The sequence below is a fragment of the Oncorhynchus keta genome, chromosome 10, assembly GCF_023373465.1.
Source record: "Oncorhynchus keta strain PuntledgeMale-10-30-2019 chromosome 10, Oket_V2, whole genome shotgun sequence".
Taxonomy (NCBI): domain Eukaryota; kingdom Metazoa; phylum Chordata; class Actinopteri; order Salmoniformes; family Salmonidae; genus Oncorhynchus; species Oncorhynchus keta.
In genome coordinates this window covers 2,020,571-2,267,400 of record NC_068430.1, presented here as the reverse complement: position 1 = coordinate 2,267,400, position 246,830 = coordinate 2,020,571, and the positions used below count along the sequence as shown (strand labels likewise).

Below are 246,830 nucleotides of genomic sequence, written 5' to 3'. Positions count from 1 at the left end.
CTCGACTTATTCCACATGAATTAGACATCCTCGACTTATTCCACATGAATTAGACACCCTCAACTTATTCCACATGAATTAGACAGCCTCGATTTATTCCACATGAATTAGACACCCTCAACTTATTCCACATGAATTAGACAGCCTCGACATATTCCACATGAATGCTATGACATTCCAAATTTAACTCGGGTGAATCCCATTTCCTTTGACCATCCTTGAGATGTCACGACAACTTAATTGGAGTCCAACCTGTGGACAATTAACTTGTTTGGACATGATTTAGAAAGATCCACACCTGTCTATATAAGTTCCTACAGTTAACAGGGCAGAAACTATAACAAGAAACTGTCTGTAGATCTCTGAGAAAGAATTAGAGACATAGCCGGTGTTTGGAGATAAAACAATTATCTAGAGTGCTAAACGTTTCCAAGAGCCCAGTGGTCTCCATTATTGTGAAAAGGAAAAAATATGGAACTACCCAGACTGTCTAGCCATCTGACCAAACTGAGCATCCATGCATGAAGGACCTTGGTCAGGGAGGTGACCAAGAAACCAATGAACACATTGACAGAACTACAGAGTTCCTTGGCTGAGATGGGAGAACCTGGCAGAAGGACAACAGTCTTTACAGCACTTCACCAATCTGGGCTTTATGGGATTGTCCAGACAGAAACCACTCCTGAGAAAAAGGCACATGACAGCACGACTAGAGTTTGCAAAAAAGGCACCTGAAAGACAGAGCAAAAGGCAAAAGATTCTGTGGTCTGATGAGATACAAATGTAACTCTTTGGCTTGAATGCGGAGCACTATGTCTGGCGAAAACCAGGCACAGCTCACTAAATACAGACAACTCCTCGATGAAAACCTGCTTCAGAGTGCAAACGAACTTAGACTGGGGGCGAAGATTTACGTTTCGACAGGGACAATGACCCCAAGCATACAGCCAAAGCAACGCTGGAATGACTTCGGGACAAAGATGTGAAAGTCCTGGAGTGGCCCTGCCGAAGCTTGAGAAAATCTCCAAGGAAGTGTGGGAGAAAATCCCCAAATCCAGATGTGCACAAGCTGATACAGACAAGCCCAAGATGACTCAACGTTTTAATCGCTGCCTAAGGAGCTTCTACAAACTATTGACTCAGGGTGTGATTGGCACAATTTTCTAAAAACAGGTTTTCACTTCATTATGGGGCATTGTGGGGCATTGATGGGTGAGAGAGGGGCGGGACGGGGCGGGGCGGGACGGGGTGGGACGGCAGTCTTCTTCTTTTTTTTTCAGGACAGGAAAGTTCTGGGGTTATAAGAACCCCCAGAACAGGGCATGAATGAATGTTCACTCCTGTTTCAACCTCGACAATAATGCTACTCCCTCCCCTCAAAAAAGTCATTCATTGGTAATTACTGTGTTGTTACACTGAACCATGCAATTTCTTAGCAACTAACATTTTCTGGTTTAAAACATTTTCTGTTGAAATTTCCTAATAAACCTGACTCTGGTTAACAGCGCTGGTCCAAAAAGGGACAATCTCCATTGAACATGCTTTTCTGTACAGTTACTAGGCTTAATCTGTGGCGGCAGGGTCAGCCTAGTGGTTAGAAAGGTTGCAAGTTAAAATCCCCGAGCTGGCAAGGTACAAATCTGTCGTTCTGCCCCTGAACAGGCAGTTAACCCACTGTTCCTAGGCCGTCATTGAAAATAAGAATTTGTTCTTAACTGACTTGCCTAGTTAAATAAAGGTTAAAAAATTTAAATGAAAAAAAATCTGTGTCTTGGAAACCGTTCCTAAAGTGTTTTGACCCTGTATGGTGTTTGGTGGGCAGACGATGAGAGTCTGCTGGAAGGACTCAGTCTGGCAGGCCAGGCCGTTGAGTCGTGCCTGCAGGGGAACGCTCTGCTGGGCAAGACCAGGGATGTTGACGGTGGCCTGCTGGTAGAGGGCTGGCTGGTAGTTCAGGATAGGAACAGCTCCCCCTGCTGACGGCACCTGGTTGTACAGCAGTTAGAATACTGGTCACAGTTAGATAGTTCATAGTGACAAATACAATTCCGTTCTGTTTAAAGGGGAATTCCACCAACATTTAAATGTATTCAGTGATTCCAACATATTGTTTTGTATCATTTTATTATGTAATGTTGTCTATTGACAGTTTAGTGGTGAGCAAAATGGGAAACTCCTACTCCCATTACGTACATGAGCAGGAATCCTGAACATGACTCATCAAAAAATATGGAGTCATTTTCAGCAACCTATATAACAAGTTTGTAGTTCTCTGATCTCATTGGTTGGAACAGCGTCTGGAACTGGAACTGCCAAAGACATTTTCATACTCAATTAAACTTCCACTGTATGACGTAGTGAAAGTATACAGTGGTCTTAACTGAAGGTAACAGTGTGTGTGTGTGTGTGTGTGTGTGTGTGTGTGTGTGTGTGTGTGTGTGTGTGTGTGTGTGTGTGTGTGTGTGTGTGTGTGTGTGTGTGTGTGTGTGTGTGTGTGTGTGTGTGTGTCTGGCTGAGCTGGGCTGATTGCTGAAGGTAACAGTGTGTGTGTGTGTGTGTGTGTGTGTGTGTGTGTGTGTGTGTGTGTGTGTGTGTGTGTGTGTGTGTGTGTGTGTGTGTGTGTGTGTCTGGCTGAGCTGATTGCTGAAGGTATAAGTGTGTGTGTGTACCTGGCTGAGCTGGTTGCTGAAGGTATAAGTGTGTGTGTGTACCTTGGCTGAGCTGAGTTGATTGCTGAAGGTATAAGTGTGTGTATGTACCTGGCTGAGCTGAGCTGATTGCTGAAGGTATAAGTGTGTGTGTGTACCTGGCTGAGCTGAGCTGATTGCTGAAGGTATAAGTGTGTGTGTGTGTCTGGCTGAGCTGATTGCTGAAGGTATAAGTGTGTGTGTGTACCTGGCTGAGCTGAGCTGATTGCTGAAGGTATAAGTGTGTGTGTGTACCTGGCTGAGCTGGTTGCTGAAGGTAACAGTGTGTGTGTGTGTACCTGGCTGAGCTGGTTGCTGAAGGTAACAGTGTGTGTGCGTGTGTGTGTGTGTGTGTGTGTGTGTGTGTGTGTGTGTGTGTGTGTGTGTGTGTGTCTGGCTGAGCAGCTGATTGCTGAAGGTATAAGTGTGTGCGTGTGTCTGGCTGAGCTGGTTGCTGAAGGTAACAGTGTGTGTGTGTCTGGCTGAGCTGGTTGCTGAAGGTAACAGTGTGTGCAACAGGTGGTGTGGTGTGTGTGTGTGTGTGTGTGTGTGTGTGTGTGTGTGTGTGTGTGTGTGTCTGGCTGAGCTGGTTGCTGAAGGTAACAGTGTGTGTGTGTGTCTGGCTGAGCTGGTTGCTGAAGGTAACAGTGTGTGTGTGTGTGTGTGTGTGTGTGTGTGTGTGTGTGTGTGTGTGTGTGTGTGTGTGTGTGTGTGTCTGGCTGAGCTGAGCTGATTGCTGAAGGTATAAGTGTGTGTGTGTGTCTGGCTGAGCTGGTTGCTGAAGGTATAAGTGTGTATGTGTGTCTGGCTTAGCTGGTTGCTGAAGGTGACTGTGAGGTTGCCGGTGGCACTAGGAAGAGTGTTGGTTGTTGTTGTTGTCGAACGATGAGCTCCTACGTTTACAGAGCTCCATGTTCTGAAAGCAAGACTTCACACTGCAAAGGTGCGAGACAATCAAATCATTTAACCAATCAAATTTCATTGAACCAATCAACCAATCAAACCATTTAACCAATCAACCAATCAAATAATTTAACCACTCAACCAATCAAATTATTTAACCACTCAACCAATCAAATTATTTAACCAATCAACCAATCAAATTATTTAACCACTCAACCAATCAAATTATTTAACCAATCAACCAATCAAATCTCAAAGTCAAATGTAATAACACCTCACCCTGAGACGCCCACAAGTACCTCCTTCCACACACAGTGACATGTGTACGTACTGGAAGCTGTGAGGGAAATCCAGCAGGTGACTCATGGTGACGAGGGGGTGACCTAGCGTCTTAGTGGGCGTGATCCTCTTGTCAGCGTCCAATCGGAGCATCCGCTTCAGCAGGTCGATGAACTCCCTCCTATCAGCTTTCTCCGCCAGCATGTCCGTCCCCTCCAGGTGAGACGAGAGGTTGACCTGCATCAGGAGGTGGAAGGAACAAGTTATGCAACAGGATGGAAGTGGTGAGGTTGAATGAAGGGTGAAGCTACTGCTAAAGACACTGAGCTGAGGTCCGTTCTGGCTGCCACCTCGGGCCAGGCTGCCACCTCGGGCCGGGTCTGCTACCTCGGGCCGGGTCTGCCACCTCAGGCCAGGATTCCACCTCGGGCCGGGTCTGCCACCTCGGGCCGGGCTGCCACCTCGGGCCGGGTCTGCCACGTCGGGCCGGGCTGCCACGTCGGGCCGGGTCTGCCACCTCGGGCCGGGCTGCCACGTCGGGCCGGGCTGCCACCTAACCACCTGCCTACCTAGCAGCACCATGTAGCCTACCTAGCATCACCATGTAGCCTACCCAACAGCACCATGTAGCCTACCTAGCTGGAACATGTAGCCTACCTAACAGCACCATGTAGCCTACCTAGCAGCACCATGTAGCCTGTAGCCTACCTAGCAGCACCATGTAGCCTACCTAGCATCACCATGTAGCCTACCCACCACAGCACCATGTAGCCTACCTAGCTGGAACATGTAGCCTACCTAACAGCACCATGTAGCCTACCTAGCAGCACCATGTAGCCTACCTAGCATCACCATGTAGCCTACCTAGCTGCAGACAGTTGATGATGTATTTCCTGGCCTCCTGAGACTTGATGCCCATCTCAGCCTCGTGCTCTGAAGGAGTCTATTAAACACAGAAAAGATTTATGTTACACTCCTCATATTCACAAGGCTCAATTTGTACCTTTATTAAACTTTATTTAACTTTTACTAAACTTTGCAAGTCAGTTAAGAACAAATTCTTATTTACAATGACGGCCTACCAGGGAACAGTGGGTTAACTGCCTTTTTCAGGGGCAGAACGACAGATTTTTACCTTGTAACCACTAGGATACCTGCCGCCTCTCCCCTCTAACCACTAGGCTACCTGCCGCCTCTCCCCTCTAACCACTAGGCTGCCTGCCGCCTCTACACTCTAACCACTAGGCTGCCTGCCGCCTCTACACTCTAACCACTAGGCTGCCTGCCGCCTCTACACTCTAACCACTAGGCTGCCTGCCGCCTCTCCCCTCTAACCACTAGGCTACCTGCCGCCTCTCCCCTCTAACCACTAGGCTGCCTGCCGCCTCTCCCCTCTAACCACTAGGCTACCTGCCGCCTCTCCCCTCTAACCACTAGGCTACCTGCCGCCTCTCCCCTCTAACCACTAGGCTACCTGCCGCCTCTCCCCTCTAACCACTAGGCTACCTGCCGCCTCTCCCCTCTAACCACTAGGCTACCTGCCGCCTCTCCCCTCTAACCAATAGGCTACCTGCCGCCTCTCCCCTCTAACCACTAGGCTACCTGCCGCCTCTCCCCTCTAACCACTAGGCTACCTGCCGCCTCTCCCCTCTAACCACGAGGCTACCTGCCGCCTCTCCCCTCTAACCACTAGGCTACCTGCCGCCTCTCCCCTCTAACCACTAGGCTACCTGCCGCCTCTCCCCTCTAACCACTAGGCTGCCTGCCGCCTCTCCCCTCTAACCACTAGGCTACCTGCCGCCTCTCCCCTCTAACCACTAGGCTACCTGCCGCCTCTCCCCTCTAACCACTAGGCTGCCTGCCGCCTCTACACTCTAACCACAAGGCTGCCTGCCGCCTCTCCCCTCTAACCCTGAGGCTACCTGCCGCCTCTACACTCTAACCACTAGGCTGCCTGCCGCCTCTCCCCTCTAACCACAAGGCTGCCTGCCGCCTCTCCCCTCTAACCACTAGGCTACCTGCCGCCTCTCCCCTCTAACCACTAGGCTGCCTGCCGCCTCTCCCCTCTAACCACTAGGCTGCCTGCCGCCTCTACACTCTAACCACTAGGCTGCCTGCCGCCTCTCCCCTCTAACCACTAGGCTACCTGCCGCCTCTCCCTCTAACCACTAGGCTGCCTGCCGCCTCTACACTCTAACCACTAGGCTACCTGCCGCCTCTCCCCTCTAACCACTAGGCTGCCTGCCGCCTCTACACTCTAACCACTAGGCTACCTGCCGCCTCTACACTCTAACCACTAGGCTACCTTCCGCCTGCCTACACTCTAACCACTAGGCTGCCTGCCGCCTCTACACTCTAACCACTAGGCTGCCTGCCGCCTCTACACTCTAACCACTAGGCTGCCTGCCGCCTCTACACTCTAACCACTAGGCTGCCTGCCGCCTATTGCCCTCTAACCACTAGGCTGCCTGCCGCCTCTAACCTCTAACCACTAGGCTGCCTGCCGCCTCTCCCCTCTAACCACTAGGCTATGCCTAAACATTACTAACCGCCTCTGGAAGAAAAACCCCTCTAACCACTTGGAATAGGTCCATGGACTCATTAACCAAGACTGCTGTGCCTCTCCCCTATACCACTAGGCTGCCTGCCGCCTATACAAGACTCTAACCACTAGGCTACCCTGCCGCCACCTACACTCTAACTAACCACTAGGCTGCCTGCCGCCTCTACACTCTAACCACTAGGAAGAAAACTACCTGCCGCCTATACACTGAAAAATAACCACTGGACTACTATGCCAAGCTGTTGTGGAATAACCACATGGACTCTATACCAAGACTAGGCTACCCATGGACTCATTATACAAGACTGTTGTGGAATAACCACTAGGCTGCATTATGCCAAGACTGTTGTGGAATAACCACACTCTAACCACTAGGCTAGAACTCATTATACCAAGACTGTTGTGGAATAACCACATGGACTCACTATACCAAGACTGTGGAATAACCACATGGACTCACTATACCAAGACTGTTGTCTAACCACATGGACTCATTATACCAAGACTGTTGTGGAATAACCACCTGGACTCACTATACCAAGACTCTGTGGAATAACCACCTGGACTCACTATACCAAGACTGTTGTGGAATAACCACATGGACTCATTATACCAAGACTGTTGTGGAATAACCACCTGCCTCACTATACCAAGACTGTTGTGGAATAACCACTGGACTCACTATACCAAGACTGGAATAACCACATGGACTCTATACCAAGACTCTAACCACATGGACTCACTATACCAAGACTGTTGTGGAATAACCACATGGACTCATTATACCAAGACTGTTGTGGAATAACCAGGAATGGAATAACCCATGGACTCATTATACCAAGACTGTTGTCTAACCACCTGGAACCACTATACCAAGACTGCCTGGCCGCCTCTGGACTCACTATACCAAGACTAGGCTAACCCTGGACTCACTATACCAAGACTAACCCATGGACTCATTATACAAGACTGTTGTGGAATAACCACATGGCATTATACCAAGACTGTTGTGGAATAACCACCTGGAATAACCACCGCACTCATTATACCAAAGACTGTGGAATAACCACCTGAGGCTATACCAAGACTGTTGTGGAATAACCTCTGGACTCACTATACCAAGACTGTTGTGGAATAACCACCTGGCCGCACTATACAAGACTGTGTGTCTAACCACTGGACTCACTATACCAAGACTGTTGTGGAATAACCACATGGACTCATTATACCAAGACTGTTGTGGAATAACCACTGGCTACCTGCCAAGACTGTTGTGGAATAACCACATGGACTCACTATACCAAGACTGTTCTAACCACCTGGACTCACTATACCAAGACTGTTAGGAATAACCCTGGACTCACTATACCAAGACTGTTGTGGAATAACCACCTGGACTCACTATACCAAGACTGTTGTGGAATCCACCTGGACTCACTATACCAAGACTGTTGTAGGAATAACCACCTGGACTCACTATACCAAGACTCTGGAACCACCACATGGACTCACTATACCAAGACTGTTGTGGAATAAACCACCTGGACTCACTATACCAAGACTGTTGTGGAATAACCCTGGACTCACTCCACAGACTGACTGTTGTGGAATAACCACATGGACTCACTATACCAAGACTGTTGTGGAATAACCACTCTAACCACTAGGCAAGACTGTGTGAATAACCATCTCACTATACCAAGACTGTTGTGGAATAACCACCTGGACTCACTATACCAAGACTGTTGTGGAATAACCACATGGACTCACTATACCAAGACTGTTGTGGAATAACCACCTGGACTCACTATACCAAGACTGTTGTGGAATAACCACCTGGACTCACTATACCAAGACTGTTGTGGAATAACCACCTGGACTCACTATACCAAGACTGTTGTGGAATAACCACCTGGACTCACTATACCAAGACTGTTGTGGAATAACCACCTGGACTCACTATACCAAGACTGTTGTGGAATAACCACATGGACTCACTATACCAAGACTGTTGTGGAATAACCACCTGGACTCACTATACCAAGACTGTTGTGGAATAACCACATGGACTCACTATACCAAGACTGTTGTGGAATAACCACATGGACTCACTATACCAAGACTGTTGTGGAATAACCACATGGACTCATTATACCAAGACTGTTGTGGAATAACCACCTGGACTCATTATACCAAGACTGTAGCGGAATAAACACCTCAATTTTTTTGCAGTCTCAGATTCTCAAAGGGGGTGGGATAATTTACTTTTTATATGTGATTCACCTGTATATACACCAATGTCAGATATACCTGTACCATAATGTCAGATATACCTGTACCATAATGTCAGATATACCTGTACCATAATGTCAGATATACCTGTACCATAATGTCAGATATACCTGTACCATAATGTCAGATATACCTGTACCATAATGACAGATATACCTGTACCATAATGTCAGATATACCTGTACCATAATGTAGATATACCTGTACCATAATGTCAGATATACCTGTACCATAATGTCAGATATACCTGTACCATAATGTCAGATATACCTGTACCATAATGTCAGATATACCTGTACCATAATGTCAGATATACCTGTACCATAATGTAGATATACCTGTACCATAATGTCAGATATACCTGTACCATAATGTCAGATATACCTGTACCATAATGTCAGATATACCTGTACCATAATGTCAGATATACCTGTACCATAATGTCAGATATACCTGTACCATAATGTCAGATATACAGTGCATTCAGACACCTTGACTCTTTCCACATTTTGTTACGTTACAGCCTTATTCTAAAATGTATTAAATATAATACTCACCCATCTATACACAATACTCCATAACTACAAAGGAAAAAACACGTTTCGATTTTTTTTGCAAATTTATTAAAAATAAACAGATGTAGTATCACATTTATATAAGTAAAAACATTAATTACATGTTCATTCATTCATTAAAATTAATGTAATATCACATTTACATAAGTATACAGACTCTTTACTCAGTACTTTGTTGAAGCACCTTTGGCAGCGATTACAGCCTCGAGTCTTGTTGGGTTTGACCTAGACACAATACCTCATCTGGACAAAGAGTCTTGTTGGGTTTGACCTCATCAATCTAGACACAATACCTCATCTGGACAAAGAGTCTTGTTGGGTTTGACCTCATCAATCTAGACACAATACCTCATCTGGACAAAGAGTATTGTTGGGTTTGACCTCATCAATCTAGGCACAATACCTCATCTGGAAAAAGAGTCTTGTTGGGTTTGACCTCATCAATCTAGACACAATACCTCATCTGGACAAAGAGTCTTGTTGGGTTTGACCTCATCAATCTAGACACAATACCTCATCTGGACAAAGAGTCTTGTTGGGTTTGACCTCATCAATCTAGACACAATACCTCATCTGGACAAATAGTCTTTTTGGGTTTGACCTCATCAATCTAGACACAATACCTCATCTGGACAAAGAGTCTTTTTGGGTTTGACCTCATCAATCTAGACACAATACCTCATCTGGACAAAGAGTATTGTTGGGTTTGACCTCATCAATCTAGACACAATACCTCATCTGGACAAAGAGTCTTGTTGGGTTTGACCTCATCTCTGGATAAGAGCGTCTGCTAAATGACTTAAATGTAAATGTAAATGTAATCAATCTAAACACAATACCTCATCTGGACAAAGAGTCTTGTTGGTTTGAGGCAGGTAAACAGACTGTCAAATAAGGTTTGACCATATTCCTTCCACACATTTCTATAGTCTGTATAATGGATCAATAAAGTTGTACTGTATTGTGACCTGTTGCAGTATGGGTCTGATGTGTTGTAGTGGCAGGGGACTGAACTTGCTGTGCTTCAGGAAGTCATACAGGTTCTGCTCCAGCATCTCAAACACCAGGCAGGTGTGACCTTTGTGTTGGAAACACTCGTAGGAACGCACAAGTTAAACTCGTCGGCGTTCTCCTCGCTCAGACAGTTCAGGATGCCCACCTGGGAACAGACAGGAGGGTGGATTGGCTTAGCGAGAGCACATTGAAGGATAATGAACATGAATCAAGAGGGTGACATTCGACATTTGTTGGTCCTATATGTATAATTGAGCTAGTCTGAGCAGCTAACCGATCGCTGCAGCTGTACATAGCCCATCTGTAAATAGCCCATCCAATCTACCTACCTCATCCCCATATTGTTTTTATTTACTTTTCTGCCCTTTTGCTCACCAGTATCTCTACTTGCACATTATCGTCTGCACATCTATCACTCCAGTGCTAATCTGCTAAATTGTAATTACTTCCTTACTACAGCCTATTTATTCCCTTACCTCCTCACGCCATTTGCACACACTGGATATAGACTTTATTTTTTCTATTGTGTTATTGACTGTACGTTTGTTTATGTGTAGCTCTGTGTTGTTGTTTCTGTCGCACTGCTTTGCTTTATCTTGGCCAGGTCGCAATTGTAAATGAGAACTTGTTCTCACCTTGCCTACCTGGTTAAATAAAGGAGAAATAAAGAAAGAAAGTGGAAAGGAGGGGAAATAACTCCCACCATGCAGTAGAACACCTTCAGCTGTGGGGTCTTTGTAACGCAGTTTTGATAGTTATATTTTCAATAATGAATGAGGTTACCTGTTACAGGACAATTAGGTCAAAACCCATATTTTATTTTTTGGTGTAAATGGCCAAGAAAGATGCACAAAACATCCTCAACATCCCAAATTGATAAGGAACCTTCAAAAACACATGGAGAAACTGCGAAAATAAATGGCTGAGGATTTACTAACAATGTCTGGTATGTAATGACATTTAATTCAAAGTAAATGTAAATTCTTTATTTTGATGTAGTTGTGTGGGATGTTCAGTTCATGGTTTCAGAGTTCAGCAAAGCCTGCTTCATGTGTGCCACTGATGAAGAACCTGGATGTGACCCAAAGACTCACTGTGTTAGTAACTTTATTCAACATGTTTATAATCTTTTTTCAGACAATTTATTATATAACACAATGGATGGCTAATTCGTCATACGTCATACTGTGTTGATATTTTATATTATTTGAAAGTTTTAAAAATGTATGTAAAATAGAGTGAGATGAAAATGGACAAACTCAAGGGGTGTGCAATGTGTATGCCCACTGAGAGAACATTCTGAACCTTGATTGAAGTCAGGTCACATGACCAAGGAGCTATTGACATTAGAATGTTTGAACAATTCTTGTAAAAAAAACGTGTGATGAATATGAACAAGATAGAAGGGTCGTCAGTGGAACCTTGTTAGAGTCAGAGTAGGTCACATGACCAAGAAACTATTGACATTCAAATGTAAAAAAGTTTGTGCTTTGTTTACGCTCCCTAACTAATTCAACTGGGAATACAAAATTCTGCTCACATTTCCACATGTTTATTAGCTTTGAAAGCAAATTAATGTCCAAATCAATGAAAATAAGACCTGTGCAATGTTGTGAGCAAATTTTCCAACATCGTGACACTTATTTGGAGTTCTGTGGCTCAAGTGTTTTGAAAACTATTGAGGTTTGAATGGGCGAATATCCTTTGAATATCCAACTTGAATCTTAAAATTATTATTTTTTAAAAAGACCCTTAGATAGGATAATTAGGTTACGGTTAGGAAAATGGTTAATGACTTGGCTAGGGTTAGAGTGTGAGCGGGGGTCCTACTTCCGTTTTTCAGAGGTAACGGACGGACGGTTGAAAACACAGACAGAACAATGAGATGTAGTTACAAGTCTTTGTTGTATCCCTGAAAACCGATGTTTTCTGGTGACGCCACATAGGCAAATAATACCTATTATATTGACATGAACCGCACTAATAAGGACCCGGTCGGACCATTCTGGCCAATGAGAGGGCAGATAGTGTGTGAACAAGAGGCACAACTAAAATCGTTTTACTCAAAGTTGCCGGAATGCCACGTGCATGCACTTTCGTCAACACATTTGTAACAGCCTAAACATTATGAAACAGCTATTCGATCAAATAAGCCTCAAATGATTCGACACTCTCTCATAGACCTCCGTACAAAAATAAGGTTTTGGGTTGAGTAAATCCTCTCCCTTCGCCTCTTCCTCTCTGGAAAAATCTGCTGCTAAACTCAGAATCTACTGTAAGGTAAATATAGGAAGGCTCGTGTACCAATGGGTGGATTGGATTATGCTAAACCGCGGGTCATTGGTCTATGGCCCGTGACGTGAAATGGTTTAAAGTGGTAAGGGAAGAGGGCACTTATCAACAGTAATCTGCAATGCCAGGTCATGTTGTAATTTGTCAACAACAGTAGTGTAAAGTACATGAACTGTGCCACTGTCTCTTATCTAGAAGAGATAACGCGTCCATTGAACTGATTCTGTACATAAACACTACAATAACCAGGCACGTACACAGAGAGGGTTCTACAAGTACACAGAGAGGGTTCTACAAGTACACAGAGAGGGTTCTACAAGTACACAGAGAGGGTTCTACAAGTACACAGAGAGGATTCTACAAGTACACAGAGGGTTCTACAAGTACACAGAGGGTTCTACAAGTACACAGAGGGTTCTACAAGTACACAGAGAGAGTTCTACAAGTACACAAAGAGGGTTCTACAAGTACACAGAGAGGATTCTACAAGTACACAGAGGGTTCTACAAGTACACAGAGGGTTCTACAAGTACACAGAGGGTTCTACAAGTACACAGAGAGAGTTCTACAAGTACACAGAGAGGGTTCTACAAGTACACAGAGAGAGTTCTACAAGTACACAGAGAGGGTTCTAAAAGTACACAGAGAGGATCTACAAGTACACAGAGAGGGTTCTACAAGTCCACAGAGAGGATCTACAAGTACACAGAGAGGGTTCTACAAGTCCACAGAGAGGATCTACAAGTACACAGAGAGGGTTCTACAAGTACACAGAGAGGGTTCTACAAGTCCACAGAGAGGGTTCTACAAGTCCACAGAGAGGATCTACAAGTACACAGAGAGGGTTCTACAAGTCCACAGAGAGGATCTACAAGTACACAGAGAGGACCTACAAGTACACAGAGAGGATCTACAAGTACACAGAGAGAGTTCTACAAGTACACAGAGAGGATCTACAAGTACACAGAGAGGGTTCTACAAGTCCACAGAGAGGATCTACAAGTACACAGAGAGGGTTCTACAAGTACACAGAGAGGGTTCTACAAGTCCACAGAGAGGGTTCTACAAGTCCACAGAGAGGATCTACAAGTACACAGAGAGGGTTCTACAAGTCCACAGAGAGGATCTACAAGTACACAGAGAGGGTTCTACAAGTCCACAGAGAGGATCTACAGGTACACAGAGAGGATCTACAAGTCCACAGAGAGGGTTCTACAAGTCCACAGAGAGGGTTGTACAAGTGCTTCCCCCTCTCTAGTGAAAATTCCCCTTCAAATATTGTTCCATCATAAACTGGACCAAACATTAGGAACACCATTTGTACACTCAGTCTATGTCAAGGAAAGAGCATGTGTTCTTAATGTTTTGTACACTCAGTGTACGTGCCATTTGTAGAAATGAACACCTGCCCTGAAAATGTCAATACACGGCCCTGGAAATTCTCCTGAAGTGTCCTATTATGCTTTAGAAGTGACCTAGAAGTGTTTAACTCGTTCCATGGAACTTTCCTGCCTCACCTGACAGTAGAGGAGGTGAGAGACCGCTTTCTGGGATAATAACTGAATTTAGTCTCCTCCCCAAAAGCTTAAAGTAGGAGCACACACACTCTTCTCTCACACACACAAAGTTTCGTCATAGGATAGTTGGTCGCTGTGCTGAAAATCTTCCAGAACCTGTAAGTAAAATATTGTCTCTCATTGATAATGATAAAAGTGAAAAGGTTTGTCTATATCTGATAACTATGGATGTTATAAATGTGTCTGATATTTTTCAAGGTATTTTTTGATTCATGGCTTATCAGAAAAACCTGACAGCCTGTTGATTTAAGATACGTTATCACATTAGATATGTTTACATAGTGCCAGTGATGAAGTCACTGAGTCTAATTTAATTTAACATCTTAATGTCTTTTGCAGGTTCCTGACCTACGCTCCTAAGCACAGATCTAGGATCAGCTCATCCTCATCAAATCCAAACCAAGACCTTATTAAACCACAAGGGGAACACTAACCTCAGACCAGCGTTTAAACCCCATGTCTTCCTGCCAAGACACTGACACTCCTTCCAGAATTCCTCTGCGCTCCAGCCGTCCATCCATCCATCCATCCAGCCGTCCATCCATCCATCCATCCACACCCCAGCCAGCCAGCCATGGGTCTGATGGGCGAGGACATGGAGTGCTGTGTCTGCCTCCAGCCCTACTCTCGCAGGGAGAAGATCCCTCGGATGCTCCACTGTAAGCACACATTCTGTGGGCTGTGCTTGCAGGCGATGTCCAGGCTCCAAAGCGGCCTACTGACAGTCTGCTGCCCCCTGTGCCGTTGGATCACCTGCACCGAGCCCAGCCTCACCCTGCCGGGGTCGCTGTGGATTAACACTGAGATCTGGGACCAGATACTAGACAGACAACAGGAAGAGGAGGAGGAGGAGGAAGAGTGGAAGGGAGCTAACAGACAGACTCGGACCACTACACAGTACAGTTGGTGAGTACCCCAGGCAAAGGTGGATGGATTGATAGACAGATTTAGAAACCTGGAGAAACCTTCCTCTGTTCTCTGATCTTCCTAACATTTAGTTCTGTATCTTTTGTTCTCTCTCTCTCTCTCTCTCTCTCTCTCTCTCTCTCTCTCCCTCTCTCCTGTTTATTTCCCCCTTCTCTCCTGTCCTCTAGTTCTCCATCAAGGCATTGTGGCCTGAGGCTCAAACTGCAGAATTTCCTGAGGAGGATGAAGCACAATGTACTGTAAACCGAGAAGACGAACAGCAGAGAGAAAGAAGCCTGGATTTTCCCATTTCAGAGCAGGAGAGACTTATTGAGTAATGAAGCTAATTCACAAAACAGGACCGACCGGTGATTTTCCATAATGAAGCAAGATTGAACCAATTATTCATATGCTTTGTGTTTGATTGACTTTGGGAATGTGTAATGTTCTCAGTCGACTTACCTGGTAAAATAAGGGTTAAATTATAATATTAATAATAAAGGATGGATAGGTGGAGTAAATAAAAAATAAGATATTAAATGGATTGAGGAAGAAAGAAAGATAAAGGAAGTTATGGACAGACAGACAGACAGACAGACAGACAGACAGACAGACAGACAGACAGACAGACAGACAGACAGACAGACAGACAGACAGACAGATAGACAGATAGACAGATAGATAGATAGATAGATAGATAGTGTACATTGTTAAAACACTGTATATATATATATATATATATATAATATGACATTTGTAATGTCTTTATTGTTTTGAACCTTCTGTATATGTGTAATGTTTACGGTTAATTTTTATTGTTTATTTCACTTTATATATTCACTTTATATATTATCTACCTCACTTGCATTGGCAATGTTAACACATGTTTCCCATGCCAATAAATCCCCTTGAATTGAATTGAATTGATAGAGGGGTGAAGGTTAGAGACTGTGTGCTGTACAATGTGTGCTGTGGACAATACAATATGCTGTGAACAATGTTTATAATAATGTTTAATGATTTGATAAAAGGTGTATTACTGCGTGAAGGGAAGTGGAGGTTTAGTATTTATTATGACATCATTTTAGAACAGCTTTAATGTTGCAGATTGTTTCTTTTATCAATGTAATTGTCTGCATCATTTCCAGTCCCCCAAACCAGGGATGTTGGATTAGTTTATCCTCATTGTACATGTTTAATTCATCTGTTCTGTTTGAAGAGCAGGTTTTTTATACTGGAATTAGATTTATTGGTTAATAAATACATCCACTTTAAAAGAACCCTGTCTTAGAGTTGTGAAATTGCTTATTATTATCATTACATTAGGAAAGTAACTGTCTGATATCCAACTATTTATGGACCCCAAATAGAGTTGGGGGTGTTAATACACTTCACATTCTACACTACTATTTCCTAAAACACAAAACCAACCCTAAACATTCCCCTGTCCTTGGTTTTGATGTGTGCAGTACATGACTGAAATCACTCTCTGTCTAATCATGTCTCAGAGAACCCTGTATGAATTATTGCATATGAGATTCCCTAAAAACACATCACTTTGATAAAGCTATAACCGGAATTGAATTCTTCATTGCAGGTTAGGAGAATTTATGCAGCATGTTCGGGGAATTAACTTTGCAGGTTAGGAGAATGAGGTTAAGGTTAGGAAAAGGCTTAGGGTTAGCTCTCCTAACCAGCTAAGAAAGTCATTTCAGGTCGTAGCTGTACCGGGTTTTTAGGAAGTCCTCCTACTACTTTTAATCAGGGCCCCATCCACCCTGTTATCTAATCTAACCCCCATACATACCATTCCTTATATAGTATACTACTTTTAGTCAGGGCCGTCCTCCATCCACCCTGTTATCTAATCTAACCCCCATACATACCATTCCTTATATAGTATACTACTTTTAGTCAGGGCTCCATCCACCCTGTTATCTAATCTAACCCCCATGCATACCATTCCTTATATAGTATACTACTTTTAGTCAGGGCTCCATCCACCCTGTTATCTAATCTAACCCCCATACATACCATTCCTTATATAGTATACTACTTTTAGTCAGGGCCCCATCCACCCTGTTATCTAATCTAACCCCCATACATACCATTCCTTATATAGTATACTACTTTTAGTCAGGGCTCCATACACCCTGTTATCTAATCTAACCACATACATACCATTCCTTATATAGTATACTACTTTTAGTCAGGGCTCCATCCACCCTGTTATCTAATCTAACCCCCATACATACCATTCCTTATATAGTATACTACTTTTAGTCAGGGCTCCATCCACCCTGTTATCTAATCTAACCCCCATACATACCATTCCTTATATAGTATATTACATTTAGTCAGGGCTCCATCCACCCTGTTATCTAATCTAACCCCCATACATACTATTCCTTATATAGTATATTACATTTAGTCAGGGCTCCATCCACCCTGTTATCTAATCTAACCCCCATACATACCATTCCTTATATAGTATACTACTTTTAGTCAGGGCTCCATCCACCCTGTTATCTAATCTAACCACATACATACCATTCCTTATATAGTATACTACTTTTAGTCAGGGCTCCATCCACCCTGTTATCTAATCTAACCCCCATACATACCATTCCTTATATAGTATATTACATTTAGTCAGGGCTCCATCCACCCTGTTATCTAATCTAACCACATACATACCATTCCTTATATAGTATACTACTTTTAGTCAGGGCTCCATCCACCCTGTTATCTAATCTAACCCCCATACATACCATTCCTTATATAGTATACTACTTTTAGTCAGGGCTCCATCCACCCTGTTATCTAATCTAACCCCCATACATACCATTCCTTATATAGTATACTACTTTTAGTCAGGGCTCCATCCACCCTGTTATCTAATCTAACCCCCATACATACCATTCCTTATATAGTATACTACTTTTAGTCAGGGCCCCATCCACCCTGTTATCTAATCTAACCCCCATACATACCATTCCTTATATAGTATACTACTTTTAGTCAGGGCTCCATACACCCTGTTATCTAATCTAACCCCATACATACCATTCCTTATATAGTATACTACTTTTAGTCAGGGCTCCATCCACCCTGTTATCTAATCTAACCCCCATACATACCATTCCTTATATAGTATATTACATTTAGTCAGGGCTCCATCCACCCTGTTATCTAATCTAACCCCCATACATACCATTCCTTATATAGTATATTACATTTAGTCAGGGCTCCATCCACCCTGTTATCTAATCTAACCCCCATACATACTATTCCTTATATAGTATATTACATTTAGTCAGGGCTCCATCCACCCTGTTATCTAATCTAACCACATACATACCATTCCTTATATAGTATACTACTTTTAGTCAGGGCTCCATCCACCCTGTTATCTAATCTAACCCCCATACATACCATTCCTTATATAGTATACTACTTTTAGTCAGGGCTCCATCCACCCTGTTATCTAATCTAACCCCCATACATACCATTCCTTATATAGTATATTACATTTAGTCAGGGCTCCATCCACCCTGTTATCTAATCTAACCCCCATTACATACCATTCCTTATATAGTATACTACTTTTAGTCAGGGCTCCATCCACCCTGTTATCTAATCTAACCCCCATACATACCATTCCTTATATAGTATATTACATTTAGTCAGGGCTCCATCCACCCTGTTATCTAATCTAACCCCCATACATACTATTCCTTATATAGTATATTACATTTAGTCAGGGCTCCATCCACCCTGTTATCTAATCTAACCACATACATACCATTCCTTATATAGTATACTACTTTTAGTCAGGGCTCCATCCACCCTGTTATCTAATCTAACCCCCATACATACCATTCCTTATATAGTATATTACATTTAGTCAGGGCTCCATCCACCCTGTTATCTAATCTAACCACATACATACCATTCCTTATATAGTATACTACTTTTAGTCAGGGCTCCATCCACCCTGTTATCTAATCTAACCCCCATACATACCATTCCTTATATAGTATACTACTTTTAGTCAGGGCTCCATCCACCCTGTTATCTAATCTAACCCCATATATACCATTCCCTATATAGTATACTACTTTTAGTCAGGGCTCCATCCACCCTGTTATCTAATCTAACCCCCATACATACCATTCCTTATATAGTATACTACTTTTAGTCAGGGCTCCATCCACCCTGTTATCTAATCTAACCCCCATACATACCATTCCTTATATAGTATACTACTTTTAGTCAGGGCTCCATCCACCCTGTTATCTAATCTAACCCCCATACATACCATTCCTTATATAGTATACTACTTTTAGTCAGGGCTCCATCCACCCTGTTATCTAATCTAACCCCATACATACCATTCCTTATATAGTATACTACTTTTAGTCAGGGCTCCATCCACCCTGTTATCTAATCTAACCCCCATACATACCATTCCTTATATAGTATACTACTTTTAGTCAGGGCCCCATCCACCCTGTTATCTAATCTAACCCCCATACATACCATTCCTTATATAGTATACTACTTTTAGTCAGGGCTCCATCCACCCTGTTATCTAATCTAACCCCCATACATACCATTCCTTATATAGTATACTACTTTTAGTCAGGGCTCCATCCACCCTGTTATCTAATCTAACCACATACATACCATTCCTTATATAGTATACTACTTTTAGTCAGGGCCGTCCTCCATCCACCCTGTTATCTAATCTAACCCCCATACATACCATTCCTTATATAGTATACTACTTTTAGTCAGGGCCGTCCCCCATCCACCCTGTTATCTAATCTAACCCCCATACATACCATTCCTTATATAGTATATTACATTTAGTCAGGGCTCCATCCACCCTGTTATCTAATCTAACCCCCATACATACCATTCCTTATATAGTATACTACTTTTAGTCAGGGCTCCATCCACCCTGTTATCTAATCTAACCCCCATACATACCATTCCTTATATAGTATACTACTTTTAGTCAGGGCTCCATCCACCCTGTTATCTAATCTAACCCCCATACATACCATTCCTTATATAGTATACTACTTTTAGTCAGGGCTCCATCCACCCTGTTATCTAATCTAACCCCCATACATACCATTCCTTATATAGTATACTACTTTTAGTCAGGGCTCCATCCACCCTGTTATCTAATCTAACCCCCATACATACCATTCCTTATATAGTATACTACTTTTAGTCAGGGCTCCATCCACCCTGTTATCTAATCTAACCCCCATACATACCATTCCTTATATAGTATACTACTTTTAGTCAGGGCTCCATCCACCCTGTTATCTAATCTAACCCCCATACATACCATTCCTTATATAGTATACTACTTTTAGTCAGGGCTCCATCCACCCTGTTATCTAATCTAACCCCCATACATACCATTCCTTATATAGTATACTACTTTTAGTCAGGGCTCCATCCACCCTGTTATCTAATCTAACCCCCATACATACCATTCCTTATATAGTATACTACTTTTAGTCAGGGCTCCATCCACCCTGGTATCTAATCTAACACCCATACATACCATTCCTTATATAGTATACTACTTTTAGTCAGGGCCCCATCCACCCTGTTATCTAATCTAACCCCCATACATACCATTCCTTATATAGTATACTACTTTTAGTCAGGGCTCCATCCACCCTGGTATCTAATCTAACACCCATACATACCATTCCTTATATAGTATACTACTTTTAGTCAGGGCTCCATCCACCCTGTTATCTAATCTAACCCCCATACATACCATTCCTTATATAGTATACTACATTTAGTCAGGGCTCCATCCACCCTGTTATCTAATCTAACCCCCATACATACCATTCCTTATATAGTATACTACTTTTAGTCAGGGCCCCATCCACCCTGTTATCTAATCTAACCCCCATACATACCATTCCTTATATAGTATACTACTTTTAGTCAGGGCCCCATCCACCCTGTTATCTAATCTAACACCCATACATACCATTCCTTATATAGTATACTACTTTTAGTCAGGGCTCCATCCACCCTGTTATCTAATCTAACCCCCATACATACCATTCCTTATATAGTATACTACTTTTAGTCAGGGCTCCATCCACCCTGTTATCTAATCTAACCCCCATACATACCATTCCTTATATAGTATACTACTTTTAGTCAGGGCTCCATCCACCCTGTTATCTAATCTAACCCCCATACATACCATTCCTTATATAGTATACTACATTTAGTCAGGGCTCCATCCACCCTGTTATCTAATCTAACCCCCATACATACCATTCCTTATATAGTATACTACTTTTAGTCAGGGCTCCATCCACCCTGTTATCTAATCTAACCCCCATACATACCATTCCTTATATAGTATACTACTTTTAGTCAGGGCCCCATCCACCCTGTTATCTAATCTAACCCCCATACATACCATTCCTTATATAGTATACTACTTTTAGTCAGGGCTCCATCCACCCTGTTATCTAAGCTAACCCCCATACATACCATTCCTTATATAGTATACTACTTTTAGTCAGGGCTCCATCCACCCTGTTATCTAATCTAACCCCCATACATACCATTCCTTATATAGTATACTACTTTTAGTCAGGGCTCCATCCACCCTGTTATCTAATCTAACCCCCATACATACCATTCCTTATATAGTATACTACTTTTAGTCAGGGCTCCATCCACCCTGTTATCTAATCTAACCCCCATACATACCATTCCTTATATAGTATACTACTTTTAGTCAGGGCTCCATCCACCCTGTTATCTAATCTAACCCCCATACATACCATTCCTTATATAGTATACTACTTTTAGTCAGGGCTCCATCCACCCTGTTATCTAATCTATCCCCCATACATACCATTCCTTATATAGTATACTACTTTTAGTCAGGGCTCCATCCACCCTGTTATCTAATCTAACCCCCATACATACAGTACATCAGAATGTTGTAGTTTTTATTTCTCTTTCTACATATCTCCCGTTAATGACTAACCACTGTTTTTTTCCTCTCTTAGTTGGAAAAGAGGAGGGAGCTGTAGGTTAACAAATAAATTATGATTTTATGTGACAGTTTGTATGATGACTCATTCAATTACAGTAAATGTTGCATACAAATGGTGGACCCAAAACACTGAGACACTAACCCTTAGGACATGCTGTCTGTCTGCCTACCTGTCTCTCTGTTTGTCTGTCTATCTGCCTGTCTCTCTGTCTATCTGCCTGTCTCTCTGTCTCTGTCTATCTGCCTGTCTCTCTATCTCTGAATCTGTCTGCCTACCTGTCTCTCTGTTTGTCTGTCTATCTGCCTGTCTCTCTGTCTCTGTCTATCTGCCTGTCTCTCTGTCTCTGTCTATCTGCCTGTCTCTCTGTCTCTGTCTATCTGCCTGTCTCTCTATCTCTGAATCTGTCTGCCTACCTGTCTCTCTGTTTGTCTGTCTATCTGCCTGTCTCTCTGTCTCTGTCTATCTGCCTGTCTCTCTGTTTGTCTGTCTATCTGCCTGTCTCTCTGTCTCTGTCTATCTGCCTGTCTCTCTATCTCTGAATCTGTCTGCCTCCCTGTCTCTCTGTTTGTCTGTCTATCTGCCTGTCTCTCTATCTGCCTGTCTCTCTGTCTCTGTCTATCTGCCTGTCTCTCTGTCTCTGTCTATCTGCCTGTCTCTCTGTCTCTGTCTATCTGCCTGTCTCTCTGTCTCTGTCTATCTGCCTGTCTCTCTGTCTCTGTCTATCTGCCTGTCTCTCTGTCTCTGTCTATCTGCCTGTCTCTCTGTCTCTGTCTATCTGCCTGTCTCTCTCTCTCTGTCTATCTGCCTGTCTCTCTATCTCTGAATCTGTCTGCCTACCTGTCTCTCTGTTTGTCTGTCTATCTGCCTGTCTCTCTGTCTCTGTCTATCTGCCTGTCTCTCTGTCTCTGTCTATCTGCCTGTCTCTCTGTCTCTGTCTATCTGCCTGTCTCTCTGTCTCTGTCTATCTGCCTGTCTCTCTGTCTCTGTCTATCTGCCTGTCTCTCTGTCTCTGTCTATCTGCCTGTCTCTCTGTCTCTGTCTATCTGCCTGTCTCTCTGTCTCTGAATCTGTCTATCTGCCTGTATTTCTGTCTCTGTCTATCTGCCTGTCTCTCTGTTTGTCTGTCTATCTGCCTGTCTCTCTGTCTCTGTCTATCTGCCTGTCTCTCTGTCTCTGAATCTGTCTATCTGCCTGTATTTCTGTCTCTGTCTATCTGCCTGTCTCTCTGTTTGTCTGTCTATCTGCCTGTCTCTCTGTCTCTGTCTATCTGCCTGTCTCTCTGTCTCTGTCTATCTGCCTGTCTCTCTGTCTCTGTCTATCTGCCTGTCTCTCTATCTCTGAATCTGTCTGCCTACCTGTCTCTCTGTTTGTCTGTCTATCTGCCTGTCTCTCTCTCTCTGTCTATCTGCCTGTCTCTCTCTCTGTCTATCTGCCTGTCTCTCTATCTCTGACTCTGTCTATCTGCCTGTATTTCTGTCTCTGTCTGTCTGATTGTATGTCTGTTTCTGTCACATGTCATGACGCTGTTGAGACAAAGCAGGTACGGGGAGTAAAACATTGAATTATAACGGACAGAGACGAGACAAGAAACAATCAATGCAGCAGCGTTGGAACAGACAAATATAGGAGAGGAAAATTGAGTCCAGGTGAGTCCAATAACACTGATGCTGGTGACCAGGGAAGGCAGGTGTGAGTGATGCAGGGTAATCTGGAGCCCTCAAGCGCCAGGGGAAGGGAAGAGTGGGAGCAGACGTGACAGTTTCTCTGTCAGCCTGTTCTGTCTGACTCTGTCTGTCTGACTCTGCCTGCCTGTTCTGCCTGCCTGTTCTGTCTGCCTGTCTCTGTCTGCCTGTTCTGTCTGCCTGTTCTGTCTGTCTGCCTCTGTCTGTCTGACTCTGTCTTCCTGTTCTGTCTGCCTGTTCTGTCTGCATGTTCTGTCTGACTGTCTGTCTGACTCTGTCTGCCTGTTCTGTCTGCCTGTTCTGTCTGCCTGTTCTGTCTGACTCTTCTGTCTGCCTGTCTCTGTCTGCCTGTTCTGTCTGCCTGTTCTGTCTGCCTGTCTCTGCCTGCCTGTTCTGTCTGCCTGTTCTGTCTGCCTGTCTCTGTCTGCCTGTTCTGTCTGCCTGTCTCTGTCGGACTCTAGTAGACACTGTGAGTAGGTTGGTGAATGAGGACCATTAAACAGAGAAATATGGACCTAGTAGACACTGTGAGTAGGTTGGTGAATGAGGACCATTAAATAGAGAAATATGGACCTAGTAGACCTATATAGACCCTAATGAGGAGACAACAGTCTATATAGACCCTAGTGAGGAGACAACAGTCTATATAGACCCTAATGAGGAGACAACAGTCTATATAGACCCTAATGAGGAGACAACAGTCTTTATAGACCCTAATGAGGAGACAACAGTCTATATAGAACCTATATATAATCTTTGTGTTTAATATGTCTATTTTATGGCTCCTATTCGGTTTGTTTTTCTTAACTTTTCTTGATAATTGTAGCCTTAAGGTGTCTGTCAGAGAAATAGGCAGCTCTATTGTCCCTGTGTGTGTCCCAATTGGATCCCTATTCCATATGTATTCCACTGCTTTTGACCAGAGCCTTTGCCTTTAAAGTAGTGCACTATGTAGGGAATAGTGTTCCATTTGGGACAAACAGGGCTGACGGTAGAGCTGGTTACCGTCCCTGGCTAACAGAATTACTCATCATTTATCTCATGTTGTTTTAGTGTGCAGCAATCCGGTTTCAACAGGGAGACTGTTTTCTAATTGACTGGTTAGGGGGGTTGTTAACAAGGTTTCAACAGGGAGACTGTTTTCTAATTGACTGGTTAGGGGGGTTGTTTACAAGGTTTCAACAGGGAGACTGTTTTCTAATTGACTGGTTAAGGGGGTTGTTTACAAGGTTTCAACAGGGAGACTGTTTTCTAATTGACTGGTTAGGGGGGTTGTTAACAAGGTTTCAACAGGGAGACTGTTTTCTAATTGACTGGTTAAGGGGGTTGTTTACAAGGTTTCAACAGGGAGACTGTTTTCTAATTGACTGGTTAGGGGGGTTGTTAACAAGGTTTCAACAGGGAGACTGTTTTCTAATTGACTGGTTAGGGGGGTTGTTTACAAGGTTTCAACAGGGAGACAGTTTTCTAATTGACCGGTTAGGGGGGTTGTTTACAAGGTTTCAACAGGGAGACTGTTTTCTAATTGACTGGTTAGGGGGGTTGTTTACAAGGTTTCAACAGGGAGACTGTTTTCTAATTGAAGGGGTTGTTAACAAGGTTTCAACCCCCATCCAGTGAAAATGCTCCTACAATGAAGATTGATCCATTTTAAACGGAATGTACACTGAGGACACCAGACGTTACGAACACCTTCCTAGTATTAAGCTGGATTCTACAAGGTGTGGAGATGGTTCCACAGGGATGCTTGGCCACGTTCACTCCAATGCTTCCCACATTTGTGTCCAGTTTAGACATCGTTCCACAGGGATGCTTGGCCACGTTCACTCCAATGCTTCCCACAGTTGTGTCCAGTTTAGAAATCGTTCCACAGGGATGCTTGGCCACGTTCACTCCAATGCTTCCCACAGTTGTGTCCAGTTTAGAAATGGTTCCACAGGGATGCTTGGCCACGTTCGCTCCAATGCTTCCCACAGTTGTGTCCAGTTTAGACATCGTTCCACAGGGATGCTTGGCCACGTTCACTCCAATGCTTCCCACAGTTGTGTCCAGTTTAGACATCGTTCCACAGGGATGCTTGGCCACGTTCACTCCAATGCTTCCCACAGTTGTGTCCAGTTTAGACATCGTTCCACAGGGATGCTTGGCCACGTTCGCTCCAATGCTTCCCACAGTTGTGTCCAGTTTAGACATCGTTCCACAGGGATGCTTGGCCACGTTCACTCCAATGCTTCCCACAGTTGTGTCCAGTTTAGACATCGTTCCACAGGGATGCTTGGCCACGTTCACTCCAATGCTTCCCACAGTTGTGTCCAGTTTAGACATCGTTCCACAGGGATGCTTGGCCACGTTCACTCCAATGCTTCCCACAGTTGTGTCCAGTTTTCTTACCAGGATGTGTATTCCCAGCATGCGCTGACCAACTGGTAAGTGTCTTCACTGACATTTTCAACCTGTCCCTGATGGAGTCTTTACCACCAACATGTTTCAAGCAGACCACCATAGTCCCTGTGCCCAAGAACACGAAGGTAACTTGCCTAAATGACCTCCGACCCGTAGCACTCACATCTGTAGCCACAACGACGGGGCTGTAGTAGAGCGTGTCGAGAGTTTCATGTTGAAGAGTTACAGTCATGAAGAGGGCACAACAAAACCTCTTCCCCCTTAAGAGACTAAAAAGATTTGGCATGGGTCCCCAGATCCTCAAAAAGTTCTACAGCTACACCATCGAGAGCATCTTCACCGGTTGCATCACCGCCTGGTCTGGCAACTGCTCTGCAGCCGACCAACCGTAAGGCGTTACAGAGGGTAGTGTGTACGGCCCAGAACATCACTGGGGCCAAGCTTCCTGCCATCCAGGACCTATATAATAGGCGATGTCAGAGGAAAGCCCATAAAATTGACAGAGACTACAGTCACCCAAGTCATAGACTGTTTCCCCTGCTACCCCACGGCAAGCGGTAAGCTCCAAGTCTGGGACCAAAAGGCTCCTTAACAGCTTCTACCCCAAAGTCATAAGACTTCTACCCCCCCACCCCACTGCTGCTACTCACTGTTATTATCTATGCATCCTCACTTCACCCCTACCTACATCTACACATTACCTTGACTAACATGTACTCCTGCACACTGACTCGGTACCGGTACCCCTCATTATTGTTATTTTATGGTGTTACTTTTTATTATTTTTTACTTTCGTTTATTTGGTAAATATTTTCTTAACTCTATTTCTCGAACTACACTGTTGGTTAAGGGCTCGTAATTTGAAGTGCTTTGAAAGGCTGGTCATGGCTCACATCAACACCATTATCCCAGAAACCCTAGACCCACTCCAATTTGCATACCGCCCAAACAGATCTACAGATGATGCAATCTCTATTGCACTCAACACTGCCCTTTCCCACCTGGACAAAAGGAACATTCATTGACTACAGCTCAGCTTTCAACACCATAGTGCCCTCAAAGGACCCTGAGACTAAACACCTCCCTCTGCAACTGGATTCTGGACTTCATGACGGGCCGCCCCCAGGTGGTAAGGGTAGGTAACAACACATCTGCCACGCTGATCCTCAACACAGGGGCCCCTCAGGGGTGCGTGATCAGTCCCCTCCTCACTCATGACTGCATAGCCAGGCACTACTCCAATACCATCATTATGTTTGCCGATGACACAACAGTGGTAGGTCTGATCACCGACAACGATGAGAAAGCTTACAGGGAGGAGGTCAGAGACCTGGCCGTGTGGTGCCAGGACAACAACCTCTCCCTCAACGTGATCAAGACAAAGGTGATTGTGGACTACAGGAAAAGGAGGAACGAGCACGCCCCCATTCTCATCGACGGGGCTGTAATGGAGCAGGTTGAGAGCTTCAAGTTCCTTGGTGTCCACATCACCAACAACCTATCATGGTCCAAACACACCAAGACACAAGACTCCTGAACTTCTAATCAAATGGCTACCCAGACTATTTGCATTGCCCCCCTCTTTTACATTGCTGCTACTCTCTGTTTATTATCTATGCATAGTCACTTTAACTTTACCTACATCTACATATGACCTCAATTACCTCGACTAACTGGTGCCACCGCACACTGACTCTGTACCAGTACCTCCCTTTATATACCCTAGCTATTGTTATTTTACTGCTGCTCTTTAATTATTTGTAACTTTTAATTTGATTTATTTTATCTATCTATTTTATACTTACCACTTATTTTTCCTAAAACTGCACTGTTGGTTAAGTGCTTGTAAGTAAGCATTTCACTGTGAGGTCCACACCTGTTGTATTCTGCATTTCACTGTGAGGTCCACACCTGTTGTATTCTGCATTTCACTGTGAGGTCCACACCTGTTGTATTCAGCATTTCACTGTGAGGTCCACACCTGTTGTATTCTGCATTTCACTGTGAGGTCCACACCTGTTGTATTCTGCATTTCACTGTGAGGTCCACACCTGTTGTATTCAGCATTTCACTGTGAGGTCCACACCTGTTGTATTCTGCATTTCACTGTGAGGTCCACACCTGTTGTATTCTGCATTTCACTGTGAGGTCCACACCTGTTGTATTCTGCATTTCACTGTGAGGTCCACACCTGTTGTATTCTGCATTTCACTGTGAGTTCCACACCTGTTGTATTCTGCATTTCACTGTGAGTTCCACACCTGTTGTATTCAGCATTTCACTGTGAGGTCCACACCTGTTGTATTCCGCGCATGTGACAAATACAATTTGATTGGATGTCCTTTGGGTGATGGACCATTCTTGACACACACAGGAAACTGTTGAGCGTGAAAAACCCAGCAGCAGTTTTGAAGTTCTTGACCCAAACCGGTGTGCCTGGCACATTCTGCCATATCCCATTCAAAGGCACTTACATCTTTTGTCTTACCCGTTCACCCTCTAAATGGCACATATACACAATCCACGCCTCAATTGTCTCAAGGTTTAAAAATCCTTCTTTAACCCGTCTCCTCCCCTTCATCTACACTGACTGAAGTGGATTTAACAGGTAACATCAATAAGGGATCATAGCTTTCACCTGGATTCACCTGGTCAGTCAATGTCATGGAAAGAGCAGGTGTTCTTAATGTTTTGTACACTCAGTGTACGTGCCATTTGTAGACATGAGCACCTGCCCTGAAAATGTCTCTACGCAACCCTGGCAATTCACCTGAAGCGACCTAGAAGTGTTTAACTCGTTCCATGGAACTTTCCTGCCTCACCTGAGAGTAGAGGAGGTGAAAGACCGCCCTTTCTGGGATAATAACTGAATTTAGTCTCCTCCCCAAAAGCTTAAAATAGGAGCACACACACTCTTCTCTCACACACACAAAGTTTCGTCGTAGGATAGTTGGTCGCTGTGCTGAAAATCTTCCAGAACCTGTAAGTAAAATATTGTCTCTCATTGATAATGATAAAAGTGAAAAGGTTTGTCTATATCTGATAACGATGGATGTTATAAATATGTGTGATATTTTTTGTCTTCATGTCTAATCAGAAAAACCTGACAGCCTGTTGATTTAAGATACGTTATCACATTAGATATGTTTACATAGTGCCAGTGATGAAGTCACTGAGTCTAATTTAATTTAACATCTTAATGTCTTTTGCAGGTTCCTGACCTACGCTCCTAAGCACAGATCTAGGATCAGCTCATCCTCATCAAATCCAAACCAGGACCTTATTAAACCACAAGGGGAACACTAACCTCAGACCAGCGTTTAAACCCCATGTCTTCCTGCCAAGACACTGACACTCCTTCCAGAATTCCTCTGCGCTCCAGCCGTCCATCCATCCATCCATCCATCCAGCCGTCCATCCATCCATCCATCCACACCCCAGCCAGCCAGCCATGGGTCTGATGGGCGAGGACATGGAGTGCTGCGTCTGCCTCCAGCCCTACTCTCGCAGGGAGAAGATCCCTCGGATGCTCCACTGTAAGCACACATTCTGTGGGCTGTGCTTGCAGGCGATGTCCAGGCTCCAAAGCGGCCTACTGACAGTCTGCTGCCCCCTGTGCCGTTGGATCACCTGCACCAAGCCCAGCCTCACCCTGCCGGGGTCGCTGTGGATTAACACTGAGATCTGGGACCAGATACTAAACAGACAACAGGAAGAGGAGGAGGAGGAAGAGTGGAAGGGAGCTAACAGACAGACACAGACCACCACACAGTACAGATGGTGGGTACCCCAGGCAAAGGTGGATGGATTGATAGACAGATTTAGAAACCTGGAGAAACCCTCCTCTGTTCTCTGATCTTCCTAACATTTAGTTCTGTCTCTTTTGTTCTCTATTTCTGCTCTCTCTCTCCCTCTCTCTCTCTCTCTCTCTCTCTCTCTCTCTCTCTCTCTCTCTCTCTCTCTCTCTCTCCTGTTTATTTCCCCCTTCTCTCCTCTAGTTCTCCATCAAGGCATTGTGGCCTGAGGCTCAAACTACAGAATTTCCTGAGGAGGATGAAGCACAATGTACTGTAAACCGAGAATACGAAGAGCAGAGAAAAAGAAGCCTGGATTTTCCCATTTCAGAGCAGGAGATACTCATTGAGTAATGAAGCTAATTCACAAAACAGGACCGACCGGTGATTTTCCATAATGAAGCAAGATTGAACCAATTATTCATATGCTTTGTGTTTGATTGACTTTGGGAATGTGTAATGTTCTCAGTCGACTTACCTGGTAAAATAAGGGTTAAATTATAATATTAATAATAAAGGATGGATAGGTGGAGGAAATAAAAAATAAGATATTAAATGGATTGAGGAAGAAAGAAAGATAAAGGTAAAGTTATGAATAGATGGACGGACGTAAGGACGGACAGACAGACAGACAGACAGACAGACAGACAGACAGACAGACAGACAGACAGACAGACAGACAGACAGACAGACAGACAGACAGATAGATGGGTTAAGGTTAGAGACTGTGTGCTGTACAATGTGTGTCTGTATACAATATGCTGTGAACAATGTTTATAATAGATGTTTAATGATTTGATAAAAGGGTGTATCACTCTCTGTCTAATCATGTCTCAGAGAACCCTGTATGAATTCTTGCATATGAGATTCCATAAAAACATCACTTTGACAAAGATACGACCAAAATTGACTTTTTCGGAGGAGGTTAGGAGAATTTATGCAGCATGTTCGGGGAATGATTCTGTGATTAATTTCCTGCTGTGAGTTATTGTTTTATTTAACGATGCAAGTCAGTTCAGAACAAATTATGATTTTCAATGATGGTCTAGGAACAGTGGGTTAACTGCCTTGTTCAGGAGCAGAATGACAGATTTTTACCTTGTCAGCTCGGGGATACAATCTTGCAACCTTTCGGTTACTAGTCCAATGCTCTAAACACTAGAATACACTGCCGCCCTGTCACGGCTTTCTTCCTGGGAACGAGAGGCTATATGGCTGCCTAAATATGGCTCCCAATCAGAGACAACGAAAAACACCTGCCTCGGACTGAGAACCAATCTAGGCAACCATAGACTTACCTAGACACCTAAACTGAACAGAACCCCATAAATCTACAAAAACCCCTAGACAAGCGTTTATTTGACAAGGGCCAAGCTAGTACAGTATAGAGAATAGTACTTTTGACAAGGGCCAAGCTAGTACAATATATAGAATAGTACTTTAGACCAGGGCCAAGCTAGTACAGTATATAGTATAGTACTTTAGATCAGGGACCGGCTACTACAGTATATGGTATAGTACTTTAGACCAGGGCCAAGCTAGTACAGTATATAGTATACTACTTTAGACCAGGGCCCGGCTAGTACAGTATATAGTATTCTACTTTAGACCAGGGCCCAGCTAGTGCAGTGTATAGTATACTACTTTAGACCAGGGCCCGGCTAGTACAGTATATAGTATTCTACTTTAGACCAGGGCCCAGCTAGTGCAGTGTATAGTATACTACTTTAGACCAGGGCCCGGCTAGTGCAGTATATAGTATACTACTTTAGACCAGGGCCCAGCTAGTGCAGTATATAGTATACTACTTTAGACCAGGGCCCGGCTAGTACAGTATATAGTATACTACTTTAGACCAGGGCCCAGCTAGTGCAGTATATAGTAAACTACTTTAGACCAGGGCCCAGCTAGTGCAGTATATAGTAAACTACTTTAGACCAGGGCCCAGCTAGTGCAGCATACTGTACAGGGATGCCATTTCAGACAGATGGTGATATGAGTTGACACGTCTTGGGTTGTGTTCGTTGCCAGTCAGTCAACCCATGAGCCAATCAGTTCAGTGAGTTTTCCTTACTGTGCTGAGGCAGGGATTTAGAGACCAATATGTTTAGATATCCACTTAGCTGACCAGTATAGCAACAACGCAACAGTCTATACAGACCTTAATGAGGAGACAGCAGTCTATATAGGCCCTAGTGAGGAGACAACAGTCTATATAGACCTTAATGAGGAGACAACAGTCTATATAGGCCCTAGTGAGGAGACAACAGTCTATATAGACCCTAGTGAGGAGACAACAGTCTATATAGACCCTAGTGAGGAGACAACAGTCTATCTAGACCATAGTGAGGAGACAACAGTCCTATATAGGCCCGAATGAGGAGACAACAGTCTATATAGGCCCTAGTGAGGAGACAGCAGTCTATATAGGCCCTAGTGAGGAGACAACAGTCTATATAGGCCCTAGTGAGGAGACAGCAGTCTATATAGGCCCGAATGAGGAGACAACAGTCTATAGAGTGCATTCAGAAATTATTCAGACCAATTGACTTTTTCCACATTTTGTTACATTACAGCCTTGTCCTAAAATGGATTAAATATAATATGCTCACCCATCTACACACAATTCTCCATAATGACAAAGCAAAATCAGGATTTATGAATTTTTTTTGCAAATGTATTACAAATAAAAACTGGAAATTTCACAATATCATAAGCATTCAGAGCCTTTGATCACTACTTTGTTGTAGTATCTTTGGCAGTGATTACAGCCTCGAGTCTTGTTGGCTATGACTCTACAAGATTTGCATACCTGTGTTTGGGGAGTTTCTCCCATTCTTCTCTGCAGATCCTCTCAAGTTCTGTCAGGTTGATAAGGAATGTTGCTGCACAGCTTTTTTCTCTCCAGAGATGTTCTATCGACTTCATTCCAGGCTCTGGCTGGGCCACTCAAGGACATTCAGAGACTTGTCCAAAAGCCACTCCTGTGTTGTCTTGGCTGTGTGCTTAGGGTCCTTGTCCTGTTAGAAGGTGAATCTTCACCGCAGTCTGAGGTCCTGATCGCTCTGGACCAGGTTTTCATCAAAGATCTCTCTGTACTTTGCTCCGTTCATCTTTCCCTTGATCCTGACTTGTCTCCCAGTCCCTGCTGCTGAAAAACATCCCAACAGCATGATACTGCCACCACCATGCTTTACCGTAGGGCGTGACGCTTGGCATTTAGGCCAAAGAGTTCAATCTTGGTTTCATCAGACCAGAGAATCTTGTTCCTCATGGTCTAAGAGTCCTTTAGATGCCTTTTGGCAAACTCCAAGCGGGCTGTTATGCGCCTTTTTACTGAGGAGCGGCTTCTGTCTGGTCACTCTACCATGAAGGCCTGATTTGGTGGAGTGCTGCAGAGATGGTTGTCCATCTGGAAGGTTCTCCCATATCCACAGAGGAACTCTGGAGCTCTGTCAGTGACCATTGGGTTCTTGGTCACCTCCATGACCAAGGTCCTCCCCCCGATTGCTCGGTTTGGCCTGGTGGCCAGCTCCAGGAAGATTCTTGGTGGTTCCAAACTTCTTCCATTTAAGAATGATGGAGGCCACTGTGTTCTTGGTGAACCTTGAATACAGCAGACATTTTTTGGTACCCTTCCCCAGATCTGTGCCTCGACACAATCCTGTCTCGGAGATCTACGGACAATTCCTTCGACTTCAAGGCTTGATTTTTGTTCTGACATGTACTGTCAACTGACCTTTATATTGAGATTCAAGAAGGCAGACAGACGTCTTTGTCCTTCGTCTTGTCATGTATGTATCTTTTTACATATTTTTCTTCGCATAACTTTTTTTTACGTGTTTTTCATAACCTCAACTTCAAAAAAAACTCTCCTGCACCCCGCCTCACCCAATGTGGTGTGGATCTGTTTTTTCTGAAGTATTTTTTTATTTACCTTGGAAGCAGAATCCCCCGACAGATTCTAGCCAGTTCACTAGCTACTAGCTAGTAGTCAGCTAACCACTGCTAGCGGTCATCAGCTAACCTTTAGCTCAGAAAGCTCTCGCCAGTTTGTACAACTCAAAACTGAGCATACCGGACCTATTTTCTCTCCGCATCCCAGGATTCCAAGCTCTGGGACATCACAGGGAGCTGCTATCCGAGTGACTACTGCTCCTTTTACTCTCTGTCCCTAACGCACTAGACAACCAATTTTTCTAGCCTTTAGCCTTACCCTCATCCTACTCCTCCTCTGTTCCTCGGGTGATGTGGAGGTTAACCCAGGCCCTGCGTGTCCCCAGGCACTCTCATTTGTTGGCTTCTGTAATCGAAAAAGCCTGTGTCTGTGTCTGTTTCAAGCATGTTAACATCAGAAGCCTCCTCCCTAAGTTTGTTTTACTCACCCTGATGTCCTTGCCGTGTCTGAATCCTGGCTTAGGAAGGCCACCAAAAATTCGGAGATTTCCAAACCCAACTACAACATTTTCAGTCAAGATAGAACTGCCAAAGGGGGAGGAGTTGCAATCGATTGCAGAGATAGCTTGCAAAGTTCTGTTATACTTTCCAGGTCTACGCCCAAACAGTACGAGCTTCTACTTTTAAAAATTAATCTCTCCAGAAATAAATCTCTCACTGTTGCTGCCCGTTATAGACCCCCCTCAGCTCCCAGCTGTGCCCTGGACACCATATGTGAATTGATTGCACCCCCATCTATCTTCAGAGTTCATTCTGTTAGGTGACCTAAACTGGGATATGCTTAACACCCCAGCAGTCCTACAAATTGGATGCAGTCTATCACAGTGCCATCCGTTTTGTCACCAAAGCCCCATATACTACCCACCACTGCGACCTGTACGCTCTCATTGGTTGGCCCTCACTTCATACTCTTCAACAAACCCACTGACTCCAGGTCATCTATAAGTCTCTGCTTGGTAAAGCCCCACCTTATCTCAGCTCACTGGTCACCATAGCAGCACCCACTTGTAGCACGCACTCTAGCAGGTATATCTCTCTGGTCACCCCCAAAGCCAATTCTTCCTTTGGCCGCCTTTCCTTCCAGTTCGCTGCTGCGAATGATTGGAACGACTACAAAAATCTCTGAAGTTGGAGACTCATACTTCAACCACGAAGGAATACTTATGTAATACTGCATACTTATGTAAATAAGGTATTTATTTTTTATTTTGCAAAAAAAAACGAAAAACCTGTTTTCGATATGTCATTGTTTGGTATTAAGTGTTGATTGATTAAAAACATAAATTTAATCCACTTTAGAATAATAAATAAATAAAGCTGTAGCGTAACAGAACACTTTCTGAAAGCACTGCATAATGAGGAGACAACAGTCTATATAGACCCTAATGAGGAGACAACAGTCTATATAGACCCTAATGAGGAGACAACAGTCTATATAGACCCTAGTGAGGAGACAACAGTCTATATAGACCCTAGTGAGGAGACAACAGTCTATATAGACCCTAATGAGGAGACAACAGTCTATATAGACCCTAATGAGGAGACAACGGTCTATATAGACCCTAATGAGGAGACAACAGTCTATATAGACCCTAATGAGGAGACAACAGTCTATATAGACCCTAGTGAGGAGACAACAGTCTATATAGACCCTAATGAGGAGACAACAGTCTATATAGACCCTAATGAGGAGACAACGGTCTATATAGGCCTTAATGAGAAGACAACAGTCTATATAGGCCCTAATGAGGAGACAACAGTCCTATATAGACCCTGATGAGGAGACAACAGTCTATATAGACCTTAATGAGGAGACAACAGTCTATATAGACCTTAATGAGAAGACAACAGTCTATATAGGCCCTAATGAGGAGACAACAGTCTATATAGACCTTAATGAGGAGACAACGGTCTATATAGGCCTTAATGAGAAGACAACAGTCTATATAGGCCCTAATGAGGAGACAACAGTCCTATATAGACCCTGATGAGGAGACAACAGTCTATATAGACCTTAATGAGGAGACAACAGTCTATATAGACCTTAATGAGAAGACAACAGTCTATATAGGCCCTAATGAGGAGACAACAGTCTATATAGGCCTTAATGAGGAGACAACAGTCTATATAGACCTTAATGAGAAGACAACAGTCTATATAGGCCCTAATGAGGAGACAACAATCTATATAGGCCTTAATGAGGAGACAACGGTCTATATAGACCTTAATGAGGAGACAACAGTCTATATAGGCCCTAATGAGGAGACAACAGTCTATATAGGCCTTAATGAGGAGACAACGGTCTATATATACCTTAATGAGAAGACAACAGTCTATATAGGCCCTAATGAGGAGACAACAATCTATATAGGCCTTAATGAGGAGACAACGGTCTATATAGACCTTAATGAGAAGACAACAGTCTATATAGGCCCTAATGAGGAGACAACAGTCTATATAGGCCTTAATGAGGAGACAACGGTCTATATAGACCTTAATCAGAAGACAACAGTCTATATAGGCCCTAATGAGGAGACAACAATCTATATAGACCCTAATTAGGAGACAACAGTCTATACAGGGTCTAATGAGGAGACAACAGTCTATCTAGACCATAGTGAGGAGACAACAGTCTATATAGACCTTAATGAGGAGACAACAGTTTATATAGACCCTAATGAGGAGACAACAGTCTATACAGACCCTAGTGAGGAGACAACAGTCTATATAGACCCTAGTGAGGAGACAATAGTCTATATAGACCGTAATGAGGAGACAACAGTCTATCTAGACCCTAGTGAGGAGACAACAGTCTATATAGACCTTAATGAGGAGACAACAGTTTATATAGACCCTAATGAGGAGACAACAGTCTATATAGACCCTAGTGAGGAGACAACATTCTATATAGACCTTAATGAGGAGACAACAGTCTATATAGACCCTAATGAGGAGACAACAGTCTATATAGACCCTAGTGAGGAGACAACAGTCTATATAGACCTTAATGAGGAGACAACAGTTTATATAGACCCTAATGAGGAGACAACAGTCTATATAGACCCTAGTGAGGAGACAACAGTCTATATAGAACCTATATATAATCTTTGTGTTTAATATGTCTATTTTATGGCTCCTTTGTGGTTTGTTTTTCTGAACTTTTCTTGATAATTGTAGCCTTAAGGTGTCTGTCAGAGAAATAGGCAGCTCTATTGTCCCTGGCTGTGTCCCAATTGGATCTATTCCATATGTAGTCCACTACTTTTGACCAGAGCCTTTGCCATGAATGTTGTGCACTATGTAGGGAAAAGGGTGCCATTTAGCACAGAGTCCCTGTGTTACCAAACAGTCATATAAAATAATAATGTATTTGTTAACCTACAGCTCCACTGCTCTTTTCCAACTACGAGAGGAAAAAATGGTAGTTAATCATTAACGGAAGAAACAGGTGTGTCAGGTATGTATGGGGGTTAGATTAGATAACAGGGTGGATGGAGCCCTGACTAAAAGTAGTATACTATATAAGGAATGGTATGTATGGGGGTTAGATTAGATAACAGGGTGGATGGGGCCCTGACTAAAAGTAGTATACTATATAAGGAATGGTATGTATGGGGGTTAGATTAGATAACAGGGTGGATGGAGCCCTGACTAAAAGTAGTATACTATATAAGGAATGGTATGTATGGGGGTTAGATTAGATAACAGGGTGGATGGAGCCCTGACTAAAAGTAGTATACTATATAAGGAATGGTATGTAATGGGGGTTAGATTAGATAACAGGGTGGATGGAGCCCTGACTAAAAGTAGTATACTATATAAGGAATGGTATGTATGGGGGTTAGATTAGATAACAGGGTGGATGGAGCCCTGACTAAAAGTAGTATACTATATAAGGAATGGTATGTATGGGGGTTAGATTAGATAACAGGGTGGATGGAGCCCTGACTAAAAGTAGTATACTATATAAGGAATGGTATGTATGTGGTTAGATTAGATAACAGGGTGGATGGGGCCCTGACTAAAAGTAGTATACTATATAAGGAATGGTATGTATGGGGGTTAGATTAGATAACAGGGTGGATGGAGCCCTGACTAAAAGTAGTATACTATATAAGGAATGGTATGTATGGGGGTTAGATTAGATAACAGGGTGGATGGGGCCCTGACTAAAAGTAGTATACTATATAAGGAATGGTATGTATGGGGGTTAGATTAGATAACAGGGTGGATGGGGCCCTGACTAAAAGTAGTATACTATATAAGGAATGGTATGTATGGGGGTTAGATTAGATAACAGGGTGGATGGAGCCCTGACTAAAAGTAGTATACTATATAAGGAATGGTATGTATGGGGGTTAGATTAGATAACAGGGTGGATGGAGCCCTGACTAAAAGTAGTATACTATATAAGGAATGGTATGCATGGGGGTTAGATTAGATAACAGGGTGGATGGAGCCCTGACTAAAAGTAGTATACTATATAAGGAATGGTATGTATGGGGGTTAGATTAGATAACAGGGTGGATGGAGCCCTGACTAAAAGTAGTATACTATATAAGGAATGGTATGTATGGGGGTTAGATTAGATAACAGGGTGGATGGGGCCCTGATTAAAAGTAGTATACTATATAAGGAATGGTATGTATGGGGGTTAGATTAGATAACAGGGTGGATGGAGGACGGCCCTGACTAAAAGTAGTATACTATATAAGGAATGGTATGTATGGGGGTTAGATTAGATAACAGGGTGGATGGGGCCCTGATTAAAAGTAGTATACTATATAAGGAATGGTATGTATGGGGGTTAGATTAGATAACAGGGTGGATGGAGCCCTGACTAAAAGTAGTATACTATATAAGGAATGGTATGTATGGGGGTTAGATTAGATAACAGGGTGGATGGGGCCCTGATTAAAAGTAGTATACTATATAAGGAATGGTATGTATGGGGGTTAGATTAGATAACAGGGTGGATGGAGGACGGCCCTGACTAAAAGTAGTATACTATATAAGGAATGGTATGTATGGGGGTTAGATTAGATAACAGGGTGGATGGGGCCCTGATTAAAAGTAGTAGGAGGACTTCCTAAAAACCCGGTACCGCTACGACCTGAAATGACTTTCGTAGCTGGTTAGGAGAGCTAACCCTAAGCCTTTTCCTAACCTTAACCTCATTCTCCTAACCTGCAAAGTTATTTCCCCGAACATGCTGCATAAATGTATAACATTTATGTACAATGAGGATAAACTAATCCAACATCCCTGGTTTGGGGGACTGGAAATGATGCAGACAATTACATTGATAAAAGAAACAATCTGCAACATTAAAGCTGTTCTAAAATGATGTCATAATAAATACTAAACCTCCACTTCCCTTCACGCAGTAATACACCTTTTATCAAATCATTAAACATTATTATAAACATTGTTCACAGCATATTGTATTGTCCACAGCACACATTGTACAGCACACAGTCTCTAACCTTCACCCCTCTATCAATTCAATTCAATTCAAGGGGATTTATTGGCATGGGAAACATGTGTTAACATTGCCAATGCAAGTGAGGTAGATAATATATAAAGTGAATATATAAAGTGAAATAAACAATAAAAATGAACCGTAAACATTACACATATACAGAAGGTTTAAAACAATAAAGACATTACAAATGTCATATTATATATATATATATATATATACAGTGTTTTAACAATGTACACTATCTATCTATCTATCTATCTATCTATCTATCTATCTATCTATCTATCTATCTATCTATCTATCTATCTATCTATCTATCTATCTATCTATCTATCTGTCTGTCTGTCTGTCTGTCTGTCTGTCTGTCTGTCTGTCTGTCTGTCTGTCTGTCTGTCTGTCTGTCTGTCTGTCTGTCTGTCTGTCTATTCATAACTTCCTTTATCTTTCTTTCTTCCTCAATCCATTTAATATCTTATTTTTTATTTCCTCCACCTATCCATCCTTTATTATTAATATTATAATTTAACCCTTATTTTACCAGGTAAGTCGACTGAGAACATTACACATTCCCAAAGTCAATCAAACACAAAGCATATGAATAATTGGTTCAATCTTGCTTCATTATGGAAAATCACCGGTCGGTCCTGTTTTATGAATTAGCTTCATTACTCAATAAGTCTCTCCTGCTCTGAAATGGGAAAATCCAGTCTTCTTTTTCTCTGCTCTTCGTCTTCTCGGTCTACAGTACCTTGTGCTTCATCCTCCTCAGGAAATTCTGCAGTTTGAGCCTCAGGCCACAATGCCTTGATGGAGAACTAGAGGACAGGAGAGAAGGGGGAAATAAACAGAGAGAGAGAGAGAGAGAGAGAGAGAGAGAGAGAGAGAGAGAGAGAGAGAGAGAGAGAGAGAGAGAGAGAACAAAAGATACAGAACTAAATGTTAGGAAGATCAGAGAACAGAGGAAGGTTTCTCCAGGTTTCTAAATCTGTCTATCAATCCATCCACCTTTGCCTGGGGTACTCACCATCTGTACTGTGTAGTGGTCCGAGTCTGTCTGTTAGCTCCCTTCCACTCTTCCTCCTCTTCCTCCTCCTCCTCTTCCTGTTGTCTGTCTAGTATCTGGTCCCAGATCTCAGTGTTAACCCACAGCGACCCCGGCAGGGTGAGGCTGGGCTCGGTGCAGGTGATCCAACGGCACAGGGGGCAGCAGACTGTCAGTAGGCCGCTTTGGAGCCTGGACATCGCCTGCAAGCACAGCCCACAGAATGTGTGCTTACAGTGGAGCATCCGAGGGATCTTCTCCCTGCGAGAGTAGGGCTGGAGGCAGACACAGCACTCCATGTCCTCGCCCATCAGACCCATGGCTGGCTGGCTGGAGTGTGGATGGATGGATGGACGGACGGATGGATGGATGGACGGCTGGATGGATGGATGGATGGATGGACGGCTGGATGGATGGATGGCTGGATGGATGGATGGATGGATGGATGGATGGATGGATGGATGGATGGATGGATGGATGGATGGACGGCTGGAGTCCAGAGTGTCTTGGCAGGAAGACGTGGGGTTTAATCGCTGGTCTGAGGTTAGTGTTCCCCTTTTGGTTTAATAAGGTCCTGGTTTGGATTTGATGAGGATGAGCTGATCCTAGATCTGTGCTTAGGAGCGTAGGTCAGGAACCTGCAAAAGACATTAAGATGTTAAATTAAATTAGACTCAGTGACTTCATCACTGGCACTATGTAAACATATCTAATGTGATAACGTATCTTAAATCAACAGGCTGTCAGGTTTTTCTGATAAGCCATGAATCAAAAAATACCTTGAAAAATATCAGACACATTTATAACATCCATAGTTATCAGATATAGACAAACCTTTTCACTTTTATCATTATCAATGAGAGACAATATTTTACTTACAGGTTCTGGAAGATTTTCAGCACAGCGACCAACTATCCTATGACAAAACTTTGTGTGTGTGAGAGAAGAGTGTGTGTGCTCCTATTTTAAGCTTTTGGGGAGGAGACTAAATTCAGTTATTTTCCCAGAAAGGGCGGTCTCTCACCTCCTCTACTGTCAGGTGAGGCAGGAAAGTTCCATGGAACGAGTTAAACACTTCTAGGTCACTTCTAAAGCATAATAGGACACTTCAGGAGAATTTCCAGGGCCGTGTATTGACATTTTCAGGGCAGGTGTTTATGTCTACAAATGGCACGGACACTGAGTGTACAAAACATTAAGAACACATGATCTTTCCTTGACATAGACTGAGTGTACAAATGGTGTTCCTAATGTTTGGTACACAATCAATATTTGTAGGGGAAGGCACTTGTACAACCCTTTCTGTGGACTTGTACAACCCTCTCTGTGGACTTGTAGATCCTCTCTGTGGACTTGTAGATCCTCTCTGTGGACTTGTAGATCCACTCTGTGGACTTGTAGATCCTCTCTGTGGACTTGTAGATCCTCTCTGTGGACTTGTAGATCCTACCTGTGGACTTGTAGATCCTCTCTGTGGACTTGAAGAACCCTCTCGGTGGACTTGTAGAACCCTCTCTGTGGACTTGAAGAACCCTGTCTGTGGACTTGTAGAACCCTCTCTGTGGACTTGTAGAACCCTCTCTGTGGACTTGTAGAACCCTGTCTGTGGACTTGTAGAACCCTCTCTGTGTGCTTGTAGATCCTCTCTGTGTGCTTGTAGATCCTCTCTGTGTACTTGTAGATCCTCTCTGTGTACTTGTAGATCCTCTCTGTGTACTTGTAGAATCCTCTCTGTGTACTTGTAGATCCTCTCTGTGTACTTGTAGATCCTCTCTGTGTACTTGTAGATCCTCTCTTTGTACTTGTAGAATCCTCTCTGTGTACTTGTAGATCCTCTCTGTGTACTTGTAGAATCCTCTCTGTGTACTTGTAGAACCCTCTCTGTGTACTTGTAGATCCTCTCTGTGTACTTGTAGAATCCTCTCTGTGTACTTGTAGATCCTCTCTGTGTACTTGTAGATCCTCTCTGTGTACTTGTAGAATCCTCTCTGTGTACTTGTAGAACCCTCTCTGTGTACTTGTAGATCCTCTCTGTGTACTTGTAGATCCTCTCTGTGTACTTGCCTGATTATTGTAGTGTTAATGTACAGAATCAGTTCAATGGAAGCCGAACCTCTTCTAGATAAGAGACACAGTTCAATGGAAGAAGTTTGTTGTACTTCTCCTATGACCCTTTAATGACTCACTTATCTTACAGTATATTGTTTACCTGTATATTGTGGATGAGGTGTTTTATAGTGTATATGGATCCCAGGACTCCATGCAAATGTCAGGTGTTAATGAGTGAATGGGCTGTCCAGTTGTTTTACCATAAACATCTGATGAATTGATGGATGAATGAAACACCAATCAGGAGAGTTTCAGGCTGCTGTGTTGTTTTAGTTTTAAAGTCACCTGTTTCTAATAAAATCAAGTCACAAATTCAGTGGAAACCTTGTTAACAACCCCCCTAACCGGTCAATTAGAAAACAGTCTCCCTGTTGAAACCTTGTAAACAACCCCCCTAACCAGTCAATTAGAAAACAGTCTCCCTGTTGAAACCTTGTAAACAACCCCCCTAACCAGTCAATTAGAAAACAGTCTCCCTGTTGAAACCTTGTAAACAACCCCCCTAACCAGTCAATTAGAAAACAGTCTCCCTGTTGAAACCTTGTAAACAACCCCCCTAACCAGTCAATTAGAAAACAGTCTCCCTGTTGAAACCTTGTAAACAACCCCCCTAACCAGTCAATTAGAAAACAGTCTCCCTGTTGAAACCTTGTAAACAACCCCCCTAACCAGTCAATTAGAAAACAGTCTCCCTGTTGAAACCTTGTAAACAACCCCCCTAACCAGTCAATTAGAAAACAGTCTCCCTTTTGAAACCTTGTAAACAACCCCCCTAACCAGTCAATTAGAAAACTGTCTCCCTGTTGAAACCTTGTTAACAACCCCCTTAACCAGTCAATTAGAAAACTGTCTCCCTGTTGAAACCTTGTAAACAACCCCCCTAACCAGTCAATTAGAAAACTGTCTCCCTGTTGAAACCCGATTGGTTTGAATTGACCATTTATGACGGCTCTACTTTTTGTTCAACTGGAAATTCCAGGTGAAACACGCTTGTCTATTCACCACGTCAGCTTAGTGCCACACACGCAGAACAGACACACACAAACAAACACTAAGCATAAAGAGCCACCAAACATTTGATCTTTAAGATCGCCTGCGAAGCAGGGTAATTTATTCCATGAACGAAACATACAATTACACCTGAAATAATGAAGCAGGAAATGTGGGTGTATCTCACAAATGAATTCCTATCATTAAAGGGCCAGAACAAGAGACTGATGGATCTTTGTCAAAGTCTTCTGCTGGTTTCTAATGGTTATTTTTCTGCTTTCTGAAGTCATATCGATCTCCCTCTCTCTTCTCCCTCCTCGATCTCCCTCTCTCTTCTCCCTCCTCGATCTCCCTCTCTCTTCTCCCTCCTCGATCTCCCTCTCTCTTCTCCCTCCCCGATCTCCCTCTCTCTTCTCCCTCCCCGATCTCCCTCTCTTTTCTCCCTCCCCGATCTCCCTCTCTCTTCTCCCTCCCCGATCTCCCTCTCTTTTCTCCCTCCCGATCTCCCTCTCTTCTCCCTCCTCGATCTCCCTCTCTCTTCTCCCTCCTCGATCTCCCTCTCTCTTCTCCCTCCCCGATCTCCCTCCCCGATCTCCCTCTCTCTTCTGCCTCCTCGATCTCCCTCCCCGATCTCCCTCTGTCTTCTCCATCCCCGATCTCCCTCTGTCTTCTCCCTCCCCGATCTCCCTCTCTTTTCTCCCTCCCCGATCTCCCTCTCTTTTCTCCCTCCCCGATCTCCCTCTCTCTTCTCCCTCCCCGATCTCCCTCTCTCTTCTCCCTCCCCGATCTCCCTCTCTCTTCTCCCTCCCCGATCTCCCTCTCTCTTCTGCCTCCCCGATCGCCCTCCCCGATCTCCCTCTCTCTTCTCCCTCCCTGATCTCCCTCTCTCTTCTCCCTCCCCGATCTCCCTCTCTCTTCTCCCTACCCGATCTCCCTCTCTCTTCTCCCTCCTCGATCTCCCTGTCTCTTCTCCCTCCTCCATCTCCCTGTCTCTTCTCCCTCCTCGATCTCCCTCTCTCTTCTCCCTCCTCGATCTCCTTCTCTCTTCTCCCTCCTCGATCTCCCGCTCTCTTCTCCCTCCTCGATATCCCTCTCTCTTCGGCCTCCTCGATCTCCCTCTCTCTTCGGCCTCCCCGATCTCCCTCCCCGATCTCCCTCTCTCTTCTGCCTCCCCAATCTCCCTCCCGGATCTCCCTCTCTCTTCTCCCTCCCCGATCTCCCTCTCTCTTCTGCCTCCCCTATCTCCCTCCCCGATCTCCCTCTCTCTTCTCCATCCCCGATCTCCCTCTCGTTTCTCCCTCCCCGATCTCCCTCTCCCTTCTCTCTCCCCGTTCTCCCTCTCCCTTCTCCCTCCCCGATCTACCTCTCTCTTCTCCCTCCCCGATCTCCCTCTCTCTTCTCCCTCCTCGATCTCCATCTCTCTTCTCCCTCCCCGATCTACCTCACCGATCTCCCTCTCTCTTCTGCCTCCCCGATCTCCCTCTCTCTTCTCCCTCCCCGATCTCCCTTTCTCTTCTCCCTCCCCGATCTCCCTTTCTCTTCTCCCTCCCCGATCTCCCTCCCCGATCTCCCTCTCTCTTCTCCCTCCCGGATCTCCCTCTCTCTTCTCCCTCCCCGATCTCCCTCTCTCTTCTCCCTCCCCGATCTCCCTCTCTCTTCTCCCTCCCCGATCTCCCTCTCTCTTCTCCCTCCCCGATCTCCCTCTCTCTTCTCCCTCCCCGATCTCCCTCTCTCTTCTCCCTCCCCGATCTCCCTCTCTCTTCTCCCTCCCCGATCTCCCTCTCTCTTCTGCCTCCCCGATCGCCCTCCCCGATCTCCCTCTCTCTTCTCCCTCCCTGATCTCCCTCTCTCTTCTCCCTCCCCGATCTCCCTCTCTCTTCTCCCTACCCGATCTCCCTCTCTCTTCTCCCTCCTCGATCTCCCTGTCTCTTCTCCCTCCTCCATCTCCCTGTCTCTTCTCCCTCCTCGATCTCCCTCTCTCTTCTCCCTCCTCGATCTCTCTCTCTCTTCTCCCTCCTCGATCTCCCTCTCTCTTCTCCCTCCCCAATCTCCCTCCCGATCTCCCTCTCTCTTCTCCCTCCCCGAACTCCCTCTCTCTTCTCCCTCCCCAATCTCCCTCTCTCTTCTCCCTCCCCGATCTCCCTCTCTCTTCTCCCTCCCCGATCTCCCTCTCTCTTCTCCCTCCCCGATCTCCCTCTCTCTTCTGCCTCCCCGATCTCCCTCCCCATCTCCCTCTCTCTTCTCCCTCCCCGATCTCCCTCTCTCTTCTCCCTCCTCAATCTCCATCTCTCTTCTCCCTCCCCGATCTCCCTCCCCGATCTCCCTCTCTCTTCTGCCTCCCCGATCTCCCTCCCCGATCTCCCTCTCTCTTCTCTATCCCCGATCTCCCTCTCTTTTCTCCCTCCCCAATCTCCCTCTCTTCTCCCTCCTCGATCTCACTCTCTCTTCTCCCTCCTCGATCTCCCTCTCTCTTCTCCCTCCTCGATCTCTCTCTCTCTTCTCCCTCCTCGATCTCCCTCTCTCTTATCCCTCCTCGATCTCCCTCTCTCTTCTCCCTCCTCGATCTCCCTCTCTCTTCTCCCTCCCCGATCTCCCTCTCTCTTCTCCCTCCCCGATCTCCCTCTCTCTTCTCCCTCCTCGATCTCCTCTCTCTTCTCCCTCCTCGATCTCCCTCTCTCTTCTCCCTCCTCGATCTCCCTCTCTTCTCCCTCCCCGATCTCCCTCTCTATTCTCCCTCCCTGATCTCCATCTCTTTTCTCCCTCCCCGATCTCCCTCTCTTCTCCCTCCTCGATCTCCCTCTCTCTTCTCCCTCCTCGATCTCCCTCTCTCTTCTCCCTCCTCGATCTCTCTCTCTCTTCTCCCTCCTCGATCTCCCTCTCTCTTCTCCCTCCCCGATCTCCCTCTCTCTTCTCCCTCCTCGATCTCCCTCTCTCTTCTCCCTCCCCGATTTCCCTCTCTCTTCGCCCTCCCCGATCTCCCTCCCCGATCTCCCTCTCTCTTCTCCCTCCTCGATCTCCCTCTCTCTTATCCCTCCTCGATCTCCCTCTCTCTTCTCCCTCCTCGATCTCCCTCTCTCTTCTCCCTCCCCGATCTCCCTCTCTCTTCTCCCTCCCCGATCTCCCTCTCTCTTCTCCCTCCTCGATCTCCCTCTCTCTTCTCCCTCCTCGATCTCCCTCTCTCTTCTCCCTCCCCGATCTCCCTCTCTCTTCTCCCTCCCCGATCTCCCTCTCTTTTCTCCCTCCCCGATCTCCCTCTCTTCTCCCTCCTCGATCTCCCTCTCTCTTCTCCCTCCCCGATCTCCCTCTCTTTTCTCCCTCCCGATCTCCCTCTCTTCTCCCTCCTCGATCTCCCTCTCTCTTCTCCCTCCTCGATCTCCCTCTCTCTTCTCCCTCCCCGATCTCCCTCCCCGATCTCCCTCTCTCTTCTGCCTCCTCGATCTCCCTCCCCGATCTCCCTCTCTCTTCTCCATCCCCGATCTCCCTCTGTCTTCTCCCTCCCCGATCTCCCTCTCTTTTCTCCCTCCCCGATCTCCCTCTCTCTTCTCCCTCCCCGATCTCCCTCTCTCTTCTCCCTCCCCGATCTCCCTCTCTCTTCTCCCTCCTCGATTTCCTTCTCTCTTCTCCCTCCCCGATCTCCCTCACCGATCTCCCTCTCTCTTTTGCCTCCCTGATCTCCCTCTCTCTTCTCCCTCCCCGATCTCCCTTTCTCTTCTCCCTCCCCGATCTCCCTTTCTCTTCTCCCTTCCCGATCTCCCTCTCTTCTCCCACCCTGATCTCCCTCCTCGATCTCCCTCTCTCTTCTCCCTCCCCGATCTCCCTCTCTCTTCACCCTCCCCGATCTCCCTCTCTCTTCTCCCTCCCGGATCTCCCTCTCTCTTCTGCCTCCCCGATCTCCCTCTCTCTTCTCCCACCCCGATCTCCCTTTCTCTTCTCCCTCCCCGATCTCCCTTTCTCTTCTCCCTCTCCGATCTCCCTCCCCGATCTCCCTCTCTCTTCTCCCTCCCGGATCTCCCTCTCTCTTCTCCCTTCCCGATCTCCTTCTCTCTTCTGCCTCCCCGATCTCCCTCCCCGATCTCCCTCTCTCTTCTCCATCCCCGATCTCCCTCTCTCTTCTCCCTCCCCGATCTCCCTCTCTCTTCTCCCTCCCCGATCTCCCTCTCTCTTCTCCCTCCCCGATCTCCCTCTCTCTTCTGCCTCCCCGATCGCCCTCCCCGATCTCCCTCTCTCTTCTCCCTCCCGGATCTCCCTCTCTCTTCTCCCTTCCCGATCTCCCTCTCTCTTCTGCCTCCCCGATCTCCCTCCCCGATCTCCCTCTCTCTTCTCCATCCCCGATCTCCCTCTCTCTTCTCCCTCCCCGATCTCCCTCTCTCTTCTCCCTCCTCGATCTCCCTCTCTCTTCTCCCTCCCCGATCTCCCTCTCTCTTCTCCCTCCCCGATCTCCCTCTCTTCTCCCTCCCCGATCTCCCTCTCTTCTCCCTCCCCGATCTCCTTCTCTTATCCCTCCCCGATCTCCCTCTTTCTTCTCCCTCACGGATCTCCCTCTCTCTTCTCCCTCCCCGATCTCCCTCTCTCTTCTCCCTCCCCGATCTCCCTCTGTCTTCTGCCTCCCCGATCTCCCTCTCTCTTCTCCCTCCCCGATCTCCCTCTCTCTTCTCCCTCCCCAATCTCCCTCCCCGATCTCCCTCCCCGATCTCCCTCCCCGATCTCCCTCTCTCTTCTCCCTCCCCGATCTCCCTCTCTCTTCTCCCTCCCCGATCTCCCTCTCTCTTCTCCCCCCCCGATCTCCCTCTCTCTTCTCCCTTCCCGATCTTCCTCTCTCTTCTCCCTCCCCGATCTCCCTCTCTCTTCTCCCTCCTCGATCTCCCTCTCTCTTCTCCCTCCTCGATCTCCCTCTCTCTTCTCCCTCCCCGATCTCCCTCTCTCTTCTCCCTCCTCGATCTCCCTCTCTCTTCTCCCTCCCCGATCTCCCTCTCTCTTCTCCTTCCCCGATCTCCCTCTCTTCTCCCTCCCCGATCTCCCTCCCCGATCTCCCTCCCCGATCTCCCTCTCTCTTCTCCCTCCCCGATCTCCCTCTCTTCTCCCTCCCCGATCTCCCTCTCTTCTCCCTCCCCGATCTCCTTCTCTTATCCCTCCCCGATCTCCCTCTTTCTTCTCCCTCACGGATCTCCCTCTCTCTTCTCCCTCCCCGATCTCCCTCTCTCTTCTCCCTCCCCGATCTCCCTCTGTCTTCTGCCTCCCCGATCTCCCTGTCTCTTCTCCCTCCCCGATCTCCCTCTCTCTTCTCCCTCCCCAATCTCCCTCCCCGATCTCCCTCCCCGATCTCCCTCCCCGATCTCCCTCTCTCTTCTCCCTCCCCGATCTCTCTCTCTCTTCTCCCTCCCCGATCTCCCTCTCTCTTTTCCCTCCTCGATCTCCCTCTCTCTTCTCCCTCCTCGATCTCCCTCTCTCTTCTCCCTCCCCGATCTCCCTCTCTCTTCTCCCTCCTCGATCTCCCTCTCTCTTCTCCCTCCCCGATCTCCCTCTCTCTTCTCCCTCCCCGATCTCCCTCTCTTCTCCCTCCCTGATCTCCCTCTCTCTTCTGCCTCCCCGATCTCCCTCCCCGATCTCCCTCTCTCTTCTCCCTCCCGGATCTCCCTCTCTCTTCTCCCTCCCCGATCTCCCTCTCTCTTCTCCCTCACTGATCTCCCTCTCTTCTCCCTCCCCGATCTCCCTCTCTCTTCTCCTTCCCCGATCTCCCTCTCTTCTCCCTCCCGATCTCCCTCCCCGATCTCCCTCTCTCTTCTCCCTCCCCGATCTCCCTCTCTCTTCTCCCTCCCCGATCTCCCTCTCTTCTCCCTCCCCGATCTCCCTCTCTTCTCCCTCCCCGATCTCCTTCTCTTATCCCTCCCCGATCTCCCTCTCTCTTCTCCCTCACGGATCTCCCTCTCTCTTCTCCCTCCCCGATCTCCCTCTCTCTTCTCCCTCCCCGATCTCCCTCTGTCTTCTGCCTCCCCGATCTCCCTCTCTCTTCTCCCTCCCCGATCTCCCTCTCTCTTCTCCCTCCCCAATCTCCCTCCCCGATCTCCCTCTCTCTTCTCCCTCCCCGATCTCCCTCTCTCTTCTCCCTCCCCAATCTCCCTCCCCGATCTCCCTCTCTCTTCTCCCTCCCCGATCTCCCTCTCTCTTCTCCCTCCCCAATCTCCCTCCCCGATCTCCCTGTCTCTTCTCTCTCCCCGATCTCCCTGTCTCTTCTCTATCTCTTCTAATGATATCTCAGGATACCTAATGAGTCAATATCCGGCCTTACCATGTATGATGTCCCGAGGGAATCCTAAAAATGAATTGTGCATAATATAAAAATATGGATCTAATATTTGTCAATTTAATCGTCTGTAATCAATATAGCTTATTATCTTGAGACACAGATATGTGATGTATACAGACAGTATTTGTCAACAGGAAGAGAGAATATAGGATGTCATATATATATTAAATTAGTCCATATCCGGCCATAGGAAATGGCTGCTTGTGATATTCGGAGAAATCCTAATGTTTAAAAAAACAACATCTGGATTCAGAATCTGTCAAAACTCAAACTATGCATTAGACATGGTCTGTATTCTCTAGTCAGTAGTTGTGTAGTTGTGGTCAGTAGTTGTGGTCAGTAGTTGCATGGTTGTGGTCAGTAGTTGTGTAGTTGTGGTCAGTAGTTGTGTAGTTGTGGTCAGTCATTTTGTGGTCGGTAGTTGTGTAGTTATGGTCAGTCGTTGTGGGCTGTAGTTATGGTCAGTAGTTGTTTGGTTGTGGTCAGTAGTTGTGTGGCTGTGGACTGTAGTTGTGTAGTTGTGGTCAGTAGTTGTGTAGTTGCGGTCAGTAGTTGTGTAGTTGTGGTCAGTAGTTGTGTAGCTGTGGTCAGTAGTTGTGTAGTTGTGTAGTTGTGGGCTGTAGTTGTGGTCAGTAGTTGTGTGGTTGTGGTCAGTAGTTGTGTAGCTGTGATCAGTAGTTGTGTGGTCAGTAGTTGTGTAGCTGTGTATAACAGTCCTGTATAGTCCTGAAGATTAACTTTTTAGAATGTATAACAGTCCTGTATAGTCCTGAAGATGCATGGCATTAGCCATCCTCCCGCTCTCTCCCTGCTGGGAGAGAAAGTTGTTGTGTGTAAAACCAGTCAATTAATGCCCAAAAAATAGTCTGTTCACCCTCAAAACACTGGCTTTATTTGGGATTGTTTAACTAAGCAGTGTAGCCTACTTTCTATAGTATATACAGTATTTAGCTTCTAATTATAAACTTTAAAAATAAAAAAAAATTACATATCAAATAGCCTAACAATGAGGAACAAAGTAGTTGGCTTGAGGATAAATGTAGCCACTATTTTATTGTTGATCTCCGCAGGTTTTGCCTAAACAAATAGGCTGACATATTCAAGGTCAATTAAAAGAAATCCAATTAAATCCAATTTGAGAGACTCCCCTGGTCTTCTGAAGTCCTCCTTGCTACTTCTCTCTGTGTCTCCTTCTTTCTCTTAGAAAAGTCTGCTTGTGGTGTGGGGGCTGTGCTTTGGCAAAGTGGGTGGGGTTATATCCTTCCTGTTTGGCCCTGTCTGGGGGTGTCCTCGGATGGGGCCACAGTGTCTCCTGACCCCTCCTTTCTCAGCCTCCAGTATTTATGCTGCAGTAGTTTATGTGTCGGGGGGCTAGGGTCAGTTTGTTATATCTGGAGTACTTCTCCTGTCCTATTCGGTGTCCTGTGTGAATCTAAGTGTGCGTTCTCTAATTCTCTCCTTCTCTCTTTCTTTCTCTCTCTCAGAGGACCTGAGCCCTAGGACCATGCCCCAGGACTACCTGACATGATGACTCCTTGCTGTCCCCAGTCCACCTGGCCGTGCTGCTGCTCCAGTTTCAACTGACCTGAGCCCTAGGACCATGCCCCAGGACTACCTGACATGATGACTCCTTGCTGTCCCCAGTCCACCTGGGCGTGCTGCTGCTCCAGTTTCAACTGTTCTGCCTTATTATTATTCGACCATGCTGGTCATTTATAAACATTTTAACATCTTGGCCATGTTCTGTTATAATCTCCACCCAGCACAGCCAGAAGAGGACTGGCCACCCCACATATGCTCTCTCTAATTCTCTCTTTCTTTCTCTCTCTCGGAGGATCTGAGCCCTAGGACTATGCCCCAGGACTACCTGACATGATGACTCCTTTCTGTCCCCAGTTCACCTGACCGTGCTGCTACTCCAGTTTCAACTGTTCTGCCTTATTATTATACGACCATGCTGGTCATTTATGAACATTTGAACATCTTGGCCATGTTCTGTTATAATCTCCACCCGGCACAGCCAGAAGAGGACTGGCCACCCCACATAGCCTGGTTCCTCTCTAGGTTTCTTCCTAGGTTTTGGCCTTTCTAGGGAGTTTTTCCTAGCCACCGTGCTTCTACACCTGCATTGCTTGCTGTTTGGGGTTTTAGGCTGGGTTTCTGGGTTTCTTGATTTGATTTGATTTGTCTCTCTTCTTTGTTCGACCTACAGTACTGTGTCGCCTTGCATTTTTTTTTTGTGTGTATATATTTTCACCACAGCCTATACGTGTTCAGGTTGCATCTGACCGGTTGCATCCCGAGTACGGAGCAAATGGAATGACATCAGACATGTGATGTTTGATGTATATGATGTCATTCTACTGATTCCGCTCCGGCCATTACCACGAGCCCGTCCTCCCCAATTAAGGTGCCACCAACCTCCTGTGACAGAGACAGAGATTACATTTACAACAATATCTTGTTGAATAGAAAGAAATATGGCATAACCTTCAACCTTTGCACAGTGACCAGAACATACAAATATACTTAGGTAGGTAGACAGTATCTCACTACAGCCATGTCTATCAGGCCTTATAGTGTGATCATTGCTTATTAGGCAAGTTTTTTACATAGTAAAACCAACTTATAAATTTGACAGATTTACAACAGTAAATTGTTCTATTATTCTTTCTCCTCACTGTTAGCGAGTAAAGTTGGTGAGCTAGCTGGATAGTGAATAGTTGTTATTTACATCTATTTTGAATCCTATCTTGCGTTATGCCTATAATTTTGTGATATTAAAATGCATCCACGGGCATAACCATAACCAATGGCAACCCTACATAGCTAGCTAGTAAAAGTATATTTACAGTTGCTGATGTTTACGTTTGCTAACAAGTTACAAATGCGAGGTGTGGTGTATGACAAGTTAGCAGGTGGCAGGCTAACTAGCTAGCCAACTCCGGGCATGTGCTAATGTTTGCTGGTAAACCTAACATTGTAGCTTGCACTTTAGTAGCCATATCTACAACTAAAAAGAGAAAAGGTTTAACAATCAAGATACAAAAGATCACTGATTTGTAAAACCGCTTCTATTTTTCTGTCGTAGATATGGCTACCTGTAGCTGTTCAACTAACTTAGCTAGCTAGTTAGCTAGATACTTACCTAAGTTAGCAAACAGAAAAATGTTTTGATTTCCCCCACTGTAACACTGTATTTGGGTAGGGCTGTCATTGTAAATGAGAATTTGTTCTTAACTTATTTGTTAAATAAAATAAATGTGTCATATGGTGTCTTGATGCTGGCATCGGCTGTAGCTTTAGCTTCTAGCTAAATCAAACTCTTTGTTTACAATCCTCTTCGCTATGTTGAATGTCACCATGTACCTAGTTCTTTTCAGTTTTGCTTAAAGGATTGTGTTGCCTTGGAGGGACGTGGCCCGGAGCGCAAAGCAACGCCTCACATGAGATGTAGTCTTTCAGACACTGGGAAAAAATAAGTCAGCTTGTATATTTCGCAATGAATCCGCTAACAGGAACATTGCTGAAAGACGTACAAGGGCTCTATCGAACAAGGACACTCATATCTACACTTATATCTACACTCAAAAACGTAGAGTGAGATCAGTAGAGCCTTATAGCGTGATCAGGTTAAAACTTCTTAGGGCTGCAATCCCGTTAACGGGATGATTTGACAACAGCCAGTGAAAGTGCAGGGCACCAAATTCAAAACAACAGACATCTCATACTTAAAATTTCTCAAACATACATGTATCTTATACTGTTTTAAAAGTAATCTTGTTGTTAATCCCACCACAGTGTCCGATTTCAAATAGGCTTTACAGCGAAATTACCACAAACGATTATGTTAGGTCACCACCAAGCCAAAGAAAAACTCAGCCATTTTCCCAGCGAAAGAGAGGAGTCACAAAAAGCACAAAGAGATAAAATGAATCACTAACCTTTTTTGATCTTCATCAGATGACACTCATAGGACTTCATGCTACACAATACATGTATGTTTTGTTTGATAAAGTTCATATTTATATCAAACAATCTGAGTGTACATTGGCTCGTTGCGGTCACTAGTTCCAGAAACATCCAGTGATTTTGCATAGCCACATCGATTCAACAGAAATACCCATCATAAATGTAGATGATAATACAAGTTATACACGGAATTATAGATATAATTATAGATATACCTCTCCTTAATGCAACCGCTCTGTCAGATTTAAAAAAAACCTTACGGAAAAAGCACACCATGCAATAATCTGAGACGGCGCTCAGAAAAATAATAAAATTAGCCGCCATGTTGGAGTCAACAGAAACCAGAAATCACATTATAAATATTCCCTTACCTTTGATGATCTTCATCAGAATGCACTCCCAGGAATCGCAGTTCCACAATAAATGCTTGTTTGTTCGATAATGTCCGTTATTTATGCCCAAGTAGCTACTTTTGTTCGCGCGTTAGGTACACATATCCAAATGCTTGTGCAGATTGAGCATTACTTCGGACAAAAACGTTTAAAAATTATATTACAGGTCGAAGAAACATTTCAAACTAAGTACAGAATCAATCATTAGGATGTTTTTATCATAAATCTTCAATAAAGTTCCAACCGGAGAAATCCTTTGTGTGTAGAGAAGCCATGGAACGCAGGTCGATATCATGTGGAATGAGCGTGACCAGGAAATGGCTCTCTGCCAGTAACCTGACTCATTCAGCTCTCATTCAGCCCCACATCACAGTAGAAGCCTCATTCAAGTTACTAAAGACGGTTGACATCTAGTGGAAGCCCTAGGAAGTGCAACTACATTCATATCTCACTGTGAATTCAATAGGGAATGGGTTGAAAATAGACCAACCTCAGATTTCTCACTTTTCTTCTCAGGTTTTTGCCTGTCATATGAGTTCTGTTATACCGACAGACATCATTCAAACAGTTTTAGAAACTTCCGAGTGTTTTCTATCCAATACTAATAACAATATGCATATATTAGCAACTGAGACTGAGGAGCAGGCAGTTTACTCTGGGCACCTTATTCATCCAAGCTACTCAATACTGCCCCCAGCCATAAGAAGACAACATAGAGCCTTATCGTGTGATCAGTATAACATAGAGCCTTATAGTGTGATCAGTAGAACATAGAACCTTATATTGTGATCAGTAGAGTCTTATAGTGTGATCAGTAGAACATAGAGCCTTATTGTGTGATCAGTAGAACATAGAGCCTTATAGTGTGATCAGTATAATATAGAGCCTTATAGTGTGATCAGTAGAGCCTTATAGTGTGATCAGTAGAACATAGAGCCTTATAGTGTGATCAGTATAATATAGAGCCTTATAGTGTGATCAGTAGAGCCTTATAGTGTGATCAGTAGAACATAGAGCCTTATAGTGTGATCAGTATAACATAGAGCCTTTAGTGTGATCAGCCTTATAGTGTGAGCCTTATAGTGTGATCAGTATAACATAGAGCCTTATAGTGTGATCAGTAGAGCCTTATAGTGTGACATAGAGCCTTATAGTGTGATCAGTATAATATAGAGCCTTATAGTGTGATCAGTAGTTGAACATAACTTATAGTGTGATCAGTAGAGCCTTATAGTGTGATCAGTAGAACATAGAGCCTTATAGTGTGATCAGTATAATATAGAGCCTTATAGTGTGATCAGTAGAGCCTTATAGTGTGATCAGTAGAACATAGAGCCTTATAGTGTGATCAGTATAACATAGAGCCTTATAGTGTGATCAGTTGAACATAGAGCCTTATAGTGTGATCAGTATAACATAGAGCCTTTTAGTGTGATCAGTAGAGCCTTATAGTGTGATCAGTTGAACATAGAGCCTTATAGTGTGATCAGTATAATATAGAGCCTTACAGTGTGATCAGTTGAACATAGAGCCTTACAGTGTGATCAGTTGAACATAGAGCCTTATAGTGTGATCAGTATAACATAGAGCCTTTTAGTGTGATCAGTAGAGCCTTATAGTGTGATCAGTAGAACATAGAGCCTTATAGTGTGATCAGTATAATATAGAGCCTTATAGTGTGATCAGTAGAGCTTTATAGTGTGATCAGTAGAACATAGAGCCTTATAGTGTGATCAGTTGAACATAGAGCCTTATAGTGTGATCAGTATAACATAGAGCCTTTTAGTGTGATCAGTATAACATAGAGCCTTATAGTGTGATCAGTAGAGCCTTATAGTGTGATCAGTAGAACATAGAGCCTTATAGTGTGATCAGTAGAACATAGAGCCTTATAGTGTGATCAGTATAATATAGAGCCTTATAGTGTGATCAGTAGAGCCTTATAGTGTGATCAGTAGAACATAGAGCCTTATAGTGTGATCAGTTGAACATAGAGCCTTATAGTGTGATCAGTATAATATAGAGCCTTATAGTGTGATCAGTAGAACATAGAGCCTTATAGTGTGATCAGTCTCACATATAGCCTTATAGTGTGATCAGTATAACATAGAGCCTTATAGTAATATAATAGGGTGATCAGTAGAGCCTTATAGTGTGATCAGTAGAGCATAGAGCCTTATAGTGTGATCAGTAGAACATAGAGCCTTACAGTGTGATCAGTAGAACATAGAGACTTATAGTGTGATCAGTAGAACATAGAGCCTTATAGTGTGATCAGTAGAACATAGAGCCTTATAGTGTGATCAGTAGAACATAGAGCCTTATAGTGTGATCAGTAGAGCATTATAGTGTGATCAGTATAACATAGAGCATTATAGTGTGATCAGTAGAACATAGAGCCTTTTAGTGTGATCAGTATAACATAGAGCCTTTTAGTGTGATCAGTAGAGCCTTATAGTGTGATCAGTAGAACATAGAGCCTTACAGTGTGATCAGTAGAACATAGAGCCTTATAGTGTGATCAGTCTCACATAGAGCCTTATAGTGTGATCAGTAGAGCCTTATAGTGTGATCAGTAGAACATAGAGCCTTATAGTGTGATCAGTATAACATAGAGCCTTTTAGTGTGATCAGTAGAGCATGATCAGTCATAACATAGAGCCTTTTAGTGTGATCAGTAGAGCATAGAGCATTATCGTGTGATCAGTAGAACATAGAGCCTTTTAGTGTGATCAGTATAACATAGAGCCTTATAGTGTGATCAGTAGAACATAGAGCCTTATAGTGTGATCAGTAGAACATAGAGCCTTATAGTGTGATCAGTAGAACATAGAGCCTTATAGTGTGATCAGTAGAACATAGAGCCTTATAGTGTGATCAGTAGAACATAGAGCCTTATAGTGTGATCAGTAGAGCCTTATAGTGTGATCAGTATAACATAGAGCCTTATAGTGTGATCAGTATAACATAGAGCCTTATAGTGTGATCAGTAGAACATAGAGCCTTATAGTGTGATCAGTAGAACATAGAGCCTTATAGTGTGATCAGTAGAACATAGAGCCTTATAGTGTGATCAGTAGAACATAGAGCCTTATAGAGTGATCAGTTGAACATAGATCCTTATAGTGTGATCAGTAGAACATAGAGCCTTATAGTGTGATCAGTAGAACATAGAGCCTTATAGTGTGATCAGTATAACATAGAGCCTTATAGTGTGATCAGTTGAACATAGAGCCTTATAGTGTGATCAGTATAACATAGAGCCTTTTAGTGTGATCAGTAGAGCCTTATAGTGTGATCAGTTGAACATAGAGCCTTATAGTGTGATCAGTATAATATAGAGCCTTACAGTGTGATCAGTTGAACATAGAGCCTTACAGTGTGATCAGTTGAACATAGAGCCTTATAGTGTGATCAGTATAACATAGAGCCTTTTAGTGTGATCAGTAGAGCCTTATAGTGTGATCAGTAGAACATAGAGCCTTATAGTGTGATCAGTCTCACATATAGCCTTATAGTGTGATCAGTATAACATAGAGCCTTATAGTAATATACTAGTGTGATCAGTAGAGCCTTATAGTGTGATCAGTAGAGCATAGAGCCTTATAGTGTGATCAGTAGAACATAGAGCCTTACAGTGTGATCAGTAGAACATAGAGACTTATAGTGTGATCAGTAGAACATAGAGCCTTATAGTGTGATCAGTAGAACATAGAGCCTTATAGTGTGATCAGTAGAACATAGAGCCTTATAGTGTGATCAGTAGAGCATAGAGCATTATAGTGTGATCAGTATAACATAGAGCATTATAGTGTGATCAGTAGAACATAGAGCCTTTTAGTGTGATCAGTATAACATAGAGCCTTTTAGTGTGATCAGTAGAGCCTTATAGTGTGATCAGTAGAACATAGAGCCTTACAGTGTGATCAGTAGAACATAGAGCCTTATAGTGTGATCAGTCTCACATAGAGCCTTATAGTGTGATCAGTAGAGCCTTATAGTGTGATCAGTAGAACATAGAGCCTTATAGTGTGATCAGTATAACATAGAGCCTTTTAGAGTGATCAGTATAACATAGAGCCTTTTAGTGTGATCAGTAGAGCATAGAGCATTATAGTGTGATCAGTATAACATAGAGCCTTATAGTGTGATCAGTAGAACATAGAGCATTATAGTGTGATCAGTATAATATAGAGCCTTATCGTGTGATCAGTAGAACATAGAGCCTTTTAGTGTGATCAGTAGAGCCTTATAGTGTGATCAGTAGAACATAGAGCCTTATAGTGTGATCAGTAGAACATAGAGCCTTATAGTGTGATCAGTAGAACATAGAGCCTTATAGTGTGATCAGTTGAACATAGAGCCTTATAGTGTGATCAGTAGAGCCTTATAGTGTGATCAGTAGAACATAGAGCCTTATAGTGTGATCAGTAGAACATAGAGCCTTATAGTGTGATCAGTAGAACATAGAGCCTTATAGTGTGATCAGTTGAACATAGAGCCTTATAGTGTGATCAGTAGAACATAGAGCCTTATAGTGTGATCAGTAGAACATAGAGCCTTATAGAGTGATCAGTAGAACATAGAGCCTTATAGTGTGATCAGTAGAACATAGAGCCTTATAGTGTGATCAGTAGAACATAGAGCCTTATAGTGTGATCAGTATAACATAGAGCCTTTCAGTGTGATCAGTTGAACATAGAGCCTTATAGTGTGATCAGTATAACATAGAGCCTTATAGTGTGATCAGTATAACATAGCGCCTTTTAGTGTGATCAGTAGAACACAGAGCCTTATAGTGTGATCAGTATAACATAGAGCCTTATAGTGTGATCAGTCGAACATAGAGCCTTATAGTGTGATCAGTATAACATAGAGCCTTATAGTGTGATCAGTATAACATAGCGCCTTTTAGTGTGATCAGTAGAACACAGAGCCTTATAGTGTGATCAGTATAACATAGAGCCTTATAGTGTGATCAGTCTCACATATAGCCTTATAGTGTGATCAGTAGAACATAGAGCCTTATAGTGTGATCAGTAGAACATAGAGCCTTATAGTGTGATCAGTAGAGCCTTATAGTGTGATCAGTAGAACATAGAGCCTTATAGTGTGATCAGTAGAACATAGAGCCTTATAGTGTGATCAGTATAACATAGAGCCTTATAGTGTGATCAGTAGAACATAGAGCATTATAGTGTGATCAGTATAACATAGAGCCTTATAGTGTGATCAGTAGAACATAGAGCCTTATAGTGTGATCAGTCTCACATATAGCCTTATAGTGTGATCAGTAGAACATAGAGCGTTATAGTGTGATCAGTATAATATAGAGTCTTGAAGAAATGCCAGAAAGCAGGACTACATTATTTATTTTCAGATCTCACCCCCTAAATCAATACACAGGAAGCTGTCATAGGGTGTATCATTCAGCGTGCGACGCCCAGACCTGCCTTCCTCCTGGGCAATTATGTGTGAAACACATCTCACTGACCTAGAAATGCCTCAGACATGATGAAAACAAGCCCAGGGTGAAATTCCTCATACAGAAATATATATATATATATAGCATTCCATGATCTGACATAATGGTAGCCTACCTTTTGGGTTTTACTTGTAAGCCTTTGTGTGAACAGAGCTTAATGACCGACGCAAACAAAAAGCCTGGGAATGCCCATCAGTAATTGTGGAACCAATCATTAAGGTGTTTTTGTTTCCCTCACGTGAATGTGACCAGTGACGTGACTGAAACAGGAAACAACCTTTGCTCGCGATTCACACATACACTGAACAACAATTATAAATGCAACATGTAAAGTGTTGGTCATAATGTTTAATGAACTGAAATAAAAGATCCCAGAAATGTTCCATACACACAAAAATATTATTTATCTTAATTTTGTGCACAAATTTGTTTACATCTCTGTTAGTGAGCATTTCTCCTTTGCCAAGATAATCCATCCACCTGACAGGTGTGGCATATCAAGAAGCTGATTAAACAGCATGATCATTACACAGGTGCACCTTGTGCTGGGGATAATAGGTCACTCTAACAGGTGCAGTTTTGTCACACAACACAATGCCACAGATGTCTCAAGTTGAGGGAGTGTGCAATTGGTATGGACAGGCATAAGTTACGAATAACGAACACAATGTGCGTTTTATCGATGGCAATTTTAATGTACAGAGATACCGCGATGAGATCCTGAGGCCCATTGTCGTGCCATTCATCCACCCACCATCACCTCATGTTTCAGCATGATAATGCACGGATCTGTACCCAAGGATCTGTACACAATTGCTGGAAGCTGAAAATGTCCCAGTTCTTCCATGGCCTGCATATCCAACAGACATGTCACCCATTGAGCATGTTCGGGATGCTCTGGATCGACGTGTACAACAGACAGCGCATTCCAGTTCCCGCCAATATCCAGCAACAGATGCATAGCTGTATTCCCAGTAATGTGAAAACCCTAAATTAGGGCCTAATTAATTTATTTTAATTGACTGATTCCCTTACATGAACTGTACGTCAGTAAAATGTATTACATTGTTTCATGTTGCGTTTATATTTGTTTCTATATATGTTCTGACCATGACAGTTTACAATCTAAGGTAAAACCAAGTAATTTAGTCTCCTCAACTTGAATGTTGCATGTATTCATTTGTTCAGTGTAGCAGGCTATAGAGAAATGAATGTGATATTTGAGGCTCTCTCTCTCACTAACTGATTGTAAACACAAACATATATTTCAGTTTGTGAGTGTGATATAAGGGTTGGACATGTGTTTATTTCGACGTTATAAAATAACATGTTTTTTTTGTTTAATAAACAATGGCAACACCACCATGTTAACGGTCGATTAGATTCATTAGGATCCCCGTTAGCCGACGACAATGGAGACAGCTTGTCTTACTGGGGGTCTGACACATCATAAAAAAATACATTACAGAGTAAATACTTCACAATGTACACACGTTTAAAAACAGTAACATGTAGGTTGTGTATGTGTGTATATCTATCAGTTACACGTGTCAGTACATACACACAACCAGTAGGTCACATGGGGGAGAGGCGCGAGGTGTTGTTTTATTTGTTTTTTGAAACCATTAATTCCGATCTGAGCCTTTTCATGTCGGAAAAACGACATTAGTGTCCGACTTTCGGCTGTTGGCCCCATCTCTGACTTCACTCCTCCTCGACTTTCGTCTACATTCAGTTGCATATCCTTTCCGCTCAAATTCCCAATAGTGTTCACCTGTCGGCGTAATAAACATACGCATCAGGATTAAACTGTATATGACGTCCCACTTTTCTCTGACTTCACTCTACCTGCAGAGGATGTGATGCAATGTAGCGCTCATCATTTATGCTGATATCATTTCGTGGCGCACGACCAATGAGAAGTCTCCACTTTCACCACCTGCTAGGAAGACAATTCTATCATTATTCACCCTCCGTTTAATAACAACGAACTTCCCAAGTGTGTTCAACCATTACCAAGGCATTGTTTCTCACTGGCATCGGACACGAAACAGTTCAGTTGTGTCGTTTCGCTTCCCGTGGGTTGAAATTGCACCAGGATTGTTCTTCAGAATTGTTTATCGACGCGAATATAATTGGCGAATATTTCCAAAGTGGCGCAGTAAGGAAGGTGGTATGTACACTGTAGCGACTGGCTCCGGTCCTACTCTCTGTGTGACGGGGAAACGTTGTAGCAACATTGCATGCATTCTTGTGTTGCGTAGCAGTTGTTGGGATTTGGATTACGTTGCCCCGATCTACTTTCAGTTGTAAAACAAACGTTTTCCGACGTTAAATGAATTGTGACTAATGATTTCCTGATATGGGCGAATACACAGTACCATTACTTGTTTGTATAACTAAGTATAAGTGAAAGAAACTGCAAAAATAAATCTTACGCTTTATGTTGCCTATAAAGTATTGCCACAAATATCTAAAATCTTCCGTCCTGTGTTCATTATTCGTTCCATGGAAATAACTCCATTCCTATGATAGACTTGAACTTCCTTTATCGCCTACTGTGGTCTTCTTCCCGGGTAGTTGAGGAGCTCCGTTCTCTGACCTGGTCCGAGTTCAGTTTCGATAGCAACAACATTATCTCACCATCAGTCAATTCTAGTAAAAAAAAATGTCAATTCTGAAACCGCTTACCTTTTAGTCCTGCTCAGTAGTGACCCCCCCCCCATACAGGGAAGGTAGAGCCCCACTTTTGTTCACCTTTTTAGTTTTTTGTGTGTTGCCTGTTTTGCATGTTATTTTGGCATTAATAGGTGTTACACATCAGTTTGCAAACAATGTAAAAATAAATAATAATAATTGCGTTAATAATAAAGCCACATGCAAACATGGTCTATTTTCCTTTCATGAGTAAGTGTAACAGTATACTTTTAAACCGTCCCCTCGCCCATACCCGGGCACGAACCAGGGACCCTCTGCACACATCAGCAACAGTCATCCACGAAGCATCGTTACCCATCGCTCCACAAGAGCCGCGGCCCTTGCAGAGCAAGGGGATTTACTACTTCAAGGTCTCAGAGCAAGTGACGTAACCGATTGAAACGCTATTTAGCGCGCACCGCTAACTAAGCTAGCCGTTTCACATCCGTTACACCAGCACCACCGCTAACTAAGCTAGCCGTTTCACATCCGTTACATAAGGCATCTCCAAAATGCAAGTGTTTCAGCCGAGCTCAGTGCCTTTTGTGGTGGTGGGGCAGCCAGTAGAAAATACAGAGCTTAGGGGTTGGTAATGTTCTCAAGTTGTGCCGGGATTGGCTCAGTGTTCTGTCACTTACGGGGGACACTACGTCACTGCCAAGTCTAAGGGTAGAGCTCAAAAATTGAATAAGCATGCAGTCAGATTTCTTTATGGTCCTTAATATAGATAGAAAATTGCTGCATTCTAAATCAATCTGATCTTTCTTCTTCAGGTTGTTGTGAAGAATGGAAAGGCCCTTGGATGTTCTGTCAAGAGCTGCGTCGTTAGTGTATGCGGATGATGCGAAACGTAAGTTAGCCTGACTCCCTGGTCCTGACTCCCTGGCCCTGACTCCCTGGCCCTGACTCCCTGGTCCTGACTCCCTGGTCCTGACTCCCTGGCCCTGACTCCCTGGCCCTGACTCCCTGGCCCTGACTCCCTGGCCCTTGCTTGGAAAATACATACATGTGATTATCTTGTTGACAACATATGGGCTGTTTTCCTAAAGAAGTTAAATCCGCTTCCTGTTTTGGTTTCCAAGCCCGATACTAATGAAATCCGCAATTATGGTATTGTCCCGGCCCTACCCGTTACCCCTAGCCTACCTTGGCCCAACCCTAGCCATATACTTCTCCTACCTTTGCCCAACCCTGGCCTTATCCATACCCTGGCTTTACCCCTACCCTTATCCTGCCATACCCTGGCCTTATCCCTTCCCTTCAACCCTATCCCTTGGAAAATACATACATGTGATTATCTGTCTCACAACATAATGGGCTTTTTCTGTCTGGTTGAAAATCCCTTCTTTTATTAAGCAGCAGCAATGATACTTCCAGCGGGCAGGTAGTCTGGATAGACTGAGTGAGGAGTAGAGGCGGGCGGTCTGGCTAGACTGAGTGGCCCAAGAGGCATGTAGTCTGGATAGACTGAGTTGCCCAACCCTGGCCTTATCCATACCCGGGCTTTCCCCTACCCTTATCCTGCCATACCCTGGCCTTATCCCTTCCCTTCAACCCTATCCCGTGGGCCTACAGTCACTCCTCATGGCTGTCTCAACACATAATCAAGCTTTAATTCTGTCTGGTTGAAAATCCCTTCTCATATTAAGCAGCAGCAAATACTTCTCAGCGGGCAGGTAGTCTGGATAGACTGAGTGAGGAGTAGAGGCATGTAGTCTGGATAGACTGAGTGAGGAGTAGAGGCATGTAGTCTGGATAGACTGAGTGAGGAGTAGAGGCGGGCGGTCTGGCTAGACTGAGTGAGGAGTAGAGGCGGGCAGTCTGGCTAGACTGAGTGAGGAGTAGAGGCGGGCGGTCTGGCTAGACTGAGTGAGGAGTAGAGGCGGGTGGTCTGGCTAGACTGAGTGAGGAGTAGAGGCGGGCGGTCTGGCTAGACTGAGTGAGGAGTAGAGGCGGGCGGTCTGGCTAGACTGAGTGAGGAGTAGAGATGGGCGGTCTGGCTAGACTGAGTGAGGAGTAGAGGCGGGCGGTCTGGCTAGACTGAGTGAGGAGTAGAGGCGGGCTGGTCTGGCTAGACTGAGTGAGGAGTAGAGGCGGGTGGTCTGGCTAGACTGAGTGAGGAGTAGAGGCGGGCGGTCTGGCTAGACTGAGTGAGGAGTAGAGATGGGCGGTCTGGCTAGACTGAGTGAGGAGTAGAGGCGGGCAGTCTGGCTAGACTGAGTGAGGAGTAGAGACGGGCAGTCTGGCTAGACTGAGTGAGGAGTAGAGACGGGCAGTCTGGCTAGACTGAGTGAGGAGTAGAGATGGGCAGTAGCTCAACAATCCCAGCAGGGAAAATATCCTGTTCTTTCTTTTCAAAAGTGTTATAATTTAGCTGCTGAGAGAAGAGTTGTCTCTTTTCGATTTAATTTGATTAACCTCTGTAGGGGAGTTGGTCTGTGTTTTCATTGACATTTTCAGGGCTTTATTGGCATGGGAAACATAGTTTAACATTGCCAAAGCAAGTGAACTAGATAATACAGTAAATATTGGCTTAACAGTAAACATTACACTCACAAAAGTTCCAAAAAAATAAAGACATTTCAAATGTTGTATATGTACATTATTGTAACGATGTTAAAGTAGAAAAGGGAAAATAAATAAACATAAATATGGGTTGTGCTTTTAGTTGTGGGAACAGGTCACACATCTTGCTTCTGTGATGTCACACTGTGGTATTTCACCCAATAGCTATGGGAGTTTATCAAACTATAATTATTACACAAAGAATTCACAATTTTAGATATCTTGTGTAATCTGAAGGAAATATGTCTGTCTAATAGGGCCATACATTAGGCAGGAGATTAGGAAATACAGCTCAGTTTCCACCTCATTTTGTAGGCAGTGTGCAGTGTTCTCTTGCTAGTTGCAACTTGCTAGTTGTTCTGTGTGGAGAGATTGGAGTCTATGGAAGGCTATTCACAAAGACTATTGGAGTAGGAGTGCTGATCTCGGACCAGTTTTGCCTTTTAGTTCATAATGAATTAGATGGGGTGGGACCTGATCCTAGATCAGCACTACTGGTCCTATATATATAATGAATTAGATGGGGTGGGACCTGATCCTAGATCAGCACTACTGGTCCTATAGATTATAATGAATTAGATGTGGTGGGACCTGATCCTAGATCAGCACTACTGCTACTGGTGCTATAGATTATAATGAATTAGATGGGGTGGGACCTGATCCTAGGTCAGCACTACTGCTACTGGTCCTATAGATTATAATGAATTAGATGGGGTGGGACCTGATCCTAGATCAGCACTACTGCTACTGGTGCTATAGATTATAATGAATTAGATGGGGTGGGACCTGATCCTAGATCAGCACTACTGCTACTGGTCCTATAGATTATAATGAATTAGATGGGGTGGGACCTGATCCTAGATCAGCACTACTGCTACTGGTGCTATAGATTATAATGAATTAGATGGGGTGGGACCTGATCCTAGATCAGCACTACTGCTACTGGTGCTATAGATTATAATGAATTAGACGGGGTGGGACCTGATCCTAGATCAGCACTACTGGTGCTATAGATTATAATGAATTAGATGGGGTGGGACCTGATCCTAGATCAGCACTACTGCTACTGGTCCTATAGATTATAATGAATTAGATGGGGTGGGACCTGATCCTAGATCAGCACTACTGCTACTATAGATTATAATGAATTAGATGGGGTGGGACCTGATCCTAGATCAGCACTACTGGTGCTATAGATTATAATGAATTAGATGGGGTGGGACCTGATCCTAGATCAGCACTACTGCTACTGGTGCTATAGATTATAATGAATTAGACAGGGTGGGGCCTGATCCTAGATCAGCACTACTGGTGCTATAGATTATAATGAATTAGATGGGGTGGGACCTGATCCTAGATCAGCACTACTGCTACTGGTGCTATAGATTATAATGAATTAGATGGGGTGGGACCTGATCCTAGATCAGCACTACTGCTACTGGTGCTATAGATTATAATGAATTAGATGGGGTGGGACCTGATCCTAGATCAGCACTACTGGTGCTATAGATTATAATGAATTAGATGGGGTGGGGCCTGATCCTAGATCAGCACTACTGGTGCTATAGATTATAATGAATTAGATGGGGTGGGACCTGATCCTAGATCAGCACTACTGCTACTGGTGCTATAGATTATAATGAATTAGATGGGGTGGGACCTGATCCTAGATCAGCACTACTGCTACTGGTGCTATAGATTATAATGAATTAGATGGGGTGGGGCCTGATCCTAGATCAGCACTACTGGTGCTATAGATTATAATGAATTAGACGGGGTGGGACCTGATCCTAGGTCAGCACTACTGGTGCTATAGATTATAATGAATTAGATGGGGTGGGACCTGATCCTAGATCAGCACAACTACCCTATTCCCTTTAGTGCACTTCTTTTAACCAGAGCCCTTTGGCTAATGGCACCCTATTCCCTTTGTAGTGCACTACTTTTAACCAGAGCCTATAGGGTAGGAGTCCACTCTGTGAAATAGGGTGCCTTTTGGAATGCTGCCAGTGTGTTTCTAAACCATCAACGCTTGGGCTTGTCCCAAATTACACCCCATTTCCCAAGCTAGTGCACTACGTGGGGGGAGAGGGGCGTTAGGGTGTGGTTTGGGACTCCTTGTGTTTTTATCTGTAAAGGTGTATATTTTAAAGCTAGATGGCTGAGTCCTGTGAGGGCTGTCATGTTGTTTTCCAGACATCTTCTCCAGGAGACGCTTCATGTCTATTATCCTGTTCAACTGCCTCTGGCTGTTTGTCCCAATGGGCACCCTATGTAGTGTGATACGTTTGAACAGGGTTCATAGAGTTCTGGTCAGAAGTAGTGCACTATATAGGGTATAGTGTGCCCTTTGGGACATAGCTTCTTACTTATGTCCAGCCCTACACTCTAGGTTGAACCCTAACCCCTACACTCTAGGTTGAACCCTAACACCTACACCCTAGGTTGAACCCTAACCCCCTACACTCTAGGTTGAACCCTAACCCCCTACACTCTAGGTTGAACCCTAACCCCTACACTCTAGGTTGAACCCTAACCCCTACACTCTAGGTTGAACCCTAACCCCTACACTCTAGGTTGAACCCTAACCCCTACACTCCAGGTTGAACCCTAACCCCTACACTCCAGGTTGAACCCCTACACTCTAGGTTGAACCCTAACCCCTACACTCTAGGTTGAACCCTAACCCCTACACTCTAGGTTGAACCCTAACCCCTACACCCTAGATTGAACCCTAACCCCTACACTCTAGGTTGAACCCTAACCCCTACACTCTAGGTTGAACCCCTACACTCTAGGTTGAACCCTAACCCCTACACTCTAGGTTGAACCCTAACCCCTACACCCTAGGTTGAACCCTAACCCCTACACCCTAGGTTGAACCCTAACCTCCTACATCCTAGGTTGAACCCCAACCCCTACACTCTAGGTTGAACCCTAACCCCTACACCCTAGGTTGAACCCTAACCCCTACACCCTAGGTTGAACCCTAACCCCCTACACCCTAGGTTGAACCCTAACCTCCTACATCCTAGGTTGAACCCTAACCCCCTACACTCTAGGTTGAACCCTAACCCCCTACACCCTAGGTTGAACCCTAACCCCCTACACTCTAGGTTGAACCCTAACCCCCTACACTCTAGGTTGAACCCTAACCCCCTACACTCTAGGTTGAACCCTAACCCCTACACTCTAGGTTGAACCCTAACCCCTACACTCTAGATTGAACCCCTACACTCTAGGTTGAACCCCCTACACTCTAGGTTGAACCCCTACACTCTAGGTTGAACCCTAACCCCTACACTCTAGGTTGAACCCCCCTACACTCTAGGTTGAACCCCCTACACTCTAGGTTGAACCCTAACCCCCTACACTCTAGGTTGAACCCTAACCCCCTACTGTAGCTCAGTTGGTAGAGCATGGCGCTTGTAACGCCAGGGTAGTGGGTTCGATTCCCGGGACCACCCATACGTAGAATGTATGCACACATGATTGTAAGTCGCTTTGGATAAAAGCGTCTGCTAAATGGCATATATTATTATATTATTATTATTACTCTTTGTGAATAGGTACCATTGTGTTCAATCTGGTGTTTTAATCTGTCAGATCAGGCCTGGCATCATGTAGCTCGTTTCCCATCCCATGTTGAGAGTCTGCTTTACCATGCTGTTCTCTCTGCTTTACCATGCTGTTCTCTCTGCTTTACCATGCTGTTCTCTCTGCTTTACCATGCTGTTCTCTCTGCTTTACCATGCTGTTCTCTCTGCTTTACCATGCTGTTCTCTCTGCTTTACCATGCTGTTCTCTCTGCTTTACCATGCTGTCTCTCTGCTTTACCATGCCGTGTTCTCTGCTTTACCATGCTGTTCTCTCTGCTTTACCATGCTGTTCTCTCTGCTTTACCATGCTGTTCTCTGCTTTACCATGCTGTTCTCTCTGCTTTACCATGCCGTTCTTCTGCTTTACCATGCTGTTCTCTGCTTTACCATGCTGTTCTCTGCTTTACCATGCGGTTCTCTCTGCTTTACCATGCGGTTCTCTGCTTTACCATGCCGTTCTCTCTGCTTTACCATGCTGTTCTCTCTGCTTTACCATGCTGTTCTCTCTGCTTTACCATGCTGTTCTCTGCTTTACCATGCTGTTCTCTCTGCTTTACCATGCTGTTCTCTGCTTTACCATGCTGTTCTCTGCTTTACCATGCTGTTCTCTGCTTTACCATGCTGTCCTCTGCTTTACCATGCTGTTCTCTGCTTTACCATGCTGTCTCTCTGCTTTACCATGTTGTTCTCTGTTCTCTGCTTTACCATGCTGTTCTCTCTGCTTTACCATGCTGTTCTCTGCTTTACCATGCTGTTCTCTGCTTTACCATGCTGTTCTCTCTGCTTTACCATGCTGTTCTCTCTGCTTTACCATGCTGTTCTCTGCTTTACCATGCTGTTCTCTGCTTTACCATGCTGTTTCTCTGCTTTACCATCTGTTCTCTGCTTTACCATGCTGTTCTCTCTGCTTTACCATGTTTCTCTGCTTTACCATGCTGTTCTCTGCTTTACCATGCTGTTCTCTGCTTTACCATGCTGTTCTCTGCTTTACCATGCTGTTCTCTGCTTTACCATGCTGTTCTCTCTGCTTTACCATGCTGTTCTCTGCTTTACCATGCTGTTTCTCTGCTTTACCATGCTGTTCTCTCTGCTTTACCATGCTGTTCTCTCTGCTTTACCATGCTGTTCTCTGCTTTACCATGCTGTTCTCTGCTTTACCATGCTGTTCTCTGCTTTACCATGCTGTTCTCTGCTTTACCATGCTGTTCTCTCTGCTTTACCATGTCCTCTGCTTTACCATGCTGTTCTCTCTGCTTTACCATGCTGTTCTCTCTGCTTTACCTCTCTGCTTTACCATGCTGTTCTCTGCTTTACCATGCTGTTCTCTCTGCTTTACCATGTTGTTCTCTGCTTTACCATGCTGTTCTCTCTGCTTTACCATGCTGTTCTCTCTCTGTTTCTCTGCTTTACCATGCTGTTCTCTCTGCTTTACCATGCTGTCTCTCTGCTTTACCATGCTGTTCTCTCTGCTTTACCATGCTGTTCTCTCTGCTTTACCATGCTGTTCTCTCTGCTTTACCATGCTGTTCTCTCTGCTTTACCATGCTGTTCTCTCTGCTTTACCATGCTGTTCTCTCTGCTTTACCATGCTGTTCTCTGCTTTACCATGCTGTTCTCTGCTTTACCATGCTGTTCTCTGCTTTACCATGCTGTTCTCTCTGCTTTACCATGCTGTTCTCTCTGCTTTACCATGCTGTTCTCTGCTTTACCATGCTGTTCTCTCTGCTTTACCATGCTGTTCTCTCTGCTTTACCATGCTGTTCTCTCTGCTTTACCATGCTGTTCTCTGCTTTACCATGCTGTTCTCTCTGCTTTACCATGCTGTTCTCTCTGCTTTACCATGCTGTTCTCTGCTTTACCATGCTGTTCTCTGCTTTACCATGCTGTTCTCTCTGCTTTACCATGCTGTTCTCTGCTTTACCATGCTGTTCTCTCTGCTTTACCATGCTGTTTCTCTGCTTTACCATGTTCTCTGCTTTCATGCTGTTCTCTGCTTTACCATGCTGTTCTCTCTGCTTTACCATGCTGTTCTCTGCTTTACCATGCTGTTCTTCTGCTTTACCATGCTGTCTGCTTTCTGCTGTTTCTGCTTTACCATGCTGTTCTCTCTGCTTTACCATGCTGTTCTCTCTGCTTTACCATGCTGTTCTCTCTGCTTTACCATGCTGTTCTCTCTGCTTTACCATGCTGTTCTCTCTGCTTTACCATGCTGTTCTCTGCTTTACCATGCTGTTCTCTCTGCTTTACCATGCTGTTCTCTCTGCTTTACCATGCTGTTCTCTCTGCTTTACCATGCTGTTCTCTGCTTTACCATGCTGTTCTCTGCTTTACCATGCTGTTCTCTCTGCTTTACCATGCTGTTCTCTGCTTTACCATGCTGTTCTCTGCTTTACCATGCTGTTCTCTCTGCTTTACCATGCTGTTCTCTCTGCTTTACCATGCTGTTCTCTGCTTTACCATGCTGTTCTCTCTGCTTTACCATGCTGTTCTCTCTGCTTTACCATGCTGTTCTTCTGCTTTACCATGCTGTTCTCTGCTTTACCATGCTGTTCTCTGCTTTACCATGCTGTTTCTCTGCTTTACCATGCTGTTCTCTGCTTTACCATGCTGTTCTCTGCTTTACCATGCTGTTCTCTGCTTTACCATGCTGTTCTCTGCTTTACCATGCTGTTCTCTCTGCTTTACCATGCTGTTCTCTGCTTTACCATGCTGTTCTCTCTGCTTTACCATGCTGTTCTCTCTGCTTTACCATGCTGTTCTCTCTGCTTTACCATGCTGTTCTCTCTGCTTTACCATGCTGTTCTCTCTGCTTTACCATGCTGTTCTCTCTGCTTTACCATGCTGTTCTCTCTGCTTTACCATGCTGTTCTCTGCTTTACCATGCTGTTTCTCTGCTTTACCATGCTGTTCTCTCTGTTTTACCATGCTGTTCTCTCTGCTTTACCATGCTGTTCTCTGCTTTACCATGCTGTTCTCTCTGCTTTACCATGCTGTTCTCTCTGCTTTACCATGCTGTTCTCTCTGCTTTACCATGCTGTTCTCTGCTTTACCATGCTGTTCTCTGCTTTACCATGCTGTTCTCTGCTTTACCATGCTGTTCTCTCTGCTTTACCATGCTGTTCTCTGCTTTACCATGCTGTTCTCTGCTTTACCATGCTGTTCTCTCTGCTTTACCATGCTGTTCTCTCTGCTTTACCATGCTGTTCTCTCTGCTTTACCATGCTGTTCTCTCTGCTTTACCATGCTGTTCTCTCTGCTTTACCATGCTGTTCTCTCTGCTTTACCATGCTGTTCTCTCTGCTTTACCATGCTGTTCTCTGCTTTACCATGCTGTTCTCTGCTTTACCATGCTGTTCTGCTTTACCATCTGTCTCTCTTTACCATGCTGTTCTCTCTGCTTTACCATGCTGTTCTCTCTGCTTTACCATGCTGTTTCTCTGCTTTACCATGCTGTTCTCTCTGCTTTACCATGCTGTTCTCTGCTTTACCATCTGTTCTCTGCTTTACCATGCTGTTCTCTGCTTTACCATGCTGTTCTCTGCTTTACCATGCTGTTCTCTGCTTTACCATGCTGTTCTCTCTGCTTTACCATGCTGTTCTCTGCTTTACCATGCTGTTCTCTGCTTTACCATGCTGTTCTCTCTGCTTTACCATGCTGTTCTCTGCTTTACCATGCTGTTCTCTCTGCTTTACCATGCTGTTTCTCTGCTTTACCATGCTGTTCTCTGCTTTACCATGCTGTTCTCTCTGCTTTACCATGCTGTTCTCTCTGCTTTACCATGCTGTTCTCTCTGCTTTACCATGCTGTTCTCTCTGCTTTACCATGCTGTTCTCTGCTTTACCATGCTGTTCTCTCTGCTTTACCATGCTGTTCTCTCTGCTTTACCATGCTGTTTCTCTGCTTTACCATGCTGTTCTCTGCTTTACCATGCTGTTCTCTCTGCTTTACCATGCTGTTCTCTCTGCTTTACCATGCTGTTCTCTCTGCTTTACCATGCTGTTCTCTCTGCTTTACCATGCTGTTCTCTCTGCTTTACCATGCTGTTCTCTCTGCTTTACCATGCTGTTCTCTGCTTTACCATGCTGTTCTCTCTGCTTTACCATGCTGTTCTCTGCTTTACCATGCTGTTCTCTCTGCTTTACCATGCTGTTCTCTCTGCTTTACCATGCTGTTCTCTCTGCTTTACCATGCTGTTCTCTCTGCTTTACCATGCTGTTCTCTCTGCTTTACCATGCTGTTCTCTCTGCTTTACCATGCTGTTCTCTCTGCTTTACCATGCTGTTCTCTGCTTTACCATGCTGTTCTCTCTGCTTTACCATGCTGTTCTCTGCTTTACCATGCTGTTCTCTGCTTTACCATGCTGTTCTCTGCTTTACCATGCTGTTCTCTGCTTTACCATGCTGTTCTCTCTGCTTTACCATGCTGTTCTCTGCTTTACCATGCTGTTCTCTGCTTTACCATGCTGTTCTCTGCTTTACCATGCTGTTCTCTCTGCTTTACCATGCTGTTCTCTGCTTTACCATGCTGTTCTCTGCTTTACCATGCTCTTTTACCATGCTGTTTCTCTGCTTTACCATGCTGTTCTCTCTGCTTTACCATGCTGTTCTCTGCTTTCTGCTGTTCTCTGCTTTACCATGCTGTTCTCTGCTTTACCATGCTGTTCTCTCTGCTTTACCATGCTGTTCTCTCTGCTTTACCATGCTGTTCTCTGCTTTACCATGCTGTTCTCTGCTTTACCATGCTGTTCTCTGCTTTACCATGCTGTTCTCTCTGCTTTACCATGCTGTTCTCTGCTTTACCATGCTGTTCTCTGCTTTACCATGCTGTTCTCTGCTTTACCATGCTGTTCTCTGCTTTACCATGCTGTTCTCTGCTTTACCATGCTGTTCTCTGCTTTACCATGCTGTTCTCTGCTTTACCATGCTGTTCTCTCTGCTTTACCATGCTGTTCTCTGCTTTACCATGCTGTTCTCTGCTTTACCATGCTGTTCTCTGCTTTACCATGCTGTTCTCTCTGCTTTACCATGCTGTTCTCTCTGCTTTACCATGCTGTTCTCTCTGCTTTACCATGCTGTTCTCTGCTTTACCATGCTGTTCTCTCTGCTTTACCATGCTGTTCTCTCTGCTTTACCATGCTGTTCTCTGCTTTACCATGCTGTTCTCTGCTTTACCATGCTGTTCTCTGCTTTACCATGCTGTTCTCTGCTTTACCATGCTGTTCTCTCTGCTTTACCATGCTGTTCTCTGCTTTACCATGCTGTTCTCTCTGCTTTACCATGCTGTTTCTCTGCTTTACCATGCTGTTCTCTGCTTTACCATGCTGTTCTCTGCTTTACCATGCTGTTTCTCTGCTTTACCATGCTGTTCTCTCTGCTTTACCATGCTGTTCTCTGCTTTACCATGCTGTTCTCTGCTTTACCATGCTGTTCTCTGCTTTACCATGCTGTTCTCTCTGCTTTACCATGCTGTTTCTCTGTTTTTACCATGCTGTTCTCTCTGCTTTACCATGCTGTTCTCTCTGCTTTACCATGCTGTTCTCTGCTTTACCATGCTGTTCTCTGCTTTACCATGCTGTTCTCTCTGCTTTACCATGCTGTTCTCTCTGCTTTACCATGCTGTTCTCTGCTTTACCATGCTGTTCTCTGCTTTACCATGCTGTTCTCTCTGCTTTACCATGCTGTTCTCTGCTTTACCATGCTGTTCTCTGCTTTACCATGCTGTTCTCTCTGCTTTACCATGCTGTTCTCTCTGCTTTACCATGCTGTTTCTCTGCTTTACCATGCTGTTCTCTGCTTTACCATGCTGTTCTCTCTGCTTTACCATGCTGTTCTCTCTGCTTTACCATGCTGTTCTCTGCTTTACCATGCTGTTCTCTGCTTTACCATGCTGTTTCTCTGCTTTACCATGCTGTTCTCTGCTTTACCATGCTGTTCTCTGCTTTACCATGCTGTTCTCTGCTTTACCATGCTGTTCTCTGCTTTACCATGCTGTTCTCTGCTTTACCATGCTGTTCTCTCTGCTTTACCATGCTGTTCTCTGCTTTACCATGCTGTTCTCTGCTTTACCATGCTGTTCTCTGCTTTACCATGCTGTTCTCTGCTTTACCATGCTGTTCTCTGCTTTACCATGCTGTTCTCTGCTTTACCATGCTGTTCTCTCTGCTTTACCATGCTGTTCTTCTGCTTTACCATGCTGTTCTCTCTGCTTTACCATGCTGTTCTCTGCTTTACCATGTTGTTTCTCTGCTTTACCATGCTGTTCTCTGCTTTACCATGCTGTTCTCTCTGCTTTACCATGCTGTTCTCTGCTTTACCATGCTGTTCTCTGCTTTACCATGCTGTTCTCTCTGCTTTACCATGCTGTTCTCTCTGCTTTACCATGCTGTTCTCTCTGCTTTACCATGCTGTTCTCTGCTTTACCATTCTGTTCTCTGCTTTACCATGTTGTTCTCTCTGCTTTACCATGCTGTTCTCTGCTTTACCATGCTGTTCTCTGCTTTACCATGCTGTTCTCTCTGCTTTACCATGTTCTGTTCTCTGCTTTACCATGCTGTTCTCTGCTTTACCATGCTGTTCTCTCTGCTTTACCATGCTGTTCTCTGCTTTACCATGCTGTTCTCTCTGCTTCACCATGCTGTTTCTCTGCTTTACCATGTTGTTCTCTCTGCTTTACCATGTTGTTCTCTGCTTTACCATGCTGTTCTCTGCTTTACCATGCTGTTCTCTCTGCTTTACCATGCTGTTCTCTGCTTTACCATGCTGTTCTCTCTGCTTTACCATGCTGTTCTCTCTGCTTTACCATGCTGTTCTCTCTGCTTTACCATGCTGTTCTCTCTGCTTTACCATGCTGTTCTCTCTGCTTTACCATGCTGTTCTCTCTGCTTTACCATGCTGTTCTCTCTGCTTTACCATGCTGTTCTCTCTGCTTTACCATGCTGTTCTCTGCTTTACCGTGCTGTTCTCTGCTTTACCGTGCTGTTCTCTGCTTTACCATGCTGTTCTCTCTGCCTTACCATGCTGTTCTCTCTAACATGTCAACTGAGCATGGTAGTGTATCGGTGAGCCACTATTCTGGCCTTCCAAAATAAAGGCCAAAAAGGCCTTAAGGTGTTGGTTTTAAATTTTAAACAATAAATACGCTTTTCTATTTGATTTCATGGTCCTCCCAAGAGTTGCTGAATGTCTCCTACTTATTTCAGTTGTCTCCTCGGGTTCGTACACCTTGTTTGGAGAGAGAGGTTCTGCTGGTCTACTCATGTCTCCTGTATTGGTGGTGGTGAGGGCACCACTCTGGTCTTCTCATGTCCCCTGTATTGGTGGTGGTGAGGGCACCACTCTGGTCTTCTCATGTCTCCTGTATTGGTGGTGGTGAGGGCACCACTCTGGTCTTCTCATGTCTCCTGTATTGGTGGTGGTGAGGGCACCACTCTGGTCTTCTCATGTCCCCTGTATTGGTGGTGGTGAGGGCACCACTCTGGTCTTCTCATGTCTCCTGTATTGGTGGTGGTGAGGGCACCACTGGTCTTCTCATGTCTCCTGTATTGGTGGTGGTGAGGGCACCACTGGTCTTCTCATGTCTCCTGTATTGGTGGTGGTGAGGGCACCACTGGTCTTCTCATGTCTCCTGTATTGGTGGTGGTGAGGGCACCACTGGTCTTCTCATGTCTCCTGTATTGGTGGTGGTGAGGGCACCACTGGTCTTCTCATGTCTCCTGTATTGGTGGTGGTGAGGGCACCACTGGTCTTCTCATGTCTCCTGTATTGGTGGTGGTGAGGGCACCACTCTGGTCTTCTCATGGCCCCTGCTGGGGTTTTATTTTTTTCCCAGGGCTGTTGTCACTTGCTGTTGATGTTGTGTGTAGCCTCTCTGTCCCAAGACAATACAGACAACCTGTTCCACGGCCCAACAACCAAGGAAGACACTGGAAGATCCTCCCACTTGTTTGCATTTATGACACTTGGAATGTTCTGGCTTGCAGCAACATTTGAGAGGGAGAGTCTCCTTGGCTGAGCTACATTACACTATACTACGCTTAACAACTAAACAAGTGCTGTACTGTGCTATACTGCTATACTGCTACACTATGCTATACTGCTACACTATGCTATACTGCTACACTATGCTATACTGCTACACTATGCTATACTGCTACACTACGCTATACTGCTACACTATGCTATACTGCTACACTATGCTATACTGCTACACTATGCTATACTGCTACACTATGCTATACTGCTACACTATGCTATACTGCTACACTATGCTATACTGCTACACTATGCTATACTGCTACACTGCTACACTATGCTATACTGCTACACTATGCTATACTGCTACACTATGCTATACTGCTACACTATGCTATACTGCTATACTGCTACACTATGCTATACTGCTACACTATGCTATACTGCTATACTGCTACACTATGCTATACTGCTACACTATGCTATACTGCTATACTGCTACACTATGCTATACTGCTACACTATGCTATACTGCTACACTATGCTATACTGCTATACTGCTACACTATGCTATACTGCTACACTATGCTATACTGCTATACTGCTACACTATGCTATACTGCTACACTATGCTATACTGCTACACTATGCTATACTGCTACACTATGCTATACTGCTACATTATGCTATACTGCTATACTGCTATACTATGCTATACTGCTACACTATGCTACATTATGCTATACTGCTATACTTCTATACTGCTATGCTATGCTATACTGCTACACTATGCTATACTGCTACACTATGCTACACTATGCTATACTGCTACACTATGCTATACTGCTACACTATGCTATACTGTTATACTGCTATGCTATACTGCTACACTATGCTATACTGCTATCCTGTTATACTGTTATACTGCTATACTGTTATACTGCTATACTATGCTGCTGCTATACTATGCTATACTGTTATACTGCTATACTATGTTATACTGCTATACTGTTATACTGCTACACTATGCTATACTGCTACACTATGCTACACTATGCTATACTGTTATACTGCTACATTATGCTACACTGCTACACTATGCTATACTGCTATACTGCTATACTGCTATACTGCTATACTGTTATGTTACACTGCTACATTGCTACCCTGTTATGCTACACTGCACTAACTGGATCAGTCAGGATACTGTTACTATTCCCTATAAGTAAACCCATGGGCACAATACAAGTTCCTGTGTTTTCTTTTGTATGATCAGCGTTTACAGTGAGGTTGTTGTATGTGTGCTGGAATCCCCCAACGTACGACACTCTAGTTATTCCAGCTGCTCTGTGACTATAGCCTAAACAGTGTTGTCACTTCTGGCTGTATAAGATGGAGGGCTGTAGTGTTGTCACTTCTGGCTGTATAAGATGGAGGGCTGTAGTGTTGTCACTTCTGGCTGTATAAGATGGAGGGCTGTAGTGTTGTCACTTCTGGCTGTATAAGATGGAGGGCTGTAGTGTTGTCACTTCTGGCTGTATAAGATGGAGGGCTGTAGTGTTGTCACTTCTGGCTGTATAAGATGGAGGGCTGTAGTGATGTCACTTCTGGCTGTGTAAGATGGAGGGCTGTAGTGTTGTCACTTCTGGCTGTATAAGATGGAGGGCTGTAGTGATGTCACTTCTGGCTGTATAAGATGGAGGGGTGTAGTGTTGTTGTCACTTCTGGCTGTATAAGATGGAGGGCTGTAGTGTTGTCACTTCTGGCTGTATAAGATGGAGGGCTGTAGTGTTGTCACTTCTGGCTGTATAAGATGGAGGGCTGTAGTGTTGTCACTTCTGGCTGTATAAGATGGAGGGCTGTAGTGTTGTCACTTCTGGCTGTATAAGATGGAGGGCTGTAGTGTTGTCACTTCTGGCTGTATAAGATGGAGGGCTGTAGTGTTGTCACTTCTGGCTGTATAAGATGGAGGGCTGTAGTGTTGTCACTTCTGGCTGTATAAGATGGAGGGCTGTAGTGTTGTCACTTCTGGCTGTATAAGATGGAGGGCTGTAGTGTTGTCACTTCTGGCTGTATAAGATGGAGGGCTGTAGTGTTGTCACTTCTGGCTGTATAAGATGGAGGGCTGCAGTGTTGTCACTTCTGGCTGTATAACATGGAGGGCTGTAGTGTTGTCACTTCTGGCTGTATAAGATGGAGGGCTGCAGTGTTGTCACTTCTGGCTGTATAACATGGAGGGCTGTAGTGTTGTCACTTCTGGCTGTATAAGATGGAGGGCTGTAGTGTTGTCACTTCTGGCTGTATAAGATGGAGGGCTGTAGTGTTGTCAGGGAAAGAACATATCTGTTTCCAAGGAAGTCCGATGTTATTATTTCCTGTCTAAGACTAAGGGGAGGTTTTCTGTTCATTGTTTCCCCGGTGTAACACAACACAAAGCAACCTTTTTCCTGCGTGGAAGTGTCCTAACCTGTCAACCTTCAGTTAGAAATGTATTATAAAGACAAAACATGCCTCTCTGGTATGTAGAGTAAGGAATCACTTCAGCTCTGTTCATTGGATTTCTATACTGAGCAAAAATACAAATGCAACATAGTCCCATGTTTAATTTCTCCTTTGCCGTTTCTGTCTTGGCCTGGCTTCCCAGTCGGAGCCAGGCCTACGCATGGCTGCACCCCTGCCCAGTCATGTGAAATATATAGATTAGGGCCAAATTAATTTATTTCAATTGACTGATTTCCTTTTATGAATCGTAGCTCAGTAATATCTTTGACATTATTGCGTTATATATTTTTGTTCAATATATAAAATATATTGTACCTCAACTTTGACCTATTGACCGTAGTCCTGCTCTGGCTCTGGCTTGGTATCCCTCTAACCATTGCAGTATATCACAACTCTGACGTGATGGCACGTTCCACCATCTACCTGCCAGTCTGCCTGCAGACCTGGATTCATATACATGTGAACTTTTAAGTACCAGTATATGCACTGGAACCCAGGTCTGCTTGTATGTCTGTCTGTCTGTTTTACCGCTCAGTTTGGGCGACTCAACGGCAGCATGAACCACATTTTTTGGGGGGGGGTATCTCGGAATGTCCTGGCAATTCTCCCATAGAAACTTCATTGGGAGGAAGGATGTTTGACATGCTTTACATTTGTATTAAACTTTTTTTGGTTGAAAATCACAATGCAAGCATCATATAAGGCAGTTTAAAACAAAAACAAAAATACAGACATCTTGGCGTCATTATACTCCTTGTAGTGTGCAACATTAAAAGAGACCAGTGAGTGTACATGACGCCTGTGCAAGGGAGGCAGTAAAATATATATTCTTGTCGTGACGTTGGCCTGGGGGGGTAGGTTTACTCTTTCCCCCCCCCTTTTTCCTTTCTCTACCCTACTGAGGTTACATTTGCAAAACCCCTTGGTTAACATAGAGATTCTGGGAACATCAGAAGGTGGGGGGAAATGAACTATATTCTGGTAATCCGACCAATTGAACATATGCGGTGGTACTTAATGAATATGATGTCAGTTCGGTTGTCATCTGAGACATTCTCATCAATGATAGGATGACAAACTCTACAGTGGGAAGTCTACACATCGGAGTTATCGGATTCACATGTAATTGTTGTTCAATTTAAATGTTTGAATATGAAATTATTTGTGACTGGATGAAATGTGATTTTAACTTCTAAAATGTGAGATGTGGGTTTTCATAAGATAGGGCTGCTCACTCAGTGGCCCGCCCACGTGAAGAGACAGAGGTTGTAAACTATGAAACACACCCATTTTCCTTTTCCAAATGGGCGGTAATTTAGAATGCATAAGATACTGTATTTACGATAGCACAGCTTCTTCCCTTTGTTCCTCAGTCTTCCCGCTCCTTCACTAAACCCCGACCCTTTTCTTTTGTGTAACCAGCTGTCATATCTGTTCCGCCCACTAGGGACGCTTTCCTATGACGTAAAGAATTATCTAGGCATAATTCATTCCTTATATATGTAATTCTGTGTGATTAGTTGGGTATTTAGTAAATAAACAATTAAACCCAATTTTTGCATTGCTGATTCAAATTGTTAGCCAGGGTTCTTGCAGATAACTAAGAATTTACAACGTTCAGATGAGACTGAATTAAGATGACGATTGATATTGACTGCTGTTGATGTAAAATATTACTAGGTCTTTAAGAGTTTATTTCGGAAGATAGCAGCTCTATAAATATTATTTTGTGGTGCCCGACTCTAGTTAATTACATTTACATGATTAGCTCAATCAGGTGATATTAATTACGTATAAATTATTTCATAGAATATGTCATATCACTTAATCCAGCATAGCCAGAGACAACATATATATGGGGTCAATGATATTGCCAACTGTTCAGCAGTCTTATGGCTTGGGGGTAGAAGCGGTTTAGACTTGGCGCTCCGGTACCTCTTTCCCGTGTGGTAGCAGAGAGAAGAGTCTATGACTTCGGTGGCTGGAGTCTTTGAACATTTTTAGAGCCTTCCTCTGACACCGCCTGGTATAGAGGTCCTGGATGGCAGGAACCTTGACCCCTGTGATGTACTGGGCAGTACACACTAACCTCTGTAGAGCCTTGCGGTTGCATGCTGAGCAGTTGCCATGCCCTCGTGTTTGGACCATGATAGTGGACGCCAAGGAACTTGAAGCACTCGACCAGCTCCACTACAGCCCTGTCGATGTGAATGGGGTCTTGCTCGGTCCTCCGTTTCCTGTAGTCCATTATCAGCTCCTTGGTCCACCACATTGCCAGGTTTCTGACCTACTCCCTATACATTTACATTTTTACATGTTAGTCATTTAGCAGATGCTCTTATACAGAGCGACTTAGTTACTGCATTCATCTTAAGATGGCTAGGTGGTACAACCACATGTCACCGTGGGTCAAGTGGACCAAGGTGAGGGTGATTATTTAAGGTACAGTTTATTGAGGTAGGCTTTCAGATGTTTTGGGAAGTAGTGCAGGGACACTGCTGTCCTAGCTTCAGGGGGAAGCTGGTTCCACCATTGTGGTGCCAGGACAGAGAAAGAGCTTGGACTGGGCTGAGCAGGAGCTGCCCCACTGTAGGGGTGGGAGGGCCAAGAGACCCAAGGTGGCAGAACGGGAGTGCTCGGTGTAGGGTTTGGGGCAGGGAGGGACAGTTCCTCTTGCTGTTCTGTGGTCAGGTAGTGGATGCAAGCTTCGACTGGAAGCCAGTGGAGTGTGGAACAGGGTGACATGAGAGAACTTTGGGAAGGTTGAAAACCAGACCAACCACCGTCGTGTCGTCGGCTAACTTAATGATGGTGTTGGAGTCGTGCATGGCCACGCAGTCATGGGTACAGGAGGGGACTAAGCACGCACCTCTGAGGGGCAACTATCATGGATTACCTTGGGGAACCCAGCCGCGAGCTGCCCAGTATGTCTACCAGACGAGCTAAATGCCTGCTATTATTATAAAACAAAATATTTCCTCATTATTTAACCAGGTATGTATATATATATATAACCCTAACCCTTTATTTAACCAGGTATTTATATATATATATAACCCTAACCCTTTATTTAACCAGGTATTTATATATATATATAACCAGGTATTTATATTTAACCCTTTATTTTATTTAACCAGGTATTTATATATATAACCCTAATATAACCAGGTATTTATTTATTTAACCAGGTATTTATATATATATATAACCCTTTATTTATATATATAACCCTAACCCTTTATTTAACCAGGTATTTATATATATATATAACCCTTTATTTAACCTAACCCTTTATTTAACCAGGTATTTATATATATATAACCCTTTATTTAATAGGTATTTATAAATATATATATAACCCTTTATTTAACCAGGTATGTATATATATATAACCCTAACCCTTTATTTAACCAGGTATTTATATATATATATAACCTTTATTTAACCAGGTATTTATATATATATAACCCTTTATTTAACCAGGTATATATAACCCTTTATTTATATATATATAACCCTAACCCAGGTATTTTTATTTAACCAGTATTTATATATATATATAACCCTAACCCTTTATTTAATATATATATAACCCTAACCCTTTATTTAACCAGGTATTTATATATATATATAACCCTAACCCTTTATTTAACCAGGTATTTATTTATATATATAACCCTTTATTTAACCAGGTATTTATATATATAACCCTTTATTTAACCAGGTATTTATATATATAACCCTTTATTTAACCAGGTATTTATATTATATATATAACCCTAACCCTTTATTTAGGTATATATAACCCTTTATTTAAACAGGTATTTATATATATTTAACCCTTTATTTAACCAGGTATTTATATATATAACCCTTTATTTAACCAGGTATTTATATATATAACCCTTTATTTAACCAGGTATTTATATATAACCCTTTATTTAACCAGGTATTTATATATAACTTTATTTAACCTTTATTTAACCAGGTATTTATATATATAACCAGGTATTTATTTATTTAACCAGGTATTTTATATATAACCCTTTATTTAACCAGGTATTTATATATATATATAACCCTAACCCTTTATTTAACCTTTTATTTAAGTATTTATATATATAACCCTTTATTTTATATATATATATAACCCTAACCCTTTATTTAACCAGGTATTTATCTATATAACCCCCTTTATTTAACCAGGTATTTATATATATAACCCTTTATTTAACCAGGTATTTATATATAACCCTAACCCTTTATTTAACCAGGTATTTATATATATAACCCTAACCCTTTATTTAACCAGGTATTTATATATAACCCTTTATTTAACCAGGTATTTATATATAACCCTTTATTTAACCAGGTATTTTATATATATAACCCTAACCCTTTATTTAACCATTTAACCCTTTATTTAGGTATATAACCCTTTAACCAGGTATTTTATATATATAACCCTTTATTTAACCAGGTATTTTATATATATAACCTGGTATTTATATATAACCCTTTATTTAACCAGTTATTTATATATATAACCCTAACCCTTTATTTAACCAGGTATTTATATATATAACCCTAACCCTTTATTTAACCAGGTATTTATATATATATAACCCTAACCCTTTATTTAACCACCCTTTATTTATTATATATATATAACCCCTTTATTTAACCAGGTAACCCTAACCCTTTTTATATTTATATATATATATAACCCTTTATTTAACCATGTATTTATATATATAACCCTTTATTTAACCAGGTATTTATATATATATAACCCTAACCCTTTATTTAACCAGGTATTTTATATATATAACCTTTATTTAACCAGGTATTTTATATATATAACCCTAACCCTTTATTTAACCAGGTATTTATATATAACCCTTTATTTAACCAGGTATTTATATATATAACCCTAACCCTTTATTTAACCAGGTATTTATATATATATATAACCTAACCCTTTATTTTTATTTATATATAACCCTTTATTTAACCAGGTATTTATATATAACCCTTTATATTTAACCAGGTAACCCTTTATTTATATATATATAACCCTTTATTTAACCAGGTATTTATATATATATATATATAACCCTAACCCTTTATTTAACCAGGTATTTTATATATATATATATATAACCCTAACCCTTTATTTAACCAGTATTTATTTATATATATATATATAACCCTAACCCTTTATTTAACCAGGTATTTATATATATAACCCTAACCCTTTATTTAACCAGGTATTTATATATATATAACCCTTTATATAACCAGGTATTTATATATATAACCCTTTATTTAACCAGGTATTTATATATATATAACCCTAACCCTTTATTTAACCAGGTATTTATATATAATAACCCTTTATTTAACCAGGTATTTATATATATAACCCTTTATTTAACCAGGTATTTATATATATATAACCCTAACCCTTTATTTAACCAGGTATTTTATATATAACCCTTTATTTAACCAGGTATTTATATATATAACCATGTATTTATATATAACCCTTTATTTAACCAGGTATTTATATATTTAACCCTTTATTTAACCCTTTATTTAACCTAACCCTTTATTTATTTATATATATATAACCGTAACCCTTTATTTAACCAGGTATTTATATATAACCCTTTATTTAACCAGGTATGTATATATATATAACCCTAACCCTTTATTTAACCAGGTATTTATATATATATATAACCCTAACCCTTTATTTAACCAGGTATTTATATATACACTGCTCAAAAAAATAAAGGTAACACTTAAACAACACAATGTAACTCCAAGTTAATCTTCTGTACCACTTCTGTGGTACTTCCTGTATATAGCCATGTTATTACCTGGTACTTCCTGTATATAGCCATGTTATTACCTGGTACTTCCTGTATATAGCCATGTTATTACCTGGTACTTCCTGTATATAGCCATGTTATTACCTGGTACTTCCTGTATATAACCATGTTATTACCTGGTACTTCCTGTATATAGCCATGTTATTACCTGGTACTTCCTGTATATAGCCATGTTATTACCTGGTACTTCCTGTATATAGCCATGTTATTACCTGGTACTTCCTGTATATAGCCATGTTATTACCTGGTACTTCCTGTATATAGCCATGTTATTACCTGGTACTTCCTGTATATAGCCATGTTATTACCTGGTACTTCCTGTATATAGCCATGTTATTACCTGGTACTTCCTGTATATAGCCATGTTATTACCTGGTACTTCCTGTATATAGCCATGTTATTACCTGGTACTTCCTGTATATAGCCATAACCATATAGCCATGTTATTACCTGGTACTTCCTGTATATAGCCATGTTATTACCTGGTACTTTATTACCTGTTATTACCTGGTATATAACCATGTTATTACCTTGTACTTCCTGTATATAACCATGTTATTACCTGGTACTTCCTGTATATAACCATGTTATTACCTGGTACTTCCTGTATATAACCATGTTATTACCTTGTACTTCCTGTATATAACCATGTTATTACCTGGTACTTCCTGTATATAACCATGTTATTACCTGGTACTCCCTGTATAGAGCCATGTTATTACCTGGTACTTCCTGTATAGAGCCATGTTATTACCTGGTACTTCCTGCATAGAGCCATGTTATTACCTGGTACTTCCTGTATATAGCCATGTTATTACCTGGTACTTCCTTTATATAGCCATGTTTCTTTTACTCGTTATTCATTTTGTATTTATTCCTCACTATTTACATTTTGTTATTAACTGTTTTATCTCAAGTCTGCATTGTTGGGAAAGGACCCTTAAGTAATAATTTCACTGTTAGTCTACACCTATTGTTTACGGCACATGTGACAGATAAAATGTGATTGGATGTGTGTGTGTCTGTCTGGTCCGGAGCTATGTCTGACTGAGTTACTAAACACCACTTGTATTTTAATGTGATTGGATGTGTGTGTCTGTCTGGTCCGGAGCTATGTCTGACTGAGTTACTAAACACCACTTGTATTTTAATGTGATTGGATGTGTGTGTCTGTCTGGTCCGGAGCTATGTCTGACTGAGTTACTAAACACCACTTGTATTTTAATGTGATTGGATGTGTGTGTGTGTTGTCTTGTATTTTAATGTGATTGGATGTGTGTGTCTGTCTGGTCCGGAGCTATGTCTGACTGAGTTACTAAACACCACTTGTATTTGGTTGAACCATACTTGAGTCTCCCACACAATCCAAACGATGCTGTTTAGAATATGCTCTGACCGAAATGCCAGTGCTTTAAAAAAAACAATGTATTGTCAATTTTTGTTCTAAACAAAGGGCTGTCCTTTCCATGAGTTGCGGTGCATTGGTCCTCTTTGTTTCTGCTCCCCTGTTGTTTCTCCAGAGATGTAACTGGCACCGAGGTTCTTTGTTCCACCCTCCACCTGGTTTTTGTGAGAGACAGGGCGAGATACATCGCCACCCAACAGTAGGAAATATCAGGTTACCTCTATACAACATACCTAGTCCAAACTAACACTGAAGCCCCCCTCATCTCCCCCCTCCCTTAAACCAAACTAACACTGAAGCCCCCCCTCATCTCCCACCTAAAACCAAACTAACACTGAAGGCCTCACCCCCCCCCCTCATCTCCCACCTCCCTTAAACCAAACTAACACTGAAGCCCCCCCTCATCTCCCACCTAAAACCAAACTAACACTGAAGGCCTCACCCCCCTCATCTCCCACCTACCTTAAACCTTAAACCAAACTAACACTGAAGGCCTCACCCCCCTCATCTCCCCCTCCCTTAAACCAAACTAACACTGAAGCCCCCCCCTCATCTCCCACCTAAAACCAAACTAACACTGAAGGCCTCACCTCTCCCCCCTCCCTTAAACCAAACTAACACTGAAGCCCCCCCTCATCTCCCACCTAAAACCAAACTAACACTGAAGGCCTCACTCTCCCCCCTCCCTTAAACCAAACTAACACTGAAGGCCTCACCCCTCCCTCATCTCCCCCCTCCCTTAAACCAAATTAACACTGAAGGCCTCACCTCTCCCCCCTCCCTTAAACCAAACTAACACTGAAGCCCCCGCTCATCTCCCCCCTCCCTTAAACCAAACTAACACTGAAGCCCCCCCTCATCTCCCACCTACTTTAAACCAAACTAACACTGAAGCCCCCCCCCTCATCTCCCACCTCCCTTAAACCAAACTAACACTGAAGCCCCCTCCCCCACACTGCTCTCCCCCTTCCCCTCTCACCCCTTCCTCTCCCCCTCCCACATCCCTTAATCCAAACTAAAGAAAAGTGTTCTCATTGGTTATCTGAGGAGTCCATTGTCTCATGTTTCACACACTGTGAAAAAATGTAGAACTCTCCATCAGGACAGCTGTAGATCACTGATCCCATTCAGAATGTAGAACTCTCCATCAGGACAGCTGTAGATCACTGATCCCATTCAGAATGTAGAACTCTCCCATCAGGACAGCTGTAGATCACTGATCCCATTCAGAATGTAGAACTCTCCATCGGGACAGCTGTAGATCACTGATCCCATTCAGAATGTAGAACTCTCCATCGGGACAGCTGTAGATCACTGATCCCATTCAGAATGAACTCTCCATCAGGACAGCTGTAGATCAATCCCATTCAGAATGTAGAACTCTCCATCAGGACAGCTGTAGATCACTGATCCCATTCAGAATGTAGAACTCTCCATCAGGACAGCTGTAGATCACTGATCCCATTCAGAATGTAGAACTCTCCATCAGGACAGCTGTAGAACACTGATCCCATTCAGAATGTAGAACTCTCCATCAGGACAGCTGTAGAACACTGATCCCATTCAGAATGTAGAACTCTCCATCAGGACAGCTGTAGAACACTGATCCCATTCAGAATGTAGAACTCTCCATCAGGACAGCTGTAGAACACTGATCCCATTCAGAATGTAGAACTCTCCATCAGGACAGCTGTAGATCACTGATCCCATTCAGAATGTAGAACTCTCCATCAGGACAGCTGTAGAACACTGATCCCATTCAGAATGTAGAACTCTCCATCAGGACAGCTGTAGAACACTGATCCCATTCAGAATGTAGAACTCTCCATCAGAACAGCTGTAGATCACTGATCCCATTCAGAATGTAGAACTCTCCATCAGGACAGCTGTAGAACACTGATCCCATTCAGAATGTAGAACTCTCCATCAGGACAGCTGTAGAACACTGATCCCATTCAGAATGTAGAACTCTCCATCAGAACAGCTGTAGAACACTGATCCCATTCAGAATGTAGAACTCTCCATCAGAACAGCTGTAGAACACTGATTCCAATCCTCGTAAAACATTCCCTGTCTTAGGTCAGTTTGGATCACCACCTTTTATTTTAAGAATGTGAAATGTCAGAATAATAGTAGAGAGTGATTTATTTCAGCTTTTATTTCTTTCATCACATTCCCAGTGGGTCAGAAGTTTACATACACTCAATAGGTATTTGGTAGCTTTGCCCTTTAAATTGGTTAACTTGGGTCAAATGTTTCGAGGAGTCTTCCACAAGCTTGCCACAATAAGTTGGGTGAATTTTGTCCCATTCCTCCTGACAGAACTGGTGTAACTGAGTCAGGTTTGCAGGCATCCTTTCTCACACACACTTATTCACTATTCAGTTCCAATACCTTGACATTGTTGTCCTTAAGCCATTTTGCCACAACTTTGTAAGTATGCTTGGGGTCATTGTCCATTTGGAAGACCCAGTCTCCTTCCTGAGCGGTATGACGGCTGCGTTGTCCCATGGTGTTTATACTTGCGTACTATTGTTTGTACAGATGAACGTGGTACCTTCAGGCGTTTGGAAATTGCTCCAAGGATGAACCAGACTGGTGGAGGTCTGCAGTTTGTTTCTGAGGTCTTGGCTGATTTCTTTTGATTTTCCCATGATGTCAAGCAAAGAGGCACTGAGTTTGAAGGTAGGCCTTGAAATACATCCACAGGTTCACCTGCAATTGACTCAAATGATGTCAGTTAGCCTATCAGAAGCTTCTAAAGTCATGACATAATTTTCTGGGATTTTCCAAGCTGTTTAAAGGCACAGTCAACTTAGTGTATGTAAACTTCTGACCCACTGGAATTGTGATACAGTGGAATAATCTTTCTGTAAACAATTGTTGGAAAAATGACTTGTGTCATGCACAAAGTAGATGTCCTCACCGAATTGCCAAAACTGTAGTTTGTTACCAAGACATTTGTAGAGTGGTTGTAAAACGAGTTTTAATGACTTCAACATAAGAGTATGTTAACTTCTGACTTCAGCTGTATGTGGTTAGAGTGGTTGTAAAACGAGTTTTAATGACTTCAACATAAGAGTATGTTAACTTCTGACTTCAGCTGTATGTGGTTAGAGTGGTTGTAAAACGAGTTTTAATGACTTCAACATAAGAGTATGTTAACTTCTGACTTCAGCTGTATGTGGTTAGAGTGGTTGTAAAACGAGTTTTAATGACTTCAACATAAGAGTATGTAAACTTCTGACTTCAGCTGTATGTGGTTAGAGTGGTTGTAAAACAAGTTTTAATGACTTCAACATAAGAGTATGTAAACTTCTGACTTCAGCTGTATGTGGTTAGAGTGGTTGTAAAACGAGTTTTAATGACTTCAACATAAGTGTATGTTAACTTCTGACTTCAGCTGTATGTGGTTAGAGTGGTTGTAAAACGAGTTTTAATGACTTCAACATAAGAGTATGTTAACTTCTGACTTCAGCTGTATGTGGTTGTAAAACGAGTTTTAATGACTTCAACATAAGAGTATGTTAACTTCTGACTTCAGCTGTATGTGGTTAGAGTGGTTGTAAAACGAGTTTTAATGACTTCAACATAAGAGTATGTTAACTTCTGACTTCAGCTGTATGTGGTTAGAGTGGTTGTAAAACGAGTTTTAATGACTTCAACATAAGAGTATGTTAACTTCTGACTTCAGCTGTATGTGGTTAGAGTGGTTGTAAAACGAGTTTTAATGACTTCAACATAAGAGTATGTTAACTTCTGACTTCAGCTGTATGTGGTTAGAGTGGTTGTAAAACGAGTTTTAATGACTTCAACATAAGAGTATGTTAACTTCTGACTTCAGCTGTATGTGGTTAGAGTGGTTGTAAAACGAGTTTTAATGACTTCAACATAAGAGTATGTTAACTTCTGACTTCAGCTGTATGTGGTTAGAGTGGTTGTAAAACGAGTTTTAATGACTTCAACATAAGAGTATGTTAACTTCTGACTTCAGCTGTATGTGGTTAGAGTGGTTGTAAAACGAGTTTTAATGACTTCAACATAAGAGTATGTTAACTTCTGACTTCAGCTGTATGTGGTTAGAGTGGTTGTAAAACGAGTTTTAATGACTTCAACATAAGAGTATGTTAACTTCTGACTTCAGCTGTATGTGGTTAGAGTGGTTGTAAAACGAGTTTTAATGACTTCAACATAAGAGTATGTTAACTTCTGACTTCAGCTGTATGTGGTTAGAGTGGTTGTAAAACGAGTTTTAATGACTTCAACATAAGAGTATGTAAACTTCTGACTTCAGCTGTATGTGGTTAGAGTGGTTGTAAAACGAGTTTTAATGACTTCAACATAAGAGTATGTAAACTTCTGACTTCAGCTGTATGTGGTTAGAGTGGTTGTAAAACGAGTTTTAATGACTTCAACATAAGAGTATGTTAACTTCTGACTTCAGCTGTATGTGGTTAGAGTGGTTGTAAAACGAGTTTTAATGACTTCAACATAAGAGTATGTAAACTTCTGACTTCAGCTGTATGTGGTTAGAGTGGTTGTAAAACGAGTTTTAATGACTTCAACATAAGAGTATGTTAACTTCTGACTTCAGCTGTATGTGGTTAGAGTGGTTGTAAAACGAGTTTTAATGACTTCAACATAAGAGTATGTTAACTTCTGACTTCAGCTGTATGTGGTTAGAGTGGTTGTAAAACGAGTTTTAATGACTTCAACATAAGAGTATGTTAACTTCTGACTTCAGCTGTATGTGGTTAGAGTGGTTGTAAAACGAGTTTTAATGACTTCAACATAAGAGTATGTTAACTTCTGACTTCAGCTGTATGTGGTTAGAGTGGTTGTAAAACGAGTTTTAATGACTTCAACATAAGAGTATGTTAACTTCTGACTTCAGCTGTATGTGGTTAGAGTGGTTGTAAAACGAGTTTTAATGACTTCAACATAAGAGTATGTTAACTTCTGACTTCAGCTGTATGTGGTTAGAGTGGTTGTAAAACGAGTTTTAATGACTTCAACATAAGAGTATGTTAACTTCTGACTTCAGCTGTATGTGGTTAGAGTGGTTGTAAAACGAGTTTTAATGACTTCAACATAAGAGTATGTTAACTTCTGACTTCAGCTGTATGTGGTTAGAGTGGTTGTAAAACGAGTTTTAATGACTTCAACATAAGAGTATGTAAACTTCTGACTTCAGCTGTATGTGGTTAGAGTGGTTGTAAAACGAGTTTTAATGACTTCAACATAAGAGTATGTTAACTTCTGACTTCAGCTGTATGTGGTTAGAGTGGTTTGAGTGTTGAGGACGTCGCCAAGAAGTTGCTAGATCGAATCCCCGAGCTGACAAGGTACAAAAAAAAAACGTGTCGTTCTGCCCCCTGAACAAGGCAGTAAACCCACTGTTCCCCGGTAGACTGTCATTGTAAAACAGAATTTGTTCTTAACTGACAGGCCTAGTTCAATAAAACACATGTATTTAAGGGCAGAGAGATGGAGAAACAAGGTTAGTAGCCGACGTCAACATCAACACTTTTTATGGGAAGATTGGATTGTTGATAGTTATTTCAAACAAAAAAAAACGTACGTTCTGCCCCTGAACAGAGGCAGTAAACCCACTTTTACTGTAGACTGTCATTGTAAACAGAATTTGTTCTTAGATGGGAACAGGCCTTGTTGATAGTTATTTAAGGGCAGACAGACGGAGAAATTATTTTAGTAGCCTACGTCAACATAAACAGGGTGGACAGATGGGAAGATTGGATTGTTGATAGTTATTTCAAACAACACAGTGACTGTGACCGTACTATACAGTACTGTGATTATTTTACTGTACGGTCTGTCGTAGTGTAAACAGGGTGGACAGATGGGAAGATTGGATTGTTGATAGTTATTTCAAACAACACAGTGACTGTGACCGTACTATACAGTACTGTGATTATTTTACTGTACGGTCTGTCGTAGTGTAAACAGGGTGGACAGATGGGAAGATTGGATTGTTGATAGTTATTTCAAACAACACAGTGACTGTGACCGTACTATACAGTACTGTGATTATTTTACTGTACGGTCTGTCGTAGTGTAAACAGGGTGGAAATGGGCATTGTTGTTGATAGTTATAGTGTAAACAGGGTGTGACTGTGTCTGTCTTTCCAGTGTAAACAGGGTGGACTGGGTCTGGAGTGTAAACAGGGTGGACTGTACGGTCTGTCGTAGTGTAAACAGGGTGGACTGTACTGTCTGTCGTAGTGTAAACAGGGTGGACTGTACGGTCTGTCGTAGTGTAAACAGGGTGGACTGTACGGTCTGTCGTAGTGTAAACAGGGTGGACTGTACGGTCTGTCGTAGTGTAAACAGGGTGGACTGTACTGTCTGTCGTAGTGTAAACAGGGTGGACTGTACGGTCTGTCGTAGTGTAAACAGGGTGGACTGTACGGTCTGTCGTAGTGTAAACAGGGTGGACTGTACTGTCTGTCGTAGTGTAAACAGGGTGGACTGTACGGTCTGTCGTAGTGTAAACAGGGTGGACAGGACTGTACGGTCTGTCGTAGTGTAAACAGGGTGGACAGGACTGTACGGTCTGTCGTAGTGTAAACAGGGTGGACAGGACTGTACTGTCTGTCGTAGTGTAAACAGGGTGGACTGTACGGTCTGTCGTAGTGTAAACAGGGTGGACTGTACTGTCTGTCGTAGTGTAAACAGGGTGAGACTGTACTGTCTGTCGTAGTGTAAACAGGGTGGACTGTAGTGTAAACAGGGTGGACTGTACTGTACTGTCTGTTAAACAGGGTGGTGTAAACAGGTAAACAGGGTGGACTGGACTGTACTGTCTGTCGTACTGTCTGTCGTAGTGTAAACAGGGTGGACAGGACTGTACTGTCTGTCGTAGTGTAAACAGGGTGGACAGGACTGTACTGATACAATCACAATGGACCTGTAGTGGCAGGCAGCACTAATAGTCACTACAATGAGTTTTGTTAAATGGTCCTTTTTGTTCTGAGTTGAGTAACTACCCCAAGGTGAGTTGAGTAACTACCCCAAGGTGAGTTGAGTAACTACCCCAAGGTGAGTTGAGTAACTACCCCAAGGTGAGTTGAGTAACTACCCCAAGGTGATTAACAGTTATGCAACACTCAGCCTGTAAATACCAACTAGTAGGTTTGTTTTTACAAATAAAAGCATGGCCACACACACACACACACACACACACACACACACACACACACACACACACACACACACACACACACACACACACACACACACACACACACTGTGGGTTACACTGTGTTCTTGGGACTGTGGGTTAGGAGGGGGCTGTGGGTTAGGGGGCTGTGGGTTAGGGGGGGCTATGGGTCAGGAGGGGGGCTATGGGTCAGGAGGGGGGCTATGGGTCAGGAGGGCGGGGGCTGTGGGTCAGGAGGGGGGCTGTGGGTCAGGAGGGGGGGCTGTGGGTCAGGAGGGGGGGCTGTGGGTTAGGAGGGGGGGCTGTGGGTTAGGAGGAGGGGGCTGTGGGTTAGGAGGGGGGGGCTATGGGTTAGGAGGGGGCTGTGGGTCAGGAGGGGCTGTGGGTCAGGAGGGGGTGGCTGTGGGTTAGGAGGGGGGCTGTGGGTTAGCTACAGGTTTAGTAGTAATGTAGAGCAGGTCTGGACATCTGCAGGGAAGACGTGTGTCTGAACAGATAGAATGAGTCAGTGGTCATCGGCATACTTGGCCCATGTTTTATGGGTTTAAATGAATTGGGCCCCAGCTGCTAAGGGGCCCCAGCTGCTAAAGGGCCCCAGCTGCTAAAGGGCCCCAGCTGCTAAAGGGCCCCAGCTGCTAAAGGGCCCCAGCTGCTAAAGGGCCCCAGCTGCTAAAGGGCCCCAGCTGCTAAAGGGCCCCAGCTGCTAAAGGGCCCCAGCTGCTAAAGGGCCCCAGCTGCTAAAGGGCCCCAGCTGACTGTCTTTTAAAGGTGCAATATGCAGAAATAAGCCATATTAATTAACATGGGACCAACACTTTACATGTTGCGTTTTTTAAATATTTTTGTTCAATGTAGATTCAATGGTTGTAAAGATGGGGAGAGGTCTCTCCATAATAAAGAGATGCTCTGCTTTTTTGACACCACACTCTAAAAAGCAGGTCCTGCAGGCACTAGTTTTTGTTTTGTCTTGATTATTGTCCAGTCGTGTGGTCCAGTGTTGCAAAAGAAAGACCTCGTTAAGCTGCAGCTGGTCCAGAAATAAGCGCCACGTCTTGCTCTTCATTGTAATCAGAGGGCTGATATAAATACTATGCTGCCAGTCTCTCTTGGCTCAGAGTTGAGGAGAGACTGACTGCATCACTTCTTTATTTTTAATGTGTTGGAACATTTCAAATCGTTTGCATAGTCAACTTACTCACAGCTCTGAAACACACTTCACAGTCCTTGAATCCAGAACAGATTAAAGAAAGTGTTTCGTATTATACAGAGCCCTTATTGCCTGCAACTCCCTTCCATCATATATTGCTCAGATGTTACCGACCGTCTCAAATCGGAAATGGTGTTTTTCACATTGGATAAAAGTAGAGACTACGAGATACAACACTAGAGTTGAGGAACTACAGGAAATGAATTCTGCTTTGAAAGTTGATTAAACTTGTAAACTCACTTTTGAGAAAAGGGCCTTTGAATGTTTTGGTACCTACTGGAGAGCCCTTCTTTGTTTTCACCCTTCACCATCGTTCACACCCTCTTAAGCCTTAGCCCCACCCATCTCTTAAGCCTTAGCCCCACCCATCTCTTAAGCCTTAGCCCCACCCATCTCTTAAGCCTTAGCCCCACCCATCTCTCTTAGCCCACCCATCTAAGCCTTAGCCCCACCCATCTCTTAAGCCTTAGCCCCACCCATCTCTGAAGCCTTAGCCCCACCCATCTCTGAAGCCTTAGCCCCACCCATCTCTTAAGCCTTAGCCCCACCCATCTCTTAAGCCTTAGCCCCACCCATCTCTGAAGCCTTAGCCCCACCCATCTCTGAAGCCTTAGCCCCACCCATCTCTGAAGCCTTAGCCCCACCCATCTCTTAAGCCTTAGCCCCACCCATCTCTTAAGCCTTAGCCCCACCCATCTCTTAAGCCTTAGCCCCACCCATCTCTTAAGCCTTAGCCCCACCCATCTGTTAAGCCTTAGCCCCACCCATCTGTTAAGCCTTAGCCCCACCCATCTGTTAAGCCTTAGCCCCACCCATCTGTTAAGCCTTAGCCCCACCCATCTGTTAAGCCTTAGCCCCACCCATCTGTTAAGCCTTAGCCCCACCCATTTCTTTAAGGGTTGATCTGAGCATTCTGTACTAACTTGCATTGTTTCCCCCCCATCAGTCTACACACAATACCCCATAATGACAAAGTAAAAACTTTCTTTTTGCAAGTGTATTTAAAATGTAAAAAACTGAAATGTGACATTTACATAAGTATTCAGACCCTTTACTCAGTACTTTGTTGAAGCACCTTTGGCAGTGATTACAGGCTCGAGTTTTCTTAGGTATGACGCTACAAGCTTGGCACGCCTGCATTTGGGGAGATTCTCCCGTTCTTTTCTGCAGGTTCTCTCAAGCTCTGTCAGGTTGGATGGGGAGTGTCGCTCCACAGCTATTTTCAGGTCTCTCTAGAGATGATCGATCGGGTTGAAGCCTGGTCTCTGGCTGGGCCACTCAAGGACATTCAGAGAGTTGTCCTGGCGCCACTCCTACTCTGTCTTGGCTGTGTGCTTAGTGTCGGTGTCCTGTTAGACTGGGGCGAAGGTTCACAATCTGAGGTCCTGATCGCTCTGGACCAGGTTTTCATCAAGGATCTCTCTGTACTTTGCTCTGTTCATCTTTCCCTCGACCCTGACTAGTCTCCCAGTCCCTGCTGCTGAGAAAAATCCCATGATGCTGCCACCACCATGCTTCACCGTAAGGATGGTGCCAGGTTTCCTCCAGACGTGACACCTGGCATTCAAGCCAAGGAGTTCAATCTTTGTTTCATCAAACCAGAGAATCTTGTTTGTCATGGTCTGAGAGTCCTTTAGGTGTCTTTTGGCAAATATCAAGCTGGCTGTCATGTGCCTTTTACTGAGGAGTGGCTTCCATTTGGCCACTCTACCATAAAGGCCTGATTGGTGGAGTGCTGCAGAGATGGTTGTCCTTCTGGAAGGTTCTCCCATCTCCACAGAGGAACTCTAGAGCTCTGTCAGTGACCATCGGGTTCTTGGTCACCTCCCTGACCAAGGCCATCCTCCCCTGATTGCTCAGTTTGTCCGGTGGTTCGTAAATTTAAGAACAATGGAGGTGTGTTGAATATGTTGAAGTTAAATACACAACCCAGAGACGAGAGGTCAAAAGGACCAGAAGTCAATAAAGTAAATAACGAAAGTGTTTTTTCTGTAATAAGGTCAATGGTTCAGAGACATGGGAGAAATGTGTCTTCTGAAATTGGTTATAAAACGACATTCTGTCCCTTTGTTCTGGGGAGAGAACCACTGGAGAGAATCACTGAGGACAGGGGAGACCATCTACCTCTGTATGAGTTGTCCTCTTTGAATAAACCTGATTTGCTTTGGGGTCTATGTGTATTAAAGAATAACATCAATTGCTAACAGAGGCCATTGTTTTATTGGGGACATTCAATGTTGCAGACAGTTTTTGGTACCCTTCCCCAGATCTTTGCCTCGACACAATCCTGTCTCCGAGCGTTACGGATTCTACAATTCCTTCGACCTCATGGCTTGGCTTTTATTTTGGGACCTTGTATAGACGGGTGTGTGCCTTTCCAAATCATGTCCAATCAATTGAATTTACCACAGGTGGATTCCAATCAAGTTGTAGAAACATCTCAAGGATGATCAATGAAAAATAGCAGAGCCAAGGACAACATACCTTTCTGGCTGAAGGTCAGGCAAGAGAGAACAATAGGAGGGTACGGTAACACAGATACCCCACGACGGACCAAACCGAAATATACTAAACGTATACAATCAAGTTTATTTACAATATAGATATATATATTGTTTGCACACAAAAACAAAAAATAACATTAGCTAATAATAACCATACTCTGAATTATGATTCAAATGAAATGATTAACATCCCCTCTTGACATGGCCTATTTGGGCCTTGTGTGCAATTTGGTGCATAATCTAGGAAGTAGTGATTCTGTTCCACTAGAGGGCAGCACAGCATCACTGTACATAGTAAGATATTTGGGTAATGCCAGGGCATTGTTTTGTTTTGTTTGTTCTCTCTCTCCTATCAAAACAAGAAAAACTGTTGTATTTGGAGATTTGAGTAGTGGATTTTGAAGGACTGTTGTACCATACAGAATTATAGTAGCCAAACTGTCTTCATGAAAACCACCGTTCTGTAAATCACAGTTAATATCCGTATGTTTGTAAGAAGGAACTAGGTTAAATAAACGTATTCTGAATATAGTTCTCATTGCATGTTATTTTCGTCAAGACAGCACTATTTCCTGTCTCCCAAATGATGTAGTAGCCCCTCCTTGTTTTTAGTCTCTCTCCCACCCTCTCTGCCCTCTTTTCCTCTCCCCTCTCTCCTCCTCTCCCCTCCCCGGCCCTGCCTGGCTCTGCATTTGGAAGGCTGATCTTCTGTGAAAAAAATCCCTGACATTTGAGTCTCTCCCGGGATTTACCGAGCATGCCCAGTGTTCGCCGTCTCCTCGGAGGAAACGGGTGTCGATTGGAGTCGGACGGAGCCAAACCTGCTGCGTGTCAGTGCGACTTTACAGCTGGCTGTAAGGTTAGGAGAAACTGGCGCCAGCTACACTCTTTTCTTGTCCCAACAAATACTTTTTATATCTTTACAAGTATTTAAAAACTCCCTAGGATTTTTATCGGGAAGTATTTTTTTGGAACGTTTTTCTTTGATTCGAGCAGTTTGTTTACGCGTAGAAAAGTTGAGTTGAAGTCTGAGCAGTTTAGCAGCTCGGTGTGGTCGACTCCACGTCAAGTCGCAATCATTTTTCTTTGCGACTCGGTTGGAAGCAAAAAAAAGCTGGTCTTTAAATGCTTGTTAGGAAAATGGATCTGTTGAGCTATCAGTACCTGGACAAAATGAACAACAACATCGGAATACTTTGCTACGAAGGTAAACTATGTTTATTTACGCGATCCATTGACAACATATGTAACGTTGCTGCTTACTTTGTCACCGGGGCAAAAAAAAATGAGTCGGCCTACACCCCATCCATCTATCACCCACATCTACACCCACATCCATACCCATCCATCCACACCCACATTCATATCCACATCTACACCCACATCCATACCCACATCCACATCTAAAACCCACATCTACACCCACATCCACATCTAAACCCACATCTGCACCCACATCCACATCTACACCAATATTCAAATCCACATCTACACATCCACATCCACATCTGCACCCCACATCTACACCCACATCCATAACCACATCCACATCTACACCCACATCCATACCCACATCCACATCTACACCCACATCCATACCCACATCCACATCTACACCCACATCCACACCTACACCCACATCTACACCCACATCCATAACCACATCCACATCTACACCCACATCCATACCCACACCCACATCTACACCCACATTCATATCCACATCTACACCCACATCCACATCTACACCCACATCTACACCCACATCCACATCTACACCCACATCCACATCTACACCCACATCCACATCTACACCCACACCCACATCTACACCCACATCCACATCTGCACCCACACCTGCACCCACATCCATACCTATACACTTACATCTATCCCCACATGTATACCCACATCCATACCCACACATGCAGTCAGAGCCGGACCTATACTTTTGGGGGCCCTAAGTGATATTTAGTTGCCCCCCCCACCAGCTTGAGAAAAACATTTAAGCATCCCCCTTTACACTGGAGAGAAATGTACATTTCCTGCAATTGTACACAGTTTAGATAAAATGTTGTAGTCTTTAAAGCAAGTGTGCTTCAATTCAACACATTTTTGCCATTGGGGTGGAGAGAAGATATTGCAATTTTACAACTCAGGACGGTTTACCTGTGGTGGGGTGGTCTACAGTTGAAGTCGGAAGTTTACATACACCTTAGCCAAATACATTTAAACTCAGTTTTGCACAATTCCTGGTATTTAATCCTAGTAAAAAATCCCTGTCTTAGGTCAGTTAGGATCACCACTTTATTTTAAGAATGTGAAATGTCAGAATAGTAGTGGAGAGTGATTTATTTCAGCTTTTATTTCTTTCATCACATTCCCAGTGGGTCAGAAGTTTACATACACTCAATAGGTATTTGGTAGCATTGCCTTTTAAATTGTTTAACTTAGGTCAAATGTTTCGGGTAGCCTTCCACAAGCTTCCCACAATAAGTTGGGTGAATTTTGGCTCATTCCTCCTGACAGAGCTGGTGTAACTGAGTCAGGTTTGTAGACCTCCTTACTGACACACTTTTTTAGTTCTGCCCACAAATATTGTATAGGATTGAGGTCGGGGCTTTGTGATGGCCACTCCAACACCTTGACTTTGTTGTCCTTCAGCCGTTTTGCCACAACTTTGGAAGCATGCTTGGGGTCATTGTCCATTTGGAAGACCCTTTTGCGACCAAGCTTTAAGTTCCTGACTGATGTCTTGAGATGTTGCCTCAATATATCCACATAATTTTCCTTCCTTATGATGCCATCTATTTTGTGAAGTGCACCAGTCCCTCCTGCAGCAAAGCACCCCCACAACATGATGCTGCCACCCCTGTGCTTCACGGTTGGGATGGTGTTCTTCGGCTTGCAAGCATCCCCCTTTTTCCCCCAACAGAATGATGGTCATTATAGCCAAACATTATGGCCAAACAGTTATATTTTTGGTTCATCAGACCAGAGGACATTTCTCCAAAAAGTATGATCTTTGTCCCCCATGTGCAGTTGCAAACCGTAGTCTGGGTTTTTTATGGCGGTTTTGAAGCAGTGGCTTCTTCCTTGCTGAGCGGCCTTTCAGGTTATAACAATGTAGGACTTGTTTTACTGTGGATATAGATACTTTTGTACCTGTTTCCTCCAGCATCTTCACAAGGTCCCTTGCTGTTGTTCTGGGATTGATTTGCACTTTTCGCACCAAAGTACATTCATCTCTAGGAGACAGAACGCTTCTCCTTCCTGAGCGGTATGATGGCTGCGTGGTCTCATGGCGTTTATACTTGCGTACTATTGTTTGTACAGATTAACGTGGTACCTTCAGACATTTGGAAATTGCTCCCAAGGATGAACCAGAGTTGTGGAGGTCTACAGTTTTTTTTTCTGAGATCTTGGCTGATTTCTTTTGATTTTCCCATGATGTCAAGCAAAGAGGCACCGAGTTTGAAGGTAGGCCTTGAAATACATCCACAGGTACACCTCCATTTAACTCACCCGTGGTGAATGGTCTGTCTGGTCTACCTGTGGTGAATGGTCTACCTGTGGTGAATAGTCTACCTGTGGTGAATAGTCTACCTGTGGTGAATGGTGTGCCTGTGGTGAATGGTGTACATCACTCTCTCCTCTCTGTTCTGTTCTCTCTCTCTGGTCTCTCTCTCTCTGGTCGCTTCGGTCTCTCTCTCTCTGGTCTCTCTCTCTCTGGTCGCTTTGGTCTCTCTCTCTGGTCTCTCTCTCTCTGGTCTCTCTCTCTCTGGTCGCTTTGGTCTCTCTCTCTCTGGTCGCTTTGGTCTCTCTCTCTCTGGTGTCTCTCTCTCTCTGGTCTCTCTCTCTCTGGTCTCTCTCGCTCTCTGGTCTCTCTCGCTCTCTGGTCTCTCTCGCTCTCTCTGGTCTCTCTCGCTCTCTCTGGTCTCTCTCTCTCTCTGGTCTCTCTCTCTCTCTGGTCTCTCTCTCTGGTCTCTCTCTCTGGTCTCTCTCTCTCTGGTCTCTCTCTCTGGTCTCTCTGGTGTCTCTCTGGTCTCGCTCTCTCTCTCTCTCTGGTCTCTCTCTCTCTCTCTCTGGTGTGTATCTCTCTGGTCTCTCTCTCTCTCTGGTGTGTATCTCTCTGGTCTGTATCTCTCTGGTCTGTCCCTGGTCTCTCTCTGTGGTCTCTCAATTCAATTCAAGGGGCTTTATTGCCATGTGAAACATGTTAACATTGCCAAAGCAAGTGAAGTCCATATAAAATAAATTAACAGTAAACATTACACTCACAGAAGTTCCAAAAGAATAGGCATTTTAAATGTCACATTATGTATATATATATACAGTGTTGTAACGATGTGCAAATAGTTAAAGTACAAAAGGGAAAATAAATAAACATAAATATGGGTTGTATTTACAATGGTGTTTGTTCTTCACTGGTTGACTTTTTCTTGTGGCAACAGGTCACAAATCTTGCTGCTGTGATGACACACTGTGGTATTTCACCCAGTAGATAGTTTATCAAAATTGGATTTGTTTTCGAATTCTTTGTGGATCTGTGTAATTTGAGGGAGATATGTCTCTCTAATATGGTCATACATTGGGCAGGAGGTTAGGAAGTGCAGCTCAGTTTCCACCTCAGGCTATGTGCTCACTGCCCGTAAAATGTCTTCTCTTGAGAGCCATGTCTGCCTACGGCGGCCTTTCTCAATAGCAAGGCTATGCTCACTGAGTCTGTACATAGTCAAAGCTTTCCTTAAGTTTGGTTTAGTCACAGTGGACAGTTATTCTACCACTGTGTACTCTCTGTGTAGGGCCAAATAGCATTCTCGTTTGCTCTGTTTCTTTGTTAATTCTTTCCAAAGTGTCAAGTAATTCTCTTTTTGTTTTCTCATGATTTGGTTGGGTCTAATTGTGCTGCTGTCCTGGGGCTCTGTAGGGTGTGTTTGTGTTTGTGAACAGAGCCCCAGGACCAGCTTGCTTAGGGGACTGGTTCATCTCTCTGTAGGTGATGGCTTTGTTATGGAAGGTTTGGGAATCGCTTCCTTTTAGGTGGTTGTAGAATTTAACGTCTCTTTTCTGGATTTGGATAATTAGTGGGTATCGGCCTAATTCTGCTCTGCATGCATTATTTGGTGTTCTACGTTGTACACGGAGGATATTTTTGGCCGAATTCTGCATGCAGAGTCTCAATTTGGTGTTTGTCCCATTTTGTGAAGTCTTGGTTGGTGAGCGGACCCCAGACCTCACAACCATAAAGGGCAATGGGCTCTATGACTGATTCAAGTATTTTTAGCCAGATCCTAATTGGTATGTTGAAATGTATGTTCCTTTTGATGGCATAGAATGCCCTTCTTGCCTTGTCTCTCAGATCGTTCACAGCTTTGTGGAAGTTACCTGTGGCACTGATGTTTTGGCCAAGGTATGTATAGTTTTTGTGTGCTCTAAGGCAACAGTGTCTAGATGGAATTTGTATTTGTGGTCCTGGTGACTGGACCTTTTTTGGAACACCATAATTTTGGTCTTACTGAGATTTACTGTCAGGGCCCAGGTCTGACAGAATCTGTGCATAAGATCTAGGTGCTGCTGTAGGCCCTCCTTGGTTGGTGACAGAAGCACCAGATCATCAGCAAACAGCAGACTTTTGACTTCGGATTAGTAGGGTGAGGCCGGGTGCTGCAGACTTTTCTAGTGCCCGTGCCAATTCGTTGATATATATGTTGAAGAGGGTGGGGCTTAAGCTGCATCCCTGTCTCACCCCACGACCCTGTGTGAAGAAATGTGTGTGTTGTTTGCCAATTTTAACCGCACACTTGTTGTTTGTGTACATGGATTTTATAATGTTGTATGTTTTACCACAAACACCACTTTCCATCAGTTTGTATAGCAGACCCTCATGCCAAATTGAGTCCAAGGCTTTTTTTAAATCAACAAAGCATGAGAAGACTTTGCCTTTTGTTTTGGTTTGTTTGGTTGTCAATTAGGGTGTGCAGGGTGAATACATGGTCTGTTGTAAGGTAATTTGGTGAAAAGCCAATTTGACATTTGCTCAGTACATTGTTTTCATTGAGGAAATGTACGAGTCTGCTGTTAATGATAATGCAGAGGATTTTCCCAAGGTTACTGTTGACGCATATTCCACGGTAGTTATTGGGGTCAAATTTGTCTCCACTTTAGTGGATTGGGGTGATCAGTCCTTGGTTCCAAATATTGGGGAAGATGCCAGAGCTAAGGATGATGTTAAAGAGTTTTAGTATAGCCAATTGGAATTTGTTGTCTGGATATTTGATAATCTCATTGAGGATACCATCAACACCACAGGCCTTTTTGGGTTGGAGGGTTTTTATTTTGTCCTGTAACTCATTCAATGTAATTGGAGAATCCAGTGGGTTCTGGTAGTCTTTAATAGTTGATTCTAAGATCTGTATTTGATCATGTATATGTTTTTGCTCTTTATTCTTTGTTATAGAGCCAAAAAGATTGGAGAAGTGGTTTACCCATACATCTCCATTTTGGATAGATAATTCTTCGTGTTGTTGTTTGTTTAGTGTTTTCCAATATTCCCAGAAGTGGTTAGTCTATGGATTCTTCAATTACATTGAGCTGATTTCTGACATTCTCTCTCTCTTTCTCTCTCTGGTCTCTCTCTCTCTGTGGAACGATTCCATCCTCTCATCCTGTAGTCTAGTTTGTCTGTGAATCCATCCTCTCAGATCCTGTCGTCTAGTTTCTGTGAATCCATCCTCTCAGATCCTGTAGTCTAGTTTGTCAGTGAATCCATCCTCTCAGATCCTGTAGTCTAGTTTGTCTGTGAATCCATCCTCTCAGATCCTGTAGTCTAGTTTGTCTGTGAACAGCGTGCTGACTGGGCTGGCTGCCCGGGACAGGAGAATGTAATTAAAATAGCTCTAAAATAAATCATCAAACAATCAACACACTTTAAATCCCGCAGCATGTCCACTTCCTGGTTTGTGTGAAAGGTCCTGGTTGGTTGAATGTGGATACTCAGCTGATCCTTCCACTGTTGGAAATCTCCTTAGTAAGCAGCATGCTGGATGGACTTTGGTTGGTTTGTGTGTGTGTGTGTGGGGGGGGTTGTTGTTAAGGTCCCATCAGATCCCCCATAGACCAGCAACCTCAGCAGAGTCTATTGAGTCCAGACAGTCGGTGTGTCAGTCTGAAATGGACCTACCACTAGCAGAGTCTATTGAGTCCAGACAGTCAGTGTGTCAGTCTGGTTGAAATGGACCTACCACTAGCAGAGTCTATTGAGTCCAGACAGTCGGTGTGTCAGTCTGGTTGAAATGGACCTACCACTAGCAGAGTCTATTGAGTCCAGACAGTCGGTGTGTCAGTCTGGTTGAAATGGACCTACCACTAGCAGAGTCTATTGAGTCCAGACAGTCGGTGTGTCAGTCTGGTTGAAATGGACCTACCACTAGCAGAGTCTATTGAGTCCAGACAGTCGGTGTGTCAGTCTGAAATGGACCTACCACTAGCAGAGTCTATTGAGTCCAGACAGTCGGTGTGTCAGTCTGAAATGGACCTACCACTAGCAGAGTCTATTGAGTCCAGACAGTCGGTGTGTCAGTCTGGTTGAAATGGACCTACCACTAGCAGAGTCTATTGAGTCCAGACAGTCGGTGTGTCAGTCTGGTTGAAATGGACCTACCACTAGCAGAGTCTATTGAGTCCAGACAGTCGGTGTGTCAGTCTGGTTGAAATGGACCTACCACTAGCAGAGTCTATTGAGTCCAGACAGTCGGTGTGTCAGTCTGGTTGAAATGGACCTACCACTAGCAGAGTCTATTGAGTCCAGACAGTCAGTGTGTCAGTCTGGTTGAAATGGACCTACCACTAGCACAGTCTATTGAGTCCAGACAGTCGGTGTGTCAGTCTGGTTGAAATGGACCTACCACTAGCAGAGTCTATTGAGTCCAGACAGTCGGTGTGTCAGTCTGGTTGAAATGGACCTACCACTAGCAGAGTCTATTGAGTCCAGACAGTCTCATTGAGTCCAGACAGTCAGTGTGTCAGTCTGAAATGGACCTACCACTAGCAGAGTCTATTGAGTCCAGACAGTCGGTGTGTCAGTCTGAAATGGACCTACCACTAGCAGAGTCTATTGAGTCCAGACAGTCGGTGTGTCAGTCTGGTTGAAATGGACCTACCACTAGCACAGTCTATTGAGTCCAGACAGTCGGTGTGTCAGTCTGAAATGGACCTACCACTAGCAGAGTCTATTGAGTCCAGACAGTCGGTGTGTCAGTCTGGTTGAAATGGACCTACCACTAGCAGAGTCTATTGAGTCCAGACAGTCGGTGTGTCAGTCTGAAATGGACCTACCACTAGCAGAGTCTATTGAGTCCAGACAGTCGGTGTGTCAGTCTGGTTGAAATGGACCTACCACTAGCAGAGTCTATTGAGTCCAGACAGTCAGTGTGTCAGTCTGGTTGAAATGGACCTACCACTAGCAGAGTCTATTGAGTCCAGACAGTCAGTGTGTCAGTCTGGTTGAAATGGACCTACCACTAGCAGAGTCTATTGAGTCCAGACAGTCAGTGTGTCAGTCTGGTTGAAATGGACCTACCACTAGCAGAGTCTATTGAGTCCAGACAGTCAGTGTGTCAGTCTGGTTGAAATGGACCTACCACTAGCAGAGTCTATTGAGTCCAGACAGTCGGTGTGTCAGTCTGGTTGAAATGGACCTACCACTAGCAGAGTCTATTGAGTCCAGACAGTCGGTGTGTCAGTCTGAAATGGACCTACCACTAGCAGAGTCTATTGAGTCCAGACAGTCAGTGTGTCGGTCTGAAATGGACCTACCACTAGCAGAGTCTATTGAGTCCAGACAGTCGGTGTGTCAGTCTGAAATGGACCTACCACTAGCACAGTCTATTGAGTCCAGACAGTCGGTGTGTCAGTCTGAAATGGACCTACCACTAGCACAGTCTATTGAGTCCAGACAGTCGGTGTGTCAGTCTGGTTGAAATGGACCTACCACTAGCAGAGTCTATTGAGTCCAGACAGTCGGTGTGTCAGTCTGAAATGGACCTACCACTAGCACAGTCTATTGAGTCCAGACAGTCGGTGTGTCAGTCTGGTTGAAATGGACCTACCACTAGCAGAGTCTATTGAGTCCAGACAGTCGGTGTGTCAGTCTGAAATGGACCTACCACTAGCACAGTCTATTGAGTCCAGACAGTCGGTGTGTCAGTCTGAAATGGACCTACCACTAGCACAGTCTATTGAGTCCAGACAGTCGGTGTGTCAGTCTGAAATGGACCTACCACTAGCAGAGTCTATTGAGTCCAGACAGTCGGTGTGTCAGTGTGTCGGTCTGAAATGGACCTACCACTAGCACAGTCTATTGAGTCCAGACAGTCGTGTGTCAGTCTGGTTGAAATGGACCTACCACTAGCAGAGTCTATTGAGTCCAGACAGTCGGTGTGTCAGTCTGGTTGAAATGGACCTACCACTAGCAGAGTCTATTGAGTCCAGACAGTCGGTGTGTCAGTCTGAAATGGACCTACCACTAGCAGAGTCTATTGAGTCCAGACAGTCGGTGTGTCAGTCTGAAATGTACCTACCACTAGCAGAGTCTATTGAGTCCAGACAGTCGGTGTGTAACAATAGCAGCATTTAGGTCAGGGCCATTTCAATCCCAAATGGCACCCTATTCCCTATATAGTGCACTACTTTAGACCAGAGCCCTATTCCCTATATAGTGTACTACTATAGACCAGAGCCCTATTCCCTATGTAGTGGTACTACTATAGACCAGAGCCCTATTCCCTATATAGTGCACTACTTTTGTCCATGGCCCATTGGGGATAGGGTGTCATTTGGGACTCTTACTATGTAAAGCCCTGTGAGCGACTGGGAATTCATCTATATACATCATTTATAATAGTAGTTCTGCTCCTTACTGTTAGGAGGGTTAACTCTGCTAGTCTGTACTGTTAGGAGGGTTAACTCTGCCAGTCTGTTCTGTTAGGAGGGTTAACTCTGCCAGTCTGTTCTGTTAGGAGGGTTAACAGTCTGTTCTGTTAGGAGGGTTAACTCTGCCAGTCTGTTCTGTTAGGAGGGTTAACTCTGCCAGTCTGGTCTGTTAGGATGGGTTAACTCTGCCAGTCTGGTCTGTTAGGAGGGTGCCAGTCTGGTCTGTTAAAGGGTTAACTCTGCCAGTCTGAGTCTGTTAGGAGGGTTAACAGTCTGCCAGTCTGGTCTGTTAGGAGGGTTAACTCTGCCAGTCTGTTCTGTTAGGAGGGTTAACTCTGCCAGTCTGTTCTGTTAGGAGGGTTAACTCTGCCAGTCTGTTCTGTTACTCTGTTCCAGTCTGTTCTGAGGAGGGTTAACTCTGCCAGTCTGTTCTGTTAGGAGGGTTAACCTACCAGTCTGTTCTGTTAGGAGGGTTAACTGTTCTGTTACAGTCTGGTCTGTCTAGGAGGGTTAACTCAGCCAGTCTGTTCTGTCTGGTTGAAATGGTTAAGAGTCTGGTCTGTTAGAGGGTTAACTCTGCCAGTCTGTTCTGTTAGGAGGGTTAACTCTGCCAGTCTGTTCTGTTAGGAGGGTTAACTCAGTGTTCTGTTAGGAGGGTTAACACTAGCTGTTAGGAGGGTTACTCTGCCAGTCTGTTGTTAGGAGGGTTAAGGAGGGTTAACTCTGCCAGTCTGTTAGGAGGGTTAACTCTGTCTGGTCTGTTAGGAGGGTTAACTCTGCCAGTCTGTTCTGTTAGGAGGGTTAACTCTGCCAGTCTGGTCTGTTAGGAGGGTTAACTCTGCCAGTTCTGTTAGGAGGGTTAACTCTGCCAGTCTGTTCTGTTGGAGGGACCTACCACTAGCCAGTCTGTTCTGTTAGGAGGGTTAACTCTGCCAGTCTGTTCTGTTAGGAGGGTTAACTCTGCCAGTCTGTTCTGTTAGGAGGGTTAACTCTGCCAGTCTGTTCTGTTAGGAGGGTTAACTCTGCCAGTCTGTTCCTGTTAGGGTTAACTCTGCCAGTCTGGTCTAGAAAGGGTTACCACTAGCAGAGTCTGTTCTGTTAGGAGGGTTAAGTTCTGAGGGTTAACTGTTCCAGTCTGTTCTGTTAGGAGGGTTAACTCTGCCAGTCTGTTCTGTTACCAGTCTGTTCTGTTAGGGGTTAACTGCCAGTCTGTTCTGTTAGGAGGGTTAACTCTGTTCTGTTCTGTTAGGAGGGTTAACTCTGCCAGTCTGTTCTGTTAGGACTCTGCCAGTCTGGGTTAACTCTGCCAGTCTGTTCTGTTAGGAGGGTTAACTCTGCCAGTCTGTTCTGTTAGGAGGGTCTGTTCTGTTAGGAGGGTTACTGCCATTTCTGTTAATAGGGTTCTGTTCTGTTAGGAGGGTTAACTCTGCCAGTCTGTTCTGTTAGGAGGGTTAACAGTCTGTTCTGTTAGGAGGGTTAACTCTGCCAGTCTGTTCTGTTAGGAGGGTTAACTCTGCCAGTCTGTTCTGTTAGGAGGGTTAACTCTGTTCTAGGAGGGCCAGTTCTGTTAGGAGGGTTAACTCTGCCAGTCTGTTCTGTTAGGAGGGTTAACCTGCCTCTGTTCAGGGTCTGTTCTGTTAGGAGGGTTAACTCTGCCAGTCTGGTCTGTTAGGAGGGTTAACTCTGCCAGTCTGGTCTGTTAGGAGGGTTAACTCTGCCAGTCTGTTCTGTTAGGAGGGTTAACTCTGCCAGTCTGGTCTGTTAGGAGGGTTAACTCTGCCAGTCTGTTCTGTTAGGAGGGTTAACTCTGCCAGTCTGGTCTGTTAGGAGGGTTAACTCTGCCAGTCTGTTCTGTTAGGAGGGTTAACTCTGCCAGTCTGTTCTGTTAGGAGGGTTAACTCTGCCAGTCTGTTCTGTTAGGAGGGTTAACTCTGCCAGTCTGTTCTGTTAGGAGGGTTAACTCTGCCAGTCTGTTCAGTCTGTTCTGTTAGGAGGGTTAGTCTGTTCTGTTAGGAGGGTTAACTCTGCCAGTCTGTTCTGTTAGGAGGGTTAACTCTGTTCTGTTAGGAGGGTTAACTCTGTTCTGTTAGGAGGGTTAACTCTGTTCTGTTAGGAGGGTTAACTCTGTTCTGTTAGGAGGGTTAACTCTGCCAGTCTGTTCTGTTAGGAGGGTTAACTCTGTTCTGTTAGGAGGGTTAACTCTGCCAGTCTGTTCTGTTAGGAGGGTTAACTCTGCCAGTCTGTTCTGTTAGGAGGGTTAACTCTGCCAGTCTGTTCTGTTAGGAGGGTTAACTCTGCCAGTCTGTTCTGTTAGGAGGGTTAACTCTGCCAGTCTGTTCTGTTAGGGGGTGGTTAAGTCTGTTCTGTTAGGAGGGTTAACTCTCCCAGTCTGTTCTCAGTCTGTTCTGTTAGGAGGGTTAACTCTGCCAGTCTGTTCTGTTAGGAGGGTTAACTCTGTTCTGTTAGGAGGGTTAACTCTGCCAGTCTGTTCTGTTAGGAGGGTTAACTCTGCCAGTCTGTTCTGTTAGGAGGGTTAACTCTGTTCTGTTAGGAGGGTTAACTCTGCCAGTCTGTTCTGTTAGGAGGGTTAACTCTGCCAGTCTGTTCTGTTAGGAGGGTTAACTCTGCCAGTCTGTTCTGTTAGGAGGGTTAACTCTGCCAGTCTGTTCTGTTAGGAGGGTTAACTCTGCCAGTCTGGTCTGTTAGGAGGGTTAACTCTGCCAGTCTGGTCTGTTAGGAGGGTTAACTCTGCCAGTCTGGTCTGTTAGGAGGGTTAACTCTGCCAGTCTGTTCTGTTAGGAGGGTTAACTCTGCCAGTCTGGTCTGTTAGGAGGGTTAACTCTGTTCTGTTAGGAGGGTTAACTCTCTAGTCCAGTCTGTTCTGTTAGGAGGGTTAACTCTGCCAGTCTGTTCTGTTAGGAGGGTTAACTCTGTTCTGTTAGTCTGTTCTGTTAGGGTTAACTCTGTCTGTTCTGTTAGGAGGGTTAACTCTGTTCTGTTAGGAGGGTTAACTCTGCCAGTCTGTTCTGTTAGGAGGGTTAACTCTGTTCTGTTAGGAGGGTTAACTCTGCCAGTCTGTTCTGTTAGGAGGGTTAACTCTGCCAGTCTGTTCTGTTAGGAGGGTTAACTCTGCCAGTCTGTTCTGTTAGGGGGGTTAACTCTGTTCTGTTAGGAGGGTTAACTCTGTCTGTTCCTCAGCGTTAGGAGGGTTAACTCTGCTAGTCTGTTCTGTTAGGAGGGTTAACTCTACCAGTCTGTTCTGTTAGGAGGGTTAACTCTGCCAGTCTGTTCTGTTAGGAGGGTTAACTCTGCCAGTCTGGTCTGTTAGGAGGGTTAACTCTGTTCTGTTAGGAGGGTTAACTCTCCCAGTCTGTTCTGTTAGGAGGGTTAACTCTGCCAGTCTGTTCTGTTAGGAGGGTTAACTCTGTTCTGTTGCCAGGGTCTGTTCTGTTAGGAGGGTTAACTCTGCCAGTCTGTTCTGTTAGGAGGGTTAACTCTGTTCTGTCTAGGAGGGTTTCTGTTCTGTTAGGAGGGTTAACTCTGCCAGTCTGTTCTGTTAGGAGGGTTAACTCTGCCAGTCTGTTCTGTTAGGAGGGTTAACTCTGCCAGTCTGTTCTGTTAGGAGGGTTAACTCTGCCAGTCTGTTCTGTTAGGAGGGTTAACTCTACCAGTCTGTTCTGTTAGGAGGGTTAACTCTGTTCTGTTAGGAGGGTTAACTCTGTTCCCAGTCTGTTCTGTTAGGAGGGTTAACTCTGCCAGTCTGTTCTGTTAGGAGGGTTAACTCTGTTCTGTTAGGAGGGTTAACTCTGTTCTGTTAGGAGGGTCTAAGTTCTGTTCTGTTAGGAGGGTTAACTCTACCAGTCTGTTCTGTTAGGAGGGTTAACTCTGCCAGTCTGGTCTGTTAGGAGGGGTCTGTTCTGTTAGGAGGGTTAACTCTGCCAGTCTGTTCTGTTAGGAGGGTTAACTCTGCCAGTCTGTTCTGTTAGGAGGGTTAACTCTGTCTTCTGTTAGGAGGGTTAACTCTGTTCTGTTAGGAGGGTTAACTCTGTAGTCTGTTCTGTTAGGGTTAACTCTGTTCTGTTAGGAGGGTTAACTCTGCCAGTCTGTTCTGTTAGGAGGGTTAACTCTGCCAGTCTGGTCTGTTAGGAGGGTTAACTCTGCCAGTCTGTTCTGTTAGGAGGGTTAACTCTGCCAGTCTGTTCTGTTAGGAGGGTTAACTCTGCCAGTCTGTCTGTTAGGAGGGTTAACTCTGTTCCAGGGTCTGTTCTGTTAGGAGGGTTAACTCTGCCAGTCTGTTCTGTTAGGAGGTTAACTCTGCCAGTCTGCTCTGTTAGGAGGGTTAACTCTGCCAGTCTGTTCTGTTAGGAGGGTTAACTCTGCCAGTCTGTCTGTTAGGAGGGTTAACAGTCTGTTCTGTTAGGAGGGTTAACTCTGTTCTGTTAGGAGGGTCTGTTCTGTTAGGAGGGTTAACTCTGCCAGTCTGTTCTGTTAGGAGGGTTAACTCTGCCAGTCTGTTCTGTTAGGAGGGTTAACTCTGCCAGTCTGTTCTGTTAGGAGGGTTAACTCTACCAGTCTGGTCTGTTAGGAGGGTTAACTCTGCCAGTCTGTTCTGTTAGGGGTTAACTCTGCCAGTCTGTTCTGTTAGGAGGGTTAACTATGCCAGTCTGTTCTGTTAGGAGGGTTAACTCTGCCAGTCTGGTCTGTTAGGAGGTTAACTCTGTTCTGTTAGGAGGGTTAACTCTCCCAGTCTGTTCTGTTAGGAGGGTTAACTCTGCCAGTCTGTTCTGTTAGGAGGGTTAACTCTGTTCTGTTGGGAGGGTTAACTCTGTTCTGTTGGGAGGGTTAACTCTGTTCTGTTAGGAGGGTTAACTCTGTTCTGTTAGGAGGGTTAACTCTGTTCTGTTAGGAGGGTTAACTCTGTCTGTTCTGTTAGGAGGGTTAACTCTGCCAGTCAGTTCTGTTAGGAGGGTTAACTCTACCAGTCTGTTCTGTTAGGAGGGTTAACTCTGCCAGTCTGTTCTGTTAGGAGGGTTAACTCTGCCAGTCTGTTCTGTTAGGAGGGTTAACTCTGTTCTGTTAGGAGGGTTAACTCTGCCAGTCTGTTCTGTTAGGAGGGTTAACTCTGCCAGTCTGTTCTGTTAGGAGGGTTAACTCTGTTCTGTTAGGAGGGTTAACTCTGTTCTGTTAGGAGGGTTAACTCTGTTCTGTTAGGAGGGTTAACTCTGCCAGTCTGTTCTGTTAGGAGGGTTAACTCTGCCAGTCTGTTCTGTTAGGAGGGTTAACTCTGCCAGTCTGTTCTGTTAGGAGGGTTAACTCTGCCAGTCTGTTCTGTTAGGAGGGTTAACTCTACCAGTCTGTTCTGTTAGGTGGGTTAACTCTGCCAGTCTGGTCTGTTAGGAGGGTTAACTCTGTTCTGTTAGGAGGGTTAACTCTGTTCTGTTAGGAGGGTTAACTCTGTTCTGTTAGGAGGGTTAACTCTGTTCTGTTAGGAGGGTTAACTCTGCCAGTCTGGTCTGTTAGGAGGGTTAACTCTGCCAGTCTGGTCTGTTAGGAGGGTTAACTCTGCCAGTCTGTTCTGTTAGGAGGGTTAACTCTGCCAGTCTGTTCTGTTAGGAGGGTTAACTCTGCCAGTCTAGTCTGTTCTGTTCTGTTAGGAGGGTTAACTCTACCAGTCTGTTCTGTTAGGTGAGGGTTAACTCTGCCAGTCTGTTCTGTTAGGAGGGTTAACTCTACCAGTCTGTTCTGTTCTGTTAGGAGGGTTAACTCTACCAGTCTGTTCTGTTAGGAGGGTTAACTCTGCCAGTCTGTTCTGTTAGGGTGGTTAACTCTGTTCTGTTAGGAGGGTTAACTCTCCCAGTCTGTTCTGTTAGGAGGGTTAACTCTGCCAGTCTGTTCTGTTAGGAGGGTTAACTCTGTTCTGTTAGGAGGGTTAACTCTGTTCTGTTAGCAGGGTTAACACTGCCAGTCTGTTCTGTTAGGAGGGTTAACACTGCCAGTCTGGTCTGTTAGGATGGTTAACTCTGCCAGTCTGGTCTGTTAGGAGGGTTAACTCTGCCAGTCTGTTCTGTTAGGAGGGTTAACTCTGCCAGTCTAGTCTGTTAGGAGGGTTAACTCTGTTCTGTTCGGAGGGTTAACTCTACCAGTCTGTTCTGTTAGGTGAGTTAACTCTGCCAGTCTGTTCTGTTAGGAGGGATAACTCTGTTCTGTTAGGAGGGTTAACTCTGTTCTGTTAGGAGGGTTAACTCTGCCAGTCTGTTCTGTTAGGAGGGTTAACTCTGCCAGTCTGTTCTGTTAGGAGGGTTAACTCTGCCAGTCTGGTCTGTTAGGAGGGTTAACTCTGTTCTGTTAGGAGGGTTAACTCTGCTAGTCTGTCTGTTAGGAGGGTTAACTCTGCTAGTCTGTACTGTTAGGAGTGTTAACTCTGCCAGTCTGCTCTGTTAGGAGGGTTAACTCTGCCAGTCTGGTCTGTTAGGAGGGTTAACTCTGCCAGTCTAGTCTGTTAGGAGGGTTAACTCTGTTCTGTTAGGAGGGTTAGCTCTGTTCTGTTAGGAGGGTTAACTCTGTTCTGTTAGGAGGGTTAACAATGCCAGTCTGTTCTGTTAGGAGGGTTAACTCTGCCAGTCTGTTCTGTTAGGAGGGTTAACTCTGCCAGTCTGTTCTGTTAGGAGGGTTAACTCTACCAGTCTGGTCTGTTAGGAGGGTTAACTCTACCAGTCTGTTCTGTTAGGTGGGTTAACTCTGCCAGTCTGTTCTGTTAGGAGGGTTAACTATGCCAGTCTGTTCTGTTAGGAGGGTTAACTCTGCCAGTCTGGTCTGTTAGGAGGTTTAACTCTGTTCTGTTAGGAGGGTTAACTCTCCCAGTCTGTTCCTCAGCGTTAGGAGGGTTAACTCTGCCAGTCTGTTCTGTTAGGAGGGTTAACTCTGTTCTGTTAGGAGGGTTAACTCTGTTCTGTTAGGAGGGTTAACTCTGCCAGTCTGTTCTGTTAGGAGGGTTAACTCTGTTCTGTTAGGAGGGTTAACTCTGTTCTGTTAGGAGGGTTAACTCTGCCAGTCTGTTCTGTTAGGAGGGTTAACTCTGCCAGTCTGTTCTGTTAGGAGGGTTAACTCTGCCAGTCTGTTCTGTTAGGAGGGTTAACTCTGCCAGTCTGTTCTGTTAGGAGGGTTAACTCTGCCAGTCTGGTCTGTTAGGAGGGTTAACTCTGTTCTGTTAGGAGGGTTAACTCTCCCAGTCTGTTCCTCAGCGTTAGGAGGGTTAACTCTGCCAGTCTGTTCTGTTAGGAGGGTTAACTCTGCCAGTCTGGTCTGTTAGGAGGGTTAACTCTGTTCTGTTAGCAGGGTTAACTCTGCTAGTCTGTTCTGTTAGGAGGGTTAACTCTACCAGTCTGTTCTGTTAGGAGGGTTAAACTCTGCTCAGTCTGTTCTGTTAGGAGGGTTAACTCTGCCAGTCTGTTCTGTTAGGAGGGTTAACTCTGCCAGTCTGGTCTGTTAGGAGGGTTAACTCTGCCAGTCTGTTCTGTTAGGAGGGTTAACTCTGCCAGTCTGTTCTGTTAGGAGGGTTAACTCTGCCAGTCTGTTCTGTTAGGAGGGTTAACTCTGCCAGTCTGTTCTGTTAGGAGGGTTAAACCAGTCTGTTCTGTTAGGTGGGTTAACTCTGCCAGTCTGTTCTGTTAGGAGGGTTAACTCTGCCAGTCAGTTCTGTTAGGAGGGTTAACTCTGTTCTGTTAGGAGGGTTAACTCTGCCAGTCTGTTCTGTTAGGAGGGTTAACTCTGCCAGTCTGTTCTGTTAGGAGGGTTAACTCTGCCAGTCTGTTCTGTTAGGAGGGTTAACTCTGTTCTGTTAGGAGGGTTCTGTTCTGTTAGGAGGGTTAACTCTGTTCTGTTAGGAGGGTTAACTCTGTTCTGTTAGGAGGGTTAACTCTTTTCTGTTAGGAGGGTTAACTCTGTTCTGTTAGGAGGGTTAACTCTGCCAGTCTGTTCTGTTAGGAGGGTTAACTCTGCCAGTCTGTTCTGTTAGGAGGGTTAACTCTGCCAGTCTGTTCTGTTATGAGGGTTAACTCTACCAGTCTGTTCTGTTCTGTTAGGAGGGTTAACTCTACCAGTCTGTTCTGTTAGGAGGGTTAACTCTGCCAGTCTGTTCTGTTAGGGTGGTTAACTCTGTTCTGTTAGGAGGGTTAACTCTCCCAGTCTGTTCCTCAGCGTTAGGAGGGTTAACTCTGCCAGTCTGTTCTGTTACGAGGGTTAACTCTGTTCTGTTAGGAGGGTTAACTCTGTTCTGTTAGCAGGGTTAACTCTGCCAGTCTGTTCTGTTAGGAGGGTTAACTCTACCAGTCTGTTCTGTTAGGAGGGTTAACTCTGTTCTGTTAGGAGGGTTAACTCTGCCAGTCTGTTCTGTTAGGAGGGTTAACTCTGCCAGTCTGGTCTGTTAGGAGGGTTAACTCTGCCAGTCTGTTCTGTTAGGAGGGTTAACTCTGCCAGTCTGGTCTGTTAGGAGGGTTAACTCTGCCAGTCTGGTCTGTTAGGAGGGTTAACTCTGCCAGTCTGGTCTGTTAGGAGGGTTAACTCTGCCAGTCTGTTCTGTTAGGAGGGTTAACTCTGCCAGTCTGGTCTGTTAGGAGGGTTAACTCTGTTCTGTTAGGAGGGTTAACTCTACCAGTCTGTTCTGTTAGGTGGGTTAACTCTGCCAGTCTGTTCTGTTAGGAGGGTTAACTCTGTTCTGTTAGGAGGGTTAACTCTGTTCTGTTAGGAGGGTTAACTCTGTTCTGTTAGGAGGGTTAACTCTGTTCTGTTAGGAGGGTTAACTCTGTTCTGTTAGGAGGGTTAACTCTGTTCTGTTAGGAGGGTTAACTCTGTTCTGTTAGGAGGGTTAACTCTGCCAGTCTGTTCTGTTAGGAGGGTTAACTCTGCCAGTCTGTTCTGTTAGGAGGGTTAACTCTGCCAGTCTGGTCTGTTAGGAGGGTTAACTCTGTTCTGTTAGGAGGGTTAACTCTGCCAGTCTGTTCTGTTAGGAGGGTTAACTCTGCCAGTCTGTTCTGTTAGGAGGGTTAACTCTGCCAGTCTGTTCTGTTAGGAGGGTTAACTCTGCCAGTCTGTTCTGTTAGGAGGGTTAACTCTGCCAGTCTGGTCTGTTAGGAGGGTTAACTCTGTTCTGTTAGGAGGGTTAACTCTACCAGTCTGTTCTGTTAGGAGGGTTAACTCTGCCAGTCTGTTCTGTTAGGAGGGTTAACTCTGTTCTGTTAGGAGGGTTAACTCTGTTCTGTTAGGAGGGTTAACTCTGCCAGTCTGGTCTGTTAGGAGGGTTAACTCTGTTCTGTTAGGAGGGTTAACTCTGTTCTGTTAGGAGGGTTAACTCTGCCAGTCTGTTCTGTTAGGAGGGTTAACTCTGCCAGTCTGTTCTGTTAGGAGGGTTAACTCTGCCAGTCTGTTCTGTTAGGAGGGTTAACTCTACCAGTCTGTTCTGTTCTGTTAGGAGGGTTAACTCTACCAGTCTGTTCTGTTAGGAGGGTTAACTCTGTTCTGTTAGGAGGGTTAACTCTCCCAGTCTGTTCCTGTTAGGAGGGTTAACTCTGCCAGTCTGTTCTGTTAGGAGGGTTAACTCTGTTCTGTTAGGAGGGTTAACTCTGTTCCAGGGTTAACTCTGTGTCTGTTCTGTTAGGAGGGTTAACTCTGCCAGTCTGTTCTGTTAGGAGGGTTAACTCTGTTCTGTTAGGAGGGTTAACTCTGTACTGTTAGGAGGGTTAACTCTGCCAGTCTGGTCTGTTAGGAGGGTTAACTCTGCCAGTCTGTTCTGTTAGGAGGGTTAACTCTGCCAGTCTGTTCTGTTAGGAGGGTTAACTCTGCCAGTCTGTTCTGTTAGGAGGGTTAACTCTGTTCTGTTAGGAGGGTTAACTCTGCCAGTCTGTTCTGTTAGGAGGGTTAACTCTACCAGTCTGTTCTGTTAGGTGGGTTAACTCTGCCAGTCTGTTCTGTTAGGAGGGTTAACTCTGCCAGTCTGTTCTGTTAGGAGGGTTAACTCTGCCAGTCTGGTCTGTTAGGAGGGTTAACTCTGCCAGTCTGTTCTGTTAGGAGGGTTAACTCTGCCAGTCTGGTCTGTTAGGAGGGTTAACTCTGCCAGTCTGTTCTGTTAGGAGGGTTAACTCTGCCAGTCTGTTCTGTTAGGAGGGTTAACTCTGCCAGTCTGTTCTGTTAGGAGGGTTAACTCTGCCAGTCTGTTCTGTTAGGAGGGTTAACTCTGTTCTGTTAGGAGGGTTAACTCTGCCAGTCTGTTCTGTTAGGAGGGTTAACTCTACCAGTCTGGTCTGTTAGGAGGGTTAACTCTACCAGTCTGTTCTGTTAGGTGGGTTAACTCTGTTCTGTTAGGAGGGTTAACTCTGTTCTGTTAGGAGGGTTAACTCTGTTCTGTTAGGAGGGTTAACTCTGTTCTGTTAGCAGGGTTAACTCTGTTCTGTTAGGAGGGTTAACTCTGTTCTGTTAGGAGGGTTAACTCTGCCAGTCTGTTCTGTTAGGAGGGTTAACTCTGCCAGTCTGTTTAGGAGGGTTAACTCTGCCAGTCTGTTCTGTTAGGAGGGTTAACTCTGCCAGTCTGTTCTCTGTTAGGAGGGTTAACTCTACCAGTCTGTTCTGTTAGGAGGGTTAACTCTGCCAGTCTGTTCTGGTTAACTCTGTTCTGTTAGGAGGGTTAACTCTCCCAGTCTGTTCTGTTAGGAGGGTTAACTCTGCCAGTCTGTTCTGTTAGGAGGGTTAACTCTGTTCTGTTAGGAGGGTTAACTCTGTTCTGTTAGCAGGGTTAACTCTAAGTCTGTTCTGTTAGGAGGTTAACTCTGCCAGTCTGTTCTGTTAGGAGGGTTAACTCTGTTCTGTTAGGAGGGTTAACTCTGTCTGTTAGGAGGGTTAACTCTGCCAGTCTGGTCTGTTAGGAGGGTTAACTCTGCCAGTCTGGTCTGTTAGGAGGGTTAACTCTGCCAGTCTGCTCTGTTAGGAGGGTTAACTATGCCAGTCTGTTCTGTTAGGAGGGTTAACTCTGCCAGTCTGGTCTGTTAGGAGGGTTAACTCTGCCAGTCTGTTCTGTTAGGAGGGTTAACTCTGCCAGTCTGTTCTGTTAGGAGGGTTAACTCTGCCAGTCTAGTCTGTTAGGAGGGTTAACTCTGTTCTGTTCGGAGGGTTAACTCTACCAGTCTTTTCTGTTAGGTGAGTTAACTCTGCCAGTCTGTTCTGTTAGGAGGGTTAACTCTGTTCTGTTAGGAGGGTTAACTCTGTTCTGTTAGGAGGGTTAACTCTGTTCTGTCTGTTAGAGGGTTAACTCTGTTCTGTAGGAGGGTTAACTCTGTTCTGTTAGGAGGGTTAACTCTGCCAGTCTGTTCTGTTAGGAGGGTTAACTCTGCCAGTCTGTACTGTTAGGAGGGTTAACTCTGTTCTGTTAGGAGGGTTAACTCTGCCAGTCTGGTCTGTTAGGAGGGTTAACTCTGCCAGTCTGTTCTGTTAGGAGGGTTAACTCTGCCAGTCTGTTCTGTTAGGAGGGTTAACTCTGCCAGTCTGTTCTGTTAGGAGGGTTAACTCTGCCAGTCTGTTCTGTTAGGAGGGTTAACTCTGCCAGTCTGTTCTGTTAGGAGGGTTAACTCTGCCAGTCTGTTCTGTTAGGAGGGTTAACTCTGCCAGTCTGTTCTGTTAGGAGGGTTAACTCTGCCAGTCTGTTCTGTTAGGAGGGTTAACTCTGCCAGTCTGGTCTGTTAGGAGGGTTAACTCTGTTCTGTTAGGAGGGCTAACTATGTTCTGTTAGGAGGGTTAACTCTGCCAGTCTGGTCTGTTAGGAGGGTTAACTCTGTTCTGTTAGGAGGGTTAACTCTGCCAGTCTGTTCTGTTAGGAGGGTTAACTCTGTTCTGTTAGGAGGGTTAACTCTGTTCTGTTAGGAGGGTTAAGTCTGTACTGTTAGGAGGGTTAACTCTGTACTGTTAGGAGGGTTAACTCTGCCAGTCTGGTCTGTTAGGAGGGTTAACTCTGCCAGTCTGGTCTGTTAGGAGGGTTAACTATGCCAGTCTGTTCTGTTAGGAGGGTTAACTCTGCCAGTCTGGTCTGTTAGGAGGGTTAACTATGCCAGTCTGGTCTGTTAGGAGGGTTAACTCTACCAGTCTGTTCTGTTAGGTGGGTTAACTCTGCCAGTCTGTTCTGTTAGGAGGGTTAACTCTGCTAGTCTGTACTGTTAGGAGGGTTAACTCTGTTCTGTTAGGAGGGTTAACTCTGTACTGTTAGGAGGGGTAACTCTGCCAGTCTAGTCTGTTAGGAGGGTTAACTCTGTTCTGTTAGGAGGGTAGCTCTGTTCTGTTAGGAGGGTTAACTCTGTTCTGTTAGGAGGGTTAACAATGCCAGTCTGGTCTGTTAGGAGGGTTAACTCTGCCAGTCTAGTCTGTTAGGAGGGTTAACTCTGTTCTGTTAGGAGGGTTAACTCTGTTCTGTTAGGAGGGTTAACTCTGTTCTGTTAGGAGGGTTAACAATGCCAGTCTGTTCTGTTAGGAGGGTTAACTCTGCCAGTCTGTTCTGTTAGGAGGGTTAACTCTCCCAGTCTGTTCCTCAGTGTTAGGAGGGTTAACTCTGCCAGTCTGTTCTGTTAGGAGGGTTAACTCTGTTCTGTTAGGAGGGTTAACTCTGTTCTGTTAGGAGGGTTAACTCTGCCAGTCTGTTCTGTTAGGAGGGTTAACTCTTTTCTGTTAGGAGGGTTAACTCTGTTCTGTTAGGAGGGTTAACTCTGCCAGTCTGTTCTGTTAGGAGGGTTAACTCTGCCAGTCTGTTCTGTTAGGAGGGTTAACTCTGCCAGTCTGTTCTGTTATGAGGGTTAACTCTACCAGTCTGTTCTGTTCTGTTAGGAGGGTTAACTCTACCAGTCTGTTCTGTTAGGAGGGTTAACTCTGTTCTGTTAGGAGGGTTAACTCTCCCAGTCTGTTCCTCAGCGTTAGGAGGGTTAACTCTGCCAGTCTGTTCTGTTAGGAGGGTTAACTCTGCCAGTCTGGTCTGTTAGGAGGGTTAACTCTGTTCTGTTAGGAGGGTTAACTCTCCCAGTCTGTTCCTCAGCGTTAGGAGGGTTAACTCTACCAGTCTGTTCTGTTCTGTTAGGAGGGTTAACTCTACCAGTCTGTTCTGTTAGGAGGGTTAACTCTCCCAGTCTGTTCCTCAGTGTTAGGAGGGTTAACTCTGCCAGTCTGGTCTGTTAGGAGGGTTAACTCTGCCAGTCTGTTCTGTTAGGAGGGTTAACTCTGCCAGTCTGGTCTGTTAGGAGGGTTAACTCTACCAGTCTGTTCTGTTAGGAGGGTTAACTCTACCAGTCTGTTCTGTTAGGTGGGTTAACTCTACCAGTCTGTTCTGTTAGGTGGGTTAACTCTGCCAGTCAGTTCTGTTAGGAGGGTTAACTCTGTTCTGTTAGGAGGGTTAACTCTGCCAGTCTGTTCTGTTAGGTGGGTTAACTCTGTTCTGTTAGGAGGGTTAACTCTGTTCTGTTAGGAGGGTTAACTCAGCCAGTCTGTACTGTTAGGAGGGTTAACTCTGTTCTGTTAGGAGGGTTAACTCTGCTAGTCTGTACTGTTAGGAGGGTTAACTCTGTTCTGTTAGGAGGGTTAACTCTGTACTGTTAGGAGGGGTAACTCTGCCAGTCTGCTCTGTTAGGAGTGTTAACTCTGCCAGTCTGCTCTGTTAGGAGGGTTAACTCTGCCAGTCTGGTCTGTTAGGAGGGTTAACTCTGCCAGTCTAGTCTGTTAGGAGGGTTAACTCTGTTCTGTTAGGAGGGTTAACTCTGTTCTGTTAGGAGGGTTAACTCTGTTCTGTTAGGAGGGTTAACAATGCCAGTCTGTTCTGTTAGGAGGGTTAACTCTGCCAGTCTGTTCTGTTAGGAGGGTTAACTCTGCCAGTCTGTTCTGTTAGGAGGGTTAACTCTGCCAGTCTGGTCTGTTAGGAGGGTTAACTCTGTTCTGTTAGGAGGGTTAACTCTGTTCTGTTAGGAGGGTTAACTCTGCCAGTCTGTTCTGTTAGGAGGGTTAACTCTGTTCTGTTAGGAGGGTTAACTCTGTTCTGTTAGGAGGGTTAACTCTGCCAGTCTGGTCTGTTAGGAGGGTTAACTCTGTTCTGTTAGGAGGGTTAACTCTCCCAGTCTGTTCCTCAGCGTTAGGAGGGTTAACTCTACCAGTCTGTTCTGTTCTGTTAGGAGGGTTAACTCTACCAGTCTGTTCTGTTAGGAGGGTTAACTCTCCCAGTCTGTTCCTCAGCGTTAGGAGGGTTAACTCTGCCAGTCTGTTCTGTTAGGAGGGTTAACTCTGTTCTGTTAGGAGGGTTAACTCTGTTCTGTTAGCAGGGTTAATTCTGCTAGTCTGTTCTGTTAGGAGGGTTAACTCTACCAGTCTGTTCTGTTAGGTGGGTTAACTCTGCCAGTCTGGTCTGTTAGGAGGGTTAACTCTGCCAGTCTGTTCTGTTAGGAGGGTTAACTCTGCCAGTCTGGTCTGTTAGGAGGGTTAACTCTGCCAGTCTGTTCTGTTAGGAGGGTTAACTCTGCCAGTCTGGTCTGTTAGGAGGGTTAACTCTACCAGTCTGTTCTGTTAGGAGGGTTAACTCTACCAGTCTGTTCTGTTAGGTGGGTTAACTCTACCAGTCTGTTCTGTTAGGTGGGTTAACTCTGCCAGTCAGTTCTGTTAGGAGGGTTAACTCTGTTCTGTTAGGAGGGTTAACTCTGTTCTGTTAGGAGGGTTAACTCTGCCAGTCTGTTCTGTTAGGAGGGTTAACTCTGTTCTGTTAGGAGGGTTAACTCTGTTCTGTTAGGAGGGTTAACTCAGCCAGTCTGTTCTGTTAGGAGGGTTAACTCTGCCAGTCTGTTCTGTTAGGAGGGTTAACTCTGCCAGTCTGTTCTGTTAGGAGGGTTAACTCTCCCAGTCTGTTCCTCAGCGTTAGGAGGGTTAACTCTGCCAGTCTGTTCTGTTAGGAGGGTTAACTCTGTTCTGTTGGGAGGGTTAACTCTGTTCTGTTGGGAGGGTTAACTCTGTTCTGTTAGGAGGGTTAACTCTGTTGTTGAGGGTTAACTCTGTTCTGTTAGCAGGGTTAACTCTGTTCTGTTAGGAGGGTTAACTCTGTTCTGTTAGGAGGGTTAACTCTGCCAGTCTGTTCTGTTAGGAGGGTTAACTCTACCAGTCTGTTCTGTTCTGTTAGGAGGGTTAACTCTACCAGTCTGTTCTGTTAGGAGGGTTAACTCTGCCAGTCTGTTCTGTTAGGGTGGTTAACTCTGTTCTGTTAGGAGGGTTAACTCTCCCAGTCTGTTCCTCAGCGTTAGGAGGGTTAACTCTGCCAGTCTGTTCCAGTCTGTTCTGTTAGGAGGGTTAACTCTGTTCTGTTAGGAGGGTTAACTCTGTTCTGTCTAGCAGGGTTAACTCTGCTAGTCTGTTCTGTTAGGAGGGTTAACTCTACCAGTATGTTCTGTTAGGAGGGTTAACTGCCAGTCTGGTCTGTTAGGAGGGTTAACTCTGCCAGTCTGTTCTGTTATGAGGGTTAACTCTGCCAGTCTGTTCTGTTATGAGGGTTAACTCTGCCAGTCTGGTCTGTTAGGAGGGTTAACTCTGTTCTGTTAGGAGGGTTAACTCTGCCAGTCTGTTCTGTTAGGAGGGTTAACTCTGTTCTGTTAGGAGGGTTAACTCTGTTCTGTTAGGAGGGTTAAGTCTGTTCTGTTAGGAGGGTTAACTCTGTTCTGTTAGGAGGGTTAACTCTGCCAGTCTGGTCTGTTAGGAGGGTTAACTCTGCCAGTCTGGTCTGTTAGGAGGGTTAACTCTGCCAGTCTGTACTGTTAGGAGGGTTAACTCTGCCAGTCTGTTCTGTTAGGAGGGTTAACTCTGCCAGTCTAGTCTGTTAGGAGGGTTAACTCTGTTCTGTTCGGAGGGTTAACTCTACCAGTCTGTTCTGTTAGGTGAGTTAACTCTGACAGTCTGTTCTGTTATGAGGGTTAACTCTGCCAGTCTGGTCTGTTAGGAGGGTTAACTCTGTTCTGTTAGGAGGGTTAACTCTGTTCTGTTAGGAGGGTTAACTCTGTTCTGTTAGGAGGGTTAACTCTGTTCCTGTTAGGAGGGTTAACTCTGCCAGTCTGTTCTGTTACGAGGGTTAACTCTGTTCTGTTAGGAGGGTTAACTCTGTTCTGTTAGCAGGGTTAACTCTGCTAGTCTGTTCTGTTAGGAGGGTTAACTCTACCAGTCTGTTCTGTTAGGAGGGTTAACTGCCAGTCTGGTCTGTTAGGAGGGTTAACTCTGCCAGTCTGTTCTGTTAGGAGGGTTAACTCTGCCAGTCTAGTCTGTTAGGAGGGTTAACTCTGTTCCGGAGGGTTAACTCTACCAGTCTGTTCTGTTAGGTGAGTTAACTCTGACAGTGTTCTGTTAGGAGGGATAACTCTGTTCTGTTAGGAGGGTTAACACTGCCAGTCTGGTCTGTTAGGAGGGTTAACTCTGCCAGTCTGGTCTGTTAGGAGGGTTAACTCTGCCAGTCTGGTCTGTTAGGAGGGTTAACTCTGCCAGTCTGTACTGTTAGGAGGGTTAACTCTGCCAGTCTGTTCTGTTAGGAGGGTTAACTCTGCCAGTCTAGTCTGTTAGGAGGGTTAACTCTGTTCTGTTCGGAGGGTTAACTCTACCAGTCTGTTCTGTTAGGTGAGTTAACTCTGACTGTTCTGTTAGGAGGGTTAACTCTGTTCTGTTAGGAGGGTTAACTCTGTTCTGTTAGGAGGGTTAAGTCTGTTCTGTTAGGAGGGTTAACTCTGTTCTGTTAGGAGGGTTAACTCTGTTCTGTTAGGAGGGTTAACTCTGTTCTGTTAGGAGGGTTAACTCTGTTCTGTTAGAGGGTTAACTCTGCTAGTCTGTTCTGTTAGGAGGGTTAACTCTACCAGTCTGTTCTGTTAGGAGGGTTAACTGCCAGTCTGGTCTGTTAGGAGGGTTAACTCTGCCAGCCTGTTCTGTTAGGAGGGTTAACTCTGCCAGTCTAGTCTGTTAGGAGGGTTAACTCTGTTCTGTTCGGAGGGTTAACTCTACCAGTCTGTTCTGTTAGGTGAGTTAACTCTGACAGTGTTCTGTTAGGAGGGATAACTCTGTTCTGTTAGGAGGGTTAACACTGCCAGTCTGGTCTGTTAGGAGGGTTAACTCTGCCAGTCTGGTCTGTTAGGAGGGTTAACTCTGCCAGTCTGGTCTGTTAGGAGGGTTAACTCTGCCAGTCTGGTCTGTTAGGAGGGTTAACTCTGCCAGTCTGTTCTGTTAGGAGGGTTAACTCTGCCAGTCTGTTCTGTTAGGAGGGTTAACTCTGCCAGTCTAGTCTGTTAGGAGGGTTAACTCTGTTCTGTTCGGAGGGTTAACTCTACCAGTCTGTTCTGTTAGGAGGGTTAACTCTGCCAGTCTGTTCTGTTAGGAGGGTTAACTCTGTTCTGTTAGGAGGGTTAACTCTGTTCTGTTAGGAGGGTTAACTCTGTTCTGTTAGGAGGGTTAACTCTGTTCTGTTAGGAGGGTTAACTCTGTTCTGTTAGGAGGGTTAACTCTGCCAGTCTGTTCTGTTAGGAGGGTTAACTCTGTTCTGTTAGGAGGGTTAACTCTGCCAGTCTGTTCTGTTAGGAGGGTTAACTCTACCAGTCTGTTCTGTTAGGAGGGTTAACTCTGTTCTGTTAGGTGGGTTAACTCTGCCAGTCTGTTCTGTTAGGAGGGTTAACTCTGTTCTGTTAGGAGGGTTAACTCTGCCAGTCTGTACTGTTAGGGGGGTTAACTCTGCCAGTCTGTTCTGTTAGGAGGGTTAACTCTGTTCTGTTAGGAGGGTTAACTCTCCCAGTCTGTTCTGTTAGGAGGTTTAACTCTACCAGTCTGTTCTGTTAGGAGGGTTAACTCTGCCAGTCTGTTCTGGGTTAACTCTGCCAGTCTGGTCTGTTAGGAGGGTTAACTCTGCCAGTCTGTTCTGTTAGGAGGGTTAAATCTGCCAGTCTGGTCTGTTAGGAGGGTTAACTCTGCCAGTCTGTTCTGTTAGGAGGGTTAACTCTGCCAGTCTGGTCTGTTAGGAGGGTTAACTCTGCCAGTCTGTTCTGTTAGGAGGGTTAACTCTGCCAGTCTGTTCTGTTAGGAGGGTTAACTCTACCAGTCTGTTCTGTTAGGAGGGTTAACTCTACCAGTCTGTTCTGTTAGGAGGGTTAACTCTGCCAGTCTGTTCTGTTAGGAGGGTTAACTCTGCCAGTCTGTTCTGTTAGGAGGGTTAACTCTGCCAGTCTGTTCTGTTAGGAGGGTTAACTCTGTTCTGTTAGGAGGGTTAACTCTGTTCTGTTAGGAGGGTTAACTAGCCAGTCTGTTCTGTTAGGAGGGTTAACTCTGCCAGTCTGTTCTGTTAGGAGGGTTAACTCTGCCAGTCTGTTCTGTTAGGAGGGTTAACTCTCCCAGTCTGTTCTCAGCGTTAGGAGGGTTAACTCTGCCAGTCTGTTCTGTTAGGAGGGTTAACTCTGTTCTGTTAGGAGGGTTAACTCTGTTCTGTTGGGAGGGTTAACTCTGTTCTGTTAGGAGGGTTAACTCTGTTCTGTTAGCAGGGTTAACTCTGTTCTGTTAGGAGGGTTAACTCTGTTCTGTTAGGAGGGTTAACTCTGCCAGTCTGGTCTGTTAGGAGGGTTAACTCTGCCAGTCTGGTCTGTTGAGGAGGGTTAACTCTGCCAGTCTGTCTGTTAGGAGGGTTAACTCTGCCAGTCTGTTCTGTTAGGAGGGTTAACTCTGCCAGTCTAGTCTGTTAGGAGGGTTAACTCTGTTCTGTTAGGAGGGTTAACTCTGCCAGTCTGTTCTGTTAGGTGAGTTAACTCTGCCAGTCTGTTCTGTTATGAGGGTTAACTCTACCAGTCTGTTCTGTTCTGTTAGGAGGGTTAACTCTGCCAGTCTGTTCTGTTAGGAGGGTTAACTCTGCCAGTCTGTTCTGTTAGGGTGGTTAACTCTGTTCTGTTAGGAGGGTTAACTCTCCCAGTCTGTTCTGTTAGGAGGGTTAACTCTGCCAGTCTGTTCTGTTACGAGGGTTAACTCTGTTCTGTTAGGAGGGTTAACTCTGTTCTGTTAGCAGGGTTAACTCTGCCAGTCTGTTCTGTTAGGAGGGTTAACTCTGCCAGTCTGTTCTGTTAGGAGGGTTAACTGCCAGTCTGGTCTGTTAGGAGGGTTAACTCTGCCAGCCTGTTCTGTTAGGAGGGTTAACTCTGCCAGTCTAGTCTGTTAGGAGGGTTAACTCTGTTCTGTTCGGAGGGTTAACTCTACCAGTCTGTTCTGTTAGGTGAGTTAACTCTGACAGTGTTCTGTTAGGAGGGATAACTCTGTTCTGTTAGGAGGGTTAACACTGCCAGTCTGGTCTGTTAGGAGGGTTAACTCTGCCAGTCTGGTCTGTTAGGAGGGTTAACTCTGCCAGTCTGGTCTGTTAGGAGGGTTAACTCTGCCAGTCTGTACTGTTAGGAGGGTTAACTCTGCCAGTCTGTTCTGTTAGGAGGGTTAACTCTGCCAGTCTAGTCTGTTAGGAGGGTTAACTCTGTTCTGTTCGGAGGGTTAACTCTACCAGTCTGTTCTGTTAGGTGAGTTAACTCTGACAGTCTGTTCTGTTATGAGGGTTAACTCTGCCAGTCTGGTCTGTTAGGAGGGTTAACTCTGTTCTGTTAGGAGGGTTAAGTCTGTTCTGTTAGGAGGGTTAACTCTGTTCTGTTAGGAGGGTTAACTCTGTTCTGTTAGGAGGGTTAACTCTGTTCTGTTAGGAGGGTTAACTCTACCAGTCTGTTCTGTTAGGTGGGTTAACTCTGCCAGTCTGTTCTGTTAGGAGGGTTAACTCTGTTCTGTTAGGAGGGTTAACTCTGTTCTGTTAGGAGGGTTAACTCTGCCAGTCTGTTCTGTTAGGAGGGTTAACTCTGCCAGTCTGTTCTGTTAGGAGGGTTAACTCTGCCAGTCTGTTCTGTTAGGAGGGTTAACTCTACCAGTCTGTTCTGTTCTGTTAGGAGGGTTAACTCTGCCAGTCTGTTCTGTTAGGAGGGTTAACTCTGCCAGTCTGTTCTGTTAGGAGGGTTAACTCTGCCAGTCTGGTCTGTTAGGAGGGTTAACTCTGTTCTGTTAGGAGGGTTAACTCTGTTCTGTTAGGAGGGCTAACTATGTTCTGTTAGGAGGGTTAACTCTGCCAGTCTGTTCTGTTAGGAGGGTTAACTCTGTTCTGTTAGGAGGGGTTAACTCTGTTCTGTTAGGAGGGTTAACTCTGTTCCAGGGTTAACTCTGTTCTGTTAGGAGGGTTAACTCTGCCAGTCTGTTCTGTTAGGAGGGTTAACTCTACCAGTCTGTTCTGTTCTGTTAGGAGGGTTAACTCTGTTCTGTTAGGAGGGTTAACTCTGTTCCAGGGTTAACTCTGTTCTGTTAGGAGGGTTAACTCTGCCAGTCTGTTCTGTTAGGAGGGTTAACTCTGCCAGTCTGTTCTGTTCTGTTAGGAGGGTTAAACCAGTCTGTTCTGTTAGGAGGGTTAACTCTGCCAGTCTGTTCTGTTAGGAGGGTTAACTCTGCCAGTCTGTTCTGTTAGGAGGGTTAACTATGCCAGTCTGTTCTGTTAGGAGGGTTAACCCTGCCAGTCTGTTCTGTTAGGAGGGTTAACTCTGTTCTGTTAGGAGGGTTAACTCTGTTCTGTTAGGAGGGTTAACTCTGTTCTGTTAGGAGGGTTAACTCTGTTCTGTTAGGAGGGTTAACTCTGTTCTGTTAGGAGGGTTAACTCTGTTCTGTTAGGAGGGTTAACTCTGTTCTGTTAGGAGGGTTAACTCTGTTCTGTTAGGAGGGTTAACTCTGCCAGTCTGGTCTGTTAGGAGGGTTAACTCTGCCAGTCTGGTCTGTTAGGAGGGTTAACTCTGCCAGTCTGTCTGTTAGGAGGGTTAACTCTGCCAGTCTGTTCTGTTAGGAGGGTTAACTCTGCCAGTCTGTCTGTTAGGAGGGTTAACTCTGTTCTGTTCGGAGGGTTAACTCTACCAGTCTGTTCTGTTAGGAGGGTTAACTCTGTTCTGTTAGGAGGGTTAAGTCTGTTCTGTTAGGAGGGTTAACTCTGTTCTGTTAGGAGGGTTAAGTCTGTTCTGTTAGGAGGGTTAACTCTGTTCTGTTAGGAGGGTTAACTCTGTTCTGTTAGGAGGGTTAACTCTGTTCTGTTAGGAGGGTTAACTCTGTTCTGTTAGGAGGGTTAACTCTGTTCTGTTAGGAAGGTTAACTCTGCCAGTATGTTCTGTTAGGAGGGTTAACTCTGTTCTGTTAGGAGGGTTAACTCTGCCAGTCTGTTCTGTTAGGAGGGTTAACTCTGCCAGTCTGTTCTGTTAGGAGGGTTAACTCTGTTCTGTTAGGAGGGTTAACTCTGCCAGTCTGTTCTGTTAGGAGGGTTAACTCTGCCAGTCTGTTCTGTTAGGAGGGTTAACTCTACCAGTCTGTTCTGTTCTGTTAGGAGGGTTAACTCTGTTCTGTTAGGAGGGTTAACTCTGCCAGTCTGTTCTGTTAGGAGGGTTAACTCTGCCAGTCTGTTCTGTTAGGAGGGTTAACTCTACCAGTCTGTTCTGTTAGGAGGGTTAACTCTGCCAGTCTGTTCTGTTAGGAGGGTTAACTCTGCCAGTCTGTTCTGTTAGGAGGGTTAACTCTGCCAGTCTGTTCTGTTAGGAGGGTTAACTCTGCCAGTCTGGTCTGTTAGGAGGGTTAACTCTGCCAGTCTGTTCTGTTAGGAGGGTTAACTCTGCCAGTCTGGTCTGTTAGGAGGGTTAACTCTACCAGTCTGTTCTGTTAGGTGGGTTAACTCTACCAGTCTGTTCTGTTAGGTGGGTTAACTCTACCAGTCTGTTCTGTTAGGTGGGTTAACTCTGCCAGTCAGTTCTGTTAGGAGGGTTAACTCTGCCAGTCTGTTCTGTTAGGAGGGTTAACTCTGCCAGTCTGTTCTGTTAGGAGGGTTAACTCTGTTCTGTTAGGAGGGTTAACTCTGTTCTGTTAGGAGGGTTAACTCTGCCAGTCTGTTCTGTTAGGAGGGTTAACTCTGCCAGTCTGTTCTGTTAGGAGGGTTAACTCTGCCAGTCTGTTCTGTTAGGAGGGTTAACTCTCCCAGTCTGTTCCTCAGCGTTAGGAGGGTTAACTCTGCCAGTCTGTTCTGTTAGGAGGGTTAACTCTGTTCTGTTGGGAGGGTTAACTCTGTTCTGTTGGGAGGGTTAACTCTGTTCTGTTAGGAGGGTTAACTCTGTTCTGTTAGCAGGGTTAACTCTGTTCTGTTAGGAGGGTTAACTCTGTTCTGTTAGGAGGGTTAACTCTGTTCTGTTAGGAGGGTTAACTCTGCCAGTCTGGTCTGTTAGGAGGGTTAACTCTGCCAGTCTGTACTGTTAGGAGGGTTAACTCTGCCAGTCTGTTCTGTTAGGAGGGTTAACTCTGCCAGTCTAGTCTGTTAGGAGGGTTAACTCTGTTCTGTTCGGAGGGTTAACTCTACCAGTCTGTTCTGTTAGGTGAGTTAACTCTGCCAGTCTGTTCTGTTATGAGGGTTAACTCTACCAGTCTGTTCTGTTCTGTTAGGAGGGTTAACTCTACCAGTCTGTTCTGTTAGGAGGGTTAACTCTGCCAGTCTGTTCTGTTAGGGTGGTTAACTCTGTTCTGTTAGGAGGGTTAACTCTCCCAGTCTGTTCCTCAGCGTTAGGAGGGTTAACTCTGCCAGTCTGTTCTGTTACGAGGGTTAACTCTGTTCTGTTAGGAGGGTTAACTCTGTTCTGTTAGCAGGGTTAACTCTGCTAGTCTGTTCTGTTAGGAGGGTTAACTCTACCAGTCTGTTCTGTTAGGAGGGTTAACTGCCAGTCTGGTCTGTTAGGAGGGTTAACTCTGCCAGCCTGTTCTGTTAGGAGGGTTAACTCTGCCAGTCTAGTCTGTTAGGAGGGTTAACTCTGTTCTGTTCGGAGGGTTAACTCTACCAGTCTGTTCTGTTAGGTGGTTAACTCTGCCAGTCTGTTCTGTTTAACTCTGTTCTGTTAGGAGGGTTAAACTGCCAGTCTGTTCTGTTAGGAGGGTTAACTCTGCCAGTCTGGTCTGTTAGGAGGGTTAACTCTGCCAGTCTGTTCTGTTAGGAGGGTTAACTCTGCCAGTCTGTTCTGTTAGGAGGGTTAACTCTGCCAGTCTAGTCTGTTAGGAGGGTTAACTCTGTTCTGTTCGGAGGGTTAACTCTACCAGTCTGTTCTGTTAGGTGAGTTAACTCTGCCAGTCTGTTCTGTTAGGAGGGTTAACTCTGCCAGTCTGTTCTGTTAGGAGGGTTAACTCTGCCAGTCTAGTCTGTTAGGAGGGTTAACTCTGTTCTGTTCGGAGGGTTAACTCTACCAGTCTTTTCTGTTAGGTGAGTTAACTCTGCCAGTCTGTTCTGTTAGGAGGGTTAACTCTGTTCTGTTAGGAGGGTTAACTCTGTTCTGTTAGGAGGGTTAACTCTGTTCTGTTAGGAGGGTTAACTCTGTTCTGTTAGGAGGGTTAACTCTGTTCTGTTAGGAGGGTTAACTCTGCCAGTCTGTTCTGTTAGGAGGGTTAACTCTACCAGTCTGTTCTGTTAGGAGGGTTAACTCTGTTCTGTTAGGAGGGTTAACTCTGTTCTGTTAGGAGGGTTAACTCTGCCAGTCTGTTCTGTTAGGAGGGTTAACTCTGCCAGTCTGTTCTGTTAGGTGGGTTAACTCTGCCAGTCTGTTCTGTTAGGAGGGTTAACTCTACCAGTCTGTTCTGTTAGGAGGGTTAACTCTGTTCTGTTAGGAGGGTTAACTCTCCCAGTCTGTTCCTGTTAGGAGGGTTAACTCTGCCAGTCTGTTCTGTTAGGAGGGTTAACTCTGTTCTGTTAGGAGGGTTAACTCTGTTCTGTTAGGAGGGTTAACTCTGTTCTGTTAGGAGGGTTAACTCTGTCTTCTGTTAGGAGGGTTAACTCTGCCAGTCTGTTCTGTTAGGAGGGTTAACTCTGTTCTGTTAGGAGGGTTAACTCTGTTCTGTTAGGAGGGTTAACTCTGTTCTGTTAGCAGGGTTAACTCAGTCTGTTCTGTTAGGAGGGTTAACTCTGCCAGTCAGTTCTGTTAGGAGGGTTAACTCTACCAGTCTGTTCTGTTCTGTTAGGAGGGTTAACTCTGTTCTGTTAGGAGGGTTAAACAGTCTGTTCTGTTAGGAGGGTTAACTCTGTTCTGTTAGGAGGGTTAACTCTGCCAGTCTGTTCTGTTAGGAGGGTTAACTCTACCAGTCAGTCTGTTCTGTTAGGAGGGTTAACTCTGCCAGTCTGTTCTGTTAGGAGGGTTAACTCTGCCAGTCTGTTCTGTTAGGAGGGGTCTGCCAGTCTGTTCTGTTAGGAGGGTTAACTCTCCCAGTCTGTTCTGTTAGGAGGGTTAACTCTGCCAGTCTGTTCTGTTAGGAGGGTTAACTCTGTTCTGTTAGGAGGGTTAACTCTGTTCTGTTAGGAGGGTTAACTCTGCCAGTCTGTTCTGTTAGGAGGGTTAACTCTGCCAGTCTGTTCTGTTAGGAGGGTTAACTCTGCCAGTCTGGTCTGTTAGGAGGGTTAACTCTGCCAGTCTGTTCTGTTAGGAGGGTTAACTCTGCCAGTCTGTTCTGTTAGGAGGGTTAACTCTGCCAGTCTGATCTGTTAGGAGGGTTAACTCTGCCAGTCTGGTCTGTTAGGAGGGTTAACTCTGCCAGTTCTGTTAGGAGGGTTAACTCTGTTCTGTTAGGAGGGTTCTGTTCTGTTAGGAGGGTTAACTCTGCCAGTCTGGTCTGTTAGGAGGGTTAACTCTGCCAGTCTGTTCTGTTAGGAGGGTTAACTCTGCCATTCTGTACTGTTAGGAGGGTTAACTCTGCCAGTCTGTTCTGTTAGGAGGGTTAACTCTGCCAGTCTGTTCTGTTAGGAGGGTTAACTCTGCCAATCTGGTCTGTTAGGAGGGTTAACTCTGCCAGTCTGGTCTGTTAGGAGGGTCAACTCTGTTCTGTTAGGAGGGTTAACTCTGCCAGTCTGTTCTGTTAGGAGGGTTAACCCTGCCAGTCTGGTCTGTTAGGAGGGTTAACTCTGCCAGTCTGTTCCTCAGCGTTAGGAGGGTTAACTCTGCCAGTCTGTACTGTTAGGAGGGTTAACTCTACCAGTCTGTTCTGTTAGGTGGGTTAACTCTGCCAGTCTGTTCTGTTAGGAGGGTTAACTCTGCCAGTCTGGTCTGTTAGGAGGGTTAACTCTGCCAGTCTGTTGTGTTAGGAGGGTTAACTCTGCCAGTCTGTTCTGTTAGGAGGGTTAACTCTGCCAGTCTGGTCTGTTAGGAGGGTTAACTCTGTTCTGTTAGGAGGGTTAACTCTGCCAGTCTGTTAGGAGGGTTGACTCTGCCAGTCTGTTAGGAGGGTTAACTCTGCCAGTCTGTTATTTCAGTGCCTTTATAGCTTTTCAAGGATGTTTCTGTCATGTAGGTTGTTAAACCCTATGAGCTACTGGACAACATCTCTATAAATCTCCTAGTAGCTCTGCTTGGCTCCTCACCAGTATATCTGTTGGCACAAACATGCTGGACTGCGTTGGATGGCAGTTTATTCTCGTCGTTTTCACTTTTATAGGATGTTGTTTTTGCCCTGTAGTTTATTCTTAAAACGATGACATAATGGTACTTTAAATGTTTTGTTCACGTTTTGGCTTCAGAGAATGTAATGTTGTTGTTCTTCTTTAAAAAATAACGAACACGTTTATTTCACCTTTATTTAACCAGGTAGGCTAGTTGAGAACACCTTTATTTAACCAGGTAGGCTAGTTGAGAACACCTTTATTTAACCAGGTAGGCTAGTTGAGAACACCTTTATTTAACCAGGTAGGCTAGTTGAGAACACCTTTATTTAACCAGGTAGGCTAGTTGAGAACACCTTTATTTAACCAGGTAGGCTCGTTGAGAACACCTTTATTTAACCAGGTAGGCTAGTTGAGAACACCTTTATTTAACCAGGTAGGCCAGTTGAGAACACCTTTATATGTAACCAGGTAGGCCAGTTGAGAACACCTTTATGTAACCAGGTAGGCCAGAGTAGGCCAGTTGAGAACACCTTTATGTAACCAGGTAGGCCAGTTGAGAACACCTTTATTTAACCAGGTAGGCCAGTTGAGAACACCTTTATTAACCAGGTAGGCCAGTTGAGAACACCTTTATTTAACCAGGTAGGCCAGTTGAGAACACCTTTATTTAACCAGGTAGGAACACCTTTATTAACCAGGTAGGCCAGTTGAGAACACCTTTATTTAACCAGGTAGGCCAGTTGAGAACACCTTTATTTAACCAGGTAGGCCAGTTGAGAACACCTTTATTTAACCAGGTAGGCCACAACTGCGACCTGGCCAAGATATAGCAAAGCAGTGCGACACAAACAACAGAGTTACACATAAACAAACGTACAGTCAATAACACAATAGATAAATCTATATACAGTGTGTACAAATGTAGAAGATTACGGAGGTAAAGGCAATAAATAGGCACAACTCCTGTTGTTGTGATGATAGAAAAAGGTTTGTTTGTTTCTAAATGTGTATTGAACAGAGACAGGAAGAGGGGTGGACAGGGTTAACTACACTACTAACACTACACCCTTCTGAAGGTTGAGATAATTGAGGCTGAATGTTCCAATCCCAAATGGCACCCTTGTCTCCCGTGGGGGCCCCCGGTTAACAGTAGTGCACTATATAGGGAATATGGTGCCTTAAGAGATGGAGGCTGTGATTTCCTCTTATTGCAGACAATCAAGTGACGTGATGCATTTTTTTCAGTTCTGTTATCAATTATCAGTTAATCATCTCTCACCATCTCTGACTGCTCTCACCATCTCTGACTGTTCTCACCATCTCTGACTGTTCTCACCATCTCTGACTGTTCTCTCTGGTTGTTCTCACCATCTCTGACTCCTCTCACCATCTCTGACTGTTCTCATCTCTGGTTGTTCTCACCATCTCTGACTGTTCTCACCATATCTGACTGTTCTCTCTGACTGCTCTCACCATCTCTGACTGTTCTCTCTGGTTGTTCTCACCATCTCTGACTGCTCTCACCATCTCTGACTGTTCTCACCATCTCTGACTGTTCTCTCTGGTTGTTCTCACCATCTCTGACTGCTCTCACCATTTCTGACTGTTCTCACCATCTCTGACTGTTCTCACCATCTCTGACTGTTCTCACCATCTCTGACTGTTCTCACCATCTCTGACTGTTCTCACCATCTCTGACTGCTCTCACCATCTCTGACTGCTCTCACCATCTCTGACTGTTCTCACCATCTCTGACTGTTCTCACCATCTCTGACTGTTCTCACCATCTCTGACTGTTCTCTCTGGTTGTTCTCACCATCTCTGACTGTTCTCACCATCTCTGACTGTTCTCACCATCTCTGACTGTTCTCACCATCTCTGACTGTTCTCACCATCTCTGACTGTTCTCACCATCTCTGACTGCTCTCACCATCTCTGACTGTTCTCACCATCTCTGACTGTTCTCACCATCTCTGACTGTTCTCACCATCTCTGACTGCTCTCACCATCTCTGACTGTTCTCACCATCTCTGACTGTTCTCTCTGGTTGTTCTCACCATCTCTGACTGTTCTCACCATCTCTGGCTGTTCTCACCATCTCTGACTGTTCTCTCTGGTTGTTCTCACCATCTCTGACTGTTCTCACCATCTCTGACTGTTCTCTCCGGTTGTTCTCACCATCTCTGACTGTTCTCTCTGGTCGTTCTCACCATCTCTGACTGTTCTCTCCTGACTGTTCTCACCATCTCTCCTGTTCTCACCATCTCTGACTGTTCTCTCCGGTCGTTCTCACCATCTCTGACTGTTCTCACCATCTCTGACTGTTCTCACCATCTCTGACTGTTCTCACCATCTCTGACTGTTCTCACCATCTCTGACTGTTCTCACCATCTCTGACTGTTCTCACCATCTCTGACTGTTCTCACCATCTCTGACTGTTCTCACCATCTCTGACTGTTCTCACCACCTCTGACATCTCTGGACTGTTCTCACCATCTCTGACTGTTCTCTCTGGTTGTTCTCACCATCTCTGACTGTTCTCACCATCTCTGACTGTTCTCACCATCTCTGACTGTTCTCACCATCTCTGACTGTTCTCACCATCTCTGACTGTTCTCTCTGGTTGTTCTCACCATCTCTGACTGTTCTCACCATCTCTGACTGTTCTCACCATCTCTGACTGTTCTCTCTGGTTGTTCTCACCATCTCTGACTGTTCTCTCTGGTTGTTCTCACCATCTCTGACTGTTCTCTCTGGTCTGTTCTCAGCATCTCTGACTGCTCTCACCATCTCTGACTGTTCATCTCTGGTTGTTCTCACCATCTCTGACTGTTCTCACCATCTCTGACTGTTCTCACCATCTCTGACTGTTCTCTCTGGTTGTTCTCACCATCTCTGACTGTTCTCACCATCTGACTGTTCTCACCATCTCTGACTGTTCTCACCATCTCTGACTGTTCTCACCATCTCTGACTGTTCTCTCTGGTTGTTCTCAGCATCTCTGACTGTTCTCTCTGGTTGTTCTCACCATCTCTGACTGTTCTCTCTGGTTGTTCTCACCATCTCTGACTGTTCTCTCTGGTCGTTCTCACCACCTCTGACTGCTCTCACCATCTCTGACTGTTCTCTCTGGTCGTTCTCACCATCTCTGACTGTTCTCTCTGGTTGTTCTCACCATCTCTGACTTCTCTCTGGTCGTTCTCACCATCTCTGACTGTTCTCTCTGGTCGTTCTCAGCACCTCTGACTGTTCTCACCATCTCTGACTGTTCTCTCTGGTTGTTCTCACCATCTCTGACTGTCTCACCATCTCTGACTGTTCTCACCATCTCTGACTGTTCTCTCTGGTCGTTCTCAGCACCTCTGACTGTTCTCACCATCTCTGACTGTTCTCTCTGGTTGTTCTCACCATCTCTGACTGTTCTCTCTGGTTGTTCTCACCATCTCTGACTGTTCTCTCTGGTCGTTCTCACCATCTCTGACTGTTCTCTCTGGTCGTTCTCACCATCTCTGACTGTTCTCTCTGGTCGTTCTCACCATCTCTGACTGTTCTCTCTGGTTGTTCTCAGCATCTCTGACTGCTCTCACCATCTCTGACTGTTCTCACCATCTCTGACTGCTCTCACCATCTCTGACTGCTCTCACCATCTCTGACTGTTCTCTCTGGTTGTTCTCACCATCTCTGACTGTTCTCTCTGGTTGTTCTCACCACCTCTGACTGTTCTCTCTGGTCGTTCTCACCATCTCTGACTGTTCTCACCATCTCTGACTGTTCTCTCTGGTTGTTCTCACCATCTCTGACTGTTCTCTCTGGTCGTTCTCACCATCTCTGACTGTTCTCTCTGGTCGTTCTCACCATCTCTGACTGTTCTCTCTGGTCGTTCTCACCATCTCTGACTGTTCTCTCTGGTCGTTCTCACCATCTCTGACTGTTCTCTCTGGTCGTTCTCACCATCTCTGACTGTTCTCTCTGGTTGTTCTCACCATCTCTGACTGTTCTCTCCGGTTGTTCTCACCATCTCTGACTGTTCTCTCTGGTCGTTCTCACCATCTCTGACTGTTCTCTCTGGTTGTTCTCACCACCTCTGACTGTTCTCTCTGGTTGTTCTCACCACCTCTGACTGTTCTCTCTGGTTGTTCTCACCATCTCTGACTGTTCTCTCTGGTGTTCTCTCCATCTCTCACTGTTCTCTCTGGTCGTTCTCACCATCTCTGACTGTTCTCTCTGGTTGTTCTCACCATCTCTGACTGTTCTCTCTGGCCGTTCTCACCATCTCTGACTGTTCTCTCTGGTCGTTCTCACCATCTCTGACTGTTCTCACCATCTCTGACTGTTCTCACCATCTCTGACTGTTCTCACCATCTCTGACTGTTCTCACCATCTCTGACTGTTCTCACCATCTCTGACTGTTCTCACCATCTCTGACTGTTCTCACCATCTCTGACTGTTCTCACCATCTCTGACTGTTCTCTCTGGTTGTTCTCACCACCTCTGACTGTTCTCTCTGGTTGTTCTCACCATCTCTGACTGTTCTCACCACCTCTGACTGTTCTCACCATCTCTGACTGTTCTCACCATCTCTGACTGTTCTCTCTGGTTGTTCTCACCATCTCTGACTGTTCTCTCTGGTTGTTCTCACCATCTCTGACTGTTCTCACCATCTCTGACTGTTCTCACCATCTCTGACTGTTCTCTCTGGTTGTTCTCACCATCTCTGACTGTTCTCTCTGGTTGTTCTCAGCATCTCTGACTGTTCTCTCTGGTCGTTCTCAGCACCTCTGACTGTTCTCTCTGGTCGTTCTCACCACCTCTGACTGTTCTCTCTGGTCGTTCTCACCACCTCTGACTGTTCTCTCTGGTCGTTCTCAGCACCTCTGACTGTTCTCTCTGGTCGTTCTCACCATCTCTGACTGTTCTCTCTGGTCGTTCTCAGCACCTCTGACTGTTCTCTGGTTGTTCTCCATCTCTGACTGTTCTCTCTGGTTGTTCTCAGCATCTCTGACTGTTCTCTCTGGTCGTTCTCACCATCTCTGACTGTTCTCTCTGGTCGTTCTCACCATCTCTGACTGCACCTCTGACTGTTCTCACCATCTCTGACTGTTCTCTCTGGTTGTTCTCACCATCTCTGACTGTTCTCTCTGGTTGTTCTCACCATCTCTGACTGTTCTCTCTGGTCGTTCTCACCATCTCTGACTGTTCTCTCTGGTCTCAGCACCTCTGACTTCTCTCTGGTCGTTCTCACCATCTCTGACTGTTCTCTCTGGTCGTTCTCACCATCTCTGACTGTTCTCTCTGGTTGTTCTCACCATCTCTGACTGTTCTCTCTGGTCGTTCTCACCATCTCTGACTGTTCTCTCTGGTCGTTCTCACCATCTCTGACTGTTCTCTCTGGTCTTTCTCACCATCTCTGACTGTTCTCTCTGGTTTTCTCTCATCCATCTGCTCTCTCTGGTCTTCTCACCTCTGACTGTTCTCTCTGGTCGTTCTCATCCTTTCCTCTGACTGTTCTCTCTGGTCGTTCTCACCATCTCTGACTGTTCTCTCTGGTCGTTCTCACCACCTCTGACTGTTCTCAGAAATCTGGTCGTTCTCACCATCTCTGACTGTTCTCTCTGGTCGTTCTCACTCCACCTCTGACTGTTCTCTCTGGTCGTTCTCACCATCTCTGACTGTTCTCTCTGGTCGTTCTCACATGCATCTCTGACTGTTCTCTCTGGTTGTTCTCACATTAAACTCCATCTCTGACTGTTCTCTCTGGTCGTTCTCACCATCTCTGACTGTTCTCTCTGGTCGTTCTCACCACCTCTGACTGTTCTCTCTGGTCGTTCTCACCACCTCTGACTGTTCTCTCTGGTCGTTCTCAGCACCTCTGACTGTTCTCTCTGGTCGTTCTCACCACCTCTGACTGTTCTCTCTGGTCGTTCTCACCACCTCTGACTGTTCTCTCTGGTCGTTCTCACCACCTCTGACTGTTCTCTCTGGTCGTTCTCACCATCTCTGACTGTTCTCTCTGGTCGTTCTCAGCACCTCTGACTGTTACCGCCTATGCTGGCTTATAGATGATACAGCTGAGTCTCTCTCTCTCTCTTTCTCTCTTTCTCTCTTTCTCTCTTTCTCTTTCTCTCTTTCTCTCCTCCTCTCTCTTTTTCTTCATCTATTACCATCCTCTCTCCTCCTCTCTCTCTCCTCTCTATCCCTTTCTTTCTTATTCTCATCTCTTTCCTGTTCTATGCTGTTTATTTCTCTTTTGAGGAGACTATAAAGACTGTTTCCTGTTTGTACCTCAGCAGAGGACTTCTGAAATAATTTCCATCAGAAATGACTTGTCCTTTTCAGCTGACTGATTGACTGCAACAGAGCAGATTCACTCACTCCACTCTGATAAGCCAGTAGTGATAATAGCTGGGCCAATCGATGTTTGAACTGCAGGTCGTAACATGCAGGTCTAGCTGAGTGATTGACTGACACACACACACACACACACACACACACACACACACACACACACACACACACACACACACACACACACACACACACACTTGGGTTAGTCGATGTCAATCTTTCTCCTATCGTGATTGTGTACTCATAAAACATTTTGACACAGAATGCTTTAGTCCCTCGAATAGCACGACATTAAACTTAGCGGGACGATTCATGACAGAACCTGAATAAAACCACGGAGAGTCTTCAGTCACGCTCATCGTTTATGGAACGGAGAACGAGCAGGGAATTTAAAAACCGCTAGATGTAATATTCTCAGCCATTTCCTGTTCTAATAGTTTGCCTAATTTCAGTTTGTAGAGAATCATTGTACCATCTAAACCTCTGTGGAATATATTTTCCATAATAACATTTTTTAAAGTATTTTTAGCTGTTTTTGAAGCTGGTGGACAAAAACGAAAGTAAAAGACTCGAAACTAAACCTTCGGAACGGGAAGCATAGAAATTACACTCATAGAACAGTTCTACCTCTTCTTAGACTTGACAGTCACACACCTCTATCACATTTCTATGTGAATGTTTTCAGCTTATAGCAGAATGCCCGTGCATCAGAGAGTGAAACCGTGTTTTCAGCTTATAGCAGAATGCCCGTGCATCAGAGAGTGAAACCGTGTTTTCAGCTTATAGCAGAATGCCCGTGCATCAGAGAGTGAAACCGTGTTTTCAGCTTATAGCAGAATGCCCGTGCATCAGAGTGAAACCGTGAAGCAGAATGCCCGTGCATCAGAGAGTGAAACCGTGTTTTCAGCTTATAGCAGAATGCCCGTGCATCAGAGAGTGAAACCGTGTTTTCAGCTTATAGCAGAATGCCCGTGCATCAGAGAGTGAAACCGTGTTTTCAGCTTATAGCAGAATGCCCGTGCATCAGAGAGTGAAACCGTGTTTTCAGCTTATAGCAGAATGCCCGTGCATCAGAGAGTGAAACCGTGAATTTTCAGCTTATAGCAGAATGCCCGTGCATCAGAGAGTGAAACCGTGTTTTCAGCTTATAGCAGAATGCCCGTGCATCAGAGAGTGAAACCGTGTTTTCAGCTTATAGCAGAATGCCCGTGCATCAGAGAGTGAAACCGTGTTTTCAGCTTATAGCAGAATGCCCGTGCATCAGAGAGTGAAACCGTGTTTTCAGCTTATAGCAGAATGCCCGTGCATCAGAGAGTGAAACCGTGTTTTCAGCTTATAGCAGAATGCCCGTGCATCAGAGAGTGAAACCGTGTTTTCAGCTTATAGCAGAATGCCCGTGCATCAGAGAGTGAAACCGTGTTTTCAGCTTATAGCAGAATGCCCGTGCATCAGAGTGAAACCGTGTTTTCAGCTTATAGCAGAATGCCCGTGCATCAGAGAGTGAAACCGTGTTTTCAGCTTATAGCAGAATGCCCGTGCATCAGAGAGTGAAACCGTGTTTTCAGCTTATAGCAGAATGCCCGTGCATCAGAGAGTGAAACCGTGTTTTCAGCTTATAGCAGAATGACCGTGCATCAGAGAGTGAAACCGTGTTTTCAGCTTATAGCAGAATGCCCGTGCATCAGAGAGTGAAACCATGTTTTCTGACGAGACATTCTGCTGTGGTCCATTTCTGTCTGGTCTGCATTTCTCTCTTTTCTTCTGTAGACTATCTAACATATTGATTGGAATCGGCAAATTTCATCTGAATGCCATTGTGCTGTGTGCTGTCTGTCTACTGTCCTGCTGTCCTGTCTACTGTCCTGATGTCCTGTCTACTGTCCTGATGTCCTGTCTACTGTCCTGTCTACTGTCCTGTCTACTGTCCTGTCTACTGTCCTGCTGTCCTGTCTACTGTCCTGTCTACTGTCCTGCTGTCCTGTCGTCCTGTCTGCTGTCCTGTCTACTGTCCTGTCTGTCTACTGTCCTGCTGTCCTGTCTACTGTCTGTCTGATGTCCTGTCTACTGTCCTGTCTACTGTCCTGAATGTCCTGCTGTCCTGTCTACTGTCCTGCTGTCCTGTCTACTGTCCTGTCTACTGTCCTGTCTACTGTCCTGTCCTGCTGTCCTGTCTACTGTCCTGTCTACTGTCCTGTCTACTGTCCTGCTGTCCTGTCTGCTGTCCTGTCTACTGTCCTGTCTACTGTCCTGTCTACTGTCCTGCTGTCCTGTCGTCCTGTCTACTGTCCTGTCTACTGTCCTGCTGTCCTGTCGTCCTGTCTGCTGTCCTGTCTGCTGTCCTGTCTGCTGTCCTGTCTGCTGTCCTGTCTACTGTCTACTGTCTGCTGTCCTGTCTACTGTCCTGTCTGCTGTCCTGTCTACTGTCTCCTGTCTACTGTCCTGTCTACTGTCCTGTCTGCTGTCCTGTCTACTGTCCTGTCTGCTGTCCTGTCTGTCTTACTGTCCTGTCTACAGTCTAATGTCTAATGTCCTGTCTTACTGTCCTGTCTACAGTCTAATGTCTACTGTCCTGTCTACTGTCCTGCTGTCCTGTCTACTGTCCTGCTGTCCTGTCTGCTGTCCTGTCTACTGTCTGTCTGTCTTACTGTCCTGTCTACAGTCTAATGTCTACTGTCCTGTCTACTGTCCTGCTGTCCTGTCTACTGTCCTGTCTGCTGTCCTGCTGTCCTGTCTACTGTCCTGCTGTCCTGTCTACTGTCCTGTCTACTGTCCTGTCTACTGTCCTGTCTACTGTCCTGCTGTCCTGTCTGCTGTCCTGTCTGCTGTCCTGTCTGCTGTCCTGTCTGTCTTACTGTCCTGTCTACAGTCTAATGTCTACTGTCCTGTCTACTGTCCTGTCTACTGTCCTGTCTGTCTTACTGTCCTGTCTACAGTCTAATGTCTACTGTCCTGTCTACTGTCCTGTCTACTGTCCTGTCTGTCTTACTGTCCTGTCTACAGTCTAATGTCTACTGTCCTGCTGTCCTGTCTACTGTCCTGTCTGCTGTCCTGTCTGCTGTCCTGTCTGCTGTCCTGTCTACTGTCCTGCTGTCCTGTCTACTGTCCTGTCTACTGTCCTGCTGTCCTGTCTACTGTCCTGCCGTGTGCTGTCTACTGTCCTGTCTACTGTCCTGTCGTGTGCTGTCTACTGTCCTGTCGTGTGCTGTCTACTGTCCTGCTGTGTCCTGTCTACTGTCCTGCTGTGTCCTGTCTACTGTCCTGTCTACTGTCTGCTGTCCTGTCTACTGTCCTGACTGTCCTGTCTACTGTCCTGTCTACTGTCTGCTGTCCTGTCTACTGTCCTGATGTCCTGTCTACTGTCCTGCTGTCCTGTCTACTGTCCTGTCTACTGTCCTGTCTACTGTCCTGTCCTGCTGTCCTGTCTACTGTCCTGCTGTCCTGTCTACTGTCCTGATGTCCTGTCTACTGTCCTGACTGTCCTGTCTACTGTCCTGTCTACTGTCTGCTGTCCTGTCTACTGTCCTGCTGTCCTGTCTACTGTCCTGTCTACTGTCCTGCTGTCCTGTCTGCTGTCCTGTCTACTGTCCTGTCTTACTGTCCTGTCTACTGTCTAATGTCTACTGTCCTGTCTACTGTCCTGTCTACTGTCCTGTCTACTGTCCTGTCTGCTGTCCTGTCTACTGTCCTGTCTACTGTCCCTTACTGTCCTGTCTGCTGTCTGTCCTGTCTGTCCTGTCTACTGTCCTGTCTACTGTCCTGTCTACTGTCCTGCTGTGTCCTGTCTACTGTCCTGTCTACTGTCCTGTCTACTGTCCTGTCTACTGTCCTGCTGTCCTGCTGTCCTGTCTACTGTCCTGTCTGTGTCCTGTCTGTCCTGTCCTGTCCTGTGTCCTGTCCTGTCTGTGTCCTGTCCTGCTGTCCTGTCTACTGTCCTGTCTACTGTCTACTGTCCTGTCTACTGTCCTGTCTACTGTCCTGTCTACTGTCCTGTGTGTGCTGTCCTACTGTCCTGTCTACTGTCCTGCTGTCTGTCCTCCTGTCTACTGTCCTGTCTACTGTCCTGCTGTGTGCTGTCTACTGTCCTGCTGTGTCCTGTCTACTGTCCTGTCTACTGTCCTGTCTACTGTCTACTGTCCTGCTGTGTCCTGTCTACTGTCCTGTCTGTGTGCTGTCTACTGTCCTGTCTACTGTCCTGCTGTCCTGTCTGTGTCCTGTCTACTGTCCTGTCTGTGTCCTGTCTAATGTCTACTGTCCTGTCTACTGTCCTGTCTACTGTCCTGTCTGTGTGCTGTCTACTGTCCTGTCTACTGTCCTGTCTACTGTCCTGTCCTGTGTCCTGTCTACTGTCCTGTCTGTGTCCTGTCTACTGTCCTGTCTGCTGTCTTGTCTACTGTCCTGTCTACTGTCCTGTCGTGTCCTGTCTACTGTCCTGTCGTGTCCTGTCTACTGTCCTGTCTACTGTCCTGTCTACTGTCCTGTCTACTGTGCTGTCTACTGTCCTGTCTGTGTCCTGTCTACTGTCCTGTCTACTGTCCTGTCTGTGTGCTGTCTACTGTCCTGTCTGTGTCCTGTCTACTGTCCTGTCTACTGTCCTGCTGTGTGCTGTCTACTGTCCTGCTGTGTCCTGTCTACTGTCCTGTCTACTGTCCTGTCTGTGTCCTGTCTACTGTCCTGTCTACTGTCCTGTCTACTGTCCTGTCTGTGTCCTGTCTACTGTCCTGTCTGCTGTCCTGTCTACTGTCCGGTCCTGCTGTCCTGTCTGCTGTCCTGTCTACTGTCCTGTCTGTCTTACTGTCCTGTCTACAGTCTAATGTCTACTGTCCTGTCTACTGTCCTGTCTACTGTCCTGTCTGCTGTCCTGTCTACTGTCCTGTCTCTGTCCTGTCTGTAATGTCCTCTGTCCTGTCCTGTCTACTGTCCTGTCTGCTGTCTACTGTCTCCTGTCTGCTGTCCTGTCTGCTGTCCTGTCTGCTGTCCTGTCTACTGTCCTGCTGTCCTGTCTGCTGTCCTTCTGTCTGTCCTGTCTACTGTCCTGTCTGCTGTCCTGTCTACTGTCCTGCTGTCATGTCCTGTCTACTGTCCTGCTGCCGTGTCCTGTCTACTGTGCTGTCTACTGTCCTGTCTACTGTCCTGTCGTGTGCTGTCTACTGTCCTGCTGTGTGCTGTCTACTGTCCTGTCTACTGTCCTGCTGTGTCCTGTCTACTGTCCTGCTGTGTCCTGTCTACTGTCCTGCTGTGTCCTGTCTACTGTCCTGCTGTCCTGTCCTGCTGTGTCCTGTCCTGTCTACTGTCCTGCTGTGTCCTGTCTACTGTCTACTGTCTGCTGTGTGCTGTCTACTGTCCTGTCTACGTCCTGCTGTGCTGTCTACTGTCCTGTCTACTGTCCTGTCTACTGTCCTGTCTGTCTACTGTCCTGCTGTGTCCTGCTGTCCTGCTGTCCTGTCTACTGTCCTGTCTACTGTCTACTGTCCTGCTGTGTCCTGTCTACTGTCCTGCTGTGTGCTGTCTACTGTCCTGTCTGTGTCCTGTCTACTGTCCCTGTGTCCTGTCTACTGTCCTGTCTACTGTCCTGTCTACTGTCCTGTGTGTGCTGTCTACTGTCCTGTCTGTGTCCTGTCTACTGTCCTGTCGTGTCCTGTCTACTGTCCTGTCTGTGTCCTGTCTACTGTCCTGCTGTGTCCTGTCTACTGTCCTGTCTACTGTCCCTGTTGTGTCCTGTCTACTGTCCTGTCTACTGTCCTGCTGTGTGCTGTCTACTGTCCTGCTGTGTCCTGTCTACTGTCCTGTCTACTGTCCTGCTGTGTGCTGTCTACTGTCGTGTCCTGTCTACTGTCCTGCTGTGTCCTTGTCTACTGTCCTGTCGTGTGCTGTCTACTGTCCTGTCGTGTCCTGTCTACTGTCCTGTCGTGTGCTGTCTACTGTCCTGTCGTGTGCTGTCTACTGTCCTGTCGTGTGCTGTCTACTGTCCTGTCTGTGTCCTGTCTACTGTCCTGTCTGTGTCCTGTCTACTGTCCTGCTGTGTCCTGTCTACTGTCCTGCTGTGTCCTGTCTACTGTCCTGCTGTGTCCTGTCTACTGTCCTGCTGTGTCCTGTCTACTGTCCTGCTGTGTCCTGTCTACTGTCCTGCTGTGTCCTGTCTACTGTCGTGTCCTGTCTACTGTCCTGCTGTGTCCTGTCTACTGTCCTGTCTACTGTCCTGTCAACTGTCCTACTGTACGCTGTCCGACTCCCCTTTCTTGCGCGGCTCCAGTCAAGTTCAAATAGGCTAAACCATCGTCAGTCACATCACGTCGTCAGCATGGTCTTCATTATATCGCCTAACACACACACGGCTAGTAGGATCTATTCTGAAGGTCTATGAAAGCGTTTCCCCAAACTCAGTCCTCGGGACCCGTGCGAGGTTAGCTTGTTGTCCTAGCATTACACAGCTGAATCAAATTAATCAACTAATCAGCAACCTTTTAATTGTTTGAATCAGCTGTGTAGAGTTGGACCAGCATTTTGGTGTTTACCCTGTGTCTCATCAGGCCTTGTCTCATCAGGCCCTGTCTCATCAGGCCCTGTCTCATCAGGCCCTGTCTCATCAGGCCTTGTCTCATCAGGCCTTGTCTCATCAGGCCTTGTCTCATCAGGCCCTGTCTCATCAGGCCCTGTCTCATCAGGCCTTGTCTCATCAGGCCTTGTCTCATCAGGCCTTGTCTCATCAGGCCTTGTCTCATCAGGCCCTGTCTCATCAGGCCTTGTCTCATCAGGCCTTGTCTCATCAGGCCTTGTCTCATCAGGCCCTGTCTCATCAGGCCCTGTCTCATCAGGCCCTGTCTCATCAGGCCCTGTCTCATCAGGCCCTGTCTCATCAGGCCCTGTCTCATCAGGCCTTGTCTCATCGGGCCTTGTCTCATCGGGTCTCATCGGGCCTCGTCTCATCGGGCCTCGTCTCATCAGGCCCGATCATCGGGCCTTGTCTCATCGGGCCTTGTCTCATCGGGCCTTGTCTCATCGGGCCTCTGTCTCATCGGGCCTCGTCTCATCGGGCCTCAACGTCTCATCGGGCCTCGTCTCATCAGGCCTCGTCTCATCAGGCCTTGTCTCATCAGGCCATTGTCTCATCAGGCCTTGTCTCATCAGGCCTTGTCTCATCAGGCCTTGTCTCATCAGGCCTTGTCTCATCAGAATCAAATTAATCAACTAATCATGCCATTTAGCAGACGTTTGAAAGCCCTTCTCATCAGGCCCTGTCTCATCAGGCCTAATTGTCATCAGCCTGTCTCATCGGGCCTTGTCTCATCGGGCCCTGTCTCATCGGGCCCTGTCTCATCGGGCCCTGTCTCATCGGGCCCTGTCTCATCGGGCCCTGTCTCATCGGGCCCCGTCTCATCGGGCCCCGTCTCATCGGGCCCCGTCTCATCGGGCCCCGTCTCATCGGGCCCCGTCTCATCGGGCCCCGTCTCATCGGGCCCCGTCTCATCGGGCCCCGTCTCATCGGGCCCCGTCTCATCGGGCCCCGTCTCATCGGGCCCCGTCTCATCCGGCCTCGTCTCATCGGGCCTCGTCTCATCGGGCCTCGTCTCATCGGGCCTCGTCTCATCGGGCCTCGTCTCATCGGGCCTCGTCTCATCGGGCCTTGTCTCATCGGGCCTTGTCTCATCAGGCCTTGTCTCATCAGGCCCTGTCTCATCAGGCCCTGTCTCATCAGGCCCTGTCTCATCAGGCCCTGTCTCATCAGGCCCTGTCTCATCAGGCCCTGTCTCATCAGGCCCTGTCTCATCAGGCCCTGTCTCATCAGGCCTTGTCTCATCAGGCCTCGTCTCATCAGGCCTCGTCTCATCGGGCCTCGTCTCATCAGGCCTCGTCTCATCAGGCCTCGTCTCATCAGGGTCTCATCAGGCCTCGTCTCATCAGGGTCTCATCAGGCCTCGTCTCATCGGGCCTCGTCTCATCGGGCCTGTCTCATCGGGCCTCGTCTCATCGGGCCTGTCTCATCCGGCCTGTCTCATCGGGTTTCATCTGGCCTGTCTCATCGGGTCTCATCGGGCCTGTCTCATCCGGTCTCGTCTCATCGGGGTCTCATCGGGCCTCGTCTCACCGGGCCTCGTCTCATCGGGGTCTCATCGGGCCTCGTCTCATCGGGCCTCGTCTCATCGGGTCTCATCCGGCCTCGTCTCATCCGGCCTCGTCTCATCCGGCCTCGTCTCATCGGGTCTCATCCGGCCTCGTCTCATCCGGCCTCGTCTCATCCGGCCTCGTCTCATCCGGCCTCGTCTCATCCGGCCTCGTCTCATCCGGCCTCGTCTCTCAGGAGCATGACATCATCCCGGGGCCCGTAATAATCAAACATCTCAGATTGCTGGTCCAGGATCAGGGCCCTATAAGTATCTATAAGACAAACCTGATCCTAAATCAGCACTGTCCCTGGTCTGGCCAGTGTCAGGGCAACTGGGTCCTGCCTCCATCTCGGGTCCCCTCCGCCTCGCAGATTGTCACGTGACCCGGTGACAGGATAGAAATAATCAATCCATTTATGCCCAGGGGGGCACACATGTGTCTGTCTCTCTCTGTCCCGGTCCAGACTAAGGCCTGCAAGGCAGCAGGCAGCTCAGTTTATTTTGGGTGTGCAGCTCTGAAGAAGCCTTGAGCACATGTCCTGTCTATTCCAGCCTGGCTGTCTTGTCTTCCCCTGACATCTTCAAACCCCTCCCTCTCTGAGTCTGTAATACCAACATGCTTCAAAGCAGACCACCATAGTCCCTGTGCCCAAGAACACTAAGGTAACCTGCCTAAATGACTACAGACCCGTAGCACTCGCGTCCGTAGCCATGAAGTGCTTTGAAAGGCTGGTCATGGCTCACATCAACACCATTATCCCAGAAACCCTAGACCCACTCCAATTTGCATACCGCCCAGACAGATCCACAGATGATGTAATCTCAATCACACTCCACACTGCCCTTTCCCACCTGGACATAAGGTACACCTACGTAAGAATGCTGTTCATTGACTACAGCTCAGCGTTCAACACCATCAATGCCTACAGCTTTATTGTGTTATTTTAGAAAATATTTTATTGACAAAATACTTGCATTTTGTCCTTCCACTTTTTAGTATTTTGTGTAGATCGTTGAGAATGAATTACAAATCCAATTTTCTCTCTCGCCCCCCCCCGCCTGCCACAAATCCAATGCAAGACTATGGTACCTAATATTAGCCATATACTTACCACTACAGTACTGTGGTCCAGACTGTTGTTTACTACAGTACCGTGGTCCAGACTGTTGTTTACTACAGTACCGTGGTCCAGACTGTTGTTTACTACAGTACTGTGGTCCAGACTGTTGTTTACTACAGTACCGTGGTCCAGACTGTTGTTTACTACAGTACCGTGGTCCAGACTGTTGTTTACTACAGTACAGACTGTGGTCCAGACTGTTGTTTACTACAGTACACCGTGGTCCAGACTGTTTTGTACCGTGGTCCAGACTGTTGTTTACTACAGTACCGTGGTCCAGACTGTTGTTTACTACAGTACCGTGGTCCAGACTGTTGTTTACTACAGTACCGTGGTCCAGACTGTTGTTTACTACAGTACCGTGGTCCAGACTGTTGTTTACTACAGTACCGTGGTCCAGACTGTTGTTTACTACAGTACCGTGGTCCAGACTGTTGTTTACTACAGTACCGTGGTCCAGACTGTTGTTTACTACAGTACCGTGGTCCAGACTGTTGTTTACTACAGTACCGTGGTCCAGACTGTTGTTTACTACAGTACCGTGGTCCAGACTGTTGTTTACTACAGTACCGTGGTCCAGACTGTTGTTTACTACAGTACCGTGGTCCAGACTGTTGTTTACTACAGTACCGTGGTCCAGACTGTTGTTTACTACAGTACCGTGGTCCAGACTGTTGTTTACTACAGTACCGTGGTCCAGACTGTTGTTTACTACAGTACCGTGGTCCAGACTGTTGTTTACTACAGTACCGTGGTCCAGACTGTTGTTTACTACAGTACCGTGGTCCAGACTGTTGTTTACTACAGTACCGTGGTCCAGAGTACCGTGGTCCAGACTGTTGTTCACTACAGTACCGTGGTCCAGACTGTTGTTTACTACAGTACCGTGGTCCAGACTGTTGTTTACTACAGTACCGTGGTCCAGACTGTTGTTTACTCCAGACAGTACCGTGGTCCAGACGTGGTCCAGACTGTTGTTTACTACAGTACCGTGGTCCAGACTGTTGTTTACTACAGTACCGTGGTCCAGACTGTTGTTCACTACAGTACTGTGGTCCAGACTGTTGTTTACTACAGTACCGTGGTCCAGACTGTTGTTCACTACAGTACGTGGTCCAGACTGTTGTTTACTACAGTACCGTGGTCCAGACTGTTGTACAGTACCGTGGTCCAGACTGTTGTTTACTACAGTACCGTGGTCCAGACTGTTGTTTACTACAGTACTACGTGTTCAGACTGTTGTTTACTACAGTACCGTGGTCCAGACTGTTGTTTACAGTACCGTGGTCCAGACTGTTGTTCACTACAGTACCGTGGTCCAGACTGTTACTGTGGTCCAGACTGTTGTTCACTACAGTACCGTGGTCCAGACTGTCCAGACTGTTGTTACTACAGTACCGTGTCCAGACTGTTTACTACAGTACCGTGGTCCAGACTGTTGTTCACTACAGTGCTCCAGACTGTTACCTACTGTTCTACACCGTCAGACTGTTCTACTGTTCAGACTGTTTTCTCACCTGTTGTTCACTCAGTACTGTTCAGACTGTTCTACACCGCCAGTACTGTTCTACTGTTCTACACCGTGGTCTACTGTTCTACTGTTCTACTGTTCTACACCTGTGGTCCAGACTGTTGTTCTACTGTTCTGTTGTTCTACACCGTACTGTTTACTCTACTGTTCTACTGTTCTACACCAGTCTACTGTTCTACACCTACAGTGTTCTACTGTCTACTGTTCTACTGTTCTACACCGTCTACTGTTCTACTGTTCTACACCGTCTACTGTTCTACACCGTCTATTGTCTACTGTTCTACTGTTCTACCGTCTACTGTTCACCGTCTACTGTTCTACACCGTCTACTGTTCTACACCTTCTACTGTTCTACACCGTCTACTGTTCTACTGTTCTACACCGTCTACTGTTCTACTGTTCTACACCGTCTACTGTTCTACTGTTCTACACCGTCACTGTTCTACTGTTCTACACCGTCTACTGTTCTACTGTTCTACTGTTCTACACCTGTCTACTGTTCTACTGTTCTACACCGTCTACTGTTCTACTGTTCTACACCGTATACTGTTCTACTGTTCTACACCATCTACTGTTCTACTGTTCTACACCGTCTACTGTTCTACTGTTCTACACCGTCTACTGTTCTACACCGTCTACTGTTCTACTGTTCTACACCCTCTACTTTTCTACACCGTCTACTGTTCTACTGTTCTACACCTTCTACTGTTCTACACCATTTAAGTCATTTACATTACATTTAAGTCATTTAGCAGACGCTCTTATCCAGAGCGACTTACAAATTGGTGCATACACCTTATGACATCCAGTGGAACAGCCACTTTACAATAGTGCATCTAAATCTTTTAAGGGGGGTGAGAAGGATTACTTATCCTATCCTAGGTATTCCTTAAAGAGGTGGGGTTTCAGGTGTCTCCGGAAGGTGGTGATTGACTCCGCTGTCCTGGCGTCGTGAGGGAGTTTGTTCCACCATTGGGGGCCAGAGCAGCGACACCGTCTACTGTTCTACTGTTCTACACCGTCTACTGTTCTACTGTTCTACACCGTCTACTGTTCTACACCGTCTACTGTTCTACACAGTCTACTGTACTACTGTTCTACACCCTCTACTGTTCTACTGTTCTACACCCTCTACTGTTCTACTGTTCTACACCCTCTACTGTTCTACTGTTCTACTGTTCTACACCCTCTACTGTTCTATTGTTCTACACCCTCTACTGTTCTACTGTTCTACACCGTCTACTGTTCTTCTACTGTTCTACACCGTCTACTGTTCTACACCGTCTACTGTTCTACTGTTCTACACCGTCTACTGTTCTACTGTTCTACACCGTCTACTGTTCTACACCGTCTACTGTTCTACTGTTCTACACCGTCTACTGTTCTACTGTTCTACACCGTCTACTGTTCTACACCGTCTACTGTTCTACTGTTCTACACCGTCTACTGTTCTACACCGTCTACTGTTCTACTGTTCTACACCGTCTACTGTTCTACTGTTCTACACCGTCTACTGTTCTACACCGTCTACTGTTCTACTGTTCTACACCGTCTACTGTTCTACACCCTCTACTGTTCTACACCGTCTACTGTTCTACAGTCTACTGTTCTACTGTTCTACACTGTCTACTGTTCTACACCGTCTACTGTTCTACTGTTCTACACCGTCTACTGTTCTACTGTTCTACACCGTCTACTGTTCTACTGTTCTACACCGTCTACTGTTCTACACCGTCTACTGTTCTACTGTTCTACACCGTCTACTGTTCTACTGTTCTACACCGTCTACTGTTCTACACGTCTACTGTTCTACACCGTCTACTGTTCTACACCGTCTACTGTTCTACTGTTCTACACCGTCTACTGTTCTACTGTTCTACTGTTCTACACCGTCTACTGTTCTACTGTTCTACACCGTCTACTGTTCTACTGTTCTACACCGTCTACTGTTCTACTGTTCTACACCGTCTACTGTTCTACACCGTCTACTGTTCTACACCGTCTACTGTTCTACACCGTCTACTGTTCTACTGTTCTACACCGTCTACTGTTCTACTGTTCTACACCGTCTACTGTTCTACACCGTCTACTGTTCTACTGTTCTACACCGTCTACTGTTCTACACCGTCTACTGTTCTACTGTTCTACACCGTCTACTGTTCTACTGTTCTACACCGTCTACTGTTCTACACCGTCTACTGTTCTACACCGTCTACTGTTCTACACCCTCTACTGTTCTACACCGTCTACTGTTCTACTGTTCTACACCGTCTACTGTTCTACACCTTCTACTGTTCTACACCCTCTACTGTTCTACACCGTCTACTGTTCTACACCGTCTACTGTTCTACTGTTCTACACCGTCTACTGTTCTACTGTTCTACACCGTCTACTGTTCTACACCGTCTACTGTTCTACTGTTCTACACCGTCTACTGTTCTACACCGTCTCCTGTTCTACTGTTCTACACCGTCTCCTGTTCTACACCCTCTACTGTTCTACACCGTCTACTGTTCTACTGTTCTACACCGTCTACTGTTCTACACCGTCTACTGTTCTACACCGTCTACTGTTCTACTGTTCTACTGTTCTACTGTTCTACACCGTCTACTGTTCTACTGTTCTACACCGTCTACTGTTCTACACCGTCTACTGTTCTACACCGTCTACTGTTCTACTGTTCTACTGTTCTACTGTTCTACACCCTCTACTGTTCTACTGTTCTACACCGTCTACTGTTCTACTGTTCTACACCGTCTACTGTTCTACTGTTCTACACCGTCTACTGTTCTACACCGTCTACTGTTCTACACCGTCTACTGTTCTACTGTTCTACACCGTCTACTGTTCTACTGTTCTACTGTTCTACACCGTCTACTGTTCTACTGTTCTACACCGCCTACTGTTCTACACCGTCTACTGTTCTACACCGTCTACTGTTCTACTGTTCTACACCGTCTACTGTTCTACTGTTCTCACCGTCTACTGTTCTACACCGTCTACTGTTCTACTGTTCTACACTGTTCTACTGTTCTACACCGTCTACTGTTCTACTGTTCTACACCGTCTACTGTTCTACTGTTCTACACCGTCTACTGTTCTACCGTCTCCTGTTCTACTGTTCTACACCGTCTACTGTTCTACACCGTCTACTGTTCTACACCGTCTCCTGTTCTACTGTTCTACACCGTCTCCTGTTCTACACAGTCTCCTGTTCTACTGTTCTACACCGTCTACTGTTCTACACCGTCTACTGTTCTACACGTCTACTGTTCTACCTGTCTCCTGTTCTACTGTTCTACACCGTCTAATGTTCTACACCGTCTCCTGTTCTACTGTTCTACACCGTCTACTGTTCTACTGTTCTACACCGTCTACTGTTCTACTGTTCTACTGTTCTACACCGTCTACTGTTCTACACCGTCTACTGTTCTACTGTTCTACACCGTCTACTGTTCTACTGTTCTCCTGTTCTACACCGTCTCCTGTTCTATAGACCAAGCTTTCTCACTGTAGACAGTTGACCAGTAAGTTTCAGTGAGTTGTACGGCCCCCATGCCTAGCTTGACATTGTGCCTTTACCGTACGGTTTAGGTGAGCACTTGGCTCTGCATTGTTTAGGTGAGCACTTGGCTCTGCATTGTTTAGGTTAGCACTTGGCTCTGCATTGTTTAGCTGAGCACTTGGCTCTGCATTGTTTAGCTGAGCACTTGGCTCTGCATTGTTTAGGTGAGCACTTGGCTCTGCATTGTTTAGGTGAGCACTTGGCTCTGCATTGTTTAGGTGAGCACTTGGCTCTGCATTGTTTAGGTGAGCACTTGGCTCTGCATTGTTTAGGTGAGCACTTGGCTCTGCATTGTTTAGGTGAGCACTTGGCTCTGCATTGTTTAGGTGAGCACTTGGCTCTGCATTGTTTAGCTGAGCACTTGGCTCTGCATTGTTCAGGTGAGCACTTGGCTCTGCATTGTTTAGGTGAGCTTTTGGCTCTGCATTGTTTAGGTGAGCACTTGGCTCTGCATTGTTTAGGTGAGCACTTGGCTCTGCATTGTTTAGGTGAGCACTTGGCTCTGCATTGTTCAGGTGAGCACTTGGCTCTGCATTGTTTAGGTGAGCACTTGGCTCTGCATTGTTTAGGTGAGCACTTGGCTCTGCATTGTTTAGGTGAGCACTTGGCTCTGCATTGTTTAGGTGAGCACTTGGCTCTGCATTGTTTAGGTGAGCACTTGGCTCTGCATTGTTTAGGTGAGCACTTGGCTCTGCATTGTTTAGGTTAGCACTTGGCTCTGCATTGTTTAGATGAGCACTTGGCTCTGCATTGTTTAGCTGAGCACTTGGCTCTGCATTGTTTAGCTGAGCACTTGGCTCTGCATTGTTTAGGTGAGCACTTGGCTCTGCATTGTTTAGGTGAGCACTTGGCTCTGCATTGTTTAGGTGAGCACTTGGCTCTGCATTGTTTAGCTGAGCACTTGGCTCTGCATTGTTTAGGTGAGCACTTGGCTCTGCATTGTTTAGGTTAGCACTTGGCTCTGCATTGTTTTGGTGAAGATCGTTTTGTGATTGCTATGGGTTTTGACATGTTTGCCTCGCTGTGTAACGGTGACATAGTGCTCAGTAAGTCTTTCCAGAGTTGACTGAGTGTAACATTGGGATAAAGTCTTCTAGTGGAAAGTCCCCATTTGTACCTAGTGCCACCAGTAGTTTTCCAGTCTCCCTTCCTGCCGTCCTCACACTCTCCCTGGTCTACTGTACTCTGGGAGCTACTGGCCGAGGAAGGAAGGAACGAACAGCGTACAAGATTTATTTTAATCTGTTTGTTCAAACATTACATTTCAACCAGTTTTCCTCCTGACACGTGATGCCAGAACACTCGCACCATTCAGCCAAGTGTTGAATTTGACAATATTTACAAGAAGTTAGCTACTTTTTAAATGTCTTACAATGTGTTTTTTTTTTTACTTTTGAGCACACTAATAAAGTTTTCACAGATTCTTCATGGTCGTGTAATTAGACACTTCCCAAATGGCATCCTATTTACTAGTGAACAAATATATACAGTTATGTACAATATGCAATATTATTTTTGGATGATATTATATAGATAATTGACTCATGGTATTATTGTTTTGCTACTGTAGTAGGTAGTGTTAACTAGCTCTAGTCTGCTGTGCCTGTTCATCATATAGCTTGTTCTCCATCTTCTTTTTAAATAGTGATACATAGTGATATAACATATTTTCATTTTGTTTTTTCTCCTGACTGGTCAAAACTGTCTCTGTCGTCCTACTGCCCTGCATACTGCCCTGCATACTGCCCTGCATACTGCCCTGCATACTACCCTGCATACTGCCCTGCATACTGCCCTGCATACTGCCCTACATACTGCCCTACATACTGCCCTGCATACTGCCCTGCATACTGCCCTGCATACTGCCCTGCATACTGCCCTGCATACTGCCCTGCATACTGCCCTGCATACTGCCCTGCATACTGCCCTGCATACTGCCCTGCATACTGCCCTGCATACTGCCCTACATACTGCCCTGCATACTGCCCTACATACTGCCCTGCATACTGCCCTACATACTGCCCTACATACTGCCCTACATACTGCCCTGCATACTGCCCTGCATACTGCCCTACATACTGCCCTACATACTGCCCTACATACTGCCCTACATACTGCCCAGCATACTGCCCTACATACTGCCCAGCTGTACTATCAACGGTTGGTTCATATAAGCCATAGTCAATGAATCCTCGTGAAAGTTAGGTTGAAAAAAAAAAAAGCTTTGGGTCTTAAATCGCAGTTTGGAATTAAATCCAAATTTAAAATTTGACAGAAAGAAAAAAAAAACATTTTCTTGAAGAACAGTGTAGATGCAAAGTTCGGTAACCTAATGACGGTTTGTGCCAGTCTCAGCATTATTCTGTCACCGTGGAATGGCTTTTCCCCTGGGAGGCATCTGTTTTGATGCTGGTCAGAATGTTGGAGATAGAAATGTCATTAGTACAAGTTCCTGTCATTAGTACAAGTTCCTGTCATCAGTACACAAGTTCCTGTCATTAGTACACAAGTTCCTGTCATTAGTACACAAGTTCCTGTCTTTAGTACACAAGTTCCTGTCATTAGTACACAAGTTCCTGTCTTTAGTACACACGTTCCTGTCTTTAGTACACAAGTTCCTGTCTTTAGTACACAAGTTCCTGTCTTTAGTACACAAGTTCCTGTCTTTAGTACACAAGTTCCTGTCTTTAGTACACAAGTTCCTGTCTTTAGTACACAAGTTCCTGTCTTTAGTACACAAGTTCCTGTCTTTAGTACACAAGTTCCTGTCTTTAGTACACAAGTTCCTCCCCATTTGATGCCTTCTATATGTTGTGTGTTTCTCTCCGTGCAGGCGAGGCAGCGCGTCGAGGTGATCCCATGATGCACCAGTCCATGTCCTTATCATCGTCTGGCGTCTCCAACCATAGCCACCGGACGGGCCATCCACCCATCAGCCCCAGCAAGAGGAAGCACAGCCGTAGCCTCAGCACAGGACAGGACCAACAGGACAATGATGACCAAGACTGTGACAACCAACACGTGGCCAAGATGAGCCGGCTGTTTGCTGCACAGCTGTAAGTAGATACTCACACACACACACACACACACACACACACACACACACACACACACACACACAACACACACAGATAAAGTGACAGATGACGTTTGTTTTGGCTCCACATGCATTGTGACATCGTAATGGAATGTCCGATTATCCAAATGTATCACATATGACTTCTTGGGGAAGTGTTTTGCAGAAAGCTGAATAATTGCTACAAAGGGAATTCAGTCTGTGTTCAGGGTGCTGTGCCATGTGAGAAATGCACAGGACAGGTAGCCACAGTGTTTTGCCGCAGGTACAGCCGACTGGCAAAAACATGTTTTAAAAAATATATATATATATTTGTGGAATCAAAGTATCAATATAATATCATCCAAAAATGATCTCTGTATGTAACTGTTTAGAATTTCCCTCTCCTTTTCTAGTAGCCACAGTAGCTAGCTAGCGCTCCATCAGATGTATTCCCGTGTGGCTGAGCAGGCAGCTACGCTAGCTAGCTAGCTAGTGCTCCATCAGATCGATTCCCGTGTGGCTGAGCAGGCAGCTATGCTAGCTAGCTAGCTAGCGCTCCATCAGATGGATTCCCGTGTGGCTGAGCAGGCAGCTATGCTAGCTAGCTAGCTAGCGCTCCATCAGATGGATTCCCGTGTGGCTGAGCAGGCAGCTACGCTAGCTAGCTAGCTAGCGCTCCATCAGATGGATTCCCGTGTGGCTGAGCAGGCAGCTACGCTAGCTAGCTAGCGCCCCATGCTGCAGATTCCTGGATGCCTGAGAGAGAATGTGCTGCCTGGATGTTGGTATTTCTCTACTGGTATCTGCTGCTCCGTCTGAGGCCCGGGATTCCTCACATACCATGCCTGTGATTGGAGCACATGTCTGGGCAGAGGAGGCTGGTCATGGGCTGTATCTGATAGGGCACCATATCCCCTATATAGTTCTCTCTGGTCTAAATGGTCTGATGTGGTGCATTATCAAGGGGATTGGCTGCTGTTGTGGAGGGCCCTAGCTCACATAACTCACATTCCTCCCCTGCCTGCCCTCCCCTCTACTTCCCTGCCTGCCCTCCCCTCTACTTCCCTGCCTGCCTGCTTGCCATCCCCTGCCTGCCTCCCTGCCCTCCCCTCTACTTCCCTGCCTGCCTGCTTGCCATCCCCTGCCTGCCTGCCTTGTGGCAACAGTTTGGGGAAAGCCATTTCCTGGTTCAGCATGACAATGCCCCAGTGCGCAAAGAGAGGTCCATACAGAAATTGTTTGTCAATCGGTGTGGAAGAACTTGACTGGCCAGCAGAGAGCCCTGACCTCAACCCCATCAAACTCCTTTGGGATGAATTGGAACGCCGACTGTGAGCCAGGCCTCATCGCCCAACATCAGTGCCTGACCTCACTAATTATCTTATGGGCTGAATGGAAGCAAGTCCCAGCAGCAATGTTCCAACATCTAGTGGAAAGCCTTCCCAGAAGAGTGGAGGCTGTTATAGCAGCAATGTTCCAACATCTAGTGGAAAGCCTTCCCAGAAGAGTGGAGGCTGTTATAGCAGCAATGTTCCTACATCTAGTGGAAAGCCTTCCCAGAAGAGTGGAGGCTGTTATAGCAGCAATGTTCCTACATCTAGTGGAAAGCCTTCCCAGAAGAGTAGAGGCTGTTATAGCAGCAATGTTCCTACATCTAGTGGAAAGCCTTCCCAGAAGAGAGGTGGCTGTTATAGCAGCAATGTTCCTACATCTAGTGGAAAGCCTTCCCAGAAGAGTAGAGGCTGTTATAGCAGCAATGTTCCTACATCTAGTGGAAAGCCTTCCCAGAAGAGTGGAGGCTGTTATAGCAGCAATGTTCCTACATCTAGTGGAAAGCCTTCCCAGAAGAGTAGAGGCTGTTATAGCAGCAATGTTCCAACATCTAGTGGAAAGCCTTCCCAGAAGAGTAGAGGCTGTTATAGCAGCAATGTTCCAACATCTAGTGGAAAGCCTTCCCAGAAGAGTAGAGGCTGTTATAGCAGCAATGTTCCTACATCTAGTGGAAAGCCTTCCCAGAAGAGTAGAGGCTGTTATAGCAGCAATGTTCCTACATCTAGTGGAAAGCCTTCCCAGAAGAGTGGAGGCTGTTATAGCAGCAAAGGGGGACCAACTCCATATTAATGACTTCCCAGAAGAGTGGAGGCTGTTATAGCAGCAAAGGGGGACCAACTCCATATTAAAGCCTTCCCAGAAGAGTGGAGGCTGTTATAGCAGAAAAGGGGGACCAACTCCATATTAATACCCATGATTTAGGAATGAGATATTTGACAGTGTCCACATACTTAGTTTTTAACTCTGCATTGTTGGTTAAGGGCTCATAAGTAAACATTTTAATTTGATTTGACTCACAGAGGCGTACTTACCATTACACTGTAGAGGCAATTGCCTCAGGCCTCACACCAAGGGGCCTCGTGAGCTGGGCATTATAAATAATGATACTACATAATGATACATGTGCCACTCGAGCCCCCCACCCATGTGCCACTTGAGCCCCCCATGTGCCACTCGATCCCCCCCATGTGCCACTCGAGCCCCCCATGTGCCACTCGGGCCCCCCATGTGCCACTCGAGCCCCCCATGTGCCACTCGAGCCCCCTCCCATGTGCCGCTCGAGCCCCCCACTATGCCCTGCCACTATGCCCTGCCACTATGCCACTATACCCTGCCACTATGCCACTATACCCTGCCACTATGCCCTGCCACTATGCCCTGCCACTATGTCACTATACCCTGCCACTATGCCACTATACCACTATGCCCTGCCACTATGCCACTATACCACTATACCACTATGCCACTATACCACTATGCCACTATGCCACTATACCACTATACCACTATGCCCTGTCACTATGCCACTATACCACTATGCCACTATACCACTATACCACTATGCCCTGTCACTATACCACTATGCCACTATGCCCTGCCACTATACCACTATACCACTATACCACTATGCCCTGCCACTATGCCACTATACCACTATACCACTATGCCACTGTACCACTACCACTATGCCACTATGTCCTGCCACTATACCACTATGCCCTGCCACTATGCCCTGCCACTATACCACTATGCCCTGCCACTATGCCCTGCCACTATGCCACTATACCCTGCCACTATGCCCTGCCACTATGCCCTGCCACTATGTCACTATACCACTATGCCACTATACCACTATACCACTACCACTATACCACTATGCCCTGTCACTATACCACTATACCACTATGCCACTATACCACTATACCACTATACCACTATGCCCTGCCACTATACCACTATGCCCTGCCACTATGCCACTATAACTATGCCACTATACCACTATGCCACTATACCACTATTCCACTATACCACTATGCCCTGTCACTATACCACTATGCCACTATGCCATGCCACTATGCCCTGTCACTATACCACTAATCCACTATGCCATGCCACTATGCCACTATACCACTATACCACTATGCCACTATGCCCTGCCACTATACCACTATGCCACTATACCACTATACCACTATACCACTATGCCCTGCCACTATACCACTATGCCCTGCCACTATGCCACTATGCCACTATAACTATGCCACTATACCACTATACCACTATGCCCTGTCACTATACCACTATGCCACTATGCCATGCCACTATGCCCTGTCACTATACCACTATGCCACTATGCCATGCCACTATGCCACTATACCACTATGCCACTATGCCCTGCCACTATGCCACTATGCCACTATGCCCTGCCACTATGCCACTATGCCAATATGCCCTGCCACTATGCCACTATACCCTGCCACTATGCCACTATGCCACTATGCCCTGCCACTATGCCCTGCCACTATACCACTATGCCCTGCCACTATGCCCTGCCACTATGCCACTATGCCCTGCCACTATGCCACTATGCCCTGCCACTATACCACTATGCCCTGCCACTATGCCCTGCCACTATACCACTATGCCCTGCCACTATGCCCTTCCACTATGCCCTTCCACTATGCCCTGCCACTATGCCACTGTGCCCTGCCACTATGCCACTATGCCCTGCCACTATGCCCTGCCACTATGCCACTGTGCCACTATGCCCTGCCACTATGCCCTGCCACTATGCCACTATGCCCTGCCACTATGCCACTATGCCACTATGCCCTGCCACTGTGCCACTATGCCCTGCCACTATGCCATGCCACTATGCCCTGCCACTATGCCCTGCCACTATACCATTATGCCCTGCCACTATACCCTGCCACTATGCCCTGCCACTATGCCACTATGCCCTGCCACTACGCCCTGCCACTATGCCACTATACCCTGCCACTATACCCTGCCACTATGCCACTATGCCCTGCCACTATGCCACTATGCCCTGCCACTATGCCATGCCACTATGCCCTGCCACTATACCCTGCCACTATGCCCTGCCACTATGCCCTTCCACTATGCCACTATGCCCTGCCACTATGCCCTGCCACTATGCCACTATACCCTGCCACTATGCCCTGCCACTATGCCCTGCCACTATGCCCTGCCACTATGCCACTATGCCCTGCCACTATGCCACTATACCATGCCACTATGCCCTGCCACTATGCCCAGCCACTATGCCACTATGCCCTGCCACTATGCCACTATGCCCTGCCACTATACCCTGCCACTATGCCCTGCCACTATGCCACTATGCCCTGCCACTATGCCCTGCCACTATGCCCTGCCACTATGCCCTGCCACTATGCCCTGCCACTATGCCCTGCCACTATGCCACTATGCCACTATGCCCTGCCACTATGCCACTATGCCCTGCCACTGTGGCACTATGCCCTGCCACTGTGGCACTATGCCACTGTGGCCACTGTGGCACTATGCCCTGCCACTGTGCCACTATGCCCTGCCACTATGCGACTGTGCCCTGCCACTATGCCCCTGCCACTATGCCCTGCCACTATGCCCTGCCACTATGCCACTATGCCCTGCCACTATGCCACTATGCCCTGCCACTATGCCCTGCCACTATGCCACTATGCCCTGCCACTATGCCCTGCCACTATACCCTGCCACTATGCCACTATGCCCTGCCACTATGCCCTGCCACTGTGCCACTATGCCCTGCCACTATGCCCTGCCACTATGCCACTATGCCCTTCCACTATGCCCTGCCACTATGCCACTGTGCCCTACCACTATGCCACTATGCCCTGCCACTATGCCACTGTGCCACTATGCCCTGCCACTATGCCCTGCCACTATGCCCTGCCACTATGCCCTGCCACTATGCCACTATGCCCTGCCACTATGCCACTATGCCCTGCCACTGTGCCACTATGCCCTGCCACTATGCCCTGCCACTATGCCCTGCCACTATGCCCTGCCACTATGCCCTGCCACTATGCCACTATGCCCTGCCACTGTGCCACTATGCCCTGCCACTATGCCACTGTGCCCTGCCACTATGCCACTGTACCCTGCCACTATGCCACTGTACCCTGCCACTATGCCACTGTACCCTGCCACTATGCCACTATGCCACTATGCCCTGCCACTGTGCCACTATACCCTGCCACTATGCCCTGCCACTGTGCCACTATGCCAGTGTGCCCTGCCACTATGCCCTGCCACTATGCCACTATACCCTGCCACTATGCCCTGCCACTATACCACTGTGCCACTATGCCACTATGCCACTATGCCCTGCCACTATGCCACTATGCCCTGCCACTATACCCTGCCACTATACCCTGCCACTATGCCCTGCCACTATGCCACTATGCCCTGCCACTATGCCCTGCCACTATGCCACTATGCCCTGCCACTATGCCCTGCCACTATGCCACTATGCCCTGCCACTATGCCACTATGCCACTATGCCCTGCCACTGTGCCACTATACCCTGCCACTATGCCCTGCCACTGTGCCACTATGCCAGTGTGCCCTGCCACTATGCCCTGCCACTATGCCACTATACCCTGCCACTATGCCCTGCCACTATACCACTGTGCCCTGCCACTATGCCCTGCCACTATGCCACTATGCCCTTCCACTATGCCACTATACCCTGCCACTATACCCTGCCACTATGCCCTGCCACTATGCCACTATGCCCTGCCACTATGCCCTGCCACTATGCCACTATGCCCTGCCACTATGCCCTGCCACTATGCCACTATGCCCTGCCACTATGCCCTGCCACTATGCCACTATGCCCTGCCACTATGCCCTGCCACTGTGCCACTATGCCCTGCCACTGTGGCACTATGCCCTGCCACTGTGCCACTATGCCCTGCCACTATGCGACTGTGCCCTGCCACTATGCCCTGCCACTATGCCACTATGCCCTGCCACTATGCCCTGCCACTATGCCACTATGCCCTGCCACTATGCCACTATGCCCTGCCACTATGCCCTGCCACTATGCCACTATGCCCTGCCACTATGCCCTGCCACTATGCCACTATGCCACTATACCCTGCCACTATGCCCTGCCACTATGCCACTATGCCCTGCCACTATGCCACTATGCCAATATGCCCTGCCACTATGCCACTATACCCTGCCACTATGCCACTATGCCCTGCCACTATGCCACTATGCCCTGCCACTATGCCCTGCCACTATGCCACTATGCCCTGCCACTATGCCACTATGCCCTGTCACTGTGCCACTATATCCTGCCACTATGCCCTGCCACTGTGCCACCATGCCACTATGCCACTCTGCCCTGCCACTATGCCACTATACCCTGCCACTATGCCCTGCCACTATACCACTGTGCCCTGCCACTATGCCCCGCCACACACACACACACACACACACGAAAGACAGAAAGCCCCATGTAAAACAACAGAGCATCATTTCATCAGCCATCTTGGCTCTGCTCCTCCTCTCTGTTGTTCAGTTGGCAGAGGTTGTAGTTCCAGCGCCAGTGGTTACAGCTATATAACCTCTCTGTACAGTAGAGAGATCTAACCACCACCACATTCTGTGCTGCGTAACTCCACTGTCTGACTGCTGAAGGAACACATATATATATATATATACACACAGACAACTAAAGCGAGAAACGGAGCTTAAGCAAACTTTGTACGTGAATGTCATTTTACGTGAACGTCATTTTGCGTCACAAAATGCGCGGCTCCTTGCGTTACGTAATGCTGCCGACCAGAGAATGACCGTCTCCTTGCGTTACGTAGTCCTGCCGACCAGAGAATGACTGTCTCCTTGCGTTACGTAGTCCCGCCGACCAGAGAATGACTGTCTCCTTGCGTTACGTAGTCCTGCCGACCAGAGAATGACTGTCTCCTTGCGTTACGTAGTCCTGCCGACCAGAGAATGACTGTCTCCTTGCGTTACGTAGTCCTGCCGACCAGAGAATGACCGTCTCCTTGCGTTACGTAGTCCTGCCGACCAGAGAATGACCGTCTCCTTGCGTTACGTAGTCCTGCCGACCAGAGAATGACCGTCTCCTTGCGTTACGTAGTCCTGCCGACCAGAGAATGACCGTCTCCTTGCGTTACGTAGTCCTGCCGACTAGAGAATGACCGTCTCCTTGCGTTACGTAGTCCTGCCGACCAGAGAATGACCGTCTCCTTGCGTTACGTAGTCCTGCCGACCAGAGAATGACCGTCTCCTTGCGTTACGTAGTCCTGCCGACCAGAGAATGACTGTCTCCTTGCGTTACGTAGTCCTGCCGACTAGAGAATGACCGTCTCCTTGCGTTACGTAGTCCTGCCGACCAGAGAATGACCGTCTCCTTGCGTTACGTAGTCCTGCCGACCAGAGAATGACTGTCTCCTTGCGTTACGTAGTCCTGCCGACCAGAGAATGACTGTCTCCTTGCGTTACGTAGTCCTGCCGACCAGAGAATGACTGTCTCCTTGCGTTACGTAGTCCTGCCGACCAGAGAATGACTGTCTCCTTGCGTTACGTAGTCCCGCCGACCAGAGAATGACTGTCTCCTTGCGTTACGTAGTCCTGCCGACCAGAGAATGACCGGTATGGAGGTCAAGGACGGGCGACGGTCAATATTTTATAATAAATAGAATTAAACTTGAAAAATATTGATGAGAAATGTTCACCCGGAGACAGCCATGTGTGTGTTAACACATGACTTGTACAACCATACAATCAACTTGAGTTTTTGGTTTTAACAATCTTTAACTACATAACGTAATGGTAAATGTCTTGATAAACTGGGTGGTGGCAAAAGTCCTACTCACAATAAAGGACAAATCCTAATCAATAGGACTGTGCACAGAGTTATTGACCTGGTTTCAGCGGTCGATGTCATCTGTTGTCTCAATCTGTTTCACTTGAATTTAAAGATAGCTTGGCCTTGGTTTAGCTGGGCAACCTATTTTGCATCGACAACTAAATATAATCTCAGGGAATGTTCCACAAAAATAAATCAAGCCAACATTGCAGTCTTTTTAAAATCCCCCCTTCAAAAAGGTATTTTGTTTAGAAGTAATAACTACCGGATTCTAGGCTATTTTGAAATGGTATTTGCTGTATCGCCGAGAGAAAAATGATGACATTCTATTGTTTTTTTTTAGCTGATATGGAACCAAATGCATTCAAGCAGCGTATCAAACTGGGGTGATGTTGTAGATTACACTGGCAAGTACCTTGGCATATTATTTCACATGGAGGAGATGTGGGAAGCTAAAAAAGTTAGCTTGCTGTTTTTAGCCGGCTAGCTAGCAAGCTGAGTAGCCAGCAAGCTGCTAGCAGAGTAGCCAGCAAGCTGCTAGCAGAGTAGCCAGCAAGCTGCTAGCAGAGTAGCCAGCAAGCTGCTAGCAGAGTAGCCAGCAAGCTGCTAGCAGAGTAGCCAGCAAGCTGCTGGCAGAGTAGCCAGCAAGATGCTAGCAGAGTATCCAAGTAGCCAGCAAGATGCTAGCAGAGTATCCAAGTAGCCAGCAAGCTGCTAGCAGAGTAGCCAGAAAGATGCTAGCAGAGTAGCCAGAAAGATGCTAGCAGAGTAGCCAGCAAGATGCTAGCAGAGTAGCCAGCAAGATGCTAGCAGAGTAGCCAGCAAGATGCTAGCAGAGTAGCCAGCAAGATGCTAGCAGAGTAACCAAAATAACAGTTGTGGTGAAGGCAATTTGCATAAACTCCAGAATGTTATGAAGAGTGATCAGATGAATTGCAATTAATTGCAAAGTCCCTCTTTGCCATGCAAATGAATTGAATCCCAAAAAATAACAATTCCACCGCATTACAGCCCTGGGTCAACACTGCAAATATTCACTCTTTGCATCAACTTCATGTAATTGTCAATAAAAGCCTTAGACACTTATGAAACGCTTGTAATTATACTTCAGTATCCCATAGTAACATCTGACAAAAATATCTAAAGACACCGAAGAAGCAAACTTTGTGGAAATTAATATTTGTGTCGTTCTCAAAACTTTTGGCCACGACTGTAACTGTATATGTTTTGCATGTGGCACCTGATCGTATAGCTGAACAGCAAATAAGCAAATTAGCTCACCCGGCCTGTGTTGAGTGACAGTTTGCTGGTCCAATCAGAGGACCGAGTGTACATTTCACAAGCCAATCTATCAAATGTTCTTTTTTTTTTGGAAGGGCGATTCTGCGATGACTGTCTCTGGCTGCATAGAGAGTAAAACCATGGAGTCTCTGGCTGCATAGAGAGTAAAACCATGGAGTCTCTGGCTGCATAGAGAGTAAAACCATGGAGTCTCTGGCTGCATAGAGAGTAAAACCATGGAGTCTCTGGCTGCATAGAGAGTAAAACCATGGAGTCTCTGGCTGCATAGAGAGTAAAACCATGGAGTCTCTGGCTGCATAGAGAGTAAAACCATGGAGTCTCTGGCTGCATAGAGAGTAAAACCATGGAGTCTCTGGCTGCATAGAGAGTAAAACCATGGAGTCTGGCTGCATAGAGAGTAAAACCATGGAGTCTCTGGCTGCATAGAGAGTAAAACCATGGAGTCTCTGGCTGCATAGAGAGTAAAACCATGGAGTCTCTGGCTGCATAGAGAGTAAAACCATGGAGTCTCTGGCTGCATAGAGAGTAAAACCATGGAGTCTGGCTGCATAGAGAGTAAAACCATGGAGTCTCTGGCTGCATAGAGAGTAAAACCATGGAGTCTCTGGCTGCATAGAGAGTAAAACCATGGAGTCTGGCTGCATAGAGAGTAAAACCATGGAGTCTCTGGCTGCATAGAGAGTAAAACCATGGAGTCTGGCTGCATAGAGAGTAAAACCATGGAGTCTCTGGCTGCATAGAGAGTAAAACCATGGAGTCTCTGGCTGCATAGAGAGTAAAACCATGGAGTCTGGCTGCATAGAGAGTAAAACCATGGAGTCTGGCTGCATAGAGAGTAAAACCATGGAGTCTCTGGCTGCATAGAGAGTAAAACCATGGAGTCTCTGGCTGCATAGAGAGTAAAACCATGGAGTCTCTGGCTGCATAGAGAGTAAAACCATGGAGTCTGGCTGCATAGAGAGTAAAACCATGGAGTCTCTGGCTGCATAGAGAGTAAAACCATGGAGTCTCTGGCTGCATAGAGAGTAAAACCATGGAGTCTCTGGCTGCATAGAGAGTAAAACCATGGAGTCTGGCTGCATAGAGAGTAAAACCATGGAGTCTCTGGCTGCATAGAGAGTAAAACCATGGAGTCTCTGGCTGCATAGAGAGTAAAACCATGGAGTCTGGCTGCATAGAGAGTAAAACCATGGAGTCTCTGGCTGCATAGAGAGTAAAACCATGGAGTCTCTGTGCCACAAATTTAGTGACAAAACGTTACCAAACCTGGCCAGATAATTTAAAGTCAGTCTCAAGTCATTGTCGAGTCTTGAGGCTACAAGTTTAATCAAATGTGTAACTCGATTCCACAACTCTGCTATTCGGGGTTCTAGGAACAAATAGAACAGAGTACAATGTTACACTGTCATGTTACAAAGGTGCACGTTGCCAAGTGAGGAGAGGCCTCAACAGGAGGGAATACTACAGAGACAGAGCGACGGGCCGTAGCAGGCTTCCAGCCCGCAGAGAGGAGGGCCGTAGCAGGCTTCCAGCCCGCAGAGAGGAGGGCCGTAGCAGGCTTCCAGCCCGCAGAGAGGAGGGCCGTAGCAGGCTTCCAGCCCGCAGAGAGGAGGGCCGTAGCAGGCTTCCAGCCCGCAGAGAGGAGGGCCGTAGCAGGCTTCCAGCCCGCAGAGAGGCGGGCCGTAGCAGGCTTCCAGCCCGCAGAGAGGAGGGCCGTAGCAGGCTTCCAGCCCGCAGAGAGGAGGGCCGTAGCAGGCTTCCAGCCCGCAGAGAGGCGGGCCGTAGCAGGCTTCCAGCCCGCAGAGAGGAGGGCCGTAGCAGGCTTCCAGCCCGCAGAGAGGTGGGCCGTAGCAGGCTTCCAGCCCGCAGAGAGGAGGGCCGTAGCAGGCTTCCAGCCCGCAGAGAGGAGGGCCGTAGCAGGCTTCCAGCCCGCAGAGAGGCGGGCCGTAGCAGGCTTCCAGCCCGCAGAGAGGCGGGCCGTAGCAGGCTTCCAGCCCGCAGAGAGGCGGGCCGTAGCAGGCTTCCAGCCCGCAGAGAGGCGGGCCGTAGCAGGCTTCCAGCCCGCAGAGAGGCGGGCCGTAGCAGGTTTCCAGCCCGCAGAGAGGCGGGCCGTAGCAGGCTTCCAGCCCACAGCCGCCTGACTCTTACAGGATAAGGGCTCCTTGTTTTCAGATAGAAATTGGTCCTTGGTTGCCGTCTGACTTGAACTACAGTCATGAACAGTGCAGTTTTTTTTTTTAAATGATTCCACAAGGTTCCATTTACAGTGGATGTAGAGTGGTTCTGAAGCACAACTGACCAGGGAGGGAAATATTACCCTCGTTTCCACATTCCAGGGTTTTGGGACAAAAGTAACTTGTTTTATTTTGTCCCTCGCCCTGCCCCTATCCCCCCCAGACCCAGGTCTGTCTTTCATACGACTGACTAGCACAGGGAGAGAGAGATAATAATATCTAGGTGCACCCAAGCATGAGGTGTCAAGTAGCAGCTAACACATACACACACACAGACAGAGAGACAGAGACACACACAGAGACAGACACACACAGAGACACACACACACAGAGACAGACACACACACACAGAGACAGACACACACACACAGAGACAGACACACACACAGAGAGACAGACACACACAGAGACACACACACAGAGACAGACACACACACACAGAGACAGACACACACACAGAGAGACAGACACACACAGAGACGGACACACACACAGAGACAGACACACACACACAGACAGAGAGACAGACACACACACAGACAGACACACACACAGACAGAGAGACAGACACACACACACACAGACAGAGAGACAGACACACACACAGAGAGACAGACACACACACAGACAGAGAGACAGACACACACACAGACAGAGAGACAGACACACACACAGACAGAGAGACAGACACACACACACAGAGACAGACACACACACAGAGAGACAGACACACACACAGAGAGACAGACACACACACAGAGAGACAGACACACACACAGAGAGACAGACACACACAGAGAGACAGACACACACAGAGAGACAGAGACACACACAGAGAGACAGAGACACACACAGAGAGACAGAGACACACACAGAGAGACAGAGACACACACAGAGAGACAGAGACACACACAGAGAGACAGAGACACACACACACAGAGACAGAGACACACACACAGAGAGACAGACACACACACACAGAGAGACAGACACACACACAGAGAGACAGACACACACACAGAGAGACAGACACACAGACACACACACAGAGAGACAGACACACAGACACACACACAGAGAGACAGACACACAGACACACACACAGAGAGACAGAGACACACACACAGAGAGACAGAGACACACACACAGAGAGACAGAGACACACACACAGAGAGACAGAGACACACACACAGAGAGACAGACACACACACACAGAGAGACAGACACACACACACAGAGAGACAGACACACACACACAGAGAGACAGACACACACACACAGAGAGACAGACACACACACAGAGAGACAGACACACACACAGAGAGACAGACACACACACAGAGAGACAGACACACACACAGAGAGACAGACACACACAGAGAGACAGACACACAGACATATGGCTCCAGAGTAATTCCACGTCAATCACATAAACTAAAATGTACCTAATCAGTAAAAACTGTTAACCACCTTTGAAATACTTTCTGACAAAGAACCTGAAAACAATCTCTGTTCAAAATTATTTTCTGACCGGAGACTTTTATTTGTTGTACATAATGTCCTCTGACATCATTTCCTAGGACTTGGCAGGGTAGCCTAGTGTTTAGAGCGTTGGACTAGTAACCGCAAGGTTGCAAGTTCAAACCCCCGAGCTGACAAGGTACAAATCTGTCGTTCTGCCCCTGAACAGGCTGTTAACCCACTGTTCCCAGGCAGTCATTGAAAATAAGAATGTGTTCTTAACTGACTTGCCTGGTTAAATAAAGATAAAATAAAAATTACTTGAAAATAGACTTCTTGACATCAAAGTTTTCTACATTTCTACTTTAACGAGTCGGCAGCTGTGGATGTTCCGCTTACCCCAGACCCCCCAGGACTCTAAAGAGGAAGGCGAGGCGGCATCCTGACGAGACGACGTTGGCGAGCAAATTAACCGCCTCTACCCTCACTTCTGTTAGCGAGCGTGTAGAGTCACTAGAGAACAAACTAGACGAGCTCTGTTCCAGACTATCCTATCTACAGGACCTGTAATATTCTATGTTTCTCAGAGTTGTGCCTGAACAAGGACGTGGATAATATACAGAACCAGTCAAAAGTTTGGACTCCCAGTTATTGAAGGATTTTCTTAATTTTTTTACTATTTTCTACATTGTCGAATAATAGTGAAAGATATCAATATGGAATCATGTAGTAACCAAAAAAGTGTTAAACGAATCAAAATATATTTTAGTTTCTTTAAAGTAGACACTTTTTTGCCTTTACAGTTTTGCACACTCTTGGCAGTCTCTCAACCAGCTTCACCTGGAATGCTTTTCCAACAATCTTGAAGGAGTTCCCACATATGCTGAGCATTGTTTGCTGTTTTTCCTTCACTCTGCTGTCCAACTCATCCCAAACCACCTCCTTAATTGGGTTGAGGTTGGATGCTTGTGGAGGCCAGGTCATCTGATGCAGCTCTAATGAACTTATCCTCTGCAGCAAAGGTAACTGTCACGGATGCCATGGTTGCCCATGACTTTGAAGATGTAATCCAGAGACTTCTGCGTGTTCTCTTTTCAACTCCATCTGCATATTAGCAATCAGACGCCAAAATTTGCTCCAGCTATCAGACTCTAATTCCACTGATTTCAAAACTCGGTCCTCCAGAAAGTGGAGAGCAACACTGAAGCAGTTTTAATACGTGATGTCTTTTCTAAAAAGCTGCATTAGACAGGATTGCCTACACATACTGATCATTTACAGATGGAATACAAGTTTGTTATTAAGGCACATGAATGTTCCAGAAGGCATTTCTGTCAACAAAAAAAAAACGTATTTTCGTAATTATAGTTTTTTCATATGTTCAAATGTCACTCCTGTGAAGTAGTGATACGCCTAGTTTCCTGAAACGAGTCACATTTTGTTACGTTACAGCCTTATTCTAAAAATAGATTTAAAAAAAATAATAATAATTCTCATCCATCTACACAACCAGCCGTTAGGTTTTTGTCACGTTCAGTCAAATGCCTTTGCTTTACAATGTTTCATGCTCTGTTTCATCTGACGCTTCTGATCTCTGCTCCAACAGTAGACATCAATCAGTCTTCTGTCTTGATGTTATGGATTTCTCTGTCTGTTACCCCCTCCACTGCCTCTCTCCAGTCTTGGAATGAATCACAAGACCAGTTTCTTTAGGACATCTGTGTACATTGGACAATAAATATTTTATCATCTTCTCTCTGCAGAGGCAAGCCTTCCAATGGCGACTTCCGTAGTACTAAGGAGCCTCGGGACTGTAGCCGCACCCCCATGGAGCGAGCCGCCGCCCCCTCCATGGTTCTCCATGGCAACCACCACCTGTACGCCCCACACCACCACATGCCCAGCCTGGCCATGGACCAGCCTCTCGCCCTGACCAAAAACAACATGGATGCCGCCCGTACCTTTGTCATCTCACCAACTGTCAGCCCTGTGGAACGCCAGCAGGTTAGACTCAAGACGAACACACACACACACACACACTCACACTCACACTTTCAGGGCTTAAGAATATGCAGGTAACACGTTGTCTTCAAGACCCCGTGCTGAGTCCACGTTGTCTTCAAGACCCCATGCTGAGTCCACGTTGTCTTCAAGACCCCATGCTAAGTCCAGGTTGCCCATGCCAAGTCCACGTTGTCTTCAAGACCCCATGCTGAGTCCAGGTTGTCTTCAAGACCCCATGCCAAGTCCACGTTGTCTTCAAGACCACGTTTTCTCCAAAACCCCATGCCAAGTCCACGTTGTCTCCAAGACCCCATGCCAAGTCCACGTTGTCTCCAAGACCCCATGCCAAGTCCACGTTGTCTCCAAGACCCCATGCCAAGTCCACGTTGTCTCCAAGACCCCATGCCAAGTCCACGTTGTCTTCAAGACCCCTTGCTGAGTCCACGTTGTCTTCAAGACCCCATGCTGAGTCCACGTTGTCTTCAAGACCCCATGCTAAGTCCAGGTTGCCCATGCCAAGTCCACGTTGTCTTCAAGACCCCATGCTGAGTCCAGGTTGTCTTCAAGACCCCATGCCAAGTCCACGTTGTCTTCAAGACCACGTTTTCTCCAAAACCCCATGCCAAGTCCACGTTGTCTCCAAGACCCCATGCCAAGTCCACGTTGTCTCCAAGACCCCATGCCAAGTCCACGTTGTCTTCAAGACCCCATGCCAAGTCCACGTTGTCTCCAAGACCCCATGCCAAGTCCACGTTGTCTCCAAGACCCCATGCCAAGTCCACGTTGTCTTCAAGACCCCATGCCAAGTCCACGTTGTCTTCAAGACCCCATGCCAAGTCCACGTTGTCTTCAAGACCCCATGCCAAGTCCACGTTGTCTTCAAGACCACGTTTTCTCCAAAACCCCATGCCAAGTCCACGTTGTCTCCAAGACCCCATGCCAAGTCCACGTTGTCTTCAAGACCCCATGCCAAGTCCACGTTGTCTTCAAGACCCCATGCCAAGTCCACGTTGTCTTCAAAACCCCATGCTAAGTCCACGTTGTCTTCAAGACCCCATGCTAAGTCCACGTTGTCTTCAAGACCCCATGCTAAGTCCACGTTGTCTTCAAGACCCCATGCCAAGTCCACGTTGTCTTCAAGACCCCATGCCAAGTCCACGTTGTCTTCAAGACCCCATGCCAAGTCCACGTTGTCTTCAAGACCCCATGCCAAGTCCACGTTGTCTTCAAGACCCCATGCTAAGTCCACGTTGTCTTCAAAACCCCATGCTAAGTCCACGTTGTCTTCAAAACCCCATGCTAAGTCCACGTTGTCTTCAAAACCCCATGCTAAGTCCACGTTGTCTTCAAAACCCCATGCTAAGTCCACGTTGTCGTCAAAACCCCATGCTAAGTCCACGTTGTCTTCAAAACCCCATGCTAAGTCCACGTTGTCTTCAAAACCCCATGCTAAGTCCACGTTGTCTTCAAAACCCCATGCTAAGTCCTGAACATGTTTTGTTTGATTTCTTTGTGTTTGTTTAGAATCGTCCGTCAGTGATAACGTGCGCTCCGGCCAAAAACCGGAACTGTAACCTGCCTAACAACTACAGTAGACCAGCCTGCAACTGTGAGTAGCATCATATATATTATACCATACTGCTACAGTAGACCAGCCTGCAACTGTCAGTAGCATCATATATATTATACCATACTGCTACAGTAGATCAGCCTGCAACTGTGAGTAGCATCATATATATTATACCATACTGCTACAGTAGACCAGCCTGCAACTGTCAGTAGCATCATATATATTATACCATACTGCTACAGTAGATCAGCCTGCAACTTTGAGTAGCATCATATATATTATACCATACTGCTACAGTAGACCAGCCTGCAGACACCCCAGTAACCGCTGTAAGTCATCAGATGAGCCCTATTCTGCCTGTAGACTCCAACCGGGACCATGAGCCCTATTCTGCCTGTAGACTCCAACCGGGACCATGAGCCCTATTCTGCCTGTAGACTCCAACCGGGACCATGAGCCCTATTCTGCCTGTAGACTCCAACCGGGACCATGAGCCCTATTCTGCCTGTAGACTCCAACCGGGACCATGAGCCCTATTCTGCCTGTAGACTCCAACCGGGACCATGAGCCCTATTCTGCCTGTAGACTCCAACCGGGACCATGAGCCCTATTCTGCCTGTAGACTCCAACCGGGACCATGAGCCCTATTCTGCCTGTAGACTCCAACCGGGACCATGAGCCCTATTCTGCCTGTAGACTCCAACCGGGACCATGAGCCCTATTCTGCCTGTAGACTCCAACCGGGACCATGAGCCCTATTCTGCCTGTAGACTCCAACCGGGACCACATAAGGGTCCTAGATTTGGTTTGGGATTAGAGTGAAGTGTAAGGTTAAAAGTAGTGCACCCCAGACGTAAATCTGTCTGGATGTTAGAGCCCCACCTGTCTGGATGTTAGAGCCCCACCTGTCTGGATGTTAGAGCCCCACCTGTCTGGATGTTAGAGCCCCACCTGTCTGGATGTTAGAGCCCCACCTGTCTGGATGTTAGAGCCCCACCTGTCTGGATGTTAGAGCCCCACCTGTCTGGATGTTTGAGCCACACCTGTCTAGATGTTAGAGCCCCGCCTGTCTGGGGTTAGAGCCCCGCCTGTCTGGATGTTAGAGCCCTGCCTGTCTGGGGTTAGAGCCCCGCCTGTCTGGATGTTAGAGCCCCGCCTGTCTGGATGTTAGAGCCCCGCCTGTCTGGATGTTAGAGCCCTGCCTGTCTGGATGTTAGAGCCCTGCCTGTCTGGGGTTAGAGCCCCGCCTGTCTGGGGTTAGAGCCCCGCCTGTCTGGATGTTAGAGCCCCGCCTGTCTGGATGTTAGAGCCCTGCCTGTCTGGATGTTAGAGCCCTGCCTGTCTGGATGTTAGAGCCCTGCCTGTCTGGATGTTAGAGCCCTGCCTGTCTGGATGTTAGAGCCCCGCCTGTCTGGATGTTAGAGCCCCGCCTGTCTGGATGTTAGAGCCCCGCCTGTCTGGATGTTAGAGCCCCGCCTGTCTGGGGTTAGAGCCCCGCCTGTCTGGATGTTAGAGCCCCGCCTGTCTGGATGTTAGAGCCCTGCCTGTCTGGATGTTAGAGCCCTGCCTGTCTGGATGTTAGAGCCCTGCCTGTCTGGATGTTAGAGCCCCGCCTGTCTGGATGTTAGAGCCCCACCTGTCTGGGGTTAGAGCCCCACCTGTCTGGATGTTAGAGCCCCGCCTGTCTGGATGTTAGAGCCCCGCCTGTCTGGGGTTAGAGCCCCGCCTGTCTGGATGTTAGAGCCCTGCCTGTCTAGGGTTAGAGCCCCGCCTGTCTGGATGTTAGAGCCCCGCCTGTCTGGGGTTAGAGCCCCGCCTGTCTGGATGTTAGAGCCCCACCTGTCTGGGGTTAGAGCCCCACCTGTCTGGGGTTAGAGTCCCACCTGTCTGGATGTTAGAGCCCCGCCTGTCTGGATGTTAGAGCCCCGCCTGTCTGGATGTTAGAGCCCCGCCTGTCTGGATGTTAGAGCCCCGCCTGTCTGGATGTTAGAGCCCCGCCTGTCTGGATGTTAGAGCCCTGCCTGTCTGGATGTTAGAGCCCTGCCTGTCTGGATGTTAGAGCCCCGCCTGTCTGGATGTTAGAGCCCCGCCTGTCTGGATGTTAGAGCCCCGCCTGTCTGGATGTTAGAGCCCCGCCTGTCTGGATGTTAGAGCCCCGCATGTCTGGGGTTAGAGCCCCGCCTGTCTGGATGTTAGAGCCCCGCCTGTCTGGATGTTAGAGCCCCGCCTGTCTGGATGTTAGAGCCCCGCCTGTCTGGATGTTAGAGCCCCGCCTGTCTGGGGTTAGAGCCCCGCCTGTCTGGATGTTAGAGCCCCGCCTGTCTGGGGTTAGAGCCCCACCTGTCTGGGGTTAGAGCCCCGCCTGTCTGGGGTTAGAGCCCCACCTGTCTGGATGTTAGAGCCCCGCCTGTCTGGGGTTAGAGCCCCGCCTGTCTGGATGTTAGAGCCCCGCCTGTCTGGATGTTAGAGCCCTGCCTGTCTGGGGTTAGAGCCCCACCTGTCTGGGGTTAGAGTTATAGCCCTCTCCTCTTCTCTTCCAGCCAACTCTGCGTGTGTTGACCCGGTGATCGAGGAGCATTTCCGGCGCAGCCTGGGGAGGAACTACAAGCAGCCGGAACCCGTCTCCAACTCTGTGTCCATCACCGGCTCTGTGGACGACCATTTCACCAAGGCCTTAGGAGAGACCTGGCTGCAGATCAAAGCCAAAGGAAGCTCCTCCTCCTCCTCCCCTGACTCCTCCCCAAACAGTCACATGGTCAACCACAGCCACTCTCCATCCATTGTGTCCTGATGGGAGGGGCTTAGAGCCAGCTAAAACCCGCCCCCCTGCCCCATCCCTTATTCACTGTAACACCACGGGTTACACCGTCCTGCTGGAGAGTTACTGGCAAGGCAGGGTGTTTTCATTTAGCTCCAGCCCTGTTGTAACTAACACCTGATTCAACACGGTCCCGATGACCAGCTGATGTAGAAGAATCACTCATATTCACCAAACTTGTTTTCATTTAGTTATAGTGTGCACTAACAAATACGACCACAGGTGTGTTTCAGAGCAGGGCTGGAGGAAAACCCTGCGCGTCCAATGTCTCTCCTTCCAGGAAGAGGGTTGGCCTTGTTCCCTGGTGTAAGACTGCCCTGCATGATGTAACCCCCGTTAGAGAGCTGTGCCTGTAGCTAGGGATATAGCCATGTATATAACCACGGAGTAAAAGGGAAGCATTTTCTTTTCTCTACGTTTTGACTTTTGGCATTTATTTAGTTTTGAATTGACTTTTTATGTAGAAGTAGGTTTTGCTTCTTTCTGTTTGTGTTATTGGACGGCTGAGATTTTGAAGAGAAAAGCCGAGTGTGAAACGATTTGTTTCTGTGTACAATGAGATGTACGGATTCAAGATGGAGACGCATCCCAACCAACCACATGCCTTCGTTACCAAAGAGAACTCTGATGCAAATCTGTTACCTCTTTTTAAAAGAAAGAAAATGCATTTTATTTCCCCCAATCTTTTAGTTTGATCCCTCACCCCTCCACCCCTACTTTCCTCACCCCTCCACCCCTACTTTCCTCTCCCTCACCCCTCCACCCCTACTTTCCTCACCCCTCCACCCCTACTTTCCTCTCCCTCACCCCTCCACCCCTACTTTCCTCACCCCTCCACCCCTACTTTCCTCTCCCTCACCCCTCCACCCCTACTTTCCTCTCCCTCACCCCTCCACCCCTACTTTCCTCACCCCTCCACCCCTACTTTCCTCACCCCTACTTTCCTCACCCCTCCACCCCTACTTTCCTCTCCCTCACCCCTCCACCCCTACTTTCCTCTCCCTCACCCCTCCACCCCTACTTTCCTCTCCCTCACCCCTCCACCCCTACTTTCCTCTCCCTCACCCCTCCACCCCTACTTTCCTCACCCCTCCACCCCTACTTTCCTCTCCCCTACTTTCCTCTCCCCTACCCCCCTTATAGCTCTTCTGTCTCTCTCTCTTCGGCACTTGAGGTGTGGCAGGTAGATTATGTCTCTCTCTGCGACAATGTGGTGTGGCAGGTAGATTATGTCTCCTCTCTCTGCGACACTGTGGTGTGGCAGGTAGATTATGTCTCCTCTCTCTGCGACACTGGTGTGGCAGGTAGATTATGTCTCCTCTCTCTGCGACACTGTGGTGTGGTAGGTAGATTATGTCTCCTCTCTGCGACACTGGTGTGGCAGGTAGATTATGTCTCCTCTCTCTTCAGCACAGTGGTGTGGTAGGTAGATTATGTCTCCTCTCTCTGCGACACTGTGGTGTGGTAGGTAGATTATGTCTCCTCTCTGCGACAATGTGGTGTGGCAGGTAGATTATGTCTCTCTCTGCGGCACAGTGGTGTGGCAGGTAGATTATGTCTCTCTCTGCGGCACGGTGGTGTGGTAGGTAGATTATGTCTCCTCTCTCTGCGACACAGTGGTGTGGTAGGTAGATTATGTCTCCTCTCTAGGTAGGTAGATTATGTCTCCTCTCTAGGTAGGTAGATTATGTCTCCTCTCTCTGCAGCACGGTGGTGTGGTAGGTAGATTATGTCTCCTCTCTCTGCGACACAGTGGTGTGGTAGGTAGATTATGTCTCCTCTCTCTGCGACACAGTGGTGTGGTAGGTAGATTATGTCTCCTCTCTAGGTAGGTAGATTATGTCTCTCTCTAGGTAGGTAGATTATGTCTCTCTGGTTTGATTGGTCAAGTAAAGGTAGTGCTTACAGAATAAGGTGCATATTTTGTTTTTAAATAGCTGGTATCTATTCATGTCTATTAGACATTTCAATCTTATTACAAGTTACATTGTTTTTGTTTTATATATTTGTTTTCAGCAATAACAACAACCGCTGCATTTACTGCTGGTCCAGTTAGACTCCATGTTAATATGTAGTGTTCTTCAGTAATATCCATGTTAATATGTAGTGTTCTTCAGTAATATCCATGTTAATATGTAGTGTTCTTCAGTAATATCCATGTTAATATGTAGTGTTCTTCAGTAATATCCATGTTAATATGTAGTGTTCTTCAGTTCTCTCTGGTAGCAACCAGCTAGCGACACAGAGGACAGCCTCCGGACAGGCCTTCTGTACTCTTCTATATGATCCGTTTGGATTCTAAATCAATCATATGTTTTCCGTAACGTTACCGTAATCCTTCTATAGCGTTATTGATAATCCCTGGATGCTACTCTGCGTTTTTTTGTTTTGTTTTGTTTTGTTTTTTTGCATGACTGAACGCAACAAACCAGCCGACGAGATCGACCCAGAGTCGACCTTTTTAACTTTTATATCTTCTTTTTTTCTTTTTGTCGACTTAGTTTTTTTTATTTAATTTAGTGTTTTCCATGTCGTTGTTGTTTCTACTTCTCTGATGAACGACTGTGGGTGTGTAGCGGTAATGCATCTTATGAGCACAAGATGTTGAAAATAAGTCTTTCAAAACTAATTTTGCTCACTGGGTAGATGGGCAGCTGCAGCTTGTGAAACTAACTCCTGTACCGAGGCAGCAGACATTCCTTCCTATAGGGAACCTAGGACAGGTCTTGGATTCGTATCAGTATTTGTATAGCTACTAACTTAGTGACAGAAAGGTGGTGATTTAGTGTTGCAACATTCTGGAAACTTTCCCCTGAAAATTCCTTGATTTTTCTCCGGGAAATCCTGGTTGGAAAATCCACGGATCTTCCAAGCAACCAGAATTGATAGAAAACCTGAGAATTTTGGGGGATGTAACCGTAACGTGCAAATCTAGTGGTGAAGGTGACAGAACATGGTTAAAGCTCTAGGGTTGATGAAGCACTGTCTATACAGCTCCTATATACCCTAACATTCCATCATCCCAAGTCAAATCTATAGTTCCTGTAACTACATCCAAGGCTACACGTCTTCCATGAAACCCTATTCCTAATATAAAGCTTCACACTTTGTCTGGCCACAATTAGTGCATAAGGATTAGGGATGTCATTAGGGACGGAGCCTAAACCATATTCTCTCAGAGAACGGATCCAGCTGAACCTAAACCATATTCTCTCAGAGACTGGATCCAGCTGAACCTAAACCATATTCTCTCAGAGACTGGATCCAGCTGAACCTAAACCATATTCTCTCAGAGACTGGATCCAGCTGAACCTAAACCATATTCTCTCAGAGACTGGATCCAGCTGAACCTAAACCATATTCTCTCAGAGAACGGATCCAGCTGAACCTAAACCATATTCTCTCAGAGACTGGATCCAGCTGAACCTAAACCATATTCTCTCTGAGACCGGATCCAGCTGAACCTAAACCATATTCTCTCAGAGAACGGATCCAGCTGAACCTAAACCATATTCTCTCAGAGACCGGATCCAGCTGAACCTAAATCATATTCTCTCTGAGACCGGATCCAGCTGAACCTAAACCATATTCTCTCTGAGACTGGATCCAGCTGAACCTAAACCATATTCTCTCAGAGAACGGATCCAGCTGAACCTAAACCATATTCTCTCAGAGCTGATCCAGCTGCTAGTCAGTTGATGTTATAATTATTGACTTTAATCTGAGTTCAGATTTAAACAAAAACTAATGTATAGTTCTTCAAAGATGACTGGTTGATTTCCACTTTGTACTTTCGGTAAATGTTATGAGAGAACTAAAATGTTGATAATGTCCTTTAAAATAATTATCATTTATAATGTGCATGAACAGAAAGGGAGGAGGCGTAGTGTCCAGAGGTCATTTCATTATAAAAACGTGACCATAGCACTACAGTCGCACATTTCCGCTGACCTGGGAATTTTTTTTTTTTTTTTTGGAAAGCTGCCAGAATTTTTCAATAATTTTTGGGAGGCTCTCACTCGTTCTGCTATGGCAACACAATGCCCTACACGCTGTAGGAAAATCACTTAATAAAAAAACAACTTTTTATATATAGTTAATTATGAGACCATCATTACGCTGTGCGTAACGATTGTACAGAGAAAATTGTAGGTATTTTTTGAGGATCAATTTGTTTCATGACATGTAGCTATTTAATTTCACCCCCTTTTTTTTGTTTGTGTATAAAATAAATGTTTTAAAAAGTTGATCTTTTTTTTGTTTGTTTTTAGAGTTGTTCTTTTAAAAGGTTAAAGTGCAGGAACACAGTAATAATATAAACACTGCATTGATGATAGCCACTTGTGTATTATGACGTATAATGTGTATAAATGCTGAATCAAGGCTACTCAGCAGACACTCTACAATATATCCCAAATGACAGTCTATTCCCTTTATAGTACACTACCAGAGGACAAAAGTAGTGCACTAAATAGGGAATAGGGGGTCATTCGGGACGACGATTTTTTTATTTTGACACAATGGAACAAAAGATCTTTGTCGTCCATCTTGTTTGCGAGATCCGAACACTACTGTATTAGTCATGTTATTTAATGGTAGATCACAGGAAGACTGGCTGTGTGCTTCCAAATCAACAGCTGTGTCCTAAGTAGCACCCTTCTCTCAAAAGTAGTGCACTATACAGGGAATATACCGTTGAAGTCAAAAGTTTACATACACCTTAGCCAACTATATTTAAACTCAGTTTTTCCACAATTTCTGAAATTGAATCCTAGTAAAAAAAATTCCCCTGTCTTAGGTCAGTTAAGTCTTCTGTCTTGAGATGTTGCTTCAATATATCCACATAATTTTCCCTCCTCATGAAGCCATCTATTTTGTGAAGTGCACCAGTCCCTCCTGCAGCAAAGCAACCCCACAACATGATGCTGCCACCCCCGTGCTTCACGGTTGGGATGGTGTTCTTCGGCTTGCAAGCCTCCCCCTTTTTCCTCCAAACATAACGATGCTCATTATAGCCAAACAGTTCTATTTTTGTTTCATCAGACCAGAGGACATTTCTCCAAAAAGTACCATCTTTGTCCCCATGTGCAGTTGCAAACTGTAGTCTGCCTTTTTTATGGCGGTTTTGGAGCAGTGGCTTCTTCCTTGCTGAGCGGCCTTTCAGGTTATGTCGATATAGGACTCGTTTTACTGTGGATATAGATACTTTTGTACCTGTTTCCTCCAGCAACTTTACAATGTCCTTTGCTGTTGTCCTGGGATTGATTTTGCACTTTTCTCACCAAAGTACGTAAAAAACACAGTCTGAGGTCTTGGCTGATTTCTTTTGATTTTCCCATGATGTCAAGTGAAGAGGAACTGAGTTTGAAGGTAGGCCTTGAAATACATCCACAGGTACACATCCAATTGACTCAAATGATGTCAATTAGCCTATCAGAAGCTTCTAAAGCCATGACATCATTTTCTAGAATTTTCCAAGCTGTTTAAAGGCACAGTCAACTTTGTGTATGTAAACTTCTGACCCACTGGAATTGTGATACAGTGAATTATAAGTGAAATAATCTAAAACAGATAGTTGTAAAAATGACTTGTGTCATGCACACAGTAGATGTCCTAACCAACTTGCCAAAACTATAATTTGTTAACAAGAAATGTGTGTAGTGGTTGAAAAATGAGTTTGAATGACTCCAACCTAAGAGTATGTAAACTTTAGACTTCAACTGTACAAAGGTAATGCATTATGGGAATCGGGTCCCACTGACACACACAATTTTCAAGCTACATCAACATTGTAAAACGTAGTGCTATGTAGTAGTACTGTAGTACTATGTATTGTACTCTCCAAACTGTAATTCTTTATTAAGCCTTCGTTTTGTGGCCTTGTTTCTCCAATTGAAAAAAGTTTTTGTACTTAAGTCAATGAACAATAAAGTGCTCTTAAACAGCAAGTCTCAGTCTGGTCACTGTTATTATCAATAATCTATTACTCTTCTTTCTACGTTTATGAATGTTCTGAGTTTTATTTAGATATATATTTATTATTATTATACACTACCGTTCAAACGTTTCGAAATGTCCTTGTTTTTGCCCATTAAAATAACATCAAATTGATCAGAAATACAGTGGAGACATCGTTAATGTTGTAAATGAATATTGTAACTGGAAACGGCTGATTTTTAAGGGAATTTCTACATAGGTGTATAGAGGCCCAATGAATGAAAGGCTATTCTATGCGAGAAATTGCCAAGAAATTGAAGATCTCGTACAACGCTGTGTACTACTCCCTTCATAGAACAGCGCAAACTGGCTCTAACCAGAATAGAAAGAGGAGTGGGAGGCCCCGGTGCACAACTGAGCAAGAGGACAAGTACAGTAGAGTGTCTAGTATAAGAAACAGGCGCCTCACAAGTCCTCAACTGGCAGCTTCATTAAATAGTACCCGCAAAACACCAGTCTCAACGTCAACAGTGAAGAGGCGACTCTGGGATTCTGGCCTTCTAGGCAGAGTTGTAAAGAAAAAGCCATATCTCAGACTGGCCAATAAAAATAAAATATTAAGATCGGCAAAAGAACACAGACACTGGACAGAAGAACTCTGCCAAGAAGGCCAGAGTCGCCTCGTCACTGTTGACTTTGAGACTGGTGTTTTTTACGTGTACAATTTCTGAGGCTGGTAACTCGAATGAACTTATCCACTGCAGCAGAGGTAACTCTGGGTCTTCCTTTCCTGTGGCGGTCCTCATGAGAGCCAGGTAACTCTAATAATCTTATCCACTGCAGCAGAGGTAACTCTGGGTCTTCCTTTCCTGTGGTGGTCCTCGTGAGAGCCAGGTAACTCTAATAATCTTATCCTCTGCAGCAGAGGTAACTCTGGGTCTTCCTTTCCTGTGGTGGTCCTCGTGAGAGCCAGGTAACTCTAATAATCTTATCCTCTGCAGCAGAGGTAACTCTGGGTCTTCCTTTCCTGTGGTGGTCCTCGTGAGAGCCAGGTAACTCTAATAATCTTATCCTCTGCAGCAGAGGTAACTCTGGGTCTTCCTTTCCTGTGGTGGTCCTCGTGAGAGCCAGGTAACTCTAATAATCTTATCCTCTGCAGCAGAGGTAACTCTGGGTCTTCCTTTCCTGTGGCGATCCTCATGAGAGACAGTTTCATCATAGCGCTTGAGGGTTTTTGCGACTGCAAAAAGTTATTGAAATATTCTGCATTGACTGACCTTTGTCTTTAAAGTAATGATGGACTGTTGTTTCTCTTTGCTTATTTGAGCTGTTCTTGCCATAATATGGACTTGGTCTTTTACCAAATAGGGCTATCTTCTGTATACCACAGAAGGAAAGAAATTCCACAAATGAACTTTTCAAAAGGCACACCTGTTAATTGAAATGCATTTCAGGTGACTACCTCATGAGCTGGTTGAGAGAATGCCAAGAGTGTGCAAAGCTGTCATCAAGGCACGGGTGGCTACTTTGAAGAATCTCAAATATAAAATATATTTTGTCTTGTGCGTTCTGAGATGTTATGCACCCCACTGTGTACTTGGAGAACACCTGCACTTTCCATGTCATTGACTGACCAGGTGAATCCAGGTGAAAGATATGATCCCTTATTGATGTTACCTGTTAAATCCACTTCAATCAGTGTAGATGAAGGGGAGGAGACGGGTTATAGGAAGATCTTTAAGCCTTGAGACATGGATTGTCTGTGTGACATTCAGAGGGTGAATGGGCAAAGAATAAATATTTAACTATGGTAGTACCATAGTGCCAGGTGCACAGGTTTGTGTCAAGAACTGCAACGCTGCTGGGCTTTTCAGTTTCCTATGTGTATCAAGAATGGTCCACCATCCAAAGGACATCCAGCCAACTTGACACGACTCCAATGCTTCCCACAGTTAACATGGGCCAGCATTTGATACTTTGTAGAGTCCGTCCTTCTAAAAAATTGAGGCATTTCTGAGGGCAAAGGGGGGTGCGACTCAATATTAGGAATGTGTTTTAATGTTTTGTACACTCAGTAAAGGTCAAATAGATTCCCTGCAACTGTAATAATGTAGCTGTGAGTCGGGACGTTTTAATGAAACAAACAAAACCAAGAACGAGACAATTCCATTAGGCTACAGGACCGGTACACAAGAATAGTACCAACTGATGAGTGACATAAGCACCAGCTGTCAGAGCAGCTCACAGATTACTGCACCTGTACATAGCCCATCTATAATTTAGTCCAAACAACTACCTCATCCCCCTACTGTAATTATTTATTTTTCTCCTTTGTACCTCATTATTTCTATCTCTACTTGCTATATTGTATTTACTTCGCCACCATGGCCTTTTTTTGCCTTTACCTCCCTTATCTAATCTCTTTTGCTCACATTGTATTTTGACCTATTGTTCTACTGTATTATTGACTGTATGTTTGTTTTACTCCATGTGTAACTCTGTGTTGTTGTATGTGTCGAACTGCTTTGCTTTATCTTGGCCAGGTCGCAATTTTAAATGAGAACTTGTTCTCAACTTGCCTACCTGGTTAAATAAAGGTGAAATAAAATAAAAAATAAAATAAGAGAGTAACAAAGAGGAAATGATGAAGGTAATGGAGTCCAGGTGTGAATCATAAAGATTAACAGGTGCGCGTAATGATGAGTCCAGGTGCGCGTAATGATGAGTCCAGGTGCGCGTAATGATGAGCCCAGGTGCGCGTAATGATGAGCCCAGGTGCGCGTAATGATGAGCCCAGGTGCGCGTAATGATGAGCCCAGGTGCGCGTAATGATGAGCCCAGGTGCGCGTAATGATGAGCCCAGGTGCGCGTAATGATGAGCCCAGGTGCGCGTAATGATGAGCCCAGGTGCGCGTAATGATGAGCCCAGGTGCGCGTAATGATGAGCCCAGGTGCGCGTAATGATGAGCCCAGGTGCGCGTAATGATGAGCCCAGGTGCGCGTAATGATGTGTCCAGGTCTGTGTAATGATGAACCCCAGGACCAGGGGTTAGTATTCCGGCCTAAGATGGTCTGCAGGAGTAGATGTGACCGTAACGTATCTGAAAGGATGAAATCAACTCCAGATCAAATCCCTTCCAGGATCCAGATCAAATCCCTTCCAGGATCCAGATCAAATCCCTTCTGGGATCCAGATCAAATCCCTTCTGGGATCCAGATCAAATCCCTTCCAGTATCCAGATCAAATCCCTTCTGGGACCCAGATCAAATCCCTTCTGGGATCCAAATCAAATCCCTTCTGGGATCCAAATCAAATCCCTTCCAGGATCCAGATCAAATCCCTTCTGGAATCCAAATCAAATCCCTTCCGGGATCCAGATCAAATCCCTTCTGGGATCCAAATCAAATCCCTTCTAGGATCCAGATCAAATCCCTTCCGGGATCCAGATCAAATCCCTTCCAGGATCCAGATCAAATCCCTTCTGGGATCCAAATCAAATCCCTTCTAGGATCCAGATCAAATCCCTTCCAGGATCCAGATCAAATCCCTTCCATGATCCAGATCAAATCCCTTCTGGGATCCAGATCAAATCCCTTCTGGGATCCAAATCAAATCCCTTCCAGGATCCAGATCAAATCCCTTCTGGGATCCAAATCAAATCCCTTCCAGGATCCAGATCAAATCCCTTCTGGGATCCAAATCAAATCCCTTCCAGGATCCAGATCAAATCCCTTCTGGGATCCAAATAAAATCCCTTCCAGGATCCAGATCAAATCCCTTCCGGGATCCAAATCAAATCCCTTCTAGGATCCAGATCAAATCCCTTCCAGGGTCCAGATCAAATCCCTTCCAGTATCCAGATCAAATCCCTTCCGGGATCCAGATCAAATCCCTTCCAGGATCCAGATCAAATCCCTTCCAGGACCCAGATCAAATCCCTTCCAGGATCCAGATCAAATCCCTTCCAGTATCCAGATCAAATCCCTTCCAGTATCCAGATCAAATCCCTTCCAGGATCCAGATCAAATCCCTTCCAGTATCCAGATCAAATCCCTTCCAGTATCCAGATCAAATCCCTTCCAGGATCCAGATCAAATCCCTTCCAGGATCCAGATCCCTGTTTTATACTAGTTTGTGCTTGTAGTACCAGTCTACCATGTCCTTTTGAGAGAGAACTTAATGAGCTGCGATGTCTGTCCTTGCAAGTACTTTGTTCGCATGTGCTTGTCCAAGGGGGTTTCCTGTAAAGTTTTCCTTGTTACAGCAGTGAACTGACTTTAAGTGGAGGGGGGGGGGGAATAGCATTTGAAATGTTACTAGCCACTATAAAAATGACATCACTGGTAAGAATGTTATGCAACCTTCTGATGACACCTTCACTTGGGCTCTCTAGTGGTGCAGCGGTCTAAGGAATTACATCTCAGAGCTAGAGGCGTCACTACAGACCCTGGTTCGATTCTGGGCTGTAATCACAACCGGCCGTGATCGGGATTCCCAAAGGGAGGTGCAGAATTCGCCCAGCGTCATCCGGGTTAGGGAAGAGTTTGGCTGGGGTAGGTCGTTATTGTCGTCATTGTAAAATCCGAATTTGTTCTTAACTGACTTGCCTCTTTGAATAAAATACAAATAAATAAATACAAATCTGCTTCAGAAAAGTTGGTTTCGGAGCTTGCAAATGGGCGGCCATTCACTACGGCGCCATCTGACCATTCTAAATGTTATCCGTTATTAAAACCGTATCAGTGGCATACATTACAAACACCAACTGGGTTTTTCAAAATAATAATAACCAAGTCCCATTCCTAACTGTTCTCTGAGCAGAAGACCTACAGTAAAGAGCTTAGAAGAGATGGCTTGTTGGAACGCAGTAGAATCCCTGTGGGACCGTGTTCTGTTCTAGAACTCTGATGGTTCCGTCATCCTCCTGCTCATCACTCATGTCCCAGATTTCGAGACAATAAAAACAAACATCAGATGAACTGCTGATACGGAGGAAGAGGTTGAAGGACAGGTTTGCTTCCACTTCAAAGAGACGCAGAGTAATCGGCGAGGTCTATACAGCCCTGTACAAAGAACTAACGCAGGCCTTTGACAGACACCGAGGCACACAGCCGTGGTCTTCCCATAGGACTGCCAGTAAACAACTCTGGAGCATTCTGGCATTCTTCACATTCCCACTTCCTTCAGACGCAATTCACATGCCTCAGAACACTGTATGGAATGTAACACACACACACACACACACACACACACACACACACACACAGAGAGAGACACCTGAAAATGGAAATGTGATTTCAGGGCACTGCACTGCAGCCCAAATTGCACCCTATTCCCTATATAGTGCATAGCCTATAGTGCACTACTTTCGATGGGCCCTATGTTGGGGATAGGGGGGCCATTTGGGACTCATTCAGAGACCATATAAACATTGGTCATAAATAGTGTGTTTGAACAGGATCACGTGAGTCTATTGGTTAAACACATAGAGTTTGGAAGGTCTAGTAGCTTCCAGGACTGTTTCAAATCATTTACATGTTCTTTATTGAGTTTGCAATAGAAATGTCCCGAAAGTGCAAACCCCGCCTACCTGACACCCCAAGGCAGGCTTGAGAAAATGCTCAATGTACTTAAAAGAGTTCAAATACTATTGGTACCCAGGTCTGGTAACTATATCACCACCGGGAAGTGTGTGTGTGTGTGTGTGTGTGTGTGTGTGTGTGTGTGTGTGTGTGTGTGTGTGTGTGTGTGTGTGTGTGCGTGTGTGTGTGTGTGCGTGTGTGTGTGTGTGTGTGTGTGGGCGAGTGCGGTAGGTCTAGTAACTAAAGTTAGGCACCACTGGAGAGACTCGAGCCTGTGTGTCTGAGAACCACACAGAGAGAGGCCCTTTTCATCCCCGACTGTGGTTTTAGCAGGATGGCTCTGCCTTGTTTTTCAAGAGGGAGTCTGCCAGAGAGAGACTGTAATTATGCACGTTATTATTTTAAATACAGCCTACGTACGGAGTGGGCCTTTTTAAAGAGCGGCCTCCAGAACATCAGAATAAAATAATTGAGATGGGCTTGTAAAATGTGGACATGATTCTCTCAGGAGGGCTGCCACTGTTCTGATCATTTAGCTACGAGGAACTCCTAGCACTTTTACTTGCTATAGGACTCTCCTCTGTTTTGATGCTTGCTATAGGGTTCTAATTCTGTTTTGATGCTTGCTATAGGGTTCTAATTCTGTTTTGATGCTTGCTGTAGGACTCTAATTCTGTTTTGATGCTTGCTATAGGGTTCTAATTCTGTTTTGATGCTTGCTGTAGGGTTCTAATTCTGTTTTGATGCTTGCTATAGGGTTCTAATTCTGTTTTGATGCTTGCTATAGGGTTCTAATTCTGTTTTAATGCTTGCTGTAGGGTTCTAATTCTGTTTTGATGCTTGCTGTAGGACTCTAATTCTGTTTTAATGCTTGCTGTAGGGTTCTAATTCTGTTTTGATGCTTGCTGTAGGGTTCTAATTCTGTTTTGATGCTTGCTGTAGGGTTCTAATTCTGTTTTGATGCTTGCTATAGGGTTCTAATTCTGTTTTAATGCTTGCTGTAGGGTTCTAATTCTGTTTTGATGCTTGCAGTAGGGTTCTAATTCTGTTTTGATGCTTGCTGTAGGACTCTAATTCTGTTTTGATGCTTGCTATAGGGTTCTAATTCTGTTTTGATGCTTGCTGTAGGGTTCTAATTCTGTTTTGATGCTTGCTATAGGGTTCTAATTCTGTTTTAATGCTTGCTGTAGGGTTCTAATTCTGTTTTGATGCTTGCTATAGGGTTCTAATTCTGTTTTGATGCTTGCAGTAGGGTTCTAATTCTGTTTTGATGCTTGCTGTAGGGTTCTAATTCTGTTTTGATGCTTGCTATAGGGTTCTAATTCTGTTTTGATGCTTGCTATAGGGTTCTAATTCTGTTTTGATGCTTGCTGTAGGGTTCTAATTCTGTTTTGATGCTTGCTATAGGGTTCTAATTCTGTTTTGATGCTTGCTGTAGGGTTCTAATTCTGTTTTGATGCTTGCAGTAGGGTTCTAATTCTGTTTTGATGCTTGCTGTAGGGTTCTAATTCTGTTTTGATGCTTGCTATAGGGTTCTAATTCTGTTTTGATGCTTGCTATAGGGTTCTAATTCTGTTTTGATGCTTGCTGTAGGGTTCTAATTCTGTTTTGATGCTTGCTATAGGGTTCTAATTCTGTTTTGATGCTTGCTATAGGGTTCTAATTCTGTTTTGATGCTTGCTGTAGGGTTCTAATTCTGTTTTGATTTGATGCTGTTTTGATGCTTGTAGGGTTCTAATTCTGTTTTGATGCTTGCTGTAGGGTTCTAATTCTGTTTTGATGCTTGCTATAGGGTTCTAATTCTGTTTTGATGCTTGCTATAGGGTTCTAATTCTGTTTTGATGCTTGCTGTAGGGTTCTAATTCTGTTTTGATGCTTGCTATTCTGTTTTGAGGGTTCTAATTCTGTTTTTGATGCTTGAACTCTCCTCTGTTTTGATGCTTGCTATAGGGTTCTAATTCTGTTTTGATGCTTGCTGTAGGGTTCTAATTCTGTTTTGATGCTTGCTGTAGGGTTCTAATTCTGTTTTGATGCTTGCTATAGGGTTCTAATTCTGTTTTGATGCTTGCTCTAGGGTTCTAATTCTGTTTTGATGCTTGCTATAGGGTTCTAATTCTGTTTTGATGCTTGCTGTTCTAATTCTGTTTTGGTTCTAATTCTGTTTTGATGCTTGAACTCTCCTCTGTTTTGATGCTTGCTATAGGGTTCTAATTCTGTTTTGATGCTTGCTATAGGGTTCTAATTCTGTTTTGATGCTTGCTATAGGGTTCTAATTCTGTTTTGATGCTGTTTTGATGCTTGCTATAGGGTTCTAATTCTGTTTTGATGCTTGCTGTAGGGTTCTAATTCTGTTTTGATGGGTTCTAATTCTGTTTTGATGCTTGCTGTAGGGTTCTGTTTTGATTCTGTTCTAATTCTGTTTTGATGCTTGCTGTAGGGTTCTAATTCTGTTTTGATGCTTGCTGTAGGGTTCTAATTCTGTTTTGATGCTTGCTGTAGGGTTCTAATTCTGTTTTGATGCTTGCTAGTAGGGTTCTAATTCTGTTTTGATGCTTGCTGTAGGGTTCTAATTCTGTTTTTGATGCTTGCTATAGGGTTCTAATTCTGTTTTGATGCTTGCTGTAGAACTCTCCTCTGTTTTGATGCTTGCTATAGGGTTCTAATTCTGTTTTGATGCTTGCTATAGGGTTCTAATTCTGTTTTGATGCTTGCTATAGGGTTCTAATTCTGTTTTGATGCTTGCTGTAGGGTTCTAATTCTGTTTTGATGCTTGCTGTAGAACTATCCTCTGTTTTGATGCTAGCTGTAGAACTCTCCTCTGTTTTGATGCTTGCTATAGGGTTCTAATTCTGTTTTGATGCTTGCTATAGGGTTCTAATTCTGTTTTGATGCTTGCTATAGGGTTCTAATTCTGTTTTGATGCTAGCTGTAGAACTCTCCTCTGTTTTGATGCTTGCTATAGGGTTCTAATTCTGTTTTGATGCTTGCTGTAGGGTTCTAATTCTGTTTTGATGCTTGCTGTAGGGTTCTAATTCTGTTTTGATGCTTGCTGTAGGGTTCTAATTCTGTTTTGATGCTTGCTGTAGGGTTCTAATTCTGTTTTGATGCTTGCTATAGGGTTCTAATTCTGTTTTGATGCTTGCTGTAGAACTCTCCTCTGTTTTGATGCTTGCTGTAGAACTTTCCTCTGTTTTGATGCTTGCTGTAGGACTCTAATTCTGTTTTGATGCTTGCTGTAGGGTTCTAATTCTGTTTTGATGCTTGCTATAGGGTTCTAATTCTGTTTTGATGCTTGCTGTAGGGTTCTAATTCTGTTTTGATGCTTGCTGTAGGGTTCTAATTCTGTTTTGATGCTTGCTATAGGGTTCTAATTCTGTTTTGATGCTAGCTGTAGAACTCTCCTCTGTTTTGATGCTTGCTATAGGGTTCTAATTCTGTTTTGATGCTTGCTATATGGTTCTAATTCTGTTTTGATGCTTGCTATAGGGTTCTAATTCTGTTTTGATGCTTGCTGTAGAACTCTCCTCTGTTTTGATGCTTGCTATAGGGTTCTAATTCTGTTTTGATGCTTGCTATAGGGTTCTAATTCTGTTTTGATGCTTGCTATAGGGTTCTAATTCTGTTTTGATGCTTGCTGTAGGGTTCTAATTCTGTTTTGATGCTTGCTGTAGAATTCTGTTTTATCCTCTGTTTTGATGCTAGCTGTAGAATTCTCTCCTCTGTTTTGATGCTTGCTATAGGGTTCTAATTCTCTTTTGATGCTTGCTATAGGGTTCTAATTCTGTTTTGATGCTTGCTGTAGGGTTCTAATTCTGTTTTGATGCTTGCTATAGGGTTCTAATTCTGTTTTGATGCTTGCTATAGGGTTCTAATTCTGTTTTGATGCTTGCTGTAGGGTTCTAATTCTGTTTTGATGCTTGCTATAGGGTTCTAATTCTGTTTTGATGCTAGCTGTAGAACTCTCCTCTGTTTTGATGCTTGCTATAGGGTTCTAATTCTGTTTTGATGCTTGCTATAGGGTTCTAATTCTGTTTTGATGCTTGCTATAGGGTTCTAATTCTGTTTTGATGCTTGCTGTAGAACTCTCCTCTGTTTTGATGCTTGCTATAGGGTTCTAATTCTGTTTTGATGCTTGCTATAGGGTTCTAATTCTGTTTTGATGCTTGCTATAGGGTTCTAATTCTGTTTTGATGCTTGCTGTAGGGTTCTAATTCTGTTTTGATGCTTGCTGTAGAACTATCCTCTGTTTTGATGCTAGCTGTAGAACTCTCCTCTGTTTTGATGCTTGCTATAGGGTTCTAATTCTGTTTTGATGCTTGCTATAGGGTTCTAATTCTGTTTTGATGCTTGCTATAGGGTTCTAATTCTGTTTTGATGCTAGCTGTTTTGAACTCTCCTCTGTTTTGATGCTTGCTATAGGGTTCTAATTCTGTTTTGATGCTTGCTGTAGGGTTCTAATTCTGTTTTGATGCTTGCTGTAGGGTTCTAATTCTGTTTTGATGCTTGGTGTAGGGTTCTAATTCTGTTTTGATGCTTGCTGTAGGGTTCTAATTCTGTTTTGATGCTTGCTGTAGGGTTCTAATTCTGTTTTGATGCTTGCTGTAGAACTCTCCTCTGTTTTGATGCTTGCTGTAGAACTTTCCTCTGTTTTGATGCTTGCTGTAGGACTCTAATTCTGTTTTGATGCTTGCTGTAGGGTTCTAATTCTGTTTTGATGCTTGCTATAGGGTTCTAATTCTGTTTTGATGCTTGCTATAGGACTCTAATTCTGTTTTGATGCTTGCTATAGGACTCTCCTCTGTTGTGATGCTTGCTAGGACTCTAATTCTGTTTTGAAGGGTTCTAATTCTGTTTTGATGCTTGCTATAGGCTAATTCTGTTTTGATGCTTGCTATAGGCCTAATTCTGTTTTGGTTAGGACTCTCCTCTGTTGTGATGCTTGTAGGAAGAGGCAGCAGGTAGGCTAGTGGTTAGAGTGTAGAGGAGGCAGGTAGCCTAGTGGTTAGAGTGTAGAGGCAGCAGGTAGGCTAGTGGTTAGAGTGTAGAGGAGGCAGGTAGGCTAGTGGTTAGAGTGTAGAGGCGGCAGGTAGCCTAGTGGTTAGAGTGTAGAGGTGGCAGGTAGCCTAGTGGTTAGAGTGTAGAGGCAGGTAGCCTAGTGGTTAGAGTGTAGAGGCAGGTAGCCTAGTGGTTAGAGTGTAGAGGAGGCAGGTAGCCTAGTGGTTAGAGTGTAGAGGAGGCAGGTAGGCTAGTGGTTAGAGTGTGGAGGTGGCAGGTAGGCTAGTGGTTAGAGTGTAGAGGAGGCAGGTAGCCTAGTGGTTAGAGTGTAGAGGGGGCAGGTAGGCTAGTGGTTAGAGTGTAGAGGAGGCAGGTAGCCTAGTGGTTAGAGTGTAGAGGTGGCAGGTAGCCTAGTGGTTAGATTGCAGATGTGGCAGGTAGCCTAGTGGTTAGAGTGTAGAGGTGGCAGGTAGCCTAGTGGTTAGATTGTAGATGTAAATGTAGATGTGGCAGGTAGCCTAGTGGTTAGAGTGTAGAGGTGGCAGGTAGCCTAGTGGTTAGAGTGTAGAGGGGGCAGGTAGCCTAGTGGTTAGAGTGTAGAGGGGGCAGGTAGCCTAGTGGTTAGATTGTGGAGGTGGCAGGTAGCCAAGTGGTTAGAGTGTAGAGGTGGCAGGTAGCCAAGTGGTTAGAGTGTAGAGGTGGCATGTAGCCTAGTGGTTAGAGTGTAGAGGTGGCAGGTAGCCTAGTGGTTAGAGTGTAGAGGTGGCAGGTAGCCTAGTGGTTAGAGTGTAGAGGTGGCAGGTAGCCTAGTGGTTCGAGCGTTAGGCCAGTAACCGAAAGGTTGCTGGATCGAATCTGTCATTCTGCCCCTGAACAAGGCAGTTAACCCACTGGCTGTCGTTGTAAATAAGAATTTGTTCTTAACTGACTTGCCTGGTTAAATAGAGATCTGAAATGGGAGATGTTTTCTAGTAACAAGCCCAGGACCGTTCTCTGTATAGAAGTTGCAGTGGCCTTCCTGTTCTAGTATTTCTATGCCTGAACGTGACTCAAGAAAAAATAAGACTGTGGGTTTTAACAAGTACAAAAAACAACATTATTTTGCAACAGCATTTTTTACAATTTTACCTTTATTTAACTAGGCAAGTCAGTTAATAAGTACAAATTCTTATTTTCTATGACGGCCTAGGAACAGTGGGTTAACCGCCTTTTTCAGGGGGTAGAACGACAGATTTTTACTTTGTCGAGCTCAAGGGTTCAATCTTGCAACCTTCCAGATAATAGTCCAACGCTCTAACCACTACGCTGCCGCCCCAATCAATAACTTGAAGAGAGGGACGGCTTCACATTAATTGAGGCAGAACAGTCTTGGCATAATTAGATATTGTCCTGCATCCCATAACCGACAGTAACCTTTACCTCAGAGATAGTCTCGTTGTGCCAAACCCCTGGGACTCTACGAGCCTACGAACAAGGGAGGGAGGGGAGGGAGGGAGGGAGGGAGGGAGGGAGGGAGGGGGAGGGAGGGAGGAGGGAGGGAGGGAGGGAGGGAGGAGAGAGAGGAGGAGAGAGAGAGAGAGAGAGAGAGAGAGACAGAGAGAGAGAGAGAGACAGAGAGAGAGAGAGAGAGAGAGAGAGACACAGAGAGAGAGAGAGACAGAGACAGAGACAGAGACAGAGAGACACAGAGAGAGACAGAGAGAGACAGAGAGAGAGAGACACAGAGAGACAGAGACAGAGAGAGAGAGAGAGAGAGAGAGACAGAGAGACAGAGACAGAGAGACAGAGACAGAGACAGAGACACAGAGAGAGACACAGAGACAGAGAGACAGAGAGGTGCAGAGAGAGAGAGAGACAGAGAGGTGCAGAGAGAGACAGAGAGGTGCAGACAGAGAGACAGAGAGGTGCAGAGAGAGACAGAGAGGTGCAGAGAGACAGAGAGACACAGAGAGAGAGAGAGAGAGAGAGAGACAGAGACAGAGAGAGACACAGAGAGAGACAGAGAGACACAGAGAGACAGACAGAGAGAGAGAGAGACAGAGAGAGAGAGAGAGACAGAGAGAGAGAGAGACAGAGACAGAGAGAGACACAGAGAGAGAGAGAGACACAGAGAGAGAGACAGAGAGAGAGACAGAGACAGAGACAGATAGGTGCAGAGAGACAGAGAGGTGCAGAGAGAGAGAGAGACAGAGAGAGAGACAGAGAGGTGCAGAGAGAGAGAGAGACAGAGAGAGAGAGCGCTCCAGTGGGACCTAACAGAGTCCCTTCCTTGTTCCTCTGTTGCTGCTTTATAAACATCAAAAGGGCAAGCGAGCGGAAAAGCTTTGAAATGGACCAACTGGAGCTCAGAGCTCGTGTGTAGATTTATTCTGAATAGATTTTTATTAATGAAGACACTTTACTGCATCTCATTCGGACACAAACCAGGTTTCCATCCAACCATTTCATGATCTTTTGTGTCTGTAAAAAAAAAAAACATTGTGAGAAATGACAGGGGGGAAATGACAGGGAGTAAATGACAGGGAGGAAATGACAGGGGGAGAAACGGCAGGGAGGAAATGACAGGGGGATGACAGGGGAAATGACAGGGGGAGAAATGACAGGGGGAAATGACAGGGGGAAATGACAGGGGGAAATGACAGGGGTGGGAAATGACAGGGAGAAATGACAGGGAGGAAATGACAGGGGGGAAATGACAGGGGGGGAATGACAGGAGGAAATGACAGGGGGAAATGACAGGGGGAAATGACAGGGAGGAAATGACAGGGGGAAATGACAGGGGAGGGGGGAATGACAGGGGGGCAGGGGTTTGACAGGGAGGAAATGACAGGGGGGAAATGACAGGAGTAAATGACAGGGGGAAATGACAGGGGGAGAAACAGCAGGGAGGAAATGACAGGGAGGAAATGACAGGGGGAGAAATGACAGGGGGAAATGACAGGGAAATGACAGGGGGAAATGACAGGGGGAAATGACAGGGGGGAATGACAGGGGTGGGAAATGACAGGGGAGGAAATGACAGGGGGAAATGACAGGGAGGAAATGACAGGGGGGAGAAATGACAGGGGGAGAAATGACAGGGGGAAATGGGGGAATGACAGGGGGAAATGACAGGGGGAAATGACAGGGGTGACAGGGGAAATGACAGGGGGGGGAGGAAATGACAGGGGGGAAATGACAGGGAGAAATGACAGGGGGGGGGGTTTGACAGGGAGGAAATGACAGGGGGGGAAATGACAGGGGGAAATGACAGGGGGAGAAATGCAGGGAGGAAATGACAGGGGGGAGGAAATGACAGGGGGAAATGACAGGGGGAAATGACAGGGGGAGAAACGGAAATGGGGGGAAATGACAGGGGAGGAAATGACAGGGGGCGGGGGAATGACAGGGGGAAATGACAGGGGGAGAAATGACAGGGGGTGGGGGGATGACAGGGGGAAATGACAGGGGGAAATGACAGGGGGGGAAATGACAGGGGGAGGAAATGACAGGGAGGAAATGACAGGGGGGAAATGACAGGGAATGACAGGGAAATGACAGGGAGGAAATGACAGGGGGAAATGACAGGGGGAAATGACAGGGGAGAAATGACAGGGAGGAAATGACAGGGGAGGAAATGACAGGGGGAGAACAGGGAAATGACAGGGGGGGGAAATGACAGGGGAGGAAATGACAGGGGGAAATGCAGGGGAATGACAGGGGGAAATGACAGGGGGGGAGAAACAGGGGGGAAATGAGGGAGGAAATGACAGGGGGAAATGACAGGGGGAGAAATGACAGGGGGGGAGAAACGGGGTTTGACAGGGAGGAAATGACAGGGGGAAATGACAGGGGAGGAAATGACAGGGGAAATGACAGGGGGAGAAATGACAGGGGGGAAATGACAGGGGAGGAAATGACAGGGAGGAAATGACAGGGGGAAATGACAGGGGGAAATGACAGGGGGAGAAATGACAGGAGGAAATGACAGGGGAGGAAATGACAGGGGGAAATAAACAGGGAGGAAATGACAGGGGGGAAATGACAGGGGGAAATGACAGGGGGGGGGAAATGACAGGGGGGAAATGACAGGAAATGACAGGGAAATGACAGGGGGGGGGAAATGACAGGGGGAAATGACAGGGGGAAATGACAGGGAGGAAATGACAGGGACAGGGGAAATGACAGGGAGGGAAATGACAGGGGGAAATGAAATGACAGGAGGAAATGACAGGGAGGAAATGACAGGGGGAAATGACAGGGAGGAAATGACAGGGGGAGAAATGACAGGGGGAAATGACAGGGGAGGAAATGACAGGGGGAAATGACAGGAAGGAAATGACAGGGGGGGGAAAATGACAGGGGGAAATGACAGGGGGGAGGGGGAAATGACAGGGGGAGAAATGACAGGGGGTGGCTGGGGGAAATGACAGGGGGAAATGACAGGGGGCAGGGAGGAAATGACAGGGGAGGAAATGACAGGGGGGGCGGGGAATGACAGGGGGAAATGACAGGGGGAAATGACAGGGGAGAAATGACAGGGGGGAAATGACAGGGGGAAATGACAGGGGGGCTGGAGGAAATGACAGGGGGGAGAAACGGCAGGGAGGAAATGACAGGGGAGGAAATGACAGGGGAGGAATGACAGGGGGAAATGACAGGGGGGGGGAAATGACAGGGGTGGGAAAACAGGGGGCGGGAAATGACAGGGGGAAATGACAGGGGAGAAATGACAGGGAGGAAATGACAGGGGGGAAATGACAGGGGGAAATGACAGGGGGAGAAACGGCAGGGGGAGGAAATGACAGGGGGGAAATGAGGAAATGACAGGGGGGCGGGGGAATGACAGGGGGGAAATGACAGGGGGGAGAAATGACAGGGGGAAATGACAGGGGGAAATGACAGGGGGGAAATGACAGGGGGAAATGACAGGGAGGAAATGACAGGGGGGAAATGACAGGGAGGAAATGACAGGGGGGGCAGGGAGTTTGACAGGGAGGAAATGACAGGGGGAAAATGACAGGGGGAAATGACAGGGGGAAATGACAGGGAGGAAATGACAGGGGGGATTTGACAGGTGACAGGGGGAGGAAATGACAGGGGGATTTGACAGGGGGTAGGAAATGACAGGGGGAAATGACAGGGGGAGAAATGATAGGGGGGATTTGACAGGAAGGAAATTGACAGGGGGAAATGACAGGGGGAAATGACAGGGGGAGGAAATGACAGGGAGGGAATTGACAGGGGGGTGGCTGGGGGAAATGACAGGGGAGAAATGACAGGGGGGGAAATGACAGGGGGCTGGGGGAAATGACAGGGGAGGAAATGACAGGGGAGGAAATGACAGTGAGGAAATTACAGGGGGGAAATGACAGGGGGGGGTAATGACAGGGAGGAAATGACAGGGAGGAAATGACAGGGTGGGGGGAATTACAGGAGGGAAATGACAGGGGAGAAATTACATGGGGGAGATGACAGGGGGTGGCTGGGAGGAAATGACAGGGGGGAAATGACAGGGAGGAAATGACAGGGAGGAAATGACAGGGGGAAATGACAGGGAGAAAATGACAGGGAGGAAATGACAGGGAGGAAATGACAGGGAGGAAATGACAGGGCGGGGGGAATGACAGGGAGGAAATGACAGGGAGGAAATGACAGGGGGGGAATGACAGGGGGAATGAAATGACAGGGAGGAAATGACAGGGAGGAAATGACAGGGGGAAATGACAGGGGGAAATGACAGGGGGAAATGACAGGGGGAAATGACAGGGGGAAATGACAGGGAGGAAATGACAGGGAGGAAATGACTGGGGGTAAATGACTGGGGGGTGGCTGGGGGGGAATGACAGGGGAGAAATGACAGGGAGGAAATGACAGGGAGGAAATGACTGGGGGGTAAATGACTGGGGGGGGTGGCTGGGGGGAAATGACAGGGGAGAAATGACAGGGGGGAAATGACAGGGGGATTGACAGGGGGAAATGACAGGGGGAATTGACAGGGGGAAATGACAGGGAGGAAATGACTAGGGAGGGGGTAAATGACTGGGGGGTGGCTGGGGGAAATGACAGGGGGGATGGCTGGGGGGAAATGACAGGGGAGGAAATGACAGGGGAGGAAATGACAGGGAGGAAATGACAGGGAGGAAATGACTGGGGGGTAAATGTTTATATACTACGCATCATCTCTTGGTTGTTGTTGCTAGGCAACATTCAGTGGACACTCCCACGAGTGTCTTTCAGAACCCCTCCTAAAACCACACCTGTTTCCTCTTGGTTGTTGTTGCTAGGCAACATTCAGTGGACACTCCCACGAGTGTCTTTCAGAACCCCTCCTAAAACCACACCTGTTTCCTCTTGGTTGTTGTTGCTAGGCAACATTCAGTGGACACTCCCACGAGTGTCTTTCAGAACCCCTCCTAAAACCACACCTGTTTCCTCTTGGTTGTTGTTGCTAGGCAACATTCAGTGGACACTCCCACGAGTGTCTTTCAGAACCCCTCCTAAAACCACACCTGTTTCCTCTTGGTTGTTGTTGCTAGGCAACATTCAGTGGACACTCCCACGAGTGTCTTTCAGAACCCCTCCTAAAACCACACCTGTTTCCTCTTGGTTGTTGTTGCTAGGCAACATTCAGTGGACACTCCCACGAGTGTCTTTCAGAACCCCTCCTAAAACCACACCTGTTTCCTCTTGGTTGTTGTTGCTAGGCAACATTCCACACCTGTTTCCTCTTGGTTGTTGTTGCTAGGCAACATTCCACACCTGTTTCCTCTTGGTTGTCGTTGACTCTTTGTTAGTTCCCCTGTTTGAGTGACATTTTTGGTTTTCATGTTGGGGACATCACACACACACTCTCACACTCACGCACACACACACACACACACACGCACGCACGCACGCACGCACACACACACACACACACACACACACACACACACACACACACACACACACACACACACACACACACACACACACACACACACACACACACACACACACACACACACACACACACACACACACACACACACACACACACACACACGAACACGAACACGAACACGAACACATACAGTCTTGTATTACCAACGTTGTGGGGACACACAATTTTGTCCCATTCAAAATCATTTTCTCCCTTACCTGAAAACCTAAAACTAACAATAGCTCCTAACCCTAAAACTAACCTTAAGACAAACTCTAACCTTAACCCTAAACCCCCTAGAAATAACATTTGACCTTGTGGTGACAAACAAAAATCTCTCCAGTTGGTAAAATGTTGGTTTGTTTACTATAGTAAAGTTTTGTGGTAGGGTTTACGTTTCCCTGTGTTCTAAACCCTGGTCTCAGGAGGGAACAGAGTGACCTGGGCAGAGCTTAACATAACATGGTGTGTGTGTGTGTGTGTGTGTGTGTGTGTGTGTGTGTGTGTGTGTGTGTGTGTGTGTGTGTGTGTGTGTGTGTGTGTGTGTTACACTCAACGGAACGACTTGATTAGTGTAGTGTCAACAACGCAGCCACTGCCAGCTAGCCTACTTCAGCAGTACTGTATCATTTTAATCATTTTAGTCAATAAGATTCTTGCTACGTAAGCTTAACTTTCTGAACATTCGAGACGTGTAGTCCACTTGTCATTCCAATCTCCTTTGCATTAGATTAGCCTCTTCTGTAGCCTGTCAACTATGTGTATGTCTATCCCTGTTCTCTCCTCTCTGCACAGACCATACAAACGCTCCACACCGCGTGGCCGCGGCCACCCTAATCTGGTGGTCCCAGCGCGCACGACCCACGTGGAGTTCCAGGTCTCCGGTAGCCTCTGGAACTGCCGATCTGCGGCCAACAAGGCAGAGTTCATCTCAGCCTATGCCTCCCTCCAGTCCCTCGACTTCTTGGCACTGACGGAAACATGGATCACCACAGATAACACTGCTACTCCTACTGCTCTCTCTTCGTCCGCCCACATGTTCTCGCACACCCCGAGAGCTTCTGGTCAGCGGGGTGGTGGCACCGGGATCCTCATCTCTCCCAAGTGGTCATTCTCTCTTTCTCCCCTTACCCATCTGTCTATCGCCTCCTTTGAATTCCATGCTGTCACAGTTACCAGCCCTTTCAAGCTTAACATCCTTATCATTTATCGCCCTCCAGGTTCCCTCGGAGAGTTCATCAATGAGCTTGATACCTTGATAAGCTCCTTTCCTGAGGACGGCTCACCTCTCACAGTGCTGGGCGACTTTAACCTCCCCACGTCTACCTTTGACTCATTCCTCTCTGCCTCCTTCTTTCCACTCCTCTCCTCTTTTGACCTCACCCTCTCACCTTCCCCCTACTCACAAGGCAGGCAATACGCTCGACCTCATCTTTACTAGATGCTGTTCTTCCACTAACCTCATTGCAACTCCCTCCAAGTCTCCGACCACTACCTTGTATCCTTTTCCCTCTCGCTCTCATCTAACACCTCCCACACTGCCCCTACTCGGATGGTATCGCGCCGTCCCAACCTTCGCTCTCTCTCCCCGCTACTCTCTCCTCTTCCATCCTATCATCTCTTCCCTCTGCTCATACCTTCTCCAACCTATCTCCTGATTCTGCCTCCTCAACCCTCCTCTCCTCCCTTTCTGCATCCTTTGACTCTCTATGTCCCCTATCCTCCATGCCGGCTCGGTCCTCCCCTCCCGCCCCGTGGCTCGACGACTCATTACGAGCTCACAGAACAGGGCTCCGGGCAGCCGAGCGGAGATGGAGGAAAACTCGCCTCCCTGCGGACCTGGCATCCTTTCACTCCCTCCTCTCTACATTTTCCTCCTCTGTCTCTGCTGCTAAAGCCATTTTCTACCACTCTAAATTCCAAGCATCTGCCTGTAACCCTAGGAAGCTCTTTGCCACCTTCTCCTCCCTCCTGAATCTCCCCCCTCCTCTCTCTCTGCAGACGACTTCGTCAACCACTTTGAAAAGAAGGTCGACGACATCCGATCCTCGTTTGCTAAGTCAAACGGCACCGCTGGTTCTGCTCACACTGCCCTACCCTATGCTCTGACCTCTTTCTCCCCTCTCTCTCCAGATGAAATCTCGCGTCTTGTGACGGCCGGCCGCCCAACAACCTGCCCGCTTGACCCTATCCCCTCCTCTCTTCTCCAGACCATTTCCAGAGTCCTTCTTCCTTACCTCACCTCGCTCATCAACTCATCCCTGACCGCTGGCTACGTCCCTTCCGTCTTCAAGAGAGCGAGAGTTGCACCCCTTCTGAAAAAACCTACACTCGATCCCTCCGATGTCAACAACTACAGACCAGTATCCCTTCTTTCTTTTCTCTCCAAAACTCTTGAACGTGCCGTCCTTGGCCAGCTCTCCCGCTATCTCTCTCTGAATGACCTTCTCGATCCAAATCAGTCAGGTTTCAAGACTAGTCATTCAACTGAGACTGCTCTTCTCTGTATCACGGAGGCGCTCCGCACCGCTAAAGCTAACTCTCTCTCCTCTGCTCTCATCCTTCTAGACCTATCGGCTGCCTTCGATACTGTGAACCATCAGATCCTCCTCTCCACCCTCTCCGAGTTGGGCATCTCCGGCGCGGCCCACGCTTGGATTGCGTCCTACCTGACAGGTCGCTCCTACCAGGTGGCGTGGCGAGAATCTGTCTCCTCACCACGCGCTCTCACCACTGGTGTCCCCCAGGGCCCTGTTCTAGGCCCTCTCCTATTCTCGCTATACACCAAGTCACTTGGCTCTGTCATAACCTCACATGGTCTCTCCTATCATTGCTATGCAGACGACACACAATTAATCTTCTCCTTTCCCCCTTCTGATGACCAGGTGGCGAATCGCATCTCTGCATGTCTGGCAGACATATCAGTGTGGATGACGGATCACCACCTCAAGCTGAACCTCGGCAAGACGGAGCTGCTCTTCCTCCCGGGAAGGACTGCCCGTTCCATGATCTCGCCATCACGGTTGACAACTCCATTGTGTCCTCCTCCCAGAGCGCTAAGAACCTTGGCGTGATCCTGGACAACACCCTGTCGTTCTCAACTAACATCAAGGCGGTGGCCCGTTCCTGTAGGTTCATGCTCTACAACATCTGCAGAGTTCGACCCTGCCTCACACAGGAAGCGGCGCAGGTCCTAATCCAGGCACTTGTCATCTCCCGTCTGGATTACTGCAACTCGCTGTTGGCTGGGCTCCCTGCCTGTGCCATTAAACCCCTACAACTCATCCAGAACGCCGCAGCCCGTCTGGTGTTCAACCTTCCCAAGTTCTCTCACGTCACCCCGCTCCTCCGCTCTCTCCACTGGCTTCCAGTTGAAGCTCGCATCCGCTACAAAACCATGGTGCTTGCCTACGGAGCTGTGAGGGGAACGGCACCTCAGTACCTCCAGGCTCTGATCAGGCCCTACACCCAAACAAGGGCACTGCGTTCATCCACCTCTGGCCTGCTCGCCTCCCTACCACTGAGGAAGTACAGTTCCCGCTCAGCCCAGTCAAAACTGTTCGCTGCTCTGGCCCCCCAATGGTGGAACAAACTCCCTCACGACGCCAGGACAGCGGAGTCAATCACCACCTTCCGGAGACACCTGAAACCCCACCTCTTTAAGGAATACCTAGGATAGGATAAGTAATCCTTCTCACCCCCTTTAAGATTTAGATGCACTATTGTAAAGTGACTGTTCTACTGGATGTCATAAGGTGAATGCACCAATTTGTAAGTCGCTCTGGATAAGAGCGTCTGCTAAATGACTTAAATGTAAATGTTAAATATGTGTGTGTGTGTGTGGACAGAAGAACGGCAAAAAGGGGTGTGTCCTCTGAAACCATTTCTCCTGAATGAACACAAGACAATATATGCTACTTCCTCAGTGAAGAGAGTATGGCTGCATCTCGGGTCCCAATGATCCACCATTTTCCCGAAGTCTACACCTGCACACTCACCATCCCCAAAGCATTGGCTAGAGAAAGTGGTCCACCATTGTTGAATCCACGTGAGAAAGCTTATCAATGCACACTTCGGGAGAACGGTGGAAAACCAGGATGCAAAGGAGGCTGGGGATACTAGAGAAGGGGTTGGTGAAGGGCTGAGGGTAGTAGAGAAGGGGTTGGTGAGGGGCTGAGGGTAGTAGAGAAGGGGTTGGTGAGGGGCTGAGGGTAGTAGAGAAGGGGTTGGTGAGGGGCTGAGGGTAGTAGAGAAGGGGTTGGTGAGGGGCTGAGGGTAGTAGAGAAGGGGTTGGTGAGGGGCTGAGGGTAGTAGAGAAGGGGTTGGTGAGGGGCTGAGGGTAGTAGAGAAGGGGTTGGCGAGGGGACTGAGGGTAGTAGAGAAGGGGTTGCTGAGGGGCTGAGGGTAGTAGAGAAGGGGTTGGTGAGGGGCTGAGGGTAGTAGAGAAGGGGTTGGTGAGGGGCTGAGGGTAGTAGAGAAGGGGTTGGTGAGGGGCTGAGGGTAGTAGAGAAGGGGTTGGTGAGGGGCTGAGGGTAGTAGAGAAGGGGTTGGTGAAGGGCTGAGGGTAGTAGAGAAGGGGTTGGTGAGGGACTGAGGGTAGTAGAGAAGGGGTTGGTGAGGGGCTGAGGGTAGTAGAGAAGGGGTTGGTGAGGGGCTGAGGGTAGTAGAGAAGGGGTTGGTGAGGGGCTGAGGGTAGTAGAGAAGGGAGGGTTGGTGAGGGGCTGAAGGTAGTAGAGAAGGGGTTGGTGAGGGGCTGAGGGTAGTAGAGAAGGGGTTGGTGAGGGGGGCTGAGGGTAGTAGAGAAGGGGTTGGTGAGGGGCTGAGGGTAGTAGAGAAAGGGTTGGCGAGGGACTGAGGGTAGTAGAGAAGGGGTTGGCGGGGGGCTGAGGGTGGTAGAGAAGGGGTTGGTGAGGGGCTGAGGGTAGTAGAGAAGGGGTTGGTGAGGGGCTGAGGGTAGTAGAGAAGGGGTTGGTGAGGGGCTGAGGGTAGTAGAGAAGGGGTTGGTGAGGGGCTGAGGGTAGTAGAGAAGGGGTTGGTGAGGGGCTGAGGGTAGTAGAGAAGGGGTTGGCGAGGGACTGAGGGTAGTAGAGAAGGGGTTGGTGAGGGGCTGAGGGTAGTAGAGAAGGGGTTGGTGAGGGGCTGAGGGTAGTAGAGAAGGGGTTGGTGAGGGGCTGAGGGTAGTAGAGAAGGGGTTGGTGAGGGGCTGAAGGTAGTAGAGAAGGGGTTGGTGAGGGGCTGAGGGTAGTAGAGAAGGGGTTGGTGAGGGGCTGAGGGTAGTAGAGAAGGGGTTGGTGAGGGGCTGAGGGTAGTAGAGAAAGGGTTGGCAAGGGACTGAGGGTAGTAGAGAAGGGGTTGGCGAGGGGCTGAGGGTAGTAGAGAAGGGGTTGGTGAGGGGCTGAGGGTAGTAGAGAAGGGGTTGGTGAGGGGCTGAGGGTAGTAGAGATGGGGTTGGTGAGGGGCTGAGGGTAGTAGAGAAGGGGTTGGTGAGGGGCTGAGGGTAGTAGAGAAGGGGTTGGTGAGGGGCTGAGGGTAGTAGAGAAGGGGTTGGCGAGGGACTGAGGGTAGTAGAGAAGGGGTTGGTGAGGGGCTGAGGGTAGTAGAGAAGGGGTTGGTGAGGGGCTGAGGGTAGTAGAGAAGGGGTTGGTGAGGGGCTGAGGGTAGTAGAGAAGGGGTTGGTGAAGGGCTGAGGGTAGTAGAGAAGGGGTTGGTGAGGGTACTAGAGAAGGGGTTGGTGAGGGGCTGAGGGTAGTAGAGAAGGGGTTGGTGAGGGTACAAGAGAAGGGGTTGGTGAGGGTAGTAGAGAAGGGGTTGGTGAGGGTAGTAGGGAAGGGGTTGGTGAGGGGCTGAGGGTACTAGAGAAGGGGTTGGTGAGGGTAGTAGAGAAGGGGTTGGTGAGGGACTGAGGGTACTAGAGAAGGAGTTGGTGAGGGGCTGAGGGTAGTAGAGAAGGGATTGGTGAGGGATTGAGGGTAGTAGAGAAGGGGTTGGTGAGGCTAGTAGAGAATGGGTTAGTGTGGGGCTGAGGGTAGTAGAGAAGGGGTTGGTGAGGGTAGTAGAGAAGGGGTTGGTGGGGTGCTGAGGGTACTAGAGAAGGGATTGGTGAGGGATTGAGGGTAGTAGAGAAGGGGTTGGTGAGGCTAGTAGAGAAGGGGTTAGTGAGGGGCTGAGGGTAGTAGAGAAGGGGTTGGTGAGGGTAGTAGAGAAGGGGTTGGTGGGGGGCTGAGGGTACTAGAGAAGGGATTGGTGAAGGTAGAAGAGAAGGGGTTAGTGAGGGTACTAGAGAAGGGGTTGGTGAGGGGCTGAGGGTAGTAGAGAAGGGGTTGGTGAGGGGCTGAGGGTAGTAGAGAAGGGGTTGGTGAGGGGCTGAGGGTAGTAGAGAAGGGGTTGGTGAGGGGCTGAGGGTAGTAGAGAAGGGGTTGGTGAGGGGCTGAGGGTAGTAGAGAAGGGGTTGGCGAGGGACTGAGGGTAGTAGAGAAGGGGTTGGCAGGGGGCTGAGGGTGGTAGAGAAGGGGTTGGTGAGGGGCTGAGGGTAGTAGAGAAGGGGTTGAGGGGTGAGGGGCTGAGGGTAGTAGAGAAGGGGTTGGTGAGGGGCTGAGGGGGTAGTAGAGAAGGGGTTGGTGAGGGGCTTAGGGTAGTAGAGAAGGGGTTGGTGAGGGGCTGAGGGTAGTAGAGAAGGGGTTGGCGAGGGACTGAGGGTAGTAGAGAAGGGGTTGGTGAGGGGCTGAGGGTAGTAGAGAAGGGGTTGGTGAGGGGCTGAGGGTAGTAGAGAAGGGGTTGGTGAGGGGCTGAGGGTAGTAGAGAAGGGGTTGGTGAGGGGCTGAGGGTAGTAGAGAAGGGGTTGGTGGGGGTACAAGAGAAGGGGTTGGTGAGGGTACTAGAGAAGGGGTTGGTGAGGGTAGTAGAGAAGGGGTTGGTGAGGGACTGAGGGTACTAGAGAAGGAGTTGGTGAGGGGCTGAGGGTAGTAGAGAAGGGATTGGTGAGGGATTGAGGGTAGTAGAGAAGGGGTTGGTGAGGCTAGTAGAGAAGGGGTTAGTGTGGGGCTGAGTGTAGTAGAGAAGGGGTTGGTGAGGGTAGTAGAGAAGGGGTTGGTGGGGGGCTGAGGGTACTAGAGAAGGGATTGGTGAGGGATTGAGGGTAGTAGAGAAGGGGTTGGTGAGGCTAGTAGAGAAGGGGTTAGTGAGGGGCTGAGGGTAGTAGAGAAGGGGTTGGTGAGGGTAGTAGAGAAGGGGTTGGTGGGGGGCTGAGGGTACTAGAGAAGGGATTGGTGAGGGTAGAAGAGAAGGGGTTAGTGAGGGACTGAGGGTAATAGAGTAGGGGTTGGTGAGGGACTGATGTTAGTAGAGAAGGGGTTGGTGAGGGTAGTAGAGAAGGGGTTGGTGAGGGTACAAGAGAAGGGGTTGGTGAGGGTAGTAGAGAAGGGGTTGGTGAGGGACTGATGGTAGTAGAGAAGGGGTTGGTGAGGGTAGTAGAGAAGGGGTTGGTGAGGGTACAAGAGAAGGGGTTGGTGAGGGTAGTAGAGAAGGGGTTGGTGAGGGACTGAGGGTACTAGAGAAGGAGTTGGTGAGGGGCTGAGGGTAGTAGAGAAGGGATTGGTGAGGGATTGAGGGTAGTAGAGAAGGGGTTGGTGAGGCTAGTAGAGAAGGGGTTAGTGAGGGGCTGAGGGTAGTAGAGAAGGGGTTGGTGAGGGTAGTAGAGAAGGGGTTGGTGGGGGGCTGAGGGTACTAGAGAAGGGATTGGTGAGGGTAGAAGAGAAGGGGTTAGTGAGGGACTGAGGGTAATAGAGAAGGGGTTGGTGAGGGACTGATGTTAGTAGAGAAGGGGTTGGTGAGGGACTGATGGTGGTAGAGAAGGGGTTGGTGAGGGTAGTTTGAGAAGGGGTTGGTGAGGGTAGTAGAGAAGGGGTTGGTGAGGGTACAAGAGAAGGGGTTGGTGAGGGTAGTAGAGAAGGGGTTGGTGAGGGTACAAGAGAAGGGGTTGGTGAGGGTAGTAGAGAAGGGGTTGGTGAGGGTACAAGAGAAGGGGTTGGTGAGGGTAGTAGAGAAGGGGTTGGTGAGGGGCTGAGGGTAGTAGAGAAGGGGTTGATGAGGGTACAAGAGAAGGGGTTGTTGAGGGTAGTAGAGAAGGGGTTGGTGTGGGTAGTAGAGAAGGGGTTGATGAGGGTAGTAGAGAAGGGGTTGGTGAGGGTAGTAGAGAAGGGGTTGGCGAGGGACTGAGAGTAGTAGAGAAGGGGTTGGTGAGGGACTGAGGGTAGTAGAGAAGGGGTTGGTGAGGGTAGTAGAGAAGGGGTTGGTGAGGGTAGTAGAGAAGGGGTTGGTGAGGTTACCAGAGAAGGGGTTGGTGAAGGTATAGTGGGAACAGGGTTAGAGTTGGGGCAGGAACAGGGTTAGAGTTGGGACATGAACAGAGAGACTTATAGTGGGAACAGGGTTAGAGTTGGGGCAGGAACAGAGAGACTTATAGTGGGAACAGGGTTAGAGTTGGGGCAGGAACAGAGAGACTTATAGTGGGAACAGGGTTAGAGTTGGGGCAGGAACAGAGAGACTTATAGTGGGAACAGGGTTAGAGTTGGTGCAGGAACAGGGTTAGAGTTGGGGCAGGGTTAGAGTTGGGGCAGGGTTAGAGTTGGGGCAGGGTTAGAGTTGGGGCAGGGTTAGAGTTGAGTGAAGATCCCAGCTGAGGTCATGTCCGTGGCAGACTATTCAAACACGATCAGAGGAGAGAAAGGACAAGAGGAAAGGAGAGGAGGAGGGGAGGGGAGGAGAAAGAAGGGAAGAGGAAGGAAATGAAGGGAGAGGAGAGGAGGGGAGGGGGAGGAAGGAAGGGGAGGAGGAGAAAGGAAGGGAGGGGAGGAGGAGGCAAGGAGAGAGAGAGAGAATGGGAGAGGAGAGAAGAGGAGGAGGTGGTAGGAGAGGAGAAGGGGGCAGTATTTGAGACACACTAGGGGTTTACACTCTCTGTCAGCAGGGGCTCTGAGCTGTTTAACTGCCTGGCTCTCTCCCTCTCTCTCGGCCTGTCACCACCTCACACAGTCGTACAGTTCCTACAGTCAGTGTTGTAGTTGATTTTTTTAAATGTTGTTTGAGCGTTTAGGCCTCCCCACCTTTTCACTTTGCTCACCACCTAAATACCACAACATGAACAACACTAGCTAACGACCAACCAGGATGGGCTATCTGTACTTTAGCTACAGTACCTTCCCTGGGTCCTACTAATTACCCAAAACAAACCCAATACCCAGAACCACCCCAAACTAGCCTCAACATCCCCAAACAACCCCAATCAACTCAAAACAACTCCACAGAGTATCTCTCTCCCTCTCTCTCTCCTCACTCCCTCTCTCTCCCTCCTCCCTCCCTCCCTCCCTCTCTCTCCCTCCCTCACTCCCTCTCTCTCTCTCCCTTTTCCCTCTCTCTCCCTCCTCACTCCCTCTCTCTCTCCCTCCTCCCTCCCTCTCTCTCCCTCCCTCCTCCCTCGCTCTCCCTCCCTCTCTCTCTCTCCCTCCTCCCTCCCTCCCTCTCTCTCCCTCCTCCCCCCATCTCTCTCCCTCCTCCCTCCTTTCTCTCCCTCCTCCCTCCCTCTCTCTCCCTCCTCCCTCTCTCAGCTCCATTTTGAGCAGATTCTCATAAATAACAGAAGAAACCAGTGAGTCTCTCCTGGGGGTGATGACCAAGACAGAGAGCAACAGCTGTGGTTTGTTGTTCCTCTGGATAGATAGAGATTCCAAACTCTCCATCTGTATTCTACCTCCTCTCTCCTTTTCTCTCTCTCTCTCTCTCTCTCCTTTTCTCTCTCTCTCTCTCTCTCTCTCTCTCTCTCTCTCTCTCTCTCTCTCTCTCTCTCTCTCTCTCTCTCTCTCTCTCTCTTTTTTTCTCTCTCTCTCTCTCTCTTTCTCTCTCTCTGGCTCTTTTCTCTCTCTCTCTCTCTCTCTCTTTCTCTCTCTCTCTCTCTCTCTCTCTCTCTTCTTTTTATCTCTCTCTTCCTCTCTTTTCTCTCTCTCTCTCTCTCTCTCTCTCTCTCTCTCTCTCTCTCTCTCTCTCTCTCTCTCTCTCTATTTTTTCTCTCTCTCTCTATTTTTTCTCTCTCTCTATATTTTTTCTCTCTCTCTGTTAACAGTGTCCCTCTAATTGCTCTCTCTTTCTCTCTTCCTTTCACACACTGTATGCGTGACACATTTCCTGCCCTACATAAGAGGTTATCAGGAAAATGATTCAGTCCCAGCCCTGTTAATTCCCTTCAACTCAACCTATAAAAGAGCAGCTTACCCAGAAAACAGGGGACGTCCTAAGGACATTTTGTGACGTTCCCATTAGGTCCCTTAGGGGTTTCTGAGAACATTCTGAGAATGTTGCATGATGCTCCCAAGGGAGTTCTCTGGGGACCTTTGTGTAGTTCCCTGCACGTTCCCAGAACGTCACGAGGACCATGTCAGAAGACCTTTTTAGGACGTTCTCAGGATTTCATTGTATTAGTCGGTTCCAAGGGAACGTTCTCTGGGGGACCTTTTTATAGTTCCCGATTTGTCGCAAGAGAGTTTTTAGGATGTTCTTGGGACGTTGTGTCATGGTCTTCTGGAGGTTTTGTCTAGTTCCTGGTTGGTAGCCAACTTTGTCTGTAGAAGTGGCACAAGAAAACATCAATGGTTACAAAAGTTAAAAAGATGGTGCCGAAGAACATGGCTGACCTTTAAACATTCTCCCAACCAATTGTTTTCTTTTTGCGTTTTGTCTAACTTATTATATATATATTCTTTTTTTCACCTTTATTTGACCAGGTAGGCCAGTTGAGAACAAGTTCTCATTTACAACTGCGACCTGGCCAAGATAAAGCAAAGTAGTGCGACACAAACAACAACACAGATTTACACATGGAATAAACAAACGTACAGTCAATAACACAATAGAACATCTGTATACAGCATGTGCAAATGAAGTAAGAAGGTAAGGCAATAAATAGGCCATAGTGGTAAAGAAATTACAATTTAGCAATTTACACTGGAGTGAAAGATGTGCAGATGAGGATGTGCAGTAGAAATACTGGTGTGTAAAAGAGCAGAAGAACAAATATGGGGATGAGGTAGGTAGTTGGTTGGATGGGCTGTTTACAGATGGGCTGTGTACAGCTGCAGCAATCGGTAAGCTGCTATGACAGCTGACGCTTAAAGTTAGTGAGGGAGATATAAGTCCCAAACTAAAGAGATTTTTTTCAATTTTTTTGCAATTCGTTCCAGTCATTGGCAGCAGAGCACTGGAAGGAAAGTCCGGCCGAAGGAGGTGATGGCTTTGGGGGTGGCCAGTAAAATATACCTGCTGGAATGCGTGCTACGGGTGGGTGTTGCTATTGTTGGTTGGGGGGGGGCTCGTAAGGAAGCATTTTACTTACTGGTCGACACCTGTTGTATTTGGCGCCTTTGACGAATAAAACTAGATTTTATTTGATTTATACAATACTATCCTCTGCTATAGTATATAGTACTATCCTCTGCTATAGTATACAATACTATCCTCTGCTATAGTATATAGTACTATCCTCTGCTATAGTATATAATACTATCCTCTGCTATAGTATATAGTACTATCCTCTGCTATAGTATATAGTACTATCCTCTGCTATAGTATATAGTACTATCCTCTGCTATAGTATATAGTACTATCCTCTGCTATAGTATATAGTACTATCCTCTGCTATAGTATATAGTACTATCCTCTGCTATAGTATATAGTACTATACTCTGCTATAGTATACAGTACTATACTCTGCTATAGTATACAGTACTATACTCTGCTATAGTTGGCAGTACTATACTCTGCTATAGTAGACAGTACTATACTCTGCTATAGTATACAGTACTATCCTCTGCTATAGTATATAGTACTATCCTCTGCTATAGTATATAATACTATCCTCTGCTATAGTATATAGTACTATCCTCTGCTATAGTATATAGTACTATCCTCTGCTATAGTATATAGTACTATCCTCTGCTATAGTATATAGTACTATCCTCTGCTATAGTATATAGTACTATCCTCTGCTATAGTATATAGTACTATCCTCTGCTATATTATATAGTACTATCCTCTGCTATAGAATATAATACTATCCTCTGCTATAGTATATAATACTATCCTCTGCTATAGTATATAGTACTATCCTCTGCTATAGTATATAGTACTATCCTCTGCTATAGTATATAGTACTATCCTCTGCTATAGTATATAGTACTATCCTCTGCTATATTATATAGTACTATCCACTGCTATAGAATATAATACTATCCTCTGCTATAGTATATAATACTATCCTCTGCTATAGTATATAGTACTATCCTCTGCTATAGTATATAATACTATCCTCTGCTATAGTATATAGTACTATCCTCTGCTATAGTATATAGTACTATCCTCTGCTATAGTATATAGTACTATCCTCTGCTATAGTATATAGTACTATCCTCTGCTATAGTATATAGTACTATCCTCTGCTATAGTATATAGTACTATCCTCTGCTATAGTATATAATACTATCCTCTGCTATAGTATATAATACTATCCTCTGCTATAGTATATAGTACTATCCTCTGCTATAGTATATAGTACTATCCTCTGCTATAGTATATAGTACCTATCCTCTGCTATAGTATATAGTACTATCCTCTGCTATAGTATATAGTACTATCCTCTGCTATAGTATATAGTACTATCCTCTGCTATAGTATATAGTACCTCTCCTCTGCTATAGTATATAGTACTATCCTCTGCTATATTATATAGTACTATCCTCTGCTATAGAATATAATACTATCCTCTGCTATAGTATATAATACTATCCTCTGCTATAGTATATAGTAATATCCTCTGCTATAGTATATAGTACTATCCTCTGCTATAGTATATAGTACTATCCTCTGCTATAGTATATAATACTATCCTCTGCTATAGTATATAGTACTATCCTCTGCTATAGTATATAGTACTATCCTCTGCTATAGTATATAATACTATCCTCTGCTATAGTATATAGTACTATCCTCTGCTATAGTATATAGTACTATCCTCTGCTATAGTATATAGTACTATCCTCTGCTATAGTATATAGTACTATCCTCTGCTATAGTATATAGTACTATCCTCTGCTATGGTATATAGTACTATCCTCTGCTATAGTATACAGTATTATACTATTCTATAGTATACAGTACTATACTCTGCCATAGCAGACCGTACTATACTCTGCTATAGTAGACAATACTATACTATGCTATAGTATACAGTACTATACTCTGCTATAGTATATAGTACTGTACTCTGCTATAGTAGACATTACTATACTCTGCTAAAGTAGGCAGTATTATACCCTGCTATAGTAGACCGTTCTATACTCTGCTATAGTATACAGTACTATACTCTGCTATAGTAGACAGTACTATACTCTGCTATAGTATACAGTTCTATACTCTGCTATAGTAGACAGTACTATACTCTGCTACAGTAGACAGTACTATACTTTGCTAAAGTATACAGTACTATAATCTGCTATAGTAGACAGTACTATACTCTGCTATAGTAGACTGTACTATACTATGCGATAGTAGACAGTACTATACTCTGCTATAGTATACAGTACTATACTCTGCTGTAGTAGACAGTACTATACTCTGCTATAGAAGACAGTACTATACTCTGCTATACTCTAGGTGATAACCAAATGGGAATAATAGCTCCCTGCTTCAAAGGGTGTGTGTGCCACAGGGGCTGTGTGTGTGTGTGTGTGTGTGTGTGTGTGTGTGTGTGTGTGTGTGTGTGTGTGTGTGTGTGTGTGTGTGTGTGTGTGTAGTGTGTGTGTGTGTGTGTGTGATCCTCTGCTATAGTGTGTAGTATATGTGTGCTATAGTGTGTGTGTATGTGATAGTGTGTATCCTGTGTGTGTGTGTGTGTGTGTGTGTGTGTGTGTAGTAATTGCAGTGTGACTTCAATCCAGGTGTGATTGATAGTCACTGACCGTGCAGATATCACAATCATGCCCCAGCCTGCAGGTGTGATTGATCGTCACATGACCAGGGGTTGCAGGTGTGATTGATACACATGACCAGGGGTTGCAGGTGTGATTGATAGTCACATGACCAGGGGGTAGCAGGGTGATTGTTAGTCACATGACCTCTTCACACCAGGGCTGGGTTGATTGATAGGCTCAGGGGGCTGCAGGGGGATAAAACCATTCATTATTAAATCAAATAGATAGTCTCTGCAGGTGTGATTGATAAATCAGGGGTTGCAGGTGTGATTGATAGTCAAACCAGGGGAGTCATGCTTTTGATGACCAGGGGTGTGTGATTGATGTGACCAGGGGTGCAGGTGTGTGTGTCACATGTGTGTGTGTGTGATTGATGTCACATGTTGCAGGTGTGTGTGTGTGCAGGTGTGATTGTAGTCACATGACCAGGGGGTGCAGGTGTGTGATAGTCACATCAAGCAGGTGTGATTGATAGTATGACCAGGGGGCTGCATCTTTCAGATGACCAGGGGTAGCAGGTGTTTAATTGTCACATGACCAGGGGTAGCAGGTGTGATTGATAGTCACATGACCAGGGGTTGCAGGTGTGATTGATAGTCACATGACCAGGGGTAGCAGGTGTGATTGATAGTCACATGACCAGGGGTAGCAGGTGTGATTGATAGTCACATAGTCACATGACCAGGGGTTGCAGGTGTGATTGATAGTCACATGACCAGGGGTTGCAGGTGTGATTGATCGTCACATGACCAGGGGGGTTGCAGGTGTGATTGATAGTCACATGACCAGGGGGTTGCAGGGGGTAGCAGGGGTGCAGGTGTGATTGATCGTCACATGACCAGGGGGTTGCAGGTGTGATTGATAGTCACATGACCAGGGGTTGCAGGTGTGATTGATAGTCACATGACCAGGGGTTGCAGGTGTGATTGATAGTCACATGACCAGGGGGTTGCAGGTGTGATTGATAGTCACATGACCAAGGGGTTGCAGGTGTGATTGATAGTCACATGACCAGGGGTTGCAGGTGTGATTGATAGTCACATGACCAGGGGTTGCAGGTGTGATTGATAGTCACATGACCAGGGGGTTGCAGGTGTGATTGATAGTCACATGACCAGGGGTTGCAGGTGTGATTGATAGTCACATGACCAGGGGTTGCAGGTGTGATTGATAGTCACATGACCAGGGGTTGCAGGTGTGATTGATAGTCACATGACCAGGGGGTTAGGCAGGTGTGATTGATAGTCACATGACCAGGGTGTGCAGGTGTGATTGATTAGTCACATGACCAGGGGTTGCAGGTGTGATTGATAGTCACATGACCAGGGGGTTGCAGGTGTGATTGATTGATTAGTCACATGACCAGGGGTTGCAGGTGTGATTGATAGTCACATGACCAGGGGGTTGCAGGTGTGATTGATAGTCACATGACCAGGGGTTGCAGGTGTGATTGATCGTCACATGACCAGGGGTTGCAGGTGTGATTGATAGTCACATGACCATAGGGGTAGCAGGTGTGATTGATAGTCACATGACCAGGGGGTGATAGTCACATGCAGGTGTGATTGATAGTCACATGACCAGGGGGTTGCAGGTGTGATTGATAGTCACATGACCAGGGGTTGCAGGTGTGATTGATAGTCACATGACCAGGGGTGCAGGTGCAGGTGTGATTGATAGTCACATGACCAGGGGGTTGCAGGTGTGATTGATAGTCACATGACCATAGTCACATGACCAGGGGTCACATGCAGGTGTGATTGATAGTCACATGACCAGGGGTTGCAGGTGTGATTGATAGTCACATGACCAGGGGTTGCAGGTGTGATTGATAGTCACATGACCAGGGGTTGCAGGTGTGATTGATAGTCACATGACCAGGGGTAGCAGGTGTGATTGATAGTCACATGACCAGGGGTTGCAGGTGTGATTGATAGTCACATGACCAGGGGTTGCAGGTGTGATTGATAGTCACATGACCAGGGGGTTGCAGGTGTGATTGATAGTCACATGACCAGGGGTTGCAGGTGTGATTGATAGTCACATGACCAGGGGGTTGCAGGTGTGATTTGATCGTGCAGGTGTGACATGACCAGGGGGTTGCAGGTGTGATTGATAGTCACATGACCAGGGGTTGCAGGTGTGATTGATAGTCACATGACCATGGGGGTTGCAGGTGTGATTGATAGTCACATGACCAGGGGTTGCAGGTGTGATTGATAGTCACATGACCAGGGGTTGCAGGTGTGATTGATAGTCACATGACCATGACCAGGGGGGGTTGCAGGTGTGATTGATAGTCACATGACCAGGGGGTTGCAGGTGTGATTGATAGTCACATGACCAGGGGGTTGCAGGTGTGATTGATAGTCACATGACCAGGGGGTTGCAGGTGTGATTGATAGTCACATGACCAGGGGGTTGCAGGTGTGATTGATAGTCACATGACCAGGGGTTGCAGGTGTGATTGATAGTCACATGACCAGGGGGTTGCAGGTGTGATTGATAGTCACATGACCAGGGGGTTGCAGGTGTGATTGATAGTCACATGACCAGGGGGTTGCAGGTGTGATTGATAGTCACATGACCAGGGGGTAGCAGGTGTGATTGATAGTCACATGACCAGGGGGTTGCAGGTGTGATTGATAGTCACATGACCAGGGGGTTGCAGGTGTGATTGATAGTCACATGACCAGGGGTTGCAGGTGTGATTGATAGTCACATGACCAAGGGGTAGCAGGTGTGATTGATAGTCACATGACCAGGGGTAGCAGGTGTGATTGATAGTCACATGACCAGGGGGTTGCAGGTGTGATTGATAGTCACATGACCAGGGGTTGCAGGTGTGATTGATCACAGTAGTCACATGACCAGGGGTTGCAGGTGTGATTGATAGTCACATGACCAGGGGTTGCAGGTGTGATTGATAGTCACATGACCAGGGGGGTTGCAGGTGTGATTGATAGTCACATGACCAGGGGGTTGCAGGTGTGATTGATCATGACCACATGACCACCAGGGGTTGCAGGTGTGATTGTAGTGATTGATAGTCACATGACCAGGGGTTGCAGGTGTGATTGATAGTCACATGACCAGGGGGTTGCAGGTGTGATTGATAGTCACATGACCAGGGGTTGCAGGTGTGATTGATAGTCACATGACCAGGGGTAGCAGGTGTGATTGATAGTCACATGACCAGGGGTTGCAGGTGTGATTGATAGTCACATGACCAGGGGTTGCAGGTGTGATTGATAGTCACATGACCAGGGGGTAGCAGGTGTGATTGATAGTCACATGACCAGGATTGGTCACATGACCAGGGGGTTGCAGGTGTGATTGATAGTCACATGACCAGGGGTTGCAGGTGTGATTGATTGAGTCACATGACCAGGGGTTGCAGGTGTGATTGATAGTCACATGACCAGGGGTTGCAGGTGTGATTGATAGTCACATGACCAGGGGGTTGCAGGTGTGATTGATAGTCACATGACCAGGGGGTTGCAGGTGTCACATGATTGATTGATAGTCACATGACCAGGGGGTTGCAGGTGTGATTGATAGTCACATGACCAGGGGGTTGCAGGTGTGATTGATAGTCACATGACCAGGGGTTGCAGATTGTGTCACATGATGCAGACCAGGGGGTGTGATTGATAGTCACATGACCAGGGGGTCACATGCAGCAGGTGTGATTGATAGTCACATGACCAGGGGGTTGCAGGTGTGGTCACATGACCAGGGGTGCAGGTGTGATTGATAGTCACATGACCAGGGGTTGCAGGGGTTGCAGGTGTGATTGATAGTCACATGACCAGGGGGTTGCAGGTGTGATTGATAGTCACATGACCAGGGGTAGCAGGTGTGATTTGAGTCACATGACCAGGGGGTTGCAAGGGGTAGCAGGTGTGGTGTGATTGATAGTCACATGACCAGGGGGTTGCAGGGGTTGCAGGTGTGATTGATAGTCACATGACCAGGGGGTTGCAGGTGTGATTGATAGTCACATGACCAGGGGGTTGCAGGTGTGATTGATAGTCACATGACCAGGGGTTGCAGGTGTGATTGATAGTCACATGACCAGGGGGTTGCAGGTGTGATTGATAGTCACATGACCAGGGGTTGCAGGTGTGATTCACATGACCAGGGGTTGCAGGTGTGATTGATAGTCACATGACCAGGTGGATTGGTAGCAGGTGTGATTGATAGTCACATGACCAGGGGGTTGCAGGTGTGATTGATAGTCACATGACCAGGGGGTTGCAGGTGTGATTGATAGTCACATGACCAGGGGTTGCAGGTGTGATTGATAGTCACATGACCAGGGGGTTGCAGGTGTGATTGATAGTCACATGACCAGGGGTTGCAGGGGTCACATGACCAGGGGTTGCAGGTGTGATTGATAGTCACATGACCAGGGGGTTGCAGGTGTGATTGATAGTCACATGACCAGGGGTAGCAGGTGTGATTGATAGTCACATGACCAGGGGTAGCAGGTGTGATTGATAGTCACATGACCAGGGGTTGCAGGTGTGATTGATAGTCACATGACCAGGGGGTTGCAGGTGTGATTGATAGTCACATGACCAGGGGTTGCAGGTGTGATTGATAGTCACATGACCAGGTGTGGGGTGACCAGGGGGTTGCAGGTGTGATTGATGATTGTCACATGACCAGGGGGTAGCAGGTGTGATTGATAGTCACATGACCAGGGGTTGCAGGTGTGATTGATAGTCACATGACCAGGTGTGGGGTTGCAGGTGTGATTGATAGTCACATGACCAGGGGGTTGCAGGTGTGATTGATAGTCACATGACCAGGGGTTGCAGGTGTGATTGATAGTCACATGACCAGGGGGTTGCAGGTGTGATTGATAGTCACATGACCAGGGGGTGCAGGTGTGATTGATAGTCACATGACCAGGGGTTGCAGGTGTGATTGATAGTCACATGACCAGGGGGTTGCAGGTGTGATTGATAGTCACATGACCAGGGGGGGTTGCAGGTGTGATTGATAGTCACATGACCAGGGGTTGCAGGTGTGATTGATAGTCACATGACCAGGGGTTGCAGGTGTGATTGATAGTCACATGACCAGGGGGTTGCAGGTGTGATTGATAGTCACATGACCAGGGGTTGCAGGTGTGATTGATCAGTCACATGACCAGGGGTTGCAGGTGTGATTGATAGTCACATGACCCAGGTGTGATTGATAGTCACATGACCAGGGGTAGCAGGGGTCACATGCAGGTGTGATTGATAGTCACATGACCAGGGGTAGCAGGGGTTGCAGTGTGATTGATAGTCACATGACCAGGGGGTTGCAGGTGTGATTGATAGTCACATGACCAGGGGTAGCAGGTGTGATTGATAGTCACATGACCAGGGGGTTGCAGGTGTGATTGATAGTCACATGACCAGGGGTTGCAGGTGTGATTGATAGTCACATGACCAGGGGGGGGTTGCAGGTGTGATTGATAGTCACATGACACATGAAGGGGTAGCAGGTGTGATTGATAGTCACATGACCAGGGGTTGCATGATTGATAGTCACATGACCAGGGGGTAGCAGGTGTGATTGGGGGTTGCAGGTGTGATTGATAGTCACATGACCAGGGGGTTGCAGGTGTGATTGATAGTCACATGACCAGGGGGTTGCAGGTGTGATTGATAGTCACATGACCAGGGGGTTGCAGGTGTGATTGATAGTCACATGACCAGGGGGTCACATGGGGTGATTGATAGTCACATGACCAGGGGGTGTGATTGATAGTCACATGACCAGGGGGTTGCAGGTGTGATTGATAGTCACATGACCAGGGGTTGCAGGTGTGATTGATAGTCACATGACCAGGGGGTAGCAGGTGTGATTGATAGTCACATGACCAGGGGGTTGCAGGTGTGATTGATAGTCACATGACCAAGGGGTAGCAGGTGTGATTGATAGTCACATGACCAGGGGGTAGCAGGTGTGATTGATAGTCACATGACCAGGGGGTTGCAGGTGTGATTGATAGTCACATGACCAAGGGGTAGCAGGTGTGATTGATAGTCACATGACCAGGGGGTAGCAGGTGTGATTGATAGTCACATGACCAGGGGTTGCAGGTGTGATTGATAGTCACATGACCAGGGGTTGCAGGTGTGATTGATAGTCACATGACCAGGGGGTTGCAGGTGTGATTGATAGTCACATGACCAAGGGGTAGCAGGTGTGATTGATAGTCACATGACCAGGGGGTTGCAGGTGTGATTGATAGTCACATGACCAGGGGGTAGCAGGTGTGATTGATAGTCACATGACCAGGGGGTTGCAGGTGTGATTGATAGTCACATGACCAGGGGGTTGCAGGTGTGATTGATAGTCACATGACCAGGGGGTTGCAGGTGTGATTGATAGTCACATGACCAGGGGTTGCAGGTGTGATTGATAGTCACATGACCAGGGGGTTGCAGGTGTGATTGATAGTCACATGACCAGGGGTAGCAGGTGTGATTGATAGTCACATGACCAGGGGGTAGTCACATGACCAGGGGGTTGCAGGTGTGATTGATAGTCACATGACCAGGGGGTAGCAGGTGTGATTGATCGTCACATGACCAGGGGGTAGCAGGTGTGATTGATAGTCACATGACCAGGGGGTAGCAGGTGTGATTGATAGTCACATGACCAGGGGGTTGCAGGTGTGATTGCATTGTATCAGGGGAGCAGAGTGTCTCGTTCAGAGGCGCCATTCAAATCAAATCCAATCAAATCAAATGTATTTATATAGCCCTTCGTACATCAGCTGATATCTCAAAGTGCTGTACAGAAACCCAGCCTAAAACCCCAAACAGCAAACAATGCAGGTGTAAAAGCTAACTACCTCTTCTGAACCGCAGTTGAGACGTTCACACAACATTCATCTTTCAAAGACATGTTTGATGTGTGTTTTGTACCCTGAGAAGACTGGTCGTTGACAACAGACAGGATAATCCCGGCTTAACCAATCATATCAAAGACAGGGACTGAATCAAACAAACTTTGATTGATTGATTTCATTTATTTATTGTGAATAAAACTTTAGTTTGATGCTGTTTTATAACAGGACATAGAAGAACTAAAAGCCTATTAGAGGTGGATTCTCTGAATACTTCCGGGTTAAATACAGTCTGTTCTAGGACCTTTTCAAATTTGACATCTCATTTGAAACTTGATCCGAGTTGAAAGGTGATCTCATATATATACATGTTATTATTTTTGGAACGAACAGCTGACAGAAAATGGGACAGCTGGGGGGGGTTCATGCGGTCTAGTCCGTTTCTGTGGTAACGTGGGCTTGTAACAACTTGCTGACAGTACTGACTGGTGTTCTGATCCACTCCTCTACCTTGTTGTTTAAAGGCGTCTGTGACCAACAGATGCACGTCTGTACTCCCAGTCATGTGAAATCCATAGATTAGGGCCGAATGAATTCATTTTAATTGATTTCCTTATATGAACTGTAACTCAGTAAAGTCTTTGGAATTGTTGCATGTTGTCTTTATATTTTTGTTCAGTATATATATATATTGTTTTTATATTTCAATCATTTAGCTGGCCAATTACCAATTACCATGACCAGGGTTTTTGAATTCTACAGGGTTTTTGGAAATAGACTACTGAGCTGGAGTGCTAATACAGAATCTATCCCTGGGCAGATGGCACCTATCTCTGGGCAGATGGCACCTATCTCTGGGCAGAGGGCACCTATCTCTGGGCAGAGGGCACCTATCTCTGGGCAGATGGCACCTATCTCTGGGCAGATGGCACCTATCTCTGGGCAGATGGCACCTATCTCTGGGCAGAGGGCACCTATCTCTGGGCAGAGGGCACCTATCTCTGGGCAGAGGGCACCTATCTCTGGGCAGAGGGCACCTATCTCTGGGCAGAGGGCACCTATCTCTGGGCAGAGGGCACCTATCTCTGGGCAGATGGCACCTATCTCTGGGCAGATGGCACCTATCTCTGTACAGATATAACCTATCTCTGGGGAGATGGCACCTTTCTCTGGGCAGAGGGCACCTATCTCTGGGCAGAGAGAACCTATCTCTGGGCAGATGGCACCTATCTCTGTACAGATATAACCTATCTCTGGGCAGATGGCACCTATCTCTGGGCAGATGGCACCTATCTCTGGGCAGATGGCACCTATCTCTGGGCAGATGGCACCTATCTCTGGGCAGAGGGCACCTATCTCTGGGCAGAGGGCACCTATCTCTGGGCAGATGGCACCTATCTCTGGGCAGATGGCACCTATCTCTGGGCAGATGGCACCTATCTCTGGGCAGAGGGCACCTATCTCTGGGCAGATGGCACCTATCTCTGGGCAGATGGCACCTATCTCTGGGCAGAGGGCACCTATCTCTGGGCAGAGGGCACCTATCTCTGGGCAGATGGCACCTATCTCTGGGCAGAGGGCACCTTTCTCTGGGCAGATGGCACCTATCTCTGGGCAGATGGCACCTATCTCTGGGCAGAGAGAACCTATCGTGTTGTGTTTTTCCAAAATAATTATTTACACTGTTTGGTCTTAGGCGGCCCGATAAACTCTTAGGAGGCCCGATAAACTCTTAGGCGGCCTGATAAAATTCTTAGGCGGCCCGATAAAACTCTTAGGCGGCCCGAAAAACTCTTAGGCAGCCCGATAAAACTCTTAGGCAGCCCGATAAAACTCTTAGGCAGCCCGATAAAAGTCTTAGGCGGCCCGATAAACTCTTAGGCGGCCCGATAAACACTTAGGCGGCCCGATAATACTTGCAGTCAGTTTCAGAATGTGTGGCAAGAAATAATCTGGGCCGAAATATGTTTTAAAAAACCAAAAGCATTGTATTTGGAACAAATCATTCACTAGACCCTAAACCTCAACTAAATCTTGTAATAAATAAGGTGGTAATTGAGCAATTTGAGGTGACTATGCTTGGAGTAACCCTGGATTGTAAACTGTCATGGTCTAAACATTTTGATACAACAGTAGATAAGATGGGGAGAAGTCTGTCCATGATAAAGCGCTGCTCTGCCTTCTAAACAACACTATCAACAAGGCAGGTCCTACAGGCCCTAGTTTCTACCTTCATAACAACACTATCAACAAGGCAGGTCCTACAGGCCCTAGTTTCTCTGGATAAGAGCGTCTGCTAAATGACTTAAATGTAAATGTAAATGTAAATGTTTCTACCTTCTTAACAGCACTATCAACAAGGCAGGTCCTACAGAACCTAGTTTCTACCTTCTTAACAGCACTGTCAACAAGGCAGGTCCTACAGAACCTAGTTTCTACCTTCTTAACAACACTATCAACAAGGCAGGTCCTACATAACCTAGTTTCTACCTTCTTAACAGCACTGTCAACAAGGCAGGTCCTACAGGCCCTAGTTTCTACCTTCTTAACAGCACTATCAACAAGGCAGGTCCTACAGGCCCTAGTTTCTACCTTCTTATCAACACTATCAACAAGGCAGGTCCGACAGGCCCTAGTTTGTACCTTCTTAACAGCACTATCAACAAGGCAGGTCCTACAGGCCCTAGTTTCTACCTTCTTAACAGCACTATCAACAAGGCAGGTCCTACAGGCCCTAGTTTCTACCTTCTTATAAACACTATCAACAAGGCAGGTCCAACAGGCCCGAGTTTCTACCTTCTTAACAACACTATCAACAAGGCAGGTCAAATCAAATAAAATGTATTTATATAGCCCTTCGTACATCAGCTGATATCTCAAAGTGCTGTACAGAAACCCAGCCTAAAACCCCAAACAGCAAGCAATGCAGGTGTAGAAGCACGGTGGCTAGGAGAAACTCCCTAGAAAGGCCAAAACCTAGGAAGAAACCTAGAGAGGAACCAGGCTATGTGGGGTGGCCAGTCCTCTTCTGGCTGTGCCGGGTGGAGATTATAACAGAACATGGCCAAGATGTTCAGAAATGACCAGCATGGTCAAATAATAATAAGGCAGAACAGTTGAAACTGGAGCAGCAGCACAGTCAGGTGGACTGGGGACAGCAAGGAGTCATCATGTCAGGTAGTCCTGGGGCACGGTCCTAGGGCTCAGGTCCTCCGAGACAGAGAAAGAAAGAGAGAATTAGAGAGAGCATATGTGGGGTGGCCAGTCCTCTTCTGGCTGTGCCGGGTGGAGATTATAACAGAACATGGCCAAGATGTTCAAATGTTCATAAATGACCAGCATGGTCGAATAATAGTAAGGCAGAACAGTTGAAACTGGAGCAGCAGCATGGCCAGGTGGACTGGGGACAGCAAGGAGTCATCATGTCAGGTAGTCCTGGGGCATGGTCCTAGGGCTCAGGTCAGTTGAAACTGGAGCAGCAGCATGGCCAGGTGGACTGGGGACAGCAAGGAGTCATCATGTCAGGTAGTCCTGGGGCATGGAGGGCTCAGGTCCTCCGAGAGAGAAAGAAAGAAGGAGAGAATTAGAGAACGCACACTTAGATTCACACAGGACACCGAATAGGACAGGAGAAGTACTCCAGATATAAAAAACTGACCCTAGCCCCCCGACACAAACTACTGCAGCATAAATACTGGAGGCTGAGACAGGAGGGGTCAGGAGACACTGTGGCCCCATCCGAGGACACCCCCGGACAGGGCCAAACAGGAAGGATATGACCCCACCCACTTTGCCAAGCACAGCCCACACCACTAGAGGGATATCTTCAACCACCAACTTACCATCCTGAGACAAGGCTGAGTATAGCCCACAAAGATCTCCGCCACGGCACAACCCAAGGGGGGGGCGCCAACCCAGACAGGATGACCACAACAGTGAATCAACCCACTCAGGTGACGCACCCCCTCCAGGGACGGCATGAGAGAGCCCCAGTAAGCCAGTGACTCAGCCCCTGTAATAGGGTTAGAGGCAGAGAATCCCAGTGGGAAGAGGGGAATCAGCCAGGCAGAGACAGCAAGGGCGGTTCGTTGCTCCAGAGCCTTTCCGTTCACCTTCCCACTCCTGGGCCAGACTATGACCCACTGAAGAGATGAGTCTTCAGTAAAGACTTAAATGTTGAGACCGAGTTTGCGTCTCTGACATGGGTAGGCAGACCGTTCCATAAAAATGGAGCTCTATAGGAGAAAGCCCTGCCTCCAGCTGTTTGCTTAGAAATTCTAGGGTCAGTAAGGAGGCCTGCGTCTTGTGACCGTAGCGTACGTGTAGGTATGTACGGCAGGACCAAATCAGAGAGATAGGTAGGAGCAAGCCCATGTAATGCTTTGTAGGTTAGCAGTAAAACCTTGAAATCAGCCCTTGCTGCTTTTTAGTTAGCTTTGCGACAGTATCAAAAAGGAATTTCGGATTGTTCTTATTTTCCTCAATTAAGTTAGAAAAATAGGATGATCGAGCAGCAGTAAGGGCTCTTCGGTACTGCACGGTACCGTCTTTCCAAGCTAGTCGGAAGACTTCCAGTTTGGTGTGGCACCATTTCCATTCCAATTTTCTGGAAGCTTGCTTCAGAGCTCGGGTATTTTCTGTGTACCAGGGAGCTAGTTTCTTATGAGAAATGTTCTTAGGGTTGCAACTTCATCTAGGGTATTACGCAAGGTTAAATTGAGATCCTCAGTTAGGTGGTTAACTGATTTTTGTCCTCTGGCGTCCTTGGGTAGGCAGATGGAGTCTGGAAGGGCATCAAGGAATCTTTGTGTTGTCTGTGAATTTATAGCACAACTTTTGATGCTCCTTGGTTGGGGTCTGAGCAGATTATTTGTTGCAATTGCAAACGTAATAAAATGGTGGTCCGATAGTCCAGGATTATGAGGAAAAACATTAAGATCCACAACATTTATTCCATGGGACAGAACTAGGTCCAGCGTATGACTGTGACAGTGAGTGGGTCCAGAGACATGTTGGACAAAACCCACTGAGTCGAAGATGGCTCCGAAAGCCTTTTGGAGTGGGTCTGTGGACTTTTCCATGTGAATATTAAAGTCACCAAAGATTAGAATATTATCTGACTACAAGGTCTGATAGGAATTCAGGGAACTCAATGAGGAACGATGTATATGGCCCAGGAGGCCTGTAAACAGCAGCTATAAAAAGTGATTGAGTAGGCTGCATAGATTTCATGACTAGAAGCTCAAAAGACGAAAACGTCATTTTTTTTTTGTAAATTGACATTTGCTATCGTAAATGTTAGCAACACCTCCGCCTTTGCGGGATGCACGGGGGATATGGTCACTAGTGTAGCCAGGAGGTGAGGCCTCATTTAAAACAGTAAATTCATCAGGCTTAAGCCATGTTTCAGTCAGGCCAATCACATCAAGATTATGATCAGTGATTAGTTCATTGACTATAATTGCCTTTGAAGTAAGGGATCTAACATTAAGTAGCCCTATTTTGAGATGTGAGGTATCATGATCTCTTTCAGTAATGACAGGAATGGAGGTGGTCTTTATCCTAGTGAGATTGCTAAGGCGAACACCGCCATGTTTAGTTTTGCCCAACCCAGGTCGAGGCACAGACACGGTCTCAATGGTGATAGCTGAGCTGACTACACTGACTGTGCTAGTGGCAGACTCCACTATGCTGGCAGGCTGGCTAACAGCCTGCTGCCTGGCCTGCACCCTATTTCATTGTGGAGCTAGAGGAGTTAGAGCCCTGTCTATGTTGGTAGATAAGATGAGAGCACCCCTCCAGCTAGGATGGAGTCCGTCACTCCTCAGCAGGTCAGGCTTGGTCCTGTTTGTGGGTGAGTCCCAGAAAGAGGGCCAATTATCTACAAATTCTATCTTCTGGGAGGGACAGAAAACAGTTTTCAACCAGCGATTGAGTTGTGAGACTCTGCTGTAGAGCTCATCACTCCCCCTAACTGGGAGGGGGCCAGGGACAATTACTTGATGCCGACACATCTTTCTAGCTGATATGCACACAGAATCTATGTTGCGCTTGGTGATCTCTGACTGTTTCATCCTAACATCGTTGGTGCCGACGTGGATAACAATATCTCTATACTCTCTACACTCGCCAGTTTTAGCTTTAGCCAGCACCATCTTCAGATTAGCCTTAACGTCGGTAGCCCTGCCCCCTGGTAAACAGTGTATGATCGCTGGATGATTCGTTTTAAGTCTAATACTACGGGTAATGGAGTCGCCAATGACTAGAGTTTTCAATTTGTCAGAGCTAATGGTGGGAAGCTTCGGCGTCTCAGACCCCGTAACGGGAGGTGAAGAGACCAGAGAAGACTCGGCCTCTGACTCCGACCCGCTGAATGAGCGACACCGGTTGAGCTTTCCTACAGCATTTCCTTCCAGAAACCGTGAGAAAGTTGTCCGGCTGCGGGGACTGTGCCAGGGGATTTATACTACTATCTGTACTTACTGGTGGCACAGAAGCTGTTTCATCCTTTCCTACACTGAAATTACCCTTGCCTAACGATTGCGTCTGAAGCTGGGCTTGTAGCACAGCTATCCTCGCCGTAAGGCGAGCACAGCGGCTGCAATTAGAAGGCATCATGTTAATGTTACTACTTAGCTTCGGCTGTTGGAGGTCCTGACGAATCGTGTCCAGATATAGCGTCCGGAGTGAAAAAGTTGAGGAAAAAATAAATAAATATATGAACGGTAATTAAAAAGTGAAAACCGTAAAGTTGTCAGGTAGCAAAATAGGTTGGCAACAAAACGCACAGCAACTCGAAAGCAAGCCTGCAAGTTGTGACCTACAGGCCCTAGTTTTGTCGCACCTGGACTACTGTTCAGTCGTGTGATCAGGTGCCACAAAGAGGGACTTAGGAAAATTGCAATCGGTGAGATCAAAGCAGCACGGCTGGCCCTTGGATGTACACAGAGAGCTAATATTAATCATATGTATGTAAATCTCTCCTGGCTCAAAATGGAGGAGAGATTGAAAACATCACTGCTTGTATTTGTGAGAGGTATTGACATGCTGAATGCACCAAGCTATCTATTTAAAATACTAGCACACAGCTCAGACGCTCAGGCATACCCTACAAGACATGCCACAAGAGGTCTATTCACAGTCCGCAAGTCCAGAACAGACTGTGGGAGACGCACAGTACTACACAGAGCCATGACTACATTCCACATCATGTAACTGATGCAGCAGTAAAATTAGATTGAAAAACAGATAAAAATACACCTTAAGGAAGCGGGGACTGTGAAGAGACACACACACACACACACACACACACACACACACACACACACACACACACACACACACACACACACACACACACACACACACACACACACACACACACACACACACACACACACACACACACACACACACACACACACACACACACACACACACACACACACACACACACACACACACACACACACACACACACACACACACACACACACACACACACACACACACACACACACACACACACACACACACACACACACACACACACACACACACACACACACACACACACACACACACACACACACACACACACACACACACACACACACACACACACACACACACACACACACACACACACACACACACACACACACACACACACACACACACATAACACACACATTGAGATATGATGTGAAATGTGGTTTGGGTTTTTAGACACTAAGTCACCTTGTTGACCTGCAGTTGACCCATATAGAAAATTATAGGATTATTATTAAGCGTGTGATAATGTATCGTATTGTAGATATGTAGTGGTATAGTAGTGGTGTTATAATGTATTGTATTGTAGATATGTAGTGGTAGAGTAGTGGTGTAATAATGTATTGTATTGTAGATATGTAGTGGTAGAGTAGTGGTGTTATAATGTGTTGTATTGTATATATGTAGTGGTAGAGTAGTGGTGTAATAATGTATTGTATTGTAGATATGTAGTGGTAGAGTAGTGGTGTTATAATGTGTTGTATTGTAGATATGTAGTGGTGTTATAATGTATTGTATTGTATATATGTAGTGGTGTTATAATGTGTTGTATTGTAGATATGTAGTGGTAGAGTAGTGGTGTAATAATGTGTTGTATTGTAGATATGTAGTGGTAGAGTAGTGGTGTAATAATCTGTTGTATTGTAGATATGTAGTGGTGTTATAATGTGTTGTATTGTAGATATGTAGTGGTAGAGTAGTGGTGTAATAATGTGTTGTATTGTAGATATGTAGTGGTAGAGTAGTGGTGTAATAATGTATTGTATTGTTGATATGTAGTGGTAGAGTAGTGGTGTTATAATGTATTGTATTGTAGATATGTAGTGGTAGAGTAGTGGTGTAATAATGTGTTGTATTGTATATATGTATTGGTAGAGTAGTGGTGTTATAATGTGTTGTATTGTATATATGTAGTGGTGTAATAATCTGTTGTATTGTAGATATGTAGTGGTGTAGTAATGTGTTGTATTGTAGATATGTAGTGGTAGAGTAGTGGTGTTATAATGTGTTGTATTGTATATATGTAGTGGTAGAGTAGTGGTGTAATAATGTATTGTATTGTAGATATGTAGTGGTGTAATAATGTATTGTATTGTAGATATGTAGTGGTGTAATAATGTATTGTATTGTAGATATGTAGTGGTGTAATAATGTGTTGTATTGTATATATGTAGTGGTAGAGTAGTGGTGTAATAATGTGTTGTATTGTAGATATGTAGTGGTAGAGTAGTGGTGTAATAATGTATTGTATTGTAGATATGTAGTGGTAGAGTAGTGGTGTAGTAATGTGTTGTATTGTAGATATGTAGTGGTAGAGTAGTGGTGTGATAATGTATTGTAGATATGTAGTGGTAGAGTAGTGGTGTAATAATCTGTTGTATTGTAGATATGTAGTGGTAGAGTAGTGGTGTAATAATGTGTTGTATTGTAGATATGTAGTGGTGTAATAATGTATTGTATTGTAGATATATAATGGCAGAGTAGTGGTGTAATAATGTGTTGTATTGTAGATATGTAGTGGTGTTATAATGTGTTGTATTGTAGATATGTAGTGGTGTAATAATGTATTGTATTGTAGATATATAATGGCAGAGTAGTGGTGTAATAATGTGTTGTATTGTAGATATGTAGTGGTAGAGTAGTGGTGTTATAATGTATTGTATTGTAGATATGTAGTGGTAGAGTAGTGGTGTGATAATGTGTTGTATTGTAGATATGTAGTGGTAGAGTAGTGGTGTAATAATGTGTTGTATTGTATATATGTAGTGGTGTAATAATGTGTTGTATTGTATATATGTAGTGGTGTTATAATGTGTTGTATTGTAGATATGTAGTGGTGTTATAATGTGTTGTATTGTAGATATGTAGTGGTGTTATAATGTATTGTATTGTAGATATGTAGTGGTAGAGTAGTGGTGTAATAATGTGTTGTATTGTAGATATGTAGTGGTAGAGTAGTGGTGTAATAATCTGTTGTATTGTAGATATGTAGTGGTAGAGTAGTGGTGTTATAATGTATTGTATTGTAGATATGTAGTGGTAGAGTAGTGGTGTAATAATGTGTTGTATTGTATATATGTAGTGGTGTTATAATGTGTTGTATTGTAGATATGTAGTGGTAGAGTAGTGGTGTAATAATGTGTTGTATTGTAGATATGTAGTGGTAGAGTAGTGGTGTAATAATGTGTTGTATTGTAGATATATAGTGGTAGAGTAGTGGTGTAATAATGTATTGTATTGTAGATATGTAGTGGTAGAGTAGTGGTGTAATAATGTATTGTATTGTAGATATGTAGTGGTGTTATAATGTATTGTATTGTAGATATATAGTGGTGTTATAATGTATTGTATTGTAGATATATAGTGGTAGAGTAGTGGTGTAATAATGTATTGTATTGTAGATATGTAGTGGTAGAGTAGTGGTGTAATAATGTATTGTATTGTAGATATGTAGTGGTGTTATAATGTATTGTATTGTAGATATATAGTGGTGTTATAATGTGTTGTATTGTAGATATGTAGTGGTAGAGTAGTGGTGTAATAATGTGTTGTATTGTAGATATGTAGTGGTAGAGTAGTGGTGTGATAATGTATTGTAGATATGTAGTGGTAGAGTAGTGGTGTTATAATGTGTTGTATTGTAGATATGTAGTGGTGTAATAATGTGTTGTATTATAGATATGTAGTGGTAGAGTAGTGGTGTAATAATGTATTGTATTGTAGATATGTAGTGGTGTTATAATGTGTTGTATTGTAGATATGTAGTGGTAGAGTAGTGGTGTAATAATGTGTTGTATTGTAGATATGTAGTGGTGTTATAATGTGTTGTATTGTAGATATGTAGTGGTAGAGTAGTGGTGTAATAATGAGTTGTATTGTAGATATGTAGTGGTAGAGTAGTGGTGTTATAATGTGTTGTATTGTAGATATGTAGTGGTAGAGTAGTGGTGTAATAATGTGTTGTATTGTAGATATATAGTGGTAGAGTAGTGGTGTAATAATGTGTTGTATTGTATATATGTAGTGGTAGAGTAGTGGTGTAATAATGTGTTGTATTGTATATATGTAGTGGTAGAGTAGTGGTGTAATAATGTATTGTATTGTAGATATGTAGTGGTAGAGTAGTGGTGTAATAATGTGTTGTATTGTAGATATATAGTGGTAGAGTAGTGGTGTAATAATGTGTTGTATTGTATATATGTAGTGGTAGAGTAGTGGTGTAATAATGTATTGTATTGTAGATATGTAGTGGTAGAGTAGTGGTGTAATAATGTATTGTATTGTAGATATGTAGTGGTAGAGTAGTGGTGTTATAATGTGTTGTATTGTAGATATGTAGTGGTAGAGTAGTGGTGTTATAATGTGTTGTATTGTAGATATATAGTGGTAGAGTAGTGGTGTAATAATGTGTTGTATTGTATATATGTAGTGGTAGAGTAGTGGTGTAATAATGTGTTGTATTGTAGATATGTAGTAGTAGAGTAGTGGTGTAATAATGTGTTATATTGTAGATATGTAGTGGTAGAGTAGTGGTGTAATAATGTGTTGTAATGTAGATATGTAGTGGTAGAGTAGTGGTGTTATAATGTATTGTAGATATGTAGTGGTAGAGTAGTGGTGTAATAATGTGTTGTATTGTAGATATGTAGTGGTAGAGTAGTGGTGTAATAATGTGTTGTATTGTAGATATGTAGTGGTAGAGTAGTGGTGTAATAATGTATTGTATTGTAGATATGTAGTGGTGTTATAATGTGTTGTATTGTAGATATGTAGTGGTAGAGTAGTGGTGTAATAATGTGTTGTATTGTAGATATGTAGTGGTAGAGTAGTGGTGTAATAATGAGTTGTATTGAAGATATGTAGTGGTAGAGTAGTGGTGTAATAATGTATTGTATTGTAGATATGTAGTGGTAGAGTAGTGGTGTAATAATGTATTGTAGATATGTAGTGGTAGAGTAGTGGTGTAATAATGTATTGTAGATATGTAGTGGTGTAATAATGAGTTGTATTGTAGATATGTAGTGGTGTAATAATGTGTTGTATTGTAGATATGTAGTGGTGTAATAATGAGTTGTATTGTAGATATGTAGTGGTGTAATAATGTGTTGTATTATAGATATGTAGACATAGACATTTTCATTTGAGAAACATGGATGGTGTTCTAATCCTGACATGAGACTGTGAATGCTTGTGATTGGCTAACAGGATGAATACAAAAAAAATACAGTACTGGTACTCCCTGTATATAGTCATGTTATTACCTGGTATTTCCTGTATAGAGCCATGTTATTACCTGGTACTCCCTGTATATAACCATGTTATTACCTGGTACTCCCTGTATATAGTCATGTTATTACCTGGTACTTCCTGTATATAGCCATGTTATTACCTGGTACTTCCTGTATATAGCCATGTTATTACCTGGTACTCCCTGTATATAGCCATGTTATTACTTGGTACTCCCTGTATATAGCCATGTTATTACCTGGTACTTCCTGTATGTAGCCATGTTATTACCTGGTACTCCTGTATATAGCCATGTTATTACCTGGTACTCCTGTATATAGCCATGTTATTACCTGGTCTCCTGTATATAACCATGTTATTACCTGGTACTCCCTGTATATAGTCATGTTATTACCTCCCTGTATATAGCCATGTTATTACCTGGTACTCCTGTATATAGCCATGTTATTACCTGGTACTCCCTGTATATAGCCATGTTATTACCTCCCTGTATATAGCCATGTTATTACCTGGTACTCCCTGTATATAGCCATGTTATTACCTGGTACTCCCTGTATATAGCCATGTTATTACCTGGTACTCTCTGTCATATAGCCATGTTATTACCTGGTACTCTCTGTCATATAGCCATGTTATTACCTGGTACTCCCAGTATATAGTCATGTTATTACCTGGTACCCCCTGTATATAGCCATGTTATTACCTGGTACTTCCTGTATATAGCCATGTTATTACCTGTTACTCCCTGTACATAACCATACCTGGTACTCCCTGTATATAGTCATGTTATTACCTCCCTGTATATAGCCATGTTATTACCTGGTACTCCCTATATATAGCCATGTTATTACTTGGTACTCCCTGTATATAGCCATGTTATTACCTGGTACTTCCTGTATATAGCCATGTTATTACCTCCCTGTATATAGCCATGTTATTATCTGGTACTCCCTGTATATAGCCATGTTATTACCTGGTACTCCCTGTATATAGCCATGTTATTACCTGGTACTCCCTGTATATAGCCATGTTATTACCTGGTACTTCCTGTATATAGCCATGTTATTACCTGGTACTTCCTGTATATAGTCATTTTATTACCTGGTACTCCCTGTATATAGCCATGTAATTACCTGGTACTTCCTGTATATAGCCATGTTATTACCTGGTACTTCCTGTATATAGTCATTTTATTACCTGGTACTCCCTGTATATAGCCATGTTATTACCTGGTACTTCCTGGATATAGTCATTTTATTACCTGGTACTTCCTGTATATGGCCATGTTATTACCTGGTACTCCCTGTATATAACCATGTTATTACCTCCCTGTATATAGTCATGTTATTACCTCCCTGTATATAGCCATGTTATTACCTGGTACTCCCTGTATATAACCATGTTATTACCTGGTACTCCCTGTATATAGCCATGTTATTACCCGGTACTTCCTGTATATAGCCATGTTATTACCTCCCTGTATATAGCCATGTTATTACCTGGTACTCCCTGTATATAACCATGTAATTACCAGGTACTTCCTGTATATAGTCATGTTATTACATGGTACTTCCTGTATATAACCATGTTATTACCTGGTACTCCCTGTATATAGCCATGTAATTACCTGGTACTCCCTGTATATAGCCATGTTATTACCTGGTACTTCCTGTATATAGCCATGTTATTACCTGGTACTCCCTGTATATAGCCATGTTATTACCTGGTACTCCCTGTATATAGCCATGTTATTACCTCCCTGTATATAGTCATGTTATTACCTGGTACTCCCTGTATATAACCAGGTTATTACCTCCCTGTATATAGCCATGTTATTACCTGGTACTCCCTGTATATAGCCATGTAATTACCTGGTACTCCCTGTATATAGCCATGTTATTACCTGGTACTTCCTGTATATAGCCATGTTATTACCTGGTACTCCCTGTATATAGCCATGTTATTACCTGGTACTCCCTGTATATAGTCATGTTATTACATGGTACTTCCTGTATATAACCATGTTATTACCTGGTACTCCCTGTATATAGCCATGTAATTACCTGGTACTCCCTGTATATAGCCATGTTATTACCTGGTACTTCCTGTATATAGCCATGTTATTACCTGGTACTCACTGTATATAACCATGTTATTACCTGGTACTTCCTGTATATAGCCATGTTATTACCTGGTACTCCTGTATATAGCCATGTAATTACCTGGTACTCCTGTATATAGCCATGTTATTACCTGGTACTCCTGTATATAGCCATGTTATTACCTGGTACTTCCTGTATATAGCCATGTTATTACCTGGTACTCCTGTATATAGTCATGTTATTACCTGATACTCCCTGTATATAGCCATGTTATTACCTGGTACTCCTGTATATAGCCATGTTATTACCTGGTACTCCTCTATATAGCCATGTTATTACCTGGTACTCCTGTATATAGTCATGTTATTACCTCCTGTATATAGCCATGTTATTACCTGATACTCCTGTATATAACCATGTTATTACCTGGTACTCCTGTATATAGTCATGTTATTACCTCCCTGTATATAGCCATGTTATTACCTGATACTCCTGTATATAACCATGTTATTACCTGATACTCCTGTATATAGCCATGTTATTACCTGGTACTCCCTGTATATATAGCCATGTTATTACCTCCCTGTATATAGTCATGTTATTACCTGATACTCCTGTATATAGCCATGTTAATACCTGGTACCCCTGTATAAAGCCATGTTATTACCTGGTACTCCCTGTATATAGTCATGTTATTACCTGGTACTCCTTACCTACCCCTGTATATAGCCATTTTATTACCTGGTACTCCTGTATATAGCCATGTTATTACCTGGTACTCCTGTATATAGCCATGTTATTACCTGGTACTCCCTGTATATAACCATGTTATTACCTGATACTCCTGTATATAGCCATGTTATTACCTGGTACTCCTGTATATAGCCATGTTATTACCTGGTACCCCCTGTATAAAGCCATGTTATTACCTGGTACTCCCTGTATATAGTCATGTTATTACCTCCTGTAGATAGTCATGTTATTACCTCCTGTATATAGCCATGTTATTACCTGGTATGTTATTACCTGTATATAGCCATGTTATTACCTGGTACTCCTGTATATAGCCATGTTATTACCTGGTACTCCCTGTATATAGCCATGTTATTACCTCCCTGTATATAGTCATGTTATTACCTGGTACTCCCTGTATATAGCCATGTTATTACCTGGTACTCCTGTATATAGTCATGTTATTACCTGGTACTCCCTGTATATAGCCATGTTATTACCTGGTACTCCCTGTATATAGCCATGTTATTACCTGGTACTTCCTGTATATAGTCATTTTATTACCTGGTACTCCCTGTATATAGCCATGTTATTACCTGGTACTTCCTGTATATGGCCATGTTATTACCTGGTACTCCCTGTATATAACCATGTTATTACCTCCCTGTATATAGTCATGTTATTACCTCCCTGTATATAGCCATGTTATTACCTGGTACTCCCTGTATATAACCATGTTATTACCTCCCTGTATATAGCCATGTTATTACCTGGTACTCCCTGTATATAGCCATGTTATTACCTGGTACTCCCTGTATATAACCATGTTATTACCTGGTACTCCCTGTATATAACCATGTTATTACCTCCCTGTATATAGCCATGTTATTACCTGGTACTCCCTGTATATAGTCATGTTATTACCTGGTACTCCCTGTATATAACCATGTTATTACCTCCCTGTATATAGCCATGTTATTACCTGGTACTTCCTGTATATAGCCATGTTATTACCTCCCTGTATATAGCCATGTTATTACCTGGTACTCCCTGTATATAACCATGTAATTACCAGGTACTTCCTGTATATAGTCATGTTATTACTTGGTACTTCCTGTATATAACCATGTTATTACCTGGTACTCCCTGTATATAGCCATGTTATTACCTGGTACTCCCTGTATATAGCCATGTTATTACCTCCCTGTATATAACCATGTTATTACCTTCTACTTCCTGTATATAACCATGTTATTACATGATACTTCCTGTATATAGCCATGTAATTACCTGGTACTTCCTGTATATAGTCATGTTATTACCTGGTACTCCCTGTATATAGCCATGTAATTACCTGGTACTCCCTGTATATAGCCATGTTATTACCTGGTACTTCCTGTATATAGTCATGTTATTACCTCCCTGTATATAGCCATGTTATTACCTGGTACTCCCTGTATATAGCCATGTTATTACCTGGTACTCCCTGTATATAGCCATGTTATTACCTCCCTGTATATAGTCATGTTATTACCTCCCTGTATATAGTCATGTTATTACCTGGTACTCCCTGTATATAGTCATGTTATTACCTGGTACTCCCTGTATATAGCCATGTTATTACCTGGTACTCCCTGTATATAGTCATGTTATTACCTGATACTCCCTGTATATAACCATGTTATTTACCTGGTACTTCCTGTATATAGCCATGTTATTACCTGGTACTCCTGTATATAGCCATGTTATTACCTGGTACTCCTGTATATAGCCATGTTATTACCTGGTACTCCTGTATATAGTCATGTTATTACCTGGTACTCCTGTATATAACCATGTTATTACCTCCTGTATATAGTCATGTTATTACCTGGTACTTCCTGTATATAGTCATGTTATTACCTGGTACTCCCCATGTTAGCCATGTTATTACCTGGTACTCCCTGTATATAGCCATGTTATTACCTGGTACTCCTGTATATAACCATGTTATTACCTGGTACTCCTGTATATAGCCATGTTATTACCTACTCCTGTATATAGTCATGTTATTACCTGGTACTTCCTGTATATAGTCATGTTATTACCTGGTACTCCTGTATATAGCCATGTTATTACCTGGTACTCCCTGTATATAACCATGTTATTACCTACCCTGTATATAGCCATGTTATTACCTGGTACTTCCTGTATATAGTCATGTAATTACCTGGTAGTTCTTGTATATAGTCATGTTATTACCTGGTACTTCCTGTATATAGTCATGTAATTACCTGGTAGTTCTTGTATATAGTCATGTTATTACCTGGTACTTCCTGTATATAGTCATGTTATTACCTGGTACTTCCTGTATATAGTCATGTTATTACCTGGTACTTCCTGTATATAGTCATGTTATTACCTGGTACTTCCTGTATATAGTCATGTTATTACCTGGTACTTCCTGTATATAGTCATGTTATTACCTGGTACTTCCTGTATATAGTCATGTTATTACCTGGTACTTCCTGTATATAGTCATGTTATTACCTGGTACTCCCTGTATATAACCATGTTATTACCTCCCTGTATATAGCCATGTTATTACCTGGTACTTCCTGTATATAGCCATGTTATTACCTGGTACTCCCTGTATATAGCCATGTTATTACCTGGTACTCCTGTATATAACCATGTAATTACCAGGTACTTCCTGTATATAGTCATGTTATTACTTGGTACTTCCTGTATATAACCATGTTATTACCTGGTACTCCCTGTATATAGCCATGTTATTACCTGGTACTCCCTGTATATAGCCATGTTATTACCTCCCTGTATATAACCATGTTATTACCTTCTACTTCCTGTATATAACCATGTTATTACATGATACTTCCTGTATATAGCCATGTAATTACCTGGTACTTCCTGTATATAGTCATGTTATTACCTGGTACTCCCTGTATATAGCCATGTAATTACCTGGTACTCCCTGTATATAGCCATGTTATTACCTGGTACTTCCTGTATATAGTCATGTTATTACCTCCCTGTATATAGCCATGTTATTACCTGGTACTCCCTGTATATAGCCATGTTATTACCTGGTACTCCCTGTATATAGCCATGTTATTACCTCCTGTATATAGTCATGTTATTACCTTACTCCTGTATATAGTCATGTTATTACCTGGTACTCCTGTATATAGTCATGTTATTACCTGGTACTCCTGTATATAGCCATGTTATTACCTGGTACTCCTGTATATAGTCATGTTATTACCTGGTACTCCTGTATATAACCATGTTATTACCTGATACTCCTGTATATAGCCATGTTATTACCTGGTACTCCTGTATATAGCCATGTTATTACCTGGTACTCCCTGTATATAGCCATGTTATTACCTGGTACTCCTGTATATAGTCATGTTATTACCTGGTACTCCTGTATATAACCATGTTATTACCTGATACTCCTGTATATACCATGTTATTACCTGGTACTCCTGTATATAGTCATGTTATTACCTGGTACTCCTGTATATAACCATGTTATTACCTGATACTCCTGTATATAGCCATGTTATTACCTGGTACCCCCTGTATAGTACTCCCCATGTTATTACCTGGCCATGTTATTACCTGGTACTCCCTGTATATAACCATGTTATTACCTGGTACTCCTGTATATAACCATGTTATTACCTGGTACTCCCTGTATATAGCCATGTTATTACCTCCTGTATATAGTCATGTTATTACCTGGTACTTCCTGTATATAGTCATGTTATTACCTGGTACTCCTGTATATAGCCATGTTATTACCTGGTACTCCCTGTATATAACCATGTTATTACCTCCCTGTATATAGTCCTGTTATTACCTGGTACCTTCCTGTATATAGTCATGTTATTACCTGGTACTCCCCATGTTATTACCTGGTACTCCCTGTATATAGCCATGTTATTACCTGGTACTCCTGTATATAACCATGTTATTACCTGGTACTCCCTGTATATAGCCATGTTATTACCTGGTACTCCTGTATATAGTCATGTTATTACCTGGTACTTGCTTCCTGTATATAGTCATGTTATTACCTGGTACTCCCTGTATATAGCCATGTTATTACCTGGTACTCCCTGTATATAACCATGTTATTACCTCCCTGTATATAGTCATGTTATTACCTGGTACTTCCTGTATATAGTCATGTTATTACCTGGTACTTCCTGTATATAGTCATGTTATTACCTGGTACTTCCTGTATATAGTCATGTTATTACCTGGTACTTCCTGTATATAGTCATGTTATTACCTGGTACTTCCTGTATATAGTCATGTTATTACCTGGTACTTCCTGTATATAGCCATGTTATTACCTGGTACTTCCTGTATATAGTCATGTTATTACCTGGTACTTCCTGTATATAGTCATGTTATTACCTGGTACTTCCTGTATATATCCATGTTATTACCTGGTACTTCCTGTATATAGTCATGTTATTACCTGGTACTTCCTGTATATAGTCATGTTATTACCTGGTACTTCCTGTATATAGCCATGTTATTACCTGGTACTTCCTGTATATAGTCATGTTATTACCTGGTACTTCCTGTATATAGTCATGTTATTACCTGGTACTTCCTGTATATAGTCATGTTATTACCTGGTACTTCCTGTATATAGTCATGTTATTACCTGGTACTTCCTGTATAGAGCCATATAGGCCAACTGTGTAACAGATACACATCTGCAGAAGACCAAATAGGACCTCTCTGTGTTACAGATACAGAATACCAAATAGGACCTCTCTGTGTTACAGATACAGAATACCAAATAGGACCTCTCTGTGTTACAGATACAGAATACCAAATAGGACCTCTCTGTGTTACAGATACAGAAGACCAAATAGGACCTCTCTGTGTAACAGATACAGAAGACCTAATAGGACCTCTCTGTGTTACAGATACAGAAGACCTAATAGGACCTCTCTGTGTTACAGATACAGAAGACCAAATAGGACCTCTCTGTGTTACAGATACAGAAGACCAAATAGGACCTCTCTGTGTTACAGATACAGAAGACCAAATAGGACCTCTCTGTGTAACAGATACAGAAGAACATACACACGGTCCGTTTGTTAACCATCCTGCACATGGAGCAACATGTCACAGACAAGCAGACTCAGATATTCTCTGATAATGCAATCACACAGGAATTCACACAATTAGCTACTCCAGCCGAACTCAACGTTCAGGGAATTCTTGGCTTGACAAGGAGTAGAAACACCTGGGTTTGGAGAGGAGAGGGCCAGATATAGGCTGTCCTCCCCTTCTGACTAAGAGGAGGAATATCCCATCGCTGTGGAATACCCATCACTGTGGAAGTACTCATAAATGTGGAATACCCATCACCCTGGAATACCCATCACTGTGGAAGTACTCATAAATGTGGAGTACCCATCACCCTGGAATACCCATCACTGGGGAAGTACTCATAAATGTGGAATACCCTTCACTGTGGAAGGTACTTAATCTGATCTGTGTCCCTCACCAACAAGCCTTTTGGCTCATAGAGACTAAAGGACTAACCACTCTATGCTGCACAGCGCATCAAGCCATCTCTGAACTGTCCTCTAAATTACTGCACTATGCTGCATCAAGACATCTCTGAACTGTACTCTAAATTACTGCACTATGCTGCATTTAGCCATCTCTGAAATGTACATTAAATAACTGTAGTATTCTGCATCTCTCTGCATGTTGATATATTCATACTGATAATGTACATTTGTGCATCCACTGTATATGAACTGTATAATCCACTGTATATTAGCTTTATAATCCACTGTATATTAGCTTTATAATCCACTGTATATTAGATTTATAATCCAATGTATATTAGCTTTATAATCCACTGTATATTAGCTTTATAATCCACTGTATATTAGCTTTATAATCCACTGTATATTAGCTTTATAATCCACTGTATATTAGCTTTATAATCCACTGTATATTAGCTTTATAATCCACTGTATATTAGCTTTATAATCCACTGTATATTAGCTTTATAATCCACTGTATATTAGCTTTATAATCCACTGTATATTAGCTTTATAATCCACTGTATATTAGCTTTATAATCCACTGTATATTAGCTTTATAATCCACTGTATATTAGCTTTATAATCCACTGTATATTAGCTTTATAATCCACTGTATATTAGCTTTATAATCCACTGTATATTAGCTTTATAATCCACTGTATATTAGCTTTATAATCCACTGTATATTAGCTTTATAATCCACTGTATATTAGCTTTATAATCCACTGTATATTAGCTTTATAATCCACTGTATATTAGCTTTATAATCCACTGTATATTAGCTTTATAATCCACTGTATATTAGCTTTATAATCCACTGTATATTACAGTGCCATATCACCAGGTAACATTCTGAGTATGTTGTCTATCACTATCAGCACCATATCACCAGGTAACATTCTGAGTATGTTGTCTATCACTAGCAGCACCATATCACCAGGTAACATTCTGAGTATGTTGTCTATCACTAGCAGCACCATATCACCAGGTAACATTCTGAGTATGTTGTCTATCACTAGCAGCACCATATCACCAGGTAACATTCTGAGTATGTTGTCTATCACTAGCAGCACCATATCACCAGGTAACATTCTGAGTATGTTGTCTATCACTATCAGCACCATATCACCAGGTAACATTCTGAGTATGTTGTCTATCAGCACCATATCACCAGGTAACATTCTGAGTATGTTGTCTATCACTAGCAGCACCATATCACCAGGTAACATTCTGAGTATGTTGTCTATCAGCACCATATCACCAGGTAACATTCTGAGTATGTTGTCTATCACTAGCAGCACCATATCACCAGGTAACATTCTGAGTATGTTGTCTATCACTATCAGCACCATATCACCAGGTAACATTCTGAGTATGTTGTCTATCACTAACAGCACCATATCACCAGGTAACATTCTGAGTATGTTGTCTATCACTAGCAGCACCATATCACCAGGTAACATTCTGAGTATGTTGTCTATCACTAGCAGCACCATATCACCAGGTAACATTCTGAGTATGTTGTCTATCACTAGCAGCACCATATCACCAGGTAACATTCTGAGTATGTTGTCTATCACTAGCAGCACCATATCACCAGGTAACATTCTGAGTATGTTGTCTATCACTAGCAGCACCATATCACCAGGTAACATTCTGAGTATGTTGTCTATCACTAGCAGCACCATATCACCAGGTAACATTCTGAGTATGTTGTCTAACAGCACCATATCACCAGGTAACATTCTGAGTATGTTGTCTAGCAGCACCATATCACCAGGTAACATTCTGAGTATGTTGTCTATCACTAGCAGCACCATATCACCAGGTAACATTCTGAGTATGTTGTCTATCACTAGCAGCACCATATCACCAGGTAACATTCTGAGTATGTTGTCTATCAGCACCATATCACCAGGTAACATTCTGAGTATGTTGTCTATCAGCACCATATCACCAGGTAACATTCTGAGTATGTTGTCTATCACTAGCAGCACCATATCACCAGGTAACATTCTGAGTATGTTGTCTATCAGCACCATATCACCAGGTAACATTCTGAGTATGTTGTCTATCAGCACCATATCACCAGGTAACATTCTGAGTATGTTGTCTATCACTAGCAGCACCATATCACCAGGTAACATTCTGAGTATGTTGTCTATCAGCACCATATCACCAGGTAACATTCTGAGTATGTTGTCTATCAGCACCATATCACCAGGTATCATTCTGAGTATGTTGTCTAGCAGCACCATATCACCAGGTAACATTCTGAGTATGTTGTCTATCACTAGCAGCACCATATCACCAGGTAACATTCTGAGTATGTTGTCTATCACTAGCAGCACCATATCACCAGGTAACATTCTGAGTATGTTGTCTGGAAGCACCATATCACCAGGTAACATTCTGAGTATGTTGTCTATCACTAGCAGCACCATATCACCAGGTAACATTCTGAGTATGTTGTCTATCACTAGCAGCACCATATCACCAGGTAACATTCTGAGTATGTTGTCTATCACTAGCAGCACCATATCACCAGGTAACATTCTGAGTATGTTGTCTATCAGCACCATATCACCAGGTAACATTCTGAGTATGTTGTCTATCACTAGCAGCACCATATCACCAGGTAACATTCTGAGTATGTTGTCTATCAGCACCATATCACCAGGTAACATTCTGAGTATGTTGTCTATCACTATCAGCACCATATCACCAGGTAACATTCTGAGTATGTTGTCTATCACTAGCAGCACCATATCACCAGGTAACATTCTGAGTATGTTGTCTATCAGCACCATATCACCAGGTAACATTCTGAGTATGTTGTCTATCACTAGCAGCACCATATCACCAGGTAACATTCTGAGTATGTTGTCTATCAGCACCATATCACCAGGTAACATTCTGAGTATGTTGTCTATCACTAGCAGCACCATATCACCAGGTAACATTCTGAGTATGTTGTCTATCACTAGCAGCACCATATCACCAGGTAACATTCTGAGTATGTTGTCTATCACTAGCAGCACCATATCACCAGGTAACATTCTGAGTATGTTGTCTATCACTAGCAGCACCATATCACCAGGTAACATTCTGAGTATGTTGTCTAGCAGCACCATATCACCAGGTAACATTCTGAGTATGTTGTCTATCACTAGCAGCACCATATCACCAGGTAACATTCTGAGTATGTTGTCTATCACTAGCAGCACCATATCACCAGGTAACATTCTGAGTATGTTGTCTATCACTAGCAGCACCATATCACCAGGTAACATTCTGAGTATGTTGTCTATCACTATCAGCACCATATCACCAGGTAACATTCTGAGTATGTTGTCTATCAGCACCATATCACCAGGTAACATTCTGAGTATGTTGTCTATCACTAGCAGCACCATATCACCAGGTAACATTCTGAGTATGTTGTCTATCAGCACCATATCACCAGGTAACATTCTGAGTATGTTGTCTATCACTAGCAGCACCATATCACCAGGTAACATTCTGAGTATGTTGTCTATCACTATCAGCACCATATCACCAGGTAACATTCTGAGTATGTTGTCTATCACTAGCAGCACCATATCACCAGGTAACATTCTGAGTATGTTGTCTATCACTAGCAGCACCATATCACCAGGTAACATTCTGAGTATGTTGTCTATCACTAGCAGCACCATATCACCAGGTAACATTCTGAGTATGTTGTCTATCACTAGCAGCACCATATCACCAGGTAACATTCTGAGTATGTTGTCTATCACTAGCAGCACCATATCACCAGGTAACATTCTGAGTATGTTGTCTATCACTAGCAGCACCATATCACCAGGTAACATTCTGAGTATGTTGTCTATCACTAGCAGCATCATATCACCAGGTAACATTCTGAGTATGTTGTCTGGAAGCACCATATCACCAGGTAACATTCTGAGTATGTTGTCTATAGCAGCACCATATCACCAGGTAACATTCTGAGTATGTTGTCTAGCACTAGCAGCACCATATCACCAGGTAACATTCAGTATATTGTCTATCACTAGCAACAGGTAACATTCTGAGTATGTTGTCTATCACAGCACCATATCACCAGATAACATTCTGAGTATGTTGTCTATCAGCACCATATCACCAGGTAACATTCTGAGTATGTTGTCTATCACTAGCAGCACCATATCACCAGGTAACATTCTGAGTATGTTGTCTATCAGCACCATATCACCAGGTAACATTCTGAGTATGTTGTCTATCAGCACCATATCACCAGGTAACATTCTGAATATGTTGTCTATCACTAGCAGCACCATATCACCAGGTAACATTCTGAGTATGTTGTCTATCAGCACCATATCACCAGGTAACATTCTGAGTATGTTGTCTATCACTAGCAGCACCATATCACCAGGTATCATTCTGAGTACATTTGAGTATGTTCTAGCAGCACCATATCACCAGGTAACATTCTGAGTATGTTGTCTATCACTAGCAGCACCATATCACCAGGTAACATTCTGAGTATGTTGTCTATCACTATCAGCACCATATCACCAGGTAACATTCTGAGTATGTTGTCTATCAGCACCATATCACCAGGTAACATTCTGAGTATGTTGTCTATCACTAGCAGCACCATATCACCAGGTAACATTCTGAGTATGTTGTCTATCACTAGCAGCACCATATCACCAGGTAACATTCTGAGTATGTTGTCTATCACTAGCAGCACCATATCACCAGGTAACATTCTGAGTATGTTGTCTATCAGCACCATATCACCAGGTAACATTCTGAGTATGTTGTCTATCACTAGCAGCACCATATCACCAGGTAACATTCTGAGTATGTTGTCTATCAGCACCATATCACCAGGTAACATTCTGAGTATGTTGTCTATCACTATCAGCACCATATCACCAGGTAACATTCTGAGTATGTTGTCTATCACTAGCAGCACCATATCACCAGGTAACATTCTGAGTATGTTGTCTATCAGCACCATATCACCAGGTAACATTCTGAGTATGTTGTCTATCACTAGCAGCACCATATCACCAGGTAACATTCTGAGTATGTTGTCTATCAGCACCATATCACCAGGTAACATTCTGAGTATGTTGTCTATCACTAGCAGCACCATATCACCAGGTAACATTCTGAGTATGTTGTCTATCACTAGCAGCACCATATCACCAGGTAACATTCTGAGTATGTTGTCTATCACTAGCAGCACCATATCACCAGGTAACATTCTGAGTATGTTGTCTATCACTAGCAGCACCATATCACCAGGTAACATTCTGAGTATGTTGTCTATCACTAGCAGCACCATATCACCAGGTAACATTCTGAGTATGTTGTCTAGCAGCACCATATCACCAGGTAACATTCTGAGTATGTTGTCTATCAGCACCATATCACCAGGTAACATTCTGAGTATGTTGTCTATCACTAGCAGCACCATATCACCAGGTAACATTCTGAGTATGTTGTCTATCACTAGCAGCACCATATCACCAGGTAACATTCTGAGTATGTTGTCTATCACTAGCAGCACCATATCACCAGGTAACATTCTGAGTATGTTGTCTATCACTAGCAGCACCATATCACCAGGTAACATTCTGAGTATGTTGTCTATCACTAGCAGCACCATATCACCAGGTAACATTCTGAGTATGTTGTCTATCACTAGCAGCACCATATCACCAGGTAACATTCTGAGTATGTTGTCTATCAGCACCATATCACCAGGTAACATTCTGAGTATGTTGTCTATCAGCACCATATCACCAGGTAACATTCTGAGTATGTTGTCTATCAGCACCATATCACCAGGTAACATTCTGAGTATGTTGTCTATCACTAACAGCCCCATATCACCAGGTAACATTCTGAGTATGTTGTCTATCAGCACCATATCACCAGGTAACATTCTGAGTATGTTGTCTATCACTAACAGCCCCATATCACCAGGTAACATTCTGAGTATGTTGTCTATCACAAGCAGCACCATATCACCAGGTAACATTCTGAGTATGTTGTCTATCACAAGCAGCACCATATCACCAGGTAACATTCTGAGTATGTTGTCTATCAGCACCATATCACCAGGTAACATTCTGAGTATGTTGTCTATCAGCACCATATCACCAGGTAACATTCTGAGTATGTTGTCTATCACTAGCAGCACCATATCACCAGGTAACTTTCTGAGCATGGTGTCTCACAGCACCATATC

General features: G+C 45.3%; 3 protein-coding genes, 4 long non-coding RNA genes and 1 pseudogene across 26 annotated transcripts; 4 read left to right on the top strand and 4 right to left on the bottom strand.

Annotated features, from left to right (window-relative positions):
• Positions 1 to 11,431, bottom strand: part of LOC118389597 (homeodomain-interacting protein kinase 1-like) — a 48,311-nt pseudogene extending 36,880 nt beyond the window's left edge.
• A 2,789-nt stretch (positions 11,432 to 14,220) lies between these two features.
• Positions 14,221 to 16,360, top strand: LOC127932018 (E3 ubiquitin-protein ligase RNF186-like). Its single transcript, XM_052526185.1, has 3 exons — positions 14,221 to 14,280; positions 14,522 to 15,088; positions 15,277 to 16,360. The coding sequence occupies exons 2-3, from the start codon at positions 14,757 to 14,759 to the stop codon at positions 15,350 to 15,352; spliced, it is 408 nt and encodes a 135-aa protein (XP_052382145.1). The 5' UTR covers positions 14,221 to 14,280; positions 14,522 to 14,756; the 3' UTR covers positions 15,353 to 16,360.
• Positions 16,361 to 29,161: 12,801 nt separating this feature from the next.
• Positions 29,162 to 32,722, top strand: LOC118379568 (uncharacterized). Its single transcript, XR_008143576.1, has 3 exons — positions 29,162 to 29,219; positions 29,450 to 30,017; positions 30,236 to 32,722. It is a non-coding gene; the product is annotated as an uncharacterized LOC118379568 (long non-coding RNA).
• A 6,644-nt stretch (positions 32,723 to 39,366) lies between these two features.
• Positions 39,367 to 41,447, bottom strand: LOC118379569 (E3 ubiquitin-protein ligase RNF186-like). The gene is made up of 3 exons (XM_035766585.2): positions 41,395 to 41,447; positions 40,498 to 41,153; positions 39,367 to 40,288 (listed from the first exon to the last, which is right to left on the bottom strand). Exons 2-3 carry the CDS (start codon positions 40,833 to 40,835, stop codon positions 40,213 to 40,215), a joined length of 414 nt encoding a protein of 137 aa, XP_035622478.2. The 5' UTR covers positions 40,836 to 41,153; positions 41,395 to 41,447; the 3' UTR covers positions 39,367 to 40,212.
• An 18,654-nt stretch (positions 41,448 to 60,101) lies between these two features.
• Positions 60,102 to 180,307, top strand: LOC127932015 (transcription cofactor vestigial-like protein 4). Of its 17 annotated transcripts, none has more exons than XR_008143561.1 (7): positions 97,986 to 98,501; positions 156,229 to 156,451; positions 171,432 to 171,672; positions 173,197 to 173,281; positions 175,783 to 177,243; positions 177,283 to 177,364; positions 177,445 to 180,307. XR_008143561.1 is itself a non-coding variant. In XM_052526184.1 (6 exons), the coding sequence occupies exons 2-6, from the start codon at positions 63,251 to 63,253 to the stop codon at positions 176,031 to 176,033; spliced, it is 864 nt and encodes a 287-aa protein (XP_052382144.1). In that variant the 5' UTR covers positions 60,102 to 61,940; positions 63,238 to 63,250; the 3' UTR covers positions 176,034 to 180,307. The 17 variants fall into 17 exon arrangements, 2 of the variants coding, with proteins under 2 accessions (XP_052382144.1, XP_052382143.1); XR_008143569.1 differs by having other exon boundaries at positions 175,783 to 177,364; positions 177,445 to 177,528; positions 177,741 to 180,307; XR_008143570.1 differs by having other exon boundaries at positions 175,783 to 177,406; positions 177,647 to 177,688; positions 177,783 to 180,307.
• LOC127932016 (uncharacterized) lies at positions 66,924 to 68,565 on the top strand. Its single transcript, XR_008143571.1, has 3 exons — positions 66,924 to 67,527; positions 67,985 to 68,199; positions 68,382 to 68,565. It is a non-coding gene; the product is annotated as an uncharacterized LOC127932016 (long non-coding RNA).
• LOC127932017 (uncharacterized) lies at positions 104,475 to 106,083 on the bottom strand. Of its 4 annotated transcripts, XR_008143574.1 has the most exons (4): positions 105,510 to 105,679; positions 105,335 to 105,452; positions 104,832 to 105,075; positions 104,475 to 104,717 (listed from the first exon to the last, which is right to left on the bottom strand). It is a non-coding gene; the product is annotated as an uncharacterized LOC127932017 (long non-coding RNA). The 4 variants fall into 4 exon arrangements; XR_008143575.1 differs by lacking the exons at positions 105,335 to 105,452; positions 105,510 to 105,679 and adding an exon at positions 105,933 to 106,083; XR_008143573.1 differs by lacking the exon at positions 105,335 to 105,452 and having other exon boundaries at positions 104,475 to 104,656; positions 104,775 to 105,075.
• Positions 180,308 to 233,074: 52,767 nt separating the features above from the next.
• LOC127932014 (uncharacterized) lies at positions 233,075 to 239,138 on the bottom strand. Its single transcript, XR_008143555.1, has 3 exons — positions 239,066 to 239,138; positions 235,847 to 235,994; positions 233,075 to 233,151 (listed from the first exon to the last, which is right to left on the bottom strand). It is a non-coding gene; the product is annotated as an uncharacterized LOC127932014 (long non-coding RNA).
• Between the last annotated feature and the right edge of the window lie 7,692 nt (positions 239,139 to 246,830).

Excerpts from the sequence above, each read along its gene's own strand:
- LOC127932018 (XM_052526185.1), top strand. The coding sequence starts at position 14,757 with ATGGGTCTGATGGGCGAGGACATGGAGTGCTGTGTCTGCCTCCAGCCC. Across the intron at positions 15,089-15,276 it reads ACCACTACACAGTACAGTTG|TTCTCCATCAAGGCATTGTG; the intron begins GTGAGTACCCCA and ends CCTGTCCTCTAG.
- LOC118379569 (XM_035766585.2), bottom strand. The coding sequence starts at position 40,835 with ATGGGTCTGATGGGCGAGGACATGGAGTGCTGTGTCTGCCTCCAGCCC. Across the intron at positions 40,289-40,497 it reads ACCACTACACAGTACAGATG|TTCTCCATCAAGGCATTGTG; the intron begins GTGAGTACCCCA and ends CCTGTCCTCTAG.
- LOC127932015 (XM_052526183.1), top strand. The coding sequence starts at position 98,420 with ATGCTTGTTAGGAAAATGGATCTGTTGAGCTATCAGTACCTGGACAAA. Across the intron at positions 98,502-156,228 it reads CGGAATACTTTGCTACGAAG|GCGAGGCAGCGCGTCGAGGT; the intron begins GTAAACTATGTT and ends CTCTCCGTGCAG. Across the intron at positions 171,673-173,196 it reads GCCCTGTGGAACGCCAGCAG|AATCGTCCGTCAGTGATAAC; the intron begins GTTAGACTCAAG and ends GTGTTTGTTTAG.